We start from the raw sequence: 288,358 nt of genomic DNA, 5'->3' as shown, positions 1-288,358 counted from the left end.
TGCAAATGCATGAGTATCCCTTTGTCCCCATGGGGTCTCAAAGGGTAGCCTCTGCACTTGCCAACCACATAAGTGCCCCAGCTGCCAGAGGAGTTAGAAAGCTGGTATGGGGTCACTGTGGAAGGGCTAATTGTTCAACAGGCGCTCCAAGACTCCTTTCTCACATGGTTTCCATAGACTTTAATATAGGGTTGTAATGCCAAAGCCAATGCTACTGGCCAGTGGCCTTTACACGAGCTTCACTGTGCTTTCCTGACTAATCTAAAGAATGGCATTTCAGAAATCCTGTTCCAAAGCAAGACACCTAAAGCCCCATCTCAGCCAGGCAACAGGTATAGAACAGAAAAATGGGCTACTACCAGGCAGGACCCACTGCAACTATATATCTATATTTCTGCATTGGTGTTTTTTCTTTGTTTTAAAACTCAACATCCCACTATTATTCCAGACATCAAATATAAATCTATTCTTTAGCTATGTCTAAGAAATAACTTAAAGGCCTCTCATCATACAGTAGTCACAGTTAAGAAACTGATTATCCACGGGGATTTTCTCCCCAGAAGCTCATGTTGGTGGGGCTGGGCTCAGTGGCTCTGGTGCATATGCCCACCCAACTTGGCACAGTGAGCAGCTATCCTATTTCAGTGTGCAGAAATAGAGGCGCCCAACGGAGAGGTGTGCATAGGTGGTTTTAGCCAGCATCACTAATTGGACCTGTGGCAGTTCAGGGGACCCTGACCCTCTGAAGAAAAAGCCCTGATTATAGAGAAACAATCTCAACAGCTCAGTAAAAATTGTAACACTTTACTTTGTGTAATGTTTTGGTCCATTCTTTAACTTCTGTTTTCTTCCTTTTAGTTACGCAAATTGAAGGAGTGCCCAGCACACAACTCTACAGGAAGCACTTGTGAAGGCCCACGTGTGACAGAGCACAGGGCTTTAACTCAGGCTGAGCCCCTCTCTCCTCCTTCCGAGGGCTGAGCAATGGCCTAGGAAGGTGAAGGAGGTTGGCCATGCCAGCTCCAGGGGCCTGTCCCTGCTCTGGAAAGCAGGTGAACAGCTGTCAGCCCTGGATCCTTGTCCACAGGAAGATAGGTCACTTTCCCTGCTGTGAGGAGAGTGACAGCACCTCCCCCACCCCCTTGCCACAGGTGCCACTTCAGGCCAGGTCATCCAGGTCCACATCAGGGATTGGGTCTCGCCAGTAGCAAAAGGAGCTGAACTCTGGGCACAAAAAGGCAGAATTCTGTTCTTTATCGAGAAGTGGGAACACGTGCTCCACAAGCTCACTCAGCCTATGATACCTAGGAGAAGGATTGGGGAAGAGATGCAGATTGTTACTTCAAAATCAAGATAAGGAAAAGCTCATGGGCTGTAAAGCAAGTTATTCAGATTTCTCACATAGGCAGGTTCAGAGACAGGCCTCAGTCCTATCCCAGGACACAGACATCCTCTTACACATCTGGGTAGTCAGGGAATATTTAAACAGCTATTATAGAGGAGAAAACACCCAGAGGTGTATCTCTGATCCTCCAAAATAGGTCTGATCTCAGTTGTTATCTATGCCCAGCTGCAACTGTGACTGCGCGGTGCAGAGAATTGGGAATGCACTTACGATGATTTGTTTCCTTTGGTCCTTTCTTGTATTAATTCACCCTTAGGGTTCACGGTGAATATTCTACAGTCTGGAACTCCAACTTGTGTGTAGGCATAAACATCCTGCAGAAGAAAACATGGAGAAGACATTAGGAGAAGCCTCACTGGTTCCTTGAGTCCGAAGCACCGAATGAATAGAAGACTACAAAAAACATGTGGCACTGAGCATATAATTTTGCCATTGAAACTGAGTTTTAGACAAACCCAAGCTAGTGTATGGTGCCAAACCCTGAGGGTGTGCAGGAAATCAGATAAACTGGGTAGCCATGGAGAAGCAAGGCCTTTGATCAAGTTATCAGATAAACCCAGAAGCAACACCTTTGGTACATCTGAGATGTGGTGGCCCCAAAGGACAGGAGGCAGTTCAGGGAAGTATTAACAAATGGTGGAGTCTTTACACTGTGGTTCTGGGATGGATCCAAGGACATGGCTTAGAACCATGAAGGACATGAGGCAGAGCTGCCTGAGGAAATGGAATTGAAACTGCAGAAACAAAGAGTGTCCTGTATACAATTCTGGGGCAGATCTATAAGTCCCTATAGGACCTCCCCAACTGCCATGGAAAGGTGGAAGAGATCCAGTGAAAACATTAAGCAGAATGAACATTTCATCTTGCTTACAACAATGGGTTGAGAATTATGACATGACATGGCTACACCCTACAATGTAAATGATCTGAATTTAGCCTATGTCAGAGTCTGGGTCCAGAAACTTACGTTTGGACGGTTTCCAAAGGCAGCATAGAAGGGTTGCTTGGATGGGGCAAACAGGTTCTTAATATCATTTAGACATTCAATTTTGAACTTCTCTGGTTTCTTTTCTATCACTTCCCTAAGGAAAAAAATATAAATACAATCACCAAATTCAAAATGGTAAGTTTTCCCTAGCATGTGTTCCTGAAAAGATTTTAGTGCTCAAAAAACTCCCACTTTTGGCTGCAAATTAGTGCAGCCACTCTGGAAAGCAGTGTGGAGATACCTTAGAAAACTTGGAATGGACCTACCATTTGACCCAGCTATCCCACTCCTCGGCCTATACCCAAAGGACTTAAAATCAGCATACTACAGAGATACAGCCACATCAATGTTCACAGCTGCTCAATTCATAATAGCCAGACTGTGGAACCAACCTAGATGCCCTTCAATTGATGAATGGATAAAGAAACTGTGGCATATATATACAATGGAATATTATTCAGCCATAAAGAATGATAAAATTATGGCATTTGCAAGTAAATGGATGAAATTGGAGAATATCATGTTAAGTGATATAAGCCAATCTCAAAAATCCAAAAGACGAATGATCTCACTGATAAGCGGACGATGACACATAATGGGGGGTGGGAGGGGGGCAAGAATGGAGGAAGGAGGGACTGTATAGAAGGAAAAGAGAGGTGGGAGGGGTGGGGGGGAAGGAAAAAAATAATGGAATTAATCAAACATCATTACTCTATGTAAATGTATGAATATGCAAATGGTATGCTGTTACTCCATGTACAAACAGAAACAACATGTATCCCATTTGTTTACAATAAAAATAAATTAAAAAAAAAAGAAAAATAAAAAACCCCCACTTTTATAAACCCTATGTAACTGGTACCCTTCTTTTTCCTCCTTTGCCAGTCAAATCTTATGACTGAAAAATTTTGATGGAGTTTAGGGTTGGAGAAAACTTTTCATCACCATATTTGACAGCGACTGAGTCAGAATGCTTTGAGTCAGCCAAAGAACAGAAATGCAAAAGCTCTGAAACAGACCAACAACCTGTAAGAGTCCAATATTTGTTCTCATACATACTGCTTCTGACCCCTGCCCACAAGCACTCAGGCAAACCCAGAATTCTTGTTGGAGAGGTACCTGTGGAAAGCGGAGAACAAGCTGCTGGGGGACAACATCAGAGGACCCCGGGGCAAGATTGTGCCCTTGTCATTGACCCAATGCAAGTAGCCACGGGTCATGTCAGCCATGCCAATGGCACGGGCGGAACAGTACAGAAACTTGTAGCCATTCCTGGAAACAAAAACGAGAACACATCCTGTGTAGTCCAGGTGTTTTGGCAAAAGGAATAAAACTATTCTTTTAGTAGATGTAAATAGAGTTCTTCTTATTTACTATGAAAATCAAAGTTGCAAATTTAGCAAGAAACTAGTTAGAACTGTAACAATTTCACCTTTACATGGAAAGCACCAAGGGGAATAATGGAGATATATGGGATTACAGATTAGGCTAAATTTAAAAGTACTGGTCTAATACACAGAGCATCTAGTCCATGAGAGCTAAGACACAGAATGGACAAAAATCTTGAACTATCTTTAAAGTATCTGCTATAAAGGAAAGACACAAAGGATCTGGTTTATAAGGACAACTTGCAAGATGCAAACCATTCTGTAAGACAAGAAGCAAAATTACACATGGGTAACTGACATTCAAAATTTCATATTCTAGCTAAAAAATAATTATAGTTATGATGATAGATATGGGTGGTGCCCCAAATGCATAGTATTGTGAGAATTAGCTGAGGTAATACTTGTAACTTGGAGGTAATACCTGTAACTTGGTGCCAGGCACACACAGCTCAAGTGCCATGAATGGTGGCAGAGCAGAATGCCTGGGCCATAAACATGATTCACTATGGGCTGATGATTTATGCTATTTTTCTACAGTTCTTAAGCAAAGCAAAATTCTCTCACTAGACTGAGCTGACACATGGGAAAAGATACTTACTCATTGATGGAATGATAAAGCTTTGCTATACCCTGATGAGTCCAGTCTTTACCCAGTTGTGGGAGGATCTGCCCCAAAGCATCAGACCTGAGAAGAGGGTGTTAACAGAAAAGTTATTAGGAACATACAAAACATACAAAAGCCAAGAATTTTCCATTTCATTTTCTATTTGATTAGCAGTTAAAAAACACTGCGTAGGGTTGCGGGTAGGAGGACACTCTATAAAGCTAATTCATTACAGCCTCAGACAATAGTCTGCCACCCTCCAAACACTCATGAGGCACTTCTAAAAGTGGAGTCACAAAAGAGCCAGGTGTTCATTTTCAGAGATAATTTACAACCACAAATCCTCTTATTCTCTCCCTTAATCTACACAGTTTTTATTTATTTATTCATTTTTGGTACCAGGGATTGAACCTAGGGGGTGCCTAACCATTTCCAGGTGAAGAACCCCTCACTCCGCCCTGCCATGTACACTAACTGTTTCTCCTTGGGCATAGGGTTGCTCTCTGCTACCTATAATGGGCTTCAGCTTACTTGGTTATTGTTCCATCAATATCAGAAATGATGATCTTGTCATTCCAGTTCCACAGGTAAATGGTACCTGCACAGCGGCAGGTACCTTGATACTGGGTTGTAATACTAAACACAATATCATTGGGGCCATCATGGAGCTTCAGTTTTGCCTTTTATAAAAATAAAGGAATGAAGAAAATCAGTAGAAAACTAACAGTTTGGAACAGTTTAAAAACTTATAAAGCAGTAACTGGTGTTTCAGGATTCTAACAAATTCAAAGAGGGAAGTTTGGTGTAGCACATAGTCAAGCCCAGAGCTTAGCATGCTCACAAGGTGGACCAAGAAAGCCACTGCTTGAGTAGTGTTCTGGGTTTCCAAAGATTTCTCCAATACTGCCCCTCCCCTGCAAAACAGGCCTCTATACTCTCCTCCCACACTTGAGATCACTGTCCTGGACATAACCATTTCATACTATAAATGGGTCAAAGTGATAGGTAGGAAATAAATAAAGGGGAAAATTTGTATCTGAAATGTCATTTCTCTGTTGTGATTACAAATAGTCAGTATGTGGCCCAGTGCTGGGATAGCTGTATAAAACTCAACAGGGAAACACCCTGTATTTCACTGCATAATCATTGCAGATTTTATGACAAATTTTTTTGTAAGAAGTGCATTATGTGAAGCTTTGAAAGAAAAAAAGTGCTGGTATTACTTAGATATCATTTGAACTGTCTTTGGTGCAAGATTAGGACACATGGAATATTCTAGAATATGTGTTCATATGGTGGCTTCAGTTATGTGGTGATACATGGCATGTTAAAAATTCTGATCCCTTAATTCACTCCAGAGATTGAAGCAGGAGGTCTAGGTGGTGGAAGCTGTAGGACCATATGTGTAGTGTGTGTGTGGCTGGGGACTGGGTAAACAGAAGTGGAAGCATATAAAATTAAACAGTTACTAAGGTAAGTCCTACTGGATTTGCATGGATCACAAGAGACTCACTATCTGGTCTGAGGAGAGTCGGAGAGACTTCTTATATGAAGTTGTGCTGCTGTGGCTCAGGGTCTCCGTGGCTATGGAGTCCACTTTGATCGATTCTTCAAGCTCTTGTGACCCCTCATCACTGGATGTGTCATCCTCAGTTGGCCTATTTACATCAAAACAGTTACTGAAGAGGCAGCATGGGGTTTTACTGACAAGAGCTTTTCATCAGGACCAAGAAAATAATACAGATATCCTTCAGCCTTTCAAGGGATGGCAAGAATTGTTTCCTCTGCCATTCTCCCAGTTTCTTATGTCTGATATCTAGCAATGATAAGGCCACCTTTCTCTTCCCTCTCATAACTGGCACTCAGTTACATTCTAGCTTTGACTAGTTACTTTCTGGTATAACCAGTAAATGCTGTAAGGTCTACCCACTCCTGTTGTCAAGGATGTGTATGTTTCAAAAGGTACAAATAAAAGATTTGTACTGGGTTATACATTTAGTACACTGCTTAAACTGGGTTAAAAATAGCTAGTAGTATTTTAAATAGTCATTTGAAGAAGAGGAGGGTAAAGAGCAATATAAAACTCTGACCCTTAAATAGGAGTTAAGAGAGGGGACTGAGGAGAGAAACTGAACTAGGGAAAGTACACAGATGGAAAACATTAGAACGGAGCACAGTGTGAGCAACTCTTTGCAGGGCCAGCTAACTCAAATGACCAAAGGAAATGACTACACACCCAAACCAACCCTTCAGATTCTTTTTTATGTCTCCCTTTGGTGCCTGATAAGAAGGAAGAATAACAAGATCACCAAGGTCCCATATTTCGCAGCACCTAATATCATGGCTCTGTGACAGAGGCAAGGTATTTATAAAGTAGTGGTGAGTATTATTATTCTAAGCTGAGAACAGTTTTTAGGAAAGCAGTTGTCACTTGCTGAGTGGTGTTAACGACCTACTTGATGTTATGTATGTCTATGGGAGAAAGATGTTTCTGAGTAAAAGTAAACAAATTGCCACAACCAGTTCCTATGCAATGGTCAAATGAGTAGCCCAAGTGCTAAGAGTGGGAGGAAGAAAGGGGCACTCCACCTGGCACTGGCTGGCTCCTCAGTGCTTGATGGCAGGTCGCTGGTTGGCGGCACCTCGGACTTTCCCTCCTTAGCCTCTGGCAGCTAAAATACAAAGATAATAATGGCAATGTGCAATGTTTTCCCTATAAACAAGCCAAAATGAATCAGCAGCCCTCTCTAGGAAAAAGAAAAACCGGAATCTACAACTTCACTCTACAGAAACACTTTCTCTACTTTGAGCTAAAGGACAAAAACCTGAGACAGAAGTCATGTACAGCCACGTAAAAAACTGTCTCTACAGAGCCAGAAGTAAAAACAAAAAATTTCAAAAGGTGCCAAGTAACAAAATATAATGCTCCAAACTAGTTGTTAGGTCCCCGGCAGAGATACAGGGACTGAAGAACAGCTGGCTTCTCCTACTGGGAATAGCTCAGCACCTTCAGTAGAGATGGATGTCACTGAGGTGACTGATGTGGACATGAACTAGGTTCAGACAGAACTATGCTTGTAGTATCTGAATAATAGGTGACAAACCCAGAACTGTTTATCAGGCTTTGGGAAATAAAAACTTGATGTACTGCTTGTTGAGTGTGGTTCTCTGAACAAACCTATTCTTCTGGTGCTTTGTTAAAAGAGCAGATTCTGGTTATGTGCATGTGGGGTTGCTCAGAATAACCTTTTGCTAACGTAGGAAGTGGAAAGAACATAGGCTCTGGAGTCCTACGGGGTTAGCCAGGCTCCATCCCTTACCAGTTCCTTGACTTCATTTAACAATAGCACCTCTTTATGCTCAAGCTTCCTTAAAGTAAAGTGGTAATGTAAACACCCCTGGTACTGAGCTGTAGCAAAGGCTGTAGGTAACACAGGGAAAGGACCCAGCTGCTCAAAAATGGCAAAAGAACACTATCTAAGAATATTTTCTTGTGTGTAGCAAAGGTTTTTGAACAAATGATCCACTTTTTCTCAGTCCATGGAAATGATTACCTCTGGGTCTGTTACCTGCTTGGTCATGCTTTCTCTCTTACGCCAAAACCACCAGCGGCCAGATTTCTTTGGCATCTTGTCTTTAACCCAGGACTCGACTGTGGCCTGGAAAAAATCAACTTGGGTCAGCCTGGGCAATCTGTTGGTTGTAAAGCACTGAACTCTTCTCTCTAATCAGCCTGCAGAACCAGTGCCTTTTTCTGGAACAGGAGTGATGTTCTCCATACCTCCCAAACTTCTCTAGTGTTTCTAATATCTCTTAAAGATGGAAAAGGTTCAGCTTTGGTGGCAGCAGGCTTTGTGGCAGTTCTGTGGTGGGAGGCCTGGTGGTCTGGCTAAGTAAGACTTTAGGGTCCTGTAGGCCAGCAGTTCTTTTCCTTTAACTTTGGAACATATGAGGATATGAGGATTAACTAGGCTAATGACATCTTGGAAGACAGATGAAAAACAAATTTTGAGGTTCTACATAAATGGGTGTCCCAGCCACAAGCTGACCCAACCACGCTGTTGTAACAATTTGGCTGCTCACCTCACCTTCTTATGAAAGTTATTTCTTCCTGTATTAATGAGGGGAAGCTTTCCCCACACCCATTCATTCCATATTTAACTTACAATTAATAGTCTCTGAACTTTTTATTTCCCCTCTGTGCTAGGGATCAAATCCAGGGCCTCCCACATACTAGGTAAGCACTTTACCACTGAGCTACATTCCAACTCAAATCTCTGAACTTTAATATGTAATCAGAAACTGGCATAAATATCTAATAAATATGTCAAAAAAGTACAGCCCAACCAATTTCCCAGATTTGGGGCAGAAGATAATTTTGGCAGGCACATATAGCCATTTGGACCTTTTATGTTAAATTCATAAAAATTTGACCCATATCTGTTTAGAAATATAAATGTTAGGATTTAGATCTTTAATGCAGCCTTAGCTCATGTGTTAAGCAAAGAAGGAATTTTCAGAGGTAAAATGATCACGTTATGAAAGTTGCAGGCTCATTAATAAATTATTCCATATGACAGATTAATAATTTGAACTACTTGTGGTAACAGTAGGTACATGGGGCATAGTTGAAGGAAGCAGGTCACTGAGTGTGTGACCCTGGACTTTTATCTGTCCCTGGCCCCTTCCTGTCTCTCTGCTTCGTGGCTGCAATGAGCTGAGCAGCACTCCTCCAACACACAATTCCACCTTGATGCTCTGCCTCACCACAGACCCAAAGCATCAGAGTTGGTTGATCACGAACCAAACCTCTGAAACTGAGTCCCAAATAAAATTTTTCTCCTCAAAGTTGTCTCGTTAGGTATTTTGGTAATCAATGATAAGTTAACACAACACATGTGAATTTTTTTTTTTTTTTTTTAAAGTACCATATGCTGTGGATGTTTTTGAGCAGGCCCCAAATGTAGATCACTCACCTTAGGCAGACTCTTCTGAAATACTTGCAAGCTAAGGATCATGGGGGCAGCCAAAGCCCAGTTATAGTAACTGTGAGAAACAAAAATGGTGCAAAACCATTACACTGAGTAGGAGAGAAGCAAAACAAGTTGAGAAGAAAGTGAGGGAGAGAGAAGTACAGAGAGGTAGAAATAACATATCAAACTGCTTTTCTTTTCAATAAAGATGATCAACTAATGATGATCTCACATGAAAAATATTTGCTTCAAGCCAAATTTCTATGAGCAGAGAGAAGCAATAAAATCTATAAAATAGAGTAAAAGCATTTCAATGCCTCATTTACAAGTAAAGTTGAGGCTTCACTATCACTTCAAAGTCATTGCCTTTTGACTTGTTTATATGAGATGACAAATTTTATAGTAACAAAAACTCAAAAAGAATTATATGACAACATTCAAAGACAGAGTGTTTACCGGTTATATATCCGAATTACAAGGTTAGGATTGTCTATAAGTCCAGGGTTTTCTGCAAATTCGTGGTAAGTAATGATATGCTCCATGAATTTTTCTGCAATGTAAAACAGTAACTATCAATTTGGTTAAAGTACATAAATCCACTATGAAATTATACAATCCTCTCTGCATTGTTGGAACTGTTGGCTAAAATAATAGGCCCTTTAAAAAAAACACTTAATTTTTTATATCAAAGGGCAAAATGTCAGGCACTTTTTTTTTTTTCAAGAAAAGAAAGAAAATTTCTTTTCTATCTCTTCCTCTCCCCCAAGTTAAAAAAAAAAAAAAAAATTAAAAACTAAGTTCTAAGTTCCATTCTTATGAGAGGGAAAACCTTACAGAGAGGGAACTACACAGTTGGGGAATATTTTTATAGTTCTAAGTACATGCCATACTAGAAAATATAATCAAAACATTTATAAATGCTTGGAGAAAAGAATAAACCACAAATTCAGAATTTGGCTCAGAATCTGTCAATAAATAAATCCCAAATTCTTGCAGAGTAGAGGAGGATTTTTCTTGAATTTCCGTACCCTGTTCCTAAACCCACACTCCAGTAGATCCAGACTAACAAATTTCTCAAGTGGATTATTTCCACGTGTAATATGTATATTATTTCTTTTTACTTGCCATTTCTGCCTCCACCAATAAAACAACTCTACCAAACTAAGAGTATTTTTAAAAATGATATTTTATAGAAATTTTATATTTTCCATCCCCTCTCACATAATTACAAAAAATACAGCTTATTTAATTCTCCCTAGAAATAACTAATTAATGGCCATAACACACTCAATTTCTTTTAAGATGTGGTATAAACATATGGAGTAAAGAGATGAAGAAGAGCCATATTTAATATTTCCTTGGAGGAAAATCAATTATGAGCCACTGGTCAAAATGAGAAAATATTAAGAGTTTAGTTTAAAAATGAAGGTAAAACCAAAAAGCCTGAAGAATGTTGGACAAACCCACACATGAGTGTTCTTCCATACCTAGAGGTGTCCCGTCTCTGTTAAGATCCTTCCTTACTCTGAAGCAGGCTTTATCTCACTGGCCATCTCTCAAGCCTGAGACAGAAAGTAATCCTTCTACTTTTTGCCATAAAGATCATTTACTCAGTGGATCAATTTTCTACAACTTCAGAGTCCTACCCTCATGTCTAAGTCCTAGTGCTTTCCAGGAGGGATTATGAGTCCCACAAATATTTCAACAACTTTACAGATAATAAAAATCAATGCAATGTGATCTGACCCAGGTCATTTAGCAAAAAGGGCATCCTGAGAACTTTCAACTACTTAATTAGGTACACTCCCTCACCAAAGCCACCACGTAAGAGGTACCTTAAATGAGGGTCTAAGGGCCTGACATTATAGGAAGACAGTTGACACACAAGTTCATTGAAGAACTAAAAACACTCTGAAATGGTTGAAAGGCAGATTTTAAATCAAGTGATAATCAGGCTGCTCTCTGAGGTGAAGATAGGGCATAACTGCCTCAGTATACCTTTAGAAATTTCTCCATTTTCACTGAGGCCCCCACAAAGTGAGAGTGTGACATCAGGCAAGTCCATGGCAGAGTCTGAGAGGCACTCAGTGCCACTATCTGCAGCTGCACTTCCCACAGACTGTGGGGACTGGGAGCCAGAGAGTGTGTCAGACTCAGGCCACTGCCTGGAGCCAGGGTCCGTTTCGCTGTGGCAGACAAAAGAAAAGGTAAAATATTTGAATCATTACAATCTGTGGTATTCTTAGCTTACTACATGAATCTCTGGGGGCTCAGATCAAACAGTATACTCCTTAAAAAGGAACAGATGAACAATCACACAGTTTTTCTTAGGTAGTGTTTAGAATCATATCATAAATGACACTAGAGAGATTCTAAATAGTGCTTCTGAGGAATTAACTGTGAATATAATATATAAATATATCAAAATCACCAGCCATTCACAATAATGCAAAATTTCAACTACAGCTTTTCTGATTTTAAAGGAGTAAAAGAGTTAATAACATTATTAACATTTATTAACATTTTCATGATGAAAATGATAGTTAAGAAAACTCTCATGTTTGGAATCTTTTCAATTTTGGCATATGACCAAGTTCTTGTTAGGTTTTCTCTTCTTTCCCTGTTTGTTGCCTATAAATGTTGAACTCGGAGGGGATGACAGAAGAAGCCTATGCTTCCAAATGCCTATGTGTAGGCCTCCCACCAAACACCAGCACATTATTACAAGAGGAAGAAATAAAATTCTACTGTGGCAAGTCACTGAGATCTTGCATTTTATCAGTTACAGAGATGGTATCACCCAAACGGTAACATCTGAAGACGGGAGGAATGTCATCTTACTCAGCATGCGGCTAAATCCACAGGAGTCATGGATTTGTATTAAAGTTTAGCTATAACTCTAAATATTGGTTATTAAGTAGTAAACATAATTTTGAGTATAACAAAGTAAATGCTTATATACATTAAAGGCCTAAATATTTATGATATGTCTCAACAAATAGTGCATGAGCTAAAAAGTCTACACAGTGAATGGAGAGCAGCCCTAACAGTTATTAACAGTGTAATAGAAAGGTAGTTACTCTTCCCACTTTTTAAAAGAAAAACTAAAAAATCTACCAAAGGAATACTAATGTAACTAAATAATAAAGGATTAGGAAATAAAGTGTTATTTCTAGGAAAGTTTACATCTTAATTTGTCACTATAAAAAAAAGGAGCAGTCTCAATTTCCTGACCTTAAAAAATTCATACTTCAAGTGAAGAATGTAGGCATTTTGAGACAAATTCAGGGTACAGAGTTAGGAAGAAATTTTTAGAGCCTCCCACAAATATCTGTAAAAAATTTAAATATCTTTATGACAATTCCATCTTCCTATTCCAAATGAAAAAAGAAATGTTTTCCAATAATTTACTTAAAGGTGTTTAATTATGTATGCATGTGTGTGTGTATGGCTCAACAGATTCAAGGCATATTTTTTGTGGAAAAAAGTTAAAGTGTTCTAACCACAGAATAACATAATGAAATTCCTTTATGGGTAAAATGAACTTGGGAAGACAATCCACAGGTATCATATGTGAAATTCATGTTCAGGTTATTGTAAGAAGAAAATCATGAGGCTTTGGGAGGGCAGCTGTGTGACAACTGGTTGGAGCTGTAGGAATGTGGGGAACACAGGAGACCTGGAATAGGGTCTCACAAAAGAAAAGGTCTGTGAACTCAGGCTCTCCAAAGGAGTGAAGGCATTCTTTGTATGTTTTCAGATAAAGATGTATTACTAAAGCAAATGCTAAAGAACTTTTCCCAAGTACACTGAATTTGCATTAGTGACTATAAAGAGTAATAATCTGAAGTCATATACTCATAAGTAGGTTTGACTAGTATCTCTTATTGTATTAAACATGTTTTCATAAATAGCTGATTATTAATTTCAAGTCACTATAGTCAAAACAACATACATAGTATTTATGAATTTTCTAAAACTTGAAACAGCCATGCATGCTTGACTTTTTTGTTTAAGATGGTACTGGGGATTGAACTTGGAACCTCATGCATGCTAGGCAAGTGCTCTACCACCGAGCTACAACCCCAGTCCCTGAAACAATCAGATTTAGCTGATGTGCAATCATCTTGCTCCTTTTGCCCAGATGAAATAATTAGAATATTTCAGAGCTGTTCACCCTTCAGTACACAAAGCACACACAACCTTTTAGGGAAATAGAGAGCTGCAACTTCAGGTTCTAGAGCCTTTAAATCATCGAGGTAAATATCATCAGGTCCCTGGTGCTGACTTCTCTTGTGGACACCTGTTTAAGAAAAACATAGCAGAGGTACAAATTTAGCTATTCTTAATTTAATATTCTGTAAGAAAATAAAAGGTCTATAAACAATAAATTGACCTTGACTTGAAGAGGGTTTTATTTTTAAAGGTGTCAACTAACCTTTCTATTTATGTTAATTCTCAACCATCCAAGCCAATGGAAGAGAAAGTTTGGGCTCTAAAATAAACATACATCATTTACTCATTCTTTCATTTGTTGTTATATGAACAATCCTAGCCCTTAATAATTTATATTTAATGAGGAAGTTTTAAAACATATCTACGGATAAGAACGAATATGCCCAAACTTGAGGCAATCACCTCCATGGAGTGCTGGGGGTGGGATATTCACATAAGACCCAAGTATCAACTCACATATTACCTTCTAACTACAAAAGGACAAAAATTGATAGATATGGCACATGACAGCTTAAACGATGACTGCCATTTAGCATCACATATAGTAGACCATCATGAGATATAATATGAAGTACCCAATACATCTCATAAAGTAATCACCAATTTAAAAAAGATGAAAAGGGGCTAGGGATGCAGGTCAGTGTAACAGTATATGCTTAGTATCAGAGAGGCCCTGGGTTCAAGTCTCAGGTGGGGGGAAAACAAATAACCCCAATATAATTAAGCCTCAAGATTTATACTGCCCATGATAGTGGCCACCAGCCACACATGGGCACGTAAACTGTCACTAGTCTTAAGTGAATCATGTAAAACATGTTTTAAAAAAGTATTCTCAACTTCTAAAATCACCTAATTTAAAAAATATAAAAAAGGATAAACACACTCTAAAAAATGCCAAATATTTTTATATGATTACATATTAAAATTTATAATATTTTAGATTTATTGCCTTAGAATATATTGCTAAACTTAATTTCCCTTGTTCATTTTACTCTTTAAAAGTGGCCATTTAAGTCTTAAATTTGCTTATTTGGCTCATATTACGTTCTATTGGATGGTGCTATTAGAGCTAACTTCCAGTTAAGGAAATAGGGAGATACCACCTTGAAAAAACAATCAGACGCACCCAGAACATGAGTCTAGTAGACACCTGGATGGAGTCTTTAAAACTTCCTTATTGTGGGGGGATGTGGATACATGGGAAGAAGGAGGGAGGGAGGAGAGATAATGGTACTGTTCTAAAATAAAAAAGATTAATAATCACATAAAAATCAAATGCAGTGAGTAAACCTTGACAGGATTTTTGTTGTGGAAAACATGCCACAGGCTAGATGCAGTGGTAAATGCCTGTAATCTGAGTTACTTGTGAGGATAAAGCAGGAAGACTGCAAATTGAGGCCAGCTTGGGCAATTTAGTTAGACCCTGTCTTGGAAAAAAAAAAAAAATTACTGTTTACTTACAAAAACAAAGATGGTTATGAAACTGCAAGGTGACATAACCTTACGGGGGTACCACTATGTATGTGGGTGGTCACTGACCAAATGTCTTCATGTAGTACACAACTAAATTCTTGGTACATTTAAGGTAGTATAAATATGGAATCTTCAAGATGACAACTGTAGTGACTCTCCAGAAAATGTTATTCTTAGAAGGAATTCTGTCCTGCAGAATTTAAGGGTGAAATGTCATAATGTCTGTAACTTATTTTCAAATAGTTCAAAATAATAAGCTTCTATGAGTAGAAAAATGGAGAGGGAGAGAACACTTGGATTATAATGGAGCTGAAAAATTCCTATCATCTATTGCTGATGTAGCCAATATAACATCTTAAGGAAATATATGCCTCATATGTTTGTGGTGATGCTGTGTAAACAAACATGAACTGCTGGTCCTACAGTATATATACATTATCATACACATACACACACACACACACAATATATATATACTTTGTATACAGCATATGCAATTTCTACTACATAATATCAAGAAAAAAAACAATAAAAAAATGACCATATTGCTCTTTTATGTGTTCACTAGGCTATTTATCATTACTTTAGAGTATAGTCCCTCTATTCAAACACTTTACTGTAAAACTGTGCCATGTTATGCTGGCAACAGCCTTATACTCTCATGTTAACAGCATTTGATTTTATCAAAAGGCCATGTCCACTGATTGACCTATAATACTACCTAGATTTGTGTAAAATTATGATGTTCACACAAAAATGAAATTGCCTAAAGACACAGTTTTTAGATCATATGTGTCACTAAGTGATATGTGATTGTACAAAATTTTTCACGACAAAAAACTGGGGGAAAAGAATGAGGCCGAAGGATTGTGGGAACCACTCAGTATTTCTAACTCTCAGTTTCTATACTGTGTGCTGAGACTAGGGGGTCATTATTTCTAGATTAGAACAAAGCATTCACCCTCGAAGAAATGGATTTCTCTCCATAGTTCTTAGAACAGTTAAGGGATTTTGGTGAAAGAGTAGGTACCCAAAGTTAAGCTGCCATCAGTTGGAAAGGTCAGATATGGCCCAAAACAACCTTGAGAGTCACATTCTTTCATTCATTTTAGATAACTTCTTTCTTTCTTTTTTTTGCAATGCTGGGGATTTGAACCCAGGGACTTGTGTTTGCGAGGCAAGCAATCTACCAACTGAGCTATATCTCCAGCCCTAGATAACTTATTTCTGAAAGACCTTGTAGGTCCATACCTGTTGTGGATATTAACACCTTTGGTGTTATATTTTAAAGCTAAAGTAGTAGGTATTGGGTTATATATGACAATATGTAATTTTAGGTAAAGTTTTACTTCCTTAAAAATAGGAGGGCTGGGGAGATAACTCAGCTGATAGAGTGCTTGCCTCGCAAGCACAAGGCCCTGAGTTCGATCCCCAATACCGCAAAAAAAAAAAAAAAAAAAAAAAAAAAAAAAAAAAAAAAGGATTCAAGGCCAGTGTTCAGAGAGTATGTATGTTCCGACCTTACCATACTAAGTATCAATGGATAACTATACTTTTAAGTAATAAGGATGTTCTGATTTATTAAACTTATACTTCAAAAGTGAGAGCTGTTGAGCCAAGAGTTTAACCCTGTCTTCTCTCTCCTTGTTTTAGAGGGGGAAAAAAAGCACTAATAACTAGTATTTGTTTATTTTTACTTTATATCATTGCAAAAAAAGTACTTAACCTCAATGAACACGTTGCAAGTGAAATTCTTTTTTCTTTATTTTCCTTCTATTTAAACATGTAATTATTTAAGACTTCACTTTATTGGCTCTACTCAATAATCAAATGCAATATATGAGAGCCCTGACAGACTCTTGGTCAGGAAAAAAGAAATTAGCTAAAAAATACTGTTAAATTTGGGGAAATATAAATATAGATTTTTCAAAATGACAATGGCATTATGATTGTACTCATTAACTGATTTGAACTCATTATTTTATTTTTAAAAAATTTTTAAGAAGTTGATAGATCTTTATTTTATTCCTTTATTTATATGTGGTGCTGAGAATTGAACCCAGTGCCTCACACATGCCAGGCAAGCACTCTACCACTGAGCCACAACCCCAGCCCCTCATTATTTTCTTCATAAGTGCTTCTCAAAGGCCAACAAAGTAGAGACAAGAGATCTAGTAAGGAAGTTAAGAGTCCTGCTAAAATGGAATTTATAGAGTAAAAGGGAAGCCACAGTAAGTATTCATAACAACGTGCATAACAGGTTCTGACTGGGGATGAAAATAAAAAGATCACCATTACATATTATTTGAAACATTGAAATAATTTTCCATCTAAATTCAGAGTACCTTTCTTCTTTGATGGTGAGTCTACTTTAGCCACTGGTTTGGGTTCTGCTGGAGTCTCCACTAAGGATGGGCTAGGGAGATGGTCTGCATCTAACATAGATGAAATTTGAGGAGTCCCAAGAGGAGGCTCAAGAAGTTCTGCAGCAGCAGTTGTGTCGCTCATCTGCTTACACAAGGCTCTGGGTTTGGGTTTCACTATGGTACAGACAGTGTCTTCAATGGAAGCATCCTTCTCTACTTCTCTTATGAGGCTATCCTCACTAGGAATTACCCGAAAATGGGTATTTTCTGATGGTGTAATTGTAGCTGTCCTAGGATGGTAGTCAGATCTCTCTCTTTTGCTGACCTAGAAAAGTTGAATTATTTAAAAATTAAATTAATTTCAAAGGTATTTGTTATAATCTAATTCTTAAGCTAGTTAAAATGTGTTTGCTTTATAACATGTTCATTAAATATATTACTTTGTGTGAAATAGTTCAGAATTAAAAAGTAGTAAAAATAATTAGTTTGTTCAATATCATGGTTATAAACAAGTTGTATTTATAATCGTTCTACAAAGAATTAAACACTGGAGAATACTGTGATGAAATATGACAATTTTCAGATATTGAGAGGCAGAGAATATTTATCTTGAGGGAGACAACTTACAATACCAAATAAAAAGTTAATCCTGCTTGGACTACTTCAACATTTTGTTAAAACAATATAAAGTGAGAAGTCAGTCCAAACTCAATCATAAAAATAAGCAAAGTCTGTATTTCTGAAAAACCTAAATTCAAAAGGAGGATCTAAACATTTTCCTCTCTCAAGGACTGCATCTTGGGCTGAGGTTGTGGCTCAGTGGTAGAGTACCTGCCCACTGGGTTTGATCCTTAGTACCACATAAAAATAAGTAAATAAAGTTATTGTGTCCATCTACAACTAAAAATATTTTTTTAAATGTACCTTTCCATTTTTTTCTTCTTTTATAATGCTGTCAAAAAACTTTAATAACCAATTTTATGATAAAATTTCAAAGTGAAAATTTTAGTTTCCTTTAGGTGCTTTAAATGTCCTTAATTAACAATCAATGTTATTATCCACTGAATACAAATACAAAATATTGCTACATTCCTTTCTACTGCAAACAAATATGCAATGCAAATGTTATGAAAAATGTTAACTTTGGATTTACTTTATAACCACATGAGGGCACACTGTCATTACATTCAGTGAGCTCAGTCAGAAATTGCTGCCTTAGAGATGGACTTTTTTAAAAAAAATTTTTTGTAATTGTAGATGGATAGAATGCCTTTATTTTATTTACTTTATGTGGTGCCTTAAGAATCCAACCCTGTGCCTCATACATGCTAGGCAAGCACTCTGCACTGAGCTACAGTCCCAGCCCCTGAGGGAGGAACTCTTTATTAGTCTTTAATCAGGTACATCTCACAGGCAAGTTAAATACCAATACCTTAGTAGACTCTGGGAACCCGCCCCATGTCCATTCCATGTGAGATTCAGATCTGAGCAGGCTCTCGGCAGGTTTCACCTCCAGCTCTGAGTCACTCTTAGGACACATTGCCTGGACATAAGTGCTGCAAACACAAGAACAAAGAAAACTGAAGCCTTCAGTCTTGCTGAGCCCAACAGTGAAGGAAATATAAGTTTGAATATATAACTTTGTATCCTCTAGATATAAACACTCTCTTGAAGGAAGCATCAATTACTTTTTCCATTTGTGTTCTTTGATAATAAAAATGGCAACTAGTGTTTACTGAGGAGTTACTAGGTGTAGGTGTTCAGAGATGGGTTCGCTGAGGGTTAGGACGAATGATGCCTACCTTACCTAGCCTTACCCAGCGTGCTTACTCAGGAGTTGGAGACTGAGCTCTGAAGGCACGATCTAATTTTATTTAGGGTTGCACGGGATATAGGCACATTATCCAATCAGGTTAACACACTTGTTAAAGTAAAACAGAGTCAGCCTATAGGTGAACTATACGTTGAGGGTCGAGGTAGTGTAAACAAACCAAGTATGCCTAAAGTTAATTCTGCCCAGCAATAGGTCTGAGACAAAGGACTTGGGGAATGGCAAGCTCCTGCACACAGCATGAGGCAAGGCAGCACGGGTGAGTTCACATCACAGTTTGCTGGGATGCATGACAGAACGAGGCCTACCCTCAGCTCAAACTCAGCCTCAACAGCTGCAAAAGACCTTCATTCCATGGCGAGTCTTGACCATTACCTCAGTTTCTCTGTTCAGACTGTTTGTCTTACTTAGACCATAGTGTCAGTGACTGCTGTCAGATAAGCTTGAGGAATGTTCCCTACAACTAGGTCTTCTTTAAGCACTTTATATGCTTTATTTCATTTGCTTCTCACAGGCAATCAATGATACAAGTAATTTTATAGAAGAGGAAATGCACAGAAAGGAGAGTTAAATTAACAACTAATAGGTGAAGATTTGATTGTAGAATAAACACCAGGACTACATATGCTTTTTCATTATATTATTCATAGTTACACACAACATTTGACAAGAAACAGAATAAAAGAATCAGCAAATTCCATACCAACTATACATATCTACAACTGGCCAACAAAGCTAGGGTAATCAGATTAAGTGTAGGAACAAAATAATTATTGATAGAAATGGTTCATATTCATGTGAAAAGCAAATAGTTCACTTTAGTGAATGAGAGAAATGGGAAAAATCATTGCTATCAAATAACAGAAAAAGTTATTTAACATTCTTTCTCTTTCCTTTAAGAAAACAAGAAATTTCAAAGATACTCACTTTTCTAATGGGGACCAATCACCATCAGATAAGGGGTAGTGATCCCCAGAATGGAAAAGCAAAGGCTCCTTAAATTCTTCTTCCTTTAAGGAAGCATTTGAAGATCCTCTGTGAAAGGGAAAACAAAAAGGTACGAATGACATTTATTAGGTTTAAAATACTACCCAAATCTACTGACCAATTGTCTAAATGAAAAAAATAAAGAGGGCTTCCCCACCCCGCTTTTCAAAAGGAAATATGTAAGGGAGATTTACCAATGCCACCCACCTTATGCTACTGTAATCACTAACTATGGAACAGAGGAAGGACAGAAAGGAAATCTAATTTATAATTCCTTTTTAAATCCTTTGGGGTAATAAGGCTTTATATATATTTTATTCAGTTTTTACAAATCTGAGGTAGTAATATTCTTTTTTTTGGACGGGGTGGTGGGACACTGGGGGTTGAACCTAGGGGTACTTTCTGCTGAGCTACATTACCATTCCTTTTTATTTCAAGACAGGGTCTTGCTAAGTTGCTGAGGTTAGCTTTGAACTTGCAATCCTCAAGTCTCAGCCTCTCAAGTCACTGGGATTACAGGCATGTACTACCATGCCTGGCATACTACTACATTTTAGATATCAGGTAATCAAGAATCCAGAAGTTTAGTAATGCCCCAAATCAAAATACTAACGCACTGTTAGCCTGTTTGCATCTTTAGTTGGAAATTTATTACTTGTCTGTCTACCTCACAGAATTGATGTGAGATTTACGTGATGTAACATGCTAAATTCTCTAAGTATAAAGAAAAATACAAAGAAAAACTCTGAAAGCTGTAAAGCGCAGTTATTACACAAGTCTAAGGTTCTTAAAACATATTCAATGTTCTATTATGTTACGTGAAATAAACTGTACGTGAAATAAACTGAACTCAGAAGATCAAGGGTTGTATGTTTTCTCTCTCATGTTGAAGCTAGAGGAAAAAGAGAAAGGAGGAGGAGATTTTATGGAAGTCAAGGGGAGATCAAAAGAATAGAAAAAAGGAACCAAGTGGAGGGAGGGAAGATGGAGGGAAAGGGGAAATACTGGAAAACGATAATGGCCAAATTTATATTGTATGCACAATTGTATGAATACGTAACAATAAATCCCACCATTGTGTACAACTATAATGCACCAATAAAAAATGTGGGAGAAAAAACATATTCAATGTTCTAATAGGATAGATATCAAATGTAAAATGAGAATACTCATATCAATTTACTGGACTAACATTAGGGACAAAAACCAGTTAATTATTTTTGGGTATTACTTTTCTTCCTTTATATCTTAACAAACTCTATTTTATCACTAACTCTGACATGTAAAAGTTTCCCCACATACCTGCATTACATCCCTGTCACCTTGAACACACTCACCACAGAAAAACCTGGAGGGTTCCCTAGAAGCCACTTACTGATCAGGAGGTGAAGAATGTAAATTGTTTGATCCAGAGACTACTGTTCTACAACCAGAACTCTTAACAGGCTCAGGTTGCTTGTTTCAGAATACAACCTCAATTCTGATGACTTTACATTTTGCTATCTTTTAAAAAATATTTTTTTAGATGTTGATAGGCCTTTAGTTTTTTACTCATTTATTTATATGGTGCTGAGAGTCAAACCCAGTGCCTCACACATGCTACGCAAGCACTCCACCACTGAGCCACAACTCCAGCTCCTGACATTTTTCTATCTTTAAAAACAAGAATCTTAAAAAACAAACAAAAAAACACAAGAATCTTGGCTATATAATTTAGCAGATTTCGTTTCAAGAAAATTTCAGGAAAAAGTTTTTCCAAGTGACAGCATCTACAATTCACTAGTGACCCAAAGAAAAAGCAAACCACCACGCTTCTGAAAAATGTCACAAGATACTAGTTTACATGTGTTGTGACCTGCCTGCTTACGAAGCAAGGTGCTAGCCTAGATAAGCTGGCAACCATTTTAACTGTCAATCAAATTGGTACACCAACAGATTTGGCTGATGCAGTCTTTCATACAATTTGGAAAAGGCAGGCATGGGCTAATATTTCTGCAATGTATTAGCTTAATATTTATAAATTTATTCATTAACTGACTTATGCATTTATGAAATTCCTTTAGAATAATGATTCTTGTACATTTAGTAAGGAACTTTGTGTATGTCTTAGAAATATTTTAGCTTCCTAAGTTAAAGATGCATATAGTTTAGAAGTTTTAAGCTTTGCTCTATTATTTAATGAAGGACACACATCAACAAAATTTGGAGGTAAAAGTATTAGTTCAGGGCTTTTTTTTTTTTTTTTTTTTTTTTTTTGTATTTGGGATTGAACCTAGGGGCACTCTACCACTGAAGTTATGTCACCAGCCTTTTTTGTTTTGACAAAGTTGCTCAGGCTGGTTTTAAAACTGCATCCTCTTGCCTCAGTCTCCCAAGTAGCTGGGATTATAGGTGTGTGTAACTGCACCTCGCTACTTCAGTGTTCTTTTTAGTGGAGCTCAAAAGAACTTCAGGGGAAAGGAGTTATAGCTCAGTGGTTAAGAGCTTGCCTCGCCCTGGTGATGCACTGGGATGGATCCTTAGCACCACAAAAAAATAAAAATGTGTCCACTTACAAACTAAAAAAAAACCACTTCAGTTGGCAAAAATAGTTTTAGGAATAAGGCATATCCAAATAAAATTTAGATATATAAGTCTGAAGTTTTTTTTAAAAATACAGGTTTCTTGCCCACTTATATGTAAGAAAACTTTTAAAGGAATTTTTTACAGTGTTCTTAATGGTTCTAAAATCAAGCAATGGAACATCTGAAATATTCTTGAAGTTTATTTCCTAGGTTAAGGAAAGGAAAAATAAACTAAGAGTCTGAAAGCAGTTGGGGGGAAAAAAGGACAAGAAGAATATTTCTTTAAGGAAATTTTGGCACTTTTTTGTAGCTTAAAATTCTTTGAGAATCAATGATATATAAAAGTAGACTTATAAAAGGAGGAAATAATTATATTCTGCCCAGTTTTTTTTTATTACAATAGAAAGACACTGCTGATTTATTCAGGATTTTAAAGTTTTATAAGAATAGTTTATGCTGGTCTGTAGAGTGTTAAAGTGCTTTCTCATCATTTCTTTGGATCTTTAATCAGTTAGTTGTAACAATAATTCTGAATTCTATCAGAACTGAAATAAAAATCTAATTTATTCAGTATGGGAAGAGTGAGAAAGAATATCACGCATGTGAGCTGGTGAGTAATATAAGATGGGCAGAAAAATTTTCACGTTAAAAAATACTATCAAATATAGGATTTTTTTTCAGGATTTACATCTAGAATCCAAAATTTTAGAAAATGAGTAAACAGTTGGGTGTGGTGGCATATGCCTATAATTCCAGCTATTCAGGAGGTCAAGTAGGAAGATATGCCTTGGCAAATTAGTGACACTCTGCCCCAAATAAAAAGGGGCTCAGGATTATAGCTCAGTAGTAGAGTATCTACTCTGGGTTCAATCCCCAGTACTTAAAAAAAAAAATAAATTATTTCCCCTTCTTTCTCTGATAAACACTTTAACATCACTATTTTTCTAAGGAAGGAGGACATAACCTTTCCTTTCAGCAGCTGATCTGAAAACACAGAAGTACACCAGACCCTCCTTCCTAATCCCTGTCCCCAACTCCAATTACATAAAGGCTTTGGAAACACAGGGCCACTCATGGGCAGCAGTTTCTTTTTTAACGGCTTGGTGAAAAGAACTACCCACTGAAGCATGGATGGTCCTTCTAATGCCAGAGTGACCACTGAGCGGAACAGGTACAAAAAATTGAATCTTAAAAGAGAAAACAGATCTTCTGCCTGCAACAATTAACTCTGAATTCCAGGTAGTGCTGACATGAGGCATATATTTTTGAACTCTTCTACTAAGCTGGTAATGAGAGCTCTCATTTTAAAAAAGTGAAAATTCTGTGGTCTTCAACTTACAGGACTTTTTTTTTTTTTTTTTTTTTGCGGTGCTGGGGATTGAACCCACGGCCTTGTGGCCTTGTGCTTGCAAGGCAAGCACTCTACCAACTGAGCTATGGTCCCAGCCCTTACAGGACATTTTGATGATAATTTCCAGTAAAACTGTGAACTGCTCAGGAACAGGTGAGATACTGAACATAAGACCCTGGGTAAGGAAATTCCACAAGCGGAATGTTGTCCCCACCTGTATCTGCTCACCCAGGACAAGTCACTAATTCAGATCTTCTTTTGACTTATGATTTAATGGCTTTTGGTAACTTACAAGGTGAAGAGAAATATACCATTAGTCTGCAAAAAATGAAATTTTAGTATCACAGCCAGATGTCTTATGGCAAATTCTACAGAGTAACAAAAAGCAAAAAAAAGAAAATGCCTCTCTCATTTGATTTCACAATAAACCACTATGGAAAAACAAGTCCAGATTCACACTACACATCCACAGAAGCAACAGCAGCTTCTGGCTTTCCTTGAGCTCATTCTATGGCACAAGGGACTAGCCGAGCACCCATGCAAGCTCCTGTTCACGTTGAGAGCCTACCTCACTGCCTGGGCTCCCTTCTCGTCATCAGAGCTCACACCCACTTCATAAATGTCTTCTGCAGAAGGAGAAGCAGCCTGCTCTTCCTTTTTATTGTCCTGTTTGCATTTCTTTCTCCTTCGTTTTTTCTTTTTCACAGAAGTTGGGGTGAAAACGGTCTCTGTTTCTAAGATGTGTGAGATGTCTGAATTTTGAGAGTGTCTTTCATCTCCACTTGATTTCATCAAAGGGGTGTCAATATCTTTAAAGAACTGATCTTCAGTGGGAATTGGTGAGGTGGCAAGGTAAGCTGGAAGCTTTTCCTTAAAGAACATGGAAAAAGAAGTTATTCATGACAAACTAAACAGTGGATCAAAGCAACTGTTAATTATTTGAGTACATAGTTTCACAATGGTAGAAAGAATATTTAATCCCTAAAGACCAGAAAGTCATAGTGAACTGAGGCTCATTTGGTACATGTAATTCAGTACATAATTGGAGGAACTGAGATGCCAGGTGAGCACAGAACACACATAAGCTCTAATTAAAGCAGATCCAATTAAATTCTCTAAAAAGAGAAGTTCAAAGCAGCAGCATCAGAGGAGCAGCATTAGGAGGCATCAGAAAAGACTTGAGAATTTACAAAGAACAATAACACAATAAAGCAGAATAAACAGATCAAGGACACCACATCGAAGAACAGCAGAACAGGCAAAGTGAAATGATGAACTAGGTAAATTTAGAGTGGTTAATGCCAAATTAATCTATCTATCTGAGGGTGGAGGAAAGTGATAACACAGACAATACCCTGTAACAAGTGAAATTAGTGAATTTTAAACCATAAAATATTTAAAATATCTTTTTAAGAATTTAAAAGAAAAGGCAGCTCAATATTTGGAAGTAATTAAGCTCCTAATTAATACTGAATAAATAATCAGTCTGGTGTCCAGTAAATTAACTTCTCAGTCATTTGCTTCATTCCTTCTTATCACCAGGGAAAACAGTAGATATGTAAAAAGGCATAAATTAACCTCAGATAATTTAGAATACTTAAGGTTTTTATACATAAGGTTTTTATGAAAATGCATGGGTTTCTAAAATTGTTTTTTATTAACTTCTTTTTTTTAAAACAGTGGTGCTGGGGATTGAACCTAGGACCTTATACATGCTAGGCAAGTACTCTACCAACTGAGCTATATACCCAGCACTTCTATTAACTTTTGAACTTCGCTTAGGTAAACATGTTACTCTGAAGTCAGGAGTTCTAATTACCTAGGCAAAATCTGTGTTCATCACCCACACACAAAGAGAAACTGTGCTAAGGTACTGTGAATGTCCATAAGGCGCACAGATGAGAAGCTCTGGTTTCTGATTTCTAAGAACTTAACCTGAATGCCTGCATATCCACACCATGGAGTATTGTGCAGCTATAAAAAGAACAGTTAGATCTAGAACAACTGACTTGAAAGGGATGATAATGACATACAGTTAAATGAGAAAAGTCTGACGGAAACAAAAAACTAAATAAATAGCAGATAGATTCATTCCCCTCTAACTTATAAACTCCTGGAGAGCAGGGGCTGTTTTATTCATAGAATGTGGCATAGAGTAGTAATCCCAATTTTTTTTGGGTGAATTACAATTTTTATTTAGGGAAACATGTTATACTATAGAATATTGTCAAAAGAAAACAGGAAAAAGACTAGAAAGTCGATGTTCTCCAAAAGTTGACCTTGCTAAGAATAGTTATTAATGGAATCATAAGAACAGCACTTAAAACTAGGTAATGGACTATCCACAACCCAATCTTCTCACTTACTGGATCTATGCAACACTAATCAGTGACATGGATTATACATGATTTTAATAAAAACATCTTGTGACAACTGTCATTTATTATGCTTCATTTCACTCTTTGCCTTTGTCTCTGCTGAAGGAAAATTTTGCTTAAGTAAATGCAAACCAGTTAATATAAAAACAAGTAAGATACTAGGAAAAGCACTGGTCTGATAAAGTTCCCCTTTGTTAAGTCATACTGTTTCAATGCTGTTTTATATACTGGTACCTATGTTGCTGGTTTTTCTGTAAACTAAAAACCAATAAACACAATCTTATTTTGCTATTGTTTATTTTTTGTGGTATTTTTCTTTGTGATTTTATAACCCAAATTAGTAGTTCACCTTTGATACCAAAAAAATAGTCCCCAATAACTTGAAAAGCTTATCATTTTTGCTATTTGACATTTTATTCTTTATGGAAAAAGATAAATAATGCCTTTCACAGGTTTTTCAAAAAGATCTACATTAATTGTATAAAATACAGTTTATCTCTGTTTGAAATGGTTTATACACTTCTGGGGGAGGAAGAAGACAGCAGGCTGGACAAATTATGTTCTCTTGCTGAAAGAAGCCACTTTTGTCATCACTTATAAAGGGGACATAGGTCAAATAATTAAAATCTCTTGGGGTCACAATTAATCTACATGACTACTCAAGGTTAGGGATAAAATGATTCCTAACCAAAATAGTAATTATGTTTTCCAAGTTTAAAGGTCATATATGTACAAACACACATAGGCTGAAGAGATATGCCTGATTACTTAGGTAGAACTGCATGAACTCAGGTCAAGGTATGAACTATAATAGACATCAAGAAAGTTCACTGAAGTCAGAAAAAGATGTGCCACCTTTTACACAAGGGCCAAATAAATACAAAGGCCTTTTGCATATTTTTTGCACCCTTAAAGCTGGTGTGGAGAAGTATATCATTTCCCCAGCTTCTTTCTGACAGCCTAGTTCAACACAAAACTAAAGCTTCACTAACCAGCAGCAATCATTTATACAACTGTGAAAACTGACCATTTTTGTCTTGAGACATGCACCTGAGGCCTGAACACAATGTGTAAAATGGATCTGACCCTTGAGAACTTACATATTCTTCTTCAGTCTCCTCCACAAAGAAAGCTTCTCCATTGTCACCCAATTTCATGTGAAGATCTACTGCATTGCCATTGATTTCTATATCAATCTAAAGGGAAAAACAAGTGTGATTTAGCATTCAAAAAGTCTCTCATTCAAGCTTAACTAACCCTAAATTCTGGGTTTCCAAGTCAGATTTCTTATTGAGTTCCTGAAAATGTAGTCCTAGAGAAAACACTGCCACCTGCCTACTCCTAAAAAACAGATCTGGGCTGGGAGAGAAAGGGATAACCAGGCATTGAAAGAAGCACTTCACCACCTACTTTTACAACATATAAAAACTTGTTTAATTTCCCAAATATTGTAAAACAGGGAAAATATTGTCAAAAAATATCTGTGTACTTCCAAGTTATGGCACAGGTTAGCCTCACCTTACACAGCTCAGACATGCCCAAGATTCAGTAACCCCTATGCACAATTTTCCTGGCTACTTTTCTGTCCAGGACTGAGCAAATAAGTAGATTCACTGTGGATAATCAAAACCATGTTTGCTACTGGCAAGAGAAAAAAGTCACAATAAGAAGGGGAGAAGAAGCCTGTGGTGATGCACTGAAATTGGGGGAATCCAAGTGAACTACTGAGTTTTTACAAATAGATGTATATGGGTGTGTGTACGTACATACATACATATATATATATTTTCTGGTTCTGCCAGCTGCAACATCCTAGAAGCAATGATACTTCATTAGTAATGAACATATCTAGTGATCAGATCTTTGTTTCAAATACTCCAAGTACAAGTAGCCAGAATTCTTTTGGAGATATAAAATGTTTATAAATTCATAACTGAGACAAGGAAAACAGATTTTTCCTATGTTATAGTGTCAGAAAAGAAGGGCTCAAAAAATGACAGAAGCAGTACAGAAAGAACTTAACTTGAAGAAGCTACACTGATAGCCAAAAATGGGACAATTTGAGCAATAAAATAAATAATTATAAATGGATAAGGAAAAAAAAACGTTAAAATTAGTATCTATGAGTTCATAATGATAGAAATAATTGAATAATTAAGTAAATAGGAGAGCAGGGACAACTCTGCAATACAGATTTTCAATTGATAAATAGTAATTTATTAAGTTATTATTAAATAAATAGCAATTTATTTATTACTAAGCTTTTTCCATCAAGTAAATTTATAGGAGAGAAACCTAGCAGACACCATGAGCCATGGGACCAAAGTTACATCACCAGTGAGTAAGACACTGCAACATGATGGAACTCCTGATGTCATTCACTGAGAAGGATACAGCATATTCTTGTGTTGTTCTTGCCCCACAGGAAAAAAAAAATACCAACAAACTCAAACTGAGGATCAGTTCATATAGTAACTGTGCTTTTTTTTTTCCAGTACTGGGGATTGAACCCAAGGATGTCCTACCACTGAGCTACATCCCTAGCCCTTTTTATTTATTTATTTATTTTTGGATCATTTTCTTTCTGTCTTTTTTTCCCCCTTCTTTCTTTTCTTTTTTTTTTTTTTTCTTTTTTGTTGTTGTTGTTGGTAATGGGGATTGAAGCCAGGGCCTTGTGCATGCTAGGCAAGGACTCTACCAACTAAGCTATGACCCCAGGCCCCTTTGTATTTTTAATAGAGTCACAGTCTCACTAAGTTGCTAAGGCTAAACTCAAACTTGCTACCGTCCTGCGTGAGTCTCTCAAGTCACTGGGATTACAGGCATGTGCCACCAGGCCTGGCTGTTCTACATTAACAGTCAAGGTCAGGGGGAAAGTCTGAGGATCTGTAAGAGCATGCAGAGTAAAGTAACATGGGGATAGGATTTGGGAACAGAAAGCTGACAATTGTGGAAAAAATTTGTGAAACTTGGATAAGGTCTTTAGTTAACAGTATTAGATGAATATTCATTTCTAGTTTTGTAACAATATGCAAAGGCCAAGTAAAATGTTAACATCAGGGGGAAGGAGCTGAATGAAAGAAATTTTTAAAACTATACCTGCAGCTTGTCTCAGTCTAAAATTAATTAAAAATAATCAGTTAAAATAAATTGATGTCACAAAAAAATAGAGGCTGAGGAACTGTCACAGATTTGAGGAGACTAGGAGGACAAAAAATGTTCCTTATTTTGACTGTGGTGATGGCTTCTTGAGTGCAAATATGTGTTAAAACTTATCAAATTAGGGCTGGGGAGATAGCTCAGCTGGTAGAGTGTTGCCTCACAAGCACAAGGCCCTGAGTTCGATCCCCAGTACCTCAAAAAAAAAAAAAAAAAATCAAATTATATTCTTTAAATATGTGCAGTTTATTAGAAGTTTGAATATCACAAACAATTAAGCTGAAAAAAAGTAAATATTATGAAAGAAAATGGGCAGAATAAGTAACAAAATCCTATGCAATTAAAAAAATGTTAATGATTATTTTACACAAAAACATTTTCCTTTTACTTTAAAAAAATGGCTACATAAATCATTTTCCATAGGACAAACATTAACCCTAACTCATTTTTCCAGTCAATCCTTTTAACCTTTTATATTACAGAGAATTTTTGCTGTAAAAACACTGTAGGTGAGGCTGGGGAGATAGCTCAGTCGGTAGAGCGCATGCCTTGTAAGCACAAGGCCATGGGTTCGATCCCCAGCACCAAAAAAACCCCCCAAAAACACTGTAGGCTAGTAGAAGTGGCTTAGCATAGAATCAGTTAAAATTTCTGCAATCTAGCAGCAGTTTTTATTAGTTGCTTTTTTCCATTACAAAGGAAGAGGCTTACTAAATTAAAAATTTTTGTTAGAACTGAAAAAGTGAAAAAAAAAAGTGGAAAAAGAAAAAAAGAAAAACAAAAACAAACAAAAAAAAACCCTAAACAGTCCCATTCTTCCTCCTAGCACATTAGAAACAAAGAGTAGAGAAAACAAAATTAGCTCTATAAACCTTTTATATTTCTCGGGATGACTTAAACATTCAAATCTGTTTAACTGAAAGTTTGGCATAGAAAATAATTAAAATAATTATTTCTTGTATAATGCTTAAATTAATATGAAGTTACTTTATCTTTATAAAAAATAAGAGTCAAACTAATATTCCTCCAAATTTTCATTTTCAGAGGTTATACATTTATTCCACATAGCTAGAGAATGGAATAATGCTTCTTTTAGAATAGAAATTCAGAGTTTAAATTGTTTCCATACTATCTTAGAAAGACTGACACTTCACGGCCACTACCTTTTAGGTTTCAAATATGACATCACTCAACATAACTACTTATTTTATTCTCCTCATTAGGCTTGGAATGGACTTTGGTCTTTTTGAAGCAAATTTAACATCAAATTGTAGCAATGTTGAGGACACTTAAGAGAATATATAAGAGCTCTTTAGGCAACAAAGGAAAAACATTTTTAAAATATTTTGAGAGAGAGCACCAACTTGTAATAATTATTTCCTGAGGTGATTATTTCTAAAGAGACCACTCATTTTTATGTATTAAATTCTAGTGAAACTGGCTTCTAAAATAACCTCTCATTTCCATATAGTCATACCTCCTACACTGTGGCTCAATCCTGCGCAACATACACAACTGAGGTGCTGAAATAGAACAGATAAACTCAGAAACAGTGGATACAGACAATTTGGCATGCCATTCTTTGGGTAAGAATATTTCCGGTGTCTTCGGGGAATCTTCATTTTAGACTGCATATTTCAAATGATTTGAAGAAGTGAAGGTGGGGCAAATGTCCAAGCCAGGACAACTAATATACTCTACTTCCAGCTACAATGACTGGTTTTTGAGATATATGTGATACAAGTCTGAAAGCAAGGCTAAATGTCAATACTTCTGAAGAAACCTTTTTCCACTGGGTTTGCTAAATTAAGGGAAGTGACCCTTAAGTCATCTTACATTAGGGAGGACCTACACAAAGAGGTAAAAGCTGAAAAGTGGGGAAAGGGAATTCTGGCAAAACCTTTAAAGCCTCTAAAACATAATTCACAAGTTCCAGGACTTTTGTTACAGAAGCTTTTCTGCAGAAGGTGGATTTTTGTAATATTCAATGTAAACAATTCTAATACAATGGGGGTTATCTAACTCTCATAAATAATCAAGTCATTCATTTTGTGATAAGTCAACAAAATTAATACTCAAAAACATCAAGTGCAAGTTTACTTTCTAAAATTAAACTTCTGAATGATCAGATATACTGAGAACACTGCTCTTCTGTCAAACAAGAATGTGTCAATGGCCATGGGAAAATTACTATACTGCATCTCTCTGAACAGTGGTTTTAAAGTAATTATGATTTCAAGTCTGCTTCACAGAAATTTAGGTCCTTAGTTTAAAATCATTTAACAGCTTTTCCTAACACAAACTGATACCTGATAGGACAGTGCGAATTGCCAGTGTATCTCAAGGTAGACATGGTTTCAGTTTTATTGTCACAGGAAAATTATGTTTTGACTTTAAATCAAATGGCCAAATTTCTTCCCAAACATATCCTCTGGGTTCCTAGGATACCAAGGGGGGAGGTGAGAAAAATAAAATTTCATCTTTCCTTATGTTTCACTGATTATGCTCCTATTAACATTACAAGTTGAGCTGGGCAAAGGCAAACACTAATCCCAGCTGCTTGGGGAGCTGAGGTAGAGGGGTTGCAAATTTGATGCCTGCCTCAGCATGTCAGCAAGACCCAGTCTTAAAACAAAAAATAGAAAGTGCTGAGAATATAGATTAGTGGTAGAGCACCCCTAAGTTCAATCCCAGTACAAGACAGACAACAATAAAAAACCAAACCCACAAAGGTTTCACAAGGTATTTAACAATGAATTAGGTAGTCTTGTACAGAAATTATATTCCTAAATTAAAGGTACACAGCATGTAGAAAAAGGAATCTTTATCTGTTCAATCATCATTAACAGATACACAAGTGCTTACATATATTTGCCTTGAAGGTTCTATTTTGAATGGCCACAAAGACTGATTCAACAACCCAGGTGGGCAGGGGAACCTTGTAGTCATTTAACATAAATGCACAACCAATAGGAAATTTCAGGGCACAAACAGTGCAGCTTTTGCTGACTCCTCCACAACAGATCCAGTCTGAAAGTACTTTTAGTATAACCAGAGGAAAAACACTCCAGAGAAGCTAAATTGTGGCTGAATAATACTATTTTGCAGTGGAAAGTTTCCAAGTCACTAAGTAAACTGCAACTACTTTTGCTTCCTAAAGGGTAACTCCAAGAATAGGCCAGATCACATAAACCCTGTCATTCTGAAATGTGGTTCTCCAGTGGAAACCAATTTTGTAACACCTAGAAACAAGATATTCTTCCAGGAGGAAACAGGAAAAAAACAAAAAACAAAAAACAAAAAACTATGTTTTGTGAAACCCATTTTGTTTCATTCTCAAAATAATGTAAGTTTAATAAAATAAAGAAAAATTTGTATTTAAATAAGATCAGCTATGTGAAATAGCAAAAAGCTGAAAATAGATTTTCTCAAGTTATTCAAGTTGGTCCTCTAGCACATATTTTTTTTAAATATGTGCCAGAAAATGGTCAGGGTCTTTCATGGGGTTTTAAAATATGGCTTGACCCTTCCTTCATTATTTAGGTAGATAATATGGGACAAGAGTAGAAAGGAACCATGTACCTACAAAGTTTTATTACTAACTCAAGTTTTTAAACTTGATTGACATTAGACAGACTAGCAAACCTTTCTAACCTGAGGGAAGAGGATATAAAGATAAGAAAAGTCAACACAAATATCCTCTTTCTGAATGACTTTTTCCTAAAACAAATAAAAGTCAACCAGTCTATGGTCTGTGGCTTAGCATTTAGTCAGTTTGGGGACAAGTCCTGGTACATCAGTAAGCAAATTTAGATTACAAATGAGATTTTACAGTTTATGAAGACACACTAAAATGTGGCATTAATTTTCTTTAAACAAATAAAATCTATTCTTGATTATATAAGCCTTTCCATTCATAATTAATATGAAGTTTATTATTAGTATTTTCAAGTGAAGAAAATATTTTCCTGAATAGACACCTAATGTTCTCATTTATAACTATTTTCTCTGTTTTGCTCTTCTGAGTTTCAACATGTAGGATTATCATTATAATTTTGGTTTCTTTTTCCCTTGGGAAGACTTCCTGTAATAGTGCTTTCTGAATTTAGAAACAAGTTCGAAAGCAATACCTACACAAATTGACTTCTCAAACCATTGTCTTTAACAACATGCAGGTTTAAAAAGAAAGAAGGGGGGAGGGCAGAAAGTCATAATGATTTACTCACTGACACTCCCTTTCCCCACCTAGAAGACAGGTTTGTGCATTGCACTTACCACTTTCTCTTTGGATCTCAGGACTCCCAGCTTCCCAAACCGCACGTGAAAAGGTGAACACTGATAGGTGCCATCCTGCTGCTGCACCACGACAACATCGATGCACCCAGACAGTGTAGCTTGGTTAATGCCCTTGTAGAGCTCCTTCACGGTGACAAGCACCTGCCCAGCCAGCTGGCCCACATAATTCATGGTTTGTGACTGTAAGAAAAAAAAAATTAGATGAGATGTTAACAATGAATCTCTGCATCTAATGACAATGATATTGACATACCAGATTTTACATCATTAACCATGCTAACTTAGAACTCATCTGTCTCTGGTTACCACAGTTTTCACACATCTCCACACATGGACAATTCCCAAACAGTCCTTCCTTTTTGTGAAGGCCATCCCAGTCAGGGCCTGAGGTTGCAGAAGTTTTCTTTCCTTTCCTACCACCATAAGGGGTGCCAAATGCCATTACAGATTTTTCCCTGAAGCCCAGAACCTACAGAGATTCACCAAAGAATACTGACCACCACCACTGCCTTCCTGACAAGACTGTCTGGAACCTGGGGCTACTGCATCCGCTCAGGTTACAGCAGCCAAGTAGGAAAAACAAAGAAAGATTACCCCAGGTGATTCTGGAAATTCATATTCCAACAGAAACAAAATAGTGAGGGCTGGCTTTTGTCTGAACTATTAACAGAATATTATGGTTCAGATACATACTTAATTAAACAAACTGTGGTGTCAGCTAGCCTAGGTCTAACTCATTTATAACTTTACTTCTAAGGAAAATCCCTTCAATGCCTTAACACAACTCATTGAAACATATATTTGTATTTAACAAAGTTCAAAACAAAAAAAGAGTTTTAATCTGGTTCCTCTATCTCAATTCTCTGCCCCAATCAGGATCAAGAGGTCTGCAGTCCTCTAAAATGTGACAAAAGACAGTAAGTATAAGCTAAAGCTGACTTCACCTCCTTTCCTCCCATCCCCATTCTTACATGCATGCATGGTGCGTGTACACACACACACACACGTGTGCACAAACACAAATCCCAAAACAAAAACAAAAACAAAAAAACCCTTTAGTCCTAAGGCTGTCACATTTCATTTTTAGTTGTTGAGCACACCCTCCTATTTTATTCACCATTACCCCTGACATTATGTCAAAGCACAGTCTAGGGAAAGTCATTCTGGGCAGCAATATGATGCAGACCAAGATTGGAGACCTTCTACTGCTCTGGCTAATCCAGAAGCCGACTTTTACTGAACCATAGGACTGACAAAATGGTCTCCAAATTATTCACCATAAGCACAGTTGTCTTTCTAAATACAGCTTTGCAGCTGCCCTGAGCTCAAAGTTCCATGTTCTGCAAAGTTCCAGAGGGCACATTCTGCGTTGCCAGGTTAAGTCCAAAGTGGAACTGGGAGAAAGAATGCCCTTCCCTTGGAAAAATGTAAGGGCCTGCCAGTTCATCTGACTGCACAGAAATTCACCCCACTCTTCACAGATGAGTCACACCCACAACAGTGCCCTGATTTCACTAAACAGTCCCCCTGCCCCACTTTTACACAAAAATGAATGTTTAATCAAGGTCTATGAAGGCTAGTCACAATAACTTTACCCTAGACAAATTTATGTTACCAAGGCCCCTTCTAATGCACCTACTTAAGCAGTGACTCTGAGCAAGGTACACTAGTGGCAAAACATACTATTTATAAAATACAGTAGTGTTGATTTTCATTTTAGAACAACTGATTTGACTTTGAAGTCAAGACTAGATTAGGTGCACATTAAATAATAATTATTTCTTAACGAACAAAGGAACAATCAAATGATTCACCAACAAATGAGACTAAAAAAAGAAAACACGTGTGGGGAGGAAGTAGCATTTCATGAGAATATTCTTAGAACATCTCACTGGAATTTAAAAAAAAATTTCTTTAAGTCGTACCAAGTGCCCTTTTATAGCCACAACTACTTCTCTCTTGCTCTTTCTCCTTCTTTAGTCTCTGATAACCACTAATCTGTTCTTCATTTTTGAAATTTTTTGTCATTTAAAGAGAAAGTTAAATAAATAGAATCATATGGTAGTCTTTTGGGACAGCCTTTTCTCTCCCTGGATATTTATCCAGGTGGCTATGTATAAGCAGTTTATTTCTTTTTATTAATGTGCAGTATTACATGGTATAGACATAACAGCATATTAATCATTCACCTGTTGAGGGACAGTTTCCAGTTCTTGGCTATTACAAATAGCATGATTATAAGCATTCATAAACAGGTTTTTTTTTTTTTTCACTTGACATTGATTTTTCTTTGCAAATTGTTTTTTTTTTTTCACTTGACATTGATTTTTCTTTGCAAATTGATAAACAGGTTTTTGTGTGAAAGTAAGTTTTATTTCAATAGGATATATGTCCAGAAGTACAACTGCTGGGTTGCATGGAAGTTGCACACTCAGTTTTGTAGGACACTGAAGTGCTATACCATTTTACATTCCAACAGCAATGTATGAGAGATTCAGTTATTTGTCACCCTCGTCACAAAGTGGCATTGAAATTATTTTTTCAGTCATTATGACAGGTGTGTAGTGATACTGGTTTTAATCTGCATTTCCTTAATGGTTAATGATGCTGAACATCTTTTCAGATGCTGATGTGCCATGTGACTATCTTGTTGAATAATGTTTCATAAGAGAACACTGCGGGGCTGGGGAGATAGCTCAGTCGGTAGAGTGCTTGCCTTGTAAGCACAAGGCCCTGGGTTCGATCCCCAGCACCCAAAAAAAAAAAAAAAAAGAGAACACTGCAACTAACTTACAGGTAAAGGGGATACACAATTTTTATATTTTTCTTTCTTCAGTAGTCACAGTGTGCAATTTGTGTTAAGAATGTCTCCAGAAACAAATGAAATAAAATTCAGTCTAAGGTAATCCATATTCTCATCTTCAGCAACTTGGAACTGTCAGAATTTTCATATTCTATGTCTGTAACATGCTTTCTGCCTGTTGCAACACATTAATTAAACAGTATCCAAGGAGTCAATTTTTATATTACTACTTGACTGATGATGGCAATGTTAAAATGATTTTTGTTGCAATGTTTTAAAAACCCATATTTCTTTTCTTCAAAAAAACTGAAAATGACAATCTTTAAACATCTACATTCAGCATAAAGTCTTGTAAACATGAATGTATAACAAACTTAAAATGAATCAGAGCATAAAATTCATAATTAAGTGGAATGACATCTATTTAAGATGATTTTTAATTACCATAGTTAAGGGATGTGCTGTTATACATGAAAATTTATTGTGTAAATGCTACTTGCTAAATGTAGAAAAATAGAGGCTGCCAATTAACTGGTTTTCTCTTGGTAGATACAAAACAATTGCTTTTATATTATGTAAGCCAGGAAAACAAAGGAAATGGGAGGTTAATGCCTTAACATGTACTACATCCAGGGAATGATGAGCAGCAACCTGATGGAAGGGTTACCCCAACGAAGCCAAAGGAAGAGGCTTCCTCATGAATACTGTCTGGGGGAAAAGCGGTTGATCATCATATACAGGAGGGGATCTGTGCAACAGCTTCCTGTTTAAGCAGAATCTAGTACCATAAAAATTTAGTTCCACATACCAACCCAGTAACAATCACGACAAAGCCCAAGAAGAATCAAGTGACGTCTCTGACACTGGTCTGTCCTGGTCTACATCTGGGAAAGCCAAATTCTGAACCAGAAACAGAACACACACAATGTTCCACCAGTTGTATGTGGGGAAATGCCCTATCTCGGACACAAGCTTTTGATATACAGACTTTAAAATATAGCAAAACAACACACATTATAAGCTATTTTATAGTGAATGTGAATGATGAAGGAAAAAAGTGGGAGAATGAATAGCTGGCATCAAAGACCAAGGAAAAGGAATGCAGGGGAAAAAAAGTCAAGAGAAAATTGAGGGAAAAAGCAAAGGCAGAATATATATTCAGAAAGGCAGGCTGATATGAGAGGATGGCACAGTGAAATATGGAAATAAAGGAGGTTTACAGAGCAGCACCCCAATCTTGAAGTTCCTAAGAATAAATACGAACATAAAAATGTGTTTATTGATTCTTGCAACCGGAAGAGTTCATCTAGCTCTGTCTTTTATCAACTATCTAGCACATCTCTGGAATACGGTAATGTTAATAAATAAAGTAGTAACAACTTTCTGAGAGCTTACTATGTCCCAACTTCTTACGTATATACTTGTATTATCATCTTAGAACTAGCTTAGAGGTACGTATTATTTCTATTTTTAAAGATAATGAAATTGTGCCTTGAAAAGGTTATGTATCATTATGGATTGGATGTTTGTTGTCCCTGTACCCTCCAATCTAAATTCACATGTTGAAGTCTTTTTATTTGTTTGTTTTTAAATTGTAAACAAATGGGATACATGTTGTTTCTCTATTTGTACATGGTGTAAAGGCATACCATTTGTGTAATCATAAATTTACATAGGGTAATGTTGTTTGATTCATTCTGTTATTTTTTCCCTTCCCCCCACCCCTCCCACACCTCTTTTCCCTCAATACAGTCCTTCCTTCCTCCATTCTTGCCCCCATCCCTAACCCTAACTCTAACCCTAACACTAACCACTCCCACCCCCCATTATGTGTCCCCATCCACTTATTAGCGATATCATTCGTCCTTTGGTTTGTTGAGATTGGCTTATCTCACTTAGCATGATAGTCTCCAATTTCATCCATTTGCCTGCAAATGCCATATTTTTATCATTCTTTATGGCTGAGTAATATTCCATTGTATATATATACCACAGTTTCTTTATCCATTCATCAATTGAAGGATATCTAGGTTGGTTCCACAATCTGGCTATTGTGAATTGAGCAGCTATGAACATTGATGTGGCTGTGTCTCTGTAGTATGCTGATTTTAAGTCCTTTGGGTATAGGCCAAGGAGTGGGATAGCTGGGTCAAATGGTGGTTCCATTCCAAGTTTTCTAAGGTATCTCCACACTGCTTTCCAGAGTGGCTGCACTAATTTGCAGCCCCACCAGCAATGTATGAGTGTACCTTTCTCCCCACATCCTCTCTAACACCTGTTGTTGCTTGTATTCTTGATAATCGACATTCTAATTGGGGTGAGATGGAATCTTAGGGTGGTTTTGATTTGCATTTATATTACTAAAGATGTTGAACATTTTTCCATATGTTTGTTGATTGCTTGTAGATCTTCTTCTGTGAAGTGTCTATTCATTTCCTTAGCCCATTTGTCGATTGGGTTATTTGCATTCTTGGTGTAGTTTTTTGACTTCTTTATAGATTCTGGAGATTAGTGCTCTATCTGAAGTATGATTGGCAAAGATTTTCTCCCACTCTGTAGGCTCTTTCTTTGCATTGCTGATAGTTTCCTTTGCTGAGAGAAAGCTTTTTAGTTTGAATTTATCCCAGTGATTGATTCTTGCTTTTATTTCTTGTGCTATGGGAGTCCTGTTGAGGAAGTCTGGTCCTAAGCTGACATGTTGAAGATCTGGACCTACTTTTTCTTCTATAATCTGCAAGGTCTCTGGTCTGATTCTGAGGTCCTTAATCCATTTTGAGTTTAGTTTCATGCATGGTGAGAAATATGGGTTTAGTTTCATTCTGTTGCATATGGATTTCCAATTTTCCCAGCACCATTTGTTGAAGAGGCTATCTTTTCTCCATTGCATATTTTTGGCCCCTTTGTCTAGTACGAGAAAATTGTATTTATTTGGGTTTGTGTCCCTGTCCTCTATTCTGTACCCTTGATCCACCTTTCTATTTTGGTACCAATACCATGCCGTTTTTGTTACTATTGCTTTGTAGTAGAGTTGAAGATCTGGTATTGCGATACCCCCTGCTTCACTCTTTCTGCCAAGGATTGCTCTAGCTATTCTGGGTTTTTTATTCTTCCAGATGAATTTCATAATTGCTTGCTCTATTTCTGTAAGGTACATCATTGGGATTTTAATTGGAATTGCATTGAATCTGTATAGCACTTTTGGTAGTATGGCCATTTTGACAATATTAATTCTTCCTATCCAAGAACATGGGAGATCTTTCCATCTTCTGAGGTTTTCTTTAATTTCTTTCTTTAGTGTTCTGTAGTTCTCATTGTAGAGGTCTTTCACCTCTTTTGTGAGATTGATTCCCAAGTATTTTATTTTTTTCGAAGCTATTGTGAATGGGGTAGTTTTCCTAATTATTCTTTCCAAAGATTCATCACTTATGTATAAAAATGCATTAGATTTACGTGCATTGATCTTATATCCCGCTACTTTACTGAATTCACTTATGAGTTCTAAAAGTTTTCTGGTGGAATTTCCTGGTTCCTCTAAGTATATAATCATATCATCAGCAAATAGGGATAGTTTGAGTTCTTCTTTTCCTATTTGTATCCCTTTAATTTCTTTGGTCTGTCTAATTGCTCTGGCTAGAGTTTCAAGGACGATATTGAATAGAAGTGGTGAAAGAAGGCATGGGCATCCTGCCTTGTTCCAGTTTTTAGGGGGAATGCTTTCAGTTTTTCACCATTTAGAATGATATTAGCCATGGGCTTAGCATAGATGGCCTTTACAATGTTAAGGAATGTTCCCACTATCCCTATTTTTTCTAGTGTTTTGAGCATGAAGATGTGCTGTATTTTATCAAAAGCTTTTTCTGCATCTATTGAAATAATCATGTGATTCTTGACTTTAAGTCTGTTGATATGGTGAATTACGTTTATTGAATTCCTGATGTTGAACCAACCTTGCATCCCTGGGATGAAACCCACTTGATCGTGGTGCACTATCTTTTCAATATGTTTTTGTATGCGATTTGCTAAAATTTTGTTGAGAATTTTTGTGTCGATGTTAAGGATATTGGTCTGAAATTTTTTTTCCTCGATGTGTCTCTGGTTTAGGTATCAGGGTAATATTGGCTTCATAGAATGAGTATGGTAGGGTTCCCTCCTCTTCTATTTTATGGAATACTTTGAGAAGTATTGGAATGAGCTCTTCTTTAAAGGTTTTGTAGAACTCAGCTGAGAAGCCATCTAGTCCTGGACTTTTCTTTGTTGGGAGGCTTTTGATGACTTCTTCTATTTCATTACTTGAAATTGGTCTATTTAAATTGTGTATGTCCTCCTCGTTCAGTTTAGGCAATTCATATGTCTCTAGAAATCTGTTGATGTCTGCGAAATTTTCTATTTTGTTGGGGTATAGATTTTCAAAATAGCTTCTAATTATGTTTTGTATTTCAATCATGTCTGTTGTGATATTTCCTTGTTCATTCTGAATTTTAGTAATTTGGGTTTTCTCTCGTCTTCTCTTTGTTAGTGTGGCTAAAGGTTTATCAATTTTGTTTATTTTTTCGAAGAACCGACTATTTATTTTGTCAATTTTTTGTATTGTTTCTTTTGTTTCAATTTCGTTGATTTCAGCTCTGAGTTTAACTATTTCCTGTCTTCTACTACTTTTGGTGTTGGTCTGTTCTTCTTCTTCTAGGGCTTTGAGCTGTAGTGTTAGGTCGTTTATTTGTTGAGTTTTACTTCTTTTATTGAATGCATTCCATGAAATAAATTTTCCTCTAAGTACTGCTTTCATAGTGTCCCAGAGATTTTGACATGATGTTTCTTTATTCTCATTTACCTCTAAAAATTTTTTAATTTCCTTCCTAATATCTTCTGTTATCCATTCATCATATAATAGCATATTGTTTAATCTCCAGGTGTTGGAGTAGTTTCTATTTTTTACTCTTTCATTTATTTCTAACTTCAATCCATTATGATCTGACAGAATACAAGGTAGTGTCTCTATCTTCTTGTATTTGCTAACATTAGCTTTGTGGCATAATATATGGTCTATTTTAGAGAAGGATCCATGTGCTGCTGAGAAGAAAGTGTATTCGCTCTTGGTTGGATGGTATATTCTATAAATGTCTGTTAAGTCTAAATTATTGATTGTGTTATTGAGATCTATGGTTTCTTTGTTCAATTTTTGTTTGGAAGATCTGTCCAGTGGTGAGAGAGGTGTGTTAAAATCACCTAGTATTATAGAGTTATGGTCTATTTGGTTTCTGAAATTGAGAAGGATTTGTTTGACATACATGGATGAGCTACTGTTTGGGGCATAGATGTTTATGATTGTTATGTCTTGCTGATTTATGCTTCCCTTAAGCAGTATGAAATGTCCTTTTTTTTTTTATCCCTTTTGACTAACTTTGGCTTGAAGTTCACATTATCTGAAATGAGGATGGATACTCCAGCTTTTTTGCTGAGTCCACATGCATGGTATATTTTTCCCCATCCTTTCACCTTTAGTCTATGGGTATCTTTTTCTATGAGGTGAGTCTCTTGCAGGCAACACACTGTTGGATCTTTCTTTTTAATCCAATCTGCCAGTCTATGTCTTTTGATTGATGAATTCAGGCCACTAACATTCAGGGTTATTATTGAGATATGATTTGTATTCCCAGTCATTTGGTTCATTTTTTTAAATTTTATTTATTTATTTTTTTGACACGACTTGGTTCCTCCTTTATTTGACAATTCCTTTAGGATAATTCCTCCCTTTGCTGATTTGCTTCTTTGTTTTTCATCTCTTTCTCATGGAATATTTGGCTAAGAATGTTCTGTAATGCTGGCTTTCTTTTTGTAAGTTCTTTTAGCTTTTGTTTATCATGGAAGGATTTTATTTCATTGTCAAATTTGAAGGTAAGTTTTGCTGGGTATATTGTTTCCTTCATTTCAAGGATTTCTGTTTGGTTTTTTTTCAATTTCTCTAACTCTTTATTGAAATGATCTTTTGCTTCCTGTATTTGCTCTTTTAATTGTCGATTGGTGCAATCATTCAATGCCTGCATTTGCTCTTTCATCTCATCATTCAATGCCTGCATTTGCTCTTTCATCTCATCATTTGCTTCCCTGATGATCATTTTAATTATGTACATTCTGAACTCCCTTTTTGTCATTTCTTCTGCCATGCTGTCATTGGATTTTATTGATGTAACATCTAGATTTGTTTGGGGCATTTTCTTCCCTTGTTTTCTCATGTTGTTCAGGTATCGGTGGACCGCTAAGATATTGCAGATTTCCTCTATTGTCTTATAATGTCCCTGAAGATTTCTAGTATATCCCCTCTTAGCCTTCAGTAGCCTAAAGTCTTGGAGGAAGTTGATAATGTGGTGCTCCACAAGGAAGCTGCCTCTCTAGGGGTGGTGGACTTCAGGTGGGGTATATTCCCTGCTAGTGGGCAGAGGTGCCTCCACTTGTTGACCAATTGTCATCCAAAGGGGAACTAGGCTGCAGGCTGAGGCAAGGCCTGTTTGTGCCTGTGTCTCTGGTTTTACCGTCCTTGTGGGAAAACCTCACCTGGCAGGGAAGACTCACCAGGTGGGGAGATCTCACTGGTCAGTTCCCCTCCTGGCGGTTCCCCTCAATCTACAACTACCGCTTGGGCTGGGCTGTCTTCCTCTGCAATGTTCCCAGGGGCCCGGACCTACTTCCTGGGCCTGGGAGCCTCACCCTTCGCAGACGATTCTTCTTAGGCTGCCTCTCCTCAGAGAATCTGCCCGCAGTCCTGGAACCTTCGCTCCACCCCTAAGCGTGTCTCTGTGTGGGGCTCTTCCACCAAGAAGCCTCCTAGGTCCTGGGACCCTGCTCTGCACCTAATCGCCTGGCTATGCAGCCCCTCCTCTGAGCAGCACCTGGAGCCCCGTACAGTCGCTCCGAGTCCCACCGACCCGCCGCATGCCTCTTCCTCTGGACAGCCACCCTGTGTTCCGGTGCGGTCACTAGGAGTCCAAGCAACTCACTGCATGCCGCCTCCTCCCGCCAACCGCCCGTAGTCCTGGGCAGTCACTCCGAGTCCAAGTGACCCGCCCCGTTCCTCCTCCTCCTCCGCACAGCCCCCCCCCCAGGTGTTCAGTAGCGGTCGCTCTGAGTCCAAGCGACCCGCCGCACGCCTCCTCCGGGCAGCCTCTTGGAGCTCTGGTGCAGCCGCTCCGAGACCAAGTGACCCACGCGCTCCTCCTCTGGGCAGCCCCCTGGTGTTCATGAGCGGTTGCTTTGAGTCCAAACAACTCACCACTCACCTCCTCCTCTGAGCACCCACCTGGAGCTCTGATGCAGTCACTCTGAGTCCAAGCGACCCACCACGCTCCTCCTCCTCCTCCACCGGGCAGCCCTCCCCTCCCCACCCCCCCCCGTGTTCAGGAGCGGTTGCTCCGAGTCCAAACAACTCACCACTCACCTCCTCCTCTGAGCACCCACCCGGAGCTCTGATGCAGTCACTCCGAGTCCAAGCGACCCACCACACTCCTCCTCCTCCTCCACCGGGCAGCCCTCCCCTCCCCCCCCCCCCCCCCCGTGTTCAGGAGCGGTTGCTCTGAGTCCAAACAGCTCACCGCGCAACTCCTCCTCTGGCAACCACCTGTAGCTCTGGTGCAGTCACTCCAAGTCCAAGCGACCCGCTGCGCTCCTCCTCCTCCTCCGAGCAGCCCCCCGGTGTTCAGGAGTAGTTGCTCTGAGTCCAAACAGCTCGCCACACAGCTCCTCCTCTGGGCATCTGCCCGGAGCCCCAGTGGTTGCTCCGAGTCCCAGCACTGTGCTGAGCGGCCTCCTCTACGATGCTCCCAGTTGTCCAAGTTCACTGCTCCAGTGGGGGGAGGGGTGTCTCGTTGGGCAACTCTATTTCACAAAGTTCCCTGCGTTCCGGGACTACCGCCCTATCTGGGACGCCTCCCCAACGGGAGAGACTCACCCGGCGGCTTTGAGTTGGTCCCAAGTCTCTCAATATCTCCTTTTTTGAATCCTGAGTCCTGGAGCAACATGAAATGCAGCCACCCTCTAGTCTGCCATCTTGAAAACCCCACATGTTGAAGTCTTAACTTCCAAGGTGATGGTATTTGGAGGTGAGGTCTTTGAGAGGTAATTAGGTTTAGATGAGGTCCTCAGGGGAGACACCCCTCCCCCATGGATAAGGAGAGAAAAAGACCAGAACACGCTTTTCCCCAGCTAGGTAAGGATACAGCAAGAAGTCCACAAGACAGGAAGACGAACTTCACCTGACACTCACTCTGCTAGCCCTTGGTTTTAAGACTTCTGAGTCTCCAAAACTTAGAAATAAATGTCTGTTGTTTAATAAACATTTGCTTAAGCCATACACTGTTATTTTGTTCTAGCATCCCTAGCTGACCAAGACAAATATCTCAAATATCTTTTTTTAAATATATTTTTTAGTTGTAGATGGACACAATACCCTCTTTATTTACTTATTTATTTTTATATGGTGCTGGAGGATTGAACCCAGTGCCTTACATGTGCTAGGCAAGTGTCGACCACTGAGTCATGACCCCAGCCCTATATTCTTAACATATCATATGTTACAGTGCTTTTTAATTTGGGGATACTACCAGTTGATAATTTCACCAAAAAGTGCCACCACACTATTAAGTGGCAAAGTCGATTTTCAAATTAAGGTCTGAGTCTAGGACCTATAACCCTAAGTGCGCCTTTAAGTGACAGAAAAACTCAAAGTGACTATGATAAAAAATTTGTCAGAATCCCTAGATTTCTTACAGTACATGGGCTATTTTCAGCAATTTGAATATATTAATGTTACTTAGCTATACAAACATGAAATTATTACAAGGAATCCAAAGATGTCATATCTACCCCTCTAGTCCCCTCACACCACTGAAGAGGTAGTATATAGTAGAACTTTCCTGGATCACTGTTCAATCTATGAAGCTGACTTCATGGGAACATTTTGTGTGGTCAGGCTTGTAGACAGAGATTAAAACAACTTTAATCAAAGAACCTGCCATTCCATCTTAACTTTCTGCTGACAAATGTGAGGAAAAGTGCTAAGAGGGAACAGTGACTCCTAGATGCTTCAGGAAAGAGACACCAGGACACTGTTACTTAGTTAAACATTCTGGCCTGAGCTTAATGCTCATGAACCTAACCCCAGGTTGTCAAAGATTACATTGCTTTTGATGAGCACTTAGTATTTTTCCAGAACTTCATCATTATCAAACTTTACTCCCGAGGGCAAGACTGGAAGGCTGGACTCAACTTGTACTAAATCCCTAGGGTTTTCTCTATGAAAACAGCCATTAAAGTCCTGAAAGCTAAGACAGCCCATGATAGTCCAGAAGAATGCTAACAGCTACACATCTAAACTTCACTGCTTCTAGATCCATTAGCAGAGCAAGAGCCCCAACGACTCCTCCAGAACATAGCAGGACTCCATCTGCCTAGGTAGCATGGGGTAACAGAGGTGGCTAAGAACTTTACTACCTTGAAAGTGGGTATCAGCATCTGCTGCAAGTTTCTCCCTAGCAACGAAAGGCAAGGGGCAAAAGTGCCCCAGGGTCTTGCCCACATTATCCTGAGTCAAGATGTTTTATAAAACATTTATATTGTGCCTAGTAGATGTGACAGCAATCACAAAGAAGTAAAGGAGGTTAGCTAGATATAAGGAATAAAAATTTGTTTAAACAAGTGTTGTTATGGGGCTGGAGTTATGGCTCAGTGGCAGAGAGCTTGCCTGGCACATGTGAGGCACTGGGTTCGATCCTTAGCACCACATAAAAATAAATACATTTAAAAAATAAAGGTAATTGAACTAAAAAAAAAAAAAATTTTTTAAATGCTGTTATAAGTAAGTAGTCAGCAGTGCCACAGACAACAGATGCTAAGCCTTGACAAAGAACCTGACCTTCTTGGGAGAAGCTGCTCTCAGCCACTTAAATTCAAATAAAAGCCTTACTTTGTACCATTCCCTGCCCCTGATCATAGAATGCCTACTTAATTTAAATTCATTATTTTATAAGTTACCTTTTAAGTCTCATTTTATAATCTAAGAAACAGAAAATAAGAGAGCACATGGAACAACCAGGCTCACCTCCAAGGAGCAGGACAAAACAGAAGGTCCATTAAAGCTATATGATTTCCTGGAGGCGAACGCACTCCACAAGAAAAGCTGACAGCGACACATCTAAACTTCACTTCTTCCAGACCCTCAGCAGATCAAGAACCTCAAATGACTTCAGTACATAGCAGGTCTTCTGCCCAGGCAGCACGAGGTGGCTAGTGGAACAGGGTCTACCTTCACTTCTAAGACCATTCATTTCCTATATACAGAATCTGTAAACTAAAACCTGGTTGTCCAGCAAACTTCCTGAATATACCAACTTCTCCAGACAGCCTTTTTGTCACTGTGAAAAAGGAAGTCTGTAAGAAGCCTTATCCAAGAAAAATCCTTCAATGCGATACCCTGGCAGGTTTAACTTAGAAACAATTACATAAGACAATGTAATTCCTTCAAGAAAAACATAAGATTTTTAATCCAGTTATCAAAATGTTCACTGTATTGGTCCTTTCCTGGTAAGAATTAATTTTATATAGTCTGAAAATTGCGTACCTCCTTCACACTAGACACTATATCGTCTTTATGATCCAGAGATAAGTAAAATTCTGCTCTCCTCCTCTCAGAGGACCTTAGTTCTATCAAGAGAAAAAGACAAACACAATTTACATAATGCCTTATGATAATGCTATTTTCCTGACTTCTATTTTTTTGACATTACTAGGGATTTAACCCAGCATCTCATGCATCTAAGGCAAGCACTCTACAACTGAACTATATCCCTGTACCTTATTTAAGTGACTTAGACCAGAGAATGGGAAGAAAAAAATCTGCCTGGGGAAGTACAGGAATGCTTTGGGATGCAGAAAGTATTTGTGTTAGTGGTTGGAAATAGGCCTGGGGTTTATATGCTAATAAAGGAGGCTCTGGGCAGGCATTCCAAGCAGAGAGAACACCATGTGACAAAGTTATTTCAAATCTGAAAGGTAAAGGACTTGTACCCCAGGTAAGTTAATCCCAGGGGCAATGAAAGTGATTGGTGGTTCTGATCTGATCAGATCACATGGGAAAGATAAGCTGGAGGAGAGGAGGCTAAAAGCAGAGAACACCTCAGAACACATTCAAGCCAAGAAATGGTCCAGCTCTAAAGGCAGAAGAGGTACATGGGACTGAGAATCAATAAAACCTGATGATGACTGAGGGTAGACAAGGGAGAGGAAAAAGTGGTTAGGATCACAGCCCAATTTCTAGAGAGCTAGAACTGAACTGGGATTCACTAAATTTTTTTTAGTAGTACTGGGGATTGAATTCAGGACTATTCTACCACTGAGCTATATCTCCATTTCTTTTTACTTTTTATTTTGAGACAGGGTCTCACTAAAACGCCAAGGCTGGCCTCAAACTTGTGATCCTCCTGCCTCAGTCTCCTAAATTGCTGGGATTATAGGAGTGAGGCACATACCTGGTTCACTAATTACTGTTGAATGAATAAGTGAATGAATCAGCTTTCCTGTTAAGATTGAACTTAACGTTACAAGTCTAAAATTTTATGTACATAAAAATAATCCTGGTTAAGTTTTTAAAACCAGAAATTTCCTTAAAAAAGTTTTAAGTTTAATTATTAATTATGAAGATGAGCTAGGTGAGTGAAGCACTATTTCATGTGAAAATAAGAGCTTTTGCTACTTTTTACTACTTTTGAAATATGTCTGTCATAAAACTGACTCCAAGAAGGCTTCAAGTTTTAGGTGCTGTCCTGTGTCTTTCTCAGAGAAGAAATACAGGAGCATTTTGGAAATCTTTCTGAGCTGGTGCTGGGACTCCTTCCCAAGAGAATGAACTTTAGCTAGGATGAGGTATGCTTTGGAGGATTTGGGGTTCTAGTCAGACTCCCTATAGATCATTAGCTCTGACTCTCTAAAGAACAATCTCATTGCCTCCATAGTTTGAAGGTACAGAGAACTTTTTATGCTTACTTCTAACCTTTTTTTTCCCTGTAAAGTGGAGGATGGGGAGGCAAGGACTATACTATAGTTAATATTTCTGAGTGGTCCCTGCACTCTCTGAGACAGAATGAAGATTCCCAAGTTCCAGGCCAGACTCACTATATATAAAGCAGGAATTAGGGTTTAACCAATCTGTTATTTATGATTCTGATGAACATCCAGGTTTGGGAACTATTTGAGAACTTCTCTCTCAATCCTGGTTAAGCTTATTGAAAAAATCAAGTTTTTAAAGTGTTGAAGTATATACCCTATCCTCTAAGTATACTCTGACTTCAACTTCTGATCTCAACAGATCTTGAATTTATAATACTGCAATGTCGTGTGGGGCTGACCTGAAAACTTTATGAAACCTGGATTCTAGGACTGCTTTTCTAGGAGTCCACAATTACAAGCTGATGCCATTAAACATCAACTTTCAGAGTACACAAAAAGGGAATTTCACGACTTGATGTTGTTGCTTGGGAGGTTTTTTTTTTTTTTTTTTTAATGTAGATGGACACAATATCTTTATTTTTTTAATGTGGTGCTGAGGATTGAATCCAATGCCCCACATGTTTGAGGCATGTGCTTTACTAATGATTACAGCCCCAGCCCTTTGTTTAGGAGTTTAAACGGACATGATGCAATGGTTAGGTTAGAAAGTAAAAACAGATTTCCCTACATTACAACGATTTCATCTCTCAGGTCTCCTCCCCAACACCTGCCCACTTTGAACACTGGGAAGAGTCTGAAGGAACTACCGTCTGCAATATGAGAACTGGGCCTTGGCATCAGCTAGCTGACAGGCGTAGGGAGACATCTGACTTAAACTGGGCCAAAAAGACATTCCAAAAATGTATATAGAGAACCCCAGTAACCAGACAATGGTAGGACTGAGCCAAATGAGTTGGGAAGCAGAAGACCTGCCAGATAGAAACTTTGAGATTAAAAGCAGCTCTGGTTTTTGCCCTTTTTGTCTCTCTGAATAAGCCGCCAGTCATAAGTTTGTTAGATGGGGGTGTTCAAAGTCCATTTCTGATGACTGTCAACAAAGAACTTAAATAGAAAGGCCAACACTGATACTTGATAAACCTATCTTGAACTCTCTATCATGCTCCCTCAAAAATTACTCTGGAGCATGGCATGGTAGTACACGTCTGCAATCCTAGCTACTTGGAAGGTTGAGGCAGGAGAATGCAAGTCTGAGGCCAATCTCAGAAATTTAGCAAGAACTGTCTTAAGATAAAATTCTATAAAGGGCCAAGGACGTAGTTCAGTGATACAGGGCTTGCCTAGAATATGTGAGGCCCTGGGTTCAATTCCCAGTACCGGTGTGGGAGAAGAGGGATCACCCTGGCAAAATGAGTAAGAAAATAGATCAAATGTAACTCACTGGAACTGAAAATGCCTTCTACTTACTTAATCTGCTTACTTTTTAAAAAAAACTTTCCTCCCCCTTAATGAGAAGACATGAGGCTGACATTAAACTTAGTTTTCAAGATTGACAAGTTGATAAATTCATATTTTGGATCTGTCATAACATATTTTTTATGGCTGTAGGGAAGCATAGATTACTGTTCAAGAGTCACATCTCTATGATGATTTTGCCATATTCACTGTTTTAGTTGGTTCTGTTGCTGCTGTGACTAAAAGGATCTGACCAGAACATAAGGAGGAAAAGTTTGAGGGCTCACAGTTTTAGAGGTCTCAATCCACAGACAGCTGGCTCCATTCCTCAGGGCTCAAGGTAAGGCTGAACATCATGGTAGAAGAGTGTAGTAGAGGGAAGCAACTCACATCATCAGGAAGCATAGTTTCCACTCAACAGATACAAATGTATATCCAAAGCCACACCCTACTACTTTGGTTACCACTCAGTTAATCCCTATCAGGGGATTAAAATTACTGATTGGATTAAGACTCACAACCCAACCATTTCTCCTCTGAACCTTCTTGCATTGTTTCAAATGTGAGCTTTCGGGGATACCTCACATCCAAAACATAACATTCACTATTCACAAAATGGATGAATAATTATGTTGGGTTGAGTAACATTCAAATAAGGCAAGACATTTTTGCCACTACAGCAATCTATGATCTTTACTAAGTTGGTGGCTCCACGCTTCACTCAACTATGTGCTTCAGTTTTTTGGCAGGTACAACTAAAGGAAGAACTATAGCATCACTATTTCACTTAAAAACCATTAACTTCCCCTTTTTTCCAACCCTGTCACTTGCCCAATAATTTTCAGGACAACCCTTCAAAATCCAACATGAATTTCCTTCTCAGGAGTAAATATGTTTCAGATTTCATGGAAAAAGAGAAAACGGATCAGATGGAAAAATCCACAATAGACTGTGTATCCTAAGAGAACAATGGAAAATAAAATCAAGGGTTCAAAATCTGACAATAAAGAAAGAAGCTGACAAGAAGTCTGTGGCATCCACAGCGCCTGTTCTCTCCTTACCACAGCACCTATCACACTGCATCAATCTGTTTAGCCCACTTCCAAACTCTTCTAACAAAGACGGGGAAGTGCTGCATGCTTCCTTACCTTCCCTAAACCTGGCATAGTGACTACCCATTGTAGAATTGTTGTTGTTATTTTTGTTTGTTTGTTTTTGCCATGCTGGGGTTCAAACCCAGGACCTCACACGTGATAGGTAAGCACTCTACTGCTAAGCCTGCATATGCCGAGTTCTGATTATTTTTGGATCTATGGATGAACGAATGCATGCATGCATGCTAGATCTAATGAAGGGAATCAGCAGAGAGGGAGGATTACAGAGTTTTGTCTCACTGAATCAAACAGTGAAATTCAGAGGTAAATGAAGACACACACAAACATAACACCACACATTAAAAAAAAAAAAAAAATCATGGTGGAGGTCAACCTTAAGCCCCATAAACATTGCTTACATTCAGAAACCAATGCTTCTCTCCAAATGCCAATAAGGACCTTACCAAGGAAAGCTTGCATAAATCTAGTCTATATGGGTGAAAAGACATCTATCCACCTCAGGATGGTTAAGTCTAAAAATATCCCTGTGAAAACAGAAGACATACGTGCACATCATTCTGAAGAACCCTGAACAGCCTGGCAGTGGCTTTGGGCAGAAAAAAGACTACTGGTCTATCAAAGGAAGTAAGTGTGGTGGAGACAGCTGAGGCAGACAAGGTGACAGTAATCACCAGGACCAAAGATGACTACAAGAGTGAAAGAGAACAAGTCAGGTCATCCATTTTCTACTAGTCATGTTACTTTCATGAAAATATCCAACATTACAATTCTATACGGTTTAGCCTTCAAGGAACACTGCTAGTCACAATAGTTTTAATTTTCTTAACACTCAGCAATTGCCAGAGTATTCATTTTCTTCAGCAACAGAATTTGGTATAGAGCAAGAAAATCTATGTTAACACATTTTTAACTTTCAAAATGACGATAGAAGTATTGTTGCCTGAGTAGATCCTAATATGGCAAGAAGCATGATAGGAGAGAGGTAGGTCTCAACTTCTTTCCTCAACTCTCACTTGACATATGATGAAGCTTGTTTCCAACTCTCACAGCTCTATAAAACTAAAGGGTTTCCCTTCCCACATTTCTTTATATTGCTTCTCCCCTCATTTTCTTAACTGTAGGATAACAATAAAGTTTTCTGATAATTTAGTTCTCATCTATTTCATCTATTTCATCTTAGCAAAAATATGCCCAGTTTTGACCTCTGGATATATTAAGTGACAAATGTCACAGGAACCATTTAACCTGGCTGATGGTTACAGAGAAATTTAAGAAATAAAATCATTAGGAAACATTTTGAGTTTATAATTAATCATGAAAGATTAAACTATTACATAAGCCAACCTGTGGAATAATTATACCTATCAGCATATAAAAATCCTACCAAAATGTTTATGCTGACTCTATGAAATGCCATTTGAAGATTTCAAATAGCTGTACCTTGAACTATTCAAAACAGACTTGAATATATTTCATAACCCTTTTGTATAGTTCTATTAGTTTTAACCACACTATCAGGTAACCATTGCCATAAGTGAACAATTAGATCCCCTCAAGCCACCAAAGCCCCTCTGAAGTTAATCTTGTCCCTAGTCTAAGTATCTTCTCCAGAATGATACAAATGGAACCATACAGGATGTACCTCTGAAATTTGGTTTCTTTCACTTAACACATCTGAGAGTAATTAATATTGTTATATGTACCAGTAGTTTGTTCCTTGTTATTAAGTAGTACCCCATCCAATGGACTTACCAAAGTTTATTTACCAGTTGGAAGACATGTGGATTGACTGTTCCCAATTCTTGGCAATCACAAATAAAGGTAGCAAAACATTTACACACAGACTTTTGAGTGAACATAGTTTTATTTGGGTGTACACTTAGGAATATTGTTTAGATATATTTCTGAAAAGCTGATTTTCTAGCTCTGTGTGTATGTATGTGTGTGTTACTCGGAACGGGGGTACTCTACCACCAAGCTATATCCCCAGACTTTTTAAATTTTTTCAAAAAATTGAGACAGTCTTGCTAAATTACTCAAGCTGGTCTCAAACTTGTGATCCTTCTGCCTTAGTCTGATGATTCCAATTTCACGACTGAATATCAGTCTATAATGGCTACATTTCATGCTTTGTTAGAATATAAGAGAAATAAAGGTGAGAAATGACTTCTATAATTTAAATATGCCCCTTGACCTAGCTAAGAGAGCCTCTCTTATTTACAATTCAAGTAGAGTTCAGGTAAATCTGAGCATGTGATAACATTCTAGGGATGTTACACAACTCTCCCTATTTTCCTGGGTCTCACTTCAAGGAGATTTCTAATGAAGATCCCTTCCACAGAGACAGAAGGTAACCTTAAGATAGTATACCAAAGGTACACAGAGCTCTACACATAATCAGAGTTAAAAAGATTCACTTAATAATTATTTTACTTTCAATGAGATTTTTTTAAAAATGGAAACACACAAACTATTCCTGAATGTATGTCTATAATTTTTCTCCAGAACTGGATTGGTTTTAAATACTTAATATCTAAGATACGAATGTTACTCATAAATGGTTTAAAAATCAGTGTTTCCTTAGAAGGGTGAGATTTTTATTTAAACCCTTTAGAGTCATGTTCAACTCTTCTAGACCAGGCCAGTAGCCTGACTTCTCGGGACATAACAAAGCACAGTGATGGGATTATGAGGCACAAAGCTGACTAACCTGCACCTGAATCACATCACAACACTGGGGCTCACCCTGGCACTCTAACCACTTCAGTGAAAGAGCTCAGAAAACTGTAAGTATATACATCAGGACCAAATAGCCAAGGCACACGAAAACCAGTAGTAACTATATGGCCATTTGCTGGAAATCTCTTCAAATCTCTTCTGGGTTTACAAACCCAGACCAGCAAATGATTCAGACATACTAGTAAATGCAAATAAAGAAAAGTTAGGGGCTGGGTAGATGTAGCTCACTAGCAAAGTACTTGCCTAGCAGGTGAGAGATGCACGAGACCCTGGGTTCAATCTATAGCAACAAGAGGGGTAGGGAGTAAGCATCTACAGAACTCAGCTGCAACACAATAAATATTTGTAGAATGAAGAGAATTTTGCTTTTCAAATTAACAGGTGTAGCCAGGTGAATGATATACACCTAATTTAATCCCAGCTACTTAGGAAGTTGAGGAAGGAAGATTAAAAGTTTGAGGCAAACCTCAGCAATTCAGGGAAACCCTGTCTCAAAACAATAAAAAGGGATAGAACTGTTGCTTGGTGGTAGATGCACCCTGTAGTCAACCCCCGGTATATCCATACCTCTCCCTCCAAAGATTTAGCCATACGCTATATAGTCCTATGGAGGCAGCTGTGTGCATGCATTTTAATTGTAAGTTTCTCTCTAAATTTTTCCTTAAAGAGAACAGATGAGAGCATAATTTAAAAATGAAAAATTTTCAAATAGCCTAAATGTATTCATGGCCACAATTCCAAAACTACTCTCTCTCAAACTCCTGAGTTCATGTGTGGATCAGTTTTAAAAAACTTATTCCTCAAAACTACCTAATTAGTGATATCCCAACCTTGTGCTACTCAGTCCTTGTGCTACTCTTACCATGCCTTTAAATTTTCAGTTCACACTGTCACTTGGCTAGAGATACTACCAGAGCACACCTGTGTGTTCCGGAATCAGGGATTCAGCACCCACTCACAGCTAGATGGCCAAAGCATAAACACCCAGCAGTCCTCTTAAGTGTAAAGGAGCTGGGGAAGGAAGAGGAAAGGCATAATTCAAAGCTCATTATGGGTGTTGGCTGGGGAGAATGAGAGCTAAAAGATGATTTTGCAAATGGAACCCTGAAAATGTTTATCTCAAAAATTTTTGTGAAACTTTCTCGTATCCAGGAAAGGAGGAAGAAATTTTTACCTTAGTCCCTTGTTCCAGGACTTCAGAACTCTGGTTAGTTCACTTCTATGGTCAATTACAAGACTGTTAAGTTTAATAGCATTACTTGTAAGGAACTGAAAAGCTCAATTATTTAATTATTTTTGTGGTCATTATCCATGCTAGACTAGAGAAACATGATTAGTTTTAGTTGTTCACATAGTGTTGTTTCATAATTTCTGGTAGCAATAAGCAATGACAATGTGCTAAGGCTGGGGCTTCCTCACCTCACCAAAGCCCAGGTGGATTGAGACTCCTAACTTGCCACTCTGCCTTACATCACAAGCCCTGCTGCAGGGTTTTTTTGTTTGTTTTGTTTTTTTTGAGTCAACCAAAAAGATAAAGAGCTGAGAGAAAGGAGGAGCACTGCCCCCAGGGCTTCCTGGAGTCCCCCAAAGCTGAAAACCCAAGAGAATGTAAAGACCCCAGGTCAAGTCTCATTTCCCCATCTGGGCAACTTCTGTCTGTCCAGGGTTATCCCTAATAAGAACAGCCAGAAGGCCTCTACAAGCCTGACTCTAAACAGGAGATATATTTTGATTTTCTAAGATTTCCCTTCACTTTAAGAAAAAAAGTTTTTTTTTTAATTCCCAACTTTTTATAAGGTACAGAAATAATCTCATGGTTTAAAAAATGGTATGTACACACTCCAAATACCTAAAGCCATGAAGAAATGGTCCTTCAAAAATGTAACTATTTCCTTCCAATAAGAACTGTGCACAGGAAACAAACAAAACCCAAGAAACCCAACAACAAGTGACTTCTAAGAGAAGTCTAGGTCACAAAAGTTTGGAAACCAAGATTCTCCCTCTCTTCACACATACCCATTAACTACACACACACACCCAGAGTGTAAAGCCAAACTCCTCTATAATCATTACAGTTTATTAAGCAGTTATCAAATCTAGTATCCTAAACACTAGTCATTCAGAAAATTCCTATTTCTCTTGGGTAGGGAGGTGACTCATGGGATGTTAATGTTCTAACAGTGACATAAAGGGAATTGTTAATAAAATGCAGCCTAAGCAAACAACCCTGACCTTCCTCTGAACAACACCCACAGCAATAAGTCTAAGAACTTCTTCCTTTGATGGACTACTTGTGTGTGTGTTGGTGCTTATGAATTTAAGATCAGGTGTGTTCACTTTCCTCCATTCTGACCTTGGCAACAAATGTGACTGAACCCATACACATACATAAACTCTATATTACAATGAAGATTTTAAAAGCTTTCCATTCATATTCTACTTATTTCTATTAGCATTGGGGAGGTCTGAACAAATACACCTATGCCTACAGATCCGAAAGCAAAAAGCACACAAAATGTGATAACATTTAAAACTAAAACTGAGCAGATTTTGAACCAGATTTTAGAAATTATCAATTTTTTGTTTTGATTTTATGTTTGCTTTCATAAAAATATTCATCATTCATTTTCTAAAAAGTACCTTTAAATTAAGCATTTGCTTCCTATTATTTTTAAAGGAAAAGACTCCACAGGTAGAGTTATATTGTCCTTTAGTCACCAAATTGTTTCCTTTATGAAGACTGAATTTCACATTAAACTCATATATAACATGCTATATTTTACTTCCTGTAACAAAAGAACACTCTAGGTTTAAAAAATTCTATTTGTATTTTCCCCACATATTTCAAGCTTACAAAATTTTCTTGCTTACAATCACAGAGGAAAAAAGGCTACATTCCCTCTTTTTTTTTTTTTGCCATACATCCAAATAAAATGCCAGTTTCCAAATATTAGGTCAGCTTTCAAAAAGATTTTGGCTAGGACAATAAAAACCATAAAAATTTTAAGTTTTTTTATACCTCAATTATTACATTAAGAAGCAAAGGGAATGTGAAACCAAATACACTGTTTTGAAACCACATTAAAAAGTTCTATTTGAAGAAACTTCACTTCTTTCCTAGGCAGAAGGTTACTATTTGTTAAAATAACAAAAAAATAGAAAAAGGTAGAAAGATAGCAGAGAGCCAGTGTGGGAAGGCATGTAGACAAAAATTCTTGTTCAACATACATTTAAAAGCTAGTAAAATTCACTACAATATTACTGTTTCCAAAGAAAGGGCATTGGTCACCTCTGCTTGGTGAGTGCCCTCCTATCTTCTCAGTTCTACCCAGATTGACCACCTAAGCAAGGGAGCAGGGTGAGGCTAGATGAAACTCACCAGGATACCAGGAGGGGACTTCCCATGGTAAAGAGCTTGAGTTTTACTTAATAAGCCTTTGTGAACCTTCTCCTCATCTTCACTATCATCTTCTAAGTAAAACATCTTAAAATTGAAGAAGCTTATCAAGCATGCCTTTTTACAAAAATGAAGGTATCATCAAAACAGAAAGCTGTTCTGCTGACAGAAGGAGGGTTAACTGCTTACAGACACAGGGATATGGTTAAAACTGAAAGGAAATGGTTCTTAAAAAAAAAAAAAGCAATGCATACACAACTTTACCAATGAGATTTGCTCAAAATACCTCAACCCCTTCTCTCCAAAGGAGATAAGCAAGGGCATGGGACAGGCTGTGCCATGTGTTTACACTGATAGGTACCAAGTCCTGCCCAATCACATGATGGTCACTGCAGCTCCCATCACAGTGAACAGGGATTGAGTTAATGATTCCTTAAACCAATCATATCCTCATTTTTAGAAATAAAAACATTTGTACACAGAGAAGTAACCTTACATAAATTTATCATGTAAGGAAAATCACCTTTTTTTGAACATTAATGAGTCATTATATATGCTTTGTAGAGTCCAACTACCAATTATTTTTATGACATACTGGCATGACCCATATTTTTTACAATTCTGGGAAATATCCTGCTCAGTACTGTAAATAACAAAATTTATTAGACTTCAAGAGTATGACAATGCAACATTTAAAGAATATTCCCATTATGCCAGCTCTCAGAAAGTAACTTCAATGGAATGTTTCTAAAAACCTAAGACACCTAATACACACAAAATACATTAGATTTTTAAATTAAAATGTTATTCAAGCCATTTTCTAGACTGTACTGTTCATTACAAATAACCATTAGCCACATGGTTACTGAGCACTTGCAAGCTGGTTAGTACCAATTGCAAAGCATTCTAATAAGAAATGCCTCCCGCTGGGGATATAGCTCAGTTGGTAGAGTGCTTGTTGCACAAGGCCCTGGGTTCAATCTTCAGCATTGCCAAAAAAAAAAAAAGAAAAGAAAAGAAAAGAAAAGAAAAGAAAAGAAAGAAATGCCTCCTGGATTCTGAAGACTTAGTACGAAAAAACGAATGTGAAATAATCTCATACTTTTCATACATATTAAGTGTTGAAATGAGAGCATTCTGGATATATACAATTAAATAAATTATTATAGTTAATTTTATCTTTTTTTCTACTTTAAAAAGTTTTTCAGATGTGACTAATAGAAAATTTAAATTATACATGTAGCTCATTATTTCTACTGGACAAGTCTGCTGTAGGGTCCTGAGACTATCTTGAGGGCAAAGGGTCAAGGAAAGACATTCAGGCAAAATTTTACTTAACAAAGAACAGAAGACAAAAGAATTTTTATCGTTCCATAAAAATAATTAAATCATCAACAATGTACTACCTGATCTGCATACATTTAATGAGCTTCACATTAAACCTCTATTTCTGTCTTTAAATTTCACAAAAGGACAAAATTGCCAAGTGTTTGACCAAGAAGGGGGGTGGGGGGCAGTAATGCTTAATTTAAATGGTGATAGTTAATATAACAAAAAATTAAGTGGCAGAATTAAAAAACAATTTCACCAAAGTTAAGAAAACTTGTGTTCATTCACCATATTTTCCTGCTTGCTATCTGGTCTACCAAACCCTAAAGTGAGTCTGGAGTATACTGAGGTATCCACATTCACTTGTGGTCTAACTTGGTACACATCACATACAAAAATTTCTCTTTTCAAAAGAGAAGTGGTAGGGTTTTTATGGTTTAAATAAAATGCCATTTATAGAAATTTAAATACTTCCTCCATGACCTGCTACAGTTTCAGATCCCCAACGACAGAGGGCAGTCATAAAAACCTCTCGGGGTGCTGCCAGTAGGGAAAAAAGTTAAAGGAGAAATGAGAGGACAGGAGGGATGAGTAGGAGAAAACAAAAAAGGGATATTAAGGAGAAATGACCTAACAAGATAAAAGGGGATAAAAGGAAATGTTGGGTTGGGGGCGTGGACAGAGGGAATAAAATGTGGGAGAGAGAGATAAGAAAACACAGAGTGATAACAGAAGGGAAAACTTAAGAAGGAGGATAGATGGATAGGAAAAAGAAAAACCTTATCCTTATCTATTTTAAACATGAGGAAATCAAGAACCAGAAGAGGTAACTCACTTCTTTGGTAAATATACTCAAACAACAATCCCAATTTCTGGTTTAATGACCCCCCTGCTCCCACCATTTTGCCAGGTTCAGAGAGTATATGCCATGGAAAGCAAGAATGGTGGAAAGTCAGAAGGGCTGAGAGCAAGCAGGTGAAAATACAAGCAGGGCAAAGATCAGTGGGTATGAACTGTTTGGTCAATGTTCACTTCAAAGGCCACTTACACAACAAACAACCTCCAGGTTTCTGCCCATCTTGGTATTGTGTTACTGTTTTGGATGACTCACAGAATGTCCTCACTGCAAGGGGGCACGTACCACGCACCTTCAGAAGTGAGCTCATTTTCTAGACATCTACGTTGCCACCAGGCACACACCTACAGTTTCTCCCTATGGTGACCTAAGCATCACCCTGACCTCCAAGGTTGGAACCCAGAATTCTGGTTCCTGTTCTCCACCTTAGTCAAAAAATGTTAAAGTCACAATTAACAATTTTCAACCATCATTATGATTTTTCAAGGAAAAACCATTTTAAAACCTTTCTGAAAGCTAAATTAAAAACTAGCTGAAATAAAAGAACTGAATACTGAGAAAAATAACTTTTTCCTAACTTTTGCATCACATCTTCAATGATCTTAAAAAAATAGTGGGCAGAAATTGGGAGTCTTCTTCAAAGACTTAAACGTTGCAAACAAAAATCTTTGTTTAGAAAAACAAATCTAAAGTACAACTCAGAAGAATCAGAATCTTGTTCAGATTCCACAAGTGATAATGGTGCTAAGTAAAATATACATCTTTGTTTCTGTTTTTCCCACTCCTTATCCTGTAAATATGAGACTAGATATAAAGGGGTTTTTAAGAAAGTTTAAGGATTTATTTAAACTTTCTTATTTAAACTTTGCTTATGTGAAGTTGTGCTAAATTGGTTCAATAAAAATACTTTAACCACGGAACACAAAAAGTGCACTCCACCCAGTGGTCATATTGTGAAATAGCAACGTCTTTCTCCTGGATTACCAATGAAGATGTGAGGAAATCACATTCTGATTAGTAAAAAAATCATGATGAAAATATTTTAAAAGTCACAGTTACAAAGAATGTCATAATCTTTACCATATGTTTCATTTAAAATATATGAAATATTTCTTCTTCTATATGGATAATTCACTGTTTAAGAAAACAACCCAAAAGGGACTAATTGTCTTTTATTCAACACTAAGAGAAAATTCCTCAGATTTTTCAAACATTGTAATTTAACTGCTTCATGGATAATGCCTATACAGTTTACTTAATTTCCAGTGTTTCATAACATTATCACACAATTCCAAAACTGAACAGTACAGCTAGTGGCTATTCCATTGAACTGTGAATGAACAATCAAATGCAAACAGGTCTTTCTAGGAACACAGAAAAAGCAGGGAGGGTGTCTCCTAAGATCAGAGACATGGCTTGAAGTGACTCAAAGATCATTGAGACTTCAGAGAAGTTTCATCTTCAAAATTAATACATTTTGCACTCTACTGTGATATATCTTTTCCTCCCCACCCCCTGCCCCATACAGGGGATTTAATCCAGAGGCATTCTATCACTGATCTACATCCCCAACCACCGGCCACCCCCCAACACTCCCCCCCTCCCCGGGAGAGAAGGTCTAAGTTGCCCAGGGATTGGTCTCAGATTGATTTGCAATCCTCCTGCCACAGCTTCCCAAGTACCTGCAATAATAGATGTGTGCCACTCTGCTGGGTTTTTTTTTTTTTTTTTTGGTATCAGGATTGAACCAAAGGTCACTTAACGAGTGAGTCACATCCCCAGCCCTTTTTATACTTTATTTTGAGACAGGGTCTCGTTAAGATGCTTAGGGTCTCACTAAGTTGCTGAGGTTGACTCTGAACTCGCAATCCTCCTGCTTCAGTCTCCCAAACCACTGGGATTACAGGCATGGGCCATGGCACCTAGCTACTATTTTTTAATATGGTAAAGGCAGCTAACTGGTCAAAGTTTTCTTCTACCAAGTTGAAGGGTAAATGTATCACATATATTGTATGACTCAAAATATCCTTAGACAACTGGATATACACATCCTAGTTAAAGGAACTCTGACCAGATAAACCTCTGAAGTCTAACCCTTCTTACACTAATGTTGTAGAGTCAAGCTTTCACACAAAATTTTGAGGCAAGAGACAATGAGATGCCTGGTTGTAGCAGTCAAGGGTGTCTGATTATTAAGAAAAAAACCAAGCAGCACAATTGAGGCTAAGAATTATGACCTGTCACAATTTCAGGCTGACACAACAGAACAAAGCCCAAAGAAATTGGGAAACACTGTCCTGCTCAAACAGGGCTCCTGGGGTCTTAGCTGCTTCACTGAAGTGAGGCAGAGAGGGGGCCCTGGTAATTATAGAACTCTTTCTTTTATTTTTATTTCTTTTTTAGCGGTGCTGGGGATTGAACCCAGGGCTTTGTGCTTGAGAGGCAAGCACTCTACCAACTGAGCTATCTCCCCAGCCCTTTATAACTCTGTTTAAATGTTTATCTTCTTATTCTCTCATTTAACTCTAACTAGCAGTCTGCATGGTGGTACACAGGAAGGACAGATTAAGCATATACACAATTTAGGGCTCTATCACCCTATTCCATTTAAACTTAAGCAAGCCTGTTGAAATGCAAGTCTTATTATTGTCAATAAGAAGTATGGTGCTTTGGGCTGCGGGTTGTAGCTGAGTGGTAGAGCACTTGCCTAGCATGTGTGAGGAACTGGGTTAGATTCTCAGCACTGCATATAAATAAATAAAATAAAGGTCCATCAACCACTAAATATGTGTATGTGTGTGTGTGTGTGTAGTGTGATGCTTTAACCTTTTTAGAGACAAATTATGTGTTATAAACTCAAAACAGACAAGGTCACCCTTATGCAAACACTTGTGGTTATGAAACAGTGAGTGAGGCCAAGAGGAGGTACTCAAGGAATCACAGTGCTGAGTTTCCCTGCTCCAGATGAAAAATGAGAAGGCTTAAAACTTGCCAAAGAGAACTGCAACAAATAATAAATGAAGGTGAGCAATGGTTTATTCTATCATTATTAACACAATCCCCCCTGCAAAAAAAAAAAAAAAAAATTCTCACAAATTATGAGATTAGCACCATGTAGGAATCCCAGTCAATTCCTTGATTCCTCAGAGGACTTTTCCTCTCCATAGTTGGTTCTCCACAACACTGTGAAACACTTGAAAAACTCATGATGATTGTTTTAATTATTCTGTTGTTTTATTATTTTGTTTTTCTTTCACCTCTCTCACATATTTATTTAAAAAACAAATACTGGTTCTAGGCATGGAGGTGAATGCCTGTAATCCTAGTGACTCAGGAGGCTGAAAAGCAGGAGGATCACAAGTTCAAGGCCAGCCTCAGCAACTTAGCGAGGCCCTAGACAACTTAGTGAGACCCTGTCTCAAAATTAAAAAATAAAAAAGGGCTGGGGATATAGCTCAGTGGTTAAGTACTCCTGGGTTCAATCCCTGGTACCCTGGCCCGCCCCCTGGGGGAAAAAAAAAAAAAGCAAAAAACCAAAAACAAAACTGGTAATTAGCTGATATTCTTTTTCCTGCCACCCTCTTTCATCTATGGAAATGAATAGTCCTGTGGCAAAAACCAGAAATTCAGCAATAATCTTCCAGATGTCTAGTTTCTTGGGTGAGAATAATTCTAACACACATAAGATTTATACAAATAAAACACTAGAAACTTAAGAGTAATACAGGAAGAACAAAAACAACTGACATTCTAAATATACTTAACTATTACCAACAGTCAGAATCTGCTCATGTCTATGGCTGCCCTATGGAGAACCAAGGTCTGACTGATTCCAGAACCTCTGTTTCTAACCTATCATTAATTTAGGGGACAGGGGGAGTACTGGGGATTGAACCCAGGGGTGCTGAGCTACATCCCTAGTCCTGTCTGAGATAGGCTCATTAAGTTATTGAGGCTGGCATCGAACTTGTGATTCTGCTGCCTCAGCCTCCTGAGCACCTGCTCACATATTGCTGATGCTGAATTATCAATTTGTTTTCTTAGTAGACTTAAAAAAACACCACTCAAGCAGCTGAGATTATTATTTTAATAATAATAGTACTGCCAGGAAGCATGATCTTGATAGGGCAGACGGGTAGCAGTATAAATTATTAATCTGTAACCTTAAATGTGCCCCTAACAACCTGACCACCCTGTGTTGTTTCTGTGGTAAGCTCACTCTCCCAATTTTTTTTTTTTTTTAATTTCCAAGCTTTTCAACCTCAAGTATCTTGCCATCATCATGTCCCTGACAAAATGTGAAATATTTCATATTCTCTTAAGCAGGTTCATTTATTTTCTTCAGGAATAATGAGCAACAAAAGTGACAAAACATATTCACTAAAAGAATAATAACTGCTAAGGCATTTACTTTTATAATGTTTAGAAAATTCTAATGCTACATTTGTTATCAAGTAGGATTTCATTTAATGGGTGATATTTAAAAAAATCAGAATTCTTAGATTTTTGCCTTTGGAAGTTGAATCTGCCTAATTCAGAATCTGAATAAGATGTATGAGAAAAAGAAGAAAATTGAAGCACTTTAGACATGGCAATAGTTAACACACAAAGATGAATAAAATTCCAGATGGCAGGAGTAGCTGCATTCTCCACTGAAGGCAAAGCATCAATGCCCTTAGTAGTAGAAACAGAAACAGCTGAGTTAGCTTTGCTACTCCTAGAGATGAAATGCTGGTAATATCTAAAATTTATCCTTACAATGTCAGGACACAGGATCCAAAAAACAAAGAGGCAAGTGTAAGCTGCACTAATGGAAGAGATAAGCCCTTCTTATAAGGAAACAATGGCACTAAAACAGAAAGTGTGACACTTAATTTATAACTTCTTTCTTCTTCCAGACACAACATATTTTATAAAACAGCTCCTTGGAAATAAGACAGTCTGTGTAAAAATCACTAGCCTTTGTGACAAAAGATAATTTTACTCAAGTTTTTAATGTATGTTTTAATTATAAAACTTCTGAATGTAAAAAGAAATAAGCATGAGAGGCAATTTAATTCATATATTTATGGAAAATTATATGATAAGCCATATATACGCCTGTATTTATACTGAAATCATACAAGAAAACAATCCTTGGGGCTGGAGTTGTGGGTCAGTAGCAGAGCACTTGCCTAGCATGTGAGGGACTGGGTTCAACTCTTGGCACTGCATAAAAATACATAAATAAATAAATAGTCCATCAGTGACCAAAAATGTATATTAAAATTAAAAAAAAAAAAACCAACAATCCTTGCGGCCAACCATTTTTATTATTTTCGGTACTGGGGAATTGAACTCAGGGGCATCCAACCACTGAGCCACAACCCCAGTCTTATTTTGTATTTTATTTAGAGACAGGGTCTCACTAAATTGTTCAACCCCTTGCTTTTGCTGAGGTTGGCTTTAAAATTGAGATCCTCCTGCCACAGCCTCCCAAACTGCTGAGATTACAGGCATGTGCCACTGCATCTGGCACATTATTTATTTTATTACTTACTCCAAGTCTCAACCTGGTGTTGGTTCTTTGTGTATGTCATCGCTGATCTACATAATGTTCACGAAAGAAAGATTTACTTATCACTATTCTTTTACAGATGAAGAAATAGTTTCAAAGAGATGTAGCATGTCCAGAGTCAAAGCCAGGACTCAACTCTAATACACCTGACTTCAAAGCTAAAGATGTCTTCTATAGCACCTTCCTGAACTTAAGCTGAAACTCAGATTTAACATGCTAGGTATTTAAAAACATCAAATATTATGCAATGAATCTAAAAGAATAAAATACCTAGGAATAAATTGAACCAAGAAGTAAAAACTTGTATTATTAAAATAGTGAAACAATGCTGAAAGCAATTAAAAATGGCCTAAGTAAACAGAAAAAGATCCATGTTCACAGACAGCAAGGCTTACTATTGTTAAGATGTCAAAACTACCCAAAGTGATCTACAGATCGAATGCAATTCTATCAACATGCCAATAGCCTCAAATTCATATGAAGTTACAAGGGGCCCTCATTATACCAAAGCAACACTGAAAAAGAACAAAGATGAAAGGCATATTTCCTGATTTCAAAGCTCATTACAAAGTTACCATAATCCAAATAGTGTAGTAGAGGCATAAGAGTTAACAAAGATTAATGAAACAGAGTCCAGAAATAAACCCTATTCATGGTCAGTTGATTTTTGACAAGGTTGCCAAATCCATCTTATGGGGGAAGAATAGTCTCTTTAACACATGGTGCCAGACAGCTGAACATATACAAAAGAACAAGGTTGGAGCCCGACTTCGAATCAACTACAAAAATCAACTCAAAATATAACATCATGAAAATAGAAGGGAAACCAGTAAAGTAAGGGAACTGGAGGGAGGAAGGAGGGAAGGGAAAGAGGAGGTACTGGGGAAAGAAACTGCCCAAATTATGTTACATTGTGTATATATTCATACATGTACACAATGTATGCATGTTATTAATAAATCTCACTATTATGAATAATAAGAATGCACTAATAGAAAACATCAACAACCTAAATATAAGAACTAAAGTCATAAAACTCTTAGAAGAAAATATGGGGGTAGTCTTCATGTTCTTGGATTTGGCAAATGATCCTTATATATGGCACCAAAAACATAAGTAAAAAAGTAGATGAATTGGATTCCATGAAAGCTAAAAACTTTTGCAAAGGACAATAAAAACTAAAAAAGACAATCTACAAGTCCCAGGTCCAGGCATCTCATTGCCATGTAGTATATGCAGAGGGCTCTGGTGAAATGGGAAGAGCTGTGAGGCTGGGTGAGTCTTCCTTAGTGGCAATCAAGACACAGCCTATGTTTCCTGCCCAGTTTTATTCTGCATGGTGCCTATTGAGACTTTAGGAGAATCTTCAGAAGTTTAGGAAGTCTATCCCAGCTCCTCCCAGAGCAGTTCCCCTTCCCAGTTCTGAGGACATTTGAATGGGAAAAGGAAGAGGCTATACAGACAGCAGCCACATGAATCACACTGCTGCTGTTATTGTTGCCCATCACTCCAAGTGGGACTGTGGCCTAGTTTTATGTGGTGTCCCAAAACAACACCATTTAAGGCTATGCCACAGTATATTATCACAAACTGATTTGCACATTGAGCTACTTCAATGAGAGGACCTGTAAGAGCAAGAGTAAGTCAGTGAACACTAATACTGTGGGTACATGAAAACCATTTTAACTCATTGACCTGTTTGTTCAACAGCAGTGTCTACTCTGATGTCCCATGCATGTTCTCTCTGCAGAGCTGGGGATCAAAAGTGAACTTGGCTGATGAAGTTACCTGCCCTCAAGATGCTTCTATCCTAACAGAGGGAGAGAAAAAAAATAACAACAACAATAACAAAATCTTAGACTGGGAGAACTATATACAGGGAATGAGAGAAGGTAGTGTTGCCAGAAACTAAGGAAGGGCATGCAGAAGTGGGCTACTTTAGGTAAAAGCACTGGAAGAGCCCAAAACAGGAAAATGTTTGGCAGAATATTTTAAAAAGCAATTAAAATTTCAGGAAGGCTCACTTCTAAAAATATAGAGTGTAAAGGACAAGGAGAGCGCCAGAACCTGGCTGATTATGCTCACATGATTATGCCATAATAAAGGCAGGATTCACTCTCTCATAAGACACTGTTGCTGTTCATTCTTTAGTCATTTTGCGAACCTTCAAATTACTTTAGAAACAAAGCAGGAGTGAAAAGTAAGGTGATTCTGATGCTAAGTTATTAAACATTTGAGAATCAGCAGAAATTTTAGTAGTCACACAAGTCTGAACAAAAACCTATGGTTGTTAATTTAAAAATTATTTCCTGAGGCTTTCTTATCTTCAGTAAAGATTAATGTGACTAAAATCATCTCTCAAAATACTACCATAATGAGACATCCTGTTAAATCCAGAGAGTGTCACATAATTTATCTCTACTCTCTTGAAACTTGCTGTTATATTCAAATACGTCCTCCCTGAAAAAATAGTAAATAGTAGTAGTAGCAGCAGCAGCAGCAGCAGCAAGAGTTGAAGTAGTAGTATCAGTTGTTATTAAAACCCTAACCAATAGTCCTTCAAAATGCAACCTAGTGTGGAAAAAGAACATTTACAGAGGTAATAAGTTAAAATGAGATTAAGGGAGGTTAAAATCAAATATGATGGGTATCTGTATAAACAGGGGAAATTTGGAAAGAAGAGGCACACATGCCATGTGAAAATGAAGGCAGAGATTATCAAAGATGAAGGGTGACGTATCTACAAGCAAGGAATGCCAAAGACTGCCAGCAAACCACCAGGAGGTAGGAGAGTGGCATGACCCAACCTTGTGGGCAGTCTTCATTTTGAATTCCAATCCTCTGGAACAGTAAGATAATAAACTTCTATTTAAGTTACCTGGTCTGTGGTATGTTTTTACTGCAGTCCTAGCAAACTCAAAGAACAGTAAAGAAATACAGAAGTCTGATTCAAAAGAACAAAGAACATGGATAGAGGAGATGACAGAAAAATAAAGAAATCACGTTTCTGGAAAAGGAAAAACGGATAGAGAACTAGGAAATAAGTGAGGGAGCGAAACAAAACTCAACCACTGAGCCTGCTGTGGTGGCACACACCTACAGTTTAGCTACTCAGGGGGCTCATGATGGAGTATCACTTGAGCTTACAAATTCAAGACCAGCCTGGACAACAAAGAAAGACTCTAACTCACTCACACACACACACACACACACACACACACACACACCACCCCACACTGGTGGGGATATGTCAAAGGGGCACAGGAGGCAAATGAAAGAGCTCCCAAAGGTCAAAGCAGAAAAATTTGGACAGCATAATAAAGTCATACTGGATTATAACCCAAAATATAAAATGAATACCCGTTTCAATATAAACACATGGCTGAATAAACTCATAAACTGGGGTTAAGATACAAACTTCCCATGTGGAATTCCAAACATACAGTGTACCTTGAAGATGAAGTACTTAACTACCCACCCCTTCGATATGAACTGCATGGAATGATTTCCAAATTCAGACTAACTTTTTAGGGGAGAAATATGACAAACACTATTTCAACCAAGTTAATCAAGGCCAACATTAAATCAAATCATGCTGATATAATGTACCCTTGATGTGATAAAAATGGCACTTTACCTCTGTGGTCTTTCTACTAACAACCCATAACTCAATCATAAGAAAAATAAGACAAAAACCTAACACCCTATAAAATATCTGATTAGTACTCTTAAAACTGTGAAGGTTGGCTGGGTGTGGTGATACAACCAGTTAGTCCCAGCTACTTCGAAGGTTGAGGCAACAGGACCACTTGAACCCATGGAGTTCAAGACCAGCCTGGACAACAAGTGATAACTTGTCTCAAACAAAAGAAAAACAAAACAAAAACACTGTCAAGGTCATCAAAGACAAGGAAGGTCTGAGAAATTGCCACAGGGAGAAACATAAAGACACAGGACAACGAAAGGTGATGGGAAAGCCTGGGTGGGAACCTGAGACAAAAAAGGACAGTAGGTTAAAAAACAAAGGAAATCTAAACACACTATGGGCTTTAATTTAAAATAATTTGTTAATACTGGCTCATTAACAGTAACAAATGTATCAGACTAATGTAAGATGTTAACAGAGGAAGTTCAGTAGAGGCTACATGGGAACTCTACACTATCTTCTAAATTTTTCTGAAAATCTAGAACCCTTCTAAAAATAAAAGACCAATAAAAAGAAAAGTAATGGATGGAAAAGAGCCAACTTGATCATGGCCTCTGACTGCCTTGTGGCTGCATTTATACTGGGAACTTCCTTTATGCAAAGGTGCAGGTCAAGATGGCTCAGTTGCTATGGTGATGCCTGGCCTGGGGAGGCTCCATGCAAAGGCACAGAGCTATATCAGTATGGACCTTGAGCTCAGGCACCAACTCCCAGGGATTGAGAATTCTAGGTATCATAAGACAACCTTGATGTCTCCAAGTTTCACTGCCAACCTTCAAATCTGTCTGCTTTACTAAAACTTTCTCACAAATAATCTTTTGATGATAAAACCTATATAATAAATGTGCTGAGCTAGCTCTGGGTCACTGTTCCTCCATTAGAGGTCCACCTGGTCCCAGTTTTCTCTCAACATACATGTGCTTGTTTGTCACAATCCCCCATTGCCCCTCACTGGTTTTCTGAATTAATGGCCTTGGCAATGAGGTCCCAGCAGCAAATCACAGAGTTGACGCAGGAAATATTACCAACAAGAAGCAAGCTAAATCACTTAGAAACTTGTGAAGGCCCAGACATCAGGGCTACTCTCTCTCACTCCTCATTTTCCTGAACATTGGTTACCAAATGTAGAACACTAAGCAGATTCTTCTGAGGAATTTATCAATGGGGAATGAAGGGGACCTACAAATAATATTTGGAATTCCCTACCTGGTCACCCACTCTGAGGGCCACCCAGTGCTGAAGACCAGCTCATTCACAGAGCAGTTTCGATTAGTGTTTTGAATTCACTTTTACTTATAAAGGAATACCCTACAAATACCAGACATCTGAGGAGAGCTTAAAACCCAGCAATTAATACAAATGAGAATTTTTTGAAGGAAACAATGCAAATAACTCTCATAAACACTAATATTATCAGAGGAAAGAGAAAATATTACAACCATGAAATGACAATAGGATGCTAATAAAAATGGAAGATTTAAAAATGAGAAAGAGCTCTTAGTAATTAAAATATATAGTAAAATTGAGAAATCCCAAGCAGGGCTGGAAGATAAAGCAGATAGTAAAACTCTGTAAATCTAACTAGGCAGGATAAAAAATGAACATAAGGAGGAAAAAGATAGCAATGCAAAAGGGGCCCTCTATTGGTTTCGTAGGGTATTTTTTAGAGGGCAGTTAAAAAAAAAAAAGAGGGAACATATTATCAATTAAGATAGAATACTTCCTAGAGTCAGAGATATGATTTTCCAAATTGGAAGTTCCCATCAAATTCTCAGCAAAAAGGATGGGGAGATAGCTGCGCTGTTTTGAGTTCCAAAGGCAGTTATTAAAAACAAAAAAAGTCGACAACATTAAAGACTAGGGAGTTCTGTAATGGCAAATGCTTCAGAATTGCGTAGGCATAGCACACAAAGCAGAATCTACACCATGCTCTCAATTAGAGGTATAGCACCCAGTGTTAGCCTCCTCCCCAACTTCATGAGGTGACATAGCTGTGGATGATTCTGCATGTGGGGAGAAGAAGCCTTACCAGGCCTGAGAAGCACCACTATAATCTCTAGGTGATTTTATGCCCTCTACTCTACATATATGGTAACATATATGCAGGCTAGTCAAGTGTAAGGGGAAAAAAAAACAAGGTGAGAAGGGAGGGTTCACTGCAAAGCCAAGTGAGGTGGGTTCTTTCCAGGTTAACTATCACTTCCCGTGTCTGGTCCAAGGACTGAGATGATAAATCAGAAACCAAGGAACTTCATCAAGAGAAGATAGTTATAAATACTTTAAAAATACAAAGTAAAAGTGCTTTAAAAAAAGCAGCAGGAGGAAGAAAGGATATAAAAAGGGAAAGTAGAGAAATACAAAAATTAAAGAGGCTTGAGACTTCTCAAAAATAGTTACTTTCTCCAAAAAAATTTGAAAAGTCTAAAGGAAAACTTCCATTCTAGTGTGACAGGTAACCTAGCAAGGGTGAGGATAGAATAAAGAAATCCTCAGACCTGTAAGATCTCAAAGAATTTACTTCCTGTTAAGCTTTTCTCAAAAAGCCAGTGGAGGAGTGCTCTACAAAAATGAGGAAGAGCGACAAGAGGGAAGAAGACAAGAGATCTAGGACAAGGGGCCCAACACAAGAGAAACAACAGATTTAGGGCAAGGCAAGGGACTATACTGATTGTCAGAAATTGGGAGCCTGAATTTATGACTGCTGCTAAGAAATCAAAGTCAACAAAATAGCTATTGACTCCAGAGAAAACAAAAATTTGAACTGTCAAAGAAATAAAATCATTACACATGGTTTAGTTATGAACAATACTGAGTCATCAAAATGAAAGTACTGAAAATTGGAAAAATAAAATATTATATAATTTCAATGGGTGGTCAGTATAGGGAAATGTGTTTAAGGAGGGTTATATAAGAAATGGATCCTCATCCTGCACATTAGGAAAATCAATCAAGAACATCTTAAATAGAAGACCCTGCTACAGTAGTGCAGGCATACAAATAAGTTAAATCCCACAAGAAATGGGCAAAAAGTAAGTTTTTTCTACATTTTCACATAATCCTCAGGGCCTAGGAGGTAGGTATTGTTATCCCAGTGTTACAAAAGAAGAGACAACTGTGGGATGTAATCAGCATAAGGAAAAGAACCAATATTTATTCATTATATACCTCATAGTACTATTTGAATGTTCCAACTACATGTAAAAATAAGATACTTTAATATTTAAAGATGAATAAAGTTGTGATACAGCTTTATGAAAAAAGAATCATATTCACAGGAATGAAAATTATGAGGGAAAAGGGAAAAAAAGAATACTAGGCAAATAAGAGTAATATGGATCATGTTTTTTTCTATTTTCAGTTAGGAAAAGCTCCTTTCTAATTCTCAACATCTGCATCTGAGGTTCACCTGAGCTTCCGGTATGTCTCATTAACAGAGAAAACAAATGAACCAGGAAATTTAAATACAGCAATGCTCCTATAAGTTTATATAGTTCATTTATTTAGGACAGGGAGATGTCATGGCAAGAATACCAGTGAAAGATTTGGTCATCACTTAAAAGGATCCCATCCAGAAAAGCAAAAAGATTCAGTTTACCATAAAAATACAGAGATACTAGTATTTTTGAAATAGTAGAGAATAAAATTTTGAGTAGTTACATAATCTAAGGAAATTGGTGTCCTTTTTTATGAAAATCAAATTATTAAAGTTTATAAAAATGTTAATTACTTAGAGGTTTTCTGAACTAGTCAAAAAACAACTTTTTTTCCTTTAAGTGAAGCATTCACTTGTATTTCATTACACATGGAAAACAACTCTTTTCTAGGAGTTACATTCTAGATAAAAAAAAGTAAGGCTCTATATACTATAATCCTGTACAAACAAAATCCACAGGATCACAGACAAAATGGCGGCAAAAATCACAAGACTTACATTTGTAACACAAGTAGAGCACAAGATTAGTCTACAAAATTACTAAACACGGTGAAGATAAAAGTTCTAATAAAAGTTCTAAGTCAAGGAAAAAATCTTAAGCACATAAAATGATTTTTGTGTGACATAAAAAACATCTTTTGAGCTAGGGAGATAGCTCAGTAGGTAGAGTGCTTGCCTCGCAAGCACAAGGCCCTGGGTTCGATCCCCACCACCGCAAAAAAAAAAAAAAAAAAAAAAAAAAAAAAAAAATCTTTCAACTGAACATGTTCTCAAATGATATCTTTTTTGCTTCTCACTTTCAACAGTCAGGTAGTATTTCCTTTCCAATTCCTCCCTGTCCATTGTATTAAACTCTGCTTCATATAAAAGACTTACTTAATTTCTCTACAATACTACAAGCCACTTTACTATGACAGGAGGGATGTTGAATTGTCTTTTACCCTCTCAGGCAACTGTCACCTCTCGTCTAGTTGGAGTCCCCAGCCGGTTACCAGGCCTCTGGACCTCTAGATGGCTAGTGGCTGTAGTTTAACACTCATTTTCACATAATCCTCAGGGCCTAGTAGGTAGGTATTGTTATCCCAGTGTTACAAAAGAAGAGACAACTGTGGGATGTAGTGGTGTGCCTGTATCCCAGGCTGAGACAGGAGGTTTGAGAGTTCAAGGTTAGCCTGGGCAACATAGCAAGACCTGTCTCAGAATGTCTGTTTAATGAAAGGGTCTTTTCCCTAAGTCATTCATTTATTAACTCCATTAGAGGGGAGCTATCTGCAGATGTAGTTACCAAGTGAGTCAAATGATACAGTGAAAAAAAAAAAAAAAAAAAAAAAAAACACTAGTTCAAAAGGAACTGGTTCAAAAAGAACTCAGATACCTTAAGGTTTCTGCTGGATATACGATGTGATGGGACAAGGAGTTCTGAATAGAGAAGTACTTGCTGAATCAAATCCCAACTCTGATACTGTTTAACTTAATAAGTTTCCTACACAGTCCAGTCCCATGTAATCCAGGGGTTATAGCACTCAAATCAAGTACAGTCTAAATTACCAGAGAAAATCCTTGAGGAAAGCATCACGGTGGATTCTGACATATCATATTTCAAATAGTCCAACCACCTACTTCATCTTTCACAACACTAAAGCAGAACTACCTTCCTCTCAGGCTGAGCCTGAAAGCAATATTTAGTTTGAGTGCAGAGACCAGGTTGTATAAAAAACAGGTTCAGACACTTGATCCAGTCTCAGCCCAGTGACAGGCTCATACTGTGAAAGGCAGGCAAGAGAAAATGAGATTCACAATGCTCATTCCAGAGCAGGTGTCAAGTAAGTGCATTAGGGCCCAAATCACTTTATTTTCCTGGCTGGTTTTCTCTCCCTAGCACAATTGGTCTTGCATACATAAATGAGTCCTAGAAACCCAAGTCTCCTCCAAAGTAGGTGCTATCCCTCTACTATGAGTTTACAGACTGTGAAATTAAGGACAGTTTCTCCAGTTCTTCCTAACAAAAGTAAAAACAAAAACCTAAAACTGATTCAAGGATGCCTAATCAATGTGCAATTGTTATGGTCCTTGGGCAGTATGGTGGCATGGGAGCAAAGGGCAACAGAAGATGGTCATTTCCAAGTGACTGTGTGACCGTAAAGAAATCTTAGCTTCTGGTGGCTGTACCTAAAAAAAGGGCCATTATCTCTGCCTTACAGGGTTGTTGTGACTCTGAGAGAAAATTAATGTAAAACACTTACTTAGTACAATGTCTGGCCGAAAGGTGTTCAGTAACTTAATTGTAATCATAAGGACAATCCTTTAAACATTAAATACCTCCTAGAAACATTCAGTGTTTCTAAGTAGTAGGCAATAGCATCATTCGACAGTGGATAGAGCCAATATCAAAGGCCCCAAAATACCAAATTTCTACCTTTCAAATAATGCTAGTTAGGCAAGTTACTTTGATTCAGGTGAGCCATTTAGAAAATCCTACAACAGTCCTTTCTAATAAAGCATTTGTTTAATACACACTTCAAATTATAAAACAGCTTTCTCCAAGTAATACTTCTGTCTTACTTCTGTATAGTTCATATGTAAATAGATGTTATGGTCACAGTCAAATATGTACCTATTAGTCATCCAAAATAAATGGTAAAAGATTTTGAAGAGATTTAATATGTGGACAGATGTTTTAGAATGTTTACAAAGAAAAAAATACTTTCAGCATACTAAAACAAAAACAATATTCCTTATGATGCTTCACTAAGTCTAAACATTCTTGGACTCCTGTTAGTTCATTAGAAAAGCACACTGTTTTATAAGGATCACAAATAAACAGACTCAACAGCTGGGAAAAATACCATAACAGTTCAAGGTCCAGTTCAGAGCTTTCAATTCATATTAACTATCTGATGGTTTTGCAGGCACACAGTGTATAACAATTCAAAAATCAGAGCTAGGCATGGTGGAACACATCTGTAATCCCAGTGACTTGAGAGGCTGAGGCAGGAGGATCACAAGTTCCAAGTTAGCCTCAACAACACAGAGAGATCCCATCTCAAAATTTTAAAAAGGGGCTGGGAATTTAGTTGGAACGGTAAAGCACCCCGGGGATCAATCCCCAATATGGGGGCAGGGGAAATCACCTAACCAAATTATAAGATGATACCATATTGAATAATTATTTCCAAATATCTCAAAGGCTATCTGTATTTTGGACATTTATTTAGAGTGAGTCACACACCAAGTGTCTAGTACAGCTGGACATATCTATCTTGCCAGGAGCAATAACCATTATATTATAAATGCGCTGAACAAAATAAAACTATCCTAGCTATTAGTCAACTTCAGTGTTTATTCAAGAGGTTTAAAAAAAAAGCCTTTTAGGTAGATTTCAATCCCAAATTAACCAATGATCTTTCTGTTTATAATTCTGATGCCTTATTTTTAAAAAAGAACTCATATTACTATAGATTTAAAAATATATTTAAATTAATATCTTTGGGATCAATTATCCCTTTCATTATATTTCAGAAATAGGTAAAAGAAATTCAGTAAGTCACTCAAGACGTTTTTGGTACCATATGCCTATCTTTTTTCTTGCAGGACCAATTTCAGTTTTTCTAAAGGATCTTTTCCCACCTTTAGCATATCCTCTTTATCTAATAAAGCTTAGTTATAACCACTAAAGCCAAATAATTTAAAAAACTAGATCCTTCTTTCTGAAATATTAGTGTCTTTAATCATGTTTCTTAAATTTTCCAAATCTATATCCCTTTAGGTCTCCCTCAATATTACTTAAAATTTCAACTCAATTAAAAAGTAATCAAAAAGTTAAAATCAAAGCAATGGGAGAGCAAATCAGACCTTAAAGTTTCCAGTGCAAATAACGGGTCTCTACGGCATCTCAGCTCCTTTACTGGAACTCCTGCAAACTATGATCAAACTATGATGTCCTCCCTTTCTCCTTCATCCATTTTTTCGGGCCTTGTGCCTTAAGCACTTTGTCAACCTCAGTCCTTCAAACCCACTTTAAATCAACAGATCCTCTCTATCTACTCCACATTCATGTTAAATCCACCCCTCAAATCCTACTTCCTTGACTAGAATTTGCCAAACTTTCAAGGACAGCACCCTAAGGCTTCCATTCAATACACTTCACCACTGTTCTTCTCACATTAGTTCAACATTTACAACAAAAGAGGTAAACTGGCTTTACCTACAAGGAGTGTTGGAAAACTAAAGGAGACAACAGTTATTTACCCTAACAGTGATTAACTAAGAAACTAAGAAAGCCATAGTTGACTGCAGAGCAATCCCAAAGAAACACAGAGCACAAAACAATATCACACAAGCAAAAGAGTTTGATTCCTATAGCAGAAGTACATTAAGGAAAGTGTAGTGGGGAAAAATATTAAAAAATGGATTGGGGGAGGTAAAAGTGCATTGAAATGAACTGAAGTGGAACTGAGAAAACCACAAGAAATTTAGACTTGTGAAAATGGGTGAAAATCAATTACTACAGCTTCTTGAACAGGATAGATAGAGATGCTAGGAGTTGAAAACAAATCAGAATGTATAAACCATTACTTAGATTTTATTTATATTCTGGTTGAAAAAAAGGCAGTTCAGACAATAACATTAATAAATAAAATTAAAATAAGGGATTTGGCACAAAAAGCAATAAGGGTATGACATGAAAGGCAAGTGTTACATTCAATTTAGTGTTCAGTAACTGATCATAAAATTAAATATAGAAGTAAAATGATTCTAAATTGACAAGTGGAATAAAGGCAAGCAGAAGAAGGAATCCACTAGCTGCCAACTTTCTAAGGTATGCTCTTCTGTGAGCCAATGTTTACCCAATAGTTCATGTTGAAAATGTATGACACCACAAATAATCACTAAATAATAAAGTTCTTGTAATTCAAAGATTGCAAAAATAGGCATCACATTCCAAATGGGTTTTTAAAAGATCATGGTCTAGCATGCCTAACACACTCTTTTCTAATACACTTACATAGACTCTATATTTTTTACCTAAATAAACTATAAAGAATCCTAAAAGATTCCACTTCTAACAGTTATATAAACTACCCTGGTTTTGTAGAGAGGTTAAATAGAAGACAGGAAAAGGAGTTGCTAATGGAATTGTTTAGTTAGGCTTTAAATTAATCAATTCTGACTTCTTTCTTCATTTCTTGGTAACAATTTTAACATCAATCTACACAAATAAAATCATTGAAATTTAGTATTTTAAATGGCTTTTGAGAAAAAAGATTCTAAATTGTAGTCACTGAATCAAATTAGAAAAAAAATGCTTATCATTATTTTAATCCTAAAAGTCACATGAAGGACTTCATCTTGCATTGCAGCACTGTTCATCTCCTAACCTGTTCTTTTTGCTTTCCCTTCCTTCCTTTCAGACTAAGAAGCTGAGCAGGGGCAGACAGGCCCACGTTTCAAGTGCAAATCAAGGGCAGGTTGCCACTGACACTTGGAGATTCCTACCTACTTCATCTGTTCCTCACACCTTTGTTTTGAAAAGTATAGAACTTCACATATGTGAAGTGTTTACTGTTAGTAACCATTATGCTAAAATAGTCAGCAAGGGAGGAAGGTGGACCCAGAAATCAGTTAAATGCTAGCAAAGCCACCAAGACAACTTCTTATCCAAATACCCAAGATTAACCCATATTTTTACCACTCCAGTTTACAATAAAAATCTCCAAACTTTGCTAAGTTTTAATGACATATGATAAGGTCAACTACAGGCCCGGCCTACCAACTTGTGAGTTGTTTTCACCGTAAAGGTGGCAAATGATAGAAGACCGTGGTGTCTCAGTCAGGTAATAATGACTTACTTAGCAATGAAGGACATGAGAGACAGCCAAAAACAATTTCAAAATAAAGTTCCAAACTACTGTCTATCAATTGATAGGGCATGTCAACACACACACAGTGACAGTCCCAGGGGTCTGAGCAAAAAGGATATAAAAAGATTGGCAGACTTAAAGAAAAATTTCCTAATTGAGGTTGCTAATCACCTTAGGAAGGTGCCGAATTTACCTCCTAACAAAGAAGTTTCCAGGTAAGTGTTATGTTATGTAGTTTTTGTTGTTGTTGTTGGCAATGGACCTTTATTTTCTTTATTTTTATGTGGTGCTGAGAATCAAACCCAGTGCCTTGCATGTGCTAGGCAAGTGCTCTGCCACTGAGCCACAACCCCAGCCCTTAAGTTGTGTTATGTATGAGGCATAAAGAATAGTACAGAAGTCAGCTGTTGACACACAGAACCAAGCTTTCTTTAAACTAAATATTAATACTTAAACATTGCAAAATGTTCACTGTAATGTTCATTAGCTTAATCTAACCTTTGACCACCTCGAAAGTGTGGCACCAACAAGATTATTCACCTGAGGCTTGCCATTAAAGAAAATTCAGTGAACTCATTCAGGAAGTGATACCTGTTACCAGGTCCCTAGGAAGGACAAACTGCCTGCTGCTTTCTACCTCCATACAATAATCCTCCACTAAGGCTCTTCTAAAGCCTATTCTGTGCTTGGTACAGGGACTCTGGTCCCAATGCAGGGGACAGTTCAGACAGTAAACCAGAATTACAATGCAGGGTGATAAAAACCTTTACTGCTACAAGAATGTAGTAATAAAAGAAAACAAAGCTCTGCTGACTCTATTATTTGCTTCTTAATAGTGCTTTACTACAGTGTTCAAGGGTTTTCAAAAGCTTCCATTTCCAGATCCTCTGAAGCATAATGCTTCTCTGTTGATTCTCAACTGGGCCATCAAAAACTAAAACCGAAATTGTCCACTTCATTTTCAGCATTCTATGGCTAACTCTACCAGCATTTGGGCAGGATACTTGAATCTGATGTACCACAATCAACTACACACTTAATTAGAAGGAAGAAGATGCCCACACTGTCCAACGGTCTTTCACACGTGGCTTTGTTCTTTTTATACTATGGCTGGGTCTGGCCTGAGGTGGCTGCACTTAGGCAGAATGAGGCTCAGGAGGACCTGCGCAACAAGGACTAAGTCACCTGCTTCTGCCCCCTGCCCTGGTGGTGGGCTTTGCCATTTCTACCTTCAGCATCGCCTGCCTCCCTTTTCATTCTTAAGGCACTGAATTCAACACCGGACTATCAGCACAAACCATTAGGGGCCACTAAATTATTGGTAAATAGTTCAAAATTAACTTTGTGTTGTCAAAACCGAAAACAGCCAGGTCAAGTTTTAACAAACAGTAACACTTAAACAGCATCACTGCTATGGGGCAAAAGAACTTCAGCAAGGCCTGGTTTAACAGAAAGGCAAGAGACTTGTTTTCAATTAAAAAAACAAACAAAACAAAAACGAAAAAGGGGGGGCGGAAATAAGTAAGCTCTAAAAAGTGTACTAAAAATTAGTTCATAGACTTTCCAAGTATTCTGAGTTCCAGTAGTTTCTGAAAGGGTCATCTTCCTGGTCCCGTTTTGCATAATTAGGTCTTCCAAACGTCATCCCGAATTGGCAATGAGAATCATCTTAATTTGTACAGGTGATGAGTGGCGTTAAAACTTGAGAAGCCCTCGGTGTAAACTGTATCTCAACCCACTCACTACAAATTAAGATGTACCGGGTGGGGGTTGACAAGAAAACTACTCACACTGGAATCCGGTCTACAGCCTGAAGGAGGCAGCGGCGGGCAAACGAACGGCCTTAAAGAAATAACAGCAACTTGCCAGCCCTCGCTTCGCGGCGAATCACGTGCCCCAGGCACCCCCTCCCCCAGGACCAGGACCCGGGCCAGGGCCCCGGTCAGGGGCTGGAGGGAGACGCGGCCTCCCGCGGTGCTTCCCGGGCCGCAACTCGCAGCCCGAGCCTGCCGGCCAGAGACGCCACCAAGGGCTCTCAGGTGACCATCCCCGCAGGTAGCAGGGCCCCAAATGCTTTTCAGAGTCCTCAGTCCGCTCACAGACCCCCCAGCCCGTGCTGCTGCGGTGGTGGCAGGGACCGCGTCTACGTGGCGCGGTCGCTGCGAGGCGGGGACAGGGGGCGCAAGGCAGGGGGCGGCTCGGTCCGCGCCTCCCGGGAGGGTCGCGGCCTGGGGCAAGGCGGCCCCCTAGTCGACTCCTATAGGCGGACACGCGACGCCCCCCGGAGGCCGGCCCGCGGCGAGGGGGCGCGAGGACCCGGCCCGTAGTCCGCTTACCTGCGGCGGCTCCGCTCCTGGCCCGCGCCGGCGCACGCGGGAGGGCGGCCGAGGAGGAGCTGGGGATGGACGCCGGCGGCGAGGACCGGCCGGGGAGGGCTGCCGAGGGGGCGGGGCCGGGGCGTCCGCCGCCGCCGCTGCCTCGGGAGCCGCCTGGGCCGCAGCCGAGCCGGGTGGCCCTCATGAATGGGACGCGGCGGCGGCGGCGGCGGCGGCTGCTGCCGGGCGGGCGGCTGGCGGCGCTTAGGCCCCGCCCCAGCCACGTGACGCGCGCTCCCCCCGCCAACCCCCGGGCAGAGCTCAGCGCCCTCGCAGCCAGTCTCCCGGGCTGCGGCCGCGCAGCTCCTAGTCCTGGAGGAACGGGCGGGGTTCCCTGGCCTGTATGGGCCCCAGGCGACGTCTACTGCTTACCGCCTGGGGAACGTTACTTAAAAAAAAAAAAAAAGTTTCTTCTGGTCCCCATAGCAACCTTGCAGCGAGTCACGTGCCCCAATTGCAAAAAAGTGCAAAAAAACGGTCCACGGCATGTTATAAAAAAAGGTCATAAAATCATATAGCATGAATGCTATGAAACATTATAAAATCCCCTTTCGATCACTCGTCGCTCGTTTGCTTAGTTCCCCTCTCCCCCCCAAAGCCGTATTACACATCTTTTTCAAAATACACTTTTTAAGAAATGGATTGCCTTTACTATATATTATTGATGCCCATCATCTTAAAAGTCTCTTTTGCAGCCTATCATTGGAAGTTACGAAGGGAAGCATAAGTTACTTCTAACGACAGTTAATGTCTCAGTGTCTTTTGTGCATGACAGTTTATATAGCTCTGAGGGTATTGAAGCGGGCAAACTTTTTTGCGGTGGACCAAGCTGCCCCACAGATTTTTTGCACAGATTCGGACTGTGTTACTGGTCTGTGCTGCAACTCAGGGAACGGGCTCCCCTCGCAAGCTACCACTTCATTTCCGCAGCTAGCTTCCTTCCACCTTGCTCTGGAATTCAACCTAGTTGCCCAACGTTAACCATGGCCCTTCGAGACATAAGTGGTTTCACGGGCGGAGCTCACTAGGCATTTACACTTCACTGCTTTCACCTGGCTTCACCAGTGAAATTATATTTTTAAAAGAGAAGAACTGAAACTCTCCCTCCGTATTCAAAGCCGTCTACTCCATTATGGAGAAGTAGAATTAAAAGAGAGAATTTCTGCATCAATAAAATGGAACCGACAATGCACTTCTCACAAGAGCGTTTTGAGGATTACATGTGATTCCTATAAATTGCCTAATTTAGTATAATACCTGGAACCTGGAACATGCTGTTACTGTTTGTTTTCTAGCCTTTCTTCCATTTTCCTGGCTTAGGCTCTTCCTGTTTCTCTGCAGCTGTTCTCACTACCTCCTGCTTTGGAAGGGCAGTATTCTGCCAAGCTTCCTTCCTTCCCTTCAGCACTCAGGAAGCCTGGACATCCCCTCCTTTCCTTCATTGGTTCACATCTCTAATATTTTCCTCATTCTCTGGTGTCTACCTAATTTACACCACCACTTAAGCAGAGTGGGGACTATTGAATAAATGTGGCATGGTGTCCCTTTACTTCCTGCCCTGATGCCTAGGAAGTGTGGGGTAGCGAGCACCCAATTTCCATCTGCTCCACTGGCCTGGAAACCCCATCCTTCCTTCACCAGTCCTCTCACCTCCCACCCTCCAGCTCCATGGTGAGGAACCTCACACTCCACTAAATGTCCCCCTTCCTCAATTCTAGATTCATCTGTTAACCTCAGCAACTTAGGCTTCTGCCACTGTTTAGAAAGGGAGAAGAAACTTTTGTTGTTCCTTGGTTCCATAGCTTCACAATGACTCCAAATCCTTACATTGTTTGCTACATTTTTTGATTTGGGAGCTTGTGCTTTTGTTCTATTTTGATGTTTTGTTTAAAAGTAGACATGTTGAGGGAGGGAGGGGAAGGAAGAAAACTAGGGAATGAAGTACTTGTATGAATATGTCACAGTGCATTCCATTTTTATGTATAACTATAATGCACCAACTAAAAATTAAATAGAAGGCAGACCAATAGAGTAGAGGAAGGGATCAGGGAGAGGGAGGAAAAGAGTAGACATGCTGTCCTATCCTGTATGTGAGAACTTGGAGGAAGCTCTTCCTCCTCTGTGAACCCTCATATTCGAGTTACTGACCTCAGCTACTGGACTTCAATACATACAAATGCAAGAATTTGACCAACACTTTGAGAGTTCTGGTTGTAGCAGGGCAAGGCCGACCCCTCATCTCAGAGAACCAGCACCACATGCTTCTCCAACGTCCAGGACCCTGTCAGTGTCACCAGACCTCTGTTCTGGTGGTCAAGCCAGCTTCTCCTGCAGTCCTTGCACAAGGTCCACCTCAATTTTAATTAGACATAACTTTCCCCAGGAGCTTCTTAACTGAGTAAGTGGACTTGAGTAATTTTGGAATTCACTCCCGATGTGGCTGTGGAGTGTATTCCCTGCAATGTTTCTTCTTGTTATTCTTCTCCATTAAGCATTGTCAACCTGAGAGGAATTTAATAAGCCATGTGATTTGGGAAATCATATTTTAATCATCTCTTTATTTTTACCTAACATAACGTTCCCTCTTGAGCTATCTACTTATCTTTCAGCTACCTGGAAGCGCAGGAAAAAATTTTTTTTTTTTTTTTTTTTACTTCTTCATAGTCTTGTTCCTCCTCCCCCTGAAACGGCTCAGGCTAAAGTTACCAGTGACCTTCTGGTTGCCAAATATGAGGGGCCCCTTTCCGGTTCTGTGTCTCATGATCGCTGCAGCATAAGAAGACACTATTGACCATTGTTCCCTTCTTGAAACTCCCTCTACCTCTTATCAACAGGAACTCCTCTGAGAGCCACAGGCTCGTGCTTGGTGTCTTTAGACACCTCCAAGAGGAATGCCCAGTTTGATGTCAAATTCAGACCCATCCTTAGTAATGCTGCTCCTCTTGAATCTCCCTATCCTGGCTAATGGAACCGTCACCATTTAGTCATCCTTGTCAGAAACCTCAGAGGGAGTCTCATTTCCATCTACTCCGATTCAACATCCATGATATCATTTCTACACTCCAAAGTTCTCTGCAGAATGGCTGTGTTGGCCACCTTCCAGAATACCCTCAGTTGCACAACTGTGTCCCCCTCCACACGCACACCATAATCAGGCCCTTCCATCTCTCTTGCAACCCATGAAGGTATATGGGGGCTGCTCTCTCTGCCTTCCAGCACGCCATAGTGCTAGGCACCATATGCCCTGAATTGCAGATCTACCTGTGGCATGTAGATCTCAAGGAAAAAGTCCAAGTTCCCTCACAGGACATCCAGAGTGCCTTTCTTTTTCCTCCAGTGTTCTCTCCTGTTCCTCCTACCCTGCATGCTTCAGTCATTCCTTTTGCAACAGGATCATTTTTCAGATATTAACTTCTGCATTTCTCTTTGCATTTCCCCCCCATTCCCCCCCCCCCCATAAGAATGCACCCAGGCATGCTGCCTGTCTCAAGGAAGTTCACTGGTGGAGTGGAAAGCAGAAGTTGTCTGCAGGACATTACTTTCCTATCTTTTATTCCACTGAAGTATTCCTAGCACTTTTAATTTTTTAGTGTGAGACAGATCTTGCTAAATTGCCTATACTGGTCTTGAACTTGTGATCCTCAAACCTCAGCCTCCCAAGTCACTGGGACTATAGGCCTGTACCACTATGCCTGGTCAAACATGTATTTTAAACCACCAATTCCCATCACCTTCTCTCAGTTGCCTCTACTGCCCTACCCCTGTCAGTATTTCTTTTTCTCATTCTAATCTATTTTACAGATTACAACTATAGCACTTATTACATATATAGTAGGTGCTCAATAAATACTTGATGAAAAATGAACAAGGATTTACATTTCTAGTAATATATTTGAGTTGTCTAAACCAACTTATTGAAAACACAACAAAGTACTGAGTAAAATATTAAAAATATATTCAGGAAAGCATGTGTAAACTGGGAAAAAATTAAGAAATAGCACCAAAAAAATTAAGAAATAGAACAGGGTAAAGGCCAGAGAGGTAAGCAGAGCCCAAAATCAGCATTTGCCTGAAAGGCATTTGCCAAATCTAGTGGATATGAATATTGGTTTTTGCAGTCTTGAGAGTGTTATGGGGTAAAGCAAAAGATAGTGTGTGCTTTAAGTGGAGAGTTAAAAAAAAAATTTTGTTGTTGTTGTTGTTGTAAATGGACACAATATTTTATTTATTTATTTATTTTTATGTGATGCTGAGGATCCAACCCAGCACTCTCACACATGCCAGGCAAGCACTCTACCACTGAACCACAGCCCCAGCCCAAGTGGAGCGTTTAATTGAATAAACTCTTTAATAGAATGAACCCAATAAAGGTGGAACCTCCCAAGCAAAATCATAGAAGGAGGAAAAAAAAAATTCTTCACAACTCAAAAAAAAAAAAAAAAAAGCCTCAGTAAAGTTTATCACATATGAGCCATAAAGTAAGTTTCAAAACATTTTGAAAGTTTTATAACATTAGACGTATGTTAAGACCACAGTGCAGCTAAGAATCAGTTCAAAACAAAACGATAATTAGAAAAGATCTGTTTGGAAACTCTTGGGTGAAGGGACAGATTATTGTGGAAATGTGACAGTATTTAAATGTTGTGTATCAAATATTTGAAACTAGTATCAAAGTTTGGGAAACTAGTAATTAAAGGGAAATTTGAAGGCCTACAAGTTTAGATTATAAGGTAAACTAATTTGAAATGCAAAAAGCTTAAAAGTTAGGAAAAGAACAACAAAAGAAAGTACCCACTAAGCAAAACACCAGATTTATTAAAGACTAAAATAATACATCTCTGATAAAAAATGACCAAGGGAAAAAGACCACAATAATGTGATAAGAGGAAACTAAAATCACATAAAATGCAGAAATCATAAGGATAAGAGAACTGTGTAAACATGTTTATGCCAATTAATTTGAAAACAGTTGAAGTAGAAAAATTCCAAAATATTAAAGTTCATAAATCTGAATTAGAAAGTTAGAATAGACCCAGGACCATTCAAGAACTTAAATCTGTTATTATTTTCTCAAAGAAAAATTCACACTGAAAGAGTTTTGCAATGATTTCTACCAAACATACCAGTAATAACTTATCCCAAGCTCATACAAGTTATTTTAAAGTATGGAAAAAGATTCTTTCTTGACTAATTTTATAAGACTTTCACAACCTTGTGCCAAAATCTGACCAGGAGAATGTGAGAAAGAAAAATTTCAACCCAATTTCACTCAAGTATAAATATAAAAAACCTGAACAAAATTTCAGCAATTTGAATCTGGCAAGATAATACATCATAACCAAATTGGTTTTATCCAAGAATGTAAGGTTGGATGAAGATGAGAAAATCAATTAATGTAATTGGCCACATTAGAAGATTAAAGGAGAAAAATCATATGAGGATCTCAGCAGATGTATAAAGCCTTTGATAAAATTCAATATCCACTCAGATAAAATTGTAACATTCCTAGATGAGAAGAAATATTTTTCTTGATACAAGGTATTTACAGAAACCTATAGCAAATATTACAAGTCACTATTCCTTTTAAAATGAGGCCCAAGAGAAATGTGCTGTCCTAAATAACAGGATAAGGTAAGAAATAAAATATATTCAGATTGGATTTGACCCAGTTATCCCACTCCTCAGTCTGTACCCAAAGGACTTAAAAATTAACAGTATACTACAGTGACGTAGCCACATCAATGTTTACAGCAGCTCACCTCACAATAGCCAAGTTATGGAAACAACCTAGGTGTCTGTCGATGAATGAATGGATAAAGAAAATGTGGTATATATACAACAATGGACTATTGCTCAGCCATAAAAATGAATGAAATTATGGCATTTGCGGTTAAATGGATGGCACTGGAGAATATCATGCTAAGGAAATACAACAGTCACAAAAAAACAAAGGCTGAATGTTCTCTATGATTTGTGGATGCTAACCCCAAACAAGGGAGATTGGGGAGGGGAATAATGAAATCCATTGGATTAGACAAAGGGAAACATAGGGAAAGGGGGGGGGGAATAGGAAAGATAGAATTAATTGATCATAACTTTTCTAGCCTTGTATTTGTACACATGACCAGGGTAACTCCACATCATGTACCACCACAAGAGTGGTATCCTCAATAGAATAAGTTATTCTCTATGTATGTACAATATATCAAAATACCTTCTATTGTCATGTATAACTAAAAAGAACAAATAAAAAATTAAAGACAATTATTTCAAATTAAAAATATATTCAGATTGGAAAGGAAGAAATCACAATGATGTGATTGTGTAAAAATTCAAGAGAATATACACATAACCTTTTGAGATGAGAGTTCAGAATGGTACTGGATGTTAGTTGTCACACAAAGTCATTAGGATTTTTCTATATACCAGAAATAAATAGTTAAAAACGAAATTTTTTGAAAGATTCATTTAGAATGTTATCAAAAACAAGGTAATGAGGAATGAATCTAACAAAATATATGGCAGACCTTTATAAAGATTGTTTAGGTCAGCTTTCTCACTACTGTGGCTAGATGACCCAACCAGCACAACTATAAAAGAGGAAAGGATTATTTGAGGGCTCACAGTTTCAGAGGTCTTAGTTCATAGAAGGCCAGCTCCATTCCTCAGGGCTTGAGGTGAGGCTGAACATCATGGTGGGAGAGGGTAGCAGAGGGAAGCAGCTCACATCATGGTGATCAGAAAGCAAAGAGAGCGAGTCTCCACTCTTCAGATGCAAAATATATACCCCAAAGCCACGCCCCAATTCCTCCAGCCACACCCTACCACTTCAGTTAATCCCATCAGGGATTAACTCACTGATTGGGGTAAAACTCTTTACAACCCTATCATTTCACCTCTGAAACTTCCTGCATTGTCTCACATGTGAGCTTTGGGGGGATACCTCACATCCAAACCATAACAAAGATTATTATAAAACTTCATCAAAAGGCTATGAAGCTGGGTGCGGTGGTACATGCCTGTAATCCCAGAGGTTTGGGAGGCTAAGGCAGGAGAATCTAGAGTTCAAAGCCAGTCTTGGCAAAAGCAAGGCCCAAAGCGACTCAGTGAGACCCTGACTCTAAATAATATATAAAATAGGGCTGGGGATGTGGCTCAGTGGTGTTGAGTGTAATCTCCAGTTCCCCTCCACCCCCAAAAAAGGCTATGAAGAACTAATTAGTTAAATGCCATATTTATAGAAAGAAAACTCATTAATTACCCGTAATTGCTCTGTAGGTTTATTTCAATTCTATTCAAAATAGAGATCTCTTCTTCAAGAGACCCTTGAACATAGAACTAAGAATTATATTCCTACAATCAAACATATCAAAACATCCTGTTGTACACTATAAATGTAACAATTTGTTTGCCAATTTTAAAAGATCATTTTTTAAAAATTACAATAGAAAGTCTAGAAACAGGTTCAACCTACATAGACACTTGGATATATGGAAGAGGTGGTAATTCAGTTCACCAGGGAAAAATAGACTTTTCTATGAATGAGGAGGAGGCCATTGATTATTCATGTGGAAAAAGTGAATTTGGGCTCCTCTCTACTCTAGAACTTCAAATCAACTTTAGTGGATTGAAAAAAGAGAAAAACAATATTGAGTTGCTGTTAGCATTTTAAAGATATACTTTTTCACAGTTTACAATTTCTGAGACTGATGTTTCTTTATAGCCAATGTCAATGTAGATTTAATGACATGGGATATAAAACTTTTAGAAGATAATATATCTTCTGTTTAAAAATTCTAGATAGGGAAGGATTTCTTCAGCAAGGCACAAAAAGTACAATCTATAATGGAAAATAGTGAAGTTAGGGACCTCTTTTAAAAAGACTATAAAGTAGCCAGGCTTGGTGGCACATGCCTGTAATCCCAGTGGCTCCGGAGGCTGAGGCAGGAGTATTGAAAGTTCAAAGCCAGCCTCAGCAAATTAGCGAGGCCCTAAGCAGCTTAGTGAGATCCTATCTCAAGATAAAAAGTAAAAAAGGACTGGGAATGTGGCTTGGTGGTTAAGGGCCCCTGGGTTTAATCCCAAATATCCAAAAAGAAAAAAAAAAGTTGAATGTACACATACACAAAGATCCAGTAATTCAAAGATCTAGTAATTCCCAAATTAGATATATGCCCTCGGGAAATTCTTGTGCAATTGCATTCAAAGACACATGTAAGAATGTAGGAGCATGCTTATGATTGCAAACAGCAGGAAACAAAACAAATGTCCACCACAGGTGGGGCGGATAAACTGTCGTATAGTGAAGTGCTACCCACTTGCAACAGTGGAGATGAATATCACAAATAAAATCTTAAAGCATCATCAAAAGGCTAAAGTGTCATTCTAATTTTTCTATTCCACAAATGATATGTTATTTAAGGATAAAATTATAGATAATAAAAAACCATTAAGAAAAACAAAGAAATAAGTAATAGCCTCTTCAGGAAAGGACTGACTTTGAGAGAGAGGGAGACTGGTACAATCTGGGATGGGTGTGTGGAATATCTAGGGGAGGTTCATGGGACGTTTCTAGGGGCTGTGTTTCTTGGCCTGAAGAGGTGTCTGTGTGTATCTATATTGCACAACAAAATTAAGAAAAATGAAGGACAGGGGAAAATGAATTAATAAATGAATATATATGTGCATTTTTTAAAAAATCTTATGCTTTGTAAGTTTCCCTTCATCATTTATTAGACAAATTCAGTATGTCTTAGAGTTTCCGTCACATACTGGGTGAGGGATGGCATCTTTTCAGCAGGGCATTACAGTTCGTTTGGTAATAAATCTTTCTAAAGGATGAGGAAGCAACAGTTATGTAAAACGGGTCAGAAGTGCGAAAAGAAATAGCCGAAGCATGAAAGCTCCCCTAATAAGTCACTTGTGTCAGGCGATTGCCAACTCTTTCAGTTTAGGTTTGCGTGTATGTGTGGGGGGGGGCACGCTTAGTGCTGGGGATCTAATCCAGGGTACCACGCATTCTACACAGTGGCTGCACCAATGACCTACACCCTCGCCTCGTTTGCTCTTTTGAATCAGTGGCTATAATTCCTAGTCCTGGGAACAAAGCCTCTGCCAGTCATTCAATGTGCTTTTTTTTTTTGCTTTTCACTGGTCATGTGTTGCCAACTCATAAAAAAATTAAAGACCTCGAAGACCAATGTGTCTGAACTGTCCCTGGAGCTGAAATCCCCTCTGGAGTATCATCCTCTAGTCTGCTGGAGTGCCTCGGGTCACGGCAGTTCATCCTGTTTGGGACAGCTCATCCCTTGAGTAGCAATTAGGACTGCTGCCCGACCTATGCATGGGAGACTTTACTGAGGTCACCCAAAGTCATTTAGGAGCCCAGGTCCCTCCGCAAAGCATCATCCTGTGGGAGTATCCGTCAAAGAAAGATCTGATTATCAGCCCCTGAGGTTTTTCTGCTTTTTTGGTAGCACTAAGACCTTATCAGCATGTATTTTACATTGTAACCAAGCAAATAATGATACTAATAATAATTTCAGAAGCTGTGGAGGGAAGGAGAGATTTGAAAAGAACCCTCCTCAGGAGTCTTCCCACAGCAGGTTTTAAAGGCTTCAGCAACCCAGCTGTTGTATAGCCATGATTCTGAGACCTGCCTGGAGAACTTCAACGTGGGAATATTAACTTTACTGTGCTTCCAGATGGCTTGTTTCAGCAGCCGCTGTCTTAATTTCTTTTCAAAATAGCCATTAATTTGAATGGAATGTCTGGAATATGGAAACTGTTCCTAAGAATGTGTCGCTAGAGGATGTCTGGTCTCTTTTTCATTTATATATATATTGAACTCAGGGGTACTTTACCTCTGCGCTACATTCCCAGCCCTTTTTCTTTTTCATTTTGAGACAGGGTCCCGCCAAGTTGCTTAGAGCCTCACTAAGTTGCCAAGGCTGCCCTTGAATTTGTGATCCTCCTGCCTTTGCCTCCAGAGTCACTGGGATTAGAGTGTGCGACTGTGCACAACCTGTCTGGTCTCATTAAATTCTTCAAAACCAACTCCAACTCTCCCCCCAGCCCTTTCTTCCTCCTCAGTTTTTTGGAGGTTGGTTTAGATAACAACCCTTGCCAAAGTGTACACTCTGCACATCAGGAAAAAGAAATCTTTCTAGGGAAGCAATTCCATTTCAGCAGTGATTAATGATTTCCTCATGTCTTCGCTCTTTCCCGGTTCGCTCCCCATGTTCTCCCTCATGAAAGCTCTTCTAACTAGACCAATTTTCTTGGCAACACAGCATATTTTTCTTTCTCTCCCTCTCCTTCGTATTTCTCTATGTGGTTTAGGGTCATTAGACAAATTTCTTCTAAATGTTACAAAAGTTGGGAGAAATTCTATGGCTTTGTAGATTATTTTCTACTCGGTTAGGCTTTTAGTGTTCTTGCTAAGAGTTTCTTCTGTCATTAAGTAATAATCCCCAGAATGTATGAAATAAATATGTAATAATTTTACAACGCCATGTAGTTTTTAATTAGCTAACCCTTGGAGCATTCCCCAGAGCTAGTTAACTACCGTGTACCCTCCACAAACTTCTATGAGGACAGAAACCTTTGAGCCCAGGGATGACCCACCTAGTGAATGTTAACTTCTGGGTGGAGAAGAACATAGAACAAAAAGGAAAGGTACAGCCAGGATGGGGATTCTGAAGTGTGCCCTTGTTGGGACATCTGCTGTCCTCAACCCTCCTCCCACCTCAGCCAAACGCCCCACACCCACCCTGTCCTCCCTTCCCAAACACAACACGAATGATATGGAGACTCTGTTTTAGCCCAGAAGGGAAGATAAAGGCAAAGTACAAAGAGAGGAGTGACAGGAGGAAAGTGATAAGCAGCCCAGACCTTGCAGGGAATCAGGAAGTGACTCTCATGTCCCACAGCCCTGTGAGCAGGAAAGAAAGCAATTTGGGGCTGAGGGTAGAAAATCTTCCCCTAGACTGATGTTATCAACACCAAATAACCACCTTCCTCTCCGAACTTTACCTTTACTGAGTTTTGGGGGGATTTTCCTGTGAACCTGTGCTAGGAAACACAGCTCTGGTGTCTGTGGTCTGGAAGCAGATGTAGCCTGGAATGGAAGCTTTTGAAATGGTCTTATTAGATACTAACAGAAATTCAAACTGGGAATGTGTAATCTACAACGGAAGCTGTCTGTGGTCCTGCTTTCAGATTTGAATCTAAATTTAGATCAGGGTATGGAAGAGTGTTCACAGGCCCGAAAAGCTTTTCCTGCTGGGCTGACTTCTCTTTACTTCTTCCATTTTTAGCCTCCTTGAGGAAATTTTATGTTGCTCTTGTTTTTGTTTTGGAGATAGAAGGCTCCTAAGAAGTCAGCTCCCTGACTTTGGAGAATTTTATCAGCTCATTTCAGAATTGAATTCAGTGAAACCTCATGACAGTGTTTGCTAAAAAAAAAAAATTTTTTTAACATATCACTGTTACAAAGTAGGATCTGAAGGATGTTTGTTTGGCTTAACTGATTTAGTTAAGAGCCAACCTTTGCCAAATGTTAAGTCTCTCAATAGAGATCAGTGCTCTGGACTTTTGAATGCCTGGGATAGTTTTTCTTTTCCTCTTCCTCCTCCTTGTCCTCCTTGTTTTTTGACATAGGGTCTCACTAAGTCAGACTGACCTCAAACTTAGAGGAGCCTCCTGCTTCAGATTACAGTTGTGTGCCACCGTACCAGACTTTGCCTGAGCTAGTTTGAAGAGAAAACCCAGCAACCTAGAGACATTCACAATGTCACTGTCTCCTGCACCCTCTCCTTAGACCACTTGGTTTGGGGACCCATACCATTTCCTTGAGCTCCACTATTTCCTCCCACCCAACTTAGTTAAAGTCGATTCTTTCTTCTGAAATGTTCTCCTGCTCCCTTAATTGCATTTACTCTTCCTGGTTCTATGTAAGTGCTGCGTCTCCTAAAATCTTCCCTAATCTTGTCAACTAGATGAAAATTTCCCTTTCATTTTGTTTAATGGCAGAACAGTTTATTTATATCTCTCATAAGGCTCTGCATTGGGCTTCTCTATATGTAAATCCTATCTCCCTTCTAGATTATTAGACATTTTACTGCCTGATACATGGCTAACATTACGATTTCTTCAAGAGTACCTAGCTCTGTGTCTAACACACTGTAGAAGTTCAATAATTATTTGATGCACAAACAGATGAATGTGATCCTAATTAAGTAAGAGCAAAGCTGGATCTATTCAGTGGGTAGACAGGCCATAAAAGCTATGTACAATGGGAAGAAAGTTGTAATGAGGCTGAGCATGGTGGCGCGTACCTGTAATCCCAGTGGCTTGGGAGGCTGAATTAGAAGGATTGCAGGTTCAAAGCTAGCCTCAGCAACTTAGTGAAGTCCTAGCAACTTAGACTCTGTCTCAAAATAAAAAATAAAAAGGGCTGGGGGTGTGGTTCAGTGATTAATCACCCCTGGGTTCAATCACTGGTACCAAAGGAAAAAAAAAAGATAAAAGTCCTAATGATAGAAGCAGTGCTTTAGCCCTGTCCCCAGCCAGCTAGATTCCAGGGTCTTTGCTGCCAATGATCTCCACCCTTGTTTTCCACCTCTTCCCTCTGCATACCACCAAACCCATCTCCTAGTTACCACTGAAAAACATCATGTTCATTCCCAGCTCTGCAGCTTTTACTGTAACATATCTCCCACTTGAAATACCCTACTTATCTGTTTCTAAGTCTTGCCTGCCTGTCACGGCTCAAAGTCTGCCTCCTTCAGGAAGCCTTACTCGACCAGTTTGTTTCCTGTTATCAGCGTGTCATGAAGAAAGGGCGTGGATTAAGTTCCCCATCTCCCAGCCATCAGCTAGGCAATGTGCTTGGTCTCTCAGTACCTTTGACTCCTCTCTGTAAGACGAGTTCTTGGATTACCCAGTATCTAAAGCCCTTGATGGTTAAGACCTTCCATAATGATAATCTCTCCAATCTTGGAACTTCCAGAACATGTACTGTTGTGATCATTCACTTGGACCAATTCTATACTAACCTGCTGTTTTTTTTTTTTTTTTTTTAATGTGTACATATCTAGTTCATCCAACTCATTTGTAACTCCCTTGAGGTCCAAATTTGTCTTTTAATTTTTGGCAGCCTTGTTTTTAGAAATTTTGGTAATACTGACAATAATTGATAAATACAAATGCTTGGGCCCTCTTCCCTGATATTGCTTCAAAGATGCTGTTGCTGCTACTAACACCCTTTGTACATCTGGCCTATTGTCAGGAAAGGAAGGGTCACGTACTGACACAGGCAAACCCTGGGATCTGCCCCTTATTTGCTTGTGCCTTTGTAGTAATTCCTTTTTTTTTTTTTCAGTTTTGTATGGGGAAGGTAACAACAATACTGGCAGGTGTATTGATAGGCTAACTTATCTTCATTTCTAACCCCCTTCTCTCTTGTCTTCCACTCCTGTAAGCTATACAAAGTAAAATGTTGTGTTCCCATTTCTTTTGCAGCTAGAATTGGCAATGGGACATAGACATAAATGGAAGTCAGTGCATGTCATTGCTTCTCTGTGTGCGTTTATTCTGCCTGTACCACGTATATAATGGCTAGAGTCATAGAAGTTTATGACCACAAAGGAACAAGCAGAAAATGAAACGACATACTCAGGTTGACAGGGCTGAAATAGAGGGAAACTAGGGTCTTGACAGCATCACTGAGAAGCTCTCCCAGCCCTGGACTCATTTATTTGTTTTTAGAAAAATGTTTTATTTGTTCTAATTAGTTGTGCATGACAGTAGAATGCATTTATACATTTTGATAGATCATACATAAATGGAGTATAATTTCTCATTTTTCTGATTGTACATATTGTAGGATCACATCAGTCATGCAGTCATACGTGTGCATGAGGTAATAATGTTTGTTTCACTCTACTATCCTTCCTTCCCCCACTCCCCTTCCCCTCCCTTCACTCCCCTCTACCTAATATAAAGTAACTCTATTCTTCCCTAACCACCCCCCACCACTTATGAATTAGCATCTGCATATCAGAGAAAACATTTGGCCTTTGTTTTTTTGTGTTTGTCTTATTTCACTTAGCATGATATTCTCTAACTCCATCCATTTATCATCAAATGCCATAATTTCATTCTTCTTTAAAGTTAGTAATATTCCATTGTACGTGTATACCACATTTTCTTTATCCATTCATCTGTTGAAGGACACCTAGGTTGGTTCCATAGTTTAGCTATTGTGAGTTGAGCTGCTGTAAACATTGATGTGGCTGTGTCACTGTAGTATGCTGACTTTTTTTATTTTTTTATTTTTTAGATGTTGATAGACCTTTATTTTATTCATTTCTTTACATGTGGTGCTGAGAATCGAACCCGGTGCCTCACACATGCTAGGCAAGCACCCTACCACTGAGCCACAACCCCAGCCCATGCTGACTTTTTATATGAGAAAAATACTCCCTTTCCCCATCTATTTAAGTTACCCTCATTGAGGTTTCTGTTACTTGCAGCCAAATGCATTTCTAATAGGCACACCGTTTCACAGGCTTATTATAAGTGTAAGTGACATAACACAAATCACTTGGCATCTCATATAGTAGGCCCCCCACAGAAGCCTGTTGTTGTCAATTATCATTCTTAAGTATGCCTCCATTACCATCTCCTTTTGCTAGTCCCCATCCTTCAGCACCTGAGCTTCACAAGGGAGGAAATACAAGTGCTAATCATCTCTTTTCTCATCAACCTATGAATACCTGAGGAAATACAATCATATTTCAAAGAAGCCATCATAGGAAACATCTTTTTAAAAAGCAAGAGAACTAGAACACTGAGCCAAGAGGTGGCTTTCCCCCAGTTCTACCCTTGTCTTCTGTGCGCACCGGGCAAACCCAAGTTTAAGTTACACTCCCTGGGGCCTTACCTTGCCTCTTCAGGTACACAGGTCAGATCATTACAGAATGCTCTTCCCCAGTTCTTCACATGCTGGTCCACTCTCAGCCTTTAGCCTTCATTACAAGTAGCCCCTCCCAGAGAGACCTTCCCCTCCGACCTTTCCTAATGCTGTTTCCTCCTTGTGGCCATCCTTTTTATTTTCTTCTGGAATTGTTTGTTTCTTATTTGTTTTGCCTCCAAAGATATGTACTTCATTAGAAGAGGAGCTTGTTTGTTCAGTTCATCACTGTACCCCAACCACACAGCATAATGCCTGGTACTTCGTAGGTGCTCAGTAAACATTTGTGAGTGCAAAAACCAAAATTCTAAAGCCTCAGTGAAGTTTTACATGTAGGCTAAAATCTATGTTGATTAAACAGGATAAAGCAGTGGCCTTATTTGTACATGTGAGAAGATCCTTTTGTTTTATAAAAAATATTCAAGCTAGGTTTCAAAAAAGAATTTCACTTTCAAAAATTCCTTTTATATTTAAATTTTCAGGGACATGCCAGCAATATTACACAGTAAAGTACAGTGGAATCTTTCATACACATCAAGTATTTAATTTTCAACAATCGTTAATGATGCTGTCTTCCAAATTATATGTACTTCTAATTAAATGTTTCCTGTCTTGTTTCATTGGGAGAAGCCATAAAATAGCAGGGCCGATCAATAAGCAGCAGTAATGTTTCTTTGAAACTTAGCATCGTAAATCTTCTTGGCTTTAGAGAGCCATATGTGTGTGGAACATTTGGTCTGTTGTGTTTAGTGGCTATGATTTACTGTTGGCAAAATGTTAGAGGGGGGCTGGAGCTGGGGCTCAGTGGCAGAGTACTTGTCTAGCATGTGCGAGGCGCTGGGTTCGATCCTCAGCACCACATAAACAAAATAAAGGCATTCTGTCCACCTACAACTACAAAAAAATTTTTTTTAAATGTTTGAGGATAGTAAATGTAGCAAGGAAAGCACAAAGTCAAGAGGACCCCAGGATGTACGTTTATGAATGGGGCACACACTTGTGTGTTAAAACATAAAATTGGCTCATTTCAACCTTGCATCACCTTTAAGGAGAGCTGGGTTGAAGCATTTGGAGGAGATTGAAATAGTAATTGCAGGAGTCATGGGAAAGTTTTAATCCACATTTCTCAAGGGGGCAAGCAATACATCTATTTAAAGAAAATTGGAACTGAATTTCTAGAAGCCCTTTAAGGAGGCAAGATAAACAACATGAAATAATATATTGGAAATATGCAATCAAATTAAAGCTTAAAAAGGTGTTAGTTATTAAATCCCCAATTAAATAAGAGAAAACATTAAGGAAGATTTCCTAAATATCCAGAACCTGGAATTTTGAAATTTGAACACATGATGGAAATTGTATTTTATTTTTTAAAAATATTTTTTTAGTTGTTGATGGACCTTTATTTATTAATATGTGGTGCTGAGGATCAAACCCAATGCCTCACAGGTGCTAGACAAGCACTTTACCACTGAACTACAACCCCAGTCTGCTATTTTACATTTACAATTGTATGAAGAATAAAATTAACTAATGATTACAATAATATATACTAAAGAAATTTCTAGGAGTTCAAATAAACCAATCTAAAATCTGATTTATGATGTATATTTGTGAGTTGAACATAGTTTATCTTTTTAGTCTATCATAGAAATACAATCTTCAATGGTAGGCCCCAGTAAATAGTCATTCACTGATTAATCCTTACATCAATCCAATTAAGTCAGCAGGTTCATTTCCTTTCAATATATACTGATGCGGAAATAGCAATTAACTGAGCAAGTTGTATAACTTGCCCAAAGAGAGTCAGCTAATCATGGTGGAACTGGCGGGGAACAGAGCGTAAAGCCCTGATTCACTGTGTAGCCATTCCTAGTTGTGAAATCTCTCTTTTTCCTGTTGACTTTGTTAGTTTAACCAACACACACTGAGCACCCACGAGGGTGCTAAACATGGCACAAAGTGGAGAGAAATAAGGCACAGGCTTCTTTGGCTTTCCTATCAAGACTCAGAAAGTAGGGTCTTCTCTGAACATAAGAAAGGGGGTCTGGATATTGGGTACCAACCAAAGGAAAAGAGGCCCAAATGAAGGACTGAAACTTTGAGTGGAGGTCATAGAGTGAAGGGGAAAACATTTTTCTTCCAAAAAATTCCTCTTTATTAGACTTAATGCTAAATTTATGCTAGTTCTAGCTATCAACTAAGCTAATTTTTTTTTTTTTTTTTTGTACTGGGGATTGAACTCAGGGGGACTAGACCACTGAGCCACATCCCCAGCACTATTTTGTATTTTATTTAGAGACAGGGTCTCAATGAGTTGCTTAGTGCCATTGCTGAAGCTGGCTTTGAACTCGGGATCCTCCTGTCTCAGCCTCCTGAGCCGCTGGGATTACAGGTGTGCACCATTGCACCCAGCAACTAAGCTAATTTTGATCTCTATCTCAAGTCATGCTGTTTAACATTTCGTGTTTGGACTTTTTGCAAATAACTTGTAAAAGAAATTGATTTTTTTAACATGGTGACAAGGAATGTTTAAATATGTATTAATATGAGACTGGGGATGTAGCTCAATGGTTCAGTACTTGCTTAGTATGTGCAAGGCCTGAGTTTGATCCCCACCTCACCCCCATGCACACCTATGGTATATAACATCACACATTTACCTAATATTTCCCCTAAGTACTCAAATGAGTATAACCTCTAACCTTTGTGGCTTCTCAGAGTGTCTATCATTGATTGGATAAAAAAATAGCAAACACATAGTCTTAATAAGTGCTTTACATGTATATTAACTCAATCCTCATAACAACCATGATACAGATAAAGAATTGATGCTCAAGAGATCAAGTCATTCACTTAAGGTCTTACAGCTCACAAGTGGCAGTTGTCACTTGAGATATGCCCAACTTCATATGATGATTTTGCAAAATCTAGTTTTTTCTCTTACATTGTTTTTTGCTGATTCATTAAAATATTATAAACCAAGGAAACACTGTCAAATACAGAAATAGGAAACTTTTTTTTTCTTTTTTCCTGGTACCAGGGTTGAACCCTGGGGTGCTTACCCAACTGAGTCACATCCCCAGCCCTTTTTATTTTTTATTTTGAGGCAGGGTTTCTCTAAATTGCTGAAATCTGGCCTTGAACTTGCAATTCTCCTGCCCCAGACTCCCAAGTCACTAGGATTACAGGCATGCACCACTGCACCTGGCTAGAAATAAGAAACTTAATGTCTACACTAATCAGAACTCATTAAAAAATACAAAAGAGAAAAAAATCTTTTTAAAATGTCTAAGGCCCAAGAGGGACATTACTAAGACACCCAATGTTCTTCACCTTTCAACCATAAAGGTAATTATTAATGTCTTGGTAGGCAGTAGTCTAGACTGGGGGGTTTTTTTAAGCTTTTTTTTTTTTTAAGAAGTTTCTTGTCTGTTTTTAACATCTAAATGTTAATCTCAATAATACCGTACAATAACAAAACTAACTGACAGAACAAAAACGAACCCAAAGGAACCCTCCAAATCTGAATTTAAAGTAAGACAAACAGCATGGAGTTTTTATAACATAAACATTATCAGATCATCTCTGAGCATCTATTCCAGCAGTCTGTAAATCAGAAACACTAGAGAGGCTAATCAAGTCAAACTGTGTTCACCACACCATAGAGCAACCATTCCGAAGCATTAATTTTATTTCCTTCTTGCTCTTCATTTCATCTGACATTGTTGTCTGAAGTTTCCTTCCATGAATTGTATTTCTGCGTGTCCCTATGTAGTCTTTATTTGTTGCTTGGCTTTTTCTTATTCTTAATAATCTTCCACTTGATTTCCCACAGACCTTTGCTACTCAGTTCTTGCTTTGTTGAATTCTAGTCATCCGTGATGTGAAGCCTCCCTCCCCACCCCCTGAGGGTCAAATCTGAGTCATATGGAAAGATGCTCTTTTTGAGAACTGGCAAGTGAGGTGACTTCTATGTCAGATTATTTGGGTGTTGTCCTCACTACTGCTCACTAGTGACCATTTGGCTCTGTAGGGTCAGCACGGCTGGAATCCTGAAATATCCTGCTCTTCTAAGATATGGTCCTTATTATGGACCCCTGATCTGACTTTTAGGGGCCTTGTTTAAAATATAATGCGTTTTTCAAAAGTGATTAGTATATTACACTAGGAATCCCATTGCTCAGCTTGGAAGACACTAAGGGAATGAGCACAGGACAGGGATGTGTCAAGGGGGTGGTTTTTGGGAGAGGTAGGCTGTCATGGCAGAGAAGTCACAAGTGAGCATCAAAGCCCTTTGGGCCAGAGGTTTTATCAACCAGGAATATGCCATAGGTTAGTGGGCTTTAGGTGGGATGCACAAAAGGAAGACATGGAATACCCCATGGGAGAATGAAGCTAATTCCCTGCTTGATAAAAAACTGCTCTGGGGCTAACTTGGATTCTGCATTGAGAGTTGTTACTGTTGGTGAAATGCTTTCCCACCAAAAGCCAGATGAATGTTGGAGCAGATAGAAATGCTTACTGCTCTGACTTAACTATTACACATTGTATCAAATTATCATACTATGCCCCACAAAGATGTACAAGTACTGCTTCAATTAAAAAACAAAACAAAACCAAAAACAAAATCTAGAAAGGCAGAATAAGACTCGTTTCACAGAGAAAATTTTTTTCTTATGTAAAATGAATAGAAAACTTCATTACACAACTCATGACTTTCATTATCCCCATAAAAATACTGTCCTATATACTGATTTACCTAAAACTTAACTCCAGTTGTCACAACAAACCAAAATAAAGAAAAAAAGACTTGAAAACATATTTTATAGACAGCTGCCATCTGTCTCTGAGAAACCATGAAAGTTCCCTCTAGAACAAGACGCTTGTCCTGATTCTTATCCACTATTTTGTCCCTTCCTGCAGTTCATCTGTGCCTTCCGAGGGGAGGCCTTACCTCAGCACAGATGATGGTGCTTACAGAAACACAGAACGGTCATGGGAATTTGAATTTTTCCAAGGAAATATAGCAGAGGAATTCCTTAGATGTCTGCAGAACACTCATTATCATCAAAAGGTTTGTGTGTTCTCTCCTCCTACCCCACGGTGCTGGGGGTCAAACCCAGGCCTCGTGCATGCTAGGCAAGCACTCTGCCCCTGGGCTACATCCCAGGCCGTATGTAATCTCTTAATACTCACACAGGAACTCACAAGTTCATCCAACAAAAGCAGAGTCTCCTCTTTTTGCCTAGGCTTTAAGAGGCCACCACTTTGGTGCAGCTGGGATAAACAGTAGCTTGGGTAGAAGTGTGGAGAGAACTGGGCTCTGCTCTTTCCTTACACACTTGCCACATGCCCTCCATTACTTGATGAATTTTACCTCCTTCAGCCTCAGTGTGCTCATCTATACAATGGGAACAGTAACCTAGTCACGAACTGTTTCTTTGGGCTATACATATTATTTTGTGTGTGGCCCAACCAGAAAGCATTTCAAACTTATTTCATACAAAAATGAAACAGTTGCACTAAAATTTTTTAGGCAGTTGGAGTAAGAAAATTCTCACAAATATGAATCCCTGATTCCATACACTACTAATGCTACCTGTATCATAAGAGGGGAACAGAGGTCCTTTCCATTTTCATAATATATTTCAATTTGCCCTTTGAAAAGTGAACCACAGGAAAATGAGACAGAAGTTAAAGGGCAGGAATATGCGACAGGAAAGCCCTTTATCTCATGCCTATGATGTGCTAAGCACCCTTAGGCATTTTTTTCCCTTGTTCTATAAAAAGAATTAAATTGATTTTTAACTGAAACATAAAAACATAAAATGATACATATTTGTAGGCACCATGTAATATTTTGACCTGTAATCCCAGTCACTCAGGAAGATGAGACCCGAAGATCACAAGTTCGAGGTCAGCCTGGGTGACTTTATGAGACTGTGTTTCAAAATAAAGAAGAATAAGTTCTGGGGATGTAGCTCAGTGAGAGTGATTTCCTGGCATGTGTGGTCCTGGGTTCAATTCCCAGTACTGAAAAAACAAAACAAAACAAAACAAACCACTGCCCTCGCAACACACACACACACACACACACACACACACACACACATCATTTCTTTATGGAGAAAACATTTAAAATCCTTTCTTCTAGCTTTTTGAAATACCCAATACATTATTGTTATCTATAATCACCCTACTGTACAATAGCACACCGTAGCTTACTCGTGTCTAACTGAAATTTAGTAACTGTCAATTACCCTTTCACCACCCTCCCTCCCTCCCTCACAGGCACTTTTGAAAATAAACTCGAGGGCAGGGTTTGTGGTTCAGTGGTAAAGTGCTTGCCTGGCATATGTGAGGTAGTGGGTTCAAGTCTTGGCACCGCATATAAATAAATAAATGAAAAATAAAGGACCACTGACAACTAAAAATTTTTTTAAAAAATGAATGAACTCGATTAATCCTTGGGAAATCTCTATGTGGGAAGCTGTGTAGTGTCCTTATTCCCATTTTACAGGTGGCTAAGGTAGAACTCTAACTTCACACAGTCAGAAAGTGGTGGGTTTGAATCCCATCTGGCTGGCTCCATGGTTCTGCTACTGGACTGTGTCTGACTTGGCTGATCAAAATGTTCCTAAACAGGAAGAACCATAACTGAGTCACCAGGGGAGCAAAGTTGATACACACAAAGGACTTCTTTTTTTCTAAATGGCTTTTGATCAGCCACACTGTAAGCATAAGATAGAGAACTTTGGACTGCATGTGAAAAGACTCACCTTAGCCATGTGAATAAGATTCCAACTACATTGTTGTATTTAATAAGGGATAATCTGATGTAAGAAGTCCTTATAGGTCACCATCTGTTACGGTCAGGAGCTGTGGGTCCAGATTTTTGGTCCAGCCTGGTGACTACTCTATAAATTATTTTCTGTGCTTTCTTCATTTGCAAGAGCTGGGAATCTTATTTGGGAGAGAGGCAGTTATGGTGTTATTCATCCTCATTGAAAGAATTTGAAATATATCTATGGCACAGAGGTCAGTGTTTCTGTACTGGCTTTCTTTGTGCAGCTGTTTTAACACTAATAGCTTTGCCTAGAATTTCTCATGCCCCCGAATTAGACTGTTAACAAGTCTTCCATTGTGGAAAAGTAGTCAGTGAATTTCAGAATAACAGACTTCAAAAGTCTGAGGATTAGCAACAGGTCTGGTCTAGTTCCTGCTTGCTGAAATGGGTAAACTGTGCAGATGGGCCACCCACAGATGGCCCAGGGGTTGGGTTCAGCAGGGAGAAGTATTTACTCAAGATTGTCTGACAAGGAACATATCCTGGTGGAATGGAGCCAAGACCTAGATGGGCTACCCTGAGCTCCCTGGGAGGGGGTCCCCAGAGGACCAGCAGTTGGGTGGGAAATGCCAAGCTAGATTGAGCTGGGCTGCACCCCTTCTGGCATGCTTGTGGGGGTGTTTATTGCAAGCCAGATGAGGGTAGAGAAATGAAGGCTAACAGGAACTGTCCTGGGTCTGCCCAGACTTTGGGAAAATGAATGAGACAGATTGTGTGATGAGGCCAAGGGAGGCTGACAGGAGGCAGAAGCCACACTTCCTATCTGAAAAAGTCTTTATGTTCCTAATTAATGTACAGCCATACAAAAAGCCAGACAGATCCCAACCATGGTTTGGTTTGCATTCAGTTCTGTAAACATGCACTAAAATTCTGTGCTTTGCAAAACACTGTGCTAAATGCAAAGAAGTAGAGTTAAATAAACCTAATAAAGTAAGTAAAGAAAAGACAGAAAGGTAAACAGCACCGCTGGGGGAAATAGGAGAAGAGGAAGCCTCTGTGCATGGCATTCTCTTCAGCTGCCCTCTTGGCCCCAGCCTGCTTGTCTGTATTCACTGCCAGGCAGGCACTTTCTCCGCATTTTGTGTCTAACTCTCAGTCCCCGCCTTATCCAAGGTTTAGCTTTCCCAGGTTTCAGTTACCCATGGTTATCTGAGGTCCAAAAATATTAAATGGAAAATTCCAGAAATGCATAATTCATATGTTTTAAATAACTTTTATTATGGTATATTTTAATTTTTCTATTTTATTATTGGTTATGGCTGTCAATCTCTTACTGTTTTCATTATAGCTTAGATTCTACCATAGATATGTATATGTAAGAAAAAACAGTCTATATATGGTTTCAGACCTGTACTGGGGGTCTGGGAACATATCTCCTGAGGTTAAGGCGACTACTCCTTTCTGCTCATTCTTTTAAAATAAAGTATTTACGTGGAAGCTCCTGTGTGCTGGTTTGGGAGATAAAACCAGGCATTGGATACAGTATCTGCCTTCAAGCACTTGCCATTCCTGGGCCTTTCTTCCCTTCCCTGGCTCTGCTGGTTCAGCTGCATGGTCTGGAACCCTCAGGTCTTTTCATCTAAGCTCTTACTATCAGGTCACACTCCTGAGCCCTGCAGTCCCACATCAGGGGACACGCTGCACTCTGTTTTGGGTGCTCCAGTTTCTGAGCCACCAAACTGTGCTGGAGAAAGTGGCACAGCACCTTCGGCTGGAACCCTGCAATCCATGCTGTCCCCAGTGTGGGTCCTGTGTGGCGGGCCTCAGGAGCTGAGCCACTCCTGTCTCTCTCTCCTCCAGCCACAAACACTTCCTTGCACTCCTATTCCAAATATCAGCTCACCTCAGCTTCCCAGAAACCTGACCAAGGACGTCAAAGAGCGCATTTCTTTTCCCTTCACACCTTCTCCCGCCTCCTTCTGACCTCCTTTCCTTTCCTCCTATCCCAGAACTCTCCCTTCTCCGTTTTAGTCTGATTTCTCTGCAGCACTTTTCTCTCTGCTCACAAATCGAAGGCTAACCCTTCAGCCTAAAAAGAAAAGCTTTCTTCCAACCACGGCTCTCCTTTCTTGCTCCTGGCTCTTCCGTTTTTTTCAATAATTTTGCCACATTTCCACCTGACTACACTGCTATAGTTTGGATCTTGACTGTCCCCCGAAGGTCCATGTCTTAAAGTCCTTAGCTTGGTGCTCTTAGGAGGTGGTAGGACCTTCAAGAGGAGGGGAGTGAAAAGTCCCTTTAAGAGTGAAAAGTCCTTAGGTCACTGGAGGCATGCCTTGGAGGGAGTATTGGAACCCAGCTGCTTCCTTTTCTTCTCTTTTGTTTCTTGGCTGTTAGAGTTTGGATCTGGAAGGTCCCCAGAGGTTCATGTGTTGAAGGCTTATTCCCCAATGTGGCAATGTTCAGAGGTGGGGTTTTGAGAAGTGTTGGAACCACAAGGACTTTGACCTCATCAATCCATTATTTATGAATTCATAGCTGAATAGAGTATTGAGAAGTGGTAGAAATGTAGGAGGTGAGAGTAGTTGAAGGGAGTGAGTCCTTGGGGGTGTGCCCTTGGGTACAATATTATGCCCCAGGGCCCTTCTCTTTCTCCCTCTCTACTTTTCCACTACCATGAGGTAAGCAGCTCTGCTCCACCCTGCACATCCCCATGATGTTCTGACTCACCTCAGGCCCACAGTGATGGACATGGGACTATGGACTGAAACCTCTGAAATCATGAGCTAAAATACATCATTCTTCCTTTAAGTCAACTTTCTCAGGTATTTTGCCACAGTAATGAAAAGCAGACTAACATACCCATGAGATGATTGGTTTTGTCTTGTGTGCTGTCACGATAATGTCCTACCACAGACCCAAAGCAAAGAGGCCAACTGATAGACTGGAACCTCCAAAACTGAGCCAAAAGAAACCTTTTCTTTTTATAAGTTAATTATCTCAGGTTTTTGTGATAGTAACAGAAAGCTAACACATTCATCAAAGCTGTATTCATTTTCTTCCCTTGGACATGCCCACTATACCATAAACTTGTTCTCTCTCTCTGTTTATGTATGTATATGTGCATGTATTTTCTTCCTTTCTTTCTTTCACATTATTGAGTATTGAACCCAAGGTCTCTCCCATGCTAGGTGATCTCTCTACCACTGAGCTACTTTACATCTCTTTGCCCTGGGACTATTATATTTCAATCGTTTCTTTATTCCTAGTTGAAATTCTGCTTAATGAAAGTTTACTGAAAAATTTCAAAATATTGATAATTATTGACAAGCTCTGAAAGTTTATTTTATTCTTATCTTTACATGTAAATATGACTGAAAAGTTCCATATATTTTTAAAAGAAATTTAATGTCTAAGGAATGAATGAATAGATGTATAGGAAGAATAATCAAACTTTATTCATTCTGTTCACTTCCCCTGTTAGGCCCTTTCCATTTTCAACAGTCCAAATCATACAACTTTCAAGACCCATCTCTCTTCCATGAAACTATCTCCATTTATTCTAATTTAAAACTCATCTTTCTCTACTCCTCAAAGCATTTCGTGTGCCATTTGTGTCTGAAAAGCTAGTTCTATAAAATCTATTCTCTTCTTTTCCCATAGAAGTAAAGCCTCAATTTTTGGCTAGTTCATGGCCACCTGAAAAAGATTCCATTTCCAAGACTTGTTTATGGCTTGGCGTAACCAGGTGACACGGGTCTCACTAAGGAGATATAATTGGAATTGGTCTATAAGGATTTCTGAGGACCTTCCTCAAAAGATAACTGACTTATATCCTTGTCTCTTCTTTGTTCCCTTTCATCTATCTGCTCTGGAATGAGGACTTGATGGCAGGACCTCTGACTTCTATCTTGGACCATGAAGACCAAGGTCATGTCCTGGAGATGATGAAGCAGCAAGTTGGAAGGACCTAGGATCCCTGGAAATTCCATGGTGTAGTGTCACTCTAACAGACTTGGAATGGACATCTACCTGTGGAATTTTACACAGGAGGGAAAATTTGCCTCTGTATGGTTTAAGTAACTGTTATTTCAGGTTTGTAATTTTCAGAGTCAAAACCATTCCTAACAAATATTCACTTTTTCAATAACACTTCTTCTTTGAATTATATTTACTTGTGGATACATGCCAGTGTCTCATGGATACATGTCTTGGGATTATATTTACTTGTGGACAGGGTGTTTCTTCTCCTTGGTTCCTCTCTTTCTGCCCTGCTCATAGATCACAAACGTGGTATCAACACAAGCAGGAGAAAGGATCGTCAGCCCTGCAGACTTTCTAATCTGAAGAATGTGAGAGACCAAGGCCCGGGGGGAACAAAACCGCCCTGGCACAGTGGAGTCTGGGACAATGCCTCGTGTCTTAGGGTTCCTGTGGGAAGAGGGCAGAGGAGTAGAAAAGGCCCCCAGGATTGTAAAGAGAAAAGTGGAACGGAGACTAGAAATCAAACTTGTGCTTGTGGTGAGCACCTGGGGGCAGGAACTGCATGCAGTAGTGTGTCTGGGAAGATTGCTTCTTTGTGATAAATGCTGTCAGAATAAATATTGTGAATGAAAAGCTTTATTTGTTAAAGTTAATTAGGTGTTAGGGTAGAATTTTGAGGCTGGTTGAAGAATACATTTTGCACAGTTAGGAAATAAAATTGAATTGGTTATTTTCCTGGGTGAGTAAATCCACTCACATTTAGTTTTGCTTTTGTGCAAAAACATACTAGAGCACAAACAAAATAAAAGTCACCCGTCATTCCATTGTACGGCCATAATAGTTGTTAACAATTTGGATATGCCCCTTTCATCTTTTTGTCCTTTGCATTTATTTATGTGATTTTGAATTTAAAGAAAGGAAATGAACTCTACTTATTAGGCAACATATCAATCAAAATTTTGATGGTTGCATCACATTCCCTTAGTAGATTACTGTAGTTTTCTTAACTACAATTTCCTCCTCCTCCTCTCCTTCTCTTTCTTCTTCTTGTACTAGGGATTGAACACAACAGGGATACTCTGCCACTGAGCTAGACTCCCAGTCTTTTTAAATTTTTTATTTTGAGACAGGATCTCCCTACATTGCTGAAGTTAGCCTCAAACTTGCAATCCTCCTGCCTCAGCCTCCTAAGTTGATGGAATTACAGATTTAGCCACTGTGCCTGGCTAAATTTCCTGATTTCAGCATCAAAATGTTTTTGTGTGTGTGTGTCGTGATATTATAAATAATATTATGATGAACATTCTTATTCAAACATCTTAGTACATTATTCCTTCATGATGAATTGTTTAATGCAGAATTTATGTCTAAGTGTATACATTTAAAAAAAATTTTGAGAGGTATTTCTGCTTTTTATTCCCTTTTATAAATCTTGTAGTTTGGCTCTACCTTTAGAGAAACAGTGCAAGTACCCATCCAAACCCTGTGATGTAGGTGCTCTGTGTCTTTGCTATTTCCCATGTAAAACCCTGGCCTCTGGAAATAACCTGATACATTATTTCTTGCCAAAGGGTGAAGTTGGGAGAATGCCAGGTGCACCCAGCAGGTGAGTTGCACTGGACCTTTGGCTGAGAGTTCCTTAATTCATACTTACTGCAAGAAGGTGTGGATGCTGTGTCCCTGCCTGGGCTAGGATAAGTCATCTTTCCCATATGGATTTCATTTTAATAGGAAGAAACTTGATGCTGGAGGAATGGTTTTCTAATTACATAATTCTGGTCAACTATAAAGAAGTGAGGGGTATGTTTTGGGGGAGGGTGAGGACCGTGCACCTTTCTTGCTATTTCTGAATCTTAGCAACTATCCTGTCTACACTGAAGGAGAGGCTGAGGAGGGGAACCTCTGTGAACATTCGAATTTAAGCATTTTGCTCTCTGACCAGGATAGGTTATCCTCTGATCTACTTACTAGTCTTAAATTCCAAATGTTTGCTTCTATTTCATTGAAACTACTGGTCCACTAAGCATCATTTTTCAAATGTTCTCACACTTCTTTTGCAGCCTGACACTCTGTAGTCCGACACTATAACCCCTTCCTTGTAAAACACCCCTGACTCCATTTCTCCATTCTCTCTCTATTTACTCACCTGGCAATACCCCAGTCTTCCTCACAATGACACTTGTGGAACTGAATATTTTTCCATTGTGCAGGAAGTTGCATCACCGAGCTGAGGAGTCTAACCTTAAACACATGACACACAGCTCTGACTTGGGCCCTGACACTTCCTGGAAACCCTGCCACATCTCCTGCTCTCTAAGATACTTACATCATACCTTTTTTTCTCTTCAGTACCTAACCCAAGCCTTCATCTTCTTAATCCTTCACTCTCAGCCTATGACAACCTCATGGTTTTTTAAGAAAATAGAAAAATTAAGGACTTTCTCAACCTCTTGTCATTCATTACTTATGTCTCTGCTTGAATTCACTGATTTCTGTCCTGTGAAGGCTGAGGGCAAGAGTCCCTGTCCAACCCCAGCCACATCTCTACCTGTCTCTGAATGTCACCCTTTCCTGTTGATTCGGGACTTCAGCCTGCATTTTTACCATCTCTACAAGTCAATTCTCATTGACATCTTTCATTCTATTATCTATTACCTTGAAGGACCCCTGCCATCTCTGTTGAGTCCCTTTCAGCTACCATGTTTTTCCTTTACTCTCCATTCAGAAAGACTACTTGAAAATGATCTAGACTCTGTTTTTCTACCTCCATTTTCTTTCAAATCCACTCTAAGCCTTCTGTCACAGAAAACTAAACTCAATGACAACTTTGTCCTCATTTGACTCTTCTCTTCCGCTGCCTGATACTTCTTAGTCCTTCTCCCACCTTCTATGCGACTCCTTCTCAGGTGATGTCTCTGGCTTCTCCTCCTCTTCTGGAACTCTAAATGCTGGTGAGCCCCAGGGATCTCTTTTCCTCCCTTGCTTCTTTCCTTTCCTTCTTTCCAGTGGCAGGCCTCTCTTGGAGGCTCAGAGTTGCTGGTAGCATCTGTTTTTAGTGACTTTTAAATATCCTTGTCTCCCATGGTCTTTTCCCTCAACCACAGACTTGTCTATTCAGCTTCTTCCCTATCACATCTGTTAAGTCTATTAAGTGTCTCAAAATGGACATGTCTAACATGGGACACTTGATTTTCCACCAAACCTGTTTCTGCCCATGTTTTCCTAAGTAGTGGTACCACCACCTTTCCAGGGAACAGTCCAAAATTTCAAGTGAGATGTGATTCTTCTCTTTCCTTCATTCATTATATCCAGAGCATAGACGAATCTTGAACTTCAAGTTGTATTTTGAGTTTGTCCATCTCTCTCCATCTCTACTGCTAACATTTGTCTAAATTGTCATCAATTTTCACCTGAATTTTGGTTGAAAAGCAACTTTACCCTTTCCCCTTCTTTCATTTTTCTTTCCCTTCAATCCATTATTCTCCACTAAGCACCTAGAGTTTTCTTTAATAAAAGTTAATCTACTCCTGTGCCTCTGCTTAAAATCCTCTAGTGGAGCTGGGTGCAGTGGTGCACGCCTGTAATCCCAGTGGCTCTGGAGGCTCAGTCAGGAGGATCTCAAGTTCAAAGCCAGCTTCAGCAACTTAGTGAGGCCCTAAGCAACTCAGGGAGACCCTGTCTTTAAATAAAATACAATAATGGACTGGGGATGTGGTTTAGTGGTTAAGGCAATCTCCAGTAACCCGCCCCCACCCCCATCCTCTAGAGGATTCTTGTTGGATTTAGAATAACGTCCAAATTCCTTACCCAACTCTACATGGTCTTTTCTGACATTGTACCTGCCTTTCAGGCATACTGACTATTGCAGTTTAGATGTGAACTGTCCTCCAAAAACTCATTTGTGAAACAATGCAAGAAAGTTTAGAGGTGAAATGATTGGGTTACGAGAACATTAACCTAATCAGTGCAATAATTCACTGATAGGGATTAACTGGGCAGTCACTGTAGACAGATAGGTGTAGCTGGAGGAGGTGGGTCATTGGGGGTAGGCTTTAGGGGTATATATTTTCCCTGTGGTGAAGGGAGTCTCTTTCTCTGCTTCCTGGTGCCATGTCATGACCCACTTCCTCCACCACACTCTTCTGCCATGATCTTCTGCCTTGCTTTGGCCCCAAAGAATGGAATCTAAAGTCTATGGACCTCTGAAACCATGAGCACCAAAATAAAATGTTCTTCTAATTGTTCTTGTCAGGCCATTTGGTCACAGCAGGAAAAAAGCTGACTAAAACCCTGAACTACTTCCTGTTATTCAAATTTGGTGAGTGCCCGACCTGCCTTTGGGTCTTTGCACTTGCAAAACCCTCTACCTATACCATCCTTTTTAAAGGAGTTCAAACCCACGGCTCCTTGTCCTACCATGACTTTATAGTTCTCAACTCAAACAATTTTTCCCACAAAGTACCTTATTTTTAGTAGATATTTTGTAAATTTGAATCAACAAATGACATTGCTCAATGAAGCATTAATTTGTTCATTCAAGCTTATATTTTCTTTGAATAAAAAATATCCTTGGACACCATTCCAAGACTAAAGCAGGATTCAAGTTGAGAGAAATAGAAATGGAATTACAAATATGTTGGCATCACTTCAGAGTGAGCCTTTTCAACTGCTATACTTAGTTCCTGAGATTGTAATAATACAATAATCTATTCTCTCCCCAGTCTATCCACTTCCCGTGGTTGACAGAGAAGAGCTCTCATGCCATGCCAGAGAAGCGCAGTCTTGGTCTGTTGAAGCCAAAGTTGGTGAAGACAAGGCAGGAAGGGCAGACTGAGCACACACCTGCTGTCTGCATTGGCTGCAGTTTTCTCAACAGTGGGGTCTTATTCACACACGTAGCTATAATATTTTTCCTGTCTTATGCTCTATTTTATTCTGATGAATGTATGTGTGGATTTTTAAAAAATTTATGCTCATGATATAGGGAACATCATCACATCTTTGACTGTAGAAAAATTTCCCATCGGTTTTTCAATAATGATGTTTCTGTTCTAACTCTCTTCTCTGGAACGCCAGTTAGATTTATATCGATATTTTGCATTTTAGATTTCAGGTCTCTTCCTTGGTTTTCTTATATCTCTAATCTGATTTACATGGTATTTCTTTTTACTTATTTTCCAATTCATTAACTGTCTTTCTAGTTAACTTTTTAAGTTTTCTTTAAATCCAAAGACTATATTTTTCATATATAGTATTTTTACATGTATGTTTCCAAATTAATTTGCCCCTCTATAATATCCTATTCCTGACTTATAGATTCTATTTCTTCTTTTACTTCATTCCAGATGTTAAATACATTTGTTCTAAAGATTCGCTCACCTTGTTCTGTTAACTCTAGTTCTTAGATGGGAATCATCTCCTTGGTGATTCTTCCTGTGGTGTTTCATTTCCTCATTATTTTCTGTTTTAATCAGCTTTGCATCTCTGTGACCAAAAGACCTGACAAGAACAACTTAAAGAAGGAAAAAGTTTAGTTTGGCTCAGGGTTTCAGAGGTTCAGTTCATGGTCAGCTGACTCCATTGCTCTGACCTGGAGGTGAGGCAGAACATCAGGAAGGAAGGGTGTGGGGGAGGAAAGCAACTCAGACACAGATGCTGGGAAGGGTGGAGAGACGGGGAGTATGCAGGGGGTGGGGTGCTGCTCAAAACCCCAAAGGCACACCCTCAGGACCTGCTTCCTCCAGCCACACCCTACCTGTCTATTGTTACCATCCTGTTGATTCATATCAGTGGGTTAACATACTAATTAGGTTATAGCTCTCATAATCTAATCATCTCACCTATGAACATTCTTGAATTGTCTCACACATTACTTTTTGGGGGACACCTCATATCTAAACCATAGCAGTTTCTTTTTCATTTTCTTTTCTTCTTTTTTAAATTGGTGCTGAGGATCAAATCCAGTGCCTCGCCCATTCTAGGCAAGTGCTCTACCACTGAGCCACAACCCCAGCCCGACCATAACAGTTTCGAATTTTTGTTTATAAGTTTATCTGTAATAGTTGCTTTCTTTCAGAGTCCCACATTCCTTTGGTAGTATAGACAAATGTCTGGGAAAGCAGATCAGCTTGCTATGGCTTCTCAGGACTAACTGGTTGTCTAGTTAGTGTTCTTGTTTCTTCCTCAGGGATGGTTTTATACAGAGAACCCTTCTCACACAGATTAGTGGTTTCATCTTTTGATATGCACGAACATCATGAATTTGATATGGGAATAGTTAATGTATGAACATCAAGACCCCAGCTCCCTACTCGTCAGGTTTATGTTGAATTCTAACATCTCTCTTCATTCAGTTTTACTCTTGAACACTACTTTGACTTTGAGTTTACTTTGGCCCCAGCCCCTAATTTTTTTCATTGCACAAATATTTATTGAATGCCTATTGCTCTGACAGGCACAGTTCTAAGCCCTAGAGAATTGGTAATGAATTAAATAATGTCTTTGCCCTGAAGGATTTTACATTCAAGAGATTTCTTCCTTCCTCTGTGCTCTAACGGCACTAAAGACATTTTTGTTATGTTTATCTGGCATGTCTGCGTGTTTGAGGCAGGTCTGGGGGGACAGGAGGAGACTTCGGCAGCAGCTCACTCTGCAGTAATACCCAGATTGTCCCCTTCTCCCAAATGTGCCTTTGCAAACTTGGTGGGATCGTAAGGCTTCTGGCATGTCTTGAAGACTGAGAAGATATTTTATTTGTGTTTAAGCTGAGGGGCAACAGAGTCTAATAAACTGGCAGGAATGTGGAGTCTGGAGTCTAAATGTCTCAGCTCAAACCTGGCTCAGCCCCCAAGTTAGTCCTGTGGTGTTAGACAAAAATCCTTTGGGGTGCCTCTGATTCCTCATCTGGGATGCAGCCCAATCATAGTATCTTCCTGTTGTGCTTATGGTGGGCTTAGGACAGTAGCTGCATACTGTAAGGGCTTTTCAGTAGCAGCACAAACTTCAGTGATCCACTGCTGAACGCAATTCTCTGAGATTAGTAGGGCTTTAAGAGGTGTTCCCTGTTGCCTCTAGGGCTGAATCTTATTCTCTTCCATCTGCATGTCTCCTGGTGAGATGGCCCTTCACAGTGGTCCACCAGCATGGTTGGGCTGAGTTGTAAGCAGGAGTGAGGTAGGGAGCCCAGAAACCAAATCAGGGAATGTCTGGGGTCCCGATGGGGACTGTTAGTCTGATAGTCAAAGTGTCGCAGAAATATCAGAAAACTATAGTCTTACAATTCTGGAGGTTAGAAGTCTAAGATCAAAGTGTCATAAATCTAGTTTTTCCTGAGTTCTCACTCCTTTTTTATTTTTTGCAATACTGGGAATTGAACTGAGGGGTGCTCTTCCACGGAGCTGGATCCCCAGCCCTTTTTAAAAGTTTCTATTCTGAGACTGTTGCTGAGTTGCAGAGTCTGGCCTCAAGCTTGTGGTCTTCCTGTCGCAGTCTCTTGAATAGCTCGGATTACAGGTGTATGCCACTGTGCCTGACTCTCTTTGGCTTTTAGATGACCTGCTTCTCCTGTCTTCACATGATCTTCCTTCTCTGTGTCTGTGACCTAAACTCCTCTTCTTATGAAGCCATCAGCCATGTGGCATTAGAGATCACTAAAATGGCCTCTTTTTGCGTTATGTCTTTGAAGACCTATCTCCAAGCACAGTCTTGTTGTGAGGTATTAGGATTGTGGCTTCAACCTTTGAATTCCTAGGGACACAATTCAGCCCATAATAAGGACAAAATCAATTCTGCGGGACACCTCTTTTTTCTGGGAGCATTTATTGAAGCTTATTCCCTTATAAACCAGGGATGGCTTCATGGTGATTGTTAGGGAGGTCTGAGCAGCTATATGGTGGCGGGGCATCAGGCAGCCCGCGTGCGCCAAAGAACAACCCATCAGATATTGGCAGATAAACCCTAGTGGCATCTTGCAACCACCCATCAATCAACGAGTCCCCAGCCAACCCCAGGGGGACCCTAAACCCTCAAGCCTTCCCCTGCCAATTCCAGACTATAAAGCCACTTAAGGATTCCCCAACCCTCTACCCTGGCCTTTCACCCCAGAGGAATGGAGAATCTTGCCTGAGGGCCAAACCCCAATAAATCTTCGTTCAGCCTCTCTTGGTCTGACTCCTTTCTGGTCACTTGCATCTGACCTTACAATGTTGAAGGGTTTCTAGAAGAAATTCCCTCTAGCAGAAAACCCCACCTGCTTATGAAAGCTCAATGACTTTTCTTCTATTTCCATGGAGCTGTTTCTCCATCCTGGATTCCACCTTCTCCTGGAGTACTGCATCTCTTCTCTGAGCTCAAATAATGCGTGTTGTCTGTATCTTGGTCATGAATGTGTTGCTTGCATTATGGCAATTCACATCCCAATCACTGCATTAGACAGCATTCAGTAAGCATCCCGAGGGGAAATCTCCTGCTGATTCATCTTGTCATCCCTACAGTCTTTGCTCAGTAAATATTTGTTCAAGAAATGAATGAATGACAGCAAATGCAAAACAGACTTATATTCAGGTGACCTACATTACTGAGTACTAAAATCTCTGATCAACAACCCTCTCATTTTAACACATTAGATGCTTAGCAGGACTTTTGCCAGCTCCTCAAGGTAAATTCTCTGTGGGTAAAGGAGGTGTGTGTACCTCTGTGCAGGCGTATGAATATCTTCAACAAGAGAGAGAATCATGCTATAATAATGGTGTGACACCCTCAAGGCCTCATGTAAGAGACCCACAGCACCAGTGAATTGTGCTAGAATTTTTTTTTTTAGAAGTGAATTGTCTAATCTCCATATAAAGTACTTTGAAGTCTATAGAAGTAAACATTTTCTGTTTTTTTTTTTTTTTTTTTCTTTTTCCATTTCATTTTAAAAGGAGTTCTCAGAGTTTGACTCTTGTTTTGAATGATGTCTTTGTAACAAATTTCCTGGGTTGACCAGGGACACACTGCCTTTCTGTAACTGTGGCTACCATAAAAGAGAAAAGCAACTTAGAATGCCTTACCATTTAAGGCCTTTATACAATTTTTTTAAAAATCCCCTAATTTTTATCTTGTTTGTAACTCTACAATATGCAACTATAATGCAATATAAATATTATTATAATACAATAAAATATGCATTATATTTCTATGTAATATCGCTACACAACAAATAACCTCTCTACATAGTAAACAATACAACAACATACAACAAATAAATTTATTGAAAATAAATGTTTCCACTAATATGTGGGTTTTTATTTCTTAAAAAAAACTTTCCATAGTTTCTTGGCTTCTTTTGCTTTAAATTATTTATCAGCAAAGATCTGAACATTTACTAGACATCTTTAGCCTTAGGATAATAAAATTTTCCTATTATTTTAGTTTTGTAGAGTGGAAGTGGGATGATTGGGCTCTGCACTTCTTCTATGCCAAGATCAATCTGCTTCTTTATTAACATTTCTTGAAAGTCATCCACTCAGTTTCTAGTAGAACTAGGGACATCAAAACATCTACTTTATAGGTTAAATCAGTTTACAAGATTGTGTTTTAAAATACATGTAAAATATTTCTATTATTCTATTATATATTTTTACTTGCAGCTTTTCTATTTCTTTGGTGCCTTATATTTAAAGGCAATGATCGTCTTTAATAGTTCTTAACAGGGGCTGGGGAGATAGCTCAGTTGGTAGAGTGCTTGCCCCTTAAGCACTAAGGCCCTGGGTTCAATCCCCAACACCGCAAAAAAAAAAAAAAAAAAAAAAAGTTCTTAACAACTTTTTGAAAGGTTAACTACCATAAGGTGGCCTAGATAAGAAATCAAATTAAGTACAAAGAGCCTCAAGAAATATAACATAGAGAAACATCCCAATTTAAATTATTTAAGTAAAAGTCTAATTCTGTAGCAATGTGAAGTTTATGCACAGAAGCCAGCACATACTTTTCCCACCCTTTCTCTCTTTTCGCCCTTCAACTCCCAGCCCCGACACACAAGAGGAGCTCCATCCTGCCACACTGGGAAAAAACCAGTTCTTCACCCCAGGTCACTTCCATGACTTCCGGCAGTGCCTATCAGAGGTCAGGCTGTCGGTACTTTTCCACTTGCACTGGACATAAGCCTGGCTAGCAGGCAAGCACAGGAGCTTTTCAGCCTGTCATGCTGAGGGGCCTGTGGGGAACAGGGCCTGGCCTAGATCAGGAGCTAAGTAATTATTTGTTGAATGAATGAATGAATAGAAAAAATAATGACATGTTTTTAAAAGATGGCATAGAGGTAATTGCTTCTCCTTCAGTTTTGCGAAGGAAACAAGGATTGGTTTTCATTTTCATCTTTTCCTCGTCTTTCCCTCAAGCCTGCTGAAACTGAAATTCTCCTGAGAGGAGGATTTCAGATTTTTTTGGCTCTGCCCCAACAAGGAGCTTCTTCCCTTCTTTCTCTGTACAGTTTTCTCTTGTCAAATAGAACAGCCACCACAAGACTTCCTCTTGGCAATGCAGTTGAATTTGGGGTGTGCAGAAGTTTCTGGTGTAGGGGACTGGATGGAGTGGGAAGTTTAGGATTTGGAGGTACCTGTATTGGCAGACATTGGTGAGCAGGGGAGCTCTTTCCAGTTGGTAATTTTAAGTTAGAAGGAGCAGAATGGGAGAGGAGGGGATGTTCATATATGTACTTCAACTGGCATGGAGGGCAGTTTGAAGAGATCTTCTGTGGCCAGTTCCTGGGCACACTGAGCAGGAGAGTGCATTAGGATATCCTAGATCAGCCCTGGGGTGATCAAAACAGCACCAGGTAATAAAACACACTCCAATTCTGGAACACATCTCTTGGTCTCTGAAAGGGACGTTTCACTTCTACTTTCCCAAGGAATGTGACACCTTTTTTTCTGACCAGTAGGGCCTGTTTTGTTTCCAATTTTTTGTTTTCTTTTTTGTAGTGGTGGGGACATATTTTGTTTTGCAGCATCAGCAATGGAATCCAGGACCTGAAAGACTAGCAAGTGCTCTAACACTGAGCGATATCCTCAGGCTTCCAAAGTGTTTTCAATGAAACTTACTTGTATACCATTCTTTCCCTTTTTTCAGAACAGAAATATTTACCCTCTAAAGTAGATAACAGGGAGTAGGCACTGTTCCTTGGTACTCACATCTTCCATCAGGAGCTAAGCAAGTTTGGAAACTTTCATGTACATTTTAGAGGTTGAGATTTTAATGTAATCATATTTGATGCATCAAAAGTGATTTAAATAACTTAAGACTTTTCTTAAAGTTCTTTTTTATTTTTATTTATTTATTTTTTTGGTACCAGGAATTGAACCCAGGGTTACTTAATCATTAAGCCATATCCCCAGCCCGTTTTTATTTTTTATTTTGAGATTGGGCCTCGCTCAGTTGCTCAGGGCCTCACTAAGTTGCTGAGGTTGGCTTTGAACTTGTGATCCTCCTAGGTCAAATTGCAAACATCTAAATCTACAATGTAATGGTCAATGTGTATCATGGCTGTAATCAATCGTCTATAAAATCTGTGTTTTATCTAAACACCTTGCTGTGGATAACGAATGGCCACTGAGCAGAACATAATGAACACTTGAGGTTGTGCCAGTGGTACTCTAAATCCATAAGTCCCCCTTTCAGTTGAAAGCAGTGGATACTTAGAAGTAACCCGAATACAGTTTGTGCTAATAACAAAACAGTGTTAGTCTGCATCACAAATGCTGCACAGTACCTGGAAGTGTTGCTGTATTTGCCAAAGCAGTAAAGAAAATTCCCGATTCTATGCCTGAGAGCACTGGCTCTTAATACCTCTATTGTAAAGACTTGCTGTCATAATGCAGATTTGGTGAATGTGCCACAAAGATGAGAGGGCTTTTATTTTGTTTTTGTTTCTCTAATACACGCTACAGGAATTCAGACTTCCTGGTGCTTTAACTCACATTCTTTCTTTTGTTCTTAGACTTCAACCCAGTAACCATGTAAATACCATCCTCCATTGCTTTCTGGTTACACCTCTCACACCACCTCCTTTTCTTGTTGTCAGGGCTCTTTGTAACCAATACCTTCTGAAAGCCATAATTTCTTACTCTGAGTCTTTGGTAAACTCACAACTTTTCCGTGATGCTGCATTTCATGAAATCTCTCCCATCCCCATGTGGCCCTCCTTTCAGCTGCAAAACTATCCATCCAGGTGCTCAGGTGTGTAGCAGGCAAGTCCTCCTGAGTCATTCGCGCTCCCTCGACACCGCTGCAGTCCACACTCCAAGACCTTTCCATGTTACATCCTAAATATCTTTCTGGCCTGGGAATTCTCTTCTTGTTCACCATGTTCACAGACACTGCAAGAGGCCCTTATGTGCTCCAGCCCAGGGGAGAGTTGGATTTCCCAAGACCAGAGGGATGAAAGGGGTGGTGAGTGCTCTCAGGGGCAGGCCAGCATCTATTCCCTGGCAATACCCTTGCTGGGATCTGCCCTGAGCCTGGAGAACCCTGGTTTCCATGGAGGGAGAGTGTGCTGGGGTTTGAGTCCAGGTCTCTGGCAGAGGTGCATCAGGAACAAAAATAAAAGAAACTAAAAAATGAGAATAACTGTTTCATCTTCAGCCACATGTTTACCAGTTCTGACACTCTTCATTCTCCGTGGATCTGAATTTCCTTCTGATGCCACTTACCTCTGTACTGCAATGTTTCTTGCAGCACAGATCTGTGGGTGGTAGATCTCTCAGCTTCAGTTTGTTGGAAAAAGTCTTTGTTTTACTTTAATTATTGCACAGTATCTTTAGTAGGTAGAGAATGCTTGGTTGACTGTTTTTCTTTTGGCACTTTAAAGATCTTGCACCATTGTCCCCTGGCTTCTATCACTTATCAAGAGAAGTCTTGTGTTATTCTCATATTTGTTCCCCTGTACATAATTCATTGTTGTTTTATTCTGACTGCTTTTAAGATTTTCTCTTTATCAGTGTTTTTCAGCAAATTCATTATGATATGTGTTGGTGTTCTTCCATGTCTCACTTAATGTTGTCAGTCTTTCATCTGGCTTCTTAAATATATGAAATATATTTATTTATAATGGATGTTAAGATCCTGGTCTACATGCAAGTATACACCCTGTCACTGAGCTATATACTCTTAGACCCCTTGTCTGTTGATTCTGTCATCTGGTCATTTCTGGGTTTGTTATTATTACTATATTTGTATTCCAGTTATTAGTCTTATGTTTATGCTTTGTAGGTCTGCTAATTTTTGATTGGATACTGGCTATGATGAATCTGATAATGTGCAAAGGGTGAACACATATGAAGAATGTGTTCATTTGAAGTGTGTCATACTTCCTTCATGACACACTTGCTAAACTCTTATAGAAATCTGATGCTTTTAAACCTGACTTTCAAGCTTTGTTAGGATGAGTTCAGAACAGCTTTTAGTCTAGGATTATTTTAACTCCACTACCAAAGTGAGAAACTTCTGAGGATGCTACCCATTACTCTGTGTATCACAAAGTCTTTTCATTCTGACTGGTGGAGATGAGAACTACTTCCAGCACAAGTGAGCTCTAAGGATTGTCTGGCCTGTGACGTTCCCGTGGATCTTTCCCCACGCAACCACAGAGCAGTGTTCAGCCAAAGACCATGTGCAGCCCTCCAGTGCCCAATCTCTGTGAAATTCTCTTTTCTCTAATACCCTTTCTCATACATGTAGACATCTTAGCCTACTTGAACTTCAATCTCTATCTCTTCAGTTCAGTGAGACTGACAGCCTGAACATCCGGGCAAGAAGCTGGAGAAGTCAGAGGTGTCTGAACTTCTCCCCATTCTCTCAGGGATCACAGTCCTGCACATCTGCTAGCCAATCCCCAGACACCTTTTTCCTATATCTCCCCCTGGTTTTCAAGTTGTTTATGATGAGAGAACACTTTCCATAACAGCAATCCTTTGTGGATAGACACACACGTCTCCTGTAATGTAGTTTTACATTTGCTTCTCTGGGGCCATTGACCATTTTGTGGGAGTTATTAACTTGAGATTTCTGCACCATGTGGTGCTATAAACATGGACTCCACATGCATGCAGTGCTTTTTTTCCCCTAGAATGACCTCCGTGCAGATAGCAAATTCCATACAGTTTCTCAGTGTCAGTTGGTGATATTTTTACTATTCCCAGTTTTGTTTTGACAAAGTCACCCTTTGCTCATATCAACTTTATGCAGGGATTTTGGTACTGACTTCCTACCTTGAGCAATCTGCGTGCATGTCTTTCATTCAGGTATCCGTATTAAAACTCCAGTCCCCAGTCCTAGGGACCATATCTAGGTAAAATTAATACTATTGCATTATGGAGTCTGTATGTATTTGATTTTTATATATGTAAATATATGATTTAGCCTAGTAACAGCTCAGCTTTGTGATTCTAACTTAAAATGCTTGATTGTGATTTTCTGTTGGTCTAGGTTTATATATAACATGAGAACATTTAAAAGAACACTGAATTTTCCATATTTATAAATGTAGCTTAGAAGGTCATAAAGTTCTTTGAGTTCTTGGGATGGTTTTGTTTAAGTCAGACAATAGTAGTGATTATAATGACAAGGAAATATATTAATTGATAAATATAGTTTAACACATTAAAGGGAAATTTAGCTATATTATAAAAAGCAGTCTTAAAATTAATTTTTTTCAATGACTAGATTTCTAGATAGAAAAAATGTAAAACTAAACTTCAAGGACTTAGGAAAGTTTCAAAATTTATCATTTGACTATATCTTAATTTTTTTTTTTTTTTTTTTTTTTTTTTTGTTTTGTGGTGCTGGGGATTGAACCCAGGGCTTTGTGCTTGCAAGGCAAGCACTCTACCAACTGAGCTATATCCCCAGCCCTATATCTTAATTTTATAAAAATAAAACTAAACTGTCTTTTCTGCATTCCACTATGCCTTTTGCAGATCAATAGCTCACATTTAGCAGGTTACAAATTTGCAAATTTGTGTTAGAAAGTATCTCAGTTTCACGTATGTTTTCCTGTTTAGAAATAGTAGCTTTTTACCTAAGCCACCAAATCATGATGTAGCTGATTTAGTTTCATCATTATAATGGCTAAAATAGTTCTTCGAACCATTTTTATTGGGAAATCTCAGTATATAGAGCTCTGAATATGGGCATCATTTCTTTCCCTGATATCACCTCTCATTAAGACTGTGGAATGGTGCACTTCAACTTCATACGTTTTCACACAATTTCAGAATATAGAACACACCATTTTAAACTTTGTCTTCTTATGATTCAGAATCCTTCTCCTTCCCCCGCAGTCTCTGTTCCAGCAGGTGGAACTGCAGGTTGGGCTGTCAGGCTGTGCTCTCTTATGCCCCATTTCTCCCCACATTGGAAATGCTGCTGTGCTGGCTGTTATGTAGGATGTTCTTTGGAGAGTTTTAGCAACCTCTTGCCTGTATAGCCTCACAGCCTGGGAGACCTGCCACTGTTTGACCCTTTCCCCTCTCTCTGGCTCCCTGGCAGGAATCTATTCAGCAATTCATTCTTTCTGGGTCCACTTGTCCAGAGGTATCCCATTTCTTCTGGCAGGGAAAACTTCAAATTGTTCTTGGCCAACCACCTTCCTCCTTTCACTTAACCCCTGAAATTCATTTACCTGCAATAGCAATCTATTTTATATTATTATAGCAAAATACTTGAATGTGGGTAACTTTATAGAGAAAAGAGGTTATTATTTAGCTCATAGTGTTGGAGGTTGAAACCAAGATTAGGAAACCCCTATTGGTTTGGCTTTTGGCAAGGACCTAATGGCAGGTGGCTTCAATGTGGGAGTGTGTGTGGAGTGAGAGATCACATAGCCAGACAGGAAGCCAGATGAATGATTCAGAGGTCAGGCAGTAACTTGCTCTCATGAGAACTACCTCCACCTTTCTGAGGGCAGTGCCCCCAATGGCCTAAGCACCTCCCACAATGCCTCACCTCTCAAAGGTCCTATCACCTCCTACATCAACACAATGAGGACCAAGCTGCCAACACACGACCCTTGGGGGACATACTCAAAGCACACCCAAACCATAGCACTTGCCACGGCTAAGTAAGAATAGAGTGTCTCAAACCTCACTGTGCTCAATGCCATAGCACCAGCATCAGGTCTCAGTTGGACAAGTGAATTGGCAACAGTGAGCTGAGAGGCAATTTCCAGCCTTGAACCTTGTAAAGGAGAGGGTGTGCAGGGACCCTCCCAACTACATAGGGGAGTCTTCTGCTCCATCCCCTCTTGCTACATTTTGAATGTGTCCCCCAAATTTCATGTACTGAAAACTTAATCTTTAAAGCAACACTCTTCAGAAGCAGGACTTTAAAGAGGTCATTAGATCATGAGGGTGCTCATGAATGGATTACTGCAGTTATGGTGTAAAGCAGGAGCAGGTTTCTGATAAAAGTACCAGTTGGGTCCTCTCCTCCACCCCTCTTGTGAGTTTAAACTCTTACCCTTCCTCCTACCACCATGGGATGATGCAGCAAGCTCCTTGCCAGAAGCCAGCCTCTTCATCTTGGACTTCCCAGCCTCCAGGACTATAGGAAATTAATCTCTTTTTGCAATTACAAATCACACAGTCCTAGATAGTCTATGATAGCAGCATAAAACAGACTGAGACACCTGCCCTTGGTGGGAGGAGGAAGGGGAAACTTCACTATTACCATTTTCTTCCAGTTGGGGGGCTGTGTGTGTGTGCCCGATTGCCTGTGTGGTGCTGGGGGATGGGAATCAAACTTCCTGAAGCAGCTGTTGCTAGGAGTTGCCTTTCCACAAGCCTGGCAGGGTGCCTCACCCCAAAGCTGGCAGTTCTCTGAGCCTAGAGGGAGGGTGCGTTGGTGCCTTTTATTCTTAGCCGTGGGCCCTTAGTCGCCAAGTCTGGCACTGGGCACCTCACACCATTTTATCACAGGGAACTGACACCTTTTCTTCAATTTCCTTGGGTATCTTAACCATGAGGTTGGCTTGATTGTATGGTAAATGACCCGATGTGTAGCAACTGTAATTTCAGACCTCTGATGGCTTAACTGGTCATGTTCTGGAGGTTCTGTTTTAACCAAAACACGTAAACCAGAAAATGTGCTCTGAGAAGTGTTGAGGAAGGAGCAGCAGAAGACTCCCAAATGAGCGGCAAATCAGAATCAGAGAAACACCAGGAAAGATGTGAGACGGTTTATTCATACCAAGGAGGTGCCAGATCACAAGGCTGCCCACAGAAACACACATCACTGTTGTAACAGCACACCAAAACACACTGATGGCTTACCAGCTGGTGTCCATGGTGATAGGATGCTGAAGTATCATTGTTACCCAAGAGAACTTACTGGTAAAATCTCATCCAATCCCAACTCTGCCCCACAACACGTTCCTCTGCTCTCTGACCATCATGCAACATCCCTCCAACATTATTTGGATCTTTTCCTTAAAACTAATAAATGTGCTACCAGTGGTATTTTCTCAGCACATAATTTATAGATAATGAAAACCAATTAAAGAGTCATCAGTTGATGCTTTTTTAAACATATGAATTAGATTTGACAGTTCCCCCACCCCAAGCCAGCACAAAATAGGAGAAACCAAGACGTCTTCCTGACCCTTAACCCCAACCACTCACACACAGCAGCAAGGTCAGCTCTGCTGATCTTGGCTCCCCCTGCACCCCTCAACCCGGTCTCGTTCACTTGGACTTCTGGTTGCCTTTCTGGGAGGACTTCTGGTTGCCCTTCTGGGGCTCCGATACGGCTATCCTTGCCTCGTCCTCTGGGATGAACACGCTGACGGTGAAGTCGCTTGTCTCGGTGCCATACTTGTTCTTCACCACCAGCCCGTACTTGCCAGAGTCTGCCGTGCTCACACCCGTGATGGTGAAGTAGGCAGTCTTGCCGGCCTCGAACCTGAGGCTGCAGTGGTCATCAGAGGCCAGCGACTTCTCATTCTTCAGCCAGGAGACCTCTGGAGTCGGGTCGCCCCACACGTTGCAAGTGAGATTAAGGGCCTGCAAAACAGGTTTTAGGGATTGGGATAGGGGGAAGAAGTCAGATAGAATGATCCAACTTCGAGAATCTTGCTTGCTGGCTGGCAGTTTGGCATGACCAGACGGAAGACAAATAGAAACCTCCCAAACCTGGGCTTACAGCAGTTACGCGTGAGCATCTGCGTGAGTTACAGTTTGAATAACTTGTGAGTAGGTTTCTGTAGGGCCAGGGTGTTTAGGCTTCTGGAATGCTTGTCATCAAAACAGTCAAGGAGTTCTATTTCCATTTCCTGTCTCCTCCACTTTCTCCTTTATAAACACAGATGGCTTTTACTCAAATGTGGCTTTCTGGGCTCTGTGTCAGTACAGAAACCTCCTTATTGCCACCATCACCACCTGCTCACGTTTGCATCTCATTTACTTCACAGGGCCCAGCAGCAGAATGGGAACAGCTGGTCCAGACAATGCGACTCATTTTCACATTCCATCTTCCTCATTTTACTTTGCTCTTCGAGCCCCAGTTAATCTGTACAACTGCAGAGATGCTCCACCAAAACCTAGCCTAAATAAGATGCTCCCATCTGTGCTGCAGGCTTCTTATTCTAAAGAATTGGTATTCAGGCTACGGTTTTATACTACCTTACTTGTGATTGGAAAAAAATTAAATAACTGTATATTCATGTGCATTTGTAAGAAATAAAAGACATCCTGTGTACCCAGTTTCTCCCAATGATAATGTTTTACAAAAGATCCTACAATATCATAACCAGTACATTGGTACAATCCACTGATCTTGCTTAATTTTTTTTTAATATTTATTTTTTGGTACTGGGAATTGAACCAAGGGGTGCTTAACCACTGAGCACATCCCCAGCCCCTTTTAATATTTTATTGAGAGATAAGGTCTCCCCAAGTTGCCTCACTAAATTGCTGAGGCTGGCTTTGAACTCGCAATCCTCCTGCCTCAGCCTCCTGAACTGCTGGGATGACAGGCATGAGCCACTGTGCCCAGCCAGATTTCCTTAATTTTATTTGTACTCATTTGTATTTGTTTGGGAGTTTTGTTCTACTCCTCCCTTGTGTAAGTCCTTGCATGTACCATCAGAGTCAAGATACATATTTCCATCGCCATAAGAACCCCTGTGTTGTCCTTCAACAACCACACCCGCCTCTGCCCTCCAACTTCTCAACCACATTCTTAGTCCCTGGTAACCTCTAACCTGTTTCCCATTTCTAAAATTTTGCCATTTCAAAAAGTTATATAAATAATATCTACAGCATGTTACCTTTCAGGATCGACTTTTTAACTCAGCATAATTCCTTGCAGATTCATCTAAATTGTTGCATCTATCAATAGTTTGTCCCTCTTTATTGCTGAATAGTGTGTCATGGTATATACATGCCTCTAAGGGGTCATCTGTACTGTTTCCAGCTTGGGGACATTATAAATAAGTGCTCTGAACATTATTAAAGTTTTTTTGTTTGTTTTCTTTTTTGGTACCAGGGATTGAACCCAGGGACACTTAACCTCTAAGACACATCCCCAGCCCTTTATAAATTTTATTGTGAGACAGGGTCTTGCTGAGTTGCTTAGGGCCTCTCCAAGTTGCTGAGATTGGCTCTGAACTCATAATCCTCCTGCCTCAGTCTCCTGAGCAGCTGGGTGTAGTTTTTTTTTGTTTTTTTTTTTTAAATATAAACGTAAGTTTCCATTTCTTTGGGATAAATGCCAAGGGTGCAATTGCTAGATTGTATAGTAAATGCATGATTCATTTTTTTTCCCAGAAATTGCCAAACTGTTTTCCTAAGAAGCTGTATAATTTTGGTTTACATTTCTACCAGCAATGAACAAGTGATTCAGTCTCTCCACATCTTACCAGCATTGCCACTCTGGATATTTTTGTTGTGTACCATTTTGTATTATAGCAACTCTGGTAGGTATGTCATGATATTTCATTGTGGTCTTTCACTTCCCTGATGACTGATGATGTTCAATTTACTTCACATTTTAAATTCTATTTTTGCATTTGTTTCTTACTAAAATCCAGAGATTATAAGGAAAGAACTAGGGATCACAATGGACAAAGAAAGGCATGTTCTTCTAAATATCTTTCTAATGGGTCTTCTGTGATCACTTGTTATCTCTTCTGTAGAAGTAAAAACTGGGTAGGCCAATTTTTATTCCATAATTAATTAGCATTTTTTACTGACTTATTCTAAAGATACATTTCAGGAAGAAATTTATGAGTCAAATTATTGCCATTAAGCTTAAACAAGCAAACCAGGCATATAATTTTGGAAATTGTGATTACATGGGGTTAAAACTTAAGAAAAACTCCTAAACTCCTTAAGCTTCATGAAAAACTCATATCTGTACTTTAGACTTGAGTTATAAATTACAAAGTGGTTTCATATACATTCTCTCTCATCACTATCGAGTGAGTCCAAACTCATTAGGTGAGGGAAATGGAACAGAGGGTTTAAGAACAAAAGCAACCCTGCCATGATGGAGCTTAAATTCAACTGTGACTACAATTTCCACCCATGAAGAAATGCAGCTGATCAGAACCTCCTCTCACTAAAGCATTTCGATATGCTTTGCTTTGTTACCCGAGTTCCCAGTGCCCACTGTAGGTCTTCACTACCCTTTGAGGTGAGAAAAAGTTTTGTTCCACTATAAATATCTCTACACTTATGGCTGCTGCCAGATTAAACTTGCTTTAATGAAATACAGGAATGATGAAAGTGAATACAGGCCAGAATGCTGCCTCTTAAAGAGATTGTTGTGGAGCCAGGAACATTTAAAATCAAGTGGAGAGAAATCAGTTTTTACAAGAAACAAAGACTATAGAAATGCATGGAGGAGTCTGTCCCTGCCAAGGTGAGACACTTTGTAATAGTACAGTCCATTTCCCATCGTGTGTTAGAGGTTACTTCTTTCTTCTCCCATATGGGTCACAGAGTTATGACCTAACATTTTTCAGTTTCTCATGAATTTTTTTTTTTTTTTTTGGTGGTACTGGGGATTGAACCCAGGGCCTTGTACTTGCAAGGCAAGCACTCTATCAACTGAGCTATATCCCCAGCCCTAGTTTCTCATGATTATAAAGGGTGACTCCAGAGAGACCCAAGTGGGTCTCTCTCTATGTCCACATGAGACAAACTTGCATCCTGAATGCTTGGCCTACAAAATATTAAGATGAGAAGAAAACAACTTGCATTTTAAGCCCTGTATTTGGCTATTTTGGACATTCCAAGAAGCCAAGGACTAACATGGGGATCGTGGAATAAGTACATCTTAAAAGATGGGACAGAGCCTGGGGTGCTGGGAGCAGACAGGATTGCGCATACTCACCTTGCCCTCCTGGATGGTGACCACATCAGGGAGACCGCCCAACACCCGGGCACGGTCTGCAAGCATAGACATTTCTGGTTAATCACTGCAATTGTGAGAGCCAGCGATTACGCTAACAAAACCACCCCAGAGGATGAATTTCCCAATTTAGTTTTTCCTCTCCTGATGGTTATTTCATACTTTCATCAATATGCAAAATAAGAAAATTATCCAGTGGTTCTGAACTTTAATCCTTCTTTACCTACATATTGTACATGCCTGGGTACCTGCAGCTGTACCTAAATTACCAGCTTGGGATTGCTTCGTCCCTTTAAGACCTGTTCTACAATTTTCATGACTATTTTCAGCCCTGGCCCTTCTGCAGCTTAGTGAGGCTAAGCTCAAGGAGGCAGAACAAATCTTAATGGATGGCCTCCAAGCCCAGCATGGCCTCTTTCTGGATTTCCCAGTGTTGAACACTGTTTGCATAATGGAAGGGCCGTATGCTGGGGAGCTCTGGAGGCTCATGCAGATGTGGGCTTCCTTTGAGGCCTTCCCTAGAGAGCTTTCTTTTCTTGTGTCCTGGTATCTCTTGGCAGTTCTGTGCAGACCACTATCTTTGGCTGAGGATAAAGGCCCTCAGATGAGGGGATGAGATACTGGATGACGTGATTGAATCAGGGGCTGGTGCCTCTGGCAAAATCGTGTGTTCTGGGTATGGATACCTAAGCTCTGGGAAAGGGGCTTTTCTGTAACACATTTCCAAGGCATCCTCTCTGGCACTAACACAGTGGCTGCCAAATTTGTGTTTTTAGGCCTACTTCAACTAATCTGTGATGCTTGACCCTCATTTCTGTAATTCCCTTCACAGAGAAACTTGACTTCATTCTATTGCTGATTCCATGATACCACTGGTGGGCCCAGCCCATCATCTAGTTCCCTGAGTGACTTATGTGACATCAGGCCAGTTACCTTGCTGGGTGGACCTGTCTCTCAGGTATGGAGTGGATGGAGGGGGTTTTGCATTTGACCTATGGACATTAAATTTGCAAACCTGCTCCACAGTATCCATGGGATTTTGGTAGGGGGGTGGCACTGAGAGGAGGTGTGGAAGGGGGCTGGGGTAGGGATCTGGGGCCCCATCCCAACTTTAGTTAGGAGTGGTTAAGCTTTACCTACTTAATGGATTGGGACTGTGTGGAAGAATTTGTTTGAAGTAAGCATTCCACGCCTTATAGAAGTATAAAATCTCTGAGCCAGAAGAGCTCTATGAGTACATGACCTGGAGGACCAGGCTCCTTGTCCACAGGCGAGTTCAGGGACTGGGAGAGGCAGGAAACTCCTTGAGGATGTGGGATTTGCTGGGTGCATCCAGGAGCGGGAGGGACATAATAATGTCCCCTCCTGCTCTGTTACTCCCTAATCATGCTTCTGTGCCCCTGTTCTGGCATCTGCCCTTTATCATGAGCAGCAGCCTTACAAATGCAGGGTCTGAGCTGGGAAAGGGGAAGGGAGAAAGGAGGGGAGGGAAAGGTTCAAAGTCCCATCCTGGAGAACCTGGTGCCGTGGGGAACCTGGTTCCCCTAGTTCCCTGCAATTCCAACTCAGGATCAACTCTGCAGTTTTAACCGTATGAAAATATTTAAATTCTATCTCCTACACCAAGAAAGAAACGGATTAGTCAGACTCCTGGGATCCTGCAGGGCTGTTGGAGTTCTAAAAATCTCTATGTGTGAAGCAAGTAGCTAACAGAAGTACAACAGTAAGTACATTTCTGAATATGCGGACTTGACAGTTTGGTATGTGTCCACAAGGGCTGTGATTAGTTTGATCAGTTCAACAAAAGTAAGGAAGGCCTTCTTTGGCAGCTTCTATCATATAGGAACTCTCAGAAAAATACACAATACTTGTTGGGAACAAGTTACAGTGATTTACCTGTTGTCAGATTTACAATGTTTCTTTTCGTTAATGTGTACATGTATATGTATATGTGTGTGTATATGATTTCTGATGCATTGTGGTCTGCAAGTGACTCTCAATTGATTCTGTGATTTGCAACTAAGAGATTTCTCCAGAATGTCTGGGTGATAGCTCAAATCAAGAGGTGGGTGACATTCTTTCAATGTAACCTGAGACCTTCTTTCTATAGACATTCTTACTCACAAGACTAAAATGGAAACATATGTAGAACACCTAAGATTTAAAAATGAAAGAAAGGAGAAGAAGGGGAAAAAAAAATCACTTTCACTTTCCTTGGTCTGTACTTATAAGAGCAAATGAAATTATATTTCAGATCTATACCCAGAGTACATGTGGAGGGGCTTTTACTTACTTTTCTCAGCAATGGCAGCTTGTCTGTGGTTGAGAGAGACGAACAAACATAGAAACAAAGAAGAGTTTTGTTTTAGTGGGACTTCAAGTAGCTAACCTTAACTGCATTCACTGCTTCAAAGACATTTCACTGCTCAATATAGCAGTGGGAAGCTGGGCTTTTACTACACTTGAAACAAAAGACTTTAACTCTCACATGGCTGAGCAGTACCTTCCCAAGTTTCTAGGGAAATTACTACATGGAAGTGGCATTTGCCAAGAGAGGGGACTTACTTTAACCTCTGGAATTCAGCAAAGGCTTCATCATATGCTTCAAGGGGGGAAAGAAAAAGAAGAGAGAAAGAAAGAAAGAAAAGTTAGAATTTTTTCACCAAAATTAATCACCAGACACAGGGGCTAATTAAAACTCACACTTGAGGTCACCATGATCAGCCCAGCATAACAAAACTGACTTTGAATGAGACTGCCTGTGTGTTCACTGTGCAGCTCAACACCCTCAACAATACAAGCAAGTGCTCTGTAGGCAAAAAATATGAAACAGTAGGTTGTAGATGCTTTCGTTTCAGTGGGTGACTTTCAACCCTTTAAGCAGATACAGTTATTAGCCCCACCCGAGGGAAAAAAAATGGGACTAAAAACCTGTTTCAAATAAAAGTTGGTTGTCTACTAAGCATCCTGCTCATCAAAAAAGCTTTCTCTTATTAAATCATCTGACGTCACAGGCTCCCAGCTAGACAGCTTAATGTCTTTATGTCGTGTTTCTGGTCTATTTGGGCAAAAGGGCACAGTGAGTTACAGTCTTCACAGCGTCTGCCAAGGCTCGCCCGAAGCAACGTTTCTCAGGCCATGATGGAGCCGAGGCGAAAGTCAGAGAGACAAGGAAATGAGCGAGACAAGGAAACGAGAGCGACACTGCTGCAAAGTAAATCTGTTTCCTGTGCCGGGGGACTAAGCCATTCTGATTGAAGACTTTCAGCAAAAAGGCAGCTTCGCTTTGAAATCCTTCTCACTTGGTCTTTCAGCTCCTCTGTGGTCTGGGAATCAATATTTTAAGTCTACAGAATAGTTAGATAATGCTAGACCACCACCCTCGTTTTTCAGATGGAAAAATAAATATAAAGTTAGGCCTCAGGTTGCCGATCCTTATTTTTCTCATCTGTAAAATGACCAGAAGGCAAGGTGGGCTAAGCCGGGCTGAGAGTATAGGACTTGTCCTGGTCCCCACACCACACTGACAAATAAAGGGTCACAGAGGAACCAATTTGTGACGGTAGTGGCAATGTTGATCAGACAACCCACAGCCTTTAGCTTAAGGAGGTTCTGAGAGTAGAGTAGTTAAATAAGTTGTGGTGGGCCATGGAGTAAAAACAACAACAAAAGTTGCAAGTCTATCACCCACATATTGTTTCCGTTTTTCTGTTGTATTTCAAGTGATCAGATGGACTGTGGAAGAAATCCCCTATCACTTTGTGTTGTGATGCAGGCAAAGTGTGACCCAGAAAGCCCAAGTCCCTCAGTAGTAGCTCCCATTCCTGAGAACCCTTTGGTAAGTCTGTGCAGGCATAGTGGGGTGCGTGGGGTGAGGGTCAGGGGATCTAGCTCAATAAAAGTTCAATGCAGACTTGAAAAGTGGCTTTCTAAAACTCCACCCTTTGAGATGAAAAGCATTAAGAGTTATTACACATTTTGACTATGTTTTAAAAAGAAGTGGGGGGAAAAATCAGTCCACAGCCTCCTTTAGAGACTTCCGTCTAGACAATTTTACTTCTTTAGGAAAGAATAGAAGGAAGAGTGTAATACCAGGAAGGGGAAATGGCACAGTGTTTTTTTTTTTTTTTTTAATTTAAAATTGTGCATCTTTTAACTTTAAAATTTTTACTTAATAATTGTGCATTACTTCTAGTCTTTACTCTTTGGAACTTGTGTGCATGCATCTCTCCTGACTTTCTTCTCTTCCCTGTCCTCTCCAGAATCCCCTAATCTCTCAGCAGACGACCAAGAAATCTGTGCCCATAGGGACTCAGAGTCTCTACCTTCCTTCTGTTCTTCTCAACAATATGCCTTTGCCTCTTCAGGTTCACTCCTCCAGTTATGAAGAAGACTCCTTACTCCTTTCCAGAGTGAACTTTCCCCTCTGCCCTTGGTCTTGCCCCTTCCATCCTTCAGAACTTCGGGGTTGTCAGTAATTCCCCTTTATTTACATCTTCAGTTCTACCAGCACAACTGGTATCTTGGACTCTGAATTTCAATCACTGTGAACTATTGTTTTTTATTGTTTGTTCTTATATAAGTGATTCGAGTCAACCTGCCCTTCTTTGAAAGCAACTTCCTGCTAGAATTGTGCTTTCTCTCCATGTTTGCTGTCTCTACCTTACTTACACTAATTGTCCACCCACCAATTTCTTGCTTCTACCACCAAGGCTGATTAAAATTGCTTTACCAAAATCACTACTAATAAAATTCGTGGGAGGCCATTGTTTTAGGCTAACTTCCTATACTAGGCCCCAACAGACCAGACCAAACCAACATAGAGTCACTTATGCTAGGTGCCATGCAATCAAATTATGTAACAGGCCTGTTTCCCAAACCAGGGATTCATAGCAACCAGAAGAGGCCCAATCAAACTAAGCCAGCATGCTAAGGAAGTCCCCTCTGTCTTAACCCTATAAATAAAGTAACTGAAGAAATCTGATGTAAATTAATCTGCTTTTTTGCATTATGCTGTTTTCTTTATCTTGCTCATGCTAATTTACAAAATCCAATTGCTGTATCACACCTGGGGAGTACTCTTCTATTTGGTAACTGGGAATACTGCCTGATTCATGAATCACTAGTAAACGTCAATCAGATCCTTAAATTTAGTTCATTAAAGTTTTGTTCTTTGACATCACCAACATCATACCTCTTTTGATATCACAAACACAATGGCTTTTTTTCCATCCCTTATTCTTTTAAAAATACCCATTGGCTATATCAAGTTTGAACCTGCAGAATACTGGTTTACCTTGTCCAGAAAGATCCACTGTCTTCTGGTGTCCAGTTTTACCATCAAAGAGTTCCATTACATATTTGCCTTTGTCATTTGGAGTAGGCTCATTGATTTGTAGCCAGATCTGCTCCCCAGTGACCCCGCTCTTAACTCTGTCTGTGTACTTAATACCAGTCCCACTGTTAAAATCAAAGAAAGCATTGTTACTGTTTGCTTTCATGCAAAGCCGATTCTTTCCTCTGCCTCTTATTAAGGATCTTACCATAAACTTACAGACTTTCAAAAAACGTGGGGTCTGTGTATGTTATTCTTCTGCTTCAGAGAAATTATGGGCCTGAAGCACAGTACTTGGATTCCAACGCTTTGGGTCTAATAGTCTGAACGTTTTAGCTCCCCATACTAGTCTGTGACCCAGGGTAGACTAGATACCAATACTTCTCAGTGGTATAAATATCTTTGTTTTTGCTTGGGTTTATTTATAGGATTAAGGAAATCTTTAAAGCTAACTGGCCAAACTGCATACTATTTTGCTGCATATTTCATGATTTATGGCTATAAACTGGATTTTATAAGCTAGTCAAAAACACTTATGGAGGCTCATCTGGGCCTGATATCTATTGACATATGTTGTTCCAAAGCTATTTAAAACGTATGTAAATATGCACTTGGAAATAGAGCCAAGAGTGAATGAAAAGCAGAGTGGCTGCCAAAATGAATGTGGCATGTGCTCTGTCCCTGTAAGTTTCTCAGTATTCTACAGTAGGTCATAAACAGACCCGTACATTGTATTCTCTGTAAGAGAAGAACAGGAAATATAACCCTCTGTACTGTGATCTGACTATCTGGAAATGCTACTGCTCTAGATGAAATAAGAGAGAAGTATGTTAACATACTCTTTGTGCTGTTAAAAGAAACGTCATGGAGTTTGTAAGAGTGTAAGAAAATAAGAAAAAAAGGGCAGTATACAAAGCTACTTCTTTATAGTAACAATTATACATAGAGAAAAGATTGGAAGGAAGTACCTCCCAAATGTTCCTATTTTAGCTAGTGAAACTATGGAAAATATGGATATTATGAATTCTTTCTACTTTGTAATCTGATTTCATAAATGTATTTTCTAGAACAAGCATGTTCTGTGTTAATAATTGAATAAACAAGATTAACTTAAAAAAATTTTTTTTTCACCAAAAATGATTTAGCTTTCAAATAGATATTTAGTATTTTTCTTATTACATGTAAGAATAATATTTATTTATATATCTAAAAAGATATTAAAAATTGCTGGGGTTGTGGTTAGAGGGAGAGTGAGTGCTTGCCTAGCATGTGTGAGGCACTGGGTTTGATTCTCAGCACCACATAAAAGTAAACGAATAAAATAAAGATCTATCAACATCTAAAAAAATTTTTAAAAAGATATTAAAAATTAAAATGCCATAAAATATAAGGTACCCCACAGATCTGTATCCCACAGATTTCAACTGAGCAACAGACATGTCTCAGAGAGTAAGACTGTGCTGTGCTTTGTTATAATAAATCTGTTCTTTAATCTCTGGCTAACATGCAAAATTGTACCTTACATATGTTAAGCACTTCAGATAGAATGTGTATTATTGCTCCTTTATTTAACAGAAAACTGATATTCATAAAATTAAGTAATTTACCTAAGACTATAATGGAAAGTAGGAGCAAATTCAAGACCAAAACCCTAATTTTTTTTTCCTCATTATGCCACATACTTACAAAAAAACCAGCTAAGACTATCCTTGATTCCTGAGTCCTTCATAGGCACATGAATACACAAGAAACTAATGTAAGCTGAGTAACGAGACCAAATAAGGTAAAAAGTTTATGCCTTGCTAGTGTAATAGCAATTTCCTCAAAAATGTCAATGTTCTCATTTTTTTGGAACAACTAATTCTTTTAGAGATGATACAAGGCTTTTTGATGGATGGTTCAACTAATTTTGCTTCTCTCATTCTTTATACTGATAAATTAGAATGTCCTAGATGTCACAGAGGAATTTCCTAGAATTTGATCTATTTTAACTTAATAATTATGTTCCTACAATATATTCTGAAAGAAATAGAACAAAGGAATGAAACCCCAAGAATTTCACACTGGAATTTTACTACTTCTTGCTTTTTTTAGAATTCTAAGAATGATTATTAATAACAACAACAATAAAATAATATTCTACATAAAACAATACAGCTTCAGTTAACTGTTCAATAGTTCAATAAGTTTTTTTTTTTTTTTTTTTTGGCGGTACTAGGGATACAATTTAGAGCCTTGTGTATATGAGACAAGTACTCTACCCTCAGCCCTAGACTTTTGAAAAATTGTATTTATTTTTAATGGTTACATGAAAACATAGAAATTATACATATTAATGGAGCAACATGCTATTTCAACACATGTATATATTGTGTAATATTTAAATCAGGTGAAACATAACTATCTTCTCACTTATCATTTTTTTATGATGAAAACTTTCAAAAATTCTTTCTTCTAGCTTTTGGAAATGTAAAGTTTATTATTGTATCTATAGTCAGTCACCTGCTGTGCTGAGCACACCAGAACTTCTTATCTACCTGTAACTTAGTACCCATTGATCAACCACTCCCCAGCACCACCACCCCATTCTAGACTTTTAATGCAATTTACAGGGGGTGAGTAGGGGGGTGGGTCATGACAAGCCAGGCTCTGGAGTGAGGCTACCTGGGCACAGGCCTCTTCAATCCACCTCTCTGCTGTGTGACCTTGACTCAGTCATCTCCAGGAGCCTGAGCTTCCTTATCACTGTAGTAAGGAGCACCTACTCCATAGAGCGTGGGTATGAAATAATCCATATATCCAAAGGGTAGGAGCAGTGCCCAGCATATTGTCAATGTCCACTGAAGGTACAACATGAATAAACATTGTTAGCTGCGTCCTACTGGGGATGCCACAGGACCTATTTTTTTAGTGAGGTTCTGAAAAACATTAGGTAGTTTGGAATGGAGGTCCACTGCATCCTAAGATTGGACCGAAGGTGGCTACACCCACCAAAGATTATCTACAGCAACCCTCTCTTCCCTTTCAGCTCAGGATATCTTAAGGAAGCACAGAGGTTAAGAACACTGACAAGTTTGGGAAGGAAAGGACTGGTTTGATTTAAAAACCTATTTTGGCTCTTGGAATCCTTAAGGTGAACTTGAATACAATCCCTCTGTTGCTCCAGAAAGGCAGCCTGGGATTAGGACAAATCTTCAGGCTCAATTCAGTTCAAACACGAATCTTCAAAGTCATCTTGAGGTCTCCAAAGCTGTCTGAGGGTGGACAAGAAACATGCTAATGCCCTACTGTGCCAGTTGCTGTAAACAACAATGATAAACTTGGGCTCTCTAGAAGAGGCTTCTTGGTAACGGCCATTAATTCACAGAACAGGAAATCTGGTGCCTCCTGGTGAACTCTGCTTCCGTTCTGTTCCAGACCACAGCATGTGCTAGCTGAATACAGAAACAGAGGGCTCAGAATGTGGTCTGGATGCCTAGCAAGGCAGGGACAGCCACGCACTACCATCTGGAGGTAGAGGTTCCCTTACAGAGATGTTTGTGAACAGTGAACTCCTAGATCACAAAGGAAGATGCACTGTAGCCTCGACTGGCTTCACCACGTACATGTTGAGGGAAAGAGCTAACCTTGCACTAAGGGAATGGCCCAGGTATTTCTGTCTTAAGTCAGACCTGTGAATTAAGAAGTCTCCTTACCTGAAAGGCATAGCTTATTTTTTTAATTCTCACTCCCTAGTGAAAAAAGAATTTCTACACAGCAAGTCAGTTTCCATTTACTTACTTGTGGGACCAGTTAACTTTCAAATCATCCAGGTAGTAAGTAACAAAAGAGTACAGTCGGATGCCTTCAGCTGTACTCTGGATTTTCAGGTCAGTAGCAGACAAAGCTGAAAAGAAGAAAACAGCCTATTTCATGTACTTGTAAGTCCTGCTGGAAGAAGAATGATAAAGCATTCCTATGGTGAGAGAATTTTCACTTACCTATTTTCCTGCATACTTCAGTCATCAGTTCTTTGAAGGCTGTAGATAGAGGTTCATAGCCAAAATTTTAGCAAAAACACACTCAACATAAGGTCAAATCCTAAAGTGTTAACTCTCAAAAACTGTCTGGTGGAAGGAATTGGACACAAGGTGAATTCATTGACCAACTGAAAATTAGTGTTCTTTGAGGGGCAACTCAATTTTTATCAGGTTTTCAAAGATCTCTGCTTTCTTCAATATCTATATATTTTTTCCTGCTAATTCTTTGTAATTATCACCATATTTATATTTTAGATCATATAAATCTCATTTATATGAGATTTCCAGGAAGGTTCTTGGCTTTAGGTTCTCTTTCTTCTCAAGTCCCAGGAAGCCTTAGTTTACAGTACAGGAAGTTTTCTTATCTGTGTCATCAATTCATAATGAATTAACCATCTCCGTTGCCTGGCCTTCCTCAGCCTAATAATGCTTTTTGCCAATAAACATATTTAGCCCTGCCTCTGCCAAGAGGAGAAAGATGAAATCAAAGTCCGACTTATGCTGTTCATTAGCAATATTGTTAAAAGATCTTGTTCAGGAACAAAATTGGAAGTTTGGTGGGGGGTGTCACAAAAAGATTTTCATTATCATGATATATTTGTCCTTAGAAGTCTCTGAAAATGGAAATGACTTTCATGCTCTGCTAATAACTGTGAGGCTTCAAATTTCACTTATAAATCTCTTGCCACCCTTAACAATGGACTATTTTTCAACATGCTCCTCACAGAAGTTTTTGATCCTGGAACATTTTTATAGAGTTGATTTAAATTGAGAACAGATCCCTAGTGCCCTGTGGACTATAAATTCTCTGAAGATCAAAAGTACACTTTTGTTTTCTAGGAAGACCAAAAATGAAAATTGAAAAAACAAAAAACAAAAAACGGTAGTTTACTCTGCTGGAATTTCAATTAAACCGAAATCTATGGACCAAAAAAAAAAAAAAAAAAAAAAGGTCAGCCCAGCCTCAATCATAATCTTGGTATAGAAAACACATGGAATGAATCCCAGCAGTTGGTGGACTGACCTTCATCCACAAGCTTCAATCTGCTCTTATCTTTTCCTCGGTCATCTTTCAGGATAACTTCGTAAAATCCAGCATCTTTCTTGGAAAACTAAGGGGAGAATTGATATATTATTTTGTAGCTTATTGTAGTTCAGGGTATGGTAAACATCATTTTTCAATTCCTTGATTTATGAAATGCCTTCAAAACACAGACCAAATAAGTATCTAGCCATGCAAGTGATGAACCGTTCAGAGGTGTGTTTATTCATAATAATTTGCCTAGCTAAGTAATCCTGATTTTGTTACCCTCTAAGGCTATAAATGATTTAAGCAAAAGTCTTTAATTCCTTTGCTATACCCTCATTTATTTAAAACTAATGATCCCATATATTTGAAACTGTGCTCTTTTTGACAAAATGTAGATGAAAATCTGTATACTTAATGAATACTGCCTCTGACCATCTCTGTACTTTAAGGGAACAAGTTATCATGAAGCTTAAGTACAAATGAAGAAGAACCCACTTAACTGCCTACATTAAAAAAAAAAAAGTAGCAAAAAAAGCTAGAGTTGTGACATCCTGCTGGTACTGACTGGATATTTGACAAGCCCTCGCATATGACAAGGTAGAGAAGCTTTTGTGTTCCTACAGCAGTTAGCAAAAAAAAAAAAAAGTTGTAAATCCCCAGGGCATGAAATGAATACAAGATCTAGGCTTTGTCAGGGGTGGGGTGGGGGAAATGTAGGGTAGAGAGCTAATACATTGCATTTCACATTTTCAGTCACCTACCTCTGTTATAAGCAGGGTGCATATGCCATCCTTAAAGTCATGCTTTTCATCCACTGAGATCTCCCTTTCATCTTTGTACCACACGATATGAGTCTCCTTCTTAATATTCGCCACCTAGCAGAAAAGCCATAATTACCTTTCTCAACATAAGGAAATGTTACTCTTAGGAAACTAAACAGTTCTTAATTCAGCCAGGTAGAGAAGAAAAAGTCTGAACTCCAGAGTCAGAAGGCACCAATTTCCAACGGAATCAATTAAAAACTATTTTAATTGGGGAAAGGGGTTAGAGTAAAGTGGATAACAATGAATAAATCTAAGCCAATGGTATCTCTATTTCCAGCAGTAAACACTGACTTTAAAATTATTATGTAAGCTGGGCATAGTGACTCACACCCCTAGTCTATGAACTCCAGAGGCTGAAGCAGGAGGATCGTTTGTGCCCACAAATTTGAGACTAGCCTGGGAAGCACAGGCAAGATCCTGCCTCAGTCAATCAATCAATGAAAAAAGAAAAAAAATTATTGGGTAGGTAAGCAACGATATATACATACTAACATACATACTTGAGTGAAAATTAAAATCTCAAAACCAAAGTAATGCAAATCCTATCAGAATAAAAATATAGTCTATGTTCTAAAAACTAATGACTTTATTAAAGGAATAGAATGTAATAAACTTCAATCTATATCTGAAAATTTAATAAAAGATAAATAATGGAGCATTGTAAACATATGTAAAGAAATATGACTTAACAAATTGCTTAGTAATACTCAGGAGACTCATTTAGATCCTATTTCAAACACATATCATATTGTAAATTTCAGGTGAACTAAATAATCTCATATGGCTAAAGGGATCCTGAGCTTTATCTACAACATTTGAATTTTTCTTTACAAAGGAGACTATATGCATGGTATTTTGTATAATTAAAATGGTATGAAAGAGTAAACTTCATTCAAATTTAGAAAACAATCCCAAAGACCCCACTGAAGAACTTGTAAAATGTACATACAACAACCCCACCAAAAGAAACCCAACTACAAAACAGATGAAGAAAATGTTTAGTCTCATTATAAACAAGTTTAGACAAGTTGTAAGATGTTTAAAAAAAAAATGTCAGCTAATAAATGACCATAAGAACCAATACTGGCAACTATTGTGAAACCCATATACATGAATGTCCCTTATGACCCTGCAAACAAGTCCCTGAGTTATAGAAAGTAACTGGGTTACTAGGTGACATTACTTATGATGAAGTGGCCCCGAGTGAAGAGTTGCATTTGGACTAAGAGGAAATAGAAATGCTCTGGATTTCTCTGAGTGCAACAGTCCTTGGAACTTGGACCAATCTGTTGCAGGGATCCTGGAATCTCACTTAGGGCACTGTTAGAAGAGACTGGATCCTTGGGGCCTTGTGGTTTCTTAAATCCACATTGCCTCCTGCACCTGCCAAATGTGGGTCTTGTCTCCTTGCCCTTCATTTGTCACCTGGAGGTGGCAAAGGGAACAGCTGCCCCCGTGAACTCCTGGAGGTAGGAATGCCCAGCACTGCCTTGGCAAAGATCTGAGCTGCTCCTCAGTCCCTTGGAGTAGACCAGTGCCAACTGGAGTCTGTGACAGTCTGGTGAGTCTGAATGCTTAGCTGCATATACTCCATGGATTATAATGCAACAGTAAATTGCTAAATTTACACAAATTGTCATAATGTAATAAAGAGCTATGGGAAGATAGAGGAAAGTTCATTCTACCTGGACTGAGAAAGGGGAGAGGCCTATGGACAGGACTGAGCTGGAGATGACTGAGAAAGGATTTTGCCAGAGAAGTTGAAAGAAGGCAGTCATTTGAGGTCTTGCCACAGCAGCATAATATACAATGTGTGAATATTCATAGCCTATTTCCTGAGAAAAGTCATCTGAATAGGACATGAGTGTTCATCTCCCAAAGAGGGATGGTTTACTGGGAGAGGCCAGGTGGATGCAAAGTGAGTGGACAGCATGGCAGTGGGCAGCTAGGGTGACAGAGAGAGGGCCAGCTGCAGCCTGAGCAGGAGTTTTTCAAGAAGCTTTGCCATTTCCTAAGAGAAACCTGGAACTGGATTTTCTTATATATTTCTGGTAAACTGCTGTCTCTTTGAATTTATCAGACCTAGTAAAGACGGGGGCACTTGGGTTCTGGCTTTTATAATGACAACAGCATGTTGCCAGATCCATGATTCTGCTTTTGAGTTACTGTTGGCCACCACAACCACACAATCCAACCCCTCATACGATAGTTCCTTCTCAAAAAAATTAAAAAAAAATTTTTTTTTGAGATGGGGTCTTGCTATGTTTCCTTTGAACTCCTGGGCGCAAGCAATCCTCCTGCCTTAGACTTCTAAGTGGTTGGGACAATAGGCATGTGCCACCATGTTTGACTTACCAAAACCTTTTCTTTCCTTTCCTTCCTTTCCTTCCTTTCCTTTCCTTCCTTTCCTTCCTTCCTTCCTTCCTTCCTTCCTTCCTTCCTTCCTTCCTTCCTTCCTTCTTTCTTTCATTTGTTTCCTCCTCCTCCTCCTCCCCCTCTGCCCCCATCCCACCTTCATTTATTTGCAGGGCTGAGGATCAAACCCAGGGTTTTGTACATGCCAGGCAAATGCTCTACCACTGAGCTATATCCCCATCCTCTCCGAAAACATTTTTGATGATTCACTCAGCTAAATAATGTATGTGTTTATGGTTATTATCTAGGTGCCTCTGAAAAACTCATGTTAGATGATGCAGGAATATTCAGGGTGAAATGATTAGATTATGAGAGCTGTAATCTAATCAGTGGATTGATCCATTTGACGAATTAATGATTTGAACAGATTACTACTGGGTGGTAACCACGGGCAGGTGGGGTTTGACTGGACAAAGTAGGTAACTGGAACCGTACCCTTGGGGATTATAATTTGTCCCTGGTTTCTCTCTCTCTCTCTCTCTCTCTCTCTTTCTTTCTCCCTCTCTCTCCCCCTTTTCCTGTCTCCCCCTCTCTCTTTTCCTGTCTGAGCAGTTTTCTTCCACCATGCCCTTCTGTCATGATGTTCTGCCTCATCTTGGGCTCAGAGCAATGGAGCCAGACAAACATGGACCGAGACCTCTGAAACTGTGCATGAAATACACTTTTCTTTCTCTAAATTGTTCTTGTCAGGTATTTTGGTCACAGCAATGAAAAGCTGACTAATACGATATACTAAGATCCAAAATAGTTCAGAATGCTATATAGGATTATTTTTTGTAAATCTTTCCAAAGCCCTAATAAAACAATTGGTTGTGAGCTATAAACTCTTTACCAAACCTTGTCTCTTAAGGTGGCACAGTGGAGAAAATCAAGAGCACAGCTGGAAAACATTCAACGGTATTACTGTGCTGGTCTCACGATTTAGATAGGAAGTCCACCAAATAACATGGCAGCTGAAATGAGTCTGGAATAGCTCTACCATTTAAAATGAAAATTCAGCCTAAGACAAAAATAATGTAAGAGTTTTCTGAGGTTAAGGTTAGGTATCCCTAATCTAAAATGCTTCAAAATCTAAAACATTTTGAATGCCAATATGACCCTACAAGTGGAAAATTCCATGCCATGAAACTTTGTTTCATGCATAAAATTATTTAAAATGTTGTATAAAATTTGTGTTTAGGGGCTGGGGTTGTAGCTCAGTGGTAAAGCATTTGCCTAGCATGTTTGAGGTCCTGGGTTCGATTCTCAGCACTGCATATAAACAAACAAAGTCAAGTTCATTGACAACTAAAAAGATATTTTAAAAAATTGTGTTTAGGTGTATGTGAAACATAAATACTTTCTGTGTTTAGATTTGAGTCCCACCTCAAGATATCTTCTCCCTACCTGCCCCCCATGTATATATATTACAAAATGTGAAAAAAAAAAAAAATCCAAAATTCAAAACACTTCTAGTCCAAAGCATTTTGGATAAGGAATATTTGACCCATAATGAAGAGACCATGTCTTTATTAACTAGGTCATGGTTAACAAATAGCAACAATCACCTTGCCTTCCCATATGTTTATGGTGTTTTACTTTAAGTGTTCCTTACCAACCAATGGTTACAGTAATGTTCAACAGTAAAGATGTACTGCTCATCATTTTGGTTCAAATGGAGGAGACAAAAATTGATCTTCTTCTTCTCCACATTCTGTTTTCTATTTATTTCCCTTGAATCCAATATTAAAAATCTACCACTTACCTTGCATTTCAACAGTACATTACATTCACCTGTCACTTCCCAGCTCAAATACTCAGCAAAATGTGGACCTATGAAAATTTAATGACATAAACAATCATTTTATCAATCACAAAATGCAAAATTAAAGCTCATTATTAAATCCTAAAATAATTTTTGTTTGAAGTCAAATTTTAAAAATTATCAATTTAGTTCTAAATATTTTTAATGTTTTTATACAAAAATTTGGGTTTCTCCTCTATCCCCTGCCTGTTTTTACCTTGTTTCCTGATCCATTCTTGTCGCTGGAATTCAGCTTCTTTCTGGAGCTTTTTATAAACTAGAAATTGAAAAACAAAGGAGTATGAAATTGAGTTGAACAGCATAAATGCCCGTGCCAGCCACCGTTGCTAAATGACTTATATTTGTTATTACAAGGCTCATACATTGTGATGACCCTACTCATTTCAATTTTTATAGACAAAGAAATAGCCTGAGAAAGGTTAAGTAACTTTTCCAAGGTCATAAAGCTAGGAAATCGTGAAACAGCACTGGATATCACAAACAGAGGTCTGGCAGTCTTTCCAATGCTTTGTTAAATGCCACCTTTTAAATCTTGGCATTTTCCACAGGGGTTTATAACAGTTGACTACCGCAATCTAGTTACGGTATATGATTAACAGATTTGGCATACAGCACTTTTGCATACTTTTCTCTTGAAGTAAAGTAATTTAAAGTAAGTACATATTGTAAAACAGTTTCATGGCTTGTTTCTGAGACATATATACAATCATGGTTGTGCTATAACTTCCTTCACTGGTCACTGAATTGTAGTAGAAAGTACTTGTTTATATATAAGACTATTTAAATACAGCCTTGCTTGAGGGCCAGGGATAAATTTGGTATTCTTTTAAATTAATGTTCATTCCTGTGAAATGAAATACAATGGAAAGGACTAACTGAAAAATGTATTTTGATCAAAGGAATCCAATTAAGAAACAATTCCCACTACGTTCTGCAGGACCTCTTTTGTGTCAAGGGTTATTGGCATTGAAGGGAGTAGTAAAGCCTTCCAGTTAACATTCCTCAGAATCCTTACCATCTCCAATGAGGACAAGAGTAGAATGGCCAGTTGCTTTCCCATCTTGAATCTGGAACGTATATGTTCCCTCATCCTCATCCTGAAGCTTTTCCATGAACATTTCAATTATGCCAGTGTTTCGATCAATATGCATCTTGTATTTCTTCAATGCGAAAAGATACAGACAGAGAAATCAGTGAGGTAGACATGTTACTTTGATGACAATAAGCTTGATGAAATAAAAATGAAGCCCAAGAATCACAATTTTAATAATATTTCCTAACAGCCAAGCAAGTTCATTAAAATCTTGTACCCAGGAAAAGGAACATATTATATGAATCATGACCTAGATCAGCACTGATTACTGAATAGTTTGAAATTTAATTTTGTTAAGTCTAAATAAAGTTTTGTTATCTTATTATTTTTTTTTTTTTTTGTGGTGCTGGGGATTAAACCCAGGGCCTTGTGCTTACAAGGCAAACACTCTACCAACTGAGCTATCTCCCCACCCTTGTTATCTTATGTTACAAAATAGTGTCAAAAAGTTGTTTAAGAGCTGGGGATAGAGCTCAGTTGGTAGAGTACTTGCCTTGCACGCATAAGGCCCTGGGTTCAATCCCCAGCACCATAAAAAAAAAAAAAAGTTTAAGATCCCCATTTTACCTTCCAGATTACACTATTTTTAATTATCAGGATAATATAAAACTATAGGCAGCATAGGGAGAAACATCTCTCACTCATTGCTATATCCTCAGCATCTAGCACATTCCAGGTATGTTATAGACAATAAATAAATACCTGCTAATAATATGTGAATAAAAATGCTTCTAAGCATTAAAATCTATTCGTTCTTAATGAACTATTTCTCTTATTAGACTGTTTTGTTACATTGTTTAGACAACTTTTTTTCAGGGTGTAAAGGTTAATCTTAGTTCCTGGGTGTATAGGCACAAATTCCATAATAACTCTGAATTAATAAAGATTTGCTATAAAATATATCTCAGAATGAAGGCTCAGGTCTGGGACCAACTCTGTGGCATAATTCATGCCCCAGAGCCTCTCCTACAGGAAGCCAGTCTCTAGCTGAGACCAATTTTAACTTAGCTTTCTCTGATCTTAGCCTGCTTCTTTCACCCGTTTCTCTCCTGAGAGCACAGCTCCTACAATCATGAATGAGGAACTATCTGAACTCTTTCTATGGAACTTGACATAAAGCAATATGCATGTGCACACATGGCTACATGTGTGCATGCTTGAACACATTAAGTCTAACACATGTATATGGATGTTCACTCAGTGGTTATGGAGGAAGTGATGCCAACCACAATCTTCCTTCCTGTCCTCCAGCCAGGTGTCCTCACAGCAGTTGATGAGAGCACTTTAGAAATGGGGAGGAGTTGGCCCACAGTGGACACATGAGTGATGGGCTCTAGTTTTATATAAAGTTACCCTGTATCTTGAAAAGGAATACAGTGCATACAAGGATATGCTATTCCATGTATGTGAAACATAAATTCATGACCCTCACTAATGATCCCCAAATGTTTTAAAACAAATCTCAATAAAAAGAGAATGAGTTACTAGTGATGGCCACAAGTCATACCTCCTCCCTACTTTCATTTACATCCATGACAGCACAGGGAAGGGCCAAAGCGCCAGAACCCCAAGTTCTTTAGTACATCAGGGCATTGGTCTAATGATAGCTCTACTGATGTCTTTGGGGAGGACAAAGAAAGCTCAGCTGTTTAAGTCTATCTATAAAAACTACACTTGCATCAAAAGGAAAGGAAATAACATTATTTAGACATACACACACAGAAGTATAGAAAAAAGTTCCAAAAGTATATACAATCACCTACATTAAAAGTTGTAAGAATGTGTGATCTGTCCTGAGTCATTAAAGTTTTTCATAATAAGGATGTATTGCATTTTTAGCCAGAAAGGCAATGAAAGATATTCTTACTGCATTTTTCTAAGTCACTGAAATATTTTCTCCATGTTATGTATCAAGTCTGTTGGGGTTTCTGTTGTGAATGGCCTGCATTTTAAACAGTCCATTAAAAACAAACAAACAAACAAACAAAACCCCCCAGAGCTGTGGCTTTTGAAATGGTGTATACTAGGTTACATTTTTTACCAAGCTGTGGGAGTGTGCTGTGAATTCAGGAGAGGCAGCTCTGTTTCCCTGGGTGACTATACTTCTTGGTTTGCCTGAAACAGTTTTGGTTTATGACTATTGTCATAAGGAAAAATTATTAAAAGCACCCTCTTCCATTCTCAAAAGCATTCCAATTTCAATAATACAATATAGTTCCTAAGTATTCTTCCTTCACACTCTTTTCACATAAGAATGATTTAAACTCCCCCATTCTATTGCCCCGTAGTTTTTCAGAACACTTCATTCATGTTCTAACAGGGTATCCTCTGTGTGTAGTACAATGATACATTTAAAAACCTAAAAAGCATAAAACCTACCGGCCCTTCAAAAATTTCCTTCTCGTTAAATATGTAGCTGACTTTGGCATTGCCAGATAGCTTCTCAGCCTGCATCCAAAACCGGACCTGACCTTTCTCCAAAATTTCAACTGCCAACTCTGATTTAGCTGGGACAGCTATGGAAAAAGAACAAACAAAAATAAAACAGTAATTATATTGGTAACCAATTATATTGATACAGATTTGGTCAATGTGTGAAAAAAAGTCAATAGAAATAGAGATGCAGCTACTTGCTTTTGCAAAGCCCAGAGTTTTGTAGGAAGAAAACCTCAGATTAAGGGACAGAAGACCTGGGTTCTTATTCTGAGGCTCTCACCCTGGGAAAGTTGTTTACCTTCTCTGAATCACAGTTGTCTCAATGACAAAAAGGAAGAAAATGAACTTACCTCTAGGGGCACATCCTGCTAATATCTGTGACTCTCCACCATGGCTTTGGTTAGGTTTATTCAAGAGCAATAACAAGATCTAAAAAAGAGTTCTTAGCAGGCCCCAGGAGAGCTAGAGTCTAGCCCAAGGTCTGCTGTTAGCAAACTGTGTGATATTAGGCAGGTTACCTTGTGTTGCTGGGCCTCATTTGATGTGTCTGTAAATGAACAGGATTAAACTAAATGCCCTAAGTAGCCATGGTTATTTTCCAGCTCTAAGGTTTAGTATCTTAATTACTTCAAAATATTTAGAAAGGAGTTACATTTGATTTTTTCCAAATAATTTAACTTACTTGGGTTTATTTTTTTTCAAAAAAATTTTAAAAAATAGATCTTAAAAAAGAATTAATTTTGATTATACAGTTGGCTCTCCATATCGACAGGTTCTGTACCAATGGGATTTAGTCAACCATGGATCAAACTGGTTTTTTTTGCGGTGCTGGGGATCAAACCCAGGGCCTTGTGCTTGCAAGGCAAGTACTCTACCGACTAAGCTATCTCCCCAGCCCTCAAACTGTATTTCTTAAAATTAATTTGTCCTGATCACATACTGATTGTTTTCTTGTCATTATTCCCTAAATAATGTAGGATAACAACTATTTATGTAGCATTTGCATTATATTCGGCATTATAAGTAATATAGATGATTTAAATATGCAGGAGAATGAGGATGGGTTATATGTAGAATATTATGTCATTTTGTTTAAGGGACTTGTGAGTCTATGGATTTTGGTATCCACAGGGGGTCATGAAATCAATCCCCGACAGATACTCAAGCTGGTCATTTAAATCCTATCCACCTCAGTGATACACTCGCTTGGTTTAGTTCCAAGACCAAGCAAAATTATTCAGAAGCAAATAAATGAGCCGCTATCAGGATGCTATGTCAAAATGTGGCATAGCTTTCTTCACCTAGAAAATGGAACCACATGGCATCTCCGATTTATACTAATATCGCTTTAGCCATTTGAGTCTCAGTGGAATTTAAAAGGTTGGCTGGTAGGTCCCAAGACTTGTTTTAAAATTTCTTATAATTTGAAAGTGTTCTCTAGAAAGGTTCCTCCAACCATGGTTTTGTATCAGACATAGTTCCAGGGGATACTTTGTGGAAAAGCTTGACTGTCTCTCATGGTTTAGTAATCCTTAACTTCCTTTAGGGGAAATTGCCACCCTTTATTTCTCTAAATTGTTCTTAAATTTATTACAAAAATGTAATATGTGCTATATTTTAAATGACAAGCTTCTCAAACTTATATCAAATGCAAACTATTATTCTTTGTATTTACCCTAAATCTACCCCATCAAGCTTGAAGGGATACCTTTTCCTTTACATTATTCCCTATCCATTACAAAATTCAGTCTTGGACTTTATCTGGTTAAGAATTGAAGAATGCTCAGGTATCATGTCCTGAGGGGATGCACCACAGGGGAGAGAAGATGGGCTGTGGAATCATGCCGTCTTCTTCAACAGTTACTCTCCTCCTTAAGCCTTCTGCTCCTCCTTTGCTAACATGAAAATTAAGTGTCCCTCAAGGTTTTAAGAAGAGAAACTGGAGTCAAAGAGAATATAGTAAGATACTGTGAATAATGATCAGTGCTCAAGGTGGTTAGTGTTCTTCTTCTCCCAATTTTACTGATGAGAATACCAAATCCCAGGAAAGATTAGTAACATATGGGTCATAGAGCTGTGGTGAGGGCTATTCCCTCTCTTCTATATTCCTCTTGATTCTAGGGTCCTCTCTGATAAATACTGGTGGTTTTCCAGCGAAAGCAGATGTCTGAGAAAAACAGATGATGGATGGATCTCTGGGTGGCAAGAGCAAAGGCTAAGCTTTCTCCCCACAGAATGTTCATGCTTGCTACAGGAAAGTTTGGGTACAGCAGAAAGTCTTCTAGAAGTCTGGAAACATTCTGGGGATCCAAATATAAGAGCGATGTGGCCTAGAATGGTGATGGAAAGGGTAGGATGGGCCTTTCTGGAAGCCTCTAGCTTCCTTAATGTTAGTTGACCTCCCTGAATCATAAGAACATCTTCTGGGGAACATGGACCAACATGAATCATCTCAGAGGACACAGAGAGAACTTGGCAAGGCGCAGGCACAGGAAGAGCCCATGACCTGATTGGGGAACAGGTACGAGAGACAGACTTACTTGGGCTTTCTCAGCTGTGTGCAACTGCTCTAGTTAACTTCTCTGGATATTCTTTCTCTCTAAAGTCAAGTCACCATAGTACCAACCTTTTATGGTCATTGTGAATTTCAAATGACAAATTCCATTTAAATATCCTATAAAGAGCCCGGCACATGATAAGTGCTCTATAAATGTTGGCTATTAATATTTTGGTAGCTTTTTCTTCTTCCAGTTGCTCCAACAACATTCTTCAACTACCAATTGTAAAGTATTATGTGTTGACCACTCAGATTGCATACCAAGATACCTATATTTATGCGCATGTGCTTGTGAAGGTCTGTGTAGATGTATTATTTGGACCCAGATAGGGTAATAACCAGTGTGTACAAATGAAGAGAGATTCTACCAGCTGTTGATGACGCTGAAGTACACCCTCCCCCTGCAGATAAGCTTTCTCTCCACACTGCAATTTAGTATCAATACTGGCAAGACAGACTGTTATTTTCCATTTTTAGCTTTATACATTCCCCCCCTCCTTTTCTCAGTTCTAAATTTCCTTAAGCTCTTTTCTCTGGCAGTTAATTTGCTTCCAGCAAAATGTGTTATTTGTAGGTCTAAGGCATATGCTTAGTGGCTTTCAAAATATTTTTTGCAAACAGCTTAACATGAGACTTCATTGTGCCAAAGGATAAAGGAACACATACTCTTATGATCTGTAAAAAAGGAGACCCTTTAAAATCTTAAAAAATTTCAAGAAAATGACTTAATGTGTCAACATTGACTGAGAAGTGGGTATAAATTGAGAAATTAGAAGCGCTGCTTTGATCCTACCATCAGATCTCTGAAAATGTTCATGTAGTGACCTCATTGGTCTGACATTGGTAGGGGAAAGAAACGAGCTGGAACCGAAATGTTTTCAATGCTGCATCAAAGGGCTAATGAAAACTCCTTTGGGTGGGGATTTGATAATTGCATTCAGAATTTTACACATTCTCTTGGGTTCTCCCTCTGTGCACACCAAGCTACTACAGCTAATCTCTAATAAAGGATACTAGAGTTTGCTGCAACCCCTTCTCCTAGCGCCAACAATTAGAATCTATAGGCTTATTCAAAAGAAAATACCTCAGTTTAAATGACAGCAACATCAGGCAATTTTGACCATCCTGATTAATTCTATCTCCAGTTTCATATGATTGCCGAATTCCAGGGAGGCCCAGGCAACTTGAACTCAACAGTGACACTGCGTCCTGTCTTTTCTCATCTCCATCCTTTAAACTGAATTTAAATGCTGTTGAAACCAGCTGCTGCCTAGACAATCATGGTCCTTTGTTGTCTAACTAGATTAGTAGATGCTGCTGCTTTCTCTTCATTTCTACCAGCATTTGACACTACAAACATTGGTAGAAATGGAGAGAAGTAGTCAACGCAAGCACCCTACATGCCTTGGAGAGAGCTCTATGTGGTAGGTGACATAAACTCTCTGATAGCCATTCCTGGAAAAGAAACCAAGCTCCAGGAAAATGGAAGTGAGCTGCTCAGGTTCACAGAGTGAGCCCAAAGTACAGAAGGAAGAGCATCCAGGCCAGACCTCTACCTTCCACACCATTTTTCAAAATTAACTTTTGAAACATCACTTGGACTATTATGTTTCCAGTTTAATGGTGGATAAGCATATGGGTGAAAATGGTTTGCCTAATGCCATGTGGCAGATTTTCCAGAACAAAGTCTGCATCCTGCATTCCCAATCCACAGGCACTCCACTCTAGCTTTGTTTAACAAAAGTCGTCCTGAGAACGTTATACCTGAGGCCCATAATCACCAACGCTCAACCTCACCAAAAAAAAAGAAAAAGAAAAAAAAAAAACAAAACTGGGGAATGTAAGAGCAAGTAGGTTCTAGGGCAGTATTTGTTTTTATTTTTTAAATCATAGCCTCCAGTGAGAGGAACACTCTAGATCTTCTCTCTAGAAAAATGCACATATGCAAATATATAGCTTCACCCTCAGTCTGGGATAAGAATATAATTTTGGATAAGAATATAACTTTGGGGATTTCTGAAACTCTTGTATTAGTGAAGAAAAAATATCTTCAAGTATCAAGAAATTCTTTTAAGTTCTTAATTGAAAAGAATGAGGGCATTTTGTTACTATTTGTTTTCTCAAACTCTAGGGTGTGCCTTTCTGGATGCTTTACTACCAGCTGTAGGTAAGAGATCCTATCAGGCTAGTGGAAGCTTCTGAGTGTTATTTCAGACTCCTTTTTCTTCTCTTAGGTGTCAACTGTGGAATTTAATCTTTCAAGTTCAAGATGCTTTATTTAAGGGTACATAAGTAGTTCAGAAGGATTCTTTTTCTGACCAAGGCATCTTTACCCTATTTTCCAAGAGTATAAAGTGGTAGGTACTATCTTTAGATTGTCTTTATTTGGAGGTACACGTCTTCTATTAAGTGCCAACATCACTTAAGAAAATATTAGTATGTCTAAAGACATTAATAAATTTATCTAGAAGATATATAAGTGATTCCAAAATATGTAGGCAAAAAGATTGGTAGAAATGGAGAGAAGTAGTCAACGCAAGCACCCTACATGCCTTGGAGAGAGCTCTATGTGGTAGGTGACATAAACTCTCTGATAGCCATTCCTGGAAATTGCTCAGATTTTAATACCTGTCTCCTGACACTTCTGTGAAATAAAGCATAGGATATATTTTCTGTTAGTTTCTTAGTTTCTCTGGAAAACAAGAAGGAAAAAATACCATTTCTAGGAGATGCTTCTATAGCTACTGATGTATGATCTATTATATGTTTTCAAGAGTCTTTCTTTTTGTGTGTGTGTGATACTGGGGATTGAATCCATGGGCACTTTAACACTAAACTACATTCCCAGCTCTTTATTATATTTTATTTTGAGACAGCATCTCACGGCTGCCCAGGCTGGCCTGGAACTTGCCATCCCCCTGCCTCAGCATCCCAAGTAGCTGGGATTACAGGTGCGCACCACCACACCTGGCTAAGCCTCTTCTCTTGATCCTATCAGAGTTGTCATTTGGTTTTATTGCAAGAGTTGCCCCCTGGTAAGATTGCTAACATCTGTGAATATATAGTACACACTTACTTGGGAACTTGTGTTCGTGGCTGAGAGCAAGTAAACGTTTCAATTCTGTAGGGAGAAACAGAAAATGATTACACTTTAAACTACTAAATGTCACTTGAGGGTAATTGAGAAATTAAAGCAACATTAGACTTGCGACTGAACTGATCTTAAACTTACCTTCCTCATCTATTACATAGCTGGATGCTATCCCGTCAGTATCTGTTACGTCACAGGAGTAAATGCCCAAGTCATCCATCCCTAGGTCTTTGAAGGTCAATTTTGTCCTGCAGAATAAAATAAATTTAGAAATGGGGCCATGCCAGGACTGTGGGACTATGGTTCATCCCCTTGGGGCATCTTCATGGGTACTCATTTCATTTGAAATACTTGTTTTTCCTCCTTGTTGAACTGAAGCTTCCTCATTCTTGGTGTCTCGGATTAAATGTCATATCTATTTGGAAAACTTTTCTGATCTCTTTCCAGGTGATGATGGTGAAGGAGGTGGGGTTGGTACAAATCTCTCATCTCCAAGCCATGCTTCATACTAATACACATCCCACATAAAGATATTTCACTGATTCGTCTTGCTGGGGAACTTAAACATCTCTCCCATAGTGCAGAATGTGCTCTTGTAACTCTGGATGATTCTCTTATGTTGTCCCCTGTGCTTTCTTTTCTGAATTTATTATACAGCACTGGTATTGTCCCTTCTATATAATCTCTGTGCCTCCAGAGACAGAATCTGTGACTGTGGTATCCCTAGAACCCAGTACCTTGTCTGGCACATAACATGTAGCATGGATAAAATGAAAGGATCAATGGTTCAGTTTATTATGTTTTCTAACTTGGCAAATTTTATCACTAGTCTGTGTCTAAAATCAACCAAACTTGTGAATGTTAAGTGGAAAAAAGTTTATAGTTTGATTGCCTTTTCTTTGATCAAATGTATTTTACTTCAAGAATTTTAGAAGGCACTTCATGCTCCTACAGGGAAAAGGAAACCCATTATTAAGATGGAAACAATCCTTACTTGTTGCCTTTGCTTTCAACTTCTAATCGTGGAGAGTCCTCAGTGGCTACGTAATCTTTGGACCAGGTGAATTCTGACTTTGGAGTCATCTGATCACATTCAAAGTTCAATGAAATGACTCCATCATCATCCACATTTACAACAACCTCTTTGGTTCCTAGAAGATCAAAAAGAAGATACTGATCCTTTGTGGTAGCAACCAACCAAGTAAGGATTCCTTACCTTGGGATGCTTTACTTCAACCCTACAGCAAGGTCCTGAGTCTGGCAAGAAAAGAGCCCCAACTGATCACTGCAGATGGACATTCTTGCCCTAAAAATTCAGCTCCTATATTATAACATAGACTTAAACTAATATGCCATGTGTCCTAGGTGAAGTCCACACCATGGACAATTTTGTTTTTCCAGGACTTGGTAAAAATTGGCTGATATGACAGATGGTACAATTGTGGGAACGGATTGATTATAATAAGAGGACAAGGCTGCCTTGAGAAAAAGGAAAACTGAATGGTCCCTATCAGGTCCTAATTATGACTTTTGCTTCAATAATACCTATGTCCATCAAGTCACCAGGAAAGGATAGAAACGGATAAAGAAACCAAAGAGAAACTGAAGGGGAGACGGAGACTAAGACTAGCCTATATGCACATGTTGGAAATTTGTCAGCTATTTTAGAATAGAGAAATATATGGAAACTTGCTACGTTGATCATATAAACATAAATCAGTCTAAAAATGCCCCTATGGATTAGAATTTCAGCAACCTAGAAAAGACTCTTATTGAACAGCATGAAAATTTAAATATAAATGAGTTTCAAGAGATCCCGTGTTTCAAGAAGACGGGTGTGGGACTTTGAAAAGAAAACAATTTGGTTAGTGTTTTGAGTTATTTTAGTCTTTTGAGAATTATAATAAATTGCACCTGTCTCTAATATAGCAATTCAAAAAGAGTTAGTACAGAATATGAAACATTCACATCTATGCCTAAATCCAGTTTGAAAGAAGCAAAACATTGTTTAAACTTATACACTCATTCAGTTGTCAGCCTGAACTTGGTTTGTTTCAGTACATTAGAAAAATTATAATTAGTCACAGAAAGGTTTAGTTTTCTTTTTAAAAATACATTTAAAAAATCTTCCAATACATGTTCCACAAAGGAGTGATGTTTTCCCTCCAGATTGTATTACAGGAGTCCAACATCTTGGTCTACCATCCAATAAAACTTGTCAGTGGGAAAAAGTTGTCAGAAGTCCTCTAATGGGAAGGCCAAGAGGAAACGTGTACCCACATCATAAGTAGCATGAGGATCATGATCATGGTTCCTGAGTCTAACAGATGACCTATTAGTATTCTTATTAATGGCAGTGTGTGCTTTAACTATCCACCTCCACAAAGTGATTTTTAGCACATGCAAAACTTAGTGAACACCAGCTCTAGCAGATTTTTAATTTCTTTAAAAAACAAACAGGAACTGGGGATGTGGCTCAGTGGTAGAGTGCTTGCCTAGCAAGCGTAAGGCTCTGAGTTCAATCCATAGCATTGCAAAAACAAACAAACGAGAAAACTGAATAGGATGATTTTCATATTTGGCTACACGGATAACCCGAAATAATGATCAATTAAAACCTCAATTGTTCCTTAAGTGAAACATTCACTATATGTTTCTTGTAAAGGGCTTAATGTACTCCATAGTAAGTAACAGACCATGTTTTATTTCTGTTCCTAATAACACATGACCAATCCTCATATTCCTTGATTGTAAAATAAATATTGACTAAGCTCTATTATTAATACTTAAGAGCAGAGTGTGGCGGCTTACACCTGTAATCCCAGTGGCTCAGGCGGTTGAGGCAGGAGGATTGCAAGTTCAAAGCCAGCCTCAGCAACATAGTGAGGCCCTCAGCAACTCAGTGAGACCCTGTCTCAAAATAAAATAAATTTAAAAGGGTGGAGGGGAGCTGGGGATGTAGCTCAGTGGTTAAGTGCCCCTGGGTTCAACCCCTGGTACCAAAATAAATAAGTAAATAAAATAAATAAAACTTAAGGGGAAAAAAATGAACACTGAAGAGTACTGAGGTTTAGTGTTATAACACACAGTTTGCATGACTGAGATGCTGTGAGAATATAAATCAAAGATTTTTTTGTTTATCTGTATTGTTATGAAGAGGAAAGAAGTGATAGGTGTTGACTAAATCTTTCTTGATTTTTGCATAATATCTAATTTGGAAGCAGAACCAAATGCTCATATTAATCATTCATTATCTTACCTGTAATCCTTCTTAAAAGGAAGTGAATCATTCATATGCTTGCTGTTTATTATGTTAAAGGCATGACTTCAGTTTATGACAGAAAAGTATTGCTTGGGTTAAGAATTCTGATTTTTACTAACGTGAGAGACATGATTTTTCTGCCAACAAAGGAGTCATAAACGTGAAAGAATATGGACAATTCCATTAGCTTTACCTTTTTCTCAGTTCTGTAGATAACCTTTCTACCATAAAACCTCACCCATTTGGAATCTTGCCCAAAACCAAGAAATAAGAAAACATACCTCTAAACTAGTGCTGATATGACAAAGTCCACTTGCTAGTGTCCTGCACACACACTGAAGAATTCCCTAACTCCTCACATGGAATCTATTTATACTTCACTGGAAAAAATTCTAACAGGCCTAATTTGTTGGTTTCCCTCAGCAGATTAAACTAAAAAATTAGAAGAAAGTAAGAAACTACTATCATTGTAAGGAAAATGAGATCAAGAGAGCAAACAGAAAAACTAAAAAACAGGCACAAAGACATTATTTGTTAGAGGGACTAATAGCATCTCATTCCTTAATGATATCACTTATTGCAATACTGCTCCATAAATAAGATTACTACTGTGGCTCTGAGCCATACAGAAAAGGTAAGTATGATTCAGTGGACTGCATCCAAGGAGACTGAGAAATACTTATTGAAATGCATAACCTATTTTTAAATAATTTCATCGAAGAGTCTTAAAATGAAATTAAAGTATAGGACAACTGGATTGTCCTATACTTTAGGACAACTATAGGACAACTGGGATTTAAAACAATAATCTGTTCAGGTTTCTGAGTGGCCTGATTCGGTCACTTGGAGAACAGGACAACCCTGCTTAATTGTTGCTTCACTGAGAGAAAAATATAAACCTATCTCCATGAAGCATCCTGGAAAATGAAAAAAAAATTTAAAGTAACTGATGATCTTTTGTGAAAATATGAAGTGAAACAAAAGATGTTATCTATTTTCCTTTTTAAATGAAAGATAGTATTTTTAAGTTCCAAGCAATATATGTGTTTTTATCTCAACCTATGAATCTTACTTCATGACCTTACTGCTGAGTTCTAGCATAAGAAATGTGATCATTTATATTTTTAGAAAAGAATGTAGTAATTTTTTATAGGCTTAGAGGGAAATTTGTAATTTTAAATTAAGTAACTTCTAGGAGGGACAAAGTCAGAGAGGTTGAGATTAGCCACAACGTCAGCTAGTATCTTAGAAAGCTTTCCTTATCTGTGAAGATTTTCTTGATTAAATATGTCAAACAAACTTAAAAAAAACATTGCAATGTTTATTTTATTGAAACTTAAACTTAAGCATGACACCAAGCTGGGTGTGGTGGTATATGCCTGTGATCCCAGCAACTTGGGAGACTGAGGCAGGAGGATCTCATGTTCAAGGCCAGCCTCAGCAACTTCGAGAGGCCCTGTCTCAAAATGAAAAATGAAAAGGGCTAGGGATGTAGCTCGGTGGTAAAGCATTCCTGGGTTCAATCCTCAGTACCAAGAAAAAACAAAAAATAAATACAAACACACAAAAATGTATATTTAAAACACTTAAGCATGACACCAATATTTTGATAAATAAACAAGATGAAATAAAAGTACCCACAAAGATGAGCTGGGGTTGTGGCTCAGCGATAGAGCGCTTGCCTAGCATATGTAAGGCACTGGGTTTGATCCTCAGCACCACATGAAAATAAATAAATAAAATAAATGTATTGTGTCCATCTCCAACTTAAAAAAAAAAAAAAAACTTTTTGAAAAAAAGTACCCACAAAGAAAGTATTCTAATGGTAATAGGTTTGCTGTTTTATTTTAGACTCAGATTTCAAAGCTGGAACTTCTCTTTAAAAAAATCATGTCAACTGGCTTAAAGTGTCATTCTAAAAGTGATGATAATCGCAAACTTTTGAAAAAATCAAATTCATTGAAAATATTTTAAATATTAGTTATATAAACATATTTCTTGAATTCCACAATAATTCTCAGTGGAAAATAACATTTAGTCAAAATAACAATCCTGCAAAGAATGTACTTTAAATAGTATCATTGTATAAAAACAAGACAAGGTCACTGTCTTAAAATGATGAGTGGGACAGGTTCCAGCTTCTTTCCTGTCACATGAATTACACAGTGTTAATGCTATCATACTCTGTTAATATGATTTTTTAGATTTGATGAGTTTTGTTACTGTCTGGTTTCAATTAATTTGTTTGCATAGTTCTTGGAATAAAGGTATCTTTAGAGTGACAGTAATCCAAGTATTTCACCATAACTCTTTTAATGGGAAATTAAATGGACATTGCCTTTGGGAAAAAGGTAGACTCTTCCTTTCTCCTGGATTTATGAATAGAGAAAAAAGGTGTTTGGGGAATTTTCATTTTATTTATTTACTTCATATATGTGTGGTGCTGGCGATCAAACCCAGGGCCTTACCCATGACCCTCTACCACTGAGCCACATCCCCAGCCCTAGGAGATACTTTAGAGAAATTACTTGGGACAACAAGGAATAAATTTGAGGAAGCAAGAATTTAAAACAAAAAGGTATCTTGAAAAATTTACACGTAGGCAAAACAATTTAAAAAATGAGGTTGGAGTTTTCTTTCATATGGACATGTTGGATAATAGATTTCCCCTTATATAATAAGAGGAAGTAGAGTTGGTCATCTGGAGAGCCACTTTTTCCAGATACTAAAATGTAAGAGTAATTAATAATATAGTTCCTTAAGTAAGAGGTCCCAGATACATAAAAGGCAAAAAAAAAAATTCTTTTGCAATTTTACAAAGACATGATATTCAAATGGATGATCCTTTATAGAAATGCTTTAGAAAAACCAAAACCAATGTATTTACCTATAAAGCAACAATGGCATTTCTATCATGCTGCAAGCTAACTCTATAGCCATCACCTTGTTTAGATTAAATTTGTACAGTGCTAGAGAAAAAGTCTGAGAGGAAAATTATAGCTATAACATTGTCAAATTTTCTTTTTGGAATGTCCCAGAGTTTATTTAAATGAGCTTTGGCCAAGAGCTGAGGTAATATTGATTAATGCATGGCTGATTCATTCTCTCAGTTGATTAAAGTATGAACAAAATGATTCAGATACTTAATGGGAAGGAAGCAAGTTGGGTGTTCTGCTATCAACCTAAAGGAATCCTAATGGATTCCTTCCAGATTAAGGCCATCCCATGCTCCCACAAAGTTGGGCCTGAAAAGTGAACTAAAATTTGTCATGACTTAGATTTTCTACAAAATGATCTTCGAATCTGTTCAACAACATGAAGAATTCAATGAAAGAGACATTCTGAGTTGCAAAGGAGTTAATAAGAGTTGTCCTAGTCAACTGCTCAACCCTAAACAAATCCCAAATAAGGACACAGAGGAATATCTGATTGCACAAAAGTCATTTTAGCAGGCTTCCAGGAGCCAGGAACCCCCAGGATGAAAATGCCTTAAGGTGTGGCCCAGCGCTAATATGAGCTTTTTGAAAATTAACTAACTCTGCCCTATTTTTCTCTCTTCTAATTTTTTTTTTAAAAAAGCATAGACTTTAAAAGCTGAAATAAAATCTCTGTAAACTGCATTCCTATTCATTTCCTAATTTGATGAGGTTTTTGGTCTCATATTGTTTAAAGTCTTATGTCAGCACTAATATATTGTCTTATATGCTTTAGCTATTTGTCCTTCTCCATGGTGTGTGTGTATGTGTGTGTGTGTGTGGGGGGGTTGTTGTTGTTGTTGTTTAGAAAAACCTAAACAGTGGGTAGAATAAAGCAGATGGAAGTGAGTTACTTAATCAGTTCCATGTACTGAGCTGCTCTGTGGTGAGGATTGCTGCCTGACCCACTACAGCCCCCACTACAGCCCCCACTGCCTGACCCACTATAGCCCCCACTGGATGTTTCTTTCCCAGCCCATCTTTCATAACCAGGGCACATATCACAAGATGCCTGGAGAGAAGTGTACATGCCGAGGCTACAAAACTGAGTCACACTCACTGGCTAAACCACAGCAGTCATTCATTATTTTTTCATTTAGTAGATTACTATCTAATACACCAGGTACTAGGCCAGACTCTCAGCATGTATGTAGAAAAGACACAGCTCCCTCTTGGGAAGGAACTCAGAGTCTAATGCATATTTCTCAAGCTTGGTTTCAGACTGGAATTACCCAAGGAGTTAAATAAATAGGCTCAGCCTTAGAGATCCTGACTTAATTGGTCTGGGTAGCAATACTTTCGAAGTCTCTGGCATGATCCTAAATTATAGCCTAGGTTGAGAACTACGGTCTGAGTGGGCGACAGATCTGTTAGTAAGCAGATATTAGGGTGGTTTTCTAAAAGGACCAGTTGAGCTCATCGCTAGTAGTTGGGTTGGCTTCCTGCTTCAGTTTTCCAAAACTCCGCCAATGGCCCCTGGGCACATATTGGCCTCCTTAGCCTTACCAGGTTCTGGGCCAACCAATTTTTAGACACTGAGTTTGTAAAGTTTCCTTTGTCACTGGGTTGTCAACTCAATCCCAACTCATTATTCCTTCTGTAAGTGTATTCTCCTAACCTGCCTGGTTCCTCATGACCAAGTGCTAGTGTTCCGTGACCCAGTTCTTTCTTGGGACCCTGCCTGGTGTTCAGGTTCTTGCCCATCACCTGATTCTCCTGCCCACTGCACTTTTCTCTGGTAAGAATACCTCAGCCTGTACTGCCAGCCCGCTGCCCTCCAGATCACCTGCCACACAAAGCAGGTCTCTCTCTCTCTCTCTCTCTCAGGTCTCATACGATCTGTCTCACCTGGCCTCCACCTCCATCCCCTGGCCTGATGCAATCAACCACAGATACTGCTTTTAAAATATCGAATATCAGAAGAGAATGTCCTTTTAGGTACCAAAAAATCTACCCCCAATATTTTTCAACCTATTCTATTTATAGGCTTCTTTATCTAAAGGATTTCATGGGAAAGCATGACATACTTTGTAGCAGTGGCTGGGGGACATCTGCTTACATAGTCTTTGACTTCAAAGGGAGTCCAGTGATCCTAACACCACCAGTGGATTAAGTTAACTTTTAAGTGGAATTCAGTTACACTTGAGGTGTCTCGTTAGATGTATTTGTGGTTTGCTGTTACACGATAAGCTGTATTTTCTACCTGAAATTTTAATACTGGATACCAGAAAAAATTGTTCCTCTGAAACAGTGTTCCAAGTTCCACAATCCAAATCTTGAAATTGATAACATGCCTCTATATTCCATCCATTCTAACATAAAATAAATACATGAGAAAAAGTAATCTACTGGTATTTAATAAAATTGATAAATATAGTCAATTTTAGATTACATATATGCTTTCTCAGGGACTCAGAAAACACTGATACCTGATTTCTAGTCTATTTGGCTATGGAGACTATATTATCCCAGCTTTCTCATCATACAATGTTGTAAACTCTGATGTTGCCACAAGATTGTAAACCAGTATGCAGTAATGATGACACGTTACTCTACCCACAAGGCCCACACAGCACCTGGCAACAGAAGAAACTTAGGAAATACATGTTGCAAGAAAGAATGTGCTTGTTGCTCATAAAATAAGCCCAACATCACTGGAGTTTTGGTGCTCCTGCATGGGGAAGCATTTTGGCCCTGTGTGTCTCAGGATTCTTTCCTAGACTGTGAGCCAGTGGTTCCTGAATGGATCAATCTGGTATGGCTTAGTGTACCCCTGGTTGGAGCTGCAGCTTGGAGTTATATTCTGGGAATGGAATGGCCACAAAAATGACTTTTGGGACTGTATTCCAGATGAGTGAAACAAAACTCTCACCCAGAAGGTCACTAGCAGATCCTTTTCTGGTGTCAAAATTTCCCTAGTGATGACACTTGGTAATGTTATGCCTGGTCATCTGCCATTCTGAGGCTACTGATGAGAAAATAAGAAATCAATTTGTGCTTTCTTTAATCTGATTGGGAATCTACAGCTTAAAGTGTGCTTTCGATTTACCCATGACTAGACTAGGAAGAGTTGACTCATCTAGTAAACTAAACGCTGTTATTATGAGGGCAGACACTGCCCTTGGGTCCTCACGCATGTCCACTTGGCACCTTTAATATCCCCACAGGACAGGAGCATATGTCCTGGTGTCTGTACATCTCCTTGAGCCCAGTGTAGCTGCCCTGGCATTCTTCTGCTTTCTCAATTTTGCAGTGGTTACTTACACACAGTGTGGCACTTTGTCTGTCCAGACACCTGCCACACTTTTGTAAAGAAAGTCACTTTTGTCAGACTCATATCTACAAACTAGTTTTAAGAGTAGCTGCAAACAGTTATGTAGAAGTGGGATGATACAGGCAGATGCTTCCTGAAAGGGTATACTTTGTTTACACTTTTTGGTAACAAGTAGTAAAAGTAGAGTTTCCTCTGTTTACTTTCTTTGCTCATGGGAAAAGTAAACATTGCATTAGGTATTATGTATCTGCTCCTTGTCTATTTCAGTTCTGAAAATAAGGACAGATTAAACTGAAAGCACTTGAATTAGGATGAATATAAACAATAATAACTAGTTAGCATTTTTAAAAAACTATTCAGTTGTTGATGGACCTTTATTTATTTATTTATTTATTTACATGGGATGCTGAGAATCGAACCCAGTGCCTTACACATGGGAGGCAAGTACTGTGCCACTGAGTCACAACCCCAGTCCTGGTTAGCATTTTTTAATCCTATTTTGCTTTTCAGTGCTTTCTTTTATGTAACTTTAATGAACTGAAATGCATAACTTTAAAAATGATAAGACCAAATGATAAAAGGAAATAGTTATTATTATGTAATGATATGAAACTATAGGGGCAATGAGCATTATAAACTTTGTTCTCAACATAAAGGTAAGACTGTCTTCTCCTGTCCAATCACAGCATCTCCTGAGTCTGGAAAGTCAAGGGTTGTCTCAGCTCTGCAGATCATTCAGACAGGACCATTGTTAGTTTAACCCATGGGTCAGCAAACGATGGCCTGTGGGCTCATTCTGGCTTATTGCTTATTGTATGATGTACAAGCTAAGAATGGTTTTTATCTTTTTAAACAGTTGAAAAAAATAAAAGGAAGAGTCATATTTCAAGGCATGGGAACATTATATAGAATTCAAATTTTATAATGCATAAAATACATGATATTATATAATGCATAAACATCATGCACATAATAAATTTTATGGGAATACAGTCATGCTCATAATTTATGTATTATTTATGGCTGCTTTCATGCCACAGCAGAGCCTAGTAGTTGTGATAGAGATCATATATCTGTAAAGCAAAAAAAAAATATTTACTATCTGGTCCTTCACAGAAAGTTTACTGACCCTTGGCTTAACTTAATAGCTGCAGTTCATTTAAGGATTGTGCCAGTTAACTGGGTCATTTCAGCTTGCCCTATAATTGGACATATCTTATGGGACATAATGGCCAGGACATAATGGAAACAATTTCCCAGGGACTCTTGCTTGGAAGAGTTAGTCCAAAAGGCATAATTTGATTCACAATTTCTGTTATTTATTTTATTTTATTTGCAGTGCTGGAGACTGAACCCAAGGCCTTGAACATGTGTGGCAAGTACTGTACCATTGAGCTGCATCCCTGGCCTGAATTGCTCTGTTCTTAGGGGTGAACCAAAAAGCCCCTGGACACTTCAAACCCCATTCATCCCTGTTCCAAGGTGCCTATGAAGAAATAAATGGTCATACACTAAGGTCATACATCTCAATTTCTTAGATAGCACACCCTGATGATGTTGAAAATCAGGAAAAGAATAGAAAGTTAGGATAAATGTTAGTACCCTACACAGAGAAGATGGATCTTTTTCCTTCTTTGCAGTAATGGGGATTGAACCCAGGGTCTCATGCAACTACTGAGTTACATCCCCACACAAGATAATTCTTAATGAAAAAGTAAATGCCCACCTGGACGGGTTTCTGCCACAACAGGGCCAGCGAGGTCAGATGGCTTGCCAACACCAGCCTGGTTGATGGCTCGGACACGGAACACATAGCTGACACCCTCCTTGAGGCCCTGTACCTGGAAAAAGCAGATGTAAAAGCAATGGGTATTTTTTGTTCTTTAATATTTTTTATTTTTGATGGAAGCAATACCTTTATTTTATTTATTTATTTTTATGTGGTGCTGAGGATCAAACTCAGTGCCTCACACATGCTAGGTAAGTGCTCTACCACTGAGCTTTAACTCCAGCCCAGCAAAATGGGTGTTTTGTATTATTTAAACAGGTGTGTTCTTCCTCTATAATAACCATTTAGTCAACATAGTGCCAAAGGCACAGGACGCGTGTTCTAGAGTTGATTCTGCCTGTGACTAATTGAGTCAAGGCCACTGCCTTGACTCTGGACTATCTTCTGCCTGGACCAGCTGTCAATAGTTGGGACTTTCCCCTCCAACTCTGATGATCTACCTTCTTTAGATAATTAAATGACTTCCAACATCAGAAACTAATATATGTATTCTCTAAACAAGTTAGCCATCTCATTATTTGATCAAAAAGGCAAAATACAGACTGGTCATAATAGCATATATGCTGCCCCTGCTCTTTTGAAATATTCCAAGAATAATTTAGATGAAATTCTTGGCAAGAGAGGAGAATTAAAAGCATGGGTCACACAGACTTTCCATTTGCTTAAAAGCATATGCAGGCACTAGAACAAAAAAAAACAAAAATGAAAACAAAAATCATCCCTGTAAATCAAATATAGGTATTTCTTACTAAACAGACATTAACATAATTGTGAATTTAAGTAATTTGTGAATAATCATAGTGTATTAAAATTTTAAATCCTCAAGCTTTCAATCATCAAAAAGATTTTTTTTTCTGAGAACCTGCTTCATATTTTTTTGTGACTTTCTTTGGGTTTTGTGCTTCATTTACAATTTCTGTCTTTGGATTCTGCACTGCATTTACAATTTATTTTTGTATGACAGTCCACCATATTTTTTTGTGCAATTTTCTTGGGGTTTGCACTATAACAGTAATGGTACTATTCCAGTACTAATAATATTGTTAATATTTTATAAAAATTATCTTTTTATTTTAAAAACACATGACATTTAAAAGTGATATTGTATTTTAAGAAGAAATTTATTACACACAGAGGGCATAATTTCCTTCTAATCCTGTGATAGAGATCAATATCCCAAATAGAATTTAAATCAAACAATGCTGGAATACATTTATTCAATTAAATGAAGGATTTGTGGCTGTGTGTTTAAATGAGTCATGCATTAAATTGTTCGGTTTTTAATCTATTTGATTTCACTGGGCTGATGACAACAGAATGTCACTATTTATGTAGTGATAGCTTTCCCTGGAATGAATGGATTTTTGAAATGAATTTCCATCTGTAAATGAACTTGAACTTAGGCACAGGCTAAATGCACAGCATTAGATATATTTAAAATCCTACGTTTAAAAAAATACCAGTAAGCTGCAAATTTCCAGAAAAGAATGGAAACACTTCCTCGTTATGGTAAAATAGGTCAACTGCCAGATGTCTGACACATCCACACCTGCTGTGTAGGTGGTGCGTGGCTGAGGCAGGTTTCTGCAATACATGCAGGAAGGAGGTCCCCGTTCTAGCGTCTAGTGTGACAGCAACATGCCTCCACCTTTCCAGCATTCCAGGGATGAGAACCACTTGCCCCAACAGTACCACAGATACATAATCTACATGACCCATGTACATCTGCTCTCCTTTCCTTGAATTTTTCCCTTCTCTGTAATTTCAAAGGAACCACATTCCCTTTCCTTTTCCATCCAATGTCCCCCACCCTCTCCCATTACTCCCTTCTCACCACCTCATCTCACCAGGCAGTAATTACCAAAGAGAAAGGAAAACTATGTCTGGTTAAATTCTTTTGGTGTGAATGCAGTAATCAAATTTCTGAATGACTGTGGTGAAGTCACACTTTGTTGTAAGCAATAAGCAATGGGATCATATTCCCCAATAGTTTCTGAGGCCCTACTGAAGATTTGGGGGTCTTCAAGTGCTCTGCCAACAACAGAAGGAAACATTCTTTTGAGATTTACTTCTGGCACCAGTGAGTGAGTCCGTGGCTATAGCACAACAGTCTTTGGCAGACAGAGTTAGGGACTGGTTTGGTTAGGATACTCTAGGGGAATCCAGAGGGCAATGACTCCAGTTAGGGTAAGGCTAAGGTCAAGAGCTGAGTGAAACCTTGCTGCTCATCTCCAAGAGCTCAGGAGAGCAGAAGCATGAGGCAGCAGGTGGTGAGTCAGGGTATGACTCAAAAGAACCCAGTCACCATGTTCTGGTGTGAACGCTATAAAACAACTTCCTAAAGAGTGAAAAGCTACCCTCAAAAAGAAAAACAAGAAAAAAAAAAAAAAAGAAAGAAAGAAAGAAAGAAAAAAAAGTTTGAGGTAGAAATAAAAGTTTCCTTCACCCTTCACCTTTCCAGGATGGTATTACGCAGTGATGTTTTCAGACTGTGAGGGGATATGTGGAAGGACAGAGGGAAAGGAGGGAGATGAAGGAGCTTATGGATATTTTTCAAAACCAGGCTGAGGAATTCAGCTTAAATATCACCAAACTGTTTCAAGCATCATAAAATTCCCCAATCCTAACTACTGTCAAAAGGAACCTTACCAGGAGCCCAATATTTGAAATAAACCAAAGCAGAGAGGTACCCCCCAATTATAAAGTTAATAGTAGTAGAACATTTTTCCTTTTTAGAGGATAAATACATGCTCTAAATCTCTGAGCACCCTATACCTTCAGGTATTTGTTTTTAATGGCTGCCTCATTGAGTCCTCGCCACTGGTCATCTTTGGCCTTGGTCTCCTTAATGTCCACAAAGTAACCCGTGACCGGGGTCCGTCCGGAGTGGAGAGGAGGCTTCCACTGCAGAACCAACGAGTTTTTCCTGACTTCACTGTACTTAAGACTGTGTGGTGGTCCTGAGAAAGAGAGAAGGCAATGAACAGAAATCATAAGGTGGATAAGAGAACTAAAATATGCAAACATTTACAACTACATTTAAGGTCTTAAAGCTGAATCTGATGGTGGTGTTTCAATTTTTTTTAAATCTATCATTCCCATGAAAATAGATATTTAGTGGTCATTTCATATCAAATTTCCATAAATGTTTACATCAATTAAATTCTTTCATGGAGGGCAGGTGGGTAAAGATACATCAACATGCCAATAGGAACCTGAATTAAACTTCCCTTCATGCTGTCCTTGAACCTGTTAATCATTTTTATCAGAACATGTTAGTTTAGTTGCAGATTCAGTTTTAGGTTATTTTTGAGTGAGAGTCTAGAAACTTCCCTCAATCTCAAATAGTTGGAAGAAAGCACATTTTTTCCTTCATGGTACTGGTGATTGAACCCAGGAGCACTCTACAACAGACCTACATTCCCAGCCCCTTTTACTTTTTTGAGATGGAGTCTCACTAGTTGCTGAGGCTGGCCTTGAACTGTGATCCTCCTGCCTTAGCATCCCAAGTTGTTAGGATTACTGGTATGTGCCACCATGCCTAGCTGAAAGCAGCTCTATCTGATGGCATATAAATATAGACAGTAATTGTCCTTTCAAAGGAAAAAGGAATAACCACCATTGGGGGGCAATTCCACAAATGGATAAAAAAAATAAATGACAGATTATGGTTTATAAAAATAAGTTGCACCAACACAAAATACAATCAATCCTACGGGCCCAGAATCTCGTGCTAAATACTGTTTCATTCATTCCATTCATTCCATTCCATTCCACTCATAAGAGGAAGTTCAGAAGCCAAGTAACTTGATATCTCTCTGAAGGGAGAACCCAGTGCACATGCTCTTTGCATTTTGTGGGGAGTCCAAAGTACTATGTGATTGCCAGTATCTTTGTATGACCACCAGCTGCTACTCAGGTGGTATACTTATTTCTTTTCTTTTTTAAAAATAGCAATTGATTTCTAATCATTCAATCAAAATCACCTGAAAAGCAACTATAAACACAAGACCATGTTATGCTTTGGCATTTTACAACCGATAGTTCAGTATTTGTTTGACCATTTACCTTGGCTCAACAGTTTCAAATATGCATCATCTTGTCTTGTGATATCTTATATGGAAATATAGTTAAATATTACACCATATACCTTACACTGGCATGGCATATTCTATTTGGCAAAGGGTTTTAATGACCTTGGTTTTGTGTCATCCTTAAAGCTCAGTAAGGCATCCAAGTAGGCAGCACTGTCCCTACTTGATGGAAGTGGAACTAGGTTCTTCTGCTTCCTAACACCTCTTGCCTAGGAAAAGGAAGGCCTACCTACTTTGCTGTCTGAATTCTGTCACTTGCCACCTGTGTGACCTTTCATGCATCATTCATTTTGAATTTTGGTTTCTTTATGTGCACAATGGAAAGAAGATACAACATTCTTTTTGCGGTGCTGGGGATTGAACCCAGGGCCTCATGCTTGCGAGGCAAGCACGCTACCAACTGAGCTAGACCCCCAGCCCTACTATCTTCTTTAAAAACTCTCTCCATGCATGGCTGGCCCAATGCTAAGTCAGGTTGTCAGGAGGTGGAGGACTGCCTCATTTGTTTCTTGTTTGGAGTGCTCATCCTACAACTTTTTTTTTTTTCAAATCAGTTACATCATTTTCTATCAAAACACTTTCCACAGGCGTGCTTAGAATTTCTAAGACTTTAGTCCTTTGCATTTGCTTTATTCAGAACTTGCAAGTCTTTGAAAATAGATTCACTTTTCTGCAGGTGGCAGAAAGAACTTAAATACCCACAGGTCTCAAGGGAGTGCAAGAAAAGAAAGTTTATTTGCCTTATTGTAGCTGCTGGAGTTGAGTGGGCCCCTGAACCTCTCTTGAGTATCTCTTGTAAACTTTTTGTTCACACTTGGAAGAGAAGCAAAGCAGACGAGTGCTCACTGAGTGAAGGTAACAGTATTGGCTCTTCCAGGACACAGGGTTTCAAGTAGAGGAAGAAGGCAGGGTCAGGAGTAGGGTTGTCATCCCTGAATGCCCTCGTGTGGCCTGGGGCACTAATATGGTCTATTCTGATGCTATGCCAGTGGTTAAATATACTGAATATCAAACTCCGAGGGAAGATTTTAATCATCCTGTGACATTTGAAGTCAGTACCATCCGAAACAAAATAAAATCATGCACCATACACATCAATGTTGCTAGTTTGAATCTTAATGGCTTAGTAAATTGGTTTGTATTCAATGTTTAAACTTACCCGGTTTTATAGCTCTATAAGAGGTATCAGTCTAGGTAAGTTGGTCTGCCTACTTTCTGCTTTCTTTCCTCCCAACTTCAGCTACCTCCCTATGATCACCTGCAAAGGAGATTATTTGCTAGCCAAATTTGAGAGGTGGGGGGGGATTTAGGAAATCACTGCAGAGGGCCAAGTGGAGAGAAGCCAGACTTAAGTCCCAGGCAGGTGTGTTATATCATCTATCTATTTACATAACACAAGGAAGAGCTGGGAGAAGGGAGGAGGATAGAAAATGAGGAGAAGCCACACAGACTGGGTCTGAGAGAGATTTGGGAAGTTGATAAATGAGAGGCTTCAGAGCACTGGGAATATGCATAATGAGGGAATGCAAGAAGCTTTTGAGAAATTATGTTGTGGGAATATGAGCTGGATGCGTAAAAAAAATTTTTTTAGTTGTAGATGGACATAATACCTTTTATTTTGTTAATTTTTTTTTTTGAATGTGGTGCTGAGGATTGAACCCAGTGCCTCACACATGCTAGGCAAGTGCTCTACCACTGAGCCACAACCCCAGCCCCCAGATGCCTTTTAATGGCCTTTAAGAAGCAAAAGCAGATTGCGATTTCTTTTTTGGGTATCAGGGATTGAACTCAGGGGCACTCGAACACTGAGTCATATCCCCAGCCCTATTTTGTATTTTATTTAGGGTCAAGGTCTCACTGAATTGCTTGGTGCTTTGCTTTTTTGAGGATGGCTTTGAACTCTTGATCCTCCTGCCTCAGTCTCCCAAGCTGCTGGGATTACAGGCTTGCACCACTATGACAGGCTGATTTCTTTTAAATGCTTACTTAGCACTCCAATTGCATACTTCTGTCAATCTACTCCAAGTACAGTTTGAGATATGGGGGCTCTGGGAATTTTATTCTCAATTTTATATTGTTATCCATTTTTAATATTATTTAAAAAGTTTTAGGTAACATGAGGGGGTCAAGAGAATTATTTTCTCTGAAATGTAGTACTTCAATTAAGTTCCAAGTTGTAGGTTCTGTTGCAAGAAACTCCAAGCCCCAGAACCAAGGCATGGTGTCTTCCGTTTACCTGGAACAGCGATGGTCCACTCTTCACACTTAAAGCATTCACTAACGGCTGAGGGTGCTCCTAGCCCCGCAATATTCATGGCTGCCACTTGAAACTGATATACCATGTTTTCCTTCAAGTTGCTAATCTGCAACAACAACAGCACAGTTAGTGAATATTTCAGGATTGTGTTTTCTAGAGGTTTAACATTTTATTTATTTACCTCCTGTGTCAGAACACTCCATGGTGACCTTGTCCTATTCTAGTTGTTCAATGTTTTAATTATTTACCTCCTGTCCTGTGTGGGACACACCCTGGGGTGGCCCTTCGTGAGTCACCACCTTTTTGTAATAGCCTCCCTGGAGTGTAGATGAACCCATGACCTGCTCGTAGCTCACAGAATGCGGCAAAGGTATGAGAGTAGCAATCCTTGTGATTGAGTCATGTCATATTACAAAGAAGAAGGGATATTACAGAAAGAATTGAGGTTCTTAATCAGTTGATTTTGTGTTAATCAAAAGAGGAATTACCCTGGATGACCCGATTTAATCATTTAAGAACTTTTAAAATGGGGCTTGGGTCCTTCCTGAAGCAAAGCTTGTCCTGGTGATCTGTAAGAAGAAAATGTCATGTGAACAGCCTAGTGACCTGCATTTGGAGAAGGGGAGCCTGGTGGAGTCCAAGTCTTTAGCCCTACAGCTTCAAGGAACTGAAATCTGCCAACGGTCTGAAGAAACATGGAAGAGGAACGCAGGCTAGTAGGCCCAGATTGTAGCCTTGTGAGAACCCTGTTGGAAGACCCAGCTAAGCCATTCCAAAGTCCTGACTCATGGACACTGTGACATTAAAAAAAAAGGTTGTTTTAAGCCACAATATTTGTGGTAATTTGTTATGTGTCAATGGAAAACTAGTGCATGTATAAATGAAAAATGAGTTCTAAGTTAGGAATTACAATATTGAAGGTCTTCTAATATGTCTGCTCTTTACTGTGTGACCTAATATTTTCCATTTCCCTTTGGATGGAATTGAGTTGCTGCAAGGGTAAATGTATACGACAAAATAATGAATGTGAAAACATTTGCAGAATAGAAATGATGGAATATGTTGGTGTGAAAAAAGTTTGTGGAAGTACACCATAGAATATGTAAAATGTGATCTGCAAAAAATGGAAAATGCAGCAAGAAAAAAAAAAAGAGTGTGTTTAACAGAAAAATCAAACGCAAAGGAAGATAATTTGTAAACTGAAAGAAAGCCAGAAGAAATTATACAGACCACATGACAGAAAGATACAAAGATGGGAAAGCGAGAAGAGTGATTAATAGACATGGAAGATAGAGCAAGAATATCAGACATATGTTTAACTAAAGTTTTGAGAGAAGAGAGGAAAATGGGGTAGCAACAATATTTAGGAGATAAAGAATTTTCTAAAGACGTGTTTCTGAAAAATTCAATCCACAGATTGAAAAATCCTCCCCCCAAATTCCTAGGCAGATACATTTTTAAAAACTTACAGCCAGACAGATAATATTTCAAGTGTAGTACACAAAAAATAAAGCAAAAATATTAAAAACTTTCTAAAAAAATACAAGTTATCCTCAAATGAGCAAATGAACTGAGTTGACATGTCAGTGGCAACAATTAGCCAGGAGATAATGAAATTCTCTCTTAAAGCATCAAAAGAAAATAGCTACCATTATGGAAATTTTACCTAGAAGAAATAATTTTGGAGAAATAATTTTGAGAAAAGATACTTTCAAACAAACAGAAATGAAGAGTTTCCATGTTTGTATAAATATGTCAAAATTGTCTCTATTGTCATGTATAACAAATAAAAATATTTTAACAGCTAAAAAAAATGAAGAATTTGGCTTCAGAATAATCTCACTAAAGGAAATACTAAAATATTTATTGGAGGCAAAAGGAAATAATCTTAGATGGAGGGCTGGGTTTGTGGCTCAGTGGTAGAGCACTTGCCTAGCATGCATGAGGCACTGGGTTTGAGTCTCAGCACCACATATATATAAATAAATAAAATAAAGGTCCATCAACAACTAAAAAAATATTTAAAAAATAATCTCAGGTGGAATGTCAAAGATTAAATATTCAAAGCAAATAAGATGGTTAAAAATGTAGGCAAATTTAAACAAATTTGTATCTCTAAAACAATAATTACAATACTATTTGGATTTTAAAAAGAACACAAGACATACACATGCAATAGCATATACCTTGGGAAGAGATAAATGTGTTAAAGTATTCTAAGATCTCCATGCTTTTGAGACAAGAGTAATAAAACATATAACAGGAAGAACAAATAGAAAGTACAAAATAAAAGATCATATTTTGCTTTTTGCAGGGCTGAGAATCAAACTCAGGACCTTGAGCATGTATTCTACCACCACACTACATCTGCACACCCAGGATTTTAAGAAAATCTGTAGTAACTTTAAATATTTCTAAATGACAAAGACTGTCATGCAGAGAAAAAAATCTAACTGTATGCTATTTATGAGAGACACATAAAAAATATAAAAGTTATAGAAATATTGAAAGTTAAAGTATGAAGTTGCATGTCATGCAAACTTCAACCAAAAGAAAACCAGTGCATTTACAACAATAACAGAAAATACAGACTTCAAGACAAAATGTATTCTTAACAACAGTCACTTTGCATGCATTTAACAATGTCACTTCAAAATATGTAAAATGACATTTAAAGTGAGTAATTTTTTTGTGAGTTATATCTCAACTAAGTGAGATTATCTGCAATTTTCCCTGCCTATACTGTCCTTGTCAGATATTAGTATCAAATTAATTCTAGTCTCAGGATAATCTCATTCAGAACATGGAAGCAAAAACCTGAATAATATTGACAATAAAATCTGGGAATATATAAAAAGAGTATATGTCATGTCCAAGTGGGGCATATACCAGATCTGCAAGGTTATTTTGTTTTGTTTCCAGTACTGAGGTTGAACCCAGGGACACTTTACATTCTCAGACCTTTTATTTTTTATTTTGAGACAGGGTCTTGCTCAGCTGCCTGAGCTGGCCTCAAATTGGTGACCCTCCTCATCACCTTCTGGAGTAGCTAGGGTTAGATAATTACTAGAATATACCACATTAAAATGAAAAGGAAAATATGATGACTTAATAGACTCAGAAAAAAAAATTGAAAAAATAATTTAAATTCATTCTTGGCAAATTGGTAATAGAAGGAAACTTCCTTTAATGGGTAATACTGTCTGCAAAACACGTTTAGCACACAGAGTAAGTATGGTGAAATGCTTGAAAACTTTTAAAATAAGAATCAAATCTAGAATGGCCAATATCGCCATTTCTATTCAACATGGTGCTAGAGGCTCTAGGCGTAAAGTAAGGTAAGAAAATAAAGTAAAAGAAATAAAATTTGGGAATGAGATAAACCATCATTATTTGCAGATAAAATGACGATGTATAGAGAGAATCCAAAAGAATTTATAGGTGGTTTATTAAATTTATAAGCTAGTGATATACTGCTTATAGATATTTTGTAAGTTTTGGAAGAAATGTTAGTTTTCACAGTAAGTGTGCATTTAATAGTAAATATTCTGAGAAATTATGTTTATGTGTAAGAATCAGAAAATATAAATTCTGCCTGGTTAGCCAAACTACTTGTTTGGACCAAGGTATATTTTTCATAAAAGTCATGCCCATGCAGACAATGGACAGTGAAGAAGTGACACAAATCCTTTACAAGGTGCCGGGTGCATGCAAGCACATCCTCATTCATAGGGCCTGCCACCCTATGACGGTCACATGCTTACCTTGTATGCCTCATCACTGACAGCCTTGATGTTGGCTTCTCTCCATTTGCCTGGTACCCCACCAATCACCTCACGATAGTTCACATAATAGCCAGTAATTTCTGCCCCTCCAGTCTTATCTGGTTGCTTCCATCCAAGAACCATTGAGTCACGAAAACTTTCAAGACAAGTGATGTCATAAGGTGGAGATGGTGCCGCTGTTGTGATATGAGTAGCTCATGAGTAAGAGAGAAATGCCCGCGTGATTCTGTACATACTAAAATTATTTGATGGGTGCCGTGTATGAAGGCACTAGACCTTGCAGTATCAAATGAAAGTGTCTGATGGATCAGTAACTTGGTATCCAACTTAGCATATGAGAAGAAAATGGACACACAGTAAGAGCTGCTCAGCAATTATTATTCCAAACATTTAAAAATGGTACAATATCCTGAAAAATGATTTTTTTTTTACCATAAGAAGAAGTATTTTCCTAAGGTATATATTGTTGCTTCTTTTTATGGTTTGCTTTTATTTGCTTCCTGAGGAAAATGGAATGTATATATCAATTTCTGTCTCAAATGGCTTATTTAGAATTTCCACATATTTCCAAATGGCTAGCACTTCACCATTCAGGCTCACTTACCCTGGTGAGACCTTATAATTAGATAGGTTCTGTCTGAACTCAGGAAAAAATTTTTATTCTGGAGCTCAGACAGATGCCACCTTTTAAAAAATATTTTTTAAAAAGGCACAATCTGCCATGTGACTTTCTCTTGGCATATAGTAATTTTTTGTCACATTATTATTTTTTTTTAATTTTTAATTTGTTTTTGCTGGGGATGGAACCCAGGGCCTCACATATGCTAGGCGTGTGAGTGCTCTACCACTGAGCTACACCCCTAGCTCTTGTCACATCATTTTTAACTTGATGTTGGAATGTCATTCATGCAGCACAAAATATCATACAGCTGTCCCTGTGTTTCTTAGTGCCTAGCTAGAAAAATATTTGAAGGACATTTCAAAAGTCATTCTGCATTTATATGGCTATGCTGATCAACATTTCACTCAACTACTGAGCTTATTAGTTTTCTGTGAAGAAAGAGAGGGTGAGGTGATAGAAAGAAATCCATCTAGCTATGCAATAGCATTGCAAATAATTCCATGAATATTTATTTGGATTACAGGAGATAAACAATCTGGTTCTTATTCAAAAAGAATAAGATCCTCAGAAAAATTAAGATTTTTAAAATAAAATACATTTGTTTTCCCCTACCCCATTTGCCAACTGCCTTCATAAAAAGCTTTCTCTCCCTTTCTATTTCAGAGCACTTGTGCTTATGGACTCTCAAGTGAAAATTCTATTGTTTTCTGGAATTAAAAGGATAAATAAATGTTAAAAAATAGAGGAGGTTATGTAAGTTTGGGTAGGGTAGAGTGAGAAGACAGACAAGAGGCATTTTAAAACTTATCAGCATATACTCAGCATTTCAGGGGCTGGGGAGATAGCTCAGTCGGTAGAGTGCTTGCCTTGCAAGCACGAAGCCCTGGGTTTGATCCTCAGTACCGAAAAAAAAAAAAAAATGTACTCAGCATTTCACTTTTGTTTAATAAGAAAAACATTGTCTCTTAGAATATGTAAAGAATTGGTATCAGATATCCTAATCAGGTCATCGTCAGCTTACTGAAATCTGAGAGTGTGGGCCGTATATCACAGACTATAGTGCTACGTATAATACCCAGTTAAACTTTTCATGACAACTCAAAGATGATTTGAATTAAATGTGAATAGTCAGGCTGGGGTTGTGGCTTAGTGGTATAGCACATTCCTAGCATGTGTGAGGCAACCCATAAAGTTACGTAAAATAAAGGTCCATCAGCAACTAAAACAAATATTTAAAAAACAACGTGACAAGTCAGTTGTAAACCTATGATGAGCAACAGGATGGGTGCAGTGGCGTATGCCTATAATCCCAGCAGTTAGGGAGGCTGAGACAGGAGGATCGTGAGTTCAAAGTCAGCCTCAGCAAAAAGCAAGGCGCTAAGTAACTCAGTGAGACCCTGTCTCTAAATAAAATACAAAATAGGACTGGGGATGTGGCTCAGTGGTTGAGTGTCCCTGAGTTCAATCCCTAGTACCTCCACCCCACAAAAAAAGAGCAAGAGAAGTTAATAATTATAATCCTGGTCACTTCTTGGTAAATTTTTCCTCTCCATGTACTGAACATGTGCACTCTGAAGGATCTCACATGGGCTCTGATTATCAAGTCCTTCCTGACCTTAGGTCTAACTCTCTTAGCAAAATGAAGCCAGAGGTATGTCTACCTGGCAAGCCAACAAAAGGCTCTAGAACCAAATTCCTCTAAACGTTTTATCATTGAATAAATACCAATAATACCAATAATAAATACCAATAATACCAATAATAATACCAATGAATAATGCATAAAAGTCCAACCTCTTTATGATTACTTTTATAACTCCTTAGACGAAAGTATTTCTAATGACTAGCTGAAAACATAACATTCAGAATCGACACCGATGGAAGGGCACACAGATGATGAAGGATGTGATCCAGACAATGAGAGGTGAGGACACTGATGGAGACAGATGGAACAGCTGGACTTTTCAATTCTCACCTACGAGGTCCTTCTTCTTTTTCTGGGGGTCAGACTTACTTTGCCCCTTGGGAGCTGCCTTCTGTGGTGATGGGGGCAGCTCTTCCTGAACTGTTTCACTTACTTTACTCACTTCTGTTTGGCCCAGGCTCTGAGGGCTACTGGGTGGTGAAGGTTTGTTAGGTTTGCTACTGGGCAAAGCATCTTTCAGAAAGGTTGGTGGGGAGGCTCCATGCACAGCCCCCCTGGAGTCTGTTAGTCCACCAGGCGCATCACTCAGTTCAGGCCACACATCTGGAGACACTCCTCCCCCTACAATCGCCAGATAACAACAGAAACGCCGTGAGCTTGGACACAGTCCACGTTGCTGGTAGGTAACAGAACAAACACAAGAAACATTAGGACTGCAAGCAGAGCAAGAACCGTCGTGGTCTGACAGAAATCACTTGGATTTACAAGAAATAGGGAAAGCACACATTTCCCATAATGTACACCAGGGAACATTTCAACTTCTCCATATTCTGGAAAAAGAAGAAATGAGAACAAAAAACCACAGACACAGAACAGGAACCAGTTCTATTTGCAGAACTCAAAGCGTTTTTAGTTTAAACAGAAAAAACAAATCGTCGACATTTCTTGAGATAGATAAGCTCTCTTATTCAATAGAATAGGAAAAAAATGTCATAAAGTGTGCAAGAGACATAATATTAAAGATCCTGATTTTGTAACAGAATTATATCCATTACTACAACAGTAATGATCTGTACCTCCCAACTTCAAAGAAACATGCCTGCTATTATCTATAAGAAATACTAGAAAGTAATATGTAATAATAATGGAAGACAACTGACATTAAATGATCTTTATATATACACGTGTGTATATATATATGTACATATATGTATATCTATATATATACATTTTTTTTTTTTGATGGTGCTGGGAATTGAATCCAGGGCCTTGAGCATGCTAAGCATGTACTCTACCACTGAGCTACACCACCAGCCCAATCTCTTTTTAATATGTTAGCATATCACAGATTTTATTTTTGTTGATCTGGACTACCTGGGTACCTTCCTACTGTATCCAAAATTGGGAGGTACATCGCACACTTACATATAATTATTTTATTACTGGTTTTATTCTGTTGGTTATTTTGCAAGCAGAAATGAAACATGATTAAGCAAGCACCTTATGTGACTTCTGGAAGGGTTTGTAAGAGGCATGTTAGTGTACTATTAGTGAAAAAAAGCCAAGCTCTGTTGTAGATGAAATAGCTTTTAGGTACAAGATGATCTGTGTTACGGGTGATGAACTGCTTCATAGAATCAGGATGGCCCTCCACAGTCCCAGGATGAGCATGAAGTTAGAATGGAGTTTCACAGAATGGAAAATATCTGAGGAAACGCGGAATTGTGAAGATGAAAAGGTTACAGATGTGCAGAATCTGGATAAGTGATGAAGATCTGAAAATGACAGCTATGGAAGGTTAGATGTCACCTAAAGCCAAAGAAAATGATCATCTAAAGATGGAATCATGGAGCAGTATGGGAAGCTTTAGACGATTTCTGGAGGCAAAGATATCTTCTTTCATAATTTGGAAAAATTCATTTTTTCCCTACCAAGTTATTTATAAGGAACTTACCAATAGCAGCTTTGACTTCAATAGCTTCTGAATCCTTGGAATATTCACTAAGTCCAGCTGCATTAACGGCTCTGACCCGGAAAATATAACTCTGACCAGTTGCCAATCCATGACAAGTAAATCTAAAAGGAAAAGAAAGTTTCAAAAAGACTTTCCTAGGAGGAAATTAGGGAAGATGATTACTAGTTTAGTTGAATGGTCTGAATTTATGAAAATGATTCATTTTTCAAAAGGAAGGAAAGATCTGTAGTGAACTTTGGACAAGAAGGCAATTAAGTCAATTTTTAAAACTCACTCTGTCAAAAAATGAGGACTCCTGGTTTTTCCCTGAATGCTCATCAGTATAATGGGGATAATAATACCTGCATAATAATTTTCATGTAAAGATTAGCCATAAAGTAGAAAAGATATGGTTACAGGGGCTAGTGTACATGAGGTGTTTAATAAATAATAGGTGGCATTAATATTATTATTAATGGCTATTTCAGGCATATGCTCATGATTGTGACGTATTGGCTGCTTCTTGTCTCAGAGACTGTCTCCCTACCTGACAGAGAAGGTAAAAATACTTGGTAATTACCCTGGAATCTGAAAATAAAGTGAAAAATGGTTTCTAGAATTACTATTTAGATGTAAGTATCCAATAATGAGATATGAATTCACAGGCAGTTTCACACATACAACAACCTCACTCTCCAATTGCTATTATGGCTATAAATAGCTGTTTCATGAATCACTGTAATATTTAAATCCATCTAAGGACTGTAACTAAAGGAAATAACTGGTCTGCTAATGACTCTATTACTTTTAGCTTGTTCAAATATTTATAAAGGCAGCCAACCTCTCAGTGCTTAGGGTCAGCTTGGTTCTGCCAATATTTATTGAGCACTTGAGTGTTCTGGGTGCTGAGATATTGTGGATATGACCCTTCAGCAGCTCTGGTGTGTTTGCAGAAAGGCAGACTCTGCCACACTCGTGAATGCTCCTGAAAAGCTCTAGGAAAATTCTGGAGAGCGCAGACATTCTGTTGTAAGAAATGAATCTTTTACAAAACATTTTTCCTTCTCCCATTCTCTCATTTTCTACAAAAAAAAAAAAAAAAAAAAAAAAAAAAAAATCCAATTCATCCTGTGAGGATCCTTGGCCTTAGAAGAGGCCCAAACAAGAAGCTGCCCAAGGAGTCTGCCTGATCCCCCTCTCAGACTGGTCTAAATCAAAGGAAGCTCAGAGTGTGGGTGCAGAATCCACCACCAGTTTACAAAGCTGGTTGAAAGCAACAACAAAAAATTAAAAACAGAGACAAAGAGGTGGCAAAGCATCCTGAAGGTCCTTGTGTTGCTGCTTCTCATGTCTGCTTAGCATAGGGTTTAACCATGGTGATGCTTATAATTTGTAAAATGGTGATAGTTCGTTTTCTGTTCATTTATGCTTGGTAGAGCCTATTAGATCCTTGGATTCTGGTCTCTCATTGCCTATTAAAGCCCTGAACTAGAGGGAGGAGGGGAAAAGAAAGAATAAAACAAATCCGAAAAGAGGTATAAAATGAATTCTCAGAAGAGCTGAGCATTATATTTCTAAGTGTTTAATGTCACAAGCAAAACTTTTCTTCCCAAATGTACTGCATTAGTCATGTTCTGTTTTAAATGCATGTGGATATTTAGAGTAAATGTGTGGTATTTTTCTCTTTTTTAATCTCCCTCCATTGTATGTGTATGCTGCTGTCTGGGCCCATAGTGGCTTTAAAATACCCGGTTTTATTACCGTGAGCCCTTTACAGGGTTGTTGTTGCAGGGTTCCCACTTGCCAGAGCCAACAATGCTTGACTCGATGTAGTATCCGACCAGCTCTTTGGCATCTTTGGACTCCTCCCAAGAAACCACCACTGAGGTATCTGTGTTTCTGCTTGGGATGATTTTGCCAGGAGGCTTTGGGATATCTGAGTAGGGAGGAAAATGGTGATCAAACCCAGGTGGTCTAGAAGAACTCATCCTATCACACTCGCACGAACACACACACACAGGGAAATTGTACACAACCAATCCTGTCAAACACACAGCTGCTTTATTTCATAATGTATTTGTTAAGGCAGAAAGATTTTAAATGCTAGTTTGGGAGCATCAATTAAATTTCCAAACAGTTTAGAAAAAACACATTAGCTTTTGTAAGTCCTGGGAAAGTTTACTTTTTGTAAACAAAAATAATGAATTTTTATTCAATATAAAGGCCAAGTACAGTCATCAATTAAATACATAAGAGAAGGATGTCACATTTTTAACCTCTCTCTCTCTCTCTCTCTCTCTCTCTCTCTCCCTTTGTGTGTGTGTGTGTGTGTGTGTGTGTGTGTGTTGTAAGACGGAAACAGAAAGGTTACAAAGAACAAAAAGGAAAAGAATCAGAAAACATCTATAAAATGAACTCAAAATAGATGACATTATGTGTTTCTAAGTGTTTAATATCACAAGTAAATCTCTTTCCCCAAATGTACTGCATTAGATGTGTTCAGTTTTAAATTCCTTTGGATATTTAAATGTTCAGTTATGCATACAAATACACACACTGGTACGTATGTGTATTAACTCAGTTCTTGCTTCGAATTTTCTCTTGGATAAATAAGTTGGCAGTTGCTCCGCCTGACTGTGTACTTACCAAGTTTGTCCCCTACCACAGTCACTTCGGTCGCCTCCGAGGGTTCCCCAACTCCTGCTGAGTTGGAGCAGCGCACGCGGAAGCGGTAGGATTTCCCCTCTGCCAAGTCGAAGAGGGCGAAGCGCGGGGACTTCACCGGGAGTTCTGTGTTCACCCGCTGCCAGTTTTCGGTCCCGGCGTCACACTGCAGCAAAAACAGTGACCCCCATTGAAAGCCCACCGAGTAGAAAGGGGGCTCAAGGCCAGGCCTCTCCAAGTTTTATTTACCTGCCAACACACTGCCACCTGCTACTAAGTTGGACTGGAGGAGAGAAGCGGCGGGGATGAGGCCTCTGGAGGATTCCCTACGCCAAAGGCCGCTTTGACAAATATGTGACTTTAAGACTTCACTTCCTTTATTAGTCCAATAAATCTACTTACAGAAGTTTTTATTTCAAGGATAGTTTGGAGTCAGGTATTTTTATAATTCATAGGGTAGAAAATTAAATGTAATATGATGTGTTTGATACATAAATTTTCATGGCATTGCTATGAACTGCATTATTTTAATTGAGTGTTATTAAGTGAGTCATAACATCTTTCAAGTCTGTGCTTAAATACCCCCATGTCCTCAGGGAGGCCGTTTTGATCACCAGAGACCATCACCAACTTAAAAAGAGTTCTTGTTGTTCTTGTTGTTTTGTTTTGAAACACTCTATCTCTTGTCCTGTTTTATTTCTCTCCAAAACATGTACCCCTATTTGAAATAAATAACTTATTTGTTGTCTCCTTCCCTGGAAAGTACATTCCATGAATTTAAAGAGCTGTTGAATTCTCTACTCTAACCCAGAGTCTAGAACTGTATCTGGCACATAGTAATCAACTTTTTTAAAACTTCTGAATGAATGAATGAAATTAGTGAAAAGATGAAGAATGTGAACTTTTTATTCTTGCACAAAATTTAGGGTAAGTCATGGGGAAACTAAAGAGAGTCTACTCTTAAAATTAAAATGATGTAGAGTGACATAGAAATCCTTAAATGGATAATGTGGTGAGCTTTGGTAGAGAATATAGTAAGAAAACCATCAGAATTCTTCAGTGATCCTTTCTTTTTCATAGTCTACTTCCAAATGTGCCCAAGGTCAGCAGAAGCAGAGATTTCTAGAATCTTGCCTGATTTTGCTATAGATATTTTAACAGTTTCAAAAGATTTTTCCACAAATCCAATTTTTTGACAGATTGACAGCTGGTGATACATTTGGGGCATATAAGTTTACGAGAACATCATTCAACATAATCTTCATTGACTTGATGGGAGGCATGGAATGATGGAAGGGACTCAAAGACATAGGGTCTGATCCTAGTTGTATTAATAATGAACTACGTGACCTTGGAAAGACACATGAATGCTCTTGGTTTGAGTTTTATCATCTGTAAAATGGGCAGATTTAGTAAGGCAACCTCTAAATTCCCTTGGAGGGTCTTTTAGGATAATGTGTCATTTGTGTGTGTGATCTGCTGCCTATTGAAGGATAACATTCTCTCAGACATTTAATTCTTTAGTTTATAGGTTTTTTTTTTGACATATTCCCCCACCAGGGGGGAATTCTTAAACAATTATTGGTCATTTATACTTTCATAATAAAAATAATACTGCCTTTTGTTACGTTAAGGACCTTATAAGTCATTGGAACTTTACCACTCTCAACGACGCTATTGAAGTTCTCAAGGGATTGAACTTGAGAAGATTGAAAGGCAGTCTGTATAATACAGGTTGAGTATCCCTTATTTGAAATGCTTGGAACCAGAAGTGCCTCAGATGTTGGATTTTTTTGGATATTTGGAAAATTTGCCTAGACTTTACTGGTTGAGAATCCCCAAACCCCAAAACCCAAATCTAGAACATTTTGAGCATCGTATTGGCTCATGATTTTGGATTTTTAGATTAGGGATGCTCAACCTGTAGTTGGATTTATAGATCTAAGCCAGACTGCCCAGGTTCAAATCCTAGCTCAGGCTAATATATATATATATACACATATATATATGTATTTCCCATCAATTTATATATCCCCTCAATGTCTCAATTCTCTCATCTACAAAATAATCATAGTGAAAATAAAAAAAATGAACCTCAAAGGGTTACTTTAAAAATTCAGTGGGTTAGGGCTGGAATTGTAGCTCAATGGTAGAGTGTTTGCCTAGCATATGTGAGGTATTAGGTTCAATCCTCAGCACCACATAAAAATAAATAAAATAAAAGTCCATCAACAACTGAAAATATTTTAAAAAATAACCAAAAAAAAAAAAAAAAAAAAAAAAGAATTCAGTGGGTTAACATGTAGAAAAGTTCCAGGCCTATGACAAACACTATTTTCCTTCCTGCTGATAGAAACAGAGCTGGCAAGTGACATAGTCCTTATGTTTGACATGTCTGTATTTTTGAGGGAAAAAATGAGGGAAAGAGCTCAAGACGTAAGACACACAAGGAAAAAAATTGGGGGCCAAAAAGAACACAGGACAGGGAGAGTTGGAGTGTAGAAATGGATTCATCTGATTCCCTCACTGATAAAACAATCAATTTCAATCATTTTGGAGATGTGGCATAACTAGTTAGTGGCAGGCCTATAGACATGACAGGCAGGTTCATGCTCCATGTGCATGCAGATCCCGGGTGAAAAGTTCCATGAGAAAGTGCACGCACAGGTGTAACCCAAGAGGCAGCACTGCTAGACGCACGAACATTCGGGGAATGGAAACATACCATGGGACAAAAGTGGGTTAACTGTTCCCCTTATGAAACAGACAGACATATGAGAAGTAATTTGGCAAAAATAATTTTAGGCTCAGCTCAGAATGGTTAGACAATTCTGTAAACACCCCAAAGTCTCTGGAGTGTCTGCATCCCCAATGCCTCCATATCCTGTGTTCTGTAAGAGCCCATGCAGCCTCCTGACTCAACACGGTACTAATGAACATCCTCTTCTATCCATGTGGGTGGGCTGGTGGAAGCACTTAATATTTTTAATCACAGATTCATGTATATTTAGGTCTAGGGAAGTTACAGAGTTCCACGGAGAAATTAAAGTTGATGTGACCAGAGGAAACATTCAACAGAAGCCAGTGTTGACTCATCAGAAAATGCCTCAGAGCTGGCTTGTTGTGCTTTGTGATGACAGGAACGACGGTAATTACTGTCACAGAGGTTATTCAGAACTTCCTTGTGGATCATTTCAGAGAGATGAAGAGCCGGGTGTGTGTTAAACACCCCCAGGAAGTGAACATTTATCTACCACTCTCTTCTTGCCCTCTATTAAACAAACAAATGAAAAACTCAGGTTGCTACTCAGGTTTTATTTTATTTGAGGCTAATATCTAGAAAATAAAACTATAGACATGTAAATTTTAAATATTACTCTTGTAAACTGACTTTTTTGGAAGATGTCCATGTTCTTGTGCAGATAATGTATTTATGGTTACCAGTTTGCTAGGGATAAGAAGGAAGGGAGGAATGCAGCTCAAATAAATAAATAAATAAAGGGAAATTGCAGACCCTTGAATTTTTAGCACTTCTATAATTTTGTCAAGGGCCATTGATTTGAAATAAATAAAAGAACTTAAAGATATCTGCATGTTGTTTTTATGCTGCTGCCTAATTTACAGATGGTTGTGAAACTTTTCTAATATTTGTCAGGGAAGGTGACCTCATAGATATTCCGAAATTGAGTATCAGAACAAGCATTCAAGATAAAAGAGGAAAATTATTTGATCTCCTTATTTATGTGAAAAAACTCCTTCTATGATTTTGCCATCAAAGTAAAATGTAAATGATAAGTTTTCATGCTAGCATTCAATTTTACAAAAATAAAATTTGAAAGTGCAAATGCTGGTTTCATTTACTGTTCAAAAAATAGTCCAGGTGTGGTGTTGCACACCTGTAATCCCAGCAGTTTCTGAGGCTCAGGCAGGAAGATCACAAGAGGCCAGCCTTAGCAACCTAGAAAGGTCCTGAGCAACTTAGTGAGACCCTGCCTTAAAATAAGAAACAAAATCAAAATCAAAACAAAAAAAGGAGCTGGGCATGGTGGCACATGCCTGTAATCCCAGCCACTGGGGGGCTGACACAGGAGGATTGCAAGTTGAAACCCAGCCTCCGCAATTTATTGAGGTCCTAAGCAACTCAGCAAGACCCTGTCTCTAGTAAAATATAAATAAAGGACTAGGGATGAGGCACAGTGGTTAAGCAACCCTGGGAATAATCTCCAGTACCTCCCCCACCAAAAAAAAAAAAAAAAAAAAAAACCAATCAACCAGCTACAAAATAGTGCATCATCACTACCAATAAAAATGTAAATGTTAGCTGGGCACAGTGGCTATAATCCCAGTGAGACCATGTCTCTAAATAAAAAAATACAAAAAAAAAAAAAAAAAAAAAATAGGGCGGGGGATGTGGCTCAGTGGTCCAGTGTCTCTGAGTTCAATCTCCAATACTTCCCCCCCAAAATGTAAATGTTATCACATATAAAACAAAGAAGCATTTTGTTTTATTTTCTCGGTCATACCCTAATCATATGTGAGGGTTTTGTTTGTTTGTTTGTTTGAGGTACTGGGGATCAAACACAGGGCCTCATGCATGCTAGGCAAGTGCTCTACCACTGCCATATCCCCACCCCAATCAACACTTTCTTATTTTGAACCTCATTTTAAGCAAACTCTTTTAATGTCCTTTCCGAGGAGCCATGATCCTGTGAACTAGGGATTTCTTGCATCCCTTTGACCTGTGCCTTATCTGCAGGCTCTCCTATGTTTCTATCCTGGCAGCTGGATCAGTTTCCCCAGTGATGTCCTGGCCAGTTCACTCTTTTCCATTTGCTGGGCATAAATACTTATCAGAACTCCCCTTGAACAGGGGCGTATGATTGATTCACATTTCATTCTCGTCCATTTCACTCACTCTAGGCCTTCATTGTAGGCAACCCTCCCCAGTATTCTGATCCCCAATAGAACTCTAAGATATTTGGGGGAAAGAACTATCCAGTGGTGACTTGGTCATCCCTGACCCTGCTCTACTCCCTGTACTTAGAGTAACACTAGCCAAGCACAGTGGTGTGTGAGGGCTTGCTGTGTTCAGTTCTCCCTGCTGTTTAAAGGTAGTGCAACTTCTCTATTCCTCTGTCCCCTCTACCCCACTGATGTTCAGTCCCTCAGTGTCTCTGAGTTCAAACTCCAATACTTCCCCCCCAAAATATAAATGTAATCACATATGAAACAAAGAAGCATTTTGTTTTATTTTCTCGGTCATACCCTAATCATATGTGAGGGTTTTGTTTGTTTGTTTAAGGTACTGGGGATCAAACACAGGGCCTCATGCATGCTAGGCAAGCTTCTTTGTTTTATATGTGATTACATTTACATTTTGGGGGGGAAGTATTGGAGATTGAACTCAGAGACACTGGACCACTGAGCCACATCCCTGGCCCTTATAAAGGTTGAGTGGTAGAGGGATGAAGATTCCTCAACAGAGAAAGGGAGTCAGAGATAATCTCCAGAAAAATACCATCATAAAGGCAAGCTACAATTTCAGAAGTATTTCTTTTTCTTATAGGGGATATGATCTGGGATGTGTGACCCTCTTAGAATTTATGGGTGGGCCTTAAATCTCCATAAGCCCCCGCTAAACTTTCAAAGTTCTACAAGAGATGCATTTTTCTGTGGAGAGAGTTCACAGTTTGTAAGGATTTAAAGAGTTCAGGGCACCCTCCCCACCACCTCTTTTTTCTTCCTCATTTCACTTTTCCCAGAACTTTAACCTCTACTTAAAAAAATAAAATAAAATAAAAAAATCTTTAGGAAGTGGCACAAGGCAACCTTGATTCTGGTCTTACCTTTTCCACAAAGTACATGATGCCCTCGTGGCCACGCTGGCCAGGGGGCTTCCAGCTTAGTACTACGTAGCTCCGGGTGGCCTCAGTGACAGAGAGGTCTGTGGGGGGCCCAGGAATAATACCCTCTGCAAAACAACAAGGAAAAGTGAGCACACAGTCTGAGTAGCCTGGGACCCTCAGAAGCCACAAGATGCCTCTTTCTTCCTGGAGGAATCATTAATTATGACTCCACAAAATAAAGATGTATCTGGTCTCTAAACATCTCCCTAAAACACCATTCACTCAGTTATTAAAATGCCATTGAGCATGTAGCACACAGACCTAAGGAACTTGGGACACTGTTTTTGTCTTTGAGTTCTTTATACTTTATGAAAACAGAAGCTGAACAGCACAATGCAGTGGCTGCTTATGTGCTAAAGGTCTTGAAGAAGAGCACAATGAAGTCTACCGTGCGTCACGAGGTGTTGGGGTTTGATTTTGTCATTCCTTTATTGGCACTGGCCCTTCCAGTGTGCTTACTGGATTCCTTTCGGGTATCCTTTTGGTTTCAGTGGAGTTAATATTTCTGTTCCACCCACAAGCCTTGAGGCACTTACTTTACCTTGACCTTTGGCATCTATGTGTTTCCAGACCCTCCCTCTCTGTCTTACCATAACTTCAACTATAAACCCAACTCTGCCGACCTTGGCTAATGCTTACCTGCTCATATGATTTTGTACCTCACCTGGTTTTAATCTTGGAGCCAGTGTAAACTCTGCTTCTGAAGTTAATTTGGCTCTAAACTTTAGATACCCTAGGACTGCCAGGGTCTGGGTACTCCTGAAATCTGCCCTTTCCTTCTCTGTAACACTCCCAATCCCTCCTAGAACTTCTCATTTTATACCCAGCTAGGATTGCCACATAAAATAGAGGGTGTCTTGTATTTTTCTTCACCAAATTGGGATCATGTGTTTGTTTAATAAAGTTGCTGCCTTGGCATATGTTTTTAGGTCTGACATAAGTTTTTTGATACCTGGTTGTACCCGTCCTGTCTGGTCTAATTGAAACTTTCCCTGGCTGTGTGGTTGTTTGTGCTATAGCCTACTTGGTCCTCATCTCACTGACCCAAAACTCAACACACCCCTCAGATGCTAAACACAATACAAACTGATGATCAATGCCAAAGTCATGTAAATAAATTCCCCCTTCTCATGTGTTTTCAACAACACTTGTGGGAATGCCTAAGGGATAGCTCCTATGGACTTTAGTAAAGGCATAGTCCTATAAGTCTCTTCCTTCTCACATGCATGCGCTTGCTCAGCTTGTTCTTGCTCTTGCTCTGGTTGAGCTGATTGAGTTCCCTGCCACCTAACAAAAGCAATTCTTAAAAAGATTAAACTGTTTTCCCAGACAAAGCTCAAGTGTATTTCTACATATACAAAAATATCCAGCACCAAACAAGTGTCTGGCATCTAATAAATAATCACGAACTACGTAAAGAAGCAAGAAAACACGATCTCTAATGAGAAGAAGAATCAATCAATAGAAACAAAACAAGAAAAGCTGCTGATTATAGGATTATATTTGTGAATTGCTGAACAAGATGAAGTAGACAAGGACATGAAAACAGCTATAAAAGTATTCCACGTGCTCAAGTGAGTAAGGATTGAATGAACACAGCGACAGTGAGCTGTGGAACAATTTCAAGTGGTTTCGAGTGGCATGTAATTGGAGTTCCTGAAGTGGAAAAAACAGAAAGGGATACCAGAAAGAGAAAGAAAAAAATCTTCCAGATCTAATGACAAGTACAAACTCACAGATCCTAGAAACTCCTCATGTATGAAGAAAACTACACAAATGTACATCATAATCAAATTTCTAAAACCAGTAATAAAGTGAATCTTGGTAGCAGATAGAGGGGAAAAAAGACATAACAAATATCCAGGAACAAAAATAATGACAGTAGTCATTCTTACAGTGCAGATCTGCTCTGCAATGGACCAAGCTCTTGAATACTGAAACTGTCAACCCAGAATTCAATAATCAGTGAAGAGATATTTCAAAAATAGAAGTGAAATAAAGACTTTTTCAGACATACAATAGATGGAATAATTTATAACTGGTACACTGCACTGTAAGAAAGTTAAAGAAAGTGGTTCAGGTGGAAAGTCTTAATAGAATCTGGATCTATAGAAATGAAATGCAAAGAAATGAAAAGCAAAGACAACATTAAAAATGTGAATAAATATTGAGGATTCTTTTCTTACCTTTTTTTTTTTTTTTGTACTGAAGATTGAACAAAGTGGGCATTCTACCACTAAGCTATATAACCAGACCTTTTAAATTTTTTAAATTTCAAGACAGGGTCTCATTAAATTGCTAAGGCTGACCTCAGATTTGCAATCCCTGTGCCTCAGCTTCCTGAGTTGCTGGGACTGCAGGTGTGTGCCACCAGACTGATGAGAACTTTTTCTTTTCTTTTTTTTTTTTTTTTTTTTTTTTTTTTTTTAATGAGTTCACACTTTTTTTTTTTTTTTTTTTTTTTTTTTTTTTGTGGTGCTGGGGATTGAACTCAGGGACTTGTGCTTGCAAGGCCAGCACTCTACCAACTGAGCTATATTCCCAGGCCGATGAGAACTTTTTCTTACTTTTTAATCTCTTTGAAAGATAATTGACTGATTAAAGTCAACATTGTATTGTGTGGTCTGTAATATGCATATAAACAAATAAAATGCATGACAATAATAGCACCATGGCTAGGAAGGGGGGAGTGAAATAATAATGTTGAATTCTTACACTACTAATGAAACTAATATAATGTTAATTAAAGGAAGGTTCAGAAAATATGTGTATTACAAATGCAAGTTATTGAAAACCAAAACATAGAATTATAGTCAATGGCATTATTAGATAATATTGAATACTAAAAAAAAATACTTAATCCAAAAGAAATAGAGAAAAAGGAAATACGATAAGTAGAAAACAATGATATTCTTAAATCCAGCTATATCAATAATCACATAAAATGCAAATGATTGAAATACCTCTGCTAAGACAGAGTTTGCCAAAGTGGACAAACAAGCAAGACCCAACTTTGTACTGCTTAAAGAAACACAGTTTAAGTATAAAGACACACATAGGCAAAACACAATAATATATAAAAAGGATAATATAAAAATGTTGATGCAAAAATTCCTCATAAATTTTTAGCAGGAAACTTCAACAACAAATACAAAGAGAACATAGCATAATCAAGTGGGGTTTAATCCTAAGAATTTGGGATTGGTTTAATAGTCTTAAATCAAATCAATGTAATTCACTGAGTTAGTGAAAAAGAGAAAAATCATCCAAGAATCTCAACAAACACAGAAAAAGCATTTGGCAAAATACAATATCCATCCCTGATATAAAATGTCAGCAAACTAGAATAAGCAGGACCTTCCTCAACCTGATAAAAGATGTCTATACCCTACACTTACTGTTAGATTTGATATCTTTGTCTTCTCTTCTTCATCTTAGAGAAGAAGACAAAAATATCTGGTTTCATCACCCCTGTTTTATATTGTACTAGAGGTTCTAGCTGGAGCAATAGGGAAGAAAAATAAATAAAAGGTATTCGTATTAGAAAGGAAGAAGTTAATTTATCTTTATTCTCAGTTGACATAATCCTGCATTAGAAAATCCTATGAAATCCTTTCCAAAAAAATTCAAGAAAAAGAACACTTTTACACCATTGGTGGGATTCTAAATTAGTACAACCACTATGGAAATAAGAATAGAGGCTCCTCAAATGACTAGCCATGGAACCACCATTTGACCCAATTACATCATTCCTCAGTATTTATTCTAAAGAATTAAAGTGATCATATTATGGTGATACATGCATACCTATATTTATAGCCACACAATTCACAATAGCTAAACTATGGAACCAGACTAGGTGTCCGTTAATGGATGAATAGACAAATAAAATGTGGTATATAAACACAATGGAGTTTTATTCAGTCATAGAGAAGAATGAAATTATGTCACTTGCAGAAAAATACATTGAACTTGAGGGCATTATGTCAAGCAAAATAAGCTAAACTCAGAAAGTCAAGGGTCAAATGCTTTTTTTTTTTTCCATATGTGGAAGCCAGAGAGAAAAAACAAAAATGAAGTTTGGAGGGATCTCATGAAAATTGAAGGAAGACCAGTAGAATAGAGAAAGGGATTAGGGAGAGTGGGGAGGAGAGGGAAAGAGGAAATTTTAGGGAAAAATATTGGTCAAATTACATTGTTATATTGTGTACAAGTTTGAATATGTAATGGTGAATCCTACCATTAATAGTACAATTATAACGCACCAATAAAAAATTATGGAAAAAATTTCCAAGAAACCTAACACTTGTTTAACTAGATTAGTTCAGCATGGTTGGAGGACATAAGATCAATATATGAGACAACTGTATTTCAATATACTAGCATTAAAAATAAATTTAAAAATAATACAATTAAACAATATCATCATATATATGAAATACTTAAAGAAATAGTTGACAAAATGTGCAAGACAAACACACCAAAACTACTAAAATGAGATAAATGAAAGAAATCTAAATAAGTGGTGATATATCTTTGTTCCTTTATTGAAGGAAGGACTCGGTGTTGTTAAAATGTCAACTTAGATTCAGTGGAATCTCACCTGAAATCCTAGTGGCTTTGTTTCTGTTTTGGTTTGTGTGTGTGTGTGTTTGTGTGTGTGTGTGTGTAAACTGATAAGCTAATTTAATTTTATATAGAAAATGCAAAGACAGAATAGTCAAAAAACTTTGAAAAACAACACCACAAGATTAGAGAATTTATGCTCCCTAATTAATATATATGAAAAAAAGCTGTGGTAGTCAAGACAGTATCATATTGAGATAGAGAAAATAACATTCTAGAGATTCTAGAAATATATCCATAGACATTTAGTCAGTTGACCTTGACAATAGCACCAAGGCAAATGCAATGGGTAACAGGCAATCTTTTCAATAGATACAGCTGAAATAATTGGATAGACATATCCAAGTAATAATAATAATGATAATAACTAGGATTCTTACTTCACGTGATCTAGGAAATATTAATTTGAAATGGGTCACAGATTGAAATATAAGAGCTAATACTAAAAACAATTCCAGAAAAAGAAACAGAAAAAATGTTCAGATTTAACAAAGATGTCAAGTGACACAAAAATGGCAAATAAGCATGTTATGAAGGAAATAGTGTTATGAAGGAAATGCAAATCAGAAGCGCAAAGAAATACCTCTGTGAACCTACTGGAATGGCTAAAATTAAAAAGACTCATCATACAAGTACTAACGATAGTGTGGAACAACTGGAACTCTCATCTAGTGCTGGTGGGAGTGTAAATGGTACAATCAATTTAGGAATCATTTAGCAATTCCTTTAAAAATTAAACATGCATGTATCATATAATCCATCCACTCAACTCCTAGGTATTTATCCCGGAGAACTTAAATGTATGTGTCCACAAAAATATTTAAGCATGCTTTCAATAGTGAAAGGATAATTAAGTGGAATGAATTGATACATGCATCAACATGGATAAATCTCTAAATAATTATGCCAAATGAAGAAAATCAGACAAAAATGAGTATAATTTCATTTATCTAAAATTGTGAACAATACAAATGATAGTGACAGGAAGCAGATCAGTGATGACCTGGGGTGAGAGAGGAAGAGAACAAAGGGGCATGAGAAAATTTGGGGGTTGGGTGATGGACATGTTTATTATTTTGATCATGGCAAATGACTTCATGGTGGGTGCATATGTAAAATTATCAAATTGTACAATTATTGTATAAGAATTACATCTCAATAAAGTTTTAAAAATTTTTTTTTAGTTGTCGATGAACCTTTATTTTATTTATTTGTATGTGGTGCTGAGACTCAAACCCAGTACCTCACGCATGCTAGGCAAGTGCTGTACCCACTGAGCTACAACCCCAGCCCTCAATAAAGTTTTAAGAATAAAATGTGATGCTCTGGGACCTTGAAAGTCTGACTCAGTGTGTACAGAGTGTTTGTCTAGTGTGCACAAGGTCCTGGATTCAATTCCCACCACTGCCTCCAACCCGTGATTCTCTGACAAGGCACTTCATGATCTCCAGATGTTTTAGAATGTTCTTTCCAAAGCATCTTAAATAATATGCACGGTACCCACTATAGCAAAAGGCAAACTGCATAGCAAAATACTGGCAATAGTAGCTGGGGAAACCAGTTTTTACCTGTAGGTTCCTCTTCAGTGACAATGATCTGTCCGGTCCAGGGTGCTGAAGGGCGACCTGAACACAGACAAATATAAAAATAACAAACATTCACAAATGTGATTTTAACTGCATTGATAAATTGATAAACTGATCACATTAGTCACAAATGGATTTGTTCCTGGTTTACTTATGTATTTTCCTAACAAATCTTATCAAACATGTATATGGTATTGTGGGGGACATGGCCCCTGTCTTTAAGAAAGTCACCATCCACTACAGTTTAGGATCTTCCTGGACTGACTGAGTCGACTTTCCTGGAATTGGACTTATACAAGTTAAGTATATAACATGCCCTCATGTAACTGTTCAATATGGATCTCCTGAAATACATAGGCTTTCTCATCTCTTATTAAGAGAGATCTTGTGTTTGTAGAAAACACTTTTATAACAATTAGAATAATTATAAGTCCCCTAGTTATGAAGGTCAAAAAGGAGAGGGAGTGTTGATCCAGCAATAAAATTCAGCAAAGGCAGTTTTTCCAATTACATTTTGAAGTGTGTTATCCACTAAGGAAATCATTTTAAATTCAGAGTAAGAAAAATAGAAGACATAAAGGTGAAGAAAAAATCCATTCTGAGATCCTTATAAATGTCTGAAAAAGAACAGTCCAATCACTGCCTTAATCAAGGGACTTTTTGCCACAGTTTGTGGAAAGACAGAAAGCTGTTAAAGAAGATAACTTACCTCCAACACAAACAAACCTTATTTTGACTGGAATTTTTAAAATAGGGGTAAATGAAAAGTATGAGATTAAATTTGCAAATTTGGGAAAGAGGGAGGGAAATTGAGGAAAGTCTAAGGGTTGGTGAAAAGTGGAGAATAATCAAGAAGTCTGATTAGACACAGGTACATGGAAAAGGTGACATTATTTTGCTTAGATTTTTGCCATGCTGCTACATGTAATTAAAGAATAACACTATAAATATGGTATAGACCTATAATCCTTCACTTGAGATTTTGTTCCCCTAGGGACATTTGGCAGTATTGGGAGACAGTTTTGATCATCACGACTGGGGATCAATGCTACCGGCATTGAGTGGTAGAGGCAAGATAAGTTGCTAAGAATCCTGCAATGAATACACAGGATACCCTACTCCCCCACCACAGTTACTGGCCTAAAATGTCAATAGGGCCAGGGGTGAGAAGCCTGGTATAGACTGAAATGTTACTATGAAACAATTCTTGTAATAAATGTTACTATGAAACAATTCTTATAATGTCATTTTTTGGTCCCTATTATCAGGGATACACTAATAATGTGAATAAAAATGCTCTCCAGCCTGTTTTTATATTTCATTGCACACATAATGCCTGGAACTCAGATTAGCAAAGTTAATAAGATAAAAGTGAATAAGATAAAAAATAAAATAAAGCCCATACAAGAACGGGTGAGTCAAAAAAAACCAAATATTGCTTGTTTTCAAGCTTCTAACCTGCCCCATGATTTTCTGATCAAAATAAGGATTTCTTATTCTCATCTCCCTCTAGTGGAAGGGAGAGGGGTAACCTTGCGATGAAGCCTGCTACAGCTATTTTTTAAAAGTTTAAGGAAGATCCTGAAAAAGTGAAAAGTGCTTACTTTTCAGTCTAGCTTTTTCAGCTGGATCCAGAGCAGCCACAGGCTCAGAAACTCGAGATGGTAGGCCTATTCCAGTTTTATTCACAGCTCGAACTCGGAATATATAGGAGCGACCTTCTATCAGTCCAGTGACTGGGAAACGAGCAAATTTCACGGGGGTGTCATTGCATTGAGACCAGCAATCTGTGCCCACCTCACATCTATGGAAAAGAACGAGATTGACAAGAATATTACAAGAAGTAGGGCTAAATCAATAGCATCAAAGTTGCAAACCCATCTGGTTGCTTTAGATTATCTGTTAAATATCAGCATGGTTTTAAACTTATTTAAACCACAAGCACTCAGTTCCAACAAAAAAAAAAAGAAGCCTCTGATCTTTGCTGAACTCCAAAGCAGGCAGCTAAGAGGTCTCCTATGCTAAGTAGAGGAGTCCGGGGGAACAAGAAGTAGGTCAGTTTCTATAATCTTTATATAAGACAGTCTTATGGGGACATATATTCTGGGTTGATGACTTTAATCTACCATTTATGATTTCTTTCTTTGTCTTCAAGTAGTTTTTTTTTTTTTTTTTAAATGAAGCATTATTGGGAAGGTGGCGCCTTAAAAGATAATTATTTGCACTGCAGTTTGGAAAACAGCTCACCATATTTTCTTGATGCTGACCACATCCTGTGTGGGTGGAATGGTGAAGAGGTTATTGTCCTATGTTTGTTTGTTTAACAGATGAGATTGATTAGAGGCAGGGAGATTTCCAGGGGGAAATTAAGTACTTGGAAACTGATTTCTAATTGAGTGCTTTCACAGCAGCTGGTACCTAGGGATAAAGGAGGGCACTCCTCCAGAGACAAATACGATATTTGGCTATTGACCTGATTGATAGAGCTTTAGAGACTCAACCTGTGGTTGAGTTATGCAGTGTGAGGATTAATTCATCATTTTTTACAAGCTGAAAATGGCACTTTTAGTTTATATCCCTTCCCAATATGACTCTATGTCCAAAATATATGATTCCCAAATGAAGCTCGTGGGGGTGGGCGCGTCAGTGACGGTGCAGAGGAGGTTGGGGGGGCGGTTTCCATTCTTTGAAGCAGACAGTAGTCATTTTCTTCAGTGCTAACATAAAGTACTATCAGAAGTAGTTTCAGTTTGTGCCTTGCGTCCTTTCCCTCTCAATCTTTCCTTTGTGGAAATTCTGGAGCTGCTATGTGTGGGGCATGGCAGGGAGCTGAGAGGACAGTTCTCCTCCAGCCTGGTCTCCAGAGGTTCTGCTAGGACCAGTGCACTCTCCCTCTTCTCTTTGCAGACACTGTCATGGTGACACAGTGATAAGAGAGGGTGCTTTCCAACCCTCATGTGGGCAGAAAGAAAGGCAGAGGGCCACCATTCTAGAAATTTCTACTGCATGTTGGAGCAGAAAGAACACAAACCTATAGCCAGGATAATATGTCAATCCCAGTTCTGCTACTCACTTATTGTTATAGATGTGAGGGTTTTTGTTGTTGTTGTTGTTGTTGTTGCTTGTTTGTTTGATACAAGGGATTAAAACCAGGGGTGCTTAACCACTGAGCCACATCCCCAGTATTTTTTTTCTTTTTCTTTTTTTGAGACAGGGTCTCACTAAATTGCTTATGACCTCACTAAATTGCTGAGGCTGGCTTTGAATCTGCGATCATCCTGCCTCAGCCTACGAAGGTGCTGGAATTACAGGCCTGCATCACCGCACCCGACTAATGTGAAGTTTCCTTTCCTTGGTACAAAGCCATCGTATTATGGGAACATGGATTAACTGTCCCCAGTGGTTTCCCCTTTCAAAAATGAAAAGATAATTATTTGAATAGAAACTAAGAGAAAAATGTCTTTAGGCCAGTAATCTAAATATATTGTCTATATTGTTCAAACTCACTGGATGATTAATGTGTAAAACCTAGTTACCATAAAAATTAGAACCATTAAATTTTGGAGAATGTGGGGCTACAGCTGTAGCTCAGTGAGGCACTAACAGGTGAGGCACTGGGTTTGATCCTCAGCACCACATAAAAATAAATAAATAAAGTAAAGATATCGTGTCCAGGGCTGGGGAGATAGCTCAGTTGGTAGAGTGCTTGCCTTGCAAGCACAATGCCCTGGGTTCGATCCCCAGCACTGCCAAAAAAAAAAAAAAAAGATATTGTGTCCATCTACCACTAAAAAAAATTCTTTTTAAAAATTTCAGAGAATGTAAACAGCAAGAATTTGTAGATAAGAGCATCATTTAATGCCTGGGGTTTTGTTGTTATTTCTTGTATAATTTGAAATCACACCCTGCAATTTAGATAAGAATTTGTGTTCCTAAAGTCAATATTCTTAAATCACTGACATACTAGGAATATGGACATTAAATATATAGAATGTCAGATATTTCATTACTAAAGCGGCTCTTTTAGGTCTGCCAATTTAGAATATTCTTGCCAAGTTAGTGACTTGAATTGGTGGTCAAATTTAAGAATTTACCTTTGGAATTTAGGTAAATAGGTTGATAAGAATATGTAGATATAGATGTGTGTGTGTGTGTGTGTGTGTGTGTGCGCGTAGAGATAAAGAAAGAATGAGAATGAAGGATGGAGTATGAAGGGTGGAAGTGGGGGACCAGAATAGAAAGTCTTTCACCTAGGGATGATGGCAGAAATCAAGCGTGCATCTTTATATAGGGTCCAAGAATGCTAACTGAAGTTAAACTAAGCACTAACTTATCAATAAAATATCCCAGGATAGGGCTCCCTCCGTCTACAGCTGGCTGCTTCCAAGAGATGATGATGTAATCTTTGTTGGCATCCAAGCACACCACATCCAAGGGCGAGGCGGGGGCTCCTTCAATTTCTGCATCAGCATCTGTGGAGACAGAGAGGAAACCCACCAGACGTCACAGACGGGCTCTGCCAGCTTGGCAGGCTGCGGTTCTGATGCACACATTTCTTACCAAACCACCACAGTGGCTGCTCTTTGGCTCTAATAGAAAAAGTTTCAAAACTTGTAATTTGTTTACCACTATAGCAATGTGTGCTTTTCACATCAGGGAGAAGAACATGATGTTAGAAAACAGAAAGGGCTCTGAAAAGAAGCCACGACCTTTGCCTCACAATTCTTACTGCCCAAAATGTTCCAAAAGAAAATGAATGGGAGATGTCAGAAATTGCTATTGGACAAATCACTTGTGCCAGAAACTCTGTTCTTAAACCATTGATTGTGCAATGTTACTAAGAATCTATGAAAGAGTCCAAAGGGGACAAACAGCCCCTTCTGTCAACTTCTGGGTACATCCACAAAGAGAATAATAACCCTGGCTTTTCCCATTCTTAGGCTGGGCATTTCCACTCTGACGGAGAAAAGAAAACATCCTTTTTAACCGAATGATTGCTCCCACACTGAAGATACGTGGGCAAAGAACTCTGACACTATATCCACATCTAAGCCTAGTTTATCTGAGTTTAGTGAAAGTCCAGGATAGTACAAGAAATGAGGACAGCCACTGTTTATGAAATGGGATCCTCTGATAAGACGGTCCCCTCAGGCACAGCTAAATTAGTAAATCAGAGCTGCTTTGAGAAGAAGAAGAGGAATCAAAATATTCAGCAAGCAACCTTTTCAGTGAGAATGATTAAGAGGAAAAGTCCCTGGAGGAAGGGTCCCCATTTGCTGATTCTTCCTGGCATTTGACCAATCCTTTCATAAATGGAGTGAGTAGGAAGAAAGGCTGAGATGTGGGGGAGTCACTCACCCAAGGGAAAACACTCCTGATGACTGAACAAACACTGTCTTTCCCTCTGATCTACACTCTGTAGCTCTTAATGAGTTATTAAGATATCTGATAACATGGCAGGAATATTTGCAGACTTCTGAATTTAATAAGTTTGCATTACCTGTGAAGAACTCACATTGTTCGGATTATGAACATTCTGTTTCATGCCCCATAAACCAGCAGGGAAGTGTCTCTAGGAAAATATCTCCTGCAGATGTGCTAGAGGAGTATCTAATTAGAACTGAATGCAGAATCCCTCTCATGCCGCACAACAGGAAATGAGCATGTTGGTGCAGAGAAACATCTTTCCTTCCAAGTTTTGAGAACTCTGAGTGGTGGGAGCGGTGCTGCTGGTGGTGAAGGTACAGCAGCAGCATTACAGGAGGCCGGCTGGGACTGGTAGGCCTGAGTGGCAGAAGAGGTAGTGCTAGAAAGTCACTCAGCCTCCAGGGGGACAGCAGGGGGACAGTAGCCGTGTACTTTTGTTAAAGGCTTGTAACATAACAACCAGCAACCCCTGCATTGATGGAGCAGAGCTTAGTTAGCTGAGCAGACATTGCACTGATGTACAATAGCAGGGATGTCTGCAGAACAGTAGGCATCAGGGAGCCACTTTCCAGCATTTTGATGACATTGTTTGCAATAAGCCATATGTGGGATGGACTTGACCATCTCAGTTACTCAGATGTTCATTCGTTTATTCATTCCTTCAATTATCTTCTGGGGCTAAACACAAAAGCTAAAAAATAAGAATCCTACTTTTTTTCAAGAAGGTGCAATACAATGGGATAAACAGAGTTGTCTTAGAGTGACAAGAGCACAGCAGTGAAGTGACATCACATAGTGTCTGGTTTCCAGCCGCTGCTGCATAGCACCCACCCATAGGACTCATTCAGTGAGCATGAACCCGTCTGTTCTCCTCTCTCCCCACCTTCCAAACAGTCAAATGTTTTGTAGATTTTCTTACCTGGGTCAAGAGATTAGCCTGCTCCTCCTCATATTTTGATCTCAGACACAGACCACTAATAACTATTTTCAAAATGTAATTCTATTGTTTATCTTTATTATAAAAGTAGTGCGTCGTTGTAAAATAAATTATAATAAATATTGCTAAGGGCTCTTTTAATTCCATTCTTCAGAGACAACTCCTACTAATATATTGGCCTAAGTCTAGATTTTTTTCTATACTTATAAGCTCCAAAATGATTATTTTTGAACAAAAATGAAGTTGTACTATATTGTTTGAAATAAACTCTTTTCTTGATAAAAGTCTATATCAATAGATATAAGTATATATCATTAGTTTTTGTTGCTGCGTGGTATTCCATTATTTATATAGAGCATTCATATACTTTATTATACATATAAGTATGTATTTACATATATTTCATATATGCATATACATACACAACATATTTACATATATTTTATATATATATATATATACCCACACACTTTCATATACCACATATTTACATGTACACTTTACAACTCCCATATTGGTAGATATCTAGATTTTTTTCCCAGTTTTCCCAAGCACAAACATTTTTTCACTTTTGTCCATTTTGTTCCTAGAACTAGAATAGTTGGAAATGTGTGCTTTTGATACACAGTGGCAAAATACCTTCAGAAAAGCTGAACCAATTTATATTTACCAGCTGTGCATAGAAGTGCCTGTTCCTCCATTTCTTAACCCCAGGATTTTAAAAGCCTTTTAATCTTTCCCCTATGGTAGATGAAAATATTATTTTATTTCAATTTTCACTTCTTAAATTATTTTTTCATATACTTATTTTCCATTTTCATTTCTTCCTTCATGATGTTTCTATCCCACACTTTATCATTTTTCTCATCTGTTTCTCTCAACATGTGTGTGCACCTGCACCTGTGCGTGTGTGTGTGTGTGTGTGTGAGAGAGAGAGAGAGAGAGAGAGAGAGAGAGAGAGAGAGAGAAAGAACGAGAGAGAGAAAGAAGGAAATAATATAGTATGCAACAAAATAATATCATCAGATATCTCTGGATGGTAGACAACATATGGATGGCTGGATGGCTTTTCTTTCTCTTTAATTTCTTTTTTGCTTATACATATAATCTATATTTTCACAATGAACACATATCTGTGTAATAAAACCCTGACCAAATGTGTGCAGCTCTGCAAAGTGTTTCTGCAGACACCTGATGCTTTATACATTAATTATGCTGGTGCAGAAGCTATTTTCTAAGCAGCAAAATACTAAAGTTCTTTAAAATAAAACCACAAAACTGAAATGGCTTTATGCAGCTTAGTGGATACAAAGTTTTAAAAACAAAGCATCATTTAAGACTCTTTGGCAGCTAGTAAGGTGATCCCAGGCTGAGACTGAAGTTCTAGGTCAGTGAGTTCCAGGTCAGCCTGGACAGCTTAATGAGACCCTGTCTCAAAATAAAATTAAAAAGGGCTGGAGGTATAGCAGTGGTAAACCACTTGCCTAGTATGTATAGAACCTGGCTTCAATCAACCAGTACTACTAGAAAAAAAGAAAAAGAAAAAAAGCTACTTTGGAAGTTTCTTTAAAAGTTAAATATAAATTTATTATATAACCCAAAAATTCTACTTGTGGGCATATACCCAAGAGAAATGAGGGCATAAACCCATAAATATGAAAACAAATATTCAGAGCAGCATTATTCATAATAACCCAAAAGTAAAAACAATCCAGCTGTTTATCAACTGGTGAATGTACAGACAAAATAAGGTGCATCTGTATATTGGAAGACTGCAGAAAAGGAATAAATATGTGTTATAACATGAATGAACCTCGCAGCATGCTAAATGAAAGAAGGCAGATAGAGAAGGCCACAAATATCCAAAAATGTCCAGAAAGGCAAATCTGTAAGACAGAAAGTAAGTTAATGGTTGCCAGAGGCTAGGTTGAATATGGGAGCAAGAAACAGGCATGAGATTTGGAGGGATGGAAATATTCTGAAAGTGAATTGTGGGTAATGATTGCACAACTCTGTAAACACACTAAAGATAAAAGAAATGTGTGTTTACATGAGTGACTCTTATGGTATATAAACTAGGCCTCAATAAAGATGTTTTTAAAACTCGAACATACGTATCATTTAAAATAACCCGCATGCGCTGGGGTTGTAGCTCAGTGGTAGAGCACCTTGCCTAGCACATGAGAGGCACTGAATTCGATCCGCATAAAAATAAATAAATCAGATAAAGGTATTATGTCCATCTACCACTAAAATTTTTTTAAAAAAAAAATACAAAAATAAAACATAAATTACAACCTTTTCTAGAAGTCGTTACATTCTCAGTGCAATTGCTGAAATGGAGCTTTCCATTTTTTCTTTTCCATTTATCCATTCAATCCTCTTGTATCAACATCTGATAAATTCTAGAATTCTTCCATTTTCTTAATTTGCAAATTTGAAAATTGGCCTAAGTATAAATTTCAAATTTTGACATTTCTTTCCTATTTCCCAGTCTAGTTAGTCATGTGAAGTCTGGCCTAAACCTAGGGAAAAGGCACAATTCTGGGTGGCACTCAGAAGTGCTGAGGACATGCATGGTCCAGGGTTCCCAGAAAAAGTCCAGGCAGGAAGCACCAAGGTATATGGTTCTTGGAGTAGCTGGAGAGGTCTACTAGTTCACCTAAGACAAGTGGGAGCAGAAGCAAAAACTGCTTATTCAGTCCTTTTCTAGCCAGGTCTATCCACGTGGGTTGGCTCAACAAGCAGATTTGCTGATGAGTGAGTGCACTGAGTGAGTCCATTTTCACTGCAATTTTGCAGAAAGATAGCTCCTCTCTTTCCCTGGCAATATTGGCTTTGCCCGTAATGTTTTTGGGGAAGAGAAAGACTGCCACATTTTTCAGATGTTGTAGATATTTCTTTATCTTTAAAATCCTGGGTAATGTATCAGAAGACCTGTAGCCTCGATCCACTTCTGCTCCTGAGTAAATTTCTGTACTTATTTGAGCCTCTGCATCTTAAAATTAGGGATTGGATAGAATGGTAATCCCAGCTTTCTTTGTGCCACAAACCCTTTGACAAGCAGATAAAACCTAATAGTCCTTCAGAGAATAATACCTTTCAATGCACAGAATAAAATATATGAGATTACAAAAGAAATCAATTATATTTAAATACAGTTCTAATCACAAAACCTTTGGCCTTGGTGAGCCCCATTTAAGGGCATCTGAACAGACTCAAAATTCCATCTTGATCAAAATGGTTGTAAGCTTATGATTCTATTTAGTGCCTAAGAGATAAAAATTAGTAAGTCTATTTGTATTGTTTGTAGTTTAAATTTTCTGTGTATTATGATGCACACCATAAAAAACTTCCAGGATAGCCAACGTTTACAGTCAGCAAAAGGTGCGGCTGGGAGTACGACTTTGATATACAAATCAACCAATCCAGAGCCATCCCTCCTCTATCTGGTTCATACATCCCAGGAGGCAATATTCCTCTGCCTTTGTCATACCTGGGCCAGGTACCAGACAACCAGAGACCACCCCTATAGCTCAGAGTCCACCAAAATTAATCAAACTAGCCAGTCTTCAGCTCTTTACCTTGCCCTACCTTGCCTTTCCTGAAATGACAATAAAGGTCATGGGTCACTCGCTCCCCTTGCTACTGCTCCTTTTGCTTCCTGTCCAACCCAGATGCTTTCCCAGGTGGCTCTGCTGTGCCTCCTGTATCTAGAATCTGTGAGTGCAATAAGCTCTGTCTTCCTTAGGTTCTCCTGTATCTCCTCTTGTGGCTGCACTTAAATAACCATCACACAGAAGAACACGGAACACACCCTGGCAGCCTCAAACTGTTAACTCTCTTCCAAAGTGCTAGGATCCCACGAAGGAATAACATCCCACTTGTGTTCATCGATCCATTCAAGACACTACTGAAAAAAGAAAGCTTCACCAAATCGACAGTTATAGAATTAAGGTGAGGCACCTCATTTCCTAGATCATCGAGACCAAAGTCATAAGTAAGGGGCAGTCATGAAATATTAAATTTCCTCTCTAACATACATATTAAACAGTAAATAACACATCTTCTTTTGTGGCAGCTTCTACAATTTGAGATGGCTTTCTATTTCATGAGAATTTAGCATCTCCACTCAATCACTTATAGAAAACTCACTGAAAATGTGGAAAGTCCATGATCTGGGAACCAATTACCTTTGTACTGGTGCCTTCAAGGATCACCTTTTATACTTAGGTTTGATTTTACCAAAAATTAATACTCCTATTTTAGATAATCTGGAAGACATTTCAAATGGTCCTCTCATCATTACATGTTTGGATAGACTGATTTGGACTTGTCTTAGATATGGTTGGGTGTTCTGCTTTTGCTAGGTCTTACCTCGAACAAACACATAAGCGCTATATTGTTCATAATATTCTCCCATTCGAACACGGATTGTATAAAGGCCTTCGTCTTCTTTGTTGAGGTGAGAAAATGTCAGTGTTGCCCGATCTCCACTCCAGTGTGGTTGTACCCATTTTGATGGAGAAATAGGTGCCCCTAGAAATTAAAAAAAAATCAAATTAATTGATTTCCCCCTCTGTTCCTCCCAATTTCTTCTTCCCTCTGCTTTATTCCTCTCCCTCCCTCTTTTTTCTCCTTTTCTATATTGAAAGCTATTTGACTATTAGAGGAAGTCCCTAGAGCTTTACAACCTTCTGCCATCTTTACATTAGTAAAAATACTAGACAGAGGTGAGGGCCCTGGATCAGACACATAATTTGCATCACTCAGTAGAAAAATTAAACTGCCAAGCCCTGTGTTCCAAAGGCAGAGTAAAAGTTCAGTTAAAGGTGCTAAATTATAAGACTTTTGTTTTAAAGTTTTTTATTACATATAAAACATAATAGGGATCATACGAACTGCAAAAAATAATATTTTGGTGTCATAATTTTATAATCAATAAATAACAGTACTAATGTGTCATCTTGATTGATAAGATATTTCTGGCTTACTTTTCTGCAAATTTATTTGTCAGTCATCAAAATGTATACTTTGAGCAACTTCATTTAAGAAAATTTTTTTTAGTTGTAGTTGGACACAATACTTTTTACTTATTTTTATGTGGTGCTAAGGATCGAACCCAGTGTCTCACAAGTGCATGCAACTTCATTTTTAATCAATATAATCAAAGCACTGTCAGTCACTCTGAAAATGCAAGCTCATTAATGAATCTGATAAGTTTTTATTTGGAGAAGAATCTTTTTGCTGATTTAACTGTTACTGGAACTATTATGAATATAATGTAGGCTATAACAACATTGGGTTAACTTTCAGATAATCTATTTCAAAATACAAATCTTAGTACTCTGGAACGATGATTCCAGAGAAACAATTTTTCTAAAAAGATTTGACTCCACACAAATCAGTTTCACATAATTCTGAATTTAATTTTAAAGGTAAATTCACATAATTGCATTTTAATAATTCCTCTGGCATGTCCTCTCACATGAGGCAGGCATACAAGAAATCAAAAATGATTTGTGATTTGTATATAATTAGAAATACCTGTTTATGCTTTCTGTTACTGTATCTAATTACAAGGAAAAATTAGAATTGACCTCCTTGTTCATAATTGGTTCACCCAAAATTCATACAAAAATCATGTTCTTTCCATTAAATCCTATAATCTTTAAATTCAATGTGTATTTTTCTTTTCTTTTGTACTGGTGATTGAAACCAGGGATGCTTTACCACTGAGTCACATTCCTAGTCCTCTTTTTATTTTTTATTTTGAGACAGGACCTTGCTACATTGCTGAGACTGGCCTTAAGCTTGCAATCCTCCTGCCTCAGCCTCCCAAGTTGCTGGAATTACTGGTGTGCACCACCACACCCAGCTCAACGTTTCTAAGCCTCAAAACCAGCCATTCGAAACTCTTTGAAGAACTCTAAGTGCCTTATGCATGTTCTTTGCAATGTTCATATGTGTGCTTTTATATGTAACATGTAACTGACAAGGTTTACTGCTTGCCAGCAGTTCCTGTCCCTAGGTGTCTCAGACTGCTCAGGTGGGTGCTCACGTACATGCCCAAAAGTCAGGCCCACTCCTCTGTCCAGCATGCTGGGGGCCTGAGCCTTAGTGTGGCTATACTGCCACTTATCGTATGTCCTCTGATTATGCGCATGTTCCATAGACCCACGGGCCTTCATGTATAAAACACAAACTCAAAGATAAAATGATTAAGAATATCAAGATGGTGATGGCAGAGTATTAAACAAAGCTCAAGTCCCCTCCCAGAGTGGTCCTGTGAGACAGCACAGTTGGCATGCCCAAAAAGGCAGCTCTGGAAGGACCTATTTCAGTCCCATCGCTTTCATTAACAAATCGTTTAACCTCTCTGGGCCTTCATTTTTGTTTCATGAACAAAATAGAATTTGAACCATCATCAAATCCCTTATAGGAAATACCACAAAGCATTCTCATTTTCTTTTACTTTTCTATGCATTTCTGAAGTTTATTTTATAAAGCAGTTAAACAGAAAAAATTGTCTGATAACCTTACTAATTATACAGAATAGCTAAATGTGTCTGGAATTTTACAATTTTTAATAACTTTAAAGTCTAATCTTCTCTAGAAATAAGTCTTAGGATAAATTAAAAGGGATGATGAGAGTTTCCAGATCCCTTTGTTATTCTTTCTGTGACATATCTTTCATCAGCTGGAGCTAATGTGGGATTAGTTATACACCTGAGGGGGGGTTGGATTCCTTTAGTATCAATGCATCAATGCCTTTTTTTTTTTTTTTTTTTTTTTTTGTGGTGCTGGGGAATCGAACCCAGGGCCTTATGCTTACAAGGCAAGCACTCTACCAACTGAGCTATATCCCCAGCCCCAGCATCAATGCTTTTTTTCAATACCTGGATATAAAGGGACCTAGACAGATCACAAAAAGTACAAATTTTCCTGAGTTTTTATTTTTAAGTATTAGATCTCATGTTTCAGCAACATAGGAAGAGGCTCAGGGTAGTAAAAAGAGCTTGGTCTTCAAAATAACAACCACCAGGTCTTGAGATCTCCTGCAGTCAGAATTTGGCTGTGTCATTTACTGCAATGCCTTATACGCTCCAGAGTTTCAATGTCATCATCTGTTGGGTGAGATAATCTGGTATAGAAACTCATAATCTCATAATCTGGTATAGATTTGGATCTAAGATTTAGGATACTAATTTAGATTATATTATTTAGTAAGTTCAATGCTTTAACTAATTATCTTGCTTTGATAATTTTTTGTTTCCTTTTCTTTCCTTTCCATTATCTAGACTTTAACCAGACAGGATTTTAAAAGGGGAAATAAAATCCTCATTTCTTTGTCCCGCTAAGGTATCATGACTCTAGAGCTATTTAAAATAAAATAAGGTTAAGCAGTTACTTAAAGCCAGCGTCATGGACAGTGACAGTTTTCTTTCTCTTCTACCAGTAACAGTTATAATATGACATAAAATGAAAGATCATTTGATCTACTTTTATGTCCTTAAAGAGATGTCAATGTAGCATATTTTGTATGCAGAATGTACTTATTATAAATTTAAAAATTAAAAAGAGCCTTTAATATATTAAAACAGAAGTGCCAAGGTGTAAATTTTCTCTGAATTGACTCTGATGCTTAACATCAGAAATTTATTGTTTCATAGGTTACACATGTATTTAAAAAATTTTTTTTAGTTGTAGATGGACACAATACCTTTATTTTATTTATTTATTTTTTTATGTGTTGCTGAGGATAGAACCCAGAGTCTCACACATGCAAGGCAACTGTGATACAACCCCAGTCCTATATATGTATTTTTTAAGTTTCAGAAATTTCTATGGAATAAAATTAATTTAAAAAATTAAATAGGCTTTTTTTGGTAATTCTTTTTTTTTTTTTTTTTTTTTTTTTGGTGGTTCTGGGGATTAAACCCATTGATAATTCCTTTATTTGGTAAAATGCCTTTCCTCATATACCTATCACTTATACATACAATTTGTTTTTTTGTTTGTTTGTTTTGTTTTTTGCTTTTTTTTTTTTTTTTTTTTTTTTTGTACCAGGGATTGAACCCAGAGTTTAACCACTGACCCACGTTCCTAGCTCTTTTTTAATTTTTGAGAGTGTCTCACTAAGTTACAGAGGCTGGCTTTGAACTTGTAATCCTCCTGCATTAGCCTCCCAGGTTGCTGGGATTACAGGTGTGTACCACTGTGACTAGTGAGATTTTTTAAAATCACAAATGTATTATAAAAGCATTGCTATATTTATGTATGTGTAAAAAATTTTTTAAATTCAGCAGGTTGTCCCCTCTAATTTCCAGGTTATGTCTGCCCTCATAAAAAGCTCTGCAATCTGGTCTGCGACCTGGGGATAAGAACCTAAGTGAGAATTTGTAATCAAGACTCACCATTTCTGTACCACTGGACCTCTGGCTGGAAATGTTTGATTTCAGGAGTGATGACTACCCGGCAGCCCAGACTCATTGTCTCTCCCTCTCTCCCAAAAGACACATCGAATTTGTCATCGAAGTGGATCTCAAACTTGGACGCATAACCATAAGGGGTCACAGCAACTGAGCACAACAAAAACAAATATCAGTAATTTTGTTAGTCAAAGAGATACAAACATTTGAATAAACATAGGCAAAAAGCAGTTGTAATAAAGACTGGTTAAACGATTTATTTGGGCAAAAGTTTAGTTTTACCTAAGTATGTAGGACATACACATAATCTCATTTGAGAACTCTCACTTTATTGGTCTTAGAAACCAAATACTTAGTTTCATGATTGTAATGAACAGAATTTAAAGGGTCAGATTTAATGTCTTGTATGCAAACTAATATCACATATAGCCTAGACTTAAGATAGTGAAACCTCGCTGCAATTATGTACTTTTAAAAATATTTTTAGTTGTTTATTTATATTTATTTATCTGTGGTGCTGAGAATCAAACCCAGTGCCTCACACATGCCAAATGAGTACTCTACCACTGAACCACAACCCCAGCCCAATATATGTATGAAATTTTAATTTTAGATTTTGAGTTCATTTAAACTATACTGCTTATACTCTTGGGATCAAACAGCCATATCCACTACTCATAAAAATAGCTTTGCAGTATATTGCTTCCTTTTCTTTAGTGGTCTGCATTTTAAAAATATTATAAAAATGTCAGTGGAAGAAAACTTTAAAGTTTAAAATATATAACTTAGAAAAGACTATTCTCAATTTATAAGTTGGATAAATGCCTGCATCAACTCTTCCAAATTTTATTTTCTCTTTCCTCAAAGAAAAGGGGTAGGAAAGAAACAACTACTTAGTGATGGGGAATTATATGCCAGGTACTTCACATTTGACGTGTCATCTATCCTGTGCCACAACTTCCTAGCATAGATAGTATTAGCCTTTCCCCTCTTTCAGATGGAAATATGGAAGCTCACAAAAGTAATATACATGCAAAGATTTCACAGGAAGCACATAGACGAGGAAAGTGAAGCTTAGAGGGACTAAATAGCTACCCTCACTTACTCATAGAGCCAGATTCACTATACTGGCAGGCTGTTTCCCAGAAGGTTTGCTCTCAACCAATATAACGTGCTGCCTTGAACTGATGTGTTCCTAGGAAACCACTAACCATCAGTGAAATAATTTTTCTCCTAAGCACGTCTCCCATCTGCCTCATTTCTATGTGATGATGTTCCACTGAGACCCAAGAAAGAGTGGATTTGATTAGCTCTTGCACAGCACTGGAGGTTTGGGCTGGTTCCAATGCTGCCTGAAGGAACAGAGGAAACCAACAAGGAGGCTCTGCAGTGACCTAGAAGTTCTAGCAAGCAGTCTCCAACTTCCAGGTTCTTCCTATACCTGAGATTGGACTGTCTGGGGTGGTCTTGGGGTTCAGTAGGAAGCCAGCTTTACTAACCAGAAGATAAAATATCATTCCTTATTTAGTCATTTCCTCCACCCTTTATCCTATGTACTTGTCATTGTGGCAAAAATGGTTTAGGGTAGGGTTGGGAAATCTGTGGGCCAAATATGGATTGCCTCCTGTTTAGTACCATTGGGAATGGTTTTTAAATTTTTTGATGGTTGAAAAAAATAAAAAGTAAAAGAATATTTTGTGACGGAGAAGCCATTGGAAATTGAGAAGCCACAGGAAATTCAAACTCAGTGTTCATGGCTAAGTGCTGACTGGAACTCAGCCACGCTCTTTCATTTGCCAACTGTTTATGGCTGCTTTCATGTTCAGTGGCAGAGCCGAGTTGCTGCAACAGACATCATATGGCCCAGAAAGCCTAAGATATTTACAATCTAGTGCTTCACAGAAATGTTTGCCAAACTCTGGTTTAAAGTACAGTTTAGAATTAGAAAGGCTACAGGTTCTTATTCTACCACTATATGTGGTCTTGTCCCACTATTTAAACTCTAACCTGCTTCTTCATCTACATAGCACAGATAAAAATGTAGCTACTTTGTAAGCTTTTGGGGAGCTTTAAGTGAATCAGTACATATAAAAATATCTTAGTACAGTGTTTAGAACAACCGATCAATACATGTTAGCCATTAGAACAAAACCAAGGCAGGCAGCTTCGTCTCTGATATTTACCAGCATATTCTAAACACTTAAAAACCAGTACCTAATCACAGAGCAGGTACTCAATAAATATTAGTTGTAAGTATGAATATGAGACCTCTGTCTTCTGTTGGGAACAACTGTACTTAAGTCAGGGGCCTGTCAGAAGACGCTCTATAAAGTTGATCAGGAAGAGAAGTAGAGTAAGCTGGGCTTTAAGAACTTGACTTGACTGGAAGGAATATGCAGAAACATGAACTAAGGTGTGGTGATGGAAATGAGCAGGGTACATTCACAGGATGGAGGAATGATCAACAGGCAGTGTTGGATCGTTGAGAGATAAGTCATAGTTTCAAGTTTCCAACTATTCTATCTCAATGTAAATCAAGTGATGGGAAAAGGGCATGCATGACCTGAGATGTGCTCCTTTCTCACTTCTACCCATCATCCCCACCCACACATGGGACTGATACCAATGGTTATAACTTGAAATATTAAAGTTAAGGGCTGTCCCATGAAGTTAGTGAAGTAGGCATCGACAGATATCAAACTAACCATTTAGGTGAAATATCCTGGAGAAAAGGTCTTCCTCAACCATTTTCAAAACCACCATGCATTGTTTAATGTGTGGAAACAAGTGCAGGCTCGAGCATTATAAGCATATAATTATTTCAATAACCATAAAGAGTAAAGTTTTAAAATATGAGTAAGTTCTCATTTAGATAAAATGGTTGAAGTTCACAAATTTTCAAATTACCACTGACCAAAATAGTTTGAATAGTTTATTATTTAACCATTTCAGACCTGATTTTAAATTGTACATTATAAATAGATATATTGATTGATTCATGCATTATCAAATATGTACACTGTGTCAGGCAGTGGAGTTCAGAGATGAAGGGTTCAGGCTTGCCTTCGAGTGGTGGCTCAAGGATGAGTGGGAGAGACTGGTACATAAAAGTTAATGGTGTCCCATGTCACAGGCACTCGGAGGGCCTCACTGAGGACACCTACTTCTGACTGGATGGGACATAGGGTGGAGTAGAGATCATACCTGGTTCCTCAAGGGGATGATGCTGTCCTGGATATTTAAGGTTGAGTATGACTGTTGTGATACAGTGTAGATGTGTGTGTGTGTGTGTGTGTGTGTGTGTGTGTGCATGTTTGGTTACATCACTCGGCTCACGTTTGTATAATGATCTTTCTCGGTTTGAACACGAAAAGACTTTAAATCATTTGCCATTTTTAGCCTATCACATCTAGGCTTTCGAAGTGATTTGATCCCAAAAGAAAATAGTAACCAAAGAATCTAAAACAAACAAAAACAAAAGCAAAAACAAAAATCCCATAAAACTTAGTACATCCATCCTAGAATATATTATATAACATATAGTATGCACTTATTTCAGCATTATAGACTAGCTTATTCTGCTGTATTTTACATAAAGATGACATTTAGCAAATATATTATTCAGCTTACAGCTGAGGGGCATGGTAGAAGCCCCGGCGTGGAAGCGAGTCTCATCAAACTCTCCTTTATATCCTAGAAAAGGAAAGAGAAAAATGTGTGAACTGATTCAGATCGCTTTACTGATTTCTTAACAATAAGATGCAATTTTGCTTAAAAGAACAAACACTTTGAATAAAACAAATGCAGCAAACCTACTCTTTACCACAACTGAAGCATATGCTGAAAGCTCTCCTTTAACATTCATCGCTGAGGCCCGGTACTGAGCTGTGTCTTCAAAATCGCATCTGAAAGAACATACGGAAAGCCATGGCCATCACTGTCAAGGTTCTGGTTAATCACTGGCTGTTCTACTGGGGAACTCTCTGCAAACACAGCACACTGCAACTCAGTGGCGAACGTGTGGCTCATTGGGGCTCTCCATGGAGCTCCTGTCTCACTGGGGCTCTCCATGGAGCTCCTGCCTCTGGTCTGATTTTCTGTGGAATTTCGTACAGTGCAAGGGATCTACAGTTTCATGTCAGTAGCAGAGTGGGAAGTGAACACTTACTGCCCTCCCCAGCCTGAGTTTGTTTAAAATGTTAACAATGAAAAAAAAAAGGTCAACTAAGTGTTAAGCACATAAATCAAGGAATGAAACAATATTATGATAAACTTGTCTAAAGCTATTTGGGGAGGAGAAAATGTCCAGCCATGTCCTTTGTGGCAGGTAACTAACTCACTGAAGGTACATTGGAGGGTGTGGCCTCCCTGCTGCCCAGCTTTTCGTGGTGGGCACCACCTTTCAGTCTGGAGGGACCAGGGTAATGGGGAAGAGAAAGAAGCAGCCTTTCCTTAGAGATTCCCAGAGTCTCCCTGAACCACAAACCTGAGTGAGGTTGGTTTCATGTATGGTTCCGTGTTCTTGTTTCAAAACACCAGCAAGTGTTTACACGTCAATTCAACTACCCTTCAGCTGCACTTGGAATTTCAGCCTACAGCCTAACCCAAGAAGGCCCATTGGAATGTCTTATAAAAATGACACGAATGGTGTGAATCTACATCATGCACAAACACAGAAACGAAATGATGTACCCCATTTGTGTACAATGAATCAAAATGCAGTCTGTAAAAAATAAATAAATAAATAAATGATTTTTTAAAAATGGAATTAGGGAGAGGGGGATCTCACAGAAAGAGGAGCCGGCTAGGATTTCAAAGCAGGCTGCTTTGTGTCTTATCACACACCAGTTTCCCATTGTTCCACGGGGTTTGGTTTCATTTGTATAAACTTACTTCTTCTTACAGAAATTTTACAGACATCAATGGAACCCAGGAAACAAACATAGTTGTCTGTCTCATAGTTTTTAGATTTTGAAAGCAGCCACATTGTCCACTGCTGCGTCAGTAGAACCACCCACTGGCAGAAGTGGTGTGCTTAGCTTAGGGTCAGTGCTGGGTGCACAACACAGGTCCCAGGGTTCTGTCTGAAGTCTAGCATTAGTTGGGCCAACAGCTCTGCTCTGGGGAGAAGAATACAAATCCTTTGAGAATGGAACGATGTAAATTTCACTTGGACATTTTAGCACCCCGTGGCTTTATCTGAACTGAAAAGGGTTGGTAGCTTGTTTAATTTTTTTTTAATCCATGAAATTTGGTGTAGGTTTCAAAACCATTTGGGGAGACTTGATAAACCTTTGAGGACTTGGAAATTTTGATGTGGGGTCCACACTCAGATTTTGCTTTAGACTTTGGCTTTACCCTAAAACATCCAAATGTTTTATTGCTGTTTTGCATGCTCAGATTGACAGGCACATAGTTTTCCAAAGCTCCTGATGAACTGAAGGAAAGACAGAACATTATCTCCAAGTCCAGCCTCCTTTCAATGCTACCCACTCCAATCTCCATGACCTTTGTTGATTTAAAGCAAAAAAGTGTGACGATGATGTTGATTTAGGACTCTGAAAGGATAACTGGATAGAAATGCCTATTTATGCAACATATTTTCTTGCTGATGTTTACGAAAATTTCTCCAGTGTATGAAAAGATAAATAAAAAGATATGAATTAATTTTTCTCCTCATCTTTGACTAAACTCAAATATAAGATCACTTTGGGAAGCAATGTGGGCATGGCAAGGATTAGTCATGCGGATCACTTGTGGGTAAGAAGGTTCCTTATTGTCATCAGGCTATCCTGGGAGAAGAAGTGGCGAGTGGCTGTTAACTGGGGTGGTGAGGAACTTCCCTGAATCACTGTTGGATGACACACACAAACACTGGTGCTCTCTTACGTGTTGATCTCCAGAGTGTGCATTCCATATCGACTTTCAATAATATACTTTCCAGGGTTTGCATGGACATTTATTGGCACCTGGTTTTTATACCTGCAAGATGATGGAAATGAAATGAATTTTCAAGTGCAAACAACTACATGATTAAACACATACATACAATTCTTTCTTTGGGGTGGTACCAGGGATTGAACTCAGGGGCACTTGACCACTGAGCCAACATCCCTAGCCCTATTTTGTATTTTATTTAGAGACAGAGTCTCACTGAGTTGCTTAGCGCCTCACTTTTGCTGAGGCTGGCTTTGAACTCATGATCCTCCTGCCTCAGTCTCCTGAGTTGCTGGGATTACAGGTATGCATCACTGGGCCCCGGCTTATAATTTGTGTTCTTACAGGGACATCTTCTGTAAACAAGGCACTGAGGGTAGCAGCAGCATCTACCTAATAAATACAACTTACATTAGCTTAAATAAAATGCTCTTGCAATACAGTAAAACTTCTTGCTGAAGTACTTTCCCTTCTTCCATAAAATTTACTTGAAAAACATGGAGTATTCAGAAAAAAATGGGTGAATCTCAAGTACCCAATGTTAATGGGAAAAGTCAATTACAAAGAGCATAGACTGTAATGAATGTAAAATATAAAGTGCAAAAACATAAAGACCAAATATTGCAGCTGGAAGTCAGGATAGTTATTTCCTGGGATGAAGGGTGGGGTGTAAAAAAGGCATCTTGGGTACTGATAATGTTTGGTTTCTTGATTTGGGTGCTATTACATGGGTGTATGCAGTCTAAAATTCACCAAAACTCTACATTCATATGTAATATATGCTTTGTTGTATATATTATGTGTCAATAAAAAAGCTAAAAAATTGACCATTGTTGACATAACAATGGAGGTTTCATTGTTGACGCACTGTGTGGGATGAAAGCAAAATGTTCCTCTTGCTAGCATTCTTGCATGTCATTATTCAAAACAATGTTATTATAATGAAAGATCATTACATTTAAGTAGTTTATTCTGTCATAAACAAACATGGTTTTCACTTTGGAAAAACTTATAAAGCAGGAAAGGAAACTCTTCCCAAAAGCTAAAAGCTTCTCTTTTTCTGATTGTTCCATGGATGGTTAAACCTCTCAGCCCCAAGAGAGTGGGCCAGGCCACACAGAGGACCACACATCTGTAAGTAGCACCAGGATTCATTCTATGTCCTCATGTTCTCAGAAGCGGGTGGTTATGGTGCCAGATCAGGTTTATCTCCTTAAACCAATTCTTCCCAAAAGAGGAGCTGGGTTTCCCTTTCAGACAAACAGCTTCATGAGCACAAGTAATACTAATAACCATAAATGATAGAGGATTCACCAAATGCTCTATGTCTATGCAGTATCAGTAAATTCCTTGCAACTACCATATGAGGTGATGTTTCTTTGATTTCCAGAAAAAGAAATCAAGGCATGGAGAAGTTAAGGAACTTGCCCCAAGTCACCCAGCTAGGAAGAGCAGAGCTGGGATTTAAACCCAGGCAATCTGGTTCCTGACCCATGGATGTTTGCATTTTCCAATTACTCTCTATACAATTGCATTTTATTTCTTCAAACATTTGGAAATGATTGTGAGGAGATTTGGGAGCAGGGAAAGTAGTGGAAAGAGAATATCTCCATCCGTCATTTCTTTTGTCTCCCTAACTCCTCTCTCTCTCTCTATCTCTCTCTCTCTCTCTCTCTCTCTCTCACACACACACACACACACACACACACACACATATCCTATACCCCCACTGTGGTCTGGATGTGGTTTGTCTCTTAAGGATTCGTGTGTTGGAAGCTAGGTCCCCAATGTGGTGGTATGATGAGGTGATGGAACCTTTAAGAGATGGAACCGCTTAAAAGTGGATGCAAAATGATTGGGTGATTTGGATCATTACTCTTAGGACTGATAGAGTATTTCTGATGGCACCCTGATTAGTTCCACAAGAGTGAATTGTTATAAAAGAACAAGCCTGGTTCCTCCTTATCCTTTGTCACTATGTGATTTCACTTCTTGCATTAACTCTCACCATGATGCCATTGGCCATGTTATAACCTAGCTAAGGAGGACCCTCGCCAGAACTGGCACCTTGTTGTTTGGATTCAGCCTCTAAAACTGTGAGCTAAATAAACCCATTTTTTATAAGTTATCCAGCCTCAAGTATTTTGCTATAGCAATGGAAAAGTAATAGGGTTTCTAAAGCACAATCATTCATTTCCTTCTTGTTGTTGTTATTTTATTTTGAGACAGGGTCTCACTAAGTTGCCCAGGCTGGCTTTGAACTTGCCATCCTCCTGCTTTAGCCCCCTAAGTAGCTGCAATAACAGGTTTGGGGCACCTTGTCTGGCTACATTATTCATTTTCTTCAACTTGTTTCTGAAAGCATCACTCTCCTTTTCAAGCAGAATTTCAACTCATCCTTCAAGATTCAAATCAAATGCCACTCTTAAAATCCCACACAATATGAGTAATCAATCAGGATTACTTGGTTCAAATTGTTAACTATTAAGATTTTATCGGGCTGGGGATGTAGCTCAGTTGGTAGAGTGTTTGTCTTGCAACCACAAGGCCCTGGGTTCAATCCCCAGTACTGCAAAAAAAAAAAAAAAAAAAAAAAAAAAAATCAAGATTTATCAAAATTCTGATTGGCTCTGTGTCTCCTCTACTAGACTGCCAGTCCCTTCATGGGGACCGGGTCTGACCCACATTTACTTCTAGTCCCACTCCTGATGCATGACGAGTCATGGGGAAATATCAAGTACTCAGTGTTGGTTAATTGGATAGAAGGTAATTACTGTGTGATGCAATAGATACATTGCAGGTTCATTATTTATTTAATTTTCTGAAAGAATGGAATTTTGACAGACATATCCTTCATGATAAGGATACTTTTAAATAAGTACATACAAAGAGAGGAAGTTGACACACCCTGAGTCTTGCTTCCCTCAGATGTGAGTTGAAGAGGGTTGGTCTAGCTACAGTCACAGCTGCGCAGCAGGTGAAGTTGCATAACCCCTCCTCCACCCACAGAAGGCATTGCTGGTCGACCACATAATGTTTCCTGCCAGCCCAGAAGCCACCTCAGGCAGCTGTCTCACCACAGGGCTCTAAACAAATAGGACTATTTGATCAGAAATGGTCTGTCAAAAGAAATCTCCTGGCCACTCCTAATTTCCAATAGTCTCCTTTCTGATGAATGACAAGGTAGGACATGTTGATTGGCATGATCTTGGGTTGGATCGGTGTAGGTCATTTCATATTCCACTTAGAAGCTCCCTCTTGCTCCATTTTTTTCATGTGCTAGAGGGTTTACAGTAGCTCCTTTTAGCACAAGGAAGGCAATATGACACTAAATACTGTGGCGTGTGCTACTTGACCAAATGACAGAGTGACACTCAAGTTGGCTTCAGATCAACGATGCTGTTCATATCTCTATAAAGTTTGAGTTAAAATGGTATTTTGCAGCTCCCAGTCTGGCTTCACCAGTACTGCCTGACTTAGCACATTGATGACTTTCCCCCAGTTACATATTTCCACCACCTAAATACTCAACGACTCTTCTAATGTGACCACCTAGCAAAGGAAATTGGTTTAAAATATACACATAACACTTTGTGTGGCTTCCAGTCTTTTCTCTGGAACTCTGGATGTCAGTGGAAGAAAAGGGTTAAGTCAGAAAGCAGTTCCGTTCTCTTCCCTAAGGAATTTCACTTATGAGCCACTCAGGTTTGGGGTCACTTGAGATTGGCGGTCTTTAGTATTAAGTTAGAGAAGAAAGAACTTTCGGGGGCCGGGATGTGGCTCAGTGGTAGAGTGCTTGCTTAGCACGTGTGAGGCACTGGGTTCCATCCTCAGCATCTCATAAAGATAAATAAAATAAAGGTATTGCATCCATCTACAACTAAAAATATTTTTTAAAAAAAGAAGGACTTTCAGCCTGCTCTGTATACATTTTGCAGTTTGTTATTTCTGGAAAATGAAAATTCAAACTGGCCAGTCACTGGCTAATTTTAGAGAGTGATCTATACCTTGCGATTATTTGTCGAAGGATTTCTTAAATCCTTGCAAATATGTAGATGTATGCCATTTCCATTGTGATTTTCAAGTAGTTCATGAACTATCAATTAATGAACTGTACAAATGTCAGTTCAGATGTTGGACTGACTTTAATAATGAGAGGTTACAGTGAAAGCTCTTCAGTTGTGCAAAACAGAGTCAAGCAAAAAGCCTTCATGATAGTTTTTATTTTCAATCAACAAACATAGCATGCCAAAATGCTCTTGAACATTTCAAATCTCACCATGAATGGAATTGGTGCTTAAAATCCAACCTTAAACATTGAATAAATAGCTAATACCTACTTTAAAATTATCTGAAAGAAAGATCTACCTCATTAGGATAGATTTGGAATTAAATAAGAAAAACCTAAAATAAACTCCCAAACCCTTATGTTGGGAACTGATAATAATTTGCAAATAATGTTTGTTAATTATTTTTGGAGAGTATGGGGAATGAACTCAGAGGCACTCAACCACTGAACCACATCCCCAGCCCTATTTTGTATTTCATTTAGAGACAGGGTCTCACTGAGTTGCTTAGTGCCTTGCTTTGGCTGAGGCTGGCTTTGAACTCATGATCCTCCTGCCTCAGCAGCTGGGATTACAGACATGCGCCACTGCACCTGGTTGTTCTTAACTATTTTAAGTGCAAGCTATTTTCCTATAATAATATGGTAGGAACTGCTAAATTTAAATATATGGTAAATAGTGCTAATCTTGCAAATAAATTCAATGCATATGATTTCATGACGGAATATACAAATTCTAAAAATTTGCAAAAATAGAAGTTTTATAAGTCTCTAGAATCTTCCTACATTTAAAATATTTTCTTCCTAGATTTTGAATTATTTGTAATGCTTAATGATTAATTTCTTCAAGTGTCTATTTGACAGTGACTTTTGGACCAAAGAATTACAAATATTTTAAATATCTTGTTTGAGGACCAATGCCAGGATCCAACATAGATTAAACACAGGTGTGGAGTGAATAAATGAATTACTATACTCACTAATACCAATATATTGCTCCAGTGGGTTGTTCTGTATCCCTGCAAGTTATAATCAAGATCTCCATTGACGCCAGGTGCAGAGGCACACACCTGTAAACCCAGAGGCTCTGGAGGCTGAGGCAGGAGGATCTTAAGTTCAAAGGCCAGCCTCAGCAACTTAGCAAGGCCCTAAGCAATTTAGTGAGACCCTGCCTTAAAATAAAAAATCAAAAAGACTGGGGATGTGGCTCAGTGGTTAAGCACTCCTGGGTTCAGTCAATCCCCAGTACCAAAAACAAAACAAAACAAAACTCCATTGACAAATTTGATCTAGTTTTCAAATCAGAAATCCAATTAAATCTGGCCCTTTAAAAAAGGACCAAATTGCTAGGCATGGTGGCACACACCTGTAATCCCTACAACTCAGGTGGCTGAGGCAAGTTTGAGACCAGTGTTAGCAATTTAATGAGGCCCTAAGCAACTTAGCAAGACCCTGTCTCAAAATAAAAAATAAATAGAGGGACTGGGGTTGTAGTTCAGTGGTAGAGCACTTGCCTGGCATGTGTGAGCCTTGGGTTTGATCCTCAGAACTGCATATAAATAAATAAAATAAAGGTCCATTGACAACTGAAAAATATTTTTCAAAAATAAAAAAGGCTGAGATTGTTGCTCAGTGGTTAAGCACCCCTGATTTCAGTCCCTGGTACCAAAAAAAAAAAAGCAAAATTAAAACAATTTTCTTCTTTTAAAAAAAGAACTTCTTTCTTCTCTCCTATCTCATGTAATTTTAAAAATTTGACTAGGTAATATACTCATCTGCTCTAAGACCCAGAAGAGATAAAAGATACAGAGCAAACAGTAAGTTTCCTGATGCCTTCCATTCCTGTGATCCCCTTCTACTTGACTCTTCCCTGAGAGTCCATCGCTCCTCTCAGGTTCTTACATATCCTTCTGGAATTTCATTATGCAAATAAAACAAATACAAACATAAATTCTTTTTTTTTTCCTCTCCTGTTAAACTAACAGATTATTATGCAAGTTATTACCTAAAAATGGCCTATCAAGGGTTAAAACTTTTCTACTACATAAATAATTTCCTTCTGCGTTGACCTCGGTCCCCTCCAGGTGGCTGGCTTCACCATGGTGTGACGGCAGCATCCTCTGCAACCAACTTTGCTACTCAATCCAACACACAGACAGGCCGCCCTCTGCTCTCAGTGAGTTGGGAAGAGGATGGTGCTCCACGTCCTCTCTGCACCTGGCCTTGATGAGTGACGTGTGCTCCTGCCATTTAGTGCCCTCTGGGTAACCTCCTGTTCCACTTAAATAGAAGTAGCCAGTAATGTGGGATTAGCTGAAGAGTAGCTGCTACGTGTTCATGGCATTTGTTAGACTGCAGGGATTCCCATGACCTAACTGTGCCCAGTGGAAACTTGGAGTCCAACCCTCTGTGGCAAGGGTTCTGAGGGAATCAGGACCGGCACATGAGCCTCTGAAAGATGTGACTCAGGACTTAACTGTTAGGAGTGAGTGTACAAAGCATCATCCCAAACATATTCGCCTCATTCACCTCCGGCTATGCAGAAAGGGCCTGCCCAGTATTTCTTGCGTTCTATACTCCATGTCAGGCCCAGGAAGCTGCAGTTAGGTACTGAAAAGGCGTAAATGCCAGCAAAGTAATTACTAGTAACCTTGCTTCTTGTTTGGACTGTGGTCTCCCTGCTCTTTGGGGAGAATGATGCTTACCGAAGAGGATATACTCTACCAGCATTGCAAAACAATTTAGAGCTCCAGATAAAGACTTTTGGAAAAAGGCAACACACCCCACACAAGAATCTACTCCCAGAGGTAGATTGACCTGGAAATGAATGAGGCTTAAGTTTAAGGGTCCCTCCTAATTTATACTACTAATTTTATAGTCTTTTTTGTAAAGAGCATCCTTCATTGTGTAAGCTTCATGCCCCACACACCTGGATCTGACCGTTTTTTATTGCCAGAGCCTACTGTCAGTTATCTGTGAGCTCATTATCTGAATTTCATTCGCCCAGGGACAAATCTTATTCTCAGAAGGAGATTAGCTCTTTTCTTGGTTGTCCTGTGGTTTTTTGTTTTAATGTTTATTTTTTTCATTTGGTTGCAAGATGAGATTTCCTGTGAAAATTCTGTCCCTCCTGGGAGAACTTATGATAAGAAACTGAGTCCCAGTGATTTGCTTCAGGCTAGAGGGAGAGGCTGGTCTGGAATCTGAGATTCCTTGAAATTAAAACCAAAGCATCACAGGGGGTTCTGAGTGTAGAGGAGGCTCCTCCAGCCTCCCAATCTTCTCAGACAAAGCCGAACCAACACAGTCATGTGCGAAGGATTTGGGCGACAACTGTGATATTTCTTAGCTCTCAGTATGCATGAAAATGGACAGTACTATCTTTTAATTTAACTACGATCCTAAGGGTCATCAGTGTGGTCAGTTCATTTTTTTTTTTTTCTGGGGAGTTTTTATCTTTTTGTTTGTTTTTAAATTTTTTTGTTTCCAGGCTAGCAAAGCACAGTGGAGGGAGTTGAATCTCTAAGGTTCTGAAATCATATCCTTCTGACTTAATAAGACCATCAATGAGGGTGGTTGGATTTCTTGTTCCATATGCATTAAACAGGATAAATAAATGCTTAAGAAATTAATATTTCTGGAAATGATTTTGCATCCCTTTGAAAATTATCTTTTCATTCTTAAAAAGCAAGAAAAGAAAGATAGGAAAATGTATAATGAATGTATCTACTGAATTAAGGACTCTGCTTATTCGTGTATTATTAATATATTTTAATTTATGAAATAAGAGGAATTTTTATTGACCAAATAATATTTCTGGGAGCTGAAAACTTATTATTTGTGGATTTCTACAATAAAGTTTGGATTTTCTCTTTTTGAAGGGAAGTAATCAGATTTTGTTTGTTTGTTTGTTTGTTTGTTTTGTGGTGCTGGGGATCAGACAAGCCTCACACAAGGTACTAGTGCTCATCACTGAGTCGCACCCCGGACCCAGTAAGCCATTTTAAAAGGAAATGGCCCCTTAAAGAGCCAAATGAAGCAATTTCAGTGTCACAAAACATCACAGGGGGTTCTGAGTATAGAGGAGGCTCCTCCAGAGGAGGAGGACAAAGAGGGGTGGGACAAAGGCAGACTTATTTCTTACTTTTATATTTTAAAATATGTAAACTGAAAAAAAAAACATGTAAATTGAAAAAATAATTAAAAATATAAATTTTTAAAAAATGTAAACTGACGTTTAAAAATTTCATTTTTATGAAATATGTTCCTACGTTCCTCATCTTTGTTTACATTGTTCACCTTAATAATTCATAACCAATAGTGGTTTTTAATTCTTTGGTTTTCAAAGTCAAGAAGCCCTGAAAGAGTTTGCATACGTGTAAAAATTGTAAGTAAATCCAAAACTATCAAAGGCAAATTGATATCACAGGTGAATCTTTAAAAAACAAACAAATAAACCCTGCTTGCTCAGTCATTCTCACACTTCTGCTCTCTGTGGCAGATACTTTTCCTTTTCCATACTCAAGACATAGGGCAGGAAAGTGATGAGTTTAAGGATCACTAAAGCATTAGAATGCATAATGGAAGGAGAAAAGGTGGGCTTATTCTTAATGAAAAAATAGTCCTAGGGACCCATATTGGACACTCTCTCCCATCCAATTCCTTCCTCTGTTGATGTCAGAAAGCACGTTGAGGCTTCAGCTCACGTACGGGGTAGTGACAAGAGCTCTCTGGGTTTTAGGTTGTTTTTTAAAGGTAGCATTGCTTCTGATCACAAAACCACGCTATATTGTAAAGTGCACCAACGGAAGCGGATTGTTATGGTCCGTAGAGGTTACAGACATATTTGGTATGCAAATATGTATAAAGTAAAGACCCATTTTATAATAGAATTGTGAAGGATTATAATATGTTGTGTGTATAAAGATTGCTTTCTTATTTCTGCACATAAAAATTCATCTCAATATCCTCTTTTCATTCTTTTGAAAACCTTTACAAACTCATAGATGCTTTCATTGACTCTCGTGTACTGACAGTTCAATATGCTTCCACTAGCGGTAAACTTAACTCTGTGTAATTGATTCTATTAGTTTTCATAAAGATAACATACCATGTGAGACGAGGTTCTGGCCAGCCTGCTACAGAGCAGTGTAATTTTACATTCTCTTTCTCCCAAACCGTGTGAGAACGAGGTTTAATGATAAACTCAGGAGCATGGAGAAGATGGTCTTCATTCAACTTTCCATGATATGCCTGGGTTTCTTCTAACTGGGGAAGAAAAAAAAATATTATCAAAATACTACTAAAACAAAGTATCTTCTGTTGATGAAATAGCATGAGAAGTATTTTTATTTTTCCATTTGGAACCTTATTTTTCCATTCCCTTTCCCCCTTAAAAAAAAAAGATGTAGTTACTGAACATTTTAAACTTGACAATGTATTTTACTTCCATAAGATGGATTTCTTAAGTCTTTAGAACCTTATTTTTTTATAAATCTGAAATTCTGTGAAATGAGAAACTATTTAGTTTGCCTTTCTGTGGCCTCCACATTTTAATCTTTCTGCTTGTTTTCTTATGTCTTTTTTCTTGTTTTCTCCAAAGGTCACATATTTCTTCACTGAAAACAGATTAGTCTTTTTCTTTTAATATTTTTTTAGATGTTGATAGACCTTATTTTATTCATTTATTCATATGTGGTGCTGAGGATCAAACCCAGAACCTCACACATGCCAGGCAAGTGCTCTACCACTGAGCCACAACCCCAGTCCCCAGAACAGTCTTTATTCACACACACAAACACAACTTCTCACATGCATTGCCACCTTTTCGTAATTAGCATCAAGTTGTCTTTTCTTACTGTTTTTCTCAGCGACAGGCGCTCTGCCTTTTCTCGAATCGCAACTTTCCTTGACTTCTTTTCAAAAGTTTCCTCCTGTTGAAGGGTAGATGTGGCCTGTTTGGACACCGTGGCCTGTTTGGATGCTGTGGACTGTTTGGATGCTATGATTCCTTCCTCACTAGCAAGAAGATTCCTCTGGGCTATATAAGCAGCAGCTTCTTTAATTCTTTCTTCTTCTGTATCTGTAATTCCACTGACGTGTACTTGGCTAAAACACAAGAACAGCAAAATGTGGATATTGTGATGGCAGTAAAAAGATCGCCTACTTTTACTAAGTTCAAGGAATCAGAACTCAGACACTCTATTCTGTTGTCAGGAAAAAACTGACATAGAACAACCTGGTAAATCAGGAGCTGACTCTGCAGGTGTGGAAGTGGTCTTCCCCTTAACAAATGATAGTAATAAGACAACAGCAAAAATACTTATTATGGTTCTCGTGCTTTTCACATAGATCATCTCATTTCATCCACATGAAAATCCATAAGGTAAACAATATCACTTCTATTTTAGATATATGGCAACTGGGCTCAGAGAAATTAGATAACTTGCCCAAGCTGATTTTACTGCGTACCTTAGTGTATCTAAATACACTAAGGTGGGTTTACAATAAAACATGGATCTATGATTTCCTTTCCAGAAGACTTTATTATAAAATAAGATATAGTTTATGTGTCTGTGCTCCTGGTACATACTCGATCCAGATTCCATAACTTGGCTGATGCAATATATTTCCCAAAGATGTTCAATGTTTAAATATGTTATAAATTACATGAGAGCCTTATGCCTGCTAAATTTCTTTTTCAGATAGTAAATGTTGTGTATAAGCATATTATATGTATGTGTGTTTAATATGACAAATCTTCATTTGTGCTTGCACATAGCCCTGATGAGAAGAAATAAGCAAACTTGCAATGAAGGTTGTGGTATTTATAAAAATGGCTTGCTGATGATAATGATAAGTGAGTGGTAACATTCAAAAGTACTGTGCCTAGTATAGTTGTTCATGACAGAATTCGAGTGGTGATCTATTAATGTTGACAAAACTATTCTGATTATTTTTAGTCTCTTTCAATGCCTTTGTTTAAAACACCATCAGATGTTTCAGTGAGAAAGTGTATTAATTGTTCGGAAGATTCCCTTGAAATCGAATCTCCTTAAGCCTCTTAAGCCACAATTGTACATTTGATTTTTCTGATAAGAATTATTTCAAAAAAAAAAAAAAAAAAAGAATTATTTCAGAATTTAAGCTAATACTGCTGTAGTGTTTACAGGTTCTTAGCACCTGACTCTGCAGTTTACTGAGAGGTAGAACTCAATATTTGCCCAAGTTTGAAATTTCTCATGGAATTTTAGTAAAACATCTGGAAGACAAGATTAGTTCATTTAGTTTCTGACTAAACTTAGTGATTAAATTTTAATTTTTTCTCTATCTTTCCAAATATCAACAAGATAGTCTACACTATAAAATTTAATAAAATATACACTATGATTTAGTAGAGGGAAAGGAAAGGTGAAAATCGTTAGCTTGGTGTTCTGACATTATTACCTCTAGTATTTTCTTTGAATGAGTTAGGAAATAAAGAATTAGTAAGTGAAAGAAAAACAAAGCATCAAGAAATTTGTTTGGAATTTTCTATGGAAGTCAACGTACAACAGAGAGATTCGAAGTGGGTTCTGTAATATGATTCAATACATATCATGAAGAACCACATTTAATGCTAGTCTTGCCCCAACCTGAGACAAATCTAACTGAAAGAATTTCAAGTGTAAGTTTTCATTACCTTGAACTGTGGAAATATTGACAGCTCAGAGGGTGGAAGGAAGTCATAGCCTCTGGTTTTTCTATTTATAAAACAAGCTAATCTCAAAAAAAAAAAAAAGTAATTATTTGACATGAGAATTCATGTATACTTAAAAAAAAATATGTTGGGCCCTAATCAGCAGCAATATTCTAGTTTAAGTAAAATAGGGGATATTGATGATATTTCTTCTACAATCTGGGCACAAGAGAAGACATATGATACTACCACATTGATCAAAACACACTGCTATAAAGCAAAAATAAAAACTTCCTAATACTCTGCATATCTCTAATAGTCCAAATTCATAACCTATTGATGAACTATGCAATCAACCTAGGTGTCCTTCAACGGATGAATGGATAAAGAAAATATGGTATATATACACACAATGGAGTTATATATTCAGCCATAAAGAAAAATGAAATTATGTCATTTGCAGGAAAATGGATGGAACTAGAGACCATCATGTTAAGCAAAATAAGCCAAACTCAGAAGGTCAAGGGTCATATATTTTCTCTCATCTGTGGAAGCTAGAGAGGAGAAAAGGAAAAGGAAGGTTGGGGGAGGGGAATCTCAAGAAAATCAAAGGGAGGTGGGTAGAGGAAAGGGACCACGGGGTGGAAGTGGAGGGAGGGGGAAGTGATAGTAGCCAAATTATATGGTGATATTGTGTGCATGTATGAATATGTAAAAACAAATCCCATCATTATGTACAACTATAATGCACCAATAAAAAAACGTGGGGGGGGAAAAACCTATTGGTGACACAAAGCTAAATCAACATCTCAGAGTATAAGAAGGGGAATTTTCACTGTATAGAGGGAAAAGAGGGTGGGAGGGGTGGAAGGGGTGTGAGGGTAGGGGGAAAAATATAACAGAATGAATCAAACATTACCCTATGTAAATGTATGATTACCCAAATGGTATGCCTTTACTCCATGTACAGAGAATCAACATGTATCTCATTTGTTTACAATAAAAATAAATATATTAAAAAAAAATAAATAAAATGTTGCAAACTCTAAAAAAGAAGGTGGGGGGTAATTTTCAGGAGCCTTGCAGAAGAAATGATGTTTTCCAGCAACAAACGATGATAATAGAAAAACATGTACAGTGCATTGACCAGTCTTGGATAAGACATGATTAGCAGTCATGTGACTTTTAGCAAGCATTGATTTTCTTGTCCAAAAAATTATATACAAATATATCTCTAGGGTTGTATGGAGGATTTAACAAGATAAAATAGATATTCAATAAATGTTAATTTCTTTCCCATTCTCTTCTAAGATTGTTAATACCATCAATGCCATCATTTTGAAAAGTTATTTTCAACATAGTGACAAAATATAGGAGATGGATCCATATAAAAATATAAGAACTGGAAATAAACCCTCGAAGATCAATTTTTCACATTTAATCACAGTGTATTGTGAAGTATCATTTCTTGAGATTGGCCTGGAAGACATGAATCCATTTGGTGGGGAAAGTGCAGGGAGAAGACATTAGGAGTGACCAACTAACTTCATTTTGTGCCCTCTCAGGTGGTGAGATAAATCTTGTAGCCTAATGCTAAGTTGATGTGGTTCTTAAATGATTTTGTTTTGTTCTTTGTGTTTTTCGTGCTGGGGATTAAACCCAGGGCCTTGTGCATGTTAAGCACACACCCTACCACTGAGCTCTACCCTCCCAGCTCCATTATATTTTTTCTTTTTTTTTTTTCAGAGTGGTGGGGGGTGGGGGGAAGCAAAAGAGCCAAAACATTCTACTTCTCTAGGCTAGCCAACTCCTGTAATGAATATAGGTGCACGTTAAGTTACTGTGAATGTGGCAAGGATGTGGGGAAAAAGGTACACTTATACTCTGCTAGGACTGCAAATTGGTGCAAACACTATGAAAAGCAGTATGGAGATTCCTCAGAAAACTTTGAATGGAATCATCATTTGACCAAGCTATCCCACACCTCAGTTTATACCCAAAGGACTTAAAATCAGCATACTACAGTGACATGGCCATATCAATGTTTATAGCAGCTCAATTCACAATAGCTAAACTATGGGACCAACCTAGATGTCCTTCAACAGATGAATGGATAAAGAAATTGTGGTATATATATACACAATAGAACATTACTCAGCCATAAATAAGAATGAAATGATAGCATTTACCGGTAAATGGAATGGAACTTAAAAATATCATGCTAAGCAAAATAAGCCAATCCCAAAGAACCAAAAGCTGAATGTTCTCTCTGATATGTGGATGTTAATTCACAAATAAGGAAGGGTGGCTAGGGAAGAACAGAGGTACTTTGGATTAGACAGAGGGGAGTGAGGAGGGGAGAGGACATGGGGATAGGAATGATAGTAGAATGAATCAGACATTATTACCCTATGTGTATTATGATTACATGACCTGTGTAATTCTACATCATGTACAACCAGAAGAATGAGAAGTTATACTCCATTTATGTATGATGTGTCAAAATGCCTTCTATGGTCATGTTAACTAATCAGAACAAATAAAAATAAATAAATATAAATAACTGTGAATGGGTTTGGTCTGGGCAAGTATACTTAGCACTATAAACATGATTCTCGGAAAAGTTCACTTCAAAAAAAATCAAGGATATCAGATAAAGAAAGCTAAAACTTGAATGCTATTCAAGTTTAGGAAGTCCCTTACCTTCCTAATTGGATTCAGAGCAATTAAGACATAAGCCTCTGAGACAAGTCAGAAAGGAATTGTCAGAGATGGAAAGAAAATCCCAGGGTAACAGAGGGCTTCAGCAAAAACCACAACCGAATGATTTCCTGACTTTTAATGATCTACTTTTCCTTGACATTAGCTCCTGAGAGACTGAGGATTTCAAGTGACACCTTCACTAAGGGAATAGCTCTACATTCAGAGGAAAATAAACGGGGTGAGGTCCAGCAAGTTCCTGTTAAGCTTTCATTTTTGTATCTCAGACAAGTTTTCTTTCAAAAGCCTTTCAATATTATTAACACTAATAAAACAAGAAGTTTATATAACAAAGATAGAAAACTGGCATTACATAGACTTGTGATTTAGTGATTATTGAATTTGTTTGAAGTTTACCTGGATATAGATAACAATCTATTTTCCATTGGACAAACATGGGCTAGGCATTCAAATTGTTTCAGTTTTCCCCCTAATGAATAATAATTAAAACCACATGAACATCCACAACATTTTTCATTTACCTAAACATCATCTTTTTTTTTTTTTTTTTCCAGTTTACCCAACACTTCATAGTTTTGAGTCTTCCTTTTTAGCCCTGCTGTAGTGATTATATACAGTGTTCAATCGCTGGCATTCAAGGCTCTACTCCTGTTTCAATTAGTCACATAAGTAGCATTCAGTTTTAATGGTTCTTTTTTGACACACAGGCATCCTCTGTGATGGCAAGACTTTATGAAAAGGAAATCCATTTTTACAACTAACATATCCCCCTTGGTGCAGGGTTCTGGTGTTCCTAAGACCTTTCTCAACCAGTATGTAGTGAGTGCTTAATAAATATTAGTTGCTATCATTATTATCTGACACAGTTTACTCATCAATTCTAATAATCAAAACCAGGCATAGAAAGCACACGCACCGTCCAGAGAATATAGGCACCATGTAGTCACTTGGCAGATTTTCCTTCTCCTCCCCAGACAGAAGGCTCTGCTTGGCTCTCTTGGTTTTGGGGCTCAACTTGGAGGAATAATCTTCTAACAGCAGACTGGAATCTGTAAGCCTGAAATAAAACCCCTAACATTAGGCAAGAGCAAAAGTGCATTGAACATTTAGATAATAAGAAAAAAAAAGTGCATTGAAGACATTCACACTACTGATGAAAGGAAGTTTTAACTTCAGAAGAGTTTTTTCAGACTTTTAGATCTCTCAAGTTATTATCTTTTCTCTTTAGAACTAAAGATCTTAGAAAGATCTTAGAAAGATCTTAGAATGTACTCATACAGACACTAAAGGAAAATGATAATTTCATGATTCCTTCTCTTCAAAGTTTCAAGGGGAAAGATCAATGTTTTATATTCTCAAATATCCTTTAATGTTAAGATAATGTTTAAAATTTAGGCAATCTATATAAAAAAGTTTTTTGGTTTTTTGTTTGTTTGTTTGTTATTATTTGGTTTATTTTTGGCCAGGAAATGAACTCAGGGGCATTTAACCACTGAGCCATATCCCCAGCCCTTTTTTGTATTTTATTTAAAGACAGGGTCTCACTGAGTTGCTTAGGGCCTCATTAATTTGTTGAAGCTGGCTTTGAACACACAATCCTTCTACCTCAGCCTCCCTAGCTGCTGGGATCACAGGTGTTGCCACTGTGTCTGGCTTATATAAATGGTTTTGATGCAATTTTGCACTCAAATGCTTTCAAAGGACTCTTAAAAATGCATGCTTTTCTGGATGGAGATCCCAGGTGATTCTGATGCAGGACTCTAGGCTCACACTTTGAAACCTTCATGTGCATCCTGCAGGCTGACTCCTGTGGTTGAAGGAACTCTGGGTTCATCAAACAAAGGAGTTAAAACATGATGCAAAAATGAACATGTGACATCAAATAACTCAGAGAATTACAGGGGTGTGATAAAGAACCCTTTGGTTGGTTCTGTGTGCCCATACACAAGGGTGCAAATGTGCACAGGGAGGTAGTCAGTGTCCTAACAAGCCAACGCCTTTCCTAGGGAGGTGACATGAGAGCAGAGATGGTGGAGAAAAAGGATTGACCAGACAAAAAGTATTGTCCTAATATGTGCAGTTCCTGAATGAAATGAAATACATTTGCATACAACCATAAGATTGGTCATAAATTTGAGGAGTTCATGGACACCCTGGAGTCAATCTGTGGACTGGGTCAAAAGTCCCAGTGCATGTGGTAAGGAAGGATGTTAACAACAGGAGGTTGTGCAGAAACTCTGTTTTGTGCTTGTAATTTTTCTGTCAAGTTGAAACTATTCTAAAACATTGGCAATAATAATAATAATAATAATAATAATAATAATAACAACTCCTGGCCTGGTGAATACCTGAAAAGAAGATGAAGCACATGAGCAAGATGGCATGGGAAAACCCAAGCTACCCAGTTGAAACAAACCAGTCAAGCCATGGTCATTTCCCAATCTTTGAAAATCATTTGGTTAAGTGAAGGGATTACCTAAATCAAAAACAGAAGACAGGCCCAACATATACATAGTACAAAATGGGTAAATAATAATGCTAAAAACCAAATAGTGCTATACAGAGCTCTGAGGCCAGCAAAGAATTGCAGAGGACATGGTGGTTCCAGGCCTGGGGGTGCAGGTGGGCTAGTGTCTCTGAGTCTCTGGAATGGTCACGTGGAAATTCCCATTATCTTCCCACTTCCCCCAGAGGAGAATATCTAGTTCTTTTTCCATGATCAGCATTAAAACTAAAGGTTAGAGCCTTGAAGTTAAGCTTGTGGATTGGTTACCAATTGGAAGCCAGAGTGAAATTTGTTCCTGGCTGGTTGTTCCAGGCAACAGCAGAATGACTGCATCCTATACCCTCAGCAGGTCACAAAGTACAGGCTGTGCTTATGCAGATCCAAGTTTAAAGTGATATTTTCCTCTGCTCATTTATTCTATTACTATATAAAATAAAATTAATTATGAGCTCAAGTGTCTCACTGCTTTTCCTATTGCTAGAACAGTTGAATTTTCTAACTTCTATTTTGCTGGGTTTTGCTCTATTTTCTGTATTTCTATTCTAGTGTCTATAGTCATATTCTACAACCTTATTTTTCAGTGTTTGTTTACATCAAGATAGCTATGATTTGTCATTCTTTTCAGTATGTTGTTTCTTTTTCTGTCATTTCTTTAAGACATCTTTTTTTTTTTTTTTTTTTTTTCGGTGCTGGGAATTGAACTCAGGGCCTTGTGCATAAGACAGATATTTAAAATGATGAATTTACTACAAAGAACACACCCAGAATGTGATTATTCCATATCATAGGAAAATCTCAGCAACTAATTTTTATTGGTGCATTATAATTAGACATAATATTGGAATTCATTATGTCATATTCATTCATACACAATGCATCATTTGATCAATCACAACTTATTTTTTAATAGTTAAATTTTATGCTGAAGATTCATGGCACTATCATTAGCTTCCATTTCATAATTTATCTGGACAAAAGACTTCATAAAAAGTATTATGATGTTAGGTTTTACACAGTATTATTTAGAAAATACAAAGATCTCCACCTTTGTTATGCTCTCTAAAGTTTCTTCAGCTTTTGATTTCTAATAATAAAGGTGAGTGAAGAATTAAATGTTAAAATATCACACGAATAGATAATTTAATAATGCTAAGTTAGCAAGCAAAATTAATTAGAGAAATACAAATTTTAAAGAACTTTGTAATCATTTGAGGAAAGACCATGAATAGTCTATTTTGTCATGATCCATGAACACTCCAGTCCTACATTTTACACTACTGAATTTTAAAGTTGAAAATATTTTCAGGAGAGTTAAGTAAAACAGTAGATTTTGAGTTTCTTTGAACCTAAATAAGGTTTTGTTAAATCCTTGGTAAAGCTTTTAGTTGTGTCTAAATATTAAAAGTAACCCTCTAGAGACTAGACTTGATATGTTTTGATCTATGTAGATTTTATACCTATTAAAACTGCACTTGAGGGCTGGGGAGATAAGTTGGTAGAGTGCTTGCCTTGCAAGCACGAGGCCCTGGGTTCGATCCCCAGTACTGCAAAAAAACACACACACAAAAAAAAAAACCAAAAAAACCACACTTGATGTTCTTTATGTACTCTGCTTATATCTTGAAACTTTCTGAATTTGAAATGATGAAGGTCATGAAATTAAGCAATAGGTAAGGACTGACTTGTATATACCCCATGTTTCTCTCCATAATTGTGTCTAGGTGCATCTTTTTGTACTTTGCTACTAATTGTACCACATCCTTTGTTAATATGTCTACAGTTAACAAATTTTAAATAAATATCTTGGTATGCATGACGTTACCACACTATGACCAGAAGCACCACAGAGATGGTGCTTTTCTAGCCAAGGTCCAGAAAGTACTCTCTGGAAATATTCCAGGAATTCAGAAACAGGCTAACAACTGCATCTAATTCAAATACTGAAAGGAAAACATTATAACCTTCTCCTTGTACAACTTCATTAACAATGCTTGACAGGAAAAACAAGAACAAAACCTTTCATAGAATCCCAGAGCTAGAAAAGATCTCTAAGTTATTTATTACACCAAGTCCCTCATTGTAAGGATGTAGAAACAAAAAGCAAGTCTCTATAACTTGCTCGTGTTCACACAGCAAGTTGGTAGCTGAACTGGAATTAGAATCCATCTCTTATTTTCAGGTTAGTTTTCTTTCCACTGTATCTGTGGTCTCCAAATGTTATGACTGAATACTCTTAATCAAAAAACATTGAGGGCATGCCACCTCTATATATTTGTTTGTTTGTTTATAAGTTCTATGCATGTGCATTGTATAAACAGTTTCACTTGAAGGAATATTCAATTGTTAGGAAATTTTAAAGACTTATTTCAGTTAAAAAGAAAAATAGTGCTAGGATTTCTTTCTACATGTCCATAGCTTGCCTTTGTGGACTCCCCTTTTAGGAGACCATAACACCATGCCACATTGCATGATGACTCTGACGTTGATTTGAAGTTCACAAACCACAAATTGAGGTTCTGAGATCATCACAGTCCAGACAAAATAAAACCAAAAAAACCTCATTAAACTTAACATAAATTAAAATATGGCCTCTTACAGTTCTGTTTATAATCACAATATAATTTGGAGAAATTATCCCATGTCCCCATGAAAAATAAATTTATTCATACTTAGGTCTGACCAATGACTGCTATATTCTGAAAAGATTCAGCCTATCACTGCATTTCAGAAAAATGGTGTCTTGAGGGCATTGTCTCTGCTAACTTTGCTCTCAAACCCAGCATTGCCATCCCTACAAGGTCATGGCTATACTGCTTTATTGGTGATTCTATTTGTCTTTCCCAATGACTGAACTATGGAAAGAGAAGGACGGTCCCAGTTATCTTTGGGTCCTCAGCACTGTGTCCAGTGATGGCATTGTTCAATAAATGCTTACTGAATGCAATAAAATCAAGATTCTTCTTTCTGTAATTATACCCTCGCCCAGGGATTCTCAACTCTGGTTTCACATCAGAATCAGCTGATGAATTATTTAAAATTATCAATGCAGAGGCAGGGTCCCCAGTATGATGGAATGAGTAGCTCAACAGTTCCTCTTCTCAAAAAGCAATGACAAGTCATGACACATTTGTCAAAAACTCAATCAGGGCTCTGAAAAATCAATCAAAGGCATAAACTACACTGAGAAGTGGTTATTCATTTTTTTTAAAAAAAACGACTGAACTTCACATATGAGCTGTGGGAGTCTTTGCCATTCATACCTAGGCTGCTCCCATCCCCCACCTCCAGTTTAGTATAGTACATAAGGTAGTTCTATCAAGGTGGGGAAAGGCAGGAAAAGATGTGTTTACTGCCAGAGGATGCTAACTTGATCTGGCTAAAGCATAATAAAACCTCCAGCAAAATTGTCAGCAACAGTAGCAATCTAAGTGTCAAATAAGCAAGAGAGGACCAGGAGCTCAGCTAGCCTGAAATTGAAGTCATGGTTAGGACAGACAGCAGATTGAATCAGTCAGAAATCTAACAGAAAGATATGGAAAAACAAGACAGCACATGGAGTCTTCACACCTGTGCAGGGAAAGAGGGGAGGATCTAAGTTTTCTGCAAATCACTGGCTGGATGTAAGCCTGGGCACAGATGCAGAGGAAAGGCAAGAAGGCTTAAGGTCACTTATAAATGACCTGACCTGAACTCTGAAACTCATACACATACAGATCCATCGCCCAACCATGGAAGTTTGACTGCCTTAGATGTTCAGGTACAATGTCTGACTCTTTGTTGACTGGCCAGTGTGACCCCTAGGAATTCAGGCTTAAAAATCAGAACAAGAATTTTGAAAACAAAATGAAACCCAGCAGAGACATCATTAGCCATATGGTGCTGGGTAAACAGATTCTACAAATGCGTTCAGGCAAGTTATTAAACAAAACCACCATCACCAACAACAACACACTTGGTGGGAAATTCAGAATCCAGAATTGTGACAAGATATTATCTGATGGGTCCCATTTTCAACAAATTATGAGACATGTCATCAAATAGGAAAGTGTGATTCATATTAACAGAAAAAAAGCAGTAAATAAAATTGCTCCTGGGTGGTTCTTGATGTTGGATTTAGAAGACCAAGACTTCAAAACAGTAATTACAAATATATTCAAAGACTAAAGAAAAGCATGTTTAAAGCATTAAAGGAATTCATCACAACAACGATTCATCAAGTTGAGAACATCAGCAAAGAGAAATTAGAAAATACAAACCACTGGACACTGTGGAAAAAAAATGAGCAGTAACTTGAAAATTTATTAGAGGGACTCAACAGTAGATTTTAGATAGAGGAAGACAGAATCGGTGAACTTGAAGACAGAAATTATTCAACCTAGAAAATAAAAAAAAAATTTAAATCCTTGAAAACATGTGGGACAAAGTCAAATACACCAGTATATGAATCATGGCAGTGAAGAGAGAAAGAAAGGGCAGGAAAATAGATCTGAAGAAATAATACCTGAAACTTCCCACACTGAATGAAAGATACTAAGCTATAATTCTAAGATGCTTAACAAACCCGAGTAGGATATGCACAACTATACATATACAGAGAAATGTCACAGTCAGCACATACGACCAGAAGAATGAGAAGTTATGCTCCATTTTATGTATGATGTGTCAAATGCATTCTACTGTCATGTATAACTAATTAGAACAAAAATTTTAAAAAGCCAAAACCAGAGAGAAAACTTGAAAGCAATAAAATGATTCATCACATACAGATGAACAATACTACAACAATACTATTTATAGCAGATGTCTTACAGAAAAAAAAATACTTCCTAGAAGACACTGACATGATATAGCTTAGTGCTGAAAAAGATATCAATTAAAAATTCTAAATCCAACAAGACTCTCCTTCAAAACTGAAGGCAAAGTAAAGCTATTCCCAAAGACTCAGAATTCCCTGCTAGCAGTCTGCCTTATAAGAAATGCTAAAGGAAATCCTTTAGCAAAGAGGAAATGACCCCAGACAGTAATGTGAATATATACTAAAAAAACAAAAAAAACAAAAACAAAAAACCTCTAGAAAGTAAACAATTGGGTATATACAAAAGATGGTGTGTGTATTTGTGCACACATCTTTCTTATCTTGAATTATTTAAAGGCAAAAATTGCTTAAAATACATGTCACACTGCATTATTGGGTTTATAACATACATAATTTTAATATATGACATTAGGACAAAGAAAGAGAGGGAATATGTTTATTATAATGAGCAAAGTTTTTATGTCTTACTGGTATTAAGCTAGTAAAAATCTTAAGTAGATTGTGATAAATTAATGTGTGTATTATAATTCCTAAAACAATTAACTAAGAAAAGAAATAGTAGAGAAACAGAGTTAAAATGGTGCACTAAAAATTTCTATTTCCAAAAAACTCACTCAGTTGTAAATACATGAACTTGTTTCTATGTTCTCTATTCCATTCCATCAGTCTATGCATTTGTTTTTATCATTTTATAGTACGTATTGAAGTATTATAATGCCTTTGACTTTGTTTTTTGGTACCGGGGTTTGAATCCAGTGGCACTTAACCACTGAGCCATATTCCCAGCCCATTTAAATATTTTATTTAGAGACAGTGTTTCACTGAGTTACTTAGGGCCTCACTAAATTGCTGAGGCTGGCTTTGAACTCGTCATCCTCCTGCCTCAGCCTCCCAAACCACTGGGATTACAGGTGTGTGCAACCACACCTGGCTGACTTTCTTTCTTTTTGCTTAGGGTTTCTGTGACTATTCAGAGTCTTTAGTGGTTTTGTATAAATTTTAGCAGTATTTTTTCTAAATCTGTGAAGAATTTCATTGGTGTTTTGATAGAAATTACATTGAATCTGTAGATCACATTGGGTAGTATGGACATTTTGACAATATTGATTCTTCCAACCTATAAGCATGGAGTATATTTCCATTTTTGTGTGTCTTCTTTAATTTCTTTAATCAGCATTTTGTAGTTTTCATTGTAGATATCATGCATTTCTTGGTTAAATTTATTCATAGGGTGTTTTCTTTTTTTGTAGCTGTTGTGAATGGAATTGCTTTCCTGATTTCTTTCTCAGTAATCTTATTATTGGTATATAAAGCATTACTGATTTTCAAAATATATCTATTTACACAAAACAGGGAAGTAAAGGAGGAACAAAGGAACAAAATATATATGAGATATATGAGGTATAACAAAAATGGCAGACATTCTGACCTTATCAATAATTTTATTAAATGTGAATGGCACAAATCATCAGGTTGAATAAAAAATAAAAAGATCCAATTAAATCGATTGTATACTGTCCTGAAAGGTACACTCTAAATTTAAAGACATGTATTAAAGTAGAAGGATGAAAAAGATCTATTCTGCCAAGAGTGTTCATAAAGAGCTAGAACAGCTACATTAACATCAAACAAAATACAAGTTAAATGAAGAAATAATAGAGACAAAGAGGGACATTTCCTAATGATAAAAGGGTCAATTCCTCAGGAAAAAAAAAATAACAATAAAAATGCACATGTACCTGACAGAACCCCAAAATACAAAAGGAAAAACGATGAATTGAAAGAAGAAAAGAAAGTTGAAAAATAATTGTTGGAAATTTCAATATTCCACTCTCAGTAATAGATGGAACAACTGGACAAAAATCAGCAAAGACACAGAATTGAATACACTATCAATGAACTTTCTAGATTACTTCACCCAGTGACAAAAGGGTAACTGTTCTTTTCAATGTTCTCAGAGAGAATGGATACACTAGTTCACAAAACAGTCTTAATCTTTTTTTTTTTTTTTTTTTTTCTGGGTGCTGGGGTTCGAACCCATGGCCTTGTGCTTCCAAGGCAAGCGCTCTACCGACTGAGCTATCTCCCCAGCCCCTTAATCATTTTTTAAAAGACTGAGATCATTGAAAATATATGTATTCTGAAAACAGAAGAATTAAACAAGAATGTACAACAGAAATTTAGAAATTTATATTCTATCAAATATTTAAAGAAGAAATAATACCAATCACTTTTAATTTTTTTAAAATACAAAAAGGAACACTATCTACTTCACTCTATAAAGGTCAGTATTACCTGATATCAAAGCAAATAAAGACATAATAAAACTGCAGACTATGAACACAGACACAAAAATCCTTCACAAAATATTAAATAACTGAATCTAGCAACATATAAAGCCAAATGAAGATTATCCCAAGAATTCAAGGTGGATTTGTATTTGAAAGTCAGTTAGTTTAATATATTATATTAGTAGAATAAAGAAAAAAAACACATTCTCATCTCAATAGATGCAGAAAAAAGCATTTGACAAAATTCAGCACTCATTTTATGTTAAAACTCTAAACAAGCTGAGCACTATGACATGCCCGTAATCCCAGCAGCTCAGGAGGCCAATTCAGGAGGATTGCTAGTTCAAAGGCAGCCTCAGCAACTTAGTGAAGCCCTAATCAACTCAGTGAGACCCTGCCTCAAAATAAAAAATAAAAAGAGCTGGGGATGTTGCTCAGTGGTTAAGTGCCCCTGGGTTCAAACAGTGGCGCCAAAAAACAAACAAACAAACAAACAAAAAAATCCTCTAATCAAAATGGAACTTCTTCAATCTAATAAAGGCCATCTATGAGAAATCTATGGCTTAAAATATCATACTTAATAGTCAAAGTTAAAATTCTTTCCTTCTAAGATTGGAACAAGTAGTAATATCTGCTCTTGCCACTTCTGATCAACATTCTGTCGGAGGTTCTAGTCAGGTTGAGTAGTTAACGTTAGAAAGGAGGAAATCTACATTTGGTTACAGATGATAAAATCCTATATGTAGAAAATTCTAAGGAATCTACACAAAACATGCCAACACAAATAAATGAATCCAGCAAGGTTGTAGGATACAAAATCAAAACACAAAAATCAATTATATTTCTGTATATTAGCAATAAGTAATCAAAAATACAATTAAGACAACTAGCCGGGTGCAGTGGTGCACACCTGTAATCCCAGTGGCTCAGGAGGCTGAGGCAGGAGGATCACCAGTTCAAAGCCAGCCTCAGCAACAGTGAGGCTTATTGCAATAATGAGATCCTATCTCTAAATAAAATACAAAATAGGACTGGGGATGTGGCTCAGTGGTCAAGTGCCCCTGAGTTCAATCCCCAGTACCAAACAAATAAATAAATAAATAAAAAGACAACTTGATTCACAATAGCATCAAAAAGAATAAAATATTTTGAAATAACTTTAACAAAGTATAACACTTGTATACTGAAAATTATAGAACATTACAGTAAGTGAAAGATATATAAGTAAATATTCCATCATCATAGAATGGAAGACTCAAATATATTTGAATAGTGAAGATATAAAGAAATATGTACACATAACATATATAATTTATATAATATAAATATATAATATAAAAATGCACAGTATTATATATAAAATATATATCATACACAAAATTATATAGTGCAAATATATAATGTGCAAAATGCCATGATTGGCCATGGGAGTAGGATGTGAGTCTGCTCTACCTTCATGAATGGATTAATGCCATTATCAGAGAACTGGGTTGGTTCGGGCAATAGTGGGCTGGTTATAAAAGGTACTTTATCCCCTCTTGTTCTCTTTTCCACGTGCATACTCTCTTGCCACATGCTATTTTCTGTCAGATGACAAGGCAGCAAGAAGGCCCAGAACTGTGAGCCAAATAAACTTCTATTGTTTATAAATTACCAGATCTATGGTATTCTGTTATACCAGTACAAAAGAGACTACAACAAAGAGAAATTAAAAACTTGTTTTCCAGGAGCTTCATAGTAGAGTAGGGGAATAAATGTATTAGGTCAATCAAGGAAGACAGGATGGAAGAATACAAGGAAGGAAGGCAGATTAGCAGACAGTGCAAACAAAGTTTGATTTCACTAGTTTGACATTTGACAAAATACAGCATCTGTTCATGTTCAAAACACTAGAAAAATTAGGGATAGTAGGAACATACCTCAACATTGTAAAAGCTATGTGTGTTAACCCAAGGCCAACATCATTTTAAATGGAGGAAGATTGAAAGCATTCCCTCTAAAAACTGGAACAAGACAAGGATGCCCTCTTTCACCACTTCTATTCAACCTAGTCCTCAAAACCCTAGCCAGACTGATTAGGAAAAAGAAAGAAGTTAAAGAGATACCAATAGAAAAAGAAGAACTCAAACTATCCCTATTTGCCCATAACATAATTCTATATCTAGAAGACTCAAAAAAATCCACCAGAAAACTTCTAGAACTCATAAATAAATTCAGCAAAGTATCAGGATATAAAATTAACACCTAAAAATCAACTATGTTCATATACATCAATGATGCATTGATGAATGAACTGAAAGAGAAATTAGGAAAACCATCCCATTCACAAAAGCCTCAAAAAAAAAAGTACTTGGGAATCAATCTAACAAAAGAAGTGAAAGACCTCTACAATGAAAACTACAGAACACTAAAAGAAGAAATTGAAGAAGACCTTAGAAGGTGGAAAGATCTCCCATGCTCTTGGATAGGCAGAATTAACATTGCCAAAAGGGTCATACTATCAAAAGCATTATACAGATTTAGTGCAATTTCTATTAAAATTCTAATGATGTTCTTCATAGTAATAGAAAAGGAAGTCATGAAATTCATTTGGAAAATTAAGAGACCCGGAATAGCCACAGCAATCCTTAGCAAGAAAAGTGAAGCTGGAAGCATCCTAATACCAGACCTTAAATTATACTACAGAACTATAGTAACAAAAATGGCATGGTACTGGCATCAAAACAGACATGAAGACCAATGGAACAGAATAGAAGATATAGAAACAAACCCACATAAATACAGTTATCTCATACTAAACAAAGGTGCCATAAAAATACACTGGAGAAAAAGATAGCCTATTTAACAAATAGTGCTGGGAAAACTGGAAATTCATATGTTGCAAAATGAAATTAAAGCCCTATCTCTCACCCCGCACAAAACTCAACTCAAAGTGGATAAAGGACCTAAGCATCAGATCTAAGATCCTGCACTTAGTAAAAGAAAATGTAGGTCCAATTTCCATCATGTTGGCTAAGGAACCAACTTCATCAAGAAGACTTCTAAAGACTCCAGAAGACAGAAAGGCAGTGGTTTTAATGACCTATGGACCAGCAAAGAAGTAAAATCAAGAATCAATAAATGGGATGGTATCTAACCAAAAAGCTTCTTCACAGTAAAAGAAACAATCAAGAATGTGAAGAGAGAACCTACAGAATGGGAGAAAATCTTTACCACATGCACCTCTGATAGAGCACTAATCTCCAGGATATGTAAAGAACTCAAAAAACCTAGCACCAAAAAAACCCCCAAATAACCAAATCAATAAATGAGCAAAGGAACTGAATAGACACTTCACAGAAGAAGAAATACAATTGATCAACAAATACATGAAAAAATATTTAACATCTCTAGCATTTAGAGAAATGCAAATCAAAACTACACTGTGATTCCATCTCACTCGTTAGACTGGCAATCATCAAGAACACAAACAACAATAAATGTTGGTGAGGATGTGGGGAAAAAGGTACACTCATATGTTGCTGGTGGGTCTGCAAATTGGTGCAACCACTATAGAAAGCAATATGGAAATTCCTCAGAAAACTTGGAATGGAACTACCATTTGACTAAGTCATCCTACTCACAGGTTTATACTCAAAGGACTTAAATTCAGCATACTTCAGTGACACAGCCATATTAATGTTTAGTGTAGCTCAATTCACAACAGCTGAACTATGGAACCAACCTAGATGCCCTTCAACAGATGAATGGATAAAGAAATTGTGGTATATATACACAATGGAATATTGTTCAGCCTTAAAGAAGAATGAAATTATAACATTTGCCCGTAAATGGATGGTCCTGGAGAACATTATGCTAAGTGAAATAAGCCAATCCCAAAGAACCAAAGGCCGAATGTTTTCTCAGATATGTGGATGCTCATTCACAATGAGGTGGGTGCAGAATAGGGGTATTTTGGACTACACAGAGGGGAGAGAAGGGAGGGCAGGGGGGATAGGGGATAGGAATGATAATAGAATGAATCGTACATTATTATCCTATGTGCATATAGGATTACATGACCTGTATAGCTCTACATCATGTACAATCAGACAAATGAGAAGTTATACTTCATTTATGTATGATGTGTCAAAATGCATTCTATGGTCATGTGTAACTAATTAGAACAAATAAAAATATATATAAAAAGCTGTATGTTTACATATATATGTAAAGATATGCATATAGATCTATATACATATATTTACAGCCTAATACATAATACATATGTAATACATCTTGCCTACATATAAATGCTCAGTCAAATACCAAAAGACAGAAAGGCAGTGGTTTTAATGAACTATGGACCAGCTTCTTCCTGGCTCTTTGCTCCCCACGGCCATCCCTCCATAGGGTGGCTGGTATCTGAAGTTCCATCTCTTTCATCTCCAGGACCCCATAGAGAGTCACTGGAATTTTCAATCTCTTCTCCTTTCTACTTTTCTATTGGCCACATTTTCCTTTTGCAAAACTTTCCGGATAATAGTTTCCTCGGACTGTGTGAAAAGATTATTTTGATTCTACTTCCGTTGATCTAGAGCAGCTTTCTTTTGTGCTTCTGCTTTGATATGTGGACCACTGACGTCAACACTTTGACTGACCTTTCGATCCTCTTCTTCCCAATCTTGACACTTATGAAAGTTTCAGCAGTACATCAAAGTTAGTGGACAAGTGGGGGGCTGAAAAGAGCCCTTTTCCTTTTCCTTTTTTTTATTTTTGTGTTAGTAATTTTTAAAATTTGTTCTAATTAGTCCTCTTTTTTTCTAATATGGTTTGCAGAAAAGGTTTTTTATAAGATATGAACATTAATTAGATCAATGTCGACCTTGGAACTCACTGATATGTAGTGTCAAAATAACCATCCCTTTGGCTTCAACTTTATTTAATCACTTTTTATTTATTTGCACAACTAGCCTTATCCTTCTCCCCCCACTCCCTGTTCCTCTCCATTTCACGCTCTTGGCAATAGAAACATCTCACTTTTAATTTTTTAAAAAACTATTAAATAGAACTATAACTACATTTCCTCCTTCTATTTATTTTTTATTTTTCCCCATGAATTACATCTCCACTAACAGGTAACATTTTATTCTCTTTTTTGGTAACTTTATATAGTTGATGTATAACCATGATCTAAAAGCAAATACCACAGGGCCTAACCCATATCCCAGCATGAATGTAGAGCAGTCATGAGTTCTAGAAAGGATAGCTCCATAAATTGCTAATTATATGAAGCTTATAGACTTAAATATTTTACAGTTCTTATATTTGTGTGTATATACGTATATACACACATACTATTTTATGCATTTGTGACTATTTTCAGAAGTTAATTTAAGCAGATTAGATTATGACTCACTTTTTAAAGCAGGAGTGACAGAGTTTATATTTCCTAGACATTATGTTATGCAGGACACTTGATAACAGTTGTAAGAGATGTCTTATGGAGTCCAAGTCTGTCTCTTTGTGGACTGAATTGTCCTGGGTTTATAAAAGTCCCCACATTGGAGATGGCTACTTTGGTTGACTAGATACTGTGTGAACGTTACCTTACTCATTTGAGGTGTTCCTGATTTCTCACATCATCAAGAAAGACTTCCGTGGAAAAGGTCAAGTCAGTTGCAGAAGCTCTCTTGGGTTTCCAAAGTCCAGAGATCTCCGTGGGGAGGTTCAGTTACACCCCACTGTCTGGTCAGCAAGAAGGTGCTGACTTTATGGAGGTGAAGGCCCTGAAGGGACAGAGCTAACATTTCACCTCTGAGCACAGGGAAGTAACCCCTTTGCCCTTCCTCTGCCTTTGGCTGACTTGCTGTATTCCCTCTCTATGAAAAGACTTGCCTTCCTTCTCCAGCATAATTTACCTACCTAGGGAAGATGAATGCCATTCTGGAAGTAGCTTATATCATCTAAACTTAATTTAATTTGCAACAGAAGTTTACAAATAGTATTTCAATGTGGAATAGAGCACAGGAAGCAGAGAATGAATCAGTTCTTCTTGGGCCTCAATTTCCTATCTGTGGAAAGGAGGGACTTGAAAATTAGATGAACTTTTGGTCCTTTCTTGCTTTGACATCCATAGTTCTACAGATCCATAAATGACTAATTATATGAAACTGGTATTACCAGGAGTGAGACTCCTATTTCTTTCCACAAACAAGCCATGGTTTATAGCAGTGAGAACAGAAGAGGGAGATTGATACTTGGTGAGGAATAATACTCTTGGATTTAGGATTTGTTTGTGAGATCCAGAACATAACTCAATTACCTTTAAAAGAACTCTGGCTTTTCTGCTTTTTGTTAGATTTTTCTCTGACCTTCTACTATATAGAATGTAATATCATTTTATGGTACTTAAGAACAAGAATACTTAAAAGGACTTCAGAATGTTTTATTGATTTTTGTTATCCAAAACTATGGTTTTCCTGATATGTAATTATTAAAATTTTATTTAGACACAAGGTTATAAGAACATTTCTAGAGGGAAAAAAGTAAGAATAGCAATTTAGTTCATTTCTGTTGCTATAACAAAACACTGCAGATTGGGAAATTTATAAAGAAAAAACATTTATTTAGCTCACAGTTCCGAAGACTGGAAGTTCACCATCAAGTAGCCACATCTAACAAGTACCTTGTGTTGTGTCATAACAAGGTGGAAAAGTGGAAGGGCAAATGGGTGAATGCAAAAGGACAAAACAGGAGGGATACCCTTGATTTGTAACAATTTGTTCTCAAGAAACATAATTGGGGCTTCCAATTCCTTCATGAAGGCAAACCCTTGTGTCCCAAACATCTCTTAAAGATCCCACCACTTCTCAACACTATTACATTGGCAACCAGATTTCAACATGAGTTTTGGAGGGAACAAACCACATCTAAACCACAGCAAATACAAACCTTGGTATAGCGATAACTTTCCAAGCAACTTTCATTCCCATTACAGCCTATTGATTCAATATTTATTTTTTATAATTCAGATTCAGCCACTTCAATCTACAGATGGACCTGACTCTCCATATAACTATGGCTATTTCAGGGTGGTTTTCTTACTAAATACCAGAAACACACCAACAATGGAATAACGAATTCCTTAAGCATGATGTAGAGCCTTTGCGAATGGACAATGAGGAATGGTTTCACTGGATACTAAGGAGCTCTGTGAGACATCCGATGGAATGAAGAATTCAGCAGTAACTAATACATCCAAAAATCTGGCCACTGCTCACCACGTTCTCTCTCACTGAACATCTGGCTGTGGCTGGGCCACAGCAGTAGCCTCCTAATTTGGTGGCTTGCTTCTGTGTCTACCTTGACAGTGTATTTTCCCTACATGGGCCACAGTGATCCTATTATAACTTGACAATTGAATGGGTCATGTCACTTCCCTGCTCAAAGCTCTGTCACGGCTCTCCCCTTGAACTCAGAATAAAAACTCTTAGTCAGGCAGGGAGCCCACACCTACAATCCTAGTGGTTTGGGAGGCTGAGGCTGGATGTTCACAAGTTTAAGGAGGTTAGCCTCAGCAACTTAGACCCTGATCTCAAAAAAAGAAAAAAAAGAAAAGAAAAGGAACAAGAAAGAGAAAGAAAGAAAGGAAGAGAAAAAAAGAAAAAGAAAAAGAAAATTTGGGGGATGAGGCTCAGAGGTAAAGTGTCCCTGGCTTCAATTCCCAGTACCCGCCACCCAAAAAGAAAATCATTACAGTGGCCCACAAGGCCCTGTATGATTGTCTTGCCCCATCTGGCACCTTACTATATCATCTCTATCTACTCTGTCCATCACTCCCCGCTTCCCGCATGCTGACCACAAGGCCACTCCTTACTGTAAGGTCTTGCAGTGGCTGTTCCTGATGCCTGGGTGCCTTTCCAAACTTCTGGCTACTCCCTGAGATACTTCATAGCTTTGCTCAGACATCACCTTCTCTGTAAGGCTGACCACCCCAATTTGAAATGCCAAGCTGCACTCTCCCTCCACACAGTTGCTCTTGTCCCACTCTGTTTTCACTGCTTACATAACATTTATTACCCACTCACCTCAGATACAATTCACTTCAGTGCAATCTAAAGTATTTTGTGATTTATCCCAGTCACTTAGAGCAGAGCTTAGCATCCAGGAGGCACTTGGTAAATATTTATTGAATGAATGAATGAATAATGCCTCAACCTTACTGAGTATTCCCAGGGAGCCAGCCACTACACTAAGCATCTTACATGATTATCTCTTTTAATCACAACACAAAGGACAAGCATTTCCCTCATTTTATAGATAAAGAAATTGAGAGGTTAACTAGCTTATCTAAAGTCATAAGCCTCAATGCAAGTAAGCATAGTCCTATCTGACCCCAAAGACCGTCCACATCCCATTAAGTTATAATGTCTGAAAATGGATACGCAGAAAATCAATGCTAATGTTAATAGCTGAGGTCAGGATACAAAAATGTCCACACCAGGTTTCTTTGGTAACCTTTTGAAACCATACTGAGGTGGGACATGGAAAAAGTTTTCAGATCCCCCTTGGGCTCTGTTGTGTTTAGTGGAAATTTGTCTGAATTAGAACAAATTTGAATGGTAGCATAGTCTTTGCAAACTCCAGTAGTTTCAAAAGAGGCAACACACAGTGGGAATTGCTCAGTGTAACACGAGTGTTGGCGAAGAGCCTGATTTCAAGTTAGGGAGCCCTGGGAAGGTCACTCAAGCCTTGGTGTTCTCATCCCCAAACTGGTTTTGTGTAGAGTCCCTTGTACATCTGCTCACTGATTCTAAATGGTGAGTTAGAGTCTATAAAGGCCCAGGTTTGGCATTTATAAATGCCCCTCGGATGTTCTTTTTTGGCATTTGTGTCCTTTCACCTATTGTTCCTTGCTCTAAATCTTGGTTCTGTCAGTGCTCGATGGCTTTCTACAAAAGGGCCATATACAAGGAAGCACCATACAAAACTGTATATTGATGCTTACAGAAAAAATCTGGTAGCTGGATGTAGTGGTGCACACTTAGAGTCCCAGCTACCTGGAAGCAAAAGCAGGAGAATCACTTGAACTAGGAGTTCAGGACCAGCCTGGGCAATAAATGGAAGGAAGGAAGGAAGGAAGGAAGGAAGGAAGGAAGGAAAGAGAGAGAGAGAGAGAGAGAGAGAGAGAGAGAGAGAGAGGGAGAAAGAGAGAAAGAGAAAGAAAGAGAGAGGGAGAAAGAGAGAGAGAAAAAGAAAGAAAGAAAGAAAGAAAGAAAGAAAGAAAGAAAGAGAAAGAAAGAAAGAAAGAAAGAAAGAAAGAAAGAAAGGAAGGAGGGGAGAGGGAGAGTAAGAGGGAGGGAGGAAGGAAGGAAGAGAGGAAGGGAGAAAGAAGAGGGAAAAAAGTCTGGTGGCAGAGTGGTCAGAGGTAGCTGCTGACTATAATTGGCATCAGGTACCTGTGGAAAGGGCAGGCACTTGGGTAAAATGGGGTTCAGATTAGTAATCTGTTACTTCCTACATAATGAAGAAAAGTCATTTAATCTCCAATTTTCTCATTTGTTAAATGAGGATGATAATTTCTCCTTCTCTGAATTGCTGTAAAGACTCAGCGAAAAGGATGAAAATGCCAAATTGCATCATATGGGCTGAATTTTAATCTGTTTAGAATGAGAGAATTAAATGTCTACCATTACCGTGGAGTGTTGAGGGTAACTCCAAATCTTCCCAACTCTGTGGTGTTGTTCTCTGCTTTTAAAAATTCATTCCTATTTATTAAGTACAACAAAATATTCCTTTAATGATTTCCCTCTTAATATCTGATCCAGCTTACTCATAAGAATGGAAGGTACCTTGCTTCTACCATGCCACATTCTCTATGAACATCTGTCTGTTTTATCCTAGGTCCTCATACTACTGGCATTAGGAAAGTGGTCTTCAGGTCACACATTGGGCTGTCTGTAATTTATATGCAGACTTCTTATAGCAGTAGCTCTAAGCCTTGTCAGGTCATGGAATTTTCTAAGAATGCAATGAAAGTGACAATTCCTCTCTCCAGAAAAATTCTCATCCACACATAATTTTGCACCTAAATTCAGACCGTCCAACACTCTATTGAAATCCATTCATGGGCAGAGATTAAGTAGCCTTGCCTAATGGTGAAAAGTGGTCATGAATATCATTGCTCCTTCAACCTCTGATAACATTTGTTGATTATTATTTGTTGATTATAAAATAATAATCTTGCCATTCTTAGAGATTTTGTGCTTTCTTTACCATAGATTTTCCCCCTCTATGATCAAGAAAAAAGACAGAGTGAGCCTTCCATAATTTATTTTATAACCCGTGGATCAGAACGTAGTCAGGAACCAATCTGTTCTACAACCACATTGACACTGAGTAAGTCATTGTTCCTAAGACTCACTAAGGTCATCCAAGCCCTGAGCGCTTGTAAATCTCCATAGTTTCCACTTTAACACTGGGCATCTAACTACAAAGCAGAGGCTAAAAATAGACCAAGGCTATGCTTACATCCACTCCACAGAGGTGCATTTCCAGCTCCAGGGGACTTAATCAACAGCACTCTTCACAAGCCAAAGGGATATTTCATTTAGCAGGAAAAAAAAAATCATTTCATTTGAACAAGCTTAAATACAACTGAAAGGAATTATGAAGACTTCAAAGTCTTCAAAGAATATTACCTGCACCTGTTAGTTTGATGCCTAAAAAAAGAAAGACAAAAATACCTCCAGGATTAGGTTGGCCTTTTACGTTGCATGATACAAAGGGAAAAAGATATCACTGGCTTGTGCAGCGTCCCTTACTCATTTCTAGCTCAACATGAAGAAAATCGAGTTGTTCAAACACAGCACGCCATTAATGAATACCCACCTACCTATGTAAATATACACATAGTAGGAAGGAGTAAGATACAACATAGAAAATGATTACAATTCCATTTCTTATAGAAAATTTTCTATCTAAGACTCTTTATATCTAATATAGAGCAAATGATTTCTGAATATTTTCAATCCTTTATGTAATACATCAGATTATGAAAAAATATGAATATTACACATGTGGTTAAATAAAGGACATATAAAATTAAAATAATTTAAACATAAAATCTAACAGTAGAGCTGAAGAAATAAGGATCACTTAAAAATGCAAGTTCAAGCCAGGTGTGGTGGCTCAGGCCTGTAATCCCACAGTTTGGGAGGCTGTAGTAGGAGGATTGTAAGTTCAAGAACAGCCTCAACAATTTAGTGAGGTCCTAAGCAACTTAGCAAGACCCTCAAAATAAAAAATGAAAATGACTGGGTAGGTAGCTCAGTGGTTAATCTCTAGTTCAATCTCTAGTACAAAAAGAAAGGAAATATAAAACACACAATTTACAAAATTCTGCAGAATCTTCCACATTGGGGAAATGAAATAACTACATAAAAAGTTATGCTAACAATTGCATGATAACAAAAATATCCATCTTCTATAGACCCAGCACCGACAGTGCAGGAAATGGATATTGAAGATGTAAATCCTCCGCCATTACAAGACAGCTGCTTTCCTAATTGAGGTTCTTGAACATATCTATGGAACATTTTTGCAGGAGAACAAAATGATACTGTCACATACACATGGTGTTAATTCCTCCCAACTTTTCTTTGGAAGGCAATTCCTCTGAAGCAAGTGCTAAAAGAAATGAATTCACCTCAGCAACAATATTTCCATATTTGCAGCCAACATGAGATCCTTATGAATATCCCATGGCAGACTATGACCTATGAAAGTGAGATTGCAAAACGATCCTGGTTCCATTTTAAATGGAATTTCAGAATGTTGCCATCATACATTCCAGGTAAACCCCAGAAGACTCTGACTCTGTTACCGAACCTAGCAGACGCTCCCAGGAGGCCACTGTCACTGACGAAATGACAGCTGTAGATCAGGTGCTACTCAAACCCAACAGGAATTTAAGAATTTCTGTTCTTGGAAATCTTCATGTCTACTCATACAAATCACTATTATTTCCTCAAAAACTTGAGATGCCCAGAGATAAGCACTTTTTCCAGTTGCTTTACCAGATATTTTATGGGCTTAAATTTTGGAAGACTTAAAATGATACCGTATTTGTAACAAAAAAATGCCACTACACCAGATGCTTTGGAGAAGAGGATTAGAGGCAGCAGGTGGTTATTGACCACATAGTCCAGAAATGTCTATGTTTTTGGAGATCAGCAATTCTTTTTGTAGGCTAAAGATAGACTTTTAATTTTAAAAATCACATGTATCTTGCAAGAGTTTTTTTTTTTTTTTCAGTCCCCAGGAAATAGTTTATTCTGAATAGTAATAAAAATAAAAAGTTTTTTGGACTTAGCAAACAATATCTACCCAACATTCATTGGGCTAGACCAACAGACACAGATAAGTCAACTGCAGAAATAACAAGAAAGGACATTTCTCCCAGGGCTGCTGCTGTAGCATAGTGTCATGGTAACCTCTTCCTCTGAGTGACTGTAGATGCACTGTGGAACTTTCTCCTCTGCTATCAAAGACTATTGGTGAGTCTGTTGTTTAAGATTACATGAGTAAGAATGAAGCATTTCACTCTTGCCCAAAGGATCTTGGTTGGCTTGTTGACCCAGAAAATCAGCCTCTGCTCTCCGCCCAGGTAAAGCGCTCCAACTAAAGGTTTCTGGGTACAACAGCTCACATTGATCTTAACCTAATTGTTTCCAAAGAAATGAGATCTTGGGGTTGCCCAGCAAACCAGATCTGCATCTACACTCCACTTTCCCTAAATTTCTAAAACAACTCTTTGTTCTTGTCTGTAGTCTCTCAAGTCGTGGGATCAATAAATTTACTTTTGTTACTATACAGGTCTGTTTCTATTGTTTTTAGGCTGACTGAGATAAGGCCAAGTTTTTTGTTTAACAAAACGCTCCAGCTAAAGAAAATACTTGCTGCTTAAATAATAACTCGGGATTTTGATTATTGGCTTTCTTAGGCTGAAAAAAACAGAATCCATCTCTGCCATAATTTAGTCCTCTGTGACCTGCGAATTTTAACTTCTACACTGGCTTCTCATCTAAGAAAAAACCTTTTGAGAGCCAGGAAACCTGCTGTGAGTGTTGAAATGATATTTCCTGGCTCTACTGCTGCTAAAGTAACCTGTGGCAAAATTTCCCTGCTTCTAGAAATATCACAGTTGGAAACTCCAGCAAGACTGTCCAAGAGAACTATCAACCTCTTCATGAATCTCAAAGAGACAAAATGGGAAATGGGGTGTAGACAGGGGTCTCAGATCTCCCCAAACCTATTCTTTCTCCACACCTGGTTTAAAAGGAGGGTCGCTATGTTTAAGGAAAAAGGGAAAGTGATTTGGGAGGATTCATGGGGCACAGGCCTCTCCCTGCGGTCGGAAGGCTGCTCAAGACATACCCGTGGGAGTAGCCGTACTGGTAGGCTGAGGCGGCCTTCCGGCTGACTTCGGACCCGAGGGAGGACTGTGAGGCTCCCAGGCTGTAGGCCTGCGAGGCCTGCTGCTGGTAGGAGGAGGTGGACGCCTGACTGATGGCCTCTGACTCCTGGCGGTGAGCAGCGGAGGATCGGCTGCTGTAGGCCGTGGAGCCATGGGTGTAGATGGCAGATCGCTTCTTCTCCTGCTGGTAGTGGCTCATGGTGGTGCGAAGGTCCTTGTTGCGGTAGCTGAGATCATAGTGCTGGTGGGACTTCTGATAAAAAGGTAGAGACATCATGTGTCCTTGAGGGGAGTAGGTGACCTACAAGAGGACAGCGATTCTTGAGTGAGTTTTTAAGGAACAAAGTCCACAGACCAAGTCATCCAAACCGATGTGTAAGAGGTAAGAGGTAAGAATACACTTACCTCTCTAGAGGGTAAATGGAAAAGGATGTGAGGTTCAGTCTAACGGGTTACTCAGTAAACTCTCACATAACCGTGTGTCCCTTCCTGTCATGTGACTTCCCTTTTCTTTATATCTAGAAGGGCCTGACAGGGTTTCTTGACCCTTGCTATCTCTGTAATGCACATTTCTAAAATTTTTGGCATTTGTTCTGATGGGGGCTTCATTTGGGAGAATATGTAAAGATGGAGCATCATGTGGTATTCATTCAACAAATAATTAGTGAGCACCCATTATGAGCCTGGAATTATTGTAGCACAAGGAATACAGAGGTGAACAAAAACAAACAAAAAACAATCTCTGCTGTAATAACCTACTCCAGAACTGTATATTACTTTTTTCATGTTCTTATTAGGGCATTATAGTTATACATAATAGTGAGGTTCATTTTGACATAATCACACATGCATGGAATTTAATTTGCTCTGCTCTGGTCCCCAGGACTTCCTCTTTTCCTCACGTCCCCCCACCCTGTTTCCCTTCCTCTACTCGTCTTCCTTCCATTTATTTATTTATTGTTTTTAATTGGTGTTTTAAAGATATACATAAGCAGAATTCACTGTGGTATATTCCTGTCCCTATACATAGCGTAAGGTTAATTCCACTCTGTAGTTCTTCCCTTTTCCGTTCCTTTGTCCTCTCTTTCAATCCCCTTCATCTATTCCACTGATCTGCCTTTTATTTGGAATTCACCCTCCTGTCACCCCCCCCCCCTCCTTATTTTGCTCTAACTTCTTCATGGGAGAAAAACAATTTTGATGCTTGGCTTTCTGAGTCTGGTTTATTTCACTTAGCATGCTGTTCTCCAGTTTCCTCCATTACTGGCAAATGCCATAATTTTGTTCTTATTTATGGCCACATAAAACTCCATTGTATATAAACACCATATTTTCCTTATCTATTCATCTGTTAACTGGCACTTGGGCTGGTTCCATACTTGGCTATTGTGAATCGTGTTGCTATAAATATTGGTGTGCCTATATAGTATGCTGACTTTAGTTCTTTTGGATAAATACCAAGGAGTAGGATAACTGAGTTAGAACTGTAGATTCTATTCGAAGAGGTAGATATTCACGAACATGAATAAGTATGAGGTATATTAGAATGTGCTAAGAACCATAGAGGAAAAATCAAGCAGGAAAGAGGGATAGATGCAATTTTAAGTAGCCTCATCAGGGATGACTTTGCTGGAAAGTGACATCTGAACATGAGAGTATCTGGGGAAGGAGTGCTCCAGATAAAATACCAGTGCAGAGGTCCTGAGGAAGGGACACACTTATCATGCTCCAGCCACAAGGCTGCAGGGGATGCTGGAGGAGGGAGAGGCATAGATGGTGTCTGAGAGATGAGGGGCACACAGGGGGAAGGGCATAGTGTAGGGTACTAAAGGCGACAGTAAGGACTTTGTCTTTTATTCTGAAAGACTAAGAAGCCATTGGAAGGCTCTGAGCAGAGAATGACTCTTGGTGTCCCTGTAAGAAAAGGAAATCAGGGATGGGGTTGTGGCTCAGTGGTGAAGCACTCGCCTAGCATGCTGGGGTCCTGGGTTCTATCCTCAGAACCACATTTAAAAAAAAAAAAAAAAAATATATATATATATATAGAATGAATGTGTCCACTTACAACTAAAAAATATTTAAGAAGAAAAGAAAATTAGGACACATGTCTGCACATATAAAAATGGGAGGACCATGTGGAACACAGGGAGAAGAGGAGGGCAATCTACAAGCCCAGGAGGGGTCTCAGAGAAAATGGACCCTTGCTTACCTTCAGTTTGGATTTCTAGCCTCCAGCATCATAAGAAAAGAAATCTCTGTTGGGTAAGGCAGTCAGTCTGTTGGCCCTAGCACACAAACACAAAGGCCACTGCAATATCCAGGGTAGCAATGACAGTGGTAGCGGTGGAAGTGTGACAAGGGGTCAGACTGTGCAGTTTTGGAAGACTGAAGAAGTAGCATCTGATGAAAGTTCTGAATTAGAGTGTGAAGAGAGGTGATGCCAGGTACTTGGAAGACTGAGGTTGTTATTAACTGAGATGGAGAGGACAAGAAAGCCTTGGTTTGAGTTGGAAGAACAGGAGGTTGATTATGTGGGACACTGGATATGTGACTTTGGAGTTCCAAGAAGTGGCCCAGGATGAAGACCTGCCTTAGAGAGTAACCAGCAGATAGGTGGTACTGAAAGATCACACAAACAAAAAACCAGATGAGAACAACTGTAAATGGAAAGGTAGGTGCTCCTAGGACTGAGTCCTGGAGTTAGGACAAAGTCATGCACAAGCTCTGTCCAATCTTATGAACACTTCAGAAAGGTAGATCAGAACAAGTATTTGCTCTGTAAGGAATACGAAGGCTTCCAGTCTTCCTACATAAGGAAGTAAGAGAGTCATTCCTCAGGATGCCGGTTGGCATTGTGAACTTGTTACAATTATATTGAAAGTCAAAGGTGGAGTTTGCTTAGCACTGGGAGGGGAGACTTCACGTTACATTAGCTTTCTTGAATAATCCGTTCACTGTCAGGAGGCCTGTCAGTCACATGGACAACACAGAATGAAGTATCAGTTTTGCAGATGTCTCCCCTTCCAGTTTTTTAAATGCTTTTGTGCATGTTCTCAAATGTTGTTTTTAAATCTTATAAGAAAAATCCACTTTGGAGTAAGCCGTTTTTTCCAAAACTTGTTTTTCTTAAAAATCTGAAGTAAGGAGGAAATCTTTCTAAAGTTACCAAGGTCATATTTAGAAATACTTTTCATTCAAACTATTTTAAAAGTCAGTATGTATTCCCTAGAGAAGAAAATCCTGCAAACTTCACTCCAGAAATATTTATCTTAGGTATCAAGGAAGATATCAGTCTACGTGGCATTTCCTAAGAGGAAAAAAATAGCTACTAGCAAGCAACTCTGCTTCAACCCTTAAATAGATTGCTCTTTTCTGTTCTTAACTATACAGTATGATTATCATGAATAATTAATAATTATTAGATGAATTTTGATATCATTCACTACCCAGATGATTTGAAATAATATAATGTTCACAAAATAAAATCTTTAAGTCTTATCCCAATTCTATTTTCCACTCTATTTTTTATTTCCCCCAGTATATCTATTTTTAAAAATATTTACTAGCCCATGCACCTGGAACATGTATTACAAGTAAACAGGGTTTGACATTAAGTCAACAGAACTGCTTGACCTCTGGAACGAAGGTATAACTTCCTCCTCTTCATCAAGTAGACAAGGATTATCCCCAACGCTGGACAACTAGAGTTTGTTGGCAGGAAAAATAGTTTTGTTTGTCTTCTGTTCCTTTAAAACCTAAATTTTATTTAGGTTTAAATAATTTGGTAATTTAGGAAGAAATACAAAACTCCATAATTGTAATCTTCATGTGATATTTTTGTGTAGGCATTCCAGGTTGAAAAATGATTAGAATTATTCACAGCAGGTGTTAACTTCAGGATCATTATGTGGGGCACCTATGCACCTCTGAAATACTCGTTAACCGTTTTCAAGTTAAGAGAACCATCATGCGCATATACATACATTGCATTGTCAAGAGCAAAAATCACTGGATCATAAATTAGTAACCTCCACATTCATCTGCCTCGGTTTGGCCCAATTTATCACCAGAGAGTACTGGAGGCATTCAGAGAAAAGAAAACACAGGATTTCCTGTCCCTCATCCATTCTAGATTTCAACCAAACTGCTGAACTCTAACTTGGAAAGAGTAATAAGGGTTGAATCTGAGACAAACATGATCTTATAGTTCTAGGAATGGCAGCTTAATTTAAAAAGAATACAATGATCTGAGAAAATAGCCATGCCAGCCCAGCTGGCACCCTGCGGTTCTGGTTCCCAGAGTTTCACTTTCCTATTTCTTTGCTATTCTGACATCTCTGTGAGAAAACTGCTGAGCCGAGCAGAGATTCCTCACACTCTGCAGTGCTGATGGGCACATAAGCTCTCAAGTGCGTTCTCTCTGCCTCGCTGTCACACTTACCAGTTTCCAAAGGAGTAAGGGTGGTAGGTGGAAATATTTCGATGTGGCCGAGGAGCTGGATGAGAGAATGAAAACCCCACCTAGGTTGAATCCAAGAAAAAGTTAAGAGGCAGGGCTACAGACAGGACCCTGGGGGCCGGTTCAAAAATAATGCATGTGGTCAGGCAGCAGAATGTCAGGGCCCCACAGCCAGCCTTTTATGGCCAAGAAGGCAGATAAATATAGCAGCAAATGGGGAGGGTAGTCCCAAACCCAGAGGCGGAGAGGCACAGGCAGGTAGCTGCCTTCCTAATGCGATTACATTAATACAGCCAATGGTCTGGTCTGATTAAACCAAACATGGGATTTTTATTTGACTATAAGAGCTATGTTCAATATCACCGTAACCCTGGATATCTGAAAGTATAGTGGAAAGAGTGGTTTGTGTTGAGAGCTAAAAATAGGTGTAGTAATCCGATTCTCAGAATGGACTTCATGGAATTTTAATGCCAAGATACGATTCTGGGTGTGCTGTTAATAATAACACGTGTACAATACATTTAAAAGAGGCAAAGTGGAAGGAGGAATTTGAGGCTAACTGGAGGCAAAACAAGAAATGGGTCGTGCATGGTGGCAGTTTTGGTCTCACGATGCAGTCACTGTTTCTCTCATTTCAGGAAAATTTACAAAGTAAGTCAGAGCTCTGGTCTGCATATTTGATTCCCTGCGCATTAACTGAAGCCTTTTGTGAAGAAACTCAATGTTTCGTCTTTCCTAAGCTCAGAGAAGGATCAGTCTAACTAACAAGAAATTCTGTTTTTCAGTCAGTGGCTAAAGACTAGGTGGAGCTGGTAGAGCCTGCACTGTGAACTCTAATCAGGTCCAGATTCCAGGCCCCATAACCTCAAGCAACTTCTTTTTTCCGAGTCACAGTTTCTTTCTCTACAAAATGGGATTATAGTATTCAAGTTATAGGATTGCTATGAAAATTAAATGTTCCAATGCAGATAAAGCATTTAGCCTAGTGACTGCCACAGAATGAAGACCCAGTAAATGTCAGCCATTATTGATAGTAATAATATACAAATTCATTATTCAGATAATATATGCTGACCTGTGTTCTGACAAATAATTATATTGACTGAATACAGATCACTGGTATCTATCAAAATATTAGCCACAAATATGATACTATGCTTTATAATTACTTACTTTTTTGATTCATTATACACATATGGAGTACAACTTTTCATTTCTTTGGTTGTACACAAAGTAGATTCAAACCATTTGTGTAATCATACATGTACATAGGGCAATGATGTTTGTCTCATTCCATTATCTTTCCTTTCCTCCTCCTCCTCCCCACCCCTCATTTATAATTACTTTCTTTTAAAAAATTCCTTTATTTTTTTCTAGCTCAAATTAATTTTAATTGATACATAAAAACACAAAAATTGTACATATTAATGGGGTACCATGTGATGTTGTAATACACCTATATAATGTACAATGTTTAAATCAGGATAAACATACCTGTATCCTCAAATATTTATCATTTCTTTATGGTAAACACATTCAAAATCCTTTCTTCTAGCTTTTTGAAATGTACAGTACATTATCATTATCTATGGTCACCCTCCTGTGCAATAATAGCATGCCAGAACTTCTTACTCCTATCTAACTTGAGTGAGATCATGTGGTACTTGTCTTCCTGTGTCTGGTTTATTTCACTTAACATAATGCTCTCCAGTTACATCCACGTTGTCACAAATGGGCAGAATTTCATACTTTTTAATGGGCAAATAGAATTCCACTGTGAATATGTACCACATTTTCTTCATTCATTCATCATTGGATGCACACTTTGGTTGTTTCCATTTCTTGGTTGTAAATTGTAAATTGTGCTCCAGATGTCTCTTCAACATACTGATTTCATTTTCTTTGGATACATACCCAGTAGTGGGATTACTGAATCATATGGTAGTTCTGTTTTAAGTATTTTGAGGAACCTCAATACTTTTTTCCATAATGGCTGTACAAATTTATTTTCCCACCAATTGTGTGTGAGCATCCCTTTTTCTTCACATCATTGCCAGCACTTCCTGTCTTTAATTTTTTTGATAATATATATTCTTGCTGGGATGATATAATTACTTTCTTGATGATAACTACAGTTATATTGTTGAGGACTTACTGAGAGAGGTACTTTATGTACATGATCCCACTGAATTCTCCTAATACCCTGCAAGGTAGGTATCATTAACTCCATTATATAACTGAGGGAACAGAGGCTTTAAGAGATGAAGTCATGGGGTTGGGGGGGGGAAGGGAAAAATAACAGAATGAATCAAACACATTTACCCTATGTAAATGTATGATTACACAAATGGTATGCCTCTACTTCATGTACAAACAGAGAAACAAGTTGTACCCCATTTGTTTACAATAAAAAAATATAATTCCCAATATCGAATTAAAAAAAAAGAGAGAGATGAAGTCATTTTGGAGATCAGAGTTGGTGGATGCAATTCATTTAGAAATATTTGGATTCCAAAGTCCAGGCACTTGTTGTCATGTATTGCTATATCCTCTAAGGACATTTTGTTGACAAGAAACTAGCTGTTTTGAAATGGTCTTTCAAGTGCAATATAGGTCTCCACTAGTAACAGAGGGTCAGCTTCTGAGTTACCCAAAGCATGTGAAAAAATCTTTCCACTTAGTTCCTGATCCAGTTTCCTGGTAAAATCCAACCTGGCATTTCTTCATCTACATACTCTCTGGTTAGTCTGCAAATGAACATTTTGGTTCTCTAGAATCCATAGAAGAATGTTTTAAGCTTTATGTTCCCCAAGCATCAGTTTGTTCTCCCAACATCCAATACAGAATGCAGTGACTCTTCTCAAGTTTTATCTCCCAGCCACTGGAATGGCTCCTGGTGAGCCGTTCCTCTAGAGAAAATGGTGTGTTGCTTCAAATCCTCTCAAAGCAGGAAAGAGGAAAAATAAACACAAATAAGAGGTATAAATTATTTCAGTACTAGCTAATATTTATGTTTGGCATATGCCAGGTATTACTAGTTGCTTTACAATATATTATTTGATGATCAAACATGTTAAAACATGATATGAATTAAGAAGCTGATATTTAGAGAGATTAATATTAGTTGTGTTAAGTCACATAACTGGAATGTGACTGGGGATTCAAACCCAGTTCTGTTCTGCAGAGTCCAAACTGATATGTCAGACTGTGCTACCTCTCAACCATTTAACCATGTATTGTTGTGTTTATGCTTAGAAAGTACCATGTGCAGACAATAATGTCCATTAGAAGAAAGAATTGTTATGGAAGAATAGTTTCATTTGTGTTTCTTATGTAGAAACACATTTATTAGGTCAAAATGTACTTACTGACTGCATGTACCAATGTTTGATACATTGAAATATTTTTTGCACTTTGATTCCCTTTATGAACACTAAATGAGAGAAGTCCACACCCACTGTGAGATAAATATATTGAGATGTTATCATTCATTCACTGACCATCTAGGAGTCCAGCAAAAGTCAAAGAGTTTATTCCAAACAAATATACAGTAAGACAGGACAAAAGAAGTATGAGCTAGACCTAGCCTAGCAGCACAAGTGATCTTTCTGTTATAACATCATCTGGATTCAGTCTTTTTTAACAGCATATTTATCCAAAATACAGCCATCCAGATAATAAATACAGATAATAAATTACATACAGCCATGTATGTAATAAAACTGAAGTTAAAGAAGAAAATTTAGTTGGGCTCATTCAAATTGATTATTGTGATTTAGTCACAGTTCCCTTATAGATTTGTACTCATGCTGTCAATCACTCTGATTTTCTTATAATGTCCTTAATGGATATGTAATTATTGTGAACTTAATGGAGTGCCAATAACCTGTGAATTTCAAATTTCTCAGAAGATCATCTAATACAGCATACTTTTCCCCTCTCTTTTTTTGGTACAAGGGATTGAACTCAAAGGTACTTAACCACTGAGCTACATCCCCAGCCCATTTTTATTTTTTATTTGGAGATGATCTCACTAAATTGTGTAGGGCCTCACTAAATTGCTGAGGCTGGCTTTGAACTTGAGATTCTCCTCCCTCAGCCTCCCAAGTCACTGGGATTACAGGAGTGTGCCACTATGCCCAGCTAAGGCAACATACTTTTTAAAAAGCATATAACAAAGAAGTTGGAAACTTCAGAAAATATTTACTTCAAGGCTTTTTAAAAAGTAGTCTTATTTAAAGTAGATACATTCTCTCTTCAAACTAATTGTGAGGACATTAATGTTTTCTAAGTGTGAAGTAACAAGTTTAACTAACAGTCATATATTCTAAAAGCCAAGATAAATGTATAAATGTTTAGCCATCTAGCATTTTGCCAGCTCATTTTCATTTTACAGTAGTGGAGAAGAAATTAGTAGCAAATCATTACTCTGTGCACAAGGGAATAAACAACAAAATATTCTTTAAGAAATGAAATGTAAAAACAACAAAAACTAAACTCCAACTGAAATTAATCAAGTTTTTTCCTAAGTTGCTGGTTTTAATTAACAAATAAAACCCATGCATCAACAACATGGAAAAAAAGAACTTAGTATTTGCTCAGTTTAGTTCATAAGACATTTATGAAAAATGTTTCAGGCTTTGTGCTATACTCTAGGGTACAGAGGTGACTAATGTGTGTCCTTGAAATAGTGGCCAGGTAGTTGAGTGGACAGATTCCTCAATAATAGTTTCTTAGGATAGGTGAAATAATGCAATAGTAGCTACAATACAGAAGGAGAATTTGATCAGTTGTTATGTCTGTACAAAGCAAAACCAAAAATAATCCCTCTCCTTTAAAAGATAAAAATCAAGCCTGGTATGTCTGTAATCTCAGCGGCTTGGGAGGCTGAGGTAGGAGGATGTTGAGTTCAAAGCCAGCCTCAGCGAAAGCAAGGCACTAAGCAACTTGATGAGATCCTGTCTCTAAATAAAATAATAAGTAGGGCCGGGGATGTGGCTAAGTGATTGAGTGCCCCTGAGTTCAATCCCTGGTACCCAAATATATAAATAAAAGACAGAAATCGAAGGAACAAAATCCAATTACTTCATCCATTCTCCACCTATTATGCAAAGCACCGTGCTAGGTGCAGGGAAGTAAAAATGACTGACACCAGCCTGTCCTGTGATCAAAGATTTCCAAATTCTAAACAACATTTCTCCAAGCAAATGCTTTCAGAACTGAGGATATAGCTCAGTGGCTGAGCATTTGCCTGGGATACGGGGTGGGGGTGGGTCTGGGTTCAATCCCCAGCACAGCAACACAAACAAAAACAGATGCCTTCAACAGAAGGAATAGCTTAAAGACATTGTTCAGTGAGCTCTTGCAAGCCATATATTTGTTGTATCCTACTAATTTCAGAGTTGCCTAATTATGTGTGTGCATGTGCCTGTGTGGTGTGTGGTGTGTGTGTGTGTGTGTGTGTGTGTGTGTGTGTGGTGTCTGTTGGGGGTGATGGGTTCTCGCATCTAATTCTGCTATTCATTAAAAAATCATTTCAGCTCTCTGAAGCTCCATTTTTCTCAACTATAACATAAAGTACTGGGGCTAATGATCTCTAATGTGATTTCCAGCTTACCTGTGTTATTGATCTTGCCTTGCTTATAAGCTGATTAGCAACATTCTGTATGAAGCAATTTGGGGGCAAAGGAAGGGAAGGTAAAATAAATCCTCCTTGCTCCAAAAAGTCTGCTTGTAGTTGATAGCTCACCTCTGAAATGCTCCTTCCTGAAAGTGTCATTTTATGATTTAATCCCTACTGTACCGAAAATAACCCAGAAATGTGTTTCAGCATGCTGTCATTTCTTTAAGTCTGTATGTCATGCATAGAGGAAGGGCGGTGAAGGCAAGAAGGGATGAGTGGGAAAGGCTAGAGAACTGGAGCTAGGACTCATCAGAAAACAAATTTGACCTAGTTATTGAATGAACTAGACCTAAAGTACAAGAACTAGACCTAGTTCTAAAATTAGAGCTGATGCTCATGTTGTCCATATCTAGGTATTGGCAAAATGAAGCCAACCAGACACTGTGGCATCAGGACCTACAGGCTGGGAGGGGCCTGTGTGAGCTCTCCCCCTAATTGGGAATGGGCAAGAACTTCTGGGCCAATTTTCCTGGAAAAGGGCAATCCTGCAATGATAATCACTGGCAGATACGTGGTGGGGCAGGGCCCTAATCCCTACTCACAGACTGTCCTGCCACCTAGACCTAGACTCTGGGCCACCAGCAAGTGCAAACATAATTCTAGAGAGGCCTTGATTTTCTGTGGTGTGGAATGCTGTGCTCAGGGTTACAGAAATAAAATTACTTTCTATTATTTATGATTTGCCCATCTTTATCCCTTCTCTCTTCAGTTTCCTTGTCCATCCTAAGACCCTTCACTTTGTCTATCCAAACCCTCTTCCCCTATATGCAGGAGAAGGAAGGGAAGCCCTTGGTTGTTAAGGCGCACCTGGCCTGGATTTTTGGATAACTGGGCAGAGGCTGTCATAAACACTTCCCTACAAGCGGAAAAAGAGTGGGCATCAAGAGGTCCTTATGGAAGCTCTTGTTGATCCAATGCTGAAGGTGTGGCCTTGGCCTCCCCCAGAGTCCCAGGCCTCAGAACCAAGGTTTGACACCCCCTTTCCTGTACTATACCTTTGGTGGAAAAAAGAAGCAAGAACTCAGTATGAATAGGTGACATACTAAATGTCAGGCATGTCCAGAGTCCTAGCTGAGTCTTACCACCTTCCTTTAATAGAACCCAAGATGCTGGGCATGGTGGTGCAGGCCTGTAATCCCAGCTATTCAGGAGGCTGAGGCAGGAGGATGGCAAGTTCACAGCCAGCCTGGGCAACTTTATAAGACATTGTCTTAAAATAAAAAAAAAATTTTCAGGGGCAAGACTGGAGGAAGGAGGGACTGTATAGAGGGAAAAGAGGGGTGGGAGGGGTGGGGGGGAGGAAAAAATAACAGAATGAATCAAACACCATTACCCTATGTAAATGTATGACTACGCAAATAGTATGCCTCTACTTCATGTACAAACAGAAACAACATGTATCCCATTTGTTTACAATAAAAATAAATTTTAAAAAATTTTGTTTTCAAAGGGCTGGGGATGCAGCTCAGTGGTAGAACTCTTGTCTAGCATGTGCTCAGCTCTGGACTCAATACCCCTGTGGGGTAGGATGGATATATATATATATCACCCAAGACAATGAGAAGTTGACCGTGGTTATGTTGTTTTAACCCTGATCCACATCCTCCAGTGGGAATGCTCTTCTGGTGCATTTCAATCACTCTGGGGATTGAAAAGTTGTCTGCATGCTCAAGGACAAAGAACAGGTTAGACGGTTAAGGACGATCAATTTTTTTAAACTTCCTGTGGACTGCCAGGATCTTTGTTTGACTCGGATTGAAATTTGTCCTTTCATTATTTGCTAGAACTTGTCATTAAATAATGTCTTTGGATTTCCAGAAGTATAATAAAACTTCAACATCCTGCATTTTGAGAAAAAAAAAAAAAAAAAGGCTTCAGCAGTGTTTTCACACTATGGCATTAGCAACTAGAACTGGAACCAAACTAGAACCAAAATTCCCATTCATGAATAGGTTCATCTTTAACCCTCATAGATAATACATCCTATGGGATTTGCCAGAGACCTATTGGAAGTTATGCATTCATTCACCAGCCCTAAGGATGTGCTGTCTGAGAAGGTGTGTGCACTACAGGAATCCAGGTACTAGTATTGAGGACAGAATGAGGGTTGCAGGGTAGACCAAGAGAACATGTCAAGCAGAGCTCATCATGTCCTCATTATGTCCTCACATGGCCTCTCACTGCCTGCTCCTTCCCAGTTGCCCTCTTCAGCATGTGATGAGGGAATCTTCACCACCTGGCCCTGCATCATTCTCCAGCTCCACTCCTCTTTCCCCGCTTGCCTCCTGAGTTCTAGCCACGGGTAACTCCTTGCAGGCCCTGAACCCCCAACACTAATGCCCCAGTTCCTTCACACGTTGCTCCTCTTGGCTTTGCCCAGCACAAGCACGATTCTTCCTTCACTCCCACTGCTTGAAGACTCCACATCATCTCCTTCTGGAAGACCTCCCTAAGTCCCCTAGGATGTTAAATTTATTCTACAACATACAAATTATGTGTTTACCTTTCTGTCTTCTGCACTGTGAGTTACCTGTGGGCAGAAGCTGGATCTCTTTCGGCTAAGTACTCCCAGTACCTGGCATAGCTCCTGACACAAAATAAGTATTTGGTAAATAGTTGCTCAATGAAGAAAACTGGAAAATATATGTATAGGACAACTCATCAGGACGTGGGAACTACTTAGAGATGGAACAGGTGAGAGCTAAGAGTCAGTGTGACAAAGGACAAACTGATCAGCTGAGGGGAAAATTCTTGTGAGTGCATACAGCCTGTATGTGGCTCAGGAACTACTGCATGGATTCTGGGAGTGAGCCAAGCCACTTACCCCAGAAGCCTACCTGCATCTACAGTCCAGTCAAGAGAGCTGCAGGTGAGCACTAGAAAATGAGATCTTAGAGCCCATTTTCTAATATTATTTCTATCCACCTGTTTTTCTATTTGCCTATTCATAAGTAAATATCTGAAATGATGTTCCACCACTGTTACTGATAATTACTTCCAAATGGTGAGATGTCTTTTCTTTCTTTTCCTTTCTTGTTTGTATTTTTTTTCACTTGCTTCTTAAAAAAAACACAATCACTGTAGCATCAAGACCTGAGAACTCTATATACATATAATAGAATATCAGTCAGCCTTAAAGAAGAATACAATCTGGACACGACACAAGGTGGATGGATCTTGAAGACATTATGCTAAGCAGGATAAGTCAGACACAATAGGTAATTCCACTTATATAATCTTTAGTCTGGTTCTCACTTTTAAAAAAGTAAGAAAATATTTTTTGTGTAAAAATACCTAGAGTCCTATATATAGGACTACTTAGACCAGTCAAATTTTTAGAGAAAGTAGAACAGTTTACTGTAGATAAGGGAGGGAGAAATAGAGAGTTCTTGTTTAATGGGTACAGAGTTACAGTTTTGCAAGATGATAAAAATTTTGGAGATGGATAGTGGCAATGGTTGCACAGCAGTGTAAATATATACTTAAGGTCACTCAATGATTAAAATGGTAAATTTTATGTTACATATAATTAATCACAATTTAAAAAGGAGAACTGTGATAGGACAAAGATTTTACCCTACTTGCAAACTAACAAGTTACCTATTCAGTTCATGAATGCTAAGAGAAGACATGAGATTTCTGGATCAGAGTCAAGAGGGCTTTCTTATTCCTGCAGAAGTGGCCAGAGTGTATTCTTTACTGGTTTGCCGACCCCCAGTTCCCACAGGGAAACAGCATGAAGAAGACAAGGTGATACCTATCCACACAGCGGTTGCTTTGCAGGAAAAGCATCTTGAACTTAGGAACCTGTATACTTTATAATGAGCATCAAGGGTACCTCCCCTTTGCTTCAGAGGGAGACATTTTTTTGTCTTTGATTACACTATACAGTGAGCATGCCTGCTTTTTGCTCTTGAGGGAGACACTTTATCTTCAAAGGTTGTTCAGTAGACAAACATCCCTGAAAAGCTAGTTGGGAACCAAGGGAAACTAGAATCTCACTTAAAAGATGTGCAGAACAGAGAGCGCCATGGAGAAGGGTCCCCCCAAAAAGGACATGTGGTAATTTTATAAAAAACAATAGTTTTTTTCTTCTTCTTCTTTTTTTTTTTTTTTTTTTTTTTAAAGCAATTAGACTGAAGATTAGTAGATGGGTCTCCAGTTTCAATTTATTTTTAATTTCTTTTAACAGTTTCATAGAAGTATAATTGAAACACCTTAAAATCATTCCATTTTAAAGAGTAAAGTCTAATGAGTCTTAGTAAATTTACACAGTTATACGACCATCTCCAAAATCTGGTTTTAAAACACTTATCACCCAATAAAGTTCCCTCATGTTTCTTTCCAGTTATTCTTTGATCCCATCCATGGCTTAGGCCGTGGACCTACTTACTGTCTCCATAGTTGGCCCCTTTCTAGAAACTTCACATAAATGAAATTATATAATATGTAGTCTCTTTTGTGTCTGGCTTCTTTCACTTAGCAAGATGGTTTTGCATTTCACCCATATGGTTCCATGATTTAGCAGTTTGTTCTTTTTCTTCCTGAGAAGTATTTCATTGAGCCAGGCGTGTGACTCATGCCTGTAGTCCCAGTGGCTCAGGACGCTGAGGCATAAGAATCACAAGTTCAAACCCAGTCTCACCAACTTAGTGAGGCCCTACACAACTTAGCGAGCCCCTGTCTCTAAATTAAAATATTTTTTTTAAAAAGGTGTGTGGGAGTGCTGGGGATGTAGCTCAATGGTCAAGCACCCCCAGGTTCAATCCCTGGTACTCCACCAAAGTGTTGGATTGAAAGATATATCACATTTTGTTTATCCAATTAATGGACATTTGCCTTATATACAGTTTGGGCTATTATGAATAATGCTGTTTTGAATTTTAAAATCCATTTTCCCTTTTATGATCAACCAAAGGAAGCATCAAAAAATTGACCAAAAATTATCACTAACACTTCATAGTACTTACCATGTTTAATACATATAAAACAGTTGTAAAATTATTTTCCTGGTAGTTTTATAAATGTTTTATGTGTATTAACTTCTTCACCATCAATCTTTTAGGTATGTATTGTTGTTATTATGCCCTTTTCACTAACGAAATACTGAGATACAGAGAAGTTCAGTAACTTGCTCTAGGAACAGAAAGTAGAATGGCAGATGCCAGAGACTGGGAAGGTGGAGTGAGTGAATGGGGTGTTTAATGGATATTCAGTTTCAGTTGCGGGTGATGAAAAAGTTCTGGAGATGGGTAGGAGTGATGGTTGCAAAACAATGTGAATGCATTTAATGTCACAAGACTGTATCCTTTTAAATAGTTCAGTGGTAAACTTTATGTCATATATATTTTACCATATTAAAAATAAAAGGGCTCTTGCTCATTCTCCACTGTTCTTCATGGACAGCCTACTCTTTGACAGTACTGGATACTGATAGTCCCACCCTGCACAGCAGAGATGGAAGACTTGGCCCTGGTGGAGGGAAGAACAGCAGGAAAAGTGAGCCTTTCCCACAGAGAGGGCCTGGGAATCAGCCGAAGGGCAGCAATGGATACCACCACACTGGTTCTCCCCAACATGCATGCAATACGCTCTCCCCCATCCATACATCCCTTCAATAACAATTAACAAGGGCACTGTACTACTCTATCATAATTTGTTACCCAGTCTCTAAATACAGAGCACACAGATATTTCCAGTCATTTCCCAGCACTAGCCATTGGAACCTGGCATTAGGAACATCTTCATTTTTCTTCCATCCCCCCTAAGTGTGTTCTTTTGGGGGCCCTTTTAACCTCTCTGACTTTTGTTTCCTTATTGGTTCCCTAGGGAGTGGGATAAGAAGAGTGTTGCTCCCTCCTGGTTGCACTTCAGAATCACCTGAGGAGCTTTCAAACAGTACTCAGGAGCCGGCTGTATTCCAGGACAATTAACTCAGCATCACTGGCAAGGGATGTGAGTGTTTTTTAAAAGTTCCTAAATGATTCTAACATGCAACCCAAGAGGAAAATAATCTCTTAGGTCTCTTTCAGTTCTAAAATTATGAAAGCCTCTGAATTAAAAAGAAGGCTATAAATATTTGTTTTCCTTTCCAATTACCTCCTTGGGAAGTATTTTTCCCAGAAGATACTATGAATCGAAGGGTATATTTTATGAGATTGCTATTTGAAATAATTAGGTTCATCTATAATGCTACTAGCCCAGTATGAATGTACTGTTTCCTCATAGCCCCGTCAATATTAGAATGTTTGATTTTTATTTATTTTGGCAAGTTTAACAAATGTGGGATACATTTATTTTTAAGTATATTTTTAAATTATTTGTGATACTGAACATTTCCTTAAATGTTGGCTATAGATAAGTTACCTTTTTATCTCTGCCATACAGATTATTTTTTAGAACATTATTAATCTCTTAATATAGTAATACAATAGCTACCATTAGTTAAGGCCAACTGTATTCTGGATATTATACCAATGCTTTACAGACATTATTTTAATTTTTTACAAAAAATTACACATTCAGTTATTATCCCCAAGTTATAAATGAAAAGAACTATGGTTCAGAGGTTAGGCAAGTCACCCAAAGTCACAAAGCTAGTAAATAGTAGGGTTGGAATTTGAATTCAGTTCTGATCAGCTCTAATGATCCATTCACTTTGCTAGACAGATAAGTACTCAATGCCTGTCCTGTTCACATTCCTTCTGAGGAATTCTGCCCTGCTAAGAGTCCCTGTAGGTGTTTAGTACTATATGACTTCTGCTCTTGGACCACAGGTGATGGGTCCTTTCTGATCCAAAGGTCACTGATATACTGCCTGACCAGCAACCTACAGTCTATGGCCTGAGCCAAAAAAGTAAGCCAATCACATACTTCCCTTGAGAATTTAAATTGGGAAATACAGAGTATCAATATACTTAATAGAAGAGGAAAAAGTCAAAAAGGCTGAGTCAAAAGATATCTTGGGTATATATATGGAATCAGATGAGCCATGACAAACTGAACTTATGAGGGACCATAGACTAAAGTTACAGAAGGATAGTTAGTAGAGAGTAAACAAAATTGATGTGCTTAAAAACCATCAGTTCAATGAGAAAATGGCCATCGAGCCCATAGAGAGAAAGCAGCCAATCCCTCAAGCTACCTGTTTTCAGCCACTCTCCAGTTTAGATCCAGTTCATGTGTACTCCTAAAATATGTATCTTTTCTTGAGTTATCTGGAATGTGTTTCTAATTCCTTGCTATCAAGTAAGCAAAAATAAAATAGTCTATTAAACATTTTATAGTCTGGCTATTAAACTTTTATTTGTCATATTATCACGAAAAGTTTCCATTTCAATTCTTTCCTTGCTTTTTTCCCATTACATTCTGAATTTCATATAAGTAGATCCAGCAATTAAATTATCAGTAACACTTTCACCAAAAACTGAAATTCATGTAAAATATACTGACAGGAAAGCAGATCAGTGGTTGCCTGGGGTTGGGGTGGGGGAGAAGTGAGAACAGGTGGCAGGATGGATCACAAAGCAGATGAAGAAACTTGGGGGTGATGCATATTTCATTATCTTGATTGTGGTGACAGTTTCACAAGTGGACACATATGTCAAAATGTGTCACATTGTACAGTCTAAATAGGTATAGCATATTGCATGCCAATGACACCTTAAAGCCATTTTTTAAAAAATCTGTATTCTCCCCACAAAGATACTTACACAGTTCTATCCCATTCAACTTATTATGCTTTGTGCTCAACTATTACTCACAATTAATTGTGATACATACTATGAGAGCTTGAATTATTGTTCTCATATTCTATTTTTCAATTGTACTTGACTAAAAATTATTTCTTTCACCATTGTTTATCACACTTAAAGAATCCTGTGTTAAGCTCTGTAGTTTTAAATCTATTTCCATTAATCTATTTCATTTGTTAGCCAGTTCAGTTTTTCTGTTTTTCAAACTAGTACCATCTGACTTGAAGGTCTGAAATTTTGTTACTTTCTATTGTTTTGAAGTTATGCTAAGTCAAGGACCTTAATGAGGCATTTTATATGAAAAGAGTACACTCTTTAAGAACCAACGTAGTAATACTAAAGACTTTATTCATTTGCCTTGGACAGTAATTTTTATTAGGGCTGTATATCCAAATAGGATCTAACCTGTCTGTGGCTGATCTGGCCATCTGTGTACCAAGAAAATTTCACTCTGGACCTAGTGGTCGATACAGAAGTTTGATAACATTCAGTTGGTTAAGTTTCAACACAAAATTCCTTTCACCATTTACCACTTCCCAAAACACCCTTATTTTATTTCTACTGCCTTTATCTCAAAGTATATAGTCTTAACTAGGGTTTTATCGAGCACAAATGATGTGCCTGGCATTCTGAAAGGTGTTGGGAATATAAGCAGAATAAAACCCTTTGGGGAATTAGGGCCACCTTACTACCAGGGTTCCTTAAGTAATAAGTTGGAGCCACTGCAGACTTAGCTTCTGGCTCTTTGGCCTTTTGGGGATTACCAGGTTGCACTGCAAGGCTAGTGCTTTAATGGCAGCCTGCCGGCAATGCAAAGGGAGGTATTCAGTGTGAAATGTTGACAAGTTATATAAAATGCAAACTGTCAGTGGAACTTACTCTCATTTATTATTTCTCCAGGGAAAACTCAGAATCAAATCATAATATACTTACAGGTGGCTGGCAAACTAGTTATTTTCCCAAGGCACTGATTTCTAGAATTAAGCCTTGCTAGAAAATTACACAAGAGATCATAGAGTCTATTTCCCTGGGGAAGGGGGAAAAATAAAGAAATAAGTTAATAATAGATAAGCGTCTCCCGAAGGTTCATGCATTGAAAACTTGGCCCCCTGGCTCATGGAATTATTGGGAAGTAGTGGAACCTTTACGAGGTCAGTCCTTGTGGGAGAAACTCTGGTCATTGCTATGTGACCTTTAAGAGGATACTGGGACTCTGGCCCCCTCCTCTCTCTCTTCTTGCTTCCTGGCCACCATGAGGTAAACAGGCCTCATACACCAGGTGCTCTTCCCATGATATGCAGCCACCACAGCCCAAAGCAACAGGGCCAAGTGCCCTTAGACACAACCTCTGAAATCATGAGCCAAAATAAACCTTCCCTCCTTTTAAGTTGATTATCTTAAGTATTTTTTTACAGTAACAGAAGGTTGACTAACAGAGTCAACATTTTGTGTAAATATTCCCAGTCCAAATTAAAGGTCATTCTTATTAATAGTTAGCATGCTTTGCCAATCAATATGACACAGAGGCTGAAAGCTCAAGCTCTGAAGTCATACAGACCTGTGTCAGATTCCTGTTTTTTCCTCTTACCCACATGTGACCGTGAGCAGGTCTCTGACCTCTTGAAGGACAGGTCCCTCATCTGTAAAAGGGAGGATGGGGATGACAATAAGTACCTTGCAAGTAATGCTAATGAGAGGTAATGTTAATAAAACACTTAGCAGAAAACCTGGCTCATAAGATGTGCCCTAGAAAGAATAATAACGATAATAATGTATTATTTTATTAATATTGTTAAAAGTACACATTGAGAAATTCTACTTAACTGTTATAAAAGTAACAGGATATGTTTACAAGTTAGCTGGGATGCAAGTCAAGCATACATGAAAAAAGTAGAGGATAATTCAAAATCATTTAATATTTTTCAATGAGAGGACATTAAACATGATGTTCCAGTTAGCTCAGAATTTTGTTGATGTCCAAAGGCTGAGAGTGTTAGTCTATTCAGGACATGGTATAAGATGGTGAAATCAATGTTGTGATCCTTATTTAATTATCCAAGTCATAAAAGGTAGATCAATCTCTAGACCCAAGAGATTCTAGAGAAACCAGCGTGCAGAACACTTTGGAAAGAACAGTCCAGATGCTATACACCAAGTCCACACGCCCCGTGATGCCTCTCATAGCACTTTGAAGACATCACTGCCCCACCTTCGGCATGGTTTGTTGCTGGAGGGAAGCTGTTGCCAGGTGGATTATGGTTCCATCAGAGACAAGCTATCTTTTCTTTCTGACATCTCTTACCATTTGCCTTTTACCCTTGATGTTCTGAAGTTTCATTGTGGTGTGACTTCGAACAGATTTTAACTTATTTTTGCTGCTTGATATTGAGTGTACTTTCTGCCTGAGTGGGAAATTTCGGCTCTCTTTCAATTTCAAAAAACTCTTAATTCTTTTTAACTTTGTTTTTTTTACCTAAGTCCGGGTTTTTATCTTGTTCTGAATTTCCTGTTAAACGTTGGATCATCTCAATGTAGTCTCCGTTATTCCTGACAGCTCTTTTACATTTTTTTCTTTTTGTCTCTTTATGCTGCATTGTAAGGAAGGCCTCAGCACTTACATTGTACTCACCTCAAAATGTTCCAAAAAATAACCATCATTTCCTATGGTCACCACATCCAACTCTCCAAACTATTTCTCCTCCTTTCTTCCTTACTTGAATTAGTGGTGTTATCATCTGTCAGAAATCCTGATTCCTCCTGCCAGGCTCATCTTCTGCTGATGCTTCAAAGTATTGCCAGAGCAATTTTTAAAGAGTACAATTTTGAACATACTATTCCCATTGTTTCAGACAAATAAGTGGATCCTGCTTAAGACAAATCCTGCTTTAAAGACAAATAAGTGACCTGCAGAAACATGACTTAGAAGTCACTCAGGATATGGTCACAGCTTACCCCACCGGCTTCAGATACCTACGATTTTACAGTCATACTCTACCTTCCAGCTATTCATTCATTCAACATGCATTTTTATGTATGGAGTACCTGTAACGTGCTAATTACTTTCTGGACATTGGGATACTTCAATAAACAAAGTAGGCCAAAAACATTCTCTTCAGGGACCTTAGAAGACGTAAATAGTAAGCAGAGTAAGTGTATAATATGTCAGAAGTAGTAAGTGCAAGGGAAAAAATAAAGCAAGAAAAAGGGGGAGGGTGCTGGGAAGATAGGTGATGCCTGCTAAGTTGAATGACCAGAGAAGCCTTTACTGATAGTGATGTCTGAATGGAGACTTGATGCAAGCAGTGAACATATTAGAAGAAAGAACATGGAAATCAGAAAGAACATCAAATGCAAAGATCTTAAGGTAGAAAAAATACCTAACTTCTTCAAGAAACATTCAGGGTATCAATTGGCTGGGCAGATTTGGGAAGGAAGTAAGAGATGAGGTCAGAGAAGTTCCCAGGATGCTAAATCATTGAACCTTGTAGGCCATTGTAAGGCATTTGGCTCTTACTCTGAGTGAGATAAGACTCCATGGGAGGGTGTTAAGCAGAACAATGACATGATCTAATTTCTGTTTTGAAAGGCTCACTCTGTCACTATGTGGAGAATAGACTGTAGGAGGACAAGGAAGCAAGGAGACCTGCTAGGAGGCTATTGCAAAAATCCAGTATTGAAATGAAAATAACTTGGACTAGCATGGTAGCAGTAGAGGTGGTAGGACAACCAAATTCTGGATATTTTTTGAAAGAGTTAAACAAAAGTGTTGTGCTCCTTATTGTTTTAGGTCCTGGAGATACTTCTAGGAACTAAGTAGACAAAAACCTTATCAGGATGGACTGAACAGTGGGATGAGAGGCATGAAAGAAAAAGAGGGGGTAAAGGTGTATCAAAGGGTTTTAATCTGAACAACTTAAAGTAGAATTGCCATTAGCCTGATGGAGAAGAAAAGCACAGAAAACAGGTTTTAGAGGTACAGAAAGGGAGATCAACTTCAGATATGAACATTTAGATGCCTACCAGATCTCCTCATGGAGATGCCAAAGGAACATAGAGATATGAGTTTGGAGCTAGAGATACATATTTGAAAACAATTGTGCATTTGCAATATTTAAAGCCATGAGAGTGGATGAGGTTAGCAAGGAAAGGATTGTTGACAGAAATGAGAAAAGATTCAAGCACTGGATCCTAGGTTACTAAAAATGACTGAGGAAATTAGGAGGAATTGGCAAAAGAGACTGAAGGGTCTCTACTAGGAAGTAAGAAAACAAGAGAAGAGAGTGTTTCAAAGGTTAGAAAGTGATTACTTTGTCAAATACTATTTGTGAACTGAGAATTCACTATGAGGTTATGCAGCTCATTGGTGACCTTGATCAAGACATGTTGGGTGGAAAGGTAGGGAAAAAAGATTTATTCTAGTGTACTTAAGAGATCATTGGATTTGTACACCCATGATCATAGTAGTACTATGTCCAAAACAGGTCTCATTGGAATAAAAAATCCAGGTGTTGAGAAGTCTGTGTTCCTTTCTGGAAGCTTTAGGGGAGAATAATTTTTCATGCCTTTTCCAGCTTCTGCAGGCCACCTGCATTCCTTGGCCTCCTTTCTCCAACTTTAAAGCCAGCAACATCTCATCTCTCTGAACATACTTCCACACATCTCTCTGATTTCTTCTACCTCCCCATATATGGGACACATTACAACATTCTTGCTGATGGCAATGATCCAATAGAAATAGAGAACCCAATAATGCAGGAGAGGGCAGAATTATTGGTATGACATGAGCAAGAAAATGGAGGAACTGGGTTTTTTAGGAACAAGGAAAGTATCTCTCTAGTTTAAATAGGAGATCTCAGTGGGAAAGGACAACATCTGGGGACAGATGTTAGCTGGTGAGCAGATATGATAGGTGGGAGCTTGTGGGAGTCATTTATTTTCTCAGTGACTTATGAATAAGTTCATCAGCTGAGAATGAGGATGAAAGAGAAGGTGTTACAGGTGTGAGAGAGGTTTCGGAACTGACATCCAAGAGTGGTATGGTGAGATCGCAATAAATCACTGAGTCAATCTTAAAGCAGGAGATGGGACCATTTTTATTCACCAGCTGGTAGCAGGGCGGAGGGGGAGGCTGCAAATCTACATCCTTTGACCCGCTCCAGGGGTTAGAGTACACATTTTATACCACAAGTAAAGCATGTAGGTACATTTATCATAAGTGGCTGTTGCTATGATTCAAAACTACAAACAAACATCATGAGATCTAAAATCATAAGCAAAAGGGGAAGTGGGTCAAAATGACCCTAGTTGAGTCCAAGTTAAAGAATGGTTACAAACATCTAGCCATCATTCTTTGACAGGTACATTGTCCAGGAAAATGGGAACCAAAAAGAGAACAATTTTCCATTGTATAAGAAATGTCATTTTATGTTGCCAAACATGTTATGCTAAGCAACTGTTGGTGGGTACAGAGGTGGAGTGTTCCTACAGGAGATGCATTTCCTACATGACTTGGAGACTCAGGGTAAAATGGAGTCTGCTTGGTCATTGCCCATACAGCCTGGCCCATAACAAGAAAAAAAAGGAGTATGAGAGGACAGTGAAAAAACCTCATGACCATCAAGAGCCCACTTAAGTCTGTGATCACTAAAGCTTCAGTTGAATGATACTCTGTCAATGTAAGCGTCCTATATAGGACACCCTCTGTAACTCTGCATTCTTTTCTACTCCCGGCCCAGGCCATCCCAGAGTCAGCAACTGTGCAATTTCAAAACAAGTGTAAACCACAACCCCCACCACAGAGCTAGGCAATGCAGTTGCTGTGTCATACCGTTTGATTAAGTAGAAGACAGACAAGACAATTATCTGACACTAGAGAAGCAAAAGAAATGTTTATTTCAAGCTGGGAATAAAACTGAACTGTCCGCTTCCTTGTGATCTGAAGGGTTTTTTTTTTTCCCTGAGAGGACGCAGGTCGAGACCACTCTGCGCGGTGGTAGGCCACCACCCCGTGGAGGTGTGATGCACTGCAGGTGAGTGCTCCGCCGTCCAAGGCAAATTAAAAAAAAAAAAAAAAAAAAAAATATGGCTGTTCCCCTCCTACCGAGCCCTTTGGAGTTTTTGCACTGCCACTGCCTGCCATTCAGCTATGTTTCCTCCTTCCCTGATGAGTCACTAGGGACCCTGTTAAATCCATTGCTTCCCAGTATCTGCCCTCGAAGATTCTGATTCAATGAGCTGGAGAAAAAGTACCCAATTATTTGTATTTTAAACTAGTACCCCATGATTCTTTTTGTCGAGGAAATCTAGGGAAACACATCATCTTTGTTTCTATCATCCACAGAATTGGGACAATTTTTTTTCAGTGACTTAACATTTTAGTTAACGTTGGAGTCTGTGTGCGTGAGATTACATGCGCGCACCACCACGCCCAGTGCGGAATGTATTAATGGTTAATGCTCCCGAGTCCCTTGAAAGCACCTGGAACTTACAAATATCTAGAATATACTACATCGCAGCATTTAGAGTAATATCTTCCTTTTCATTTCAGATTAATAATTCGAGTCAGAGTTGGCTTTGAAAGCGAAGACCATTGGGCAACCCCAAACTTCAAAACTGCTGGTCACAAGAACCAAACTAGTCTCTGGACCTCAGTGCCAGGATGATGGGCTAAGTGTTCCCGGATCCAACAACCTAGGTTGACCGATGAGGTCAGAAAGCTGAGTAACAAGAGGTATTGTTAAAAGCCGTACTAGGCAAGGAGAACTGAGAAGAAATAGACCCAACTTTTTATCCCTATTTCCACCAAGCTGCGCAAGTCCTCACCATAATAAGAGGAAAAGGCAAGAGTCACCTTCCTTCCTCGGGCTCTGCTTGTTAATCAGGGTTAGAAAGGGAAAATAACAGCTAATGTCTCGTAAGCCACTCATAACCTTTTGAAGTTCGTCAGACACAGGGCTGAGGGTCTTTGGACTTCACAATGCTTCTTGTGTGAAAAGGGTGGACTCTTCATAAAACAACACTACACAGAGTGATCGCCTGCGAGGGTTCTTTCAGAACGCGCACAGATCAGACCAATGGCCGCAAAGCGGGAACTGCGCGGGCTCACGAGAGCTTCTACGCAGGCGCACTAGAGCCCAGCGCTAGCAGCCGGGCTCTTCGTGGCGGGGCAAGGGTTAGTCACGTGGGTCGCGCGGCCCTCTCGACGATTTCCCTACAAGGACTTAGGCTAAAGGACCCGCCCCTCGCCGTGCTCTGGAATGTGCCGAGAGGCAAAGCCACAGGACAGACCCAACCATGCGCAAACAGGAAAGGGGGAGTAGGAAGATTTTCAGTACAAGAAAAGATACACCAAAGACGGAAACTCCGTAATCAGACCCAGCGAAACATCACACATTCCGTTATGTTTTAAGTCCCTCTCTTTATACTTCCTACCCGTGCACTCGGTCAGTATTTAGCCCGATGATCACACTGGCAACTTCCTTGTGGGCGCCTTTCTATTAAGTCGGGCCCACTCTGTGGGCCCAGAATGGTGACTGTGCTTCCTTCCGGTTTGCAAAGCGGAGACCGGAAGTGTTGGTTTTCAGCGGCTCTGGGGTAGGAGGGTGGTGATAGAGGCAGCGAGGGATTCGCTAAGGTGCTCGATTCTCGTGGCTGTGTAGGGTGAGTGATGCCTGCGGTCGGGCGCGTGAGTCCCATTCCTGGGATTCATCTCCGCGGGGCTGCGGGGAGGCAGCGGTGCTCCGCCCTGGGACCCCGGCGCGGGGAGCGCACCTGGGCAGGTGTGCTAGCGGATCCAGGGCTTTAAGCCCAGCGGCCAGCTGTGGAGTCGAGGGCCTCGGCCAGAAGTGGCCCAGATCCCAAACTTCGCTGCTGTGCTGAAACTTGGATCTCGGAAAATGTGGCTTAGCTCGCTGGCGCCTAAAGCTTGGGTGACTGCCGGACCCGCGAAACCCGAGCCCGGCAGAGTTGACTCTGGAGCTATGTTTAGTTTCTAACGTAAACTTGCCCGATTCCAGGGAGTTTGCGCTAAAACCGCGGCCCCGGCCCCCGCACCCTGTTCTCCCTCCCCGTTGCAGCTGTTGTTAGCAGCTGTGCGGCTGCGTTTAGGTGGAATAACCACCTCAAATTGGAGCTTCTGTAATTAGAACTTTTTTCCTAATTACATTGATATTTGGTAAAGAGGGATGTGGGGTTTAGTTTGCGACTTAAGGAAAAACTCCAAAATGACAATTTACCTTTAGAGTGAGGACTTTGGGCTAAGTCAGTTCACCAAGTGTTTCCTTTGTAAGAAGTTTAGTAGGTATACGAAGGCATATGTCAGTTCTTCTTTAGGACAGAAATGTGGGTTCAGTTAAGATTTTAACTTTTTTAAGTGAGAAGTTTTATTTCTAAAGGTGAAGAAAGCAAGTATTGATTAAAACTACCGGTGTGTGTTCCGCGTTCTGGAAGGCCAGAAAAGCATTAAGAGTTAACCAAAAAAGCATTTTATTTTAAAAAAAGAGGCTTTACTGCCAGGTCACCCCTGACAACTAATTGTCTTTGTCAAGTGCTAAGAACTTTTGGGTGTGGCAGTCTAAGAGAACTAATCTGACTTCCAACCGGAAGTCTTTGTGAAAAGGGGAAAACTTGGTTTAGTTGAAACGGAAAAACCAACTTGAAAATATACTTTTTAAAAACTGTAGGTTAGCACCAAAAAACATCCCTTAGTCTGAAAAAAGTGCACTGGTTAAATGAGAGATTGGATCTGGATTTGGAAAGCTGACCAAAAACTAGGTACTTTTCACACTATGCAGTTTTAAGATAGTAAGTTTTCATCAAAGGACGTACTACATTTCCCAGAGAATTCTCAGCTTAGGTGTTAGTTCTGTAGAAAAACTTCCTAGGTTATTTTACATTTATTACCACTCTATAAATGCTGAACTCCAGGATTTTAGCTAAAGCAATCTAATGTACATATGAGAATGGATCAGTCACACTTTATAGATTTTATAGATTTTTCAAAAATATCTAGATACCATCATTTCTAGAAATTCTGAAAAATTCTTTTTTCCTTGGTGTTTGAGGAAAGTGTGTTTGAAGGTCTCTGCTTTCTGTTTCTCCTACCTCTTGGTCTTATCTAACCTCTTAAGCATTTTTGGTATCCCTTCTTTTGTCTTGGCTATTACTGATTGTCCTTCCCATTGAGCTATTAAAAAACCAAATCACAAATTCCTTGCTACCAGTACTCCCCTCCTTGACTTAAAGCAAGGTTATGCTTCTTTCTTTTTAACAGCATCTTCTGTCTTCTTGATTACCCCAGACCCCTTTTTCATTCCTGAAATCCTCCTGCATTTTTTTGAAGGTTGCTTTCAGTTTCACACAACAAATACCACTTCCCACTAAAATTCTTTTTAAATGTTTCCAAAGTAAGGACTAAACTTTACAAGTGAGGCTCCTTACACTTTGGAATTCTCAGGTGCTTCCCTGGTGCTTCCCATTCATCCTAAATAAAGAAAACATACTGATGTGTGAAGTATTTTCAATTTTATTTTACCCTAACTTTCTAGACTGACAGAGTTGTGTATTTCTAAAAGACTTGTTATATAAAGTGTTATAGCCTCATTTGTTTGAGGGGTAATAAAATGGACAGCAAACTAGAATTATAGCAAAGAGGAAACTGACAATATCAGAGATGATCTTCTTGATCACAGCACTGATTTGATTCCCTCCACCGGTGTTTATTCTACCCATACTTTTAGTTTGGTAGGAAAAAATAAACGAGTTTCCTTAATTTGGAATAAGGACTGTGAATCTGAACTCCTCCTTGCTGCAAGGCTCTAGGTTCCTGGTGGGAGATAAACTCAGATCAGAATCCAATTTTCTTGAAAAAGTTAAGAGCCAAGTAGTAACTTGCCCAACATGACACTCAGTTTTTGGTGGAATTAACTGCCTTAATTGTTAGAATTAAAACTAACACCCAAATCTCTAACAATATTTCATAGCTTCCAATGATACTCAGGGTTTTTCAAAGTCTTCCCTCCATGCAATCTTTTAGAATACACACATTTTTTTCTGAACTGAACACTTATTAGTCATGTGCCACCTTATTGATTATTTTTCATTTTTGTCACGTTTTAATTTTTAAAGTCATACCTCTGGAATGAAGACTACGCGACTCATTTCATAAGTTGAACCAATCATTGCATTTTAGTAGTTGCCTCCCAACTATATTTTAAGCTTCTTAATGTAAGAGTGAAGTTTACATTTCTTAACTCTTACTAGTATTCAGCACTGATGATATTTGATGCACGGTAGTATGATTAACTGATCATAATAAGACTGATAAGATCGATGAATGATCTGAAGTTCTCTGTGAGACCATTGTCTGTGCTGACCAAAAAAACAAAAACAAAACCTTTGGAACTTTTTTTTTTTTTTTTTTTCCAGTACTGAGGATTTAACACAGGGAAGCTCTTCCACTGAGCTTTGTCCTCACCCCTTTTTATCTTGTATTTTGAGACAGAGTCTTGCTAAGTTCTGTGGCCTTCAACTCGTCAGCCTCCCAAGTTGCTGGGATTACAGGCATGTGCCACCTGCAAGGTTTACCTTTTAAATTATTTTATGATGCATGTACAAATTCAAAAAATGCATGATTAAAAGAACAGGAAATACTCAAAAATTTAAAACTACATATTTATTACTTTAAACCCAAGCTAGGTATTAAAAAGGTATCTAGATGACCTCCCCCCTCCAAATTTTGTAGAGTAGCCATTTGATTTATAATTCTCATTGGTTTCTTTGTTCTTAAAATAACTAACATTTTTGCATCATTAGGGAAAGACAATGTTGTCATACCAAACAGACTATTTTTAAAGATGTGCTTTGGCTTGCAAAGGCATGACATGCCTAGAATTTTAAAGAGATATGGAGTGGTAAATGCGTGCCATTTATTGGGTCTTGACCATTTGCCCCAAGACCTGAGTACATTTAAGAGACAGAGGAATAATATTCTCCATAAATTTTTGTAGTTTTTAAAACAATATTTAGAACAGCTCCCCCAAATATTAACAGAATGAAAATATGCATTCAAGAATGCATACATGGGTCATGAAAAGTGCCTTCCTAAAGAAGTGATTAGAGGAAAATAAGGAGGAGCACATAATTTCTGTGCTGTGTATGGTATATTTTTCCAATAATCCATTCCAGTGTATTGCCAAGGAGAGCTATATTGGATGGGCTGGAATTTGTGACTACCCTTTATGGAATTCCGTACTAAAATCTGAAAATAGATTAAGCTAAAAATCCAAGTGGAGCTTTTCTAATTATTTCCATAATTGAATTTAGTCTGGGTGATATGGTTCAATCAAGGAAAGAATGTAAAAAAATAATTCTTTAAACTCATAGGAAGCATTATATTCCAAGGGTCACTTTGAGTACTGAGATCTAGGTAGCAGTTCATTCTTTGCAGTCCACAGATTTATTTTTAGAGCAAGGGCATAGTGTTTTGCCACATCATAGCTAAATGTTGTTTTCAGAACGTAAGCTTTAAAATTGTTATCCTGGTCAGAGAGTGAAATCAGTAGTGCCTATTTTAGACCTGCTCAGAAGAATATAACTCAATACAGTGTCTTACTCTTGCTGATCAGAGGTTTTGCAGACTACCTACCATCTCAACGGCCTCAACTCTGAAGGATGGTACAGTAGAATTTTATCTGATGACTGTGGGATTTATTTAGCTTCAAACAAATATAGTCTTTTAAAAATTGAGTGTCGATTGGAAAATTGCCTTTTATTTTTATGTATTAGACATAGTTTTAACTTAATTTTTGTAGGGATAAATTTTGGTTATTAGAGACCAAAGGTAATCTCTATGCTTCTTAAGATGTTCCCTAAAACTTTTTAAACTAAATTTAAAATATTTAAGTTTAAAAATTTGTGCTCTGATTTCTGCTTAGATGTCTTAGTAATATCAATGATTTAGTGTGGCTCTAATGTAAGAAACTGTTTGAATGGAGTGCATTGTCTATAGAAATTAATTATAGGTGGATTAACTTCAATTTCTTATACTTTTCCATTTTCCTTTCAACAAAATATTTCTTGATCTACTTTGAATCCAAAAATGAGGGTGCAATGAGAAACGTTAGTTGAATGTGGAAGAATGATAATGCTTGTGAATAGTGATTAGGAGAGAAGACCTGTTCCATCATTCAGTCTCCCTACTTCCTTGCCTTCTGTCCACCTTTAGATGGACCTAATAAAGATGAATTAGTATTTCTCAGCACCCCCTAGCACTATACCTGAGATTTTTTTGGTTTGTGTCTTATTCTTATTTTGTAATTAAATATTATAAATATTATTGTTATGGTTATCAGTTGTTAGACTTTATAGCAGTATTGGGAATATGTAATCTTGTTGAAATGCTGTGAGGTTTGAATTGTTTGGATGTAGTTTGAAATTCGAAATTAGCAATGTGCCTTTTATAAAAATTCATGATTTTAAGGGTAGGTAAACTTAAAATAGAAGTCTGGTTTTTCTCATTAGTTTGGTTCTTTGAGTAATGGTTTTGATAAGTTGAGAAATTTTTTTTTTACCAAGTGATACTCCCCTGCTGCATACACATCTCTAAGAAGCTCAAACATATCAGAAAGATCAATTCAGTTTACTTTTGCTAATCATTGTTTTGATTCAAACTTAAATAATTTTGGATGTTGATTTTGTTTTTCTTGAATTCCCTTTCTTAAATTAGGATCTAACCACCACCATGTCGAGCAAAAGGGCAAAGACCAAGACCACCAAGAAGCGCCCTCAGCGCGCAACATCCAATGTGTTTGCCATGTTTGACCAATCGCAGATTCAGGAATTCAAAGAGGCCTTCAACATGATTGACCAGAACAGAGACGGTTTCATTGACAAGGAAGATTTGCATGATATGCTTGCCTCACTGGGTAAGGCTCAGTTTTAATATTAATATGTTGGGTAGAATTTCAATGATGCCTTTCATAGTTTTTTTTTTTTTTTTAATTTTTATTTATTTATTTATTTTAGATGTTGATAGACCTTTATTTTATTCATTTTTTATATTTGGTGCTAAGAATTGAACCCAGTGCCTCACACATGCTAGGCAAGTGCTCTACCACTGAGCTTCAACCCTAGCCCCACACCCCGCCTTGCAAGTTTATTTCATGAGTTTTAAAGCTCTGAAGCCAGTTTAATGCCTATTAGATTATTTCAGGTCCCACATGGACACCTGCAGATTGTTTTTCCTGTCTCAGAATTGGGCTGAGGGGCATTTGTGTATGTTGGTAGGACTGGTCTTGAGTATGAAAGCAGTACTATTCTAACATCCCAATGGAATATTTACAGTCTCCAAACTCTTAATATAGGCTGTATTCATGGAGAAGACTTTTTCTCCAAAAAGTTTTGCTGTCATGAATGCAAACAGCAAACTATACAAGTGATCATCTTTCTTGCCAAAATGGCATGCTTCATAGTATAATTGAAATTATGATCCTGTCTCTTTTGTGTTTGTTGTTGTTTAGGGAAAAATCCAACTGATGAATACCTGGATGCCATGATGAATGAGGCTCCAGGACCCATCAATTTCACCATGTTCCTCACCATGTTTGGTGAGAAGTTAAATGGCACAGATCCTGAAGATGTCATCAGAAATGCTTTTGCTTGCTTTGATGAAGAAGCTACTGGTAAGTCAGAGGTAACCTTTAATTACAAAGTGATTTAATTTTTAGTTACAGTAACTAAAATGTAAAATAACTTAAAATATGATAACACCCACAGGTTTATACTACCCCTACTTTTTTTGGACAGGATTTCCCTTTGGCATGTTTATCACTCATTGTACTCTGTTTCCTTAAAAAGTAGTAGTTTACAAAAATATCATAGGTTGTATTTGTTTGGGAAACTTGGGTAGCTTCTTTACTAAAATTTTAATTCCATGAGGGTTAGGCTTCCCTAACTAAATATGTGTTGAATGAGTAACTTTTGCCAGAATAATGCGTTAAGTGTAAATTGCTATAGTCTGTGGCACCAGTGTAGATCTGTTTGCATACCAGGTGTCCCTGAACTCTAAAATCTTTTAAATCTGCTATCTAACTTCTCTTTTAAAATAAAACCAAGCAACTAGCTGGGTGTGGTGGCACACACCTGTGATCCCAGCAGCTCAGAAGCCTGAGGCAAGAGGATCGCTAGTTCAAAGCAAGCCTCAGCAAAAGTGAGGCACTAAGAACTCAAGTGAGACCCTGTCTCTAATTAGAATACAAAATTGGGCTGGGACGTGGCTCAGTGGTAGAGTACCCCTGATTTCAATCCCCAGTATTCTACCCTCCACCCCCAAATTAAAATAAACCAAATAGAGTTTAGGCTGTGAAATCAGACTACTGGGTTTCAGGTTCCTCTTCTGCAACATACAATAGCTGTGTAATTTTGTGCAAGTAACTTACTTCTCTAAGCCTTGGTTTTCTGTATTTTGAAATAGGCATTAATATTACCTACCCCTTAGGGTTGTTGTGAGGACTAAATGAGGAAATAGGACAGTGTACATAGAGTTAACTCTCACAAAAACAATGTATTAACTACATAAATGCTTGATCTTTCAGCAGAAGTACATATAAGAGAAAACAGAAGGGAATATTTTCCAAGATTCCCAACCCATGGCATGGCTTTATGTTTACTTTAGAGAGGGAGGTGCATCCTTTGGTTACCTACATTGCCGAGACTAGTTTCGGTGCTGGGCGATGTCTGGGCCACTGATGCCAGCATTGTCTCCTCACCCTGGCTTCCAAGACTCCACACAGTATGGCTGCATTCTGACTTTTCAAGTCTACCACCCTCCACTCTTATATTGTCTCCCTAACTTCTTGCCAAACACCTCTGTGCTCTGTTGTGCTTACTTTCAGTATTCCTTCTTTGCCTTTCTTTCATACCCCCTGTTCTCTCTTCATTTACAATGAATATTCTTAATTTATTTCTGCAAAGAGTAGACTGTAGGAAGAATAGGCAGAGGAGGCTTAGCCTTTTTGACTCCTGAAGACACCTGTATATTGTTTGAATTTACTGTGAGTAGTTGCTACTTTTTTAATGGAAGAACATAAAATTGTAAAAGATGAAAAGGTTTTACATATTTTTCATACTCATCTCAAAGGTCTCATCCTTTATGGAGCCTTGCCAGTCATTTTTTGCTGTTTTTTCCTGACCTACAAAGGCAAAAAGCCTCTCCATCCCTTGCACATATCTGTATCTCTTCTGGCACATACACTATTTGACTTTATATGTTGTGTACTTGTTACCAGTCATCACAGTTTCTTCCCACTTTCAGAGTGACTGCTCTTTGTCTTAAAAAGAATTTCATTTCCATCTTTGAAGCCCTTTCTAGTACCAACCAGAGTCCCTTGCACATAATAGATAATTAATTATGAGGTGGTTAAATGACTTGACTGGAGATGAGAATTTATTTCCACAAATCTAGAATTCTAAGGTAATACCAACATAAGACAGTAAATCACAGGTAACATTTAGGCATTTGTTTTATAGTATTTATATTTATTGTTTTAGGCAGGCAAGGTCTATCTCTTTCTTTTCTTAGGGTCTCCCTGTGTTGCTCAGACTAACCTTAAACTCAGTCCTCCTGCCCTACTTAGCCTTCTGAGTAGCTGAGATTACGGGTATTAAGCCTGGCTAGGTAGGCAGGTTTTATGAAAATCTCGGTATCAAAAACCCATAGTAACTGGGCATGATGGCACATTCCTGTAATCACAGCTACTTGGGGGACGGAGGCAGAAGAATCACAAGTTTGAGGCAAACCTCTGCACCACAGGAAGACCCTGTCTCAAAATAAAAATAAAGGACTGGAGTTATAACTCAGTGATAGAGTATCTCTGGGTTCAATCCCCAGGAGTGTCACCTGCACCCCCCCCCCCACAAAACCCAGAGTAAAAAACATACCTTTCAGTTCACCACTGCACATCCCTATTGCCTAACACAGGGTCAGTGACATAGTTTATGCACAAGTATTTATTCCATGCTATGTGTGTTATCATATGAGTTAGATTTGTAAACATTAAAATTTTCCTTTTACATATGAGAAAACCAAAGTCAGAGGTAAAGTGTAATGCCTAAAATAACATAGCTTGTTAAATTGGGCCTTAGGACTCCAGTATTCTTTCAACTAAAGTACTTTTATTGATGCTTATGATGTGGTATTGATTTTAATGTGGCAGGTGACCGCTATTCGCTTGTAGTATAAACATGACCATTCATGCCATTTCAAGGAACCATGAGACTTGGGTTCATTAATCATACCTTATTACTTTTATATAGGCATAGGTTTAGTTTCTATTATAAAGAGATCAGAAGAAGGATGTGGAGGCAGATTAATAGAGCAGTGCTACTAAGCAGCTGTACATTTTTTTAGGCACCTGACTGCTGAGGTTGCCAAAAGCAGGTGGAGACCCCATATCTCACATATTTTGTGTGTTTATATTTTCTTAACTTAAACAATGTGTGTAGTCAAGTATAGATACGCCTTGTAATTAATCTCTAGAGTAGTATGTATTCTGATCCCTAATTCTTTATTCTCTAGGCACCATTCAGGAGGATTACCTGAGAGAGCTGCTGACCACCATGGGTGATCGGTTTACAGATGAGGAAGTGGATGAGCTGTACAGAGAAGCCCCTATTGACAAAAAGGGGAATTTCAATTACATCGAGTTCACGCGCATCCTTAAACACGGAGCAAAAGACAAAGATGACTGAAAAGAACTTCAAATTCCAGCCAAATGTTCCTTGTTGCCACTTTGGGTATTTCTGAGACTTTTCTCTTAAGACCTATTGCATGCCCTTTAGCTTTACAGCTTTTGCCTTTCTTGTTTTGTATTTATTCTCAGCCATTTTGAGGCTCATGTATCTTTATAATCAGACTGGAAATGGGACTTTTTGTCATTTTCAGAATAGAAAATGGGTAATTTAAGTTACCATTGCCCTCACCCCCAATAACTGCAGTCTACACAGAGTCAATATATTTTTTCAGAGAAAGTTATTCACTCAATTTTTTCTGAACCATGATTAAACTTTATGATAAAATACTTACTTGTTTTAATGTATTATTTACCAAAATTGCCTTTTGTTAGTTTTAGTTTCATGTTTCAAAGAAAGGTAGAAGAGGTAAATCCCCCAAAACGATAGGCTTATTAGACTTCAGTTTTCCTACCAGTCCTATCTCTACATTCATTTTCTCCTCCCAAGGAAATATAATTTTAACTGCCCTAATCAGGTTTCCTGCACTTTGTTTTCCAATTAAAAAAAATTTCCTGTAGAATTTGTACATATGTGACACTGCAGTAGCTTTAAGTTCTTAAGTTTGATATACCTGCTTTATCTGTTCCCACTTTATCTTTTAAGCTTTTGTACATTATTTTATGTCATTTAAAATTAGACTAGGTCACTGAGTATAACTTTAATTTGTCCTATTTTTAAAAAACATTTTAGCTCAAAAGATTCTATGGAATGCTTTTATCAAAAGGACAGATTTCTGTGTTATATTTCAAGCTGCGGAAAATACAATATAGTATTTTTTATTGTATATAGTTTTTCTTTACTATAGCAACCCCAGTTGAAAGACCATGTTTGTTTATGCAGAGATTCATCATGAGTCCATTTATGAATTTTAGGCATTCCTGACCTGCCCACAATCAAAACAGCTGAAGCTACATGCCTGGGAAAGTGAGGTCATTGTTTCAATCCTAAAAATAACTTCTGCTATTTGCAGAAAAACAGAACTGTTTCAGAGTTAATCAGAGAGTGGAAGACAGTTTCATTCTCTTTAAATGTTAAAAATATGATTCTGAAATTTGAGTTTAAAATGGTTTGAAAGAGGAGGAGAATTGAGTGAAAACAGTGATAATTAGCCTACCAAGAAAATAATTGGAATTAGTCTAATAACTTTAAATTTTGTGCTACTATTAACAAACCATTCTTGGATACAACCATTACCTCATTGCATAAACAGTAAATGCCTTTGGGCAACAGACTCAATAATACTCAATAGGATAGAAGAGGAGATCCTTTAATCTGGTAAGGGCAGCTATATATTATACTAGTAGAAGACTAGTATAAACTAGTCTTTTTCCCCCTTCAAGATTAGAATTATAGAACCTTCCTTAATTCTCTACATGAATTTCATTCAGTGGTTTAAACAAAATATTTCTGCCAGGCTATTGCCATTTGCTAAAATCTTGAAAAGTTTTTACCTCAGTTAACAAATCTCCAGTGAAGAATAGATAACATTATTTCCTCTACAGGGGAAAAAAAAAAAAACTACTAAAATTATCTCTTGCAGTATCTCCATTTCCATTTTGGATAACTGCTAAGACCCACCCTTTGTTAGAAATAGTGGATGATCTGCCTTGCATGAAATGTCTCTCAGTTTAGTAATGGCATTCCCTGTTTAGTAGCTGGGCCTTGCTTAAATCAGGGTGATTACCAATAAAAAGCTGAAAGTATCTTTGCCAAAGTGGGTTCGACTGCAAAACCAGCTCCTAAAATGTTTCTGTGATGAGTGAAACAAACTGTTTCAAGAGTTCTCATGATCCGGGCATGCCTGTAATCCCAGCGGCTCAGGAGACTGAGGCAGGAAGATTGCAGGTTGAGGCCAGACTCAGCAACTTAGCAAGGCTGTCTCAAAATAAAACACACACACAAAAGGGCTAGGGATGTAGCTCAGTGGTAAAGTGCCCCTGGATTCCATCCCTTGTTAAAAAAAAAAAAAAAAAGAGTTCTGATGAAACCAAACCAGAGGGTGCAGCATCACTATTCACCTGCTTACGACTGTGTTGCCATTTGGACTTACATGGCTCTTTACACTTAAAATGTATATAATACAACTGAGGAACTGAATTTTAAGTTTAAATAACGACATGTGATGATTGTATTAGGACAGTCCTAGAAACTTAAATAGACCAAAGTTAATATTCAGGGCAAGAAGTGTACCTCAGTGGTAGAGAGCCTGCCTAGGCCTGATCCCCAGCACACAAAGTACAGTCAGGATGACTTGAGCTATGAATTGACTTACCTTAACCAGGGTAAGGGCTTATGGAGTAGTAATAGACCATACTTGGCTAAGAGCCCTTTTTTTGTTTTTGTTTTTTGATCGTGCTGGGGACCCAACCTAGAGCCTTGTGCATGCTGGGTAAGCACTTTGCCTTTAAGTAATAGAATAACTTTGTGACAAAAATCCAAGAAGTCAAAGTCTGATTGAGTGTAAAGACAATTACTTAACAAACAAAGGGCAGTCTTTAGTTAAGGAGGAGTATATATTTAGAGCCAGGTGTGGGCTGGGGATATAGCTCAGTTGGTAGAGTGCTTGCCTCCAAAGCACAAGACCCTGGGTTCAATCCCAGCACTGCAAAA

The 288,358-nt window shown here is 38.3% G+C and overlaps 3 protein-coding genes across 8 annotated transcripts in view; 1 reads left to right on the top strand and 2 right to left on the bottom strand.

The window, feature by feature from the left end:
* Window positions 1-80,778, bottom strand: part of Lpin2 (lipin 2) — an 82,951-nt gene extending 2,173 nt beyond the window's left edge. Inside the window, exons 1-20 of one of the 4 annotated variants that reach the window (XM_047525883.1) lie at window positions 80,575-80,778; window positions 33,979-34,179; window positions 27,645-27,740; window positions 24,735-25,036; window positions 20,192-20,299; window positions 18,866-18,989; window positions 17,413-17,758; window positions 13,562-13,661; window positions 11,357-11,544; window positions 9,815-9,908; window positions 9,362-9,431; window positions 7,940-8,044; window positions 6,975-7,057; window positions 5,899-6,043; window positions 4,917-5,065; window positions 4,380-4,466; window positions 3,513-3,665; window positions 2,373-2,487; window positions 1,616-1,719; window positions 1-1,304 (exon numbers count right to left, since the gene is read on the bottom strand). The exon at window positions 1-1,304 is cut by the window's left edge and continues 2,173 nt beyond it. In XM_047525883.1, the coding sequence (XP_047381839.1) occupies window positions 1,160-1,304; window positions 1,616-1,719; window positions 2,373-2,487; window positions 3,513-3,665; window positions 4,380-4,466; window positions 4,917-5,065; window positions 5,899-6,043; window positions 6,975-7,057; window positions 7,940-8,044; window positions 9,362-9,431; window positions 9,815-9,908; window positions 11,357-11,544; window positions 13,562-13,661; window positions 17,413-17,758; window positions 18,866-18,989; window positions 20,192-20,299; window positions 24,735-25,036; window positions 27,645-27,740; window positions 33,979-34,170 (2,706 nt within the window). In that variant the 5' untranslated portion in view covers window positions 34,171-34,179; window positions 80,575-80,778 and the 3' untranslated portion in view covers window positions 1-1,159. Of the gene's footprint in view, window positions 1,305-1,615; window positions 1,720-2,372; window positions 2,488-3,512; window positions 3,666-4,379; window positions 4,467-4,916; window positions 5,066-5,898; window positions 6,044-6,974; window positions 7,058-7,939; window positions 8,045-9,361; window positions 9,432-9,814; window positions 9,909-11,356; window positions 11,545-13,561; window positions 13,662-17,412; window positions 17,759-18,865; window positions 18,990-20,191; window positions 20,300-24,734; window positions 25,037-27,644; window positions 27,741-33,978; window positions 34,180-57,478; window positions 57,680-80,028; window positions 80,047-80,574 lie in introns of those variants that run through there. The other 3 variants (XM_047525884.1, XM_047525881.1, XM_047525882.1) reach the window with 3 other exon arrangements.
* A 42,782-nt stretch (window positions 80,779-123,560) lies between these two features.
* On the bottom strand, window positions 123,561-255,670 carry Myom1 (myomesin 1). Its single transcript, XM_047525880.1, has 37 exons — window positions 255,506-255,670; window positions 251,025-251,365; window positions 228,909-229,049; window positions 223,452-223,701; window positions 222,704-222,861; window positions 213,480-213,572; window positions 211,407-211,495; window positions 211,221-211,283; window positions 207,576-207,740; window positions 203,536-203,697; window positions 197,125-197,266; window positions 194,399-194,598; window positions 192,777-192,833; window positions 186,523-186,647; window positions 180,659-180,842; window positions 179,774-179,948; window positions 178,013-178,134; window positions 173,771-173,967; window positions 169,986-170,112; window positions 166,431-166,615; window positions 163,593-163,707; window positions 153,350-153,506; window positions 152,497-152,603; window positions 152,341-152,385; window positions 146,651-146,787; window positions 144,194-144,338; window positions 143,375-143,434; window positions 143,119-143,186; window positions 138,897-139,010; window positions 138,130-138,217; window positions 137,067-137,105; window positions 136,867-136,972; window positions 133,048-133,211; window positions 130,317-130,353; window positions 130,045-130,067; window positions 127,734-127,789; window positions 123,561-124,399 (listed from the first exon to the last, which is right to left on the bottom strand). Exons 2-37 carry the CDS (start codon window positions 251,339-251,341, stop codon window positions 124,082-124,084), a joined length of 4,731 nt encoding a protein of 1,576 aa, XP_047381836.1. The 5' UTR covers window positions 251,342-251,365; window positions 255,506-255,670; the 3' UTR covers window positions 123,561-124,081.
* A 20,709-nt stretch (window positions 255,671-276,379) lies between these two features.
* LOC124965640 (myosin regulatory light polypeptide 9) lies at window positions 276,380-286,035 on the top strand. 3 transcript variants are annotated; one of them, XM_047526733.1, is made up of 4 exons: window positions 276,380-276,402; window positions 281,685-281,883; window positions 282,478-282,639; window positions 285,534-286,035. In XM_047526733.1, exons 2-4 carry the CDS (start codon window positions 281,700-281,702, stop codon window positions 285,704-285,706), a joined length of 519 nt encoding a protein of 172 aa, XP_047382689.1. In that variant the 5' UTR covers window positions 276,380-276,402; window positions 281,685-281,699; the 3' UTR covers window positions 285,707-286,035. The 3 variants fall into 3 exon arrangements, with proteins under 3 accessions (XP_047382689.1, XP_047382688.1, XP_047382687.1); XM_047526732.1 differs by lacking the exon at window positions 276,380-276,402 and adding an exon at window positions 276,462-276,619; XM_047526731.1 differs by lacking the exon at window positions 276,380-276,402 and adding an exon at window positions 280,483-280,633.
* The last annotated feature ends 2,323 nt before the right edge of the window (window positions 286,036-288,358 follow it).

This window comes from Sciurus carolinensis, chromosome 15 (assembly GCF_902686445.1).
Source record: "Sciurus carolinensis chromosome 15, mSciCar1.2, whole genome shotgun sequence".
NCBI lineage: Eukaryota > Metazoa > Chordata > Mammalia > Rodentia > Sciuridae > Sciurus > Sciurus carolinensis.
Note: the sequence above shows the minus strand (reverse complement) of the source record. Positions and strands in the feature narration are given on the sequence as shown.

Excerpts from the sequence above, each read along its gene's own strand:
- Myom1 (XM_047525880.1), bottom strand. The coding sequence starts at position 251,341 with ATGATGTCTCTACCTTTTTATCAGAAGTCCCACCAGCACTATGATCTC. Across the intron at positions 197,267-203,535 it reads CGCTTATGTGTTTGTTCGAG|ATGCTGATGCAGAAATTGAA; the intron begins GTAAGACCTAGC and ends CTGTCTCCACAG. Across the intron at positions 138,218-138,896 it reads GCACCCTGCTTATAACAGAG|TTTTCCAAGAAAGATGCTGG; the intron begins GTAGGTGACTGA and ends TTCTCCCCTTAG.
- LOC124965640 (XM_047526731.1), top strand. Across the intron at positions 281,884-282,477 it reads TGATATGCTTGCCTCACTGG|GGAAAAATCCAACTGATGAA; the intron begins GTAAGGCTCAGT and ends GTTGTTGTTTAG. Across the intron at positions 282,640-285,533 it reads CTTTGATGAAGAAGCTACTG|GCACCATTCAGGAGGATTAC; the intron begins GTAAGTCAGAGG and ends TTTATTCTCTAG.